This window comes from Anser cygnoides, chromosome 17, assembly GCF_040182565.1.
Source record: "Anser cygnoides isolate HZ-2024a breed goose chromosome 17, Taihu_goose_T2T_genome, whole genome shotgun sequence".
Classification (NCBI taxonomy): domain Eukaryota; kingdom Metazoa; phylum Chordata; class Aves; order Anseriformes; family Anatidae; genus Anser; species Anser cygnoides.
The window spans coordinates 13486495-13757500 of record NC_089889.1 but is presented as its reverse complement, the minus strand read 5'-3'; the positions used below and the strand labels follow the sequence as shown (position 1 = coordinate 13757500).

Genomic DNA, 271006 nt, shown 5'->3' with positions numbered 1-271006 from the left:
GCTGAGCACCCCCAGCAAGCCCAGTCGCCCCCAGTAATCCCAGTCACCCCCAGTAAGACTGTTTGCCCCTAGTAAAGCCAGTTACCCCCAGTAAGCCCCAGCAAGCCCAGCGTGTCCAAGCACCTTTGCACCCTGGTGGCTCTGGTAACCCCAGCAGCAATGCCAGCCCTGGTAAGCCCCAGTACCCCCCAGCACTCCCAGTAAGCCCCACCAGCTCCAGTACCCCCCAGCATTCCCAGCACTCCCCAGCATTCCCAGTAAGCCCTACCAGCCCCAGTACCCCCCAGCACCCCCAGTAAGCCCTGCCAGCCCCAGTATGCCCCAGCACCACTCCAGGATTCCCAGTAAGCCCTAGCAGCCCCGTTAACCCCCAGTACCCCCCAGCATTCCCAGTAAGCCCTACCAGCCTCAGGACCCCCCAGTAAGCCCTGGAAGCCCCAGTACCCCCCAGCACCCCCCGGTCTGCAGCACCCCAGCCCGAAGCAGCCCCTGCCCCCTCTGGACCCCCCCCCCCGGTGCCAACACCCCCGTGCCCGGCCCCCCCCCCCCGGCGCTTCTCTGCCCGGTCCCCGGTGCCCCCCCCCCGGTGCCCCCCCCCCGGTGCCCCCCTCCCGGTGCCCCCCTCCCGGTGCCCGGTACCTGCGGGGCTGGGGGCTCCAGGAGGCGGCGGCGGGGGGCAGCAGCAGGCAGCAGAGCCCCAGCGCCAGGGGCAGGGGCGGGCAGCGGTGCCCGAGCCCCCCGGCGAGCCCCCCCATGCCGCTCCGCTCCGGCCCGCTCCGGCCCGCTCCGAGGGGGCGGCGCTGCCCGGGCACCGGGGGCGCGGGGAGGAGCGAGAGGAGGAGGAGGAGGAGGAGGAGGAGGAAGGGGGAGGAAGGGGGAGGAAGGGACCCCCCCCACAGCCGCTGCCTTCCGCCCCGCCGGACATGGGGGGCGCGATGTGGGGGGGCGCGATGCGGGGGGTCGGGGGGGGGGGAGAGGCGGGGAGGGGGTCGTGGATGGGGGGTCGTGGGTATGGGGGTGTTCATGGATATGGGGTCATGGATGGGGGGGGTCATGGACAGGGGGTCGTGGATGGGGAGTCATGGGTATGGGGGGGTTCATGGATGGGGGGTCATGGATGTGGGGTCACGGGTGGGGGCTTCATGGACGTGGGGGGCTCATGGATGAGGGTTTATGGACGGGGGGGTTCATGGATATGGGGGTTCGTGGGTGGGGGGGTCGTGGGGGGGGGGTTGTGGATGGGGGGGTCAGAGCAGAGGGGGAAGGTGTGGGGCAGGAGACCCCCGGCCCCGTGCAGTGTGAGCGGGGCTGTCTGTGGGTGGGAGCAGCCTCGTGGTGCTTGGCGTGGGGTGTGCACGCGTGTGTGAGTGTGTGCACACGTGTGTGTGAATGTGTGTGCACATTTGTGTGCGTGTGTGTGCCTGTGTGTGCATGTATATATGCATGTGTGCACATGTATGTGAACGTGTGAGCATGTGTGTACACGTGTACATGTGCATGTGTGTGTATATGTGTGCACATGTGCATGTGCATGCACATCCATGCACTTTTTGTGCACGCAGACATGCGTGTATGCATGTGTGCACGTGTGTGCCTGCGTGCACGTGTGTGCCTGGGTGCTTGCCTGCATTTGCACGTCTCCGTGTCCCCGTGCGCACATCCCAGTGTCCCTGCGTGCCCGTGCCGTCGGTCCCCGTGTGTGCGCACACACGTGCAGGTGTGTTTGTGCGTCCGGCGGGTGTTTGTATACAGGTAGCAGTGTGTGTATGTTGGCCTGGGGCTGCGTACGTCGCAGCGCCTGGGTCGCCCCAGCTGCGCTTCCGCTGCCGTGTGTGTGTGCACGTGTGTGGTCCGTGTGCCGGGGGTGTGCAAGGAGCAGGCGTGCGCGGATGGGGCCACGCATGGGTGGTCCCTGCCAGGGGCGTTGGTGTGCGTGTGTGGGGGGGGGTGGGGTGTGGGGCATGGGCAGCGTGTGTGTGGGTGTGCACATGCGTGTGCATGCGTGTGGGTGTGCATGCGTATGTGTGTGCATGCATGTGTGTGCATATGTGTTGATGCAAATGTGTGCAAACGTGCATGCAACTGTGAGTGCCTGCATGTATGTGCACGTGTGTGTGCAATTGTGTGCGTGCACGTGTGTGTGTGCACATGAGTGTGCATGTATGTGCATTCATGGGTGTGTGTGCATGGATGTGCACATCCGTGTGTGTGGATGCAAGTGTGTGTGTGTGCATGTGCATGGAAGTGTGCATGTATGTCTGTGCATGCATGCGTGTGTGCATGCATGTCTGTGCATGTGTGTGCATACGTGTCTGTGCATACATGCACATGTGTGTGCAAGGCCCCGAGGTTTGTTTGGGGTCCCCACATCCCCCCCGGCCACGTGGCGTGTCCCCATGTCCCCATGTCCCCGTGTCCCCGTGTCCCCGTGTCCCCGCTGTCAGGACGGGGCCGTGCTGTTTACCCCAGCGGTGTGCGGAGCAGATGAAGGTCACCCCCCTCCTCCTCAGACTAAACACGCTGGGGGTGGATGTCCTGCAGGTCCCCCGGGGTGGGGCAGGAGGTGACACACCGCACGGTGGCACGTGGCCCTGGGTCTGGGACGTCCCCGTCGTCCCCTGAAGGGATGGGGATGGGGTGCTGGGGGACTGCGGGCTCTGGGGACCCTCAGCTTGTCCCCCCTGCTCCCTGGCCCGGCTCCAGGTCCCCATGTTCCTGTCCCATTGCCACGTGCCACGTCCCAGCTCCAGGTCCCCATGTCCCCGTGCCGTGGCCCAGATCCACGTCCCTGTGCCATGCCCAGCTCTGTGTCCCCATGCCATGTCCCTGTCCCAGCTCTGTGTCCCCGTGCCGTATACCAGCTCCATGTCCCCATGTCCCCGTGTTCCCGTGCCCCCATGCCGTGGTCCAACTTCATGTCCCATTGTTCCTGTGCCAGCTCCGTGTCCCTGTGCCATGTCCCAGCTCCGTGTCCCCATGTCCCCATGCCATGTCCCACCTCCGTGTCCCCACGTCCCCATGCCACGGCCCAGGCAGGTACCCGGGCCCCGAGCCGAGCCAGCGGAGGTGCAGTGCCACCGTGCCCCGCGGCTGTCCCCGGCCTCCCGCGACCCCCCCCCCGGTCCCGCGTGGAGCCCCGGTGCCACCCCCCCACGCGAGGCCACCAGGTGGCACTGCGAGGCCACCGCGCCCAGCCCTGCCCAGCCCACGGCCGTGGGGCGACGGCACCGGGAGGGACACGGGGTGGGTGCGTGGGGGGGCACCCAACCGCGCCGTCCCCAACCTGTCCCCAACCCCCCCCGATCTCTACAGCCCCCCACCGTGCCTCAGTTTCCCCCCCCCTCCATCACCCCCTGCCCGGCACGGGGCCCCCGGGTGGGGACCCCCCGCACCCCACGCGTGCGCCACCGTCTCGGGTGGTGATGGTGTTGGGGGGGGGTCCCCGCCGAGAGCGCCCAGCCCCCGGTGCGGGTGCCCGCTTCCCCGGCGCGTGTCCCCGCCGCGGGTGCCCGCGCGGCCGTGCGCGCCGCCGGTGCCCGTGGCCGCCCGGCGCTGCCGGAGCGCTGCCGCCGCCCGGCCCCGCGCCCGCCGCCGCCGCCGCTCCCGGTGCGGTTTGCGGGTCCCGCTGCGGCTGCGGCTGCCGGAGGTAGCGGCGGGGGGGCGCGGGCGAGGCCGGGCGGCGGCGGCGGCGGCCATGGCGGGGCCGGGGGGGGCGGCTCCGGGGGGGGGGGAGCGGCGGCGGCGGCGGCCGGGGGGTTACCGGGGGGTACCGCGCACCGGGGGGTAGAGCGCACCGGGGGTGCCGTGCGCCGGGATTGTGGCGCACCGGGGGTGCTGTGCACCGGGGGTGCTGTGCGCGGGGGGGTGCCACGCACTGGGGGTAGCGTGCACCAGGATTGTCGTGCACCGGGGGGGGGTTCGGTGCGCCGGGGTTGTGGCGCACCGGGGGGTGCCGTGCAACCGGGGGTGCCGTGCGCTGGGGTTATTGTGTTCTGGGATTGTCGCGCACCGGGGCTGCCGGGCACCGTGGGCACCGTGGGGCCAGGCCTGGCCTCTCCCCCTTGCCCCGTGGCCCATGGACCCTGGGGGGGTCGCTCCCGTCGTTGGGCCCCTCCGGTTCTTGCGGTGCTTGGGGTGCCGGGGGGTGCCGGGCGAGAGCGCGGGTGCACACGCGTGTGTGTGTGTGTGTGCGTGCGTGTCCCCGTGGGTGTTTGTTGTCGTGCTGCCGTGGGCCCCGGCGTGCGTCTGCCTGTCTGCCTGCCTGCCTGTCTGTCTGTCTGTCTGCGCGGGTCCCCGCTGCCTGTTTGTGTCACCGGGAGCGGGTGCCAGCGCGCGGCTCTGTGTCGCTCTGTCTGTCCGTGGCTCGGCGTGTGTCCGTGCAACAGCCCCCCCCATCCCCTTCCGTCCCTTGCACGGGGGCTGTGGGGCTGTGGCAGTGGGCGAGGGGCTGGCCGGGGGGCCTGGGGAGGCCGGGGGGGCCGGGGCATGCGGCCCAGGCTAACCCCAGCCCAATGCCTGCAGTGCAGATCATAAATCAGCGCCGGCTGGAGCTGGAGGGCCGCGGGCTCCCCGGCACGCAGCCGCCTGTGTGGGGCCACAGAGCTCGCTGGCTTTTTGGTTGTCCCCCCCCCGAGCCCTGGGAACAATTGTCCTCGCACCGCCTGTCCCCCCTGTCCCCTGTCCCCCTGCTCTGCTGTCACGGCCGAGGGGCTGGCAGACAGCCCATGCCACCCGGCTGCGGGCACAGCCAGGGCCTCTGCGGGGCGATGGGGACTGTCCCCAAGCTGCCACCGGTGAGGGCGGGGGCACAGCTGACCGCTGCCACGGTCCTGTTTTGCAGGTGACACCCCCGTGGCGTCCTCGGAGCCGTGGAGAGACCGGTGACATTGTCTGTGCCCGGAGGAGGAAGAGAAAGAGGGGGTGCCCGGGGTCACTTGGTCCCCAGTGTCCCCGCCGAGCCTGGGGGACACTGCCGGAGCCGGAGCCGTGCCCACGGTGCCCGATGCCCGGTGCCGGGTGATGGATCGCCCTGGCGCGGCGCGGCGGCGGCCCCGGTGGAGCAGAACGGGGTGCCCCGGGGGTCTGGGTGTCACCTCCCACCCCTGCTGAGCCCCGGAGCGGGTGGGAGCAGCGAGCAGGGACAAGGACACCTCATCCCCCACCACCGAGACGCGTGTCCCTTCGCGGAGCATGGCGCGGTGCTGAGCTGCCGGCCCCGGCCATGGCGCGGCAGGGCACGGGGGCCCTGCTGGCCTCCGGCACTTTGGGGTTCCCCCCCCAAAACCTGGCCCGCGTGGTGGTCTGGGAGTGGCTGAACGAGCACGGGCGCTGGCGGCCCTACTCGGCCGCCGTCTGCCACCACATCGAGAACGTGCTGAAGGAGGACGCCCGCGGCAGCGTGGTGCTGGGCCAGGTCGACGTCCAGCTGGCGCCCTACGTCATCGACCTGCAGTCCATGCACCAGTTCCGGCAGGACACGGGTAAGGGGAGGTGCTGGGATGGGTGTGCGGGCGGCCAGGGGTCTGCCGGGGGCGGATGGCAGGGGATGGGTCCGTCTGTCCCAAGGCATGTCCGGCTGTCCGTGTCCTCGCTTTGCTGCTTCATTCGCTCCTCCCTTCCTTTGTTCCATGCATGCAGCCATCCGTCCCAGCGTAGCACAGCTTATTCGTCCAGCATTCCATCCGTGTGTCCGCCAAGCCAGCCATCCCGATGTGTGTTTGTCATTCCATGCGTCCACCTGACTGACCATCTGTCCGTCCATCCGTCCATCCATCCATCTATCCATCCGTCCGTCCGTCCGTCCATCTGCCCATCTGTCCATCCTTGCATCCATTTATCCATCCATCCATCCATCCATCCATCCATCCATCCATCCATCCATCCATCCATCCATTTATCCACCTGTTTATCCAGTTCTCCACCCATCCTTCCATCTGTCCGTCTGTCCATCCATTCATCCCCCCTTCTCTCCATCCATCCATCTGTCAATCCATCCGTCCATCATCCATCCATCCATCCGTCCATCCGCCCACCCACCCACCCACTCTTCATCTGTCCATCCCCTCCCCAGCCGTCTGTCCGTCCCATTCCTTCTGTCCTCCCCTGGCCCCCCTGGGCCCACTCCCCACCGCAGCCCCCCCAGGACTCCCCCTGCCCGTTCCCTTCCCTCCTGGAAAAGGGACAAGAGGAACCGGGCGGCCCCGCTTCGGCGGCTGTGGGGGCTGCGGCCACGTGCCGCCCCCTCGGCTGGGCCACACAACCAGGACGGGCGTCCTCGGGGAAATCAAGCCCCGTCCCGCGCCGCCTCCCGGCCCAAACCCCATTAACCGTGACCCACTAAACCGGCACGTGCCGGCTGCGCCCCGGGGGACTCGCTGGGGACAAGTGACAGGGTTTGGGGGTGGCGCGGGGCCCTTGTGTCCGTGCACCGTGCTGAGCGATGCTTGTCTGCAAGGTCCCCAGATGTCCCATTTCCTGGTGCCGGGTGCTCCTGGGGACACGTGCCTGTGCTGGGGTGGGTTTGGGGGGGTGGCGTGCCACCAGAGCGGGTGCTGCCGGCTGTCCCCTGCCGAGGTGACATGTCCGTGGTGCCCGGGGACATGCGGGGCCTGTTCTGAGGGTCCTGCCGGTGCCACTCCAGCGTGGGCTGGGGGGCTGGGGACAGGGGTGGCGCTCGGCATAGGGACAAAGCCACGGGTGTGAAACGAGGTGACCCTGTTCCGAGCAGCGGGGGCGTGCACCCGCGGGACGTCGGTGGGATGTGGGCACGAGCGGGCAGCAGGATGAGGGGCGTGGATGCAGGGAGGCCGTGGGATGTGGGGGGTGGAGGCAAACACAAGCGGGAGGCAGGACACGGATGTGAGCGGGACGTGGACGTGAGCCATCGGGGGGATCTGGATGTGAGCCAGCAGTGGGGTTTGGGAAACGGACATGAATGGGCAGTGGGATGTAGGGCACGGCTGTGAGCGGGGCGCACGGACCCACCCCACGGGGCCACGGGCAGCGCTGCCTCAGCACCAGGCGGCAGCTGGGGCCAGGCGCTGCTGCCTGCCTGGCCAGTGATTAATGGCCCTTATTAGAGTCGTTAATAGGGCTGGGCAAACGCTGCCGGCCGGGGATGGAGGCGCAGCGTGCTGTCTGAGCAGGGCACGGCGCGGCCAAGGTGCAGGGGCACGGGGCTGGGGGCTGAGACGTGTGCCCTGTAGGGCTGGGCGAGCTCCGAGGCTGCTGCCGAGACCATTTTGGCTGTAAATAAACAGGGAGGGAGCAGAACTTGGCTTTGCATGGGAGCCGAGCCGAGGACAACACCGTGACAGCAAGCCCTGGTTCACAGCTGTAAGGAAACCCCTCCTGACCGGGAAATGTGTCCCCAGCCAGGGACATGTTGGCTGAAGGGATGGAAAAAAGCGCTCGGGGTCGAGCAGCATCACCCTTCCCTCGGCCAGGACATGGTGTGGGAGCGCGAGCACCACCGTGACCGCTCCACGAGTCCCCGGGGAGGGATGTGCAGCCAGCACTGCGCTGCAGACACCGCTATCGATCGCGCCCGGTGGCTGCAGGTGTTTGTCCTGCACCCTGCGGGGCTTTGTGCCCAAAGTCCCTTTCCCCAGGGGGAGGTTGATGGGCTGGGAGCGGGGCCACGCGTGCGTGCGGCCACGGGTTCAGCCCAGGCGGGTGCTGAGCCCCGTGTCCCCGCAGGCACCATGCGCCCCGTGCGCAGGAACTTCTACGACCCGTCCTCGGCGCCGGGGAAGGGCATCGTGTGGGAGTGGGAGAACGACAACAGCTCGTGGACGCCCTACGACATGGACATCTGCATCACCATCCAGAACGCCTACGAGAAGCAGCACCCGTGGCTGGACCTCTCCTCCCTGGGCTTCTGCTACCTCATCTACTTCAGCAGCATGTCGCAGATGAACCGGCAGACGCAGCGCAAGCGCCGCCTGCGGCGCCGCATGGACCTGGCCTACCCGCTCACCATGGGCTCCATCCCCAAGTCCCAGTCGTGGCCGGTGGGCGCCAGCACGGGGCAGCCCTGCTCGTGCCAGCAGTGCCTGCTGGTCAACAGCACCCGCGCCGCCTCCAACGCCATCCTGGCCTCGCAGCGCCGCAAGCTCTACCCCGGCGGCGCAGGGACGCTGCCCGTGCGGCAGAGCAGCACCTTCGCCGGTGCCACGCTGTGGCCGGCGGGGACGGGGACGGTGGCGGGCGGCGTGGCCAAGGGGGAGACGCCGAGGGTGCCCGCCGGGGCTTTTGGGCGCAGCCAGAGCGCGCCCAGCGGTGCGCAGCTGCCCGGCCTCAACAACCTCAACCGGCCCGGCACGCAGCGGGGGGCCGGCGTCAGCGCCCGCGCCGCGGTGCCCCCGGGGTAAGCCGGGCATGGGGAGGGTGGCCTGGGGAAGGGGACGTGTGTGGTGTTGCTGTGGATGCTGGGCGAGGTGGCACGGGGTGGTGGCACACCAGAGGGGAGTGGAGGTGGCGTGGGTTGTGCTGTTGTCTCGTGGAACAGCGCCAGTTGTCACCGCTCCTGCCCCAGCACCGTGTCACCGCCAGGCGTGGGGACGTGGTGGCACATCCCCGTTCCACAGTGCTGGTGCCTGGAGCTGTGGTGGTTTGCGCTGTGCTGTGCCGTGCCATGCGTGCCATGCGTGCCATGCTGTGCCACTCTGTGCCGTGCCACACCGTGCCGTGCTGGCTGGGGATGGGGTGCCAGCTTCCAGGGAACTTGTGTCCCCACTGTCCAGTGTGGGGTCTGTCACCCCGGAGTGTCCCGATGCCACCAAGCAGGTCGCAGGGGAACACATGGTTGCGGGCACCACAGCCTGGTGTCCCCTGTGTGACTCACCAAGGGAATGTCACCAAGGCCAGCAGCGCGGTGGCCAAGTCCCCATGGCCATATCCCTCTGTGGGTTGGCCAGGGGTCCCTGTGGGGCTCTGGGCACGGGGCTGTCACCAGCCAAGGGACAGCAGGGGACAGTGGATGGACTCGCTGAGCTGGGAACCGGCCTGGATCCAGACCCTGGCTATTCGGTGGGAGCTGCCAGGAGGGGAGCGAGCACCCAGGGCTGGCACTGAGCCCTCGTGGGTGACGAGGGGAAGGAAATCCTGTCCCATCCCTCCCCGCCTCCCGCCACCACGGGCAGGATCCGGCCCCGGGCTGGGAGACGCAGCGGGGCACCTCTGTGCGGTGGCGGTGACAGCGCGCTGGGTGCCACCTCCGCCTTGGGGCGCGTGCCGTGGGAACACCTGCCGGGCCGAGCCCTGCGGATGTGCCTGTCCCCTGGGACCTGGGTACAGACCGAGCACTGTGGGGCTCCGTGGGGCAGCTGGGGAGCATTGCCCAGTGCGGGGACATCCCTCTGTGTGTCCCCTGCTGCCCATAACCGCAGCTTGCAGCCAGCTGGGGCTGGGGACAGGGGCGGTGGGGCTGGGGACAGGGGGGCACGCAGGGTCGCCGAGCCCCCGGCGTGTTTCCTTCCTCTGCTGACGCGCTGCTTTCGCTTCCGTGTGCTGGGCCAAGCCGTCCCCGTCCCCGTCCCCGTCCCCGTCCCCGTGCCAGCACGCCGCCCCTGTCCTGCGCGGCCCCATGGACAGGTAGGAGGGGACGAGGAGCGCCGAGGCCACCACTGTCCCCTGTAGCCTCGGTGTGGCTGAGGGTGGGTTTGGGGACCACGGGGAGGACACCGCAGGTGGGGGCAGGCAGGGTTACAGGACGGCCTGGGGTGTCGGGGGGGCAGAGGGGGGCCAGATCCTGCCCGGGGCTGGGGTCTTGTGCCTGCGTTGTGGCCACGGGGTTGTGCGTGGGGACGTGGGGGTCGGGGCGGGGATCGCACCTGGCTGGTCACGTTTGGGAGTGGGAGAGGTGGCAGGGAGGGCACGGGCAGTGCCGCTGCGGTGCGGGGGGCTCTCCCCACGTCCCCCCCCCCACCAGCAGCCGCCCTGGGGCAGGAGAGCGCCCACCCACCCGTGGGCACAGCCACCTCCACCTCCACCACGAGCCCCCAGGTCGCACCGAGTGCACGGGGATGTGCACAGGGGGATGCACGCATGGGCGCACGCGGGCACGGCGGCCCCCCCACGGCCACGTGTGCCACCCCCTTTCTCCCTTAGGTGTGTGCCAACGGTGCCACCGAGAGGACAGGGCCAGGGGACATCTCTCCACGGGGGATCACGGGTTCCTGTGGCTTCTCCAGCAGTCCCCGAGGCCACCACTGCCACTGTGGGAACTGTTGGTGACGAGGAGCACCCACCCGCAGCACCCGCTGGGTGCCAGCGGGGTGCCCAGAGTGGCGGCAGTGCCCGGTGTCCTCTCCTTGGGGGTGGCACCCTCTGGGGCAGCAGGAACATCCCCATGGCTGCAGGCAGGGACAGGGGAGGTGGCCGCTGTCCCCAGCAGCTGCCAGCACCCAAGGGTGACAACGGGACATGGAGGGACAGACCGTGATGGGGGCTTGGGGTGGGCTGGCGCTGCGGTGACCGCGATGGAGGACGCACGCTGTTGGGTCCCCAGAGAGGGTCACACCGCAGCAGGTCACATCCCCTTGTGTCCCCCTCCCCAGCAAGGCTGGCTAGGGGACACCCTGCCCCACACCCCACCCTGGGGACGTGCCACGCGCCAGGGGGACAGCGCCAGCCCCGCTGAGCCCCTTCCCTCCCGTCTCTGCGCAGGGTGCCAGCCCTCCCGGTCAAGAACCTGAACGGCACCGGCCCCGTCCATCCTGCCCTGGCAGGTAACGGGGGGGGAGAGGGGGGGGCCCCACGAGCACCCATGGGTGCTCCAGGGGGGTGGGCCAGGGATGGGGGGGGCCATGGCCGTGCAGACAGCGCTGCCTGTCCCCGCGCAGGGATGACGGGCATCCTGATGTGCGCCGCCGGGCTGCCCGTCTGCCTGACCCGCGCGCCCAAGCCCATCCTGCACCCGCCGCCCGTCAGCAAGAGCGACATCAAGCCCGTGCCCGGGGTCAGCGGCATCTGCAGGAAAACCAAGAAGAAGCACCTCAAAAAGAGTAAGGAGCCACTGGCGTCCCCGTAAACCTTCGGGGCGGCGGCCAGAGGGGAAACTGAGGCACGGGGCCGGGGGGCAAGGTGGGAAGCCTCTGACCAGCATCTCCCCACCCACGGCAGGCAAGAACCCGGAGGACGTGGTGCGGCGCTACATCCAGAAGGTGAAGACCCCCCCGGACGAGGTGAGCAGCCACAGGGTCAGGCTGGCACATCGGGAGGGCAGGGGGCGGGCAGGGAGGCTGGCGTGCTCCCCAGCCCCGGGGTGACAGCCGTGCCCCCTGTCCCAGGACTGCACCATCTGCATGGAGCGGCTCGTCACCTCCTCGGGCTACGAGGGCGTCCTGAGCCACCGCGGCATCAAGCCGGAGCTGGTGGGCAAGCTGGGCAAGTGCGGGCACATGTACCACCTGCTCTGCCTCGTGGCCATGTACAACAACGGCAACAAGGTGAGACCCGCCTGGGGACACCGTGGGGACCGTGTCACCTGCCATGGGTGGGTGGCGCAGGGCTGGGTGCGGGCCCCCATGCCCACCCTTTGTGCCCCCGCAGGACGGCAGCTTGCAGTGCCCCACCTGCAAGGCCATCTACGGGGAGAAGACGGGCACGCAGCCCCCCGGGAAGATGGAGTTTCACCTCATCCCCCATTCCCTCCCGGGTTACACCGACTCCAAAACCATCCGGATCGTCTACGACATCCCCACCGGCATCCAGGTGAGCTGCTCATGTCCCCCGGGACCCCCGTCCCGGTGTCCCCGTGCCGCCTGCTCACCCCTCTGCCGTCCCACCAGGGTCCTGAGCACCCCAACCCCGGCAAGAAGTTCACGGCGCGTGGCTTCCCGCGGCACTGCTACCTGCCCGACAACGAGAAGGGCAGGAAGGTGAGCGTCCCCAGCGTCCCCAGGGGTGGCGTGGGTGCCTGGGTGGGGATGCGCCCACGTAGGTATGGTCCCAGGGGTCGGCCCCGTGCGCCCTTGGGGTGCCCGTGCCGGAGGGGAGGGACGCAGCGGTGGCCGTGCCGCAGGTGCTGAAGCTGCTGATCGTGGCCTGGGACCGGCGGCTCATCTTCACCATCGGCACCTCCAACACCACGGGCGAGTCGGACACGGTGGTGTGGAACGAGATCCACCACAAGACCGAGTTCGGCTCCAACCTGACGGGTCACGGCTACCCCGACCCCAACTACCTGGACAACGTCCTGGCTGAGCTGCTGGCCCAGGGCGTCTCCGAGGCCACCCTGAAGGACTGAGGCCAGGGCGAGGGGCTCCCCGCCGCCCCCTCGGCCCCGCGCCGCCGTCCCCGCCGCCCGCGCCGCTTCGCCGCCGACGCCGCAGCCCTGCCGGGTGGGCTCGCCCCCCGGTGCCACCCGCCGCGCGTCCCCGTCCCCATCCCGGCTGGCCACCAGCGCGGCGGGCTGGTGCTTTGCGCCGCGTCCACCCGCGGCCCCTTCGCGTGAGCCGCCGCCGCGTGCCGCCTGTGCCACCTGCCGCCGCCCCACGGAGCCGCGTCCAAGCCGGTGCCATGTGTACGTCTCGGTGTTACTGAATACACGCCACGCCGCGTCCCGCTGCGTCCCCGCACCGCGCGCCCTCGCGCCCGTGCCGTGCCGGGGACGGGGTGCTGGGTGGCACCGCCGCGGGGGGTGTCCGTCCCCCGGGGGGTGTCGCGGAGGGTGAGGCTCGGTGATGTGCCAGGGGACGCTGCGCTGTGGTGGGCCTTCGGGGGTGGCTCTGTGCATGTGTGCACACTCGTGTGCATGCATGGTGCATCTGTGTGCACACTCGTGTTCGTGCATGCTGTGTGTGCACACTCGTGCACTCACAGCCACACAAACACTTGCACACACGCTCTTCCACGCGTGCCCACACCCCCCGTGGAGATCTCGCTCCCCCGTCCCCCGAGATCACAGCAGCACTGCCACTCACGCCCCCTCGTGTTCCGTGCTCCACAGCCCACGCGCGGCCCCTGCAGCCCTTGCACACCCAGCCGTGCACACGCGTGCACGGGTGCGTGCACCCCACGGGCTCCTCCTGCGTGTCCGTGGGACGCCCCCGCTGCGCTGTCCCCGCGTCCACGGGGGCAGCGGAACGGAGGAAGGCGGCGAGGACTACAGCTCCCAGTATGCCTTGCGGCGCGGGCAGGGCCGGCCGGGCCCCGGCGGCGCAGGGCATGCTGGGGGCTGTAGTCCCAGCCGGCGCCGCGGTGCCGCCACCCTTCAAGTGGCGGGCGGCGGGGCCGTGTCCGTGTCCGTGTCCGTGTCCGTGGGCGGCCTCGGGACGCCGTGGCGGCGGGCGAAGTCTTCGTGGGCGGTGTCCAGGTCCCGCAGCACCTCCTGCAGCCGCCCCCAGACGGCTCCACCTGCGGCACCGGCAGCGTCAGCGCCCACCCGCGACCCCCGGCCCCCACTCGCGACCCACGCGACCCCCACGGGCCGCCACGTCCCGTCCCGCTGCGCCCCACGCACCCCCTCCCGCCCTCCCCCCCCCCCCCCAGCATGGCCAAAAGCGCCGCGTGGGGTCCCATGTGCGTGGGGATGCGCTCAGGGCCGCGCGTGGGCACGCGTGTCTGCCCCACGCGCCCACCCGTGCGCGCGTCCGCGGGCTGCGAGCGTGTGCGCGCACCCAGCCGGGCGCGGCCCCGCGTGCGCGTGCCCGCGGGTGTTTGCTGTCCCCTGGCGGAGGAGGCACGCCGTGGAGGAGCACCCGCGGGTGTGCACACGCGTGGGCGTGCGCACGCGTGCACCCGTGCGTGTGCGCATTTGTGCACGCATCCTGCTGGGGTGGGGGTCCCCGCACCCCCCCTCCTCCGCGCCCCTACCTCCCTGCCCCGCCTGCGGGGGCTCCGCCGCCGCGCCGCCCGCGGGCCCCCCGTCTGCCGCCTCCCTGCAGGAGAAGGACCCTGAGCCCTGCTGGGGGGGCACCCATGGGTGCGGGGCACCCCGCAAGTCGCCCCCCCCCCGCCTCACCACAGCCGTGCCCCCGCTGCCCGGAGGTGCCCGTAGAGGCTCTGCGCCGCCGCCGCGGGGTCCAGGGGGTCGCTCCACTCGCCCAGGGCCACGGCGCCGTGGGTCCGGCTGCAGCCGGGTGCTGCCGAGGAGGGTCTGGGTGGGTGGGGGTCCTGCTGGGGACCCCCCCCCCCCCACCCCACCCATAGGTCCCCGGCCTTACCGGCGCGGGCAGGCTGCAGGCAGCAGGACCAGCGGGCGGCGCGGAAGGCGCCGGGGTGGCAGGTGGGCAGCATGGCCTGGTTGGCGCTGCTGGCCTGCCGCAGCGCCCACAGCCACTGCCACAGCTCCTGCGCGCCCTGCGGGGACACGGGGCGGGGGTGGCACCCGTTGGGTGTCCCCCCCCGTGGTGCCAGCGGCCACGGTTCCCCCCCCCCCCCCCCCCAGCATCCCCAAAGGGGTGGCACCGCGGTGACACCGAGTGATGGTGTGATGGCAGAGGGGTCCGGGTGGGTGTTGGTGGGGAGGTGGCACTGTGGGGGCGGGGATGGTTCCCCAGTGACCCCAGTATAGACAGGGCTGGTTCCCCAGTGATCCCAGTATAGACAGGGCTGGTATCCCCATGACCCCAACACAGTTAGAGGTGGTAGCCCAGTGACCCCAGTACGGGTATAGTTGGATACCCCAATGACCCCAGTACAACTGGAGTGATCCCAGTAGGGATATAGCTGGATACCCTAGTGACCCCAGTGCTGTCAGAGCTGATAGCCCAGTGACCCCAGTAGGGATATAGCTGGATACCCCAGTGACCCCAGTACAACCAGAGCTGATAGCCCAGTGACCCCAGTAGGGATATAGCTGGATACCCCAGTGACCCCAGTACAATCAGAGCTGATAGCCCAGTGACCCCAGTACAGATATAGCTGGATACCCCAGTGACCCCAGTACAACCAGAGCTGATAGCCCAGTGACCCCAGTAGGGATATAGCTGGATACCCCAGTGACCCCAGTACTATCAGAGCTGATAGCCCAGTGACCCCAGTACGACTGGAGCTGATAGCCCAGTGACCCCAGTACGGATATAGCTGTATACCCTACTGATCCCAGCACAGGTCAGGCAGGCACCCCAGTGACCCCAGTACAACCAGGGTAGGATACCCCCGTGTTCCCATACAGCCAGGGCTGGCACCCTGCTGTTCCCAGTACAACCAGTATAGCTGCATTAGGGACTGGGACTTTTCCCACCACCCCCAGGCACTGCTCGCTTCCCACAGGGCTGCTTGCTGGTGTCCTGGGTAGGGGCACTCTGGGGTGCTGGGCTAAGGGGGGGCGGGGTGTCCCCAGGGTCCCCAGGGTGCGGGGTGGGGGCCCGCACCTTGCACTGGATGTAGGTGGTGCGGAGCTGCCCGGCGCCATCCTGCGCCACGACCTGCATGACGTGGGGCTGCGGGAAGGTGCCCTCGTCCACGCGCTCCACCGCCCGCATCTGCGGCACGGGGATGCGGCAGCGCGCCCGGGGACCCTGAAACGGGACGTGTCACCGCGCCCACGGCCCCGCCGCCCGCCGGCGGGACTGTGGGGAGGGCGCGGGCAGCACCCACCTGCCACTCGGGGGACTTGGAGTAGGACAGAGCCTCGGTGCTGAGCCAGAAGTACCTCTTCTTGAAGGCGAAGCGGGGCAGCAGCGCGGGCTCCTCGGCCTCACGCACGTGCAGGTAGCCCTCCTTGATGGTGGCCGAGGGACCGAAAGGTGCCACCGGCACCGGCTCCTCGCCCGCTGCGGCCGTGGCACGGAGGTGGCAGCGTCACCTCGGGGTGCCACCGCCTCGCCCAGCCCGAGGACGCCCCAAAATCGGAGCCCATCCCCTGAACATGGAAGCACCCCCGGGTCCTGGGGGATTTTGCAGGGTTTGATGCCACCCTGAGCCCCGGTACCGTGCAGGGGGTGCCCGGCGTGCCCCGGGGGCTCACCCTGGGTGCTGTCCACCTCCACGAGGCCGTCCAGGAAGGCTTTGACGCGGGTGACGCTGGGCAGCAGCACGGCGTGCAGGGGGGCCATCCACGGCTCCTTGCCCAGCTGCAGCCCCAGGTTGCCGATGCTCTGCAGCGCCTGCCCCGCGCGGGAAGGGCTCACGCTGCCGGGTCCTGTCCCCGGCACCCGGCGCTTGTCCCCCCCCTCTGCCCTGTCCCCTGTGTCCCGTGGGAGTGGGAACTGGGGGAGGGAAATGGGAAAGCGGAGCGGCACGGGGTGGTGGGACCCAAGCAGGCAGTGCTGCCCCGTGCTCGGTGGATGGTGACATGGGTGGTGACAAGCAGGGTGGGTCATGGCATGTGGCATGGGGACAGGAATGGCTCTGCCCTCCCTGCCGTCCCTGTCCCTCCCTTGGGTCCCTGTTCCCCTCTGGGACCCCTCTCCCTCCACAGGGTCTCTTTTGGGCCCCCTTCCCTGCCTGGCATCCCCATCGCCTCTGCGGTCCCTGTCCCTTCTTGGGTCCCCATCCCTCCCTGTGGTCCCCATCCTTCCTGGCCATCCCCATCCCTCCCTGGTGGTCTTCATCCCTCCTGCGTGTCCCCATCCTTCCTGTGTGTCCCCATCTCTCCTGGGTGTCCCCATCCCTCCTGGGTGTCCCCATCCCTCCCCGAGGTCCCCGTCCCGGGGCTCCCCGCACCTTGGCGAGCAGCAGGAGCGTGCGGCCGGTGCGCGGGTCGGCGTGCTGCTCCCGCAGGCCGAAGAGCTTGGGGGTGAGGACGGCGGGGGCGAAGAAGCGGAGGAAGAGGAAGCCGCTGATGGAGAAGTAGCGCACCTCCTGCCGGGGCGGGGGGACGGAGCTCAGGGCTCGGCCACCTCCCGGCACTTTGTGGCCCCCCCCGGCCCCGCCGTGGCCCCCACCTCGTGCTGCGCCGAGGGGAACTGCTCCTCCACCCGCCTGCGGAGCTGCTTGAAGGCCGCCCTCATGAGCGGGGGACACTTCTCCACCGAGCCCACGATGGCATCGACCACGTCCCCCAGGTAGCCCTGCAGCAGCCCCAGGCTGCTCTCCCGCACCTGCGCCTCCGACAGGGACCCCTTGAAGGAAATCCTCCTGCAGGGACACCGCCGGCTCACCACCAGGGCGCCGCTGCAGCGGGTGGCCCCCCTCCCGCGGGGGGCGCCAGGACGGGGACGTGCCCCCGCACTCGCCTGCCGCGGCTCAGCTCCATCTTGCAGGGGTCCAGCTCCACGTACTTCTTCTCCTCGAAGATGCGGTTCACCACGGGCTTCAGGACCTCGTGCAGGTAGGGCAGCCCCACCACCTGCACGGGGCGGGAGCCACCCTCCTTGTCCCCAAGCTGTCCCCAGCACTGTGCCCGTGTCCTGATGCCGTCACGGGAGGGCGCAGGGGTGACCGGGCCGGTGCCGTCCCAATGTCCCCTCCCTTGCTCACCTTCATGAACATCTCCACGGACTTGGAGGCCAGCGAGTTGGAGCGGAACAGGGTGTTGGGGTCCTCTGGGAGAGAGCAGGACATTCCCGTGTCCTCCTTGGTGGCCCCACTCTGCCTTCCAAGGGGGCCTGGGGGGGCAGCCAGCCCCAGCACTTACTGGTCCTGGCCAGCTCGCGGGCGATGAGGTAGTCCAGGAAGGGCACGGCCAGCCCCTGCGCCAGGAAGATCTTCACCAGCTTGGTGGCCACGTCCTGCCGGCTCTCCCCCGAGGTCACCTCCTCCAGGACGGCCAGAGCCGTGCCGGCTGGGGGCTGCGGGGAGGGCAGGGTGGGCAGGGGGCCGCCACAAGGCTCGGGGGACGAGCGTGTCCCCGCCCCGCAGCACCCACCTGGCCCGGGCAGCGGATGGGCTCGGCGAGGAGCTGGATGAGGGGCTGGTAGCAGTGGGGGGGCAGCACCCGGTCCTCTACCAGCCGCACCGCCAGCCGCAGGGACCCCAGCCGCCCCCTGCAACGACAACCACGAAGGGAGAGGCTGGGACAAATCCTGACACCCCCACCCCCAGCCCTCGCCTCCCACCCTCGCCCCGCACTCACCCCGGCTCCTCGGCGCTGCTGGCAAAGGGCAGGAGCTGGAACCAGCCCTTGGTAGCACCCGGGGCGCCCAGGGGGAGCTCGACCTGGGTGTGTGGGGGGAAAACTGAGCCGGGGGGGGGGGCGCACACAGCGGCACCGGTGCCCCCCGCGCCCCCCGAGGCCCTCACCCGTCCCAGGAAGTCGTTTTTGCCCACGATGTCCCAGTCCCACACCTCCACGCTCAGCACGGCGTCCCCCAGCTCGCCCTCCGCCAGCTCGAACTCCAGCACCTCGTCCCAGCGCGGGAAACGGGTTTTCTTAATCACCTGCGGGGACGGGGCCGGTGGCGGCAGGGGACGAGGTCCCCGCGAGGCCCCCAGCCTCTGGGGTCCCCCCCCCCGGTGTCACCACGGGGAGCGGTGCCACCGGTGCCACCCGGACTCACGGCCGTCTCCTGCGTGTGCCCGCAGCACGACACCCGGGCGAAGGGGTCCGAGGTGCCCGAGGGGTCCCGGGGGGCCAGGTCCCTGTGGGAGGGTGGGGGTCAGGGGGGTGCAGCGTCCCCCCGCTGTGTGTGGGGGTGTGTGTCCCCTGGCACTGTCCCCTGTCCCCCTGGGTACAGCGAGGCGCCGGCACAGCGGGTGGCAGGATGGCACCGGGGGGGTGCTGGCACCCGGTCCCTGGGGTGGGGGGGGGGGGGGCAGGTGGCACAGCGGGGGACGCTGCTGTCCCTCCTGGCTGTCCCCGCGGCCATCCCGTTGCCTTGGTAGCCGCTTCGGTAGCCATGGCAGCGGGATGCTGCTCCTGCCTCTGCCAGCTGCTGCGGGTGCGCGGGCACGCACAGGCACACGTGTGCACACACACGAACACGTGTGCACACGCACACACGCACACACACACACACACGCACACACGCAGACTGCCAGCCCCGAAACCGGCAGCCCCGTCTCAGCCCACCCCAACGCCACCCACAGCCTTCGGGGCGTGCCTCAGTTTCCCCCAGTTTTACGACCAACGGGGAGAGACGCGGCGCGTCCCCTCGTCTGTCCCCTGGGAGTGTCCCCAGGGTCCCACGGCACTGTCCTTTGTCCCCTGGCCCCAAGCGGGGCTGGCAGTGTCCGAGCGTCGCGTGGCACAGGGGGGCATTGCGTGGCACAGGGGGGCATTCCCCGCTCCGGCGCTGAGACCCCACGGCATCGTGACACACGGCGTGGAAGCACCGATGTCCCCAAGCGGGACACAGCAGTGACACTTGCGGTGGCCCTGTGCCCTCTGCCCCCACTCATGGCTCCGCCAACCCCACCCGCCGAAAACGAGACCCCGGTGTGGGCACAGCCCCCCCGCGCCCCTGGGTGCCGCTACCTGGCCCCGATGAGGTGGCAGCGCAGCACCCGTGGGTGGCCCTGCTCGGGCACCTGCACCTCCAGGTGGATCTCGCCCTGCACCTCCTCGTCGGGGTCCACGGGCGCCAGGCTGAGCCAGCTGTCGATGCCTGCCGAGGGGGACGGGGTGGGCACCAGCGGCATGGGGACGGCCCCCCCGGGTCCCCCCGAACCCCTCCGAGCCCCCCGAGCCCCCAGCTCACCCCGCGGCTGAGCCGAGATCTGTTGGTGGCTGAGCGAGACCTTGCCGATCACATCGTCGTGCCTGCGAGGGGGACACCGATGGGGACGGCCACCCCCGGGTGGCACAGCCCCGCTGCCACCCCCTGTACCCCCCCTGCCCCCCCCCCGCCCCGCTGTCCCCCTACCCGATGGTGTCCTCGTCCAGCACGTAGATGGTGAGGCTGCGGAAGCCGCGGGGCAGGCGCAGGGTGTACTCCTCGCCCCAAAAAGGGTTCAGGCTCTTCCACACCGTGGCCGTCCTGCGGGCGCGGGAACCCCAGGGGCACATGGATGGGGGTGCGCCCACCCCCACAAAGTCCCCGTGTCCCCTCTCCGAGTGGGGCACGGTCCCCCACCTGGCCACCACCTCGTTGTCCACCTTGACCACGCAGTAGGGATCGCTGGAGCCGGAGCTGGGGGTGGGAAGGGGACAGGGGGGTGAGCACCCCGGGGTGCTGCTGGAGGGGGGGGGGGGCTCCTCAGCCAGACCCCACAGCTGGCACCCTGCCCCGCACCCGCACGGGGACGGCGCCTTTCCCCGGCTCTCTCTGAGCTTGGGGACCCCGGGGCCACCCCGAGCCACTTGTCCCCATGTCCCCAGGCGTCCGTGCCAGCGGCGGTGCCGAGCCCTGAGTTTCTGTAGCAACCTGCTCCCAGGTGTCAGGGCTCAGGGCTGGGGCGGTGTCAGGGTGACACGGTGACACGGTGACACCGGCTTTTACCTGGCCCAGGGCCCTCCCAGGCTTAACCCTTTCCAGCGGGGCGGAAAAGCTGCGCCCATGCCCCAGGACGAGGGGACGAGGGCCAAATCCTGCCTCTTCCTTCCCGGTGGGTGCCCCGCACCCTCCCGGCTGGGTGCTGGGGGCGCGGGGCGATGCCGGGCCCCCCCCACTCCTGAGCCCCCCACTCCTGAGCCCCCCACCCCGGGGCGACGCTCAGCCGGGAGCCGGACCCCAAGGGAGGTGCCCCCAGCCCCAGGGATGGGACGGTCCCAGCGGGGACCCCGCGCTGCGTGCCCTGGGATGGGGGCACCCCGCCGGGTACATGGGGGGGCTGCGCGCCCCCCAAGCACTGCCACAGCCCTGGGGGAACGCCCCGAGCCCACCCTGCTGGGGGGCAGCACGTGGGGTGGGGGGCTGAGGGGCACCCCCAGCCTTCAGCAGACCCCCCCTCGGGGAAACGGGTCCCTGGCAGCAAGGGGGTGCGAGGGGGGAGCCCCAAAACCGGGGGGAGAGCAGAGCCCACCCGACGCCACGTCCCCCCGGGGCGGGGGGGCAGAGACCCCCCCGGCGACACTCACACGTCCTTGGCGGGCAGATCCTTCCCCTCCAGCACCCGGCAGCGCAGCGAGGTGCTCTGGGCCATGCTGGCAAACTTGGGGGGGCCGGCACCTAGGGGTCCATGGGGGGCTGCCGGGGGGGGGGTGGTGGTGGCTGCGAGGCCCTGCTTCCTCCTCCTCCTCCTCCTTCTCCTCCTCCTCCTCCTCGCCGCGTCCTTCCTCAGCCGCTGCTCGCTTGTTTTCCTCCGTGCCGGAGCGAGCGGGAGGCAGCGAGCCGGAGCGCGCGGGCACGCGGCGGCGGGCAAGCTCGGGTGGGCTGGCCCCGTGCCCACGGACACGGCGGCACGGCCCGGGGGGCTCACCGGGGACCCCCCCCACCCCCCCGTGCTACCCGCGTGGCCAAAGCCATCCTAGGCCCCGTGCCCCCCGCTGCTAGCCGCGGGGAAACTGAGGCACGCGGCCCGAGCCTGGTGCCCCCCCGGACCCTCCGGGTGCCCCCCCAAGGGGGGTAATTTCTGTCCCGTCACAGCCGAGAGCCAGCAGGGGCTGTCCCCAGGCTTGGGGGGGTCTGTCCCCGTGCGTGGCAGGTGTCCCCCCCCTCGTGTCCCCAGGGACAGGCTCGCTCTGCCACCAGCTCGGCCACCTGGCTGGATGTGGGGGACTGATCCTGCCCTGCTGCGCGGGGGGGGTCACAGGAGGGGGGCTGCGTCCCATAGCCACGGGACTTTGTCCCACGATGACCCCCCGGGGGACCCCGATCATGGGGAGGATGGGGGCAGTGGGGTGGGGGGTCCGTCCCCTGTCCCCGCTGCTGTCTTGGTGTGCCATAACGGGGGGGGGGAGCGGTGGCTGACGCGGGGGCTCGCAGATGTCTCCTGCAGTGACTCACGGGAGGCACCGGCACGGTGGGTGGCACCACGCGGGCGCTGGGTCCCCAGGGTGCCACCGCCACAGGGAGCTGCCATATGGGTGCTGTGTCCCCGGGGTGGCACTGCCAGAGGGTGTCACTTTGTGGTTGGGCACCGTGCCCCTGGGGTGCCGCTACCAGGGGGTGTCATCTTGTCACTTCCTGGGTGCTGTGTCCCTGAGGTACCACTACCAAGGGGTGTCACCGTGTTGCTTTGTGGGCGCTGTGTCCCCGGGGTGGCACTGACAGAGGGTGTCACTTTCTGGGTGCTGTATACCTGGGGGGCCACTACCAGGGGGCGTCACCTTGTCATTTTGTGGACGCTGTGTCCCCGAGATGGCACCGCCGGGGGGTGTCACTTTGTGGGTGGGGGGCACTGCCAGGGGGTGTCACTCTGTGGGCGCTGTGCCCCCGGGGTGCCACCGCCAGGGCCCGTCCCCATGCAGCGCTGTGTCCCCGGGGTGCCACTACCCGCAGGTGCCCGGTTCCGGGCCAGGCACGGTGCCACCGGCCCTTGGCGCGGTCCCCGGGCCGTGTTTGCCGTCCGACCCGTTCCGGAGCGGCCTGGGGAGGGAAGGACGGAGGCAGGGCCGGCCCCCTCCCCGTCCCCGGCCCCGTCCCCGTCCCCGCCCGGTGAGCGCAGGCCGCGGGGCCCAGCCTCCAGCCGCGGCCGCCGGCCCTGCCCCGCAGCCCCCGCCCCGCACAGGGCGGTCCCGCCCCGCCTCCAGCGGCCCGGCTGAGGGAGGCGGAGGGCGGCCGGGGGCTCCCTGCGGCCCGGCTGCCTCCGAGCGCCGGGGAGGCCGCGCCCAGCCCGGCCGGGGCCTGCGGGGCCTCCCCGGGGCGGGCGGGCCCGGCCGCGCCGCCGCCATGAAGCCGAGCGCAGGTGAGGGCCGGGCCGGGCCCGGGGCTCCCGGAGGGGGCCGGGGGACGGAGGGGGGGGGGTCGCGGCGGGGCCGGGAGCCGGGAGCCGGGGCCGGGCCGGTGACGGCGCTGCCCCCGCTGCCCAGAGGAGCCCGTGCTGCTGGCGGAGCTGAAGCCCGGCCGGCCGCAGCAGTACGACTGGAAGTCGAGCTGCGAGACCTGGAGCGTGGCCTTCTCCCCCGACGGCGCCTGGTTCGCCTGGTCGCAGGGCCACTGCCTGGTCAAGCTGATCCCCTGGCCCCTGGAGGAGGCCGAGCTGTGAGTAGCGGGCACGGGGGAGACGCTTCCAGCCGAGGCGACGCCGCGGTGCCAGCCCCGCCGCCCTCCCTTCTTCGCCCCGCAGCTGCAAAGCCTCGGAGCGCAAGGGCCACGGCGGCAAGGCGGAGGCGCGGAGCCGAGGGGGAGCCAAGGAGAAGACGCTGGAGTGCGGCCAGATCGTCTGGGGCCTGGCCTTCAGCGCCTGGCCGGCGGCGGGGGACCCGGACGGTGCCGCGGGGCTGTCCTGCCTGGCGCTGGCCACGGGCCTCAACGACGGGCAGATCAAAGTCTGGGAGGTGCAGACAGGTGAGCGGCTCTCTGTGGCACCGGGTGGTGGGTTCAGGCTGCTCTCTCTGCCCTTGCTCCCCCTTGGAAGGAGGTCCTGGCTCCGTTCTTCCCCAAATGTTTCCCAAGGGCGAGCCGCTGCCTGCTCCTGCGCAGGACACGCTGGGCACAAGGGGCACTGATGGGGCTGACGCGGCCGCTCTCCGCAGGACACCTTCTCTTCAGCCTCCTGGGGCACCAGGACGTCGTCAGGGACCTGAGCTTCGCTCCCAATGGAAGCCTCATCCTGGTGTCGGCGTCGCGGGACAGGACCTTGCGTGTCTGGGACCTCAGCAAAGACGGTAGGAGCGAGTGGGGGTGTGCCCGGTGCTAGGTCAGCCCTTCCTGAAGCTGTGGGCAAGGAGAGGGCAGAAACGTACCTTGGAAGGGGAGATGGTGGGAGGGGGTCTCTGGGGACAGTGTTTGAGGCAGAAGGGGGGGTCCTGGGACACAGCAGAGCCATCCCCTCCCAGCTGGGACCTGGGGGCTGCAGGAAGGTGTCGCAGATAGAGAGCTCGGGGATGGGCACAGGGAAATTCCCCCACCCGACATGTGTTTTCCTCCTTAGGAGTGGGGCTGAGACAGCAGGCGGGGCAGGGCCTGTCCCTGGTGACTCAGCTCTGTCTCCGATGACTTGTGTGTCCGTTGTCCCCAGGGCGGCAGGTCCAGGTGCTGACGGGCCACATGCAGTGGGTCTATTGCTGCTCCATCTCCCCTGACTGCAGCATGCTCTGCTCGGCTGCCGGAGAGAAGGCGGTGAGTCCCACAGCGTGGCAGCCAGTCCCACTGAGTGCCACGTTCCCTGTGTTGCCCTTATGTGAGATGCCTCCATGTGGGAAGGAGCAGGTGAGAGCCAGCCTCGTTCCCTGGACTTGCCAGCACCCACATGCCCCCCCTGTCCCTCCGGGGTGGGCACGGGAATGCTGTTCACCGCTGAGGAGTTGGGATGTGGCGGGCGGAGATGGTTGGTGAGGTACTTGGGTCCTTTCTGTTATCACAGCTGTTTCAGACACCCTTGCTGCTTCGTCTCCTCTGTTGGGCTCTGCCCTGGTGGCTCCGTGCTGTCGTGGCTCTGTGTGACAGTGCGGGGAGCCTCAGCCTCAACCCCCCGTGCCCTGCAGGCGCTGCTGTGGAGCATGCGGTCCTACACGCTCATCCGGAGGCTGGAGGGGCACCAGAGCAGCGTGGTGTCCTGCGACTTCTCACCGGACTCGGCGCTCCTCGCCACTGCCTCCTACGACACCTGCGTCATCATGTGGGACCCCTACACGGGGGAGCAGCTGAGGACGCTGCGGTACGGAGCTGGGGGGCGATGGGGGCCACAGGAATGGGGTAGAGAGGTGTCGTGGGGGATTGGTGGGGCCAAGCGTGGCTTGGGGCTCAGGCTGAGCTTGTTCTCCCCCCGCAGCCACGTCCCCCTGCACTCGGCGCTGGAGTACAGCAGCGACGTCCACACCAGCTCCCTGCGGTCGGTCTGCTTCTCCCCAGAGGGCCTGTACCTGGCCACGGTGGCAGACGACAGGTGAGTTAATACCCCTCCTCCGGGTCTTTCCAGAGGGAAGAAGGGTCCTAAGAGGACACACCAGAAGTTCAGGGCGTCCCAGCAGGGAGCAGACTTTGCATGGCAAAGAGACCAACGCATTCAGAGCCCTGATTGTGTGAGGAGTTGCGAGGTCAGGGCCCTGTCACCTCCCTGAGCAATGAACCAGGGCCTGTGTCCCCTTACCGTGCTCCTTGGTACTGTCACCTGCTCTGTCCACATCTGGCTCAGCTCTGCAGGGGACAATGCTCCTGCCCAGCTGTAACACTTCTGGGAGGCTCTAAGTCCACGGGATAAAGCCCAGCTCCCAGCTTGTGTGCTTTCGGGTGGCCCCAGAGGCTTCGTTTTAGCTGCAGGCACCGCCTGACGTTGTGTCACCTCCCTTTCTCCTTAGGCTCCTGAGGATCTGGGCGCTGGAGCTGCGATCCCCGGTGGCGTTTGCCCCCATGACCAACGGCCTGTGCTGCATGTACTTTCCCCACGGTGGCTTCATTGCCACAGGGTGCGTATGTCTGCTGTGGGGAGCTCCAGGAGAAATCAGCCTGAGGGTGCAGGCTGGTTTCCCAGCTTGGGGAGCGAATGTGGTTGCTGCACGCTCAGGATGTTTTGGGGTAACTTTCTCACATCTCTCTGCGCCGTGCTGGGGCGGTGGATGCTCGCTCAGGGCCTCTTTGGGTCTCGTTGCAGGACCAGAGATGGCCACGTCCAGTTCTGGACTGCTCCAAGAGTCCTCTCGTCACTAAAGCACTTGTGCCGCAAAGCCCTGCGCACCTTCCTGACGACGTACCAGGTCCTTGCACTCCCCATTCCCAGGAAGCTGAAGGAGTTCCTCACCTACCGGACCTTCTGAGGGACCAGAGGCACGCAGGCGAGAGCCCCCTGCCTCGCGGCAGGGCCGGCCTGGCTCACAGAGCACCGCTGGTTTGTCGTGCTGGTTTGTGAGCCGTGGGGCAGAAGGATTGTTACTCCCCTTGTTTTGGGGCTGTCTGTGAACGTGGAGATATTTTTTTTTTTTGGTGTAATAATACTAGAACCCAGCAAAAGAAAAGTATGCAGAGGGCAAGGGGCACAGCACAACGTGGGGGACGGCTCTGGTGACCCCACAGGGGACGCGAGTCCCCCTGTCCCCCTGCTATCTGCAAGTTTTGGGTCAGGTGCTTTTGCTTCCAAGTGCAATGTTGTGGGTTGAGGATTAGCAGCTGCAGTCCGAGCAGAGCGTTTGTCGGTGCGAAGCGGGGGCCACAGCCAGCCCCCACACCAGCCCCAACGGGATCAGCCCGTGCTTAGCTGCCGGAGGGGTGCGGGCTCTGCCGTTCCCGTGGTCTGGGCACGAGCTGGACAAACCTGAGCCGGTCTCTGTGGGCTGGGGGACAGCGATGACAGAATAAAAGATGGTCGATTCCTCACTTCTTCCCTCGTTGCTCGTAGAGGTGAATTGGGGCTGCCAGGCGGGGGCCCGGGGACCAGACCCTCCTGCTGCTGCAGCTCTGGGTAAGTCAGAGCTGCTCGCTCGGCTCTGGAGAGGAGCAGATGGTCAGTGGTGGGCGCCGGGGAGGCTCAGTCCTCGTGGTTAGCTGTGAAAGCAGAATGTGGCTTCGCCTAGCCCCCTGCTTTCGCTCTTCGGTTGCTTTTTCCGCCCCCATGCCAGCCCCTAGGACTTGGCGCTCGAACAGCTCACCAGCAGCGTGCACCCGGCGTTCAGACTTGCTGTGCACGCAGCCGTCTCGTGGATGCGTCTCGCTCCAGCGGAGCTGGTGGCTGGAGGGACAGCACGTGCTTGGTGTCCCCCTGCGTGCAGGGGGACTGCGCAGGAGCCCTGGGCTGACCCCAGCTGATGCAGAAGATGGGGAACATCTCCTCCGAGCAGTTCCCTGCGATGTTTTCCTTTGCGAGCAGCTAAACCCCGAAAGCTGTCATCTCCCAAAGACTTCCAGGAAAAGAGGTGACCTGCAAACTGCCAGGGCTCTGTTTCTCAGCCCGCTAGCAGTTCGGGCAGCTCTTCCCTGCATGAAGGGCCCCAGGAGTGCTGCACGCAGGTGCCAGCAGCCCGTGTGCGTGTACCACGGCTGCTGCGTGGGCCGGCAGCAGCGCAGTTAAGCTCTGCTGAGCTCCCCAAGGTCGGCAGGGTTGTGCTTTGAGCTCTTCCCCTCGGCCAAAGAGCATCAGCGCTGCGCTGCTGAGGGCTATGTGCACCAAAGCCCCGGAGAAGCCGGAGCTGCCACCAGGGCCTTTGCAATGGGACGCAGGCAGTGGGTGAGGCTCGACCACCTCCCCTCAGCCGTGGCTGTAGGGGAGAAAAAAAACCACACAGCCCGCTTGGCGTTAGAGATGTTTGCATTTCCCGGTGAAGCGTATAAAAACAGGCTGCTCTGGCACGCCCCAGGTGGGGGCCCAGGGCGTGCAAAGAGGAACCACGAAGCTGCACGGGGCTGATGGCGGTCGCCTCGGGTTTCTGCTCAGGATGCCCTGCAGGCCAGGACGCTCGCAGCCACCCCGCCGGGCTCAGGCTTCGGCCACGATCAGGTCCCTGGTGACTTGGAAAGCCGCGACGAGGGAGCTCAGCTGAACCTTCTCGCTCGTGCCAGCAGCCAGCCGGTACCTGCGGCAGGAGGCAGGGGAAGTTTAACGGCTTGCACCAGCACCGGCGCCCCGACGGAGCAAGCCAAGAGCACGGATAGTGAGCAGGGATGGGGGCGTGGGGGCTGTGGGTGTCCCCAGCAGCCGTGGAGACCGGGCACGGCGCGTTAGGGGCCTGGCAGCCCCCCACGACCGGGCTGTGGGTGGGAGCGGGCACTCACTCGATGTCTGCCATTTTGATCAGCAGCTGGATGCGGACCGAGGGTGGGAAATCGACTGCGGGAGGAAGGAGGTGGCGTGAGTTAGGGCGGCTTTTTGGGGCGGCGAGCCAGGAGCTGGCCCCGCAGACCTCTACCTCTGTGCACAAACAGGTGGATCTCGGTCAGGATGTCCTGCAGGGCCAAGCCCTTCAGCGTCTTCAGCTCTGTGATTTCTGAGATGGCAGTGAGTGAAGGGGATCCTTACACATATTCCCTGCAGGATCCAACAACCCCAGCGAGCGGCGTGAAGCCAGCCCTACCCCAGCCGGACCAGGAGGATGGGAAGCCCCGGCAAAAAGGAAGGATTTATGGCGACGGGGATTAAACCCAAGGCAGAAGGAAAAGGATACTGCGATAGGCGGTGGAGAAGTCCTGGTTGAGCATCCAGTCGAGGATGTTGGCGATGTCGGACTTGAGGGGATGCCCCGTGCAGGTGTAGACGTTCTCCTCCGTCACCTTCCCGAAGGCCATGGCGGTGCTCTGAGGAAGAGGAGGTGGAGGAGGGACGAAGAGCTCCCTGCTCGCGGGGCCCACCGAGGTGCCAGCTTACACAAGGCGCCAGCGCCTGCAGCCACGGTCGGTACCTGCAGGATGTTCAGGGCTCGGCGCATGTCGCCGCTCGACAGGGTCACCAGCGCCTTCATCCCGTCCTCGCTCACATCCACCCTGGAAGGCGAGATGGGGGCTGCAGCGGGACCGGCTCAGCGCCTCCGTAGCCTCCAGCCCCTGGGGACGGGCAGGGGGAGAGGGGGTCGCGGCGGAGCCCCCCCGGCTCACCCCTCCTCCTGTACGACGTGCTGCAGCCGGGGCACCATCAGCTCTGGGGTGAGGGGCCCGAAGCGGAAGCGGGTGCAGCGGGACTGCAGCGCGGGGATGATCTTGGAGAGGTAGTTGCAGATGAGGCAGAAGCGGGTGTTTTCGGTGAACTTCTCGATCACTGCAAAGGAGGAGAGGAGCTGGATGGAGCCCCCGCGGCCTCTCGCAACGGGGAAGGCTCAAGGGGTGCCGCTGAGCCCCCCCCCCCGGGTGCCCCTCACCTCGCCTCAGGGCGTTCTGAGCGTCCTGGGTCATGGCGTCGGCTTCATCCAGGATGACGAGCTTGAAGCCTTTCCTGAGACAGGGCAGAAGGGGATGGATCTGGTCCCAACCCACCCCTCAGGAGCTGCCAGGCTGGGGCTGGAGAAGTGGTGCTGGAGGTGCCTCCTCCCAGCCCTGGCCCCAGGAATGCTCCCAGCTCCCAATTCCCCACCGCCCACCCCAAAACCGCCCCCCGAGGCACGGGGAAGCCTACTTGAAGATGGTCCTGGTGCTGGCGAAGCTCAGGATGGGCCCTCTGACGATGTCGATTCCCCGGTCGTCCGAGGCGTTCAGCTGCAGGGACAGAGACAGCAGCGGGGGTGCAGGGCTCTCCCTCTCACCCCAAAGCCGGGTGCCCCCCCCTTACCTCCAACACCATGGAGCTGAACTCCCGCTCCCGGTAGAGCTGTCGCGCGCAGGCCAGGATGGTGGAGGTCTTGCCGGTGCCGGGGGGGCCATAGAGGAGGAGGTGGGGCAGCCGGTCCTCGCTGATGAACCGCTGGACTGGGGAGGGGGCACAGGGGGCTGGGCGGGGGGGTGCTCTGGGGCAAGCCTGAGCGCGATGCGCGGCCACAGCATCCCTGGGGGGGTAACTGGGGGGGGGGTGTGGAGTTTGGGGGGGGTGGGGGTGGGAATGGGGGGGTGCTGGGGGGAATGACCGGGTGCTGGGGAGGGGTAGGGGGAATGGGGGGGTGCTGGGGGGGTAGGGGGAATGGGGGGGGTAGGGGGAATGGGGGGGTGCTGGGGGAAATGGGAGCGTGCTGGGGGGATTGGGGGGTGCTGGAGGAAATGGGAGGGTGCTGGAGGGAATGGGGGGTGCTGGGGGGGTGCTGGGAGGGGTATGGGGTGCTGGTGGGAGGGTGCTGATGGGGATTGGGGGGTGCTGGTGGGGATGGGGGGGTACTGGGGGTGCTGGTGGGGACGGGGGGGTACTAGGGGTGCGGGTAGGGGGGTGCTGCTGGGGATGTGGGTGCTGGTGCTGGGGGTCCCCCCGCTACTCACTGGTGCTGAGGATGTCCCGGTGCGACACCAGCTCGGAGAGCTCCCGCGGCCGGTACTTCTCCACCCTGCGGGGGACGGCGGGGATCAACCCGGGGCCCCGACCCCCCCGTATCCCCCCCCCCACACCCGCAGCCCCCCTAACCCCCCCCCCAAAACCTCCCCGAACCCCGTCCCCAGCCCCGCCGCCCGCCCGCACCAGGGCAGGTTCCTCCCGCCCGCCGCCGCCATCTTCCCCGCGGGGCCTCGCGAGAGCTGGGCCGGGGGGGGCCGGGGATGGGGCCGGGGGGGTCGGGAACAGCGATGGGGACGGGGCTGGGGACGGGGACGGGGCTGGGGGTGGCGGCTGTGGGGCTGCCCCCCGCTGGTGGGCATCCAGCGGGGATGGGGAAGGCCCCTCCTACCCCCCCCCCCCCCCGTCGGCAGCACCCATGGGTGCCAGGGGGCGGCTGTGGGGCGGTGCGGGGTGGGGGGCTACTGCGGGGGGGTTTGGGGTCCAGCGGCCTTAAATGCGGCTGGTTCGGCCATGGGGGGTGCCAGGATGGGCCCCCCCCAGCTCCTGGGGCTGCCCGGCTGAGGGTTTCCTTGCTGGCCCCCATGTTTGTGGGGTGGGGTGGGGTGGGGGGGAACAGCCTGAAGTGGCCGGCGGGGTGCTCAGGTGTTGCTTTGGGGTGGATGGAGGAGGAAAAGGAGATGCTCTGTCTTGGGGAGCCCAGGTTTCAAGAAGGTAATCCACCAGCAGAAGCGCTGGGATGTGGATTGGCGGGCAAAAACGTACCAGGGACATCCCCCCCAAGGAAGAGCTCCAGGTCTAACCCTATAGAAAACCCCAAACACGCATGGGGTGGCAGCCGGACACGGGGTGTGAGACGTGGAGCCGGAGCCGGTGTTCACCTGGGAGGCTTCTGGCCCTTCAAACCCCAATTTTCCAGGCATTCCCCCCCCAGGCTGAGCCTTGGAGGGGCCAGGTGCACTCTGCTGCTGGAGGCAAAGTTTGCAGCCCCCCGTGGTATTTCCCCACCGTATTTCTCGTGAGTGACCTCAGCTGCGGGCTGACCAGGTCGGTTCCACAATATATACCCTTATTTTTTAATGTGTAATTGATGGCTGGCCCCCCAAGGATGCTGCTTTGGGAAGGGGACCAGCGGGCAGGGGTCCCAGGGGGATTTCAGGGGGCAGCGGGGATGGAGCCGGTGCCGAGAGGGTCCGGGCTCGCAGGCGGGCAGGGGAGGGGGCCCAGGTGAGCCGAGGAACCACGAGGTGCGTCGGTAGGAGCGGGTCCTGCTGGGAACGGCTTCTGGTTAAGAAACGAAGCGGTTGACGTTGCCGAGTAACAACGCTCACATCTCGCCCGTTGTCAAAATCCAGACACCGATTGAGAAGGAAATGAATAATTCAGGCTGTCCGAGGCCGTGCCGTAGGAAAACACGCCTCGTCCCCCCGGTCCCAGGCCTGTTTTCACCTGGGGAAACGTGGTGTGGGGTGTGCCGGGGCGGCTCAGCAGCTGCTTACCTTTTTGCCTCCCTGCATTCTATTCTATTCTATTCTATTCTATTCTATTCTATTCTATTCTATTCTATTCTATTCTATTCTATTCTATTCTATTCTATTCTATTCTATTCTATTCTATTCTATTCTATTCTATTCTATTCTATTCTATTCTATTCTATTCTATTCTATTCTATTCTATTCTATTCTATTCTATTCTATTCTATTCTATTCTATTCTATTCTATTCTATTCTATTCTATTCTATTCTATTCTATTCTATTCTATTCTATTCTATTCTTTCTTTTATTCTTCATTTTATTGTTCTTTCTTTTATTCTTTATTTTCCTCTTCTTTATTTTATTACTTCTTTTATTCTTCCTTATTTTATTCCACTTTATTATTATTTTATTTTTTAAGGGGCAGCTACCAGGACCCTGGGTATTTTCCTGCTCTGGAAGCCACCAAACTGACGGAAGGGCAGCGTGTGGGCAGCGGGTGCAGGGGAGCGTTTTGAGCCGCATGGGACCCTCCTGTCCTCCCCTCCCTTGCGCTCGGCGCTGGGAGCACAGAAATGGCTGTGCTTCTAGCCGGGGTGTTTTAGGAAAAAACATCTGCTGCTGCAAACCGTTTTGGTTATCGAAAGGCGTGTCTAACCACAGAAGCCATCAGGAGAGAAAATTTCAGCGGGGTTTATTTTTTTGTAACCCATGCCCCGTAAATGCCAGGAATTGCGCTGTTTTGAGCTCGGGCGGTATTTACGTCTCTGGCTATCGCTGCCTTCAGAGGCTGCCCACAGCCGGGGGAATGCTCCCCTATTCCTGGAGGGAAAGCCCCCAGAGCGGGTGGAGGCTGCCCCCGGCTGGGGTTGGGGGGGTCCGGGGAAGCACATGGCTTTTCCTCCCAGCACGGGCTCTGGGGCGCTTTGCAGACCGCTCGCCTTCGCCCTGCTCCTTCCCAAACACTTGGGCAAGAAGGGAACGGCTCCGTCCCTTTTGGGTGAGATATCCCGGCACCTTGTCGTGCCAAATATGCAGAATACCCGCCCTGGGGTGGTGCAGCTCTGCCCGCGTTTCTGGCACGCTCGCCCGGCTTGTGAAAGAGCTGATCTATGGGATGGGCGCCCACCTGTAGGGTCTCCTGGACAGCCCCGTACGTCCGAGCTGCGGTGCTGGGGAGTTCTGTTTGCATCGCTCCCATCTTGAGGTTCCCATAAAATCCCTCCGACCCGTTCATTGCCACCGTTAAAGGCAGAATCGCTGCTTGCAAGGGACCAGCTCGCCCGTGAGGAGGAGGAAAGGGGACGTGTGTGCTCGTCCCAGCACGAGCTCCTCGGGTAAGCAGCTAAATTAAAGCTTCTCCTTGAACAAAGTGCCGACCAGCCAATTTCAGACCTCGTAACCTACATCCTAACTCGTGCTAGGAGTGGCAGCAGGTGTAATTGCTGCATAAAGCCCCTTGGGGTTAGCTTCGTGCTCTCCACAGAGTGGAGACGTCGGGCGCAGGTACCCCAGAAAGTGCAATACGTACCCAGAAAGTGAAAGCCCTGTGATGGTGAAATGGGGTGGCTGGGGCAGGCAGAGCTGCTCCCGAGCTCACTGGCCCATCTTGGCCACTTTTGGCCAGCACCGGGTATCACCTATAGGGGCTGAACCCCCCCCCCAAATGGCTTCTATAGGGAGGAATCGGCTCCGGATGCTGGGATATGGAGATCTGGGATGCGCGCAGGGCTGGGGGGATTGTTTGCTTTCTGCAGGTGTTGGGGACACCGCCGTGGCCTCAAAGCTTGGGGAAGAAGGGGGGCCTGCTTCCCCCCCCCAAAATAAAAAAAGTAACCTCAGTATTTAAAACCCTGCTGTGGCACCTGGTGTAGCATCACAATGCCAGGAGCTGGTGGGAAGGAGGGCGAGCGGCCACGCATGCAAAGAAGCCACTTGCCATTCTTATTTTGAGTTGGTTTTGCTCAGTTTCGGGCCAAATCCCCCCCCAGCCTCCCCACCTCCCCCCCCTAGGGGTGCCTCTCCCCCTGCCCCATCCTGCACTGCTCCTTCCGCAGTGGGGCTGCAGCACAGGTCCCCATAGCACCCATCTCCTTGGGCACTTGGGGGTGCGCATCCCCTGCACCCCCCTGCTGCTGCACCTGCTGCTCCTGCCCGCGGCGACGCACAGCGCTGCCAGCCTGGGGGCCTCTGCAGCAGGACCCCCCCGCTGTGCCAGGGCCCCCACTGCAGCAGTGCCCCCCCCTTGTTGCAGTAGGAACCCCCCCATTGCAGCAGGACCCCTCCATTGTATTAGGGCCCCCAGTGTGGGAGGATGTCCCGTTGCACCATGGCCCCCATTGCACCATGGCCTCCCCTTTGCACTATAGCCCCCAATTGCACCATGCCCCCCCTTTGCATTACAGCCCACCTTTAGACTATGGCCCCCCATTGCATCGTGCCCCCCCCCATTGCATCGTTATACCTTCCTTTGGAATATGGCCCCCCCCCTTTTGCAACACAGCCCCCTGCTTCACCATGCGCCCCCATGGCACTGCAGCCCCCTATTGCGCTGCATGCCCCCCCACATTGCACCATGCCCCCCCTTTCATGGATTCCTAGAAGCATTAAGGTTGGACAAGCCCTCCAAGATCACCTGCTCCAACCACCCCCCCCCACCACCAATGTCACCCCCTAGCGGTCCCCTCCTTGCACCGTGGCCCCCCCATTGTACCGTGCGCCCCCGTTGCACCGCGCTCCCCATTGCACCGTGCCCCCATTTGCACCGTAGACCCCCGTTGTCCCCCCCATTGCCCCATGCCCCCCATTGCTCCCCTGTTGCCCTGTGCCCCTATAGCACCATGCCCCCCCCTTGCACCAGAGCTCCCCATTGCCCCCCATTGCTCTGTGCCTCCCCATTGCACCAGCTCCCCCATTGCACCATGCTCCCCATTGCCCCCCATTGCCCCCCATTGCCCCCCATTGCCCCCCATTGCCACATGCTCCCAATGCACCATGCCCCCCCCTTTTCACCATAGCTCCCCTTGCCCCCCCCCATTGCACCGTGTCCCTCATTGCACCATGCCCCCCCTTTGCACCAGAGCCCCCCACGGCCCCCCATTTCCCTGCCTCCCACTGCCCCGTGCCCCCCATTTCCCCATGCCCCCCCTTTACACCGCAGCCCCCTATTGCCCCCCCATTGCCCCATTCCCCCATTGCCCCCCCTCTTGCACCATAGCTCCCCATTGCCTCTCACTGCATCACTGCCCCCCATTACCCCATGCCCCCATTGCCCCGTGCCCCCCCCTTGCACCATAGCTCCCCATTGCCCCCCACTGCCCCATATCCCCCCATTGGCCCCCCCACTGCCCCCCATTGCCCCATGGCCCCATTACCCCATGCCCCCCTTTGCACCATTACCCCCCATTGCCCCCCCATTTCCCCACTCCCCCCTTTACACCACAGCCCCCACAGCCCCCCCACTGCCCCCCATTGCCCCGCACCCCCCCCCAAGCCGCGACCCCCCCCCCCTTTCCCCGCAGCTCCGCGGTGCCGGTGCGGGTGCGCGCGGGTGCGCGCGGGTGCGGGTGTCCGTGCGCGGGCGCGCGCGCCTGCGGAGGGGTGCGGGGGGGTTGGGGGGGGGGGGGGTCGCGCGCGGAGAGGCGCGCAGCGAGCGCGGCCCCGCGGTGCCGGGAGCGCGCCGCCCCCGCCCCCGCCCCGCCGCGCCCGGGGGGAGGCGGCCGCGGCGGCGCGCTGAGGGCTCGGTGGGCGCCGCGGGGCCGCGCTCAGGGCTCGGGGGGGGGGGGGCGCCGCGGGGCCGCGATGCTGCGGGCGGCGGAGCGGGGCTGAGCTGTGGGGCGGGGGGGGGCGGGGGCCCGGGGGGGGGGGGGGGCCGAGCCGCGGCGGAGGGGTGGGGTGGGGTCGGGAGGGGGGGGGTGGGTGGGGGGCGCGGCGAGCGATGGATGAGGAAAACATGACGAGGAGCGAGGAGCAGCAGCAGCTGAGTTTGCAGAAGGCGCTGCAGCAGTGCGAGCTCGTCCAGAACATGATCGACATCAGCATCTCCAACCTGGAGGGGCTCCGCACCAAGTGCGCCGCCTCCAACGACCTCACGCAGAAGGAGATCCGCACCCTGGAGGTAGGGGCCCGGCGAGCATCCCCCCCCCCCCCCCCCACCCCCGTGCTCCCCCTCCTCCTGTTTTCCTCCCCGTTCTCCCCCCCCCCCACCCCTCCACGGGCATCGCACCGGGCTCCCCCGCGGCGCTGCGCTGCGGTGCGGTGCGGTGCGGAGCGGTGCTGAGCCTTGCGGTGCGGAGCGGGGTGCGGAGCGGTGCGGAGCGGTGCGGAGCGGCCGAGTGAGGCTGCGCGCTCTGCAGGTGGCCCGAGGTGGGACCGGTGGCAGCCGAGCGCTGCTCGCCGGGAGCGGCCCCCGGCCTTCGCATCCCCCCCCCCCGCATCCCCCCGGCACCCCCCGGCCGGCCGCAGCCTCCCCCAGCCCTCCCCGGGCCCCTTCCACCAGCCCCGGGCCTGGCCGCAGCGCCCCGCAGCCTCCCGGCCCGCAGCCCTGCCTCCCGCATCCCCCCCGGCCTGGCCTCGTCCCCCCCGGCTCCCCCCTTCCCCCCCCCAGCCGCCCCCATCCCGGCGAGCAGCAGCCCCCTGCCCACCCGCAGCCTGCCCCCGGCTCCCTGCCCGGCTGCGGGAGGTCAGCACCCTCACCAGCACCCTCACCAGCACCCTCACCAGCACCCTCACCAGCACCCTCACCAGCATCCTCGCCCCCAGCTCCTCCGCCGCAGTCTCCGGCCTCCCCCGGCGCACCGAGGGGGAAATCCTGCACGGCTCCGGTGGCCCCGCGGGGCAGAGGGGTCCCAGAATCTGCGGCAGGGGGCATGAGGGGGGACCCCATCCCTCGGCAGTGAGAGGGATTTGAAAGGGGTTTCTGAAGCCTGGAAGCATCCCGGCTCTCTGTACCTTATGTACAGGCCTCGGGGTCGGATCCTGCGCAGTCCCAAGGCCCCCCCTATGCAGGTGCAGCGCCTGGGAGCAGAGGAGAGGATTTATTTACTACAACTGCTGGTTTTCGTAGGTGGGGAAGCACGGAGGCTGCGGCCGGGGGGATTTCGGAGCCGTGCCCCGCTCGGGTTTTTTGGCTGTTGCTTTCCATCCTGGTGCAGAACCGAAATATCGCGGCCGCTGAGCAGCTCTGAGGGCGCGGGGCCAGGGACCGCGGTCGCCGGGGATGCGGTGCCACCTCCTCCCGTGGGATGCTGCAGCTTCCTGGGGTGCTCCAGGGCAGCAGCGGGGTCCCCCCGTGTGCGGCTCCCCGGTGGGCTCCGCGCCCCATGTGTGTGCCGCGGGGTGGGATGCGCTGCGCTCCCGGACCTCTCCGAGCCGGGCAGTGTCCCCAGCCACCTCCTGGGGCCGAGCAGCACTTCTGGGATGTGCAGGAGGATTCAGGTTCGCCGGACGATGCAGGACGGTGGGATTTCATCCTGCGTGGTCGCACCCACGTGGTCCTGGTCGGAGGCCCGGTGAGCGGCGCGGTGTCGGGGCACCACGGTGTTCCTCCCGCTCCAAATGAGGGTCGGCACCGCTCACGAGTTCCCACCTGCCTCTTGCGGACTGGACTGATGAAGATGATGGAGATGAAGAGCGTGGCGAAGCCATCCCCTGCAGGGACACCGTGTCCCTGCCTCCTGCGCGTGGGCAACGCAAGTTCGGAGGTGGCCGGGGGAAAACCCTGGGAGCTGCCCCATAAATTCTGGGCACTGGCAGGGAAGTGTCCGTCCAGCACCAGCACGCACTGAGGGACAGGAGCCCCAGGATCCCCAGCACCTTTTTCCCCAGGCTTGGCTCTTCTACCCCTTGCACAGAAAGCAGGCGATTTCCAGGAGGGCAGTGACAACGGATGGAGCTGGGACCGGGTTCCCAGTTTGGGCACGTTGGTGTGGGTCCGGCCCGGCTCCGGGGAGCCCAGGGACCCCGATGGCATTGTCCTGGGTTTCCACCAGTGTAAGCAGGAGCCCAGCGTGGCCCTGAGCCGCCGCCGCCACCGCCACGTCCCAAGGACGTGACGCAGGTGCGGAGGCACCGCTCGCGCTGCTTCCCTTCTCACCCAGCTGCAACAACGCAGGGGTGAAGCCATCATTGTATTTTATTTTTTTTTTTTGCCAAATCCTGGTTTTGCAGGATTCAGAGCGGTGCTTCTGCTCATTTATTTTAAATAATTTTGGGGTACACGCGAGTGCCCATCTTCCCTGTGCCGTGGTTGCACGGGGAGCCGGTAACTCCCCGGGATGCAGCATCCCTCCTGGATGGGTACCAGTGCCCGTGGCCTGGGCTCGGTGGCAGCGCTCGGTGCCAGGAGGTTTTGAGGTCCTGCCTGCACCTTGGGACTGGCTCTGGCCAAAACCAAGGCAGTGGCTGCAACCGAAACACTGCCCGACGCCGCACTGCGCAGACCTGGGTCCGAGCAGCATCGGAGCAGGGGGTGCTGGCCGGGAGCGAGCGGCTCCGTTCCCCTTCCCGAGCTTGGCACTCTGGCTTTGCACCCTTATATTTGGGTTTTGGGGTGCTGCAGGGCCACGGCGTGAGCTGGAGCTCGTGGGATCTGTCTGAAAGGGTCCGGCCCTGGTGCTGACCGATGCAAATCGTCGTGTTTGGTTTTAACGCCCCGCCGCGGCGTTTGAGTGAGGGAGAGCAGCATCCCCGTGGAGAGGGGATGCTGTGGGGTGGGCAATGCTTGGGTACTCAATGATTAGGGCCAAGAGCAAAGGAAAGAGGACAAAAATAAACCAGGGGAGCAGAAGAACGAGTGTTTGGCTTCACAGGGAAGTTTTGCTCAAGTGACCACAAAGTGGCTGGGTGCTGGGGGCAGAAATCCTGCCAGTGCTTGGAGCGGTCAAAGCCAGACGTGTCCCATCTCGGAGCAGATGCCGAGATCCCTTTTGCAATTAATCAAACCCCGGTGCATCGAGCTGGAGCAGGGCTCAGCTCCGTGCACCACTCGGGGGTTTGTTGGTGGGAACTCGGGGCAGCTCGGGTTTATTCGTGGGAGAGCCCCAGGGAGCATTTAGCAGTGCTTGAGATAAATGACGCGCAGAGCCCGAGGTGGCGTGCAAGCCTAGCAGGGCTCCAAAGAGCCTGGAGAGGGAAAGCTCTTGGCAAACACCCGGGTGGCGAGGTGTTCCCCCGTGCTGCCGGCATGTCTGCAGTAACAAGCCCTCAGGGGAATCGGGGAGGAGCCGCTCGGCTTGGGACAGCATCTGCTCCGTTGCTGCGGCACCAGGAGAGCGAGGGTCCCGGTTCCTATCCCATGGGAGCCTTCTCCCATTGGGCTGGGGCTGCCCCGTCCCAGGGCAGAGGCTGAGCCTCTGAATTTGGAGGCGTTTTCCCCCACCGAGACCTGCAGCATCCCTGTGTGTGTCCAAAACCTGTGCGCTCCACGGGCACGGTGATGTTTGGCCCGGCCAGACCCCACACAAAGGGGATCAGCGTTAACCTCATGCTCCTGCAGGTGGATTTTCTGCCACCTTTCCCAGCCTCCAGGCAGGGCGGGGGCCAGCTCTGTCCCCGATGCTGAGCCGCCTTCCCTCTGGGTGCTGGCACCTGCTGGGTGCCTTCGCTCATCATGTTTTGGGGTGATGCTGCGGGGGAAATCCTGATGGGGGTGACAAAAGGGCTGGAAGTCCCCGGTGCTGCTCGAGGAAGCTCTGCAGGTGGCAGAGGTGGCCACAGCATAGCTGCTGTCGCCCAGGGTCCCAAGGGAGTGACATTAGTGGGGACACCGCTGCTGCCCGCCCCAGCCCTGCTTTTGGGTCCTGCTGCAGCGGGAGAGGCGGCCAGTGGGCACGTATATCACCCGGGACAGCACCCACATAGGTATACACGTACATATAAAATGCACACATATAAAATGCACGTGGATAGGTACAGCTACATGCGCACACCGTATATACACCCATATTTTCCCAGCTACCAGGTGCTCACGGGGCACTGCAGGCTCTGGTGTCCCCCGACAGCAAACACCCCGCGGCTAGCGACACCCCAGTACCTGTCCCCGGGTGCCCTCCTCGCCCAGCTTCCCATTCTGCAGACGGGCAAACCGAGGCACAGGAGGGCTGGAGGGGGCCACACAGCATCAGGATTGCAAGGCAGGATCCGGCCTTTTCGGCAGAGGCGCGTTTAGCACCTCCCTGCCTGGCGGGGCGCGGGGACGGCCGAGCCACGGCTTGGTGGCACCAGGAGCAAGAGGCAAGCGTGGCGTGCCGTCCCTTCCAGCCACTTCCCTTCCCATCCCGGCTCGCCAACGTGAGAAGTGTTTCTGGACACCGGGGATGTGGCACAGAGGTGTGCTGAGCTTGTTTACCCATGGTTTGTGCAGCCCCATGGGATGCTGCCGGAGCATCTGCATGTGCTTGGTGTCCCACCTGCGCCCTCGTTTGTGCTAACGAAGGTGCCTCTGCCCTCTCGAGGGGCAAGTGGGGCTGATTTCCCCTACCTGGAGCTTGAAATAAAAGTGTGCCTGCAGGAGAGGCGTAGCTTTATGCTGCCTTCCGTGGGAGCCTCACCCCATCCTTTCCCCATCAGTTCTCAGCTCCCGGTACGTCTCTGCCACGGTGGCAGCGGCACCTCGGGGGGGCTCTGCCCCAGTTCCTGGCTCTGTCCCCGTTCCAGGAGCCTAATTTTAGCACCTCGGGCATCCCCTCTGCTTCCCGCTGGGCTCTGAGCCTGGCGGCTTCCCCAGCCTGCAGGAGCTGCTGATGAGCAGGGTACTGGGGTGGAGGGGATTTTTGGGAGGACTTTCCTGGTGTGTTCCTGCTGGTTTGGTGTAGATGTGTGCGGCTGTGGGGCAGGAGCTGCCGTGTGCCTTCGAGCCCTCCTGTCGGCTCAGGGCAGCTTTGGGTGTGCCTCTGTGCCCCCAAGCTGCTTGATCCCCACTGAGGAGGGAAAAAGGGCAGGGTGCTCCCCAAACCCCTCGTGCTCCGTGCTAGGAGGGCGGCTTTGTTAAAAAGCACCCCTGGGGGACCCAAAGGTGATGCCCCCAGCTGTGCAGCACCGTGCTGAGCCCCGGCAGGACTCTGTACAGCTTTCCCTGTGATTCCTGGTTAGCTCTCCGTGGCTTTGCTTCGGGCATTAATTTTTGGTGATGAAGCCCCATTTTTGGGGCTGTCAGACCCGTTGGGGCTTGGCACTCGCTGCGCCCGGGAGAGGAGCCCCTGGCACAAGGGGCTGGGGAAGGAGGGCAATGGCTGGGTCCCTGCAAGGTCCCTGCAAGGGGGCTGATTTTTGCTTTTTCCCCCTAGTTGTTGACACGCATCCCTCCCCAGGGCCGGGGCTCCCTCTATTCCAGGCCGTTGTGATGTTTTGCTCTCGGCTCATCTATTTTTGGGGTGGTGAGGCCGCGTTTGCGGGCGCTGGGCAGGGGCACAGCACCATCTAGCGCTGCCGGCGGCGGGGAATCTCCCAGCTGGAGAGCAGGAGTGGGAAATCCCAGCAGGTTTCCAGCGAGCAGGGCTCTGCTCCACATCTCCAAGAAACCAGGCCAGTCGCTCAGAGGCTTTATTTCGGGAGCTGTCAGCCTTTCCCTCGCACACACGTTGGTGGCTTTGTCCCCATCGTGGGAGGCTTGTGGGGATGCTCGGCCGGGCAAAGGGGTCCCGGAGGCTGTGGGGTCTGCAATGGGGTGGGAGGAAGGGGCTGATGGGGTTGGGTTTTCCATAGGAACAGGGAGCAAACGCTCGGACCCAGTGATGCTCCAAATGTGGGATGCTTTGGGTGGTCTCTGCACTGAGATTGGGTATGGCGGTGGGGAGCACATCTTTTGGGCGGTGGGTGAGCAGTGTGGGAGAAGGGGCGTCCTGTCCCTCCTGTCCCCTCACCCCCCTGCACTGGGGTCCCCGGGGGTGAGGGCTGTCAGCCCGCAGAGCGGAGACACGCAGGGTTGGGGATAAAGGAGCTGGGAAAGGTGGGAAACGGCCCCCTTGGAGACCCAGCGTGGGGACGGGGAGGAAAAAAAGCTTCCACGGGGCTTTCCCCTCCTCTTCCAGAGCAAGCTGGTCAAGTACTTCAGCCGGCAGCTCTCCTGCAAGAGGAAGGTGGCATTGCAGGAGCGCAATGCCAAGCTGGAAGGCTTCCCCCAGCTCCTGCACTGGTTCCGCATCGTCGACATCCGCAAGGAGGTGATGGAGGTGAGGCGGGGGCACCGAGCGCGCGCCCGGGAGGTTTGCTGTGGGATCCTCCAGCAAAGTTTGGCAAGAGGGCAGTGTTTCCCAGGATGGGAAGTGTCTTGGAGCAACATTTTTGGGCCACGGGACCCCTGTAGCAGGTTGGGGTTGGTGGTAGAGAACGGGGTGGGAAGGCAGGGGGACCAATTTTTTTCTCTGCATGGGAAGGTGCTGCGAGGGAGGTGCTGGCTGGGGCCACCCCGTGGCTGTCCCTTGAAGCTGGGGACATCTCACTGCTGTTTCTGGTGAAGGAGGCGTCCACAAGGTCCCCCCAAAACCTTTGGCCACGCCCTGGGTCCCTGTGAGTAATGGGTGCAGCTGGAGGCTGGCACCCCGGTGCGCTCAGGAAGAGGAAGCCTGCGAGGAAGCTGTGGGTGATGGGGCAGGATTTGGTGGCAAACCCCAGTGTCCCAGTGCTGAGCGGGGTCTGGATGTGCCTGAGACCATCCTGAGGCTCAGGCCGTAGCATCTCCCGTGCATATAGGACAGAGGGAATCTCCAAATCCCCAGGAGGAGGGTCTGGCTTTTTCCCTGTGCGCTCCAAGGCGCTGACTTATCAGCAGATGCCCCAGGACATTTTTTTTTCCCCCTTTTTCTCACTCCTGGCAGGAAATCGCCCCCGGGCAGCTGAGCCTGGAGGAGCTGCTGGAGATGACCGACGACCAGGTCTGCGAGACCGTGGAGAAGTTCGGGGCCAACAGCGAGGAGTGCGCTCGCCTCAACGCCTCCCTCTCCTGCCTGCGCAGCGTCCACAAGTCCGGTGAGTCAGGTCTGCACCCTGCGCTCGTGTCCTGGGGGCACCCAGGGGGCACCGCTCGGGTTTGTGATCCTAAATCGGGCCAGGAGCCCCCGTTTGTGCCCCCCAAATCTGGGTGCCAGCAGCGGACATCACCCGCCTCCTCGTGGGGGCTGCTGGAGAGGGAGGCTGAGACCCCCAAAGGCTCCCCGCAGTGCCCCTGCTCCAAGCAGGGTTATTTTTAATTTTTAATTTTTTATTTTTGGGGGGGTTTGGGGAGGGTTTGAGCTCTGCTCCCCCCGCAGGAGCCGGCCGGGGTGCGAGGCTGGCGGGTGCCCGGGCGGTGGCAGCAGAGCTCCGCGGGAGCCGCTGAGCATCCTCGGGGGCTGGCAGCGGGCTGCGGGCAGGGTGCAGGTGGGATGTGTCCGTCCGTCCGTCCGTCCGTCCCGGGGGGGTTTGGAGCCCCCCAGGCCCCCCTCCGCAGCTGCTCCCACGCCCCCCCAGTGCATCATTTCGTAAAGCATCCCGGGGGGGGGGGGGGGGGGGGGGGGGGGAGGATGAGTCTGGTCTGCAGGCTCCTGGGGACAGGACTGGTGGCGAGGGGGGGACCTGGTGGGGTTTTGTTGCAGGGCAGCCCCCCCCGTAGGGCACAGCAGCCCCTTCCCACAGCCTGACGTTCCCTGCACAGCCCCACCAATGCACTCCCCAAATCCGGCTCCCGCCTCTCCTCCTGCCCTCTTCCCTTTGGCATCTTCACCAAATCTCTCCGACATTCCGATAATATCTCCGATAATCCCTCTCCGCCGAGGGAATTCCCCCCTGGGAAATGCACGTGAGCCTTCGGAAATCCCTGCTGCACCGTCCAGTGGGTGGCACGAGGCAGGTCCGATGGCCTGAGCCAGGTCCAATGGCCCTGATTTTTGGCAGGTCCTGGGTTTTGTCCCTTGTAGAGGCTCGCGCCGTGGTCCAGGCAGAGCGTTTGTGTCCCCTGGCCCATCCGAGGGGCAGCAGGGATGGGGCTGCCACCAAAAAGCTGTGTGTTTTACCCCTGTCCGGGTGTAAAACCCAATGGGGAGGGAAACGGAGCGGCCAGCAGCATCAAGCCCCATGCTTTGGGGTTTTGGGACCGGGTCCCTTAGTAGCCAGGGGGCTGAGGATGCTCGCTGGGGGCCGGTGGGTGAGAGTGGTGCTGAGCCCTCGGCTCCCTTGTGTCTGTCTTAGCTCCGCGCAAAGCCAGGGACAAGCCTAGCCTGGAAATATAATTAGCAGGCAAGTCGCTGCCTCTTTAAAACATCATGTAATTTCTTTGCAAGTGCGCCGGTGGTCGATTTCTAGGAGCCGAGATTAGTATTAATAAAGCAGGAATAAGGCACGGTATTAACCTTTTCCATCAATCTCTATTTATTGAGTTGTTAATTAGAGACAGCTAATTTCCCAGGCCAATTCTCTGTGGGAATGGGGGCTGGGGAAGGAGGGAAGGAGGAAGCAGGTCGCTGGTTGAGTGCTGGAATCGCGATGGGGTTTGGTAACGGGGAACCCTTCCCAGCCTGAGCATCCTTGGCCCGAGCATCCTTGGGGCAGCTCCACCCGTGTCGGAAAAATCCCTGGAAAAGCTCACAGACCAGAGGAGTTACTGTATTGCATACAGCGAGCAGCAACCCTATATAAAAACCCGGCTTTATCGTGTTAACAAGCCCGTATTGGATTTTTCTCTGCTGCGAAGCCGCGCGCTGGCAGCAGGATTTTATTAGCAGCCGAGGCGTCGCGTTCGGGCTCGGAGCAGGATTAATTTAATATTAAGTAAGAGCCGAGCGGTGCTCCCGTGGCTCGAGGAGCTGGTGGCGTGTGACGGCGAGGTGATTAACGGTCCTATGGGGAAAAATGATCCCGTGCTGGGCATCCATGGGTCCTGATGGCCTCGGGAAGCGGGGTCAGGCAGGGACAGATCCGGATGGGGAAGGGGCTGTGGGCTCTGCCAGGCAGGGATCGGTCCAAAATTCTGCCTGAAACCTGCTGCTTGCGGGGGAAGCTTTGGCTTGGAGAGTGCGACTCTCTTAAAATAAATAAATCAGGTGCAGAGCGGAGAAGGGGGGGTGTGATATAAAGTGGTGAGCATCCTCGTTTTGGGGGAAAGCCGAGGGCTGCCCCCTTGGAAAGCTGCAGCACCCACGGTGTGTGGGTGTGCAGAGCTGGTCCCTGCGGTGGGACCACGGGGGTGGCACCGGGCTGCAGTTTTGTGGGTTTTGGCTTCCCATCTGGTCCCGGGACTGTTGATTTGGGGGAAGGAAAAGGGCAGGGTGAGGGCTTTGGGGACAGCGCTGTCCCTCTGATCCCCAGGGAGAATTATTCCCTGGGTCTTGCATTGCCATCTGAGGATCCCGCGAGGTTTGAGGGCAGAGCACGAGGCTGTGGGATGCAGTGAGGGCGCACGGGGCTGGCTGTGTCTGCCCCATATGAGCCTCTCTGCTCACCTGCAGCCTGTGCCCTCCTCGGGATGCCTGGCACTGTGTGACAGGGACAGAGGTGCGGACTGAAAACCCCTCGCTAGGTGGGCACCTACATCCAGAGCATCCCTACGGGGATGCTCAGCTGCTGGCCGGTGCTGCGCTCACGGGGTTTGGTGAACATCTTGGTGGTGTTTTCTGTGGGGCAAGGAGATTGTGGGGAGCATGTGGGGAGGAAAAATGTGATTTTTGTGCTCACTCCTCCCTGATTTCCCACGTGGAAACCCCCTCGGGCAGAGTGGCAATAACACCCGAGGGAGCCCTCGGAGGAAGTGGGGTTTCTTGGAGGAACCAGCGAGGGCTTCACGCGCTCTGCAGGAGTAAGAGCTCAGGGATTTTGTTATTTTTGCCTCTAAAGCACGCTCTCGGTTGAGCCGTATCCCATCGAGCAGCGTGCCCGGTACCTGCGGCGTGTGTGGAAGCCACTGTCGAAAATACCTTTCCCGAGCTGATCCGCGGTATTTTTAGCCCTGACGCACCCAAAAAGTGGCTATTTTTGCTCTCGGGCACATCAGCCGTGCTCCAACACGGGCAGCCAGCAAGCGAAAGGGCAACCCGAGCCGGGAGGGGGGATGTGGGAGCGGGACCCTGGGTCGGCTTCGTCTCTCCTTCCTTAATTACCGCTAATTGCTGCTGCGGTTCGGAGGTGGCAGTGCAGGGCTGCAGCATCCGGGCAGCTCTGAGTTATGTAAATCTATGCACGCAGAGCAGCCAATGGGGGGCTCCCTGATTTGCATACATGCATGCAGGCTTGCACATCGCTGTATTGTGGGCTGTTTTATGGGGCTGGGGGGTCAGGAGCTTGCAGGAGGATTAATTTCAAAGCGTTGCACCCCCAGGGCTCTTGCAATTCCTCCGGCTTTTGGTGCACGCCGTCCCGAGGGGCTGCAGGGTGAGCCTTTCCTATAGGATTGCCACTTTCGCTGGCTTTATTTTCTGCTTCAGGAGAACAATTCAAAAAAAAAAAAAAACCAAAAAAAAACTACCTCCTCAGCCCCTTTTCCCCTGGAGCTTTATCAATCTAATCCCAAAGCTTTCCATTCAAAAGCCTTCTCCTCTTTTATTTTTCACCCTCATGAGCTCGAAATAAAACATCCCCCCTTGAAAAGGCACGGGTAGATAACAGGACAGGCAATTAATAACTGAAAAAGGGATGGGGGAAGGAGCCTTTTTAAAATAAAGAGATTACATTTTTTATGCTGTTTTTCTTAGAGGTGGCGATCAAAAGAAGTCGGGGCGGGGAGCTTGCATCCGCTCCATCACGTTGGTGCTCTGAAGTCAGCGCCGACAGGTCTTTACTCATCTCTGCACTGGTGCAGACTAATAATTAGGAGCTGAGAGGAGCCACACTTAATATTTTTTTTGTATTTTTCCCCCCTTTCTGTAAATTGAGTGAATGGGAAGGGATGGTAGTGCTGCAATGGGTCCCCCATCCCCAGTGGTGCTTTGGGATGGTGGCGGCTCACGGTGGGGCTTGGTGCTTGGGTTGGCACCCAGATCCCCCCTTGTCCCCAAGGACTTGGGGTGTGTTGGGTCCCACCAGGACGGGGCAGGGGGTCTGGGTGCCACGGGGCATCCCCCACATGGCCGTGTGTGTGCTCTGTCGCAGGCGGCAGCCTCTCCAAGCAGGATTGGACCATCCAGTGGCCCACGGCGGAGCCGGGGAAGGAGAACCAGCCGGGCTGCCCGCCGGAGCCCGTCCAGTGGATCCGCACGCACCTCTCGCAGAGCCCCAAGCCCCCTCCCAAGTGCGCGCAGCACCACTGCCACGCCGGCTCGTCCCACGGCCCCCTCTACACCCACGTGGACCGCCTGACCGTGGAGGGCCACCCGGGGCTGTGCCCGCCCGTGGAATCCGGCCACCGCTCCCTGCCGCCCTCCCCGCGCCAGCGGCACGTGGCTCACACCCCGCCGCGCACCCCCAACATCGTGACCACCATGACGCCCCCCGGCACGCCGCCCCTGCGGCGCAGGAACAAGCTGAAGCCCCCCGGGACACCGCCACCGGCGTCGCGCAAGCTCATCCACCTCCTGCCCGGCTTCACCGCCCTGCACCGCAGCAAGTCTCACGAGTTCCAGCTGGGGCACCGCGTGGACGAGGCGCACACCCCCAAGTAAGCGGGTGTCCTGAGGGATCGGGGCTGGGGGGGGTGGCCTGATGCCATGCAAAAAGCATCCTGGGTCTTAAAATGTTGGGATTTGGGGTGCTCCTGTTTGGGCATTCCATCGAGGCAGGGTTTGGAGCTTGACGCTGGGGAACCCTTTGTGGACGCAGCACGTGGTGGGGACGGCTTTGCTGAGCGGGGTGCTGTGTGCCAGCTCTCGTGGGGCACGTGGGGAGCACCCAGGGGCTCCGGGGATGCAGCTCGGTGAAGCCCTCCCGTGCCACTTGATGGGTCTGGGTGCTGTGGGGTCCTGCTCTGCAGCGTGGGATCGCCGCCTGCAGCCTGTCTGTTGGAGCTGCTCCTGGCTGCGAGACAGAAATGGGAAAAATCCTCTTTTGGCCGAGATGTGCACGTTTTCTACACCCCTTTCTGTAACCCTCCCCAGGGCCTTTTCCATTTCTCCATCCCCAGTGCTGTTGCAGCGCCAGCTCCGGCTCCCTCCTGCTCTGCGGCTCGGTGCCGGCAGAGGCTGCTGCAGTGCAGGGAACGGGGCCGGCCTCGCGCTCCCTCCCTGGCCCTTTGGGTACTTCTGGTGGCCGTGCCCAGAACCCCACTGCTCCGTGCCATAAAGGGGGCCGTGGGCTGCTCGGTTTTGGGGGGCAGCCCTGCGGCCTTCTCCCCACGTGTATCGTGGTTCTGCCGCTTGCTGTGTCCCCGCAGCCGTGGCAGTGGCAACGGCAAGAAACGAGGGCAATCATCCTCCTCCCCGCTATGGACAGAGATGGATTTCTGTCTCTGGAAGTGATCTGATTCCTTCCTCTCTTGCGTGGGCACCTGAGGCCGTATTGACCCTGCTCCAGCCCCAGTTGGCACCGCCACGCTCACGGGAGCGAAGCCGTGGAGAGCAGCGTGCTGCCCGTGTTAGTTGTGGGGGGATTTCAGCCTCTGACCCAAGGTCTGCCCTCGGTTAATAGGGCCAGGACGTCACCCACGGCACCGGGGGGAGCAGTGGGGCTGCCTCCGTTCCCCCAAGGCACTTAATCTCCAGCCTGGTCATTGCACGCCCCGGGTTGCGGTGACACAGCTTTGGGGTGAGGTTGGACACGTGTACGGACCAAAACCCTTCCAGCTGCTGCTGCTTCCCCATCTCCCACAGGGAGCCTCGATTTCCTTGCGTGAGCCAAGAGGGAAGAGCAGGCAATGGGTGGAAGGAAATCAGAAATGGCTTTTGCATGGTCTTCGATGTCCCCATCCCCGTGATGTCCCTGTCCCTGCTGCCCTCATCGGTCCCTGCCTGGCCTCTCTGGTGTCCCCTGCCCGCTGCCACCCCGGTGATGTGACTTTAATTCCCAGTCCCTGACCACCAGCCACAGCCCAGGGGGATTATTAAACTCAATTAATAGAGGAAAGGGAGCAAGCGTTAATAGGGCTCTGTAGTGCTGGTGTCCAATAGGGGGGCTCATCGTGTCGGTGCGGAAGGACCCGGGCTCCCCAAAGCTGCTCGGAGAGCTGGGGAGGTTAATTTTCTCTAATGGCACTTAATGATTTTCAGGATGCAACCAGTAAATCCTGCTTTCTAATCCCATTAGCGTTTGAGGATAGCAATTAGCGCATTAAAGAGGCAGCTTCTTTCTTTTTCACCCTTTCGTCCAGCAGAGGAGTGCCGAAGTTGTAGCTGTTTTCCGCCCTGGGTGCAGTGGCTGATGTTTTACTGACCCAGGGCAAGAAGTGGCTTTTTGGGGAGCTTTTATCAGACAATTTTTATCTTATGGCAGCGTCCATGCAATGTACTCTTTGCAGACCACTGTCTGGTGGGACCCATCCAACACCCCAAGAGGGATGCTGGTGTCCCTTGGGGTTGTTATCTCCTCACCAAGGTGAGGTTCCAAGCAACCTCGCGAGGTTTCTTGCATTTTGTGTTTCAGAACCCATTTCTAGGGTTCAGTCCTTCTCTATGCTGAAGCCTCCTGAAGCAGGGGTTAAACTTCCTGAGCTTACAGCCTCAGATTTTCCTGCGCGGAGCCTCCAGCTGTTGACCGTAACGCTGGGGTACGGAACATTACTCCTAAAAAGATCCCCCGGCTTCCATAAATCCACAACCCATAAACATCTCATGAACGGGCTCGAAACGGAAACAAAACATTTAGAGTGGCTGATAATATAATGCCCATTTAATACCCCATGAATTCCACGGGCCATTTAAATCTTCCATGGATAGTTAATGATTATTCATCAGCCAGAAGTCAAGAAAAAAACACCCAACACCAAACAAACTCAGAGTGGAAGGTCTTAAAAACCCATTAGATGGGGAACATGAGGCAAGATGGTTAAAGGAGTGCACGAGAGACCCCACGTTAAGCCCTGAAGTTTTTTTTGGAGGTTTTTGGAGGCAGCCTCTGCCACGGGGTGTCCTGCCCGGGGTGTCCTGCCCCAAGGCTGCCTTCTCTGTCCCTAAGTCCATGTGAAGGAGAGGTGACCCCAAATCTGCCTCCGCTTCCCAGCCGCGGTGCCTTTGCCTTGCTGGAGGCTCGGGGTGCTCGGGTTTTTGGGGTGCATGTGAGGCCAGGCTTGGGCTGTCAGGAGGAGGCTGGTACAGCTCAGGGCAGCTTTATGCAGGGTAAGGAGTTGGTGTATTTATTCAGGGAGATCTCCTCGCCCCCTGTCTTTGTAATTGCATTCAGGGCATCGCTTCGGGTAGGGTTTGGTGTTCTGGTGGCTGAGTCTGACCGAAGCCATGGGTCCGGTAGCTTTGTGGATGCTGAGGTTGGTTTCAAGACCATTTTTCATAACCTGGATGGGTGAAGATATGCCTCATAGTTGGTGACAGAGCACACATCCATTTTCTCTCTCCCTTGTGTTATTTCCAGCTCTAAACCCATTTCCTTCTGTAGCATCTAGTGCCACCCAGCTCTCAAGCTCAGCACCTCCTCAGTTTTGGGTGGTCGTTTCTCCATTCCACATCACAGGAATCCCCCCGAACAGGACATCTCCCGTGTCGCTTGTCCCTGAGCAACTCCTCCAAGGGCTCTCCTGTGCTCAGCATCATTGCTACGAGGCCAGGGCTTTCACCTGCAAACTCTCCCAGGACCTGCACCAGCTTGGCTGTCCTCGCATTGGCCACATTTTGTTTGGAAGAAGGACCCCCTGCTCCCCTCCTGGCTGCACGCTGATCCAGCTGAGCCCCTTTGTGGGCACAGGGTGAAGCAGATCCCACCCCGGGCTCTCCGGGCACAGAGGAAGGACCCAACGCATCCCGGTCTTGCAGAAATTTAGGCCGAGGGTCTTCCCCACCACCCCCTCCGTGCGGAGCAGCCTGCTCTGCTCGCAGTGCTACCCAGTGATGGGGCACTCCTGCTGCTGCCCTGCAGCCCTTGCCATGAGGATGTTTTCCCCTCGTATCGATTCCAGTCAGCACCTCTACCGTGCAGATCACTTATTTCCCACCCTGCTGGGTCCCAAGGAGCGGCACCAAGACAGCGCCACGTGGCTGGTGCCTCTGATACCTCCAACTGGGGGGGTGCAGGTGGGCTCCTGGTGGTGGGGACGAGCAATGCTCTGATGTTTGCAGAGCAGGGACTCTGCCAAACCATGCAAATAATCCCCATGCGGTATTTTAGGTGTTTTCTCTCATCTGGTGTGCTGTCCCGAAACATAGAGACCCGCCTGGTGCTCCCGCAGCACGGAGAGCGTTGCGGTGTGGGAGCCTGGGGAGCAAAACGAGTAGCACCTCTCTGCTCCCAAATCATCTTTCTGATCAATCTCAGTGCCTTTGGTGGTGAGTCAGGGCTGTGGAGCCACGTACAGTTTCTGGATTGTCTCCAGCCTTCTCGAAGTATGGCTTGCACACCGCGTCTTGACAGTGACGGGTAGCCTCCGTAACAAACTGGCGCTCTGCTGCAATTATCCCCCTGCTCTGGGCTGTGGCGCTCCTCAGGTATGTCATTAATGTTAATTACTGCTGTGGTGCTCCATCAAAAGGGGCAGGAACGTTAACATGCTTGGGAGAGAAACTTCTCACCGTGTCCTTTAATGAGAAGTTGAGCCTCCTTTCGCCACTTCGGGAGCGAGGAGCGTGATGCTGAATTTAGATAAGAATTAACGCCTTGGGGGGGGGAGGCAGCAGAGCTCCTGCTGCAGGCACTGTGATGTGATACGCAGCCTCCTGGCCTCGTGGAGGACACAGGGAGGGCCGGAGGCTGTGGGTGGTGAACAGGAGATGGGCTGACCACCGTCAGCCGTGAGGCACCCGGGGGCCACGCTCGAGCTCCTCTGTGCTCTCCGTCTCCAAAATGTGGCTCCGTGGGGAAGGCATGAAGAGGTTCCCTGGCCTCTGCCGCGTGTAGCTCACACGTACCCGAGTGCTCTGGTGGCTTCCTTGGAAGTTAGGAGATGGGGACCGAGGTGGGAAGGAGAGCAGGCTTCCCAAAATGCCATCAACTCTGCTCCGACTCCTCCTTTTGGACCAGAGCTCCCCAAACACGCTGCGCCCCGAGCGCGCTCCGGCTCACCACACCCTGAGGCAGCCTGCGAGAGGCCCGCGGAGGAAAAGTGCCCCTAGCTTCATCTGAGATGAAAGGTTTGCAGCGCTGTAATTAGCGTAACGAGCGTCTACCTAGGGCTGCCCAGCTTTTTGCCCTTCCTCTGCTTCTTTTTTTGGGAATCGCCTCCCAAAATGGGTCCTGCTCGTCTGGTCGGGGTGAAGCCACCCAGTGCCGGCCGTGTGCCTGAGTCCATCGGCTGACGGACCGTGGTCCTCGTGTGCTCCTCTGAGAAACCTAAGGGTGGAAACGAAGGAACCAGAAGGGCTTAACGAGCAGCAGGAGCTCCTCGAGGAGCTCGGCAATTAGGTCCCCGTGCCGCTCCCGCAGCACCCGCTCTGCTGAGCGCCAGTCCCGGGGGGGGCGCGTTGGGCTCCAGCTCCCTTCAAAGAATTTCCCGGCTTTATGCTGTACGAAAAAGTTCTGCTTTGTGCTCCAAAAAGAGAATAATAGATCAGTAAGACTCGAACCTCAAAATCCAGCCGTCCTGGGGAAGCGGGGACGGGCACTCGGATAAATATTTAACTGGCAGGGCTTTGATATGAGGAACCGGCTTTTCCTCTGGCCGGAGGAGGAGATTTTTGTTGCCTCTTACAGTAATGAGGAGGATAAATGTAACATCTGATCGACAGTCATTTTTTTGGCGATATCAAGCTAGTATAGTGTAGTGCTAGCTCGGTTCTGTGTGTGTAACGAAGAAATGCTGCTCAGCCAGCCCAGGCAGGTCTGAATAACCCCACTGCCTGTCCCGCTGCAGTCGCTGGACCCTACTCCTCATCCCTGTGTTTTTCGGGGGCTTGCTTTTTGCCAGCAAGGCTCAGGGACAGAGCAGAAGGGGCACTTCTCACAATTTTTAATGCAGGAGCAAAGCTGGGGGCTATCCCCCCCGCCTTTTTTTTTTTTTTTGCTGTTGCCCATCCATGCTGCTGCCTGGGTTGGAGGCGGCCGCATGCCCAGGCAGTGCCCGCCGAGCTCCCCGCTCTGATTTAATACAGAATATCGTGCAATTAAGCCAGTCAAAAGGCCATAAATCTTCCAGGCTGAATCCTGACCGAGGCCGTGCGCTTCAGCCCAGACGGCAGCAAGCTTTAATCCTTTGCAGAGAGCTCACCGAAATGCCGATGATTTTCTTTTTTTCCCCCCTATTTCCCTTCCTTTAAAAGCACCGCTCCTGTTGAAATTGGAGTGTGCTGGAGAGGAGCAAAGTGGAGAATAAAACACAGCCTGGCGCAGCCAGCTGCAGGGGCAAATCACCTGTTTCTGCTAAATCGCCTCTTTTAATCTTTGTATTAAAATAATAACGGCGGCAAGCTGACAGAGCAGGTATTTATCCAGCCTATTTATCCAGCGTATTTACCCAGCTATTCTCTCCCTCTTTTATTTCGGAGGAGGGGCAGAGAGGAGCCGGGGGTGCTGCTCATGGGGATGGGGACCTGTCCTTGTCCCTGTCCCTTTTTGAGGTGCCCTGGGAAGCAGGAGCTTGCCCAGCACCTGCTGCTCCGTGCCGCCGTGCGCCCTCGCTCCGTGCATCCTCGCCCCATCCCTTTGTCGGGGCCCTATAGATCCCGTCCCCGAGCACCTGTCAAACCCTGCAGAAAGCCGTGATGGGCCTTTTGTCCCGCGTGTCTGCGCCCGTTTGTCACCGCCTGCCGAAACCCTATATTTTGTCCCCGCAGCCGGTGACGAGCAGTTGAGTGATGGCGCGCGGCGGGCGGGGACGCGCCATTCAGCGGGGACTGACACCTGGAGGGATCCGCACCAAGCGCCGCGCGCCGGCTGCGTCTTTTTTTTCCTTTTAGAAAACGAGCACGTGTTTAGCAAATTCTTGCCTGGAATGATGTCCCCAACAGTTGGCATTCACCTCCCTGCGAGGGTGAAACCGAGGGTTTGGGGACAAACTGGGGTGGTGGTGGGGAAGGGGACAGGTAATGGAGCTCCTGAATTGGCAGAAGAAATAGCTGGGGTGCTCAGATTTGGGGTTCTCCTCCCAGTTTTGGGGTGGCTTGGGGAGGAAACCCTTGTCCCCGTGGTGGTGTCTGTCCCTGGGTGATGCCATGGTGCCACCCCAGGGTTTCTCCCCAGATTTTGGGGACTTTGAGCCTAGAGGGGAGCACTTGGTGCTCCTGTTTGCTTCCCACAAAGCCTTTAAGCCACCTGACCAAAACCCAAAAGGGATACTGAAAGCTGCCTGAGCCCCCTCTCAGTGCCCTTCCAGCCTCCCCGAGCGCGGGTCGAGTCTCATTTCGGAGGCTGTCCAGCTGTGACCGGAGGACAAGCGTCCTCATGGTGTGACGGCCGCGGGCCGGGCGCTATCGCTGCTGTCTAAATAGCCTCCGCCGCGCTTCCCGTCACGCCGCGTTTGCTCCTCCAGCAGCACGGCCCTATAATCACCGGGCTCTTATCCCAGGAGCCGTACACCTCCTCCGTAGGGGCTGTCCCTAAAGGTGGCCGCATCCTGCACCCTGCTTTGCACCAGCATCGGGGTCCGAGCCCTGGCAGCAAGGGCGCTCCAGTTTGGCACGTGCAGCCCCAAAAGGGACCTGGGGGCCACGTCCCCAGGAGGGTGGAGGTGGCTTCAGGGGTCTCTTACCCCTCCTGTGGGGTCGGTTTGGGGTCAGCCACCCTCACCCCGTGCCTGGTATCAGGATGAGCGGGATCTCAGCATCTCCCCTGGCAGGGAAGGGTGTTTAGGGTAAACAAGTCACAGCCAGAAAGGAGCTGCTCCGTATCCTTGGCACGGCGTGGCTGACCCGCAAAGGTCGGTCTGTCTGTGTCGGTCTGTCTGCGGCTGTCAAGCTGTCACCTCCCCAGCTCGGCCAGCCCTGAGGGGCCAGGAGGAGGTGGTGGGGAAGCAGAGGAACCACGCTTCTTCTCGGGGTGCCAGGGGTTCGTGCCACCCCCCTCGCCGCCTTCCCCAGGAGGATGGGGTGGCCGTGCACTGTGCTGCCTCCTGCTCTGTCCTACAAACCTGTCCCCCAGCACCCAGGGGCGCTGTGGGGGTCCCTAATGGCCAGGACTGTGCTGTCCCCAGTGCTGGGGTGCTTGTGGGGGGGCACAGCAGCACCCACAGGGGAAACTTGTCCCTGTGAACATCCCTGTGAGGATGCTCCTGCTGCAGCACCCAGCTCCCACAGCACCTCATTCCTCTCCATGGTGGCAGCAAGCCTTTGCTCCCCAACCCCCTTTTTTGGGTTGGGGAAGAGGACCGAGGCTGTGGCCCATCCAGTGGGGCAGGACCCTCGTGGGTCTCCGTGCGGGGTCAAGGATTTTGCGTGTATTTATTATTCTTCCTTCTGAAGAAGCAGGGAGAGAGGAAAAATCTCTCTCTGTCCAAAATCACTCATCCTTCCTAATAATGAGAGCTGTCACCAGCCCTGCTTGGCGAGGAAATGATGCTCTCGGTAAATATTTGGTCTGGAACTGATTTATGGGTGGAAAAAAATGAGATTAGTGGCTAATCACCGTGCTGCAGGAAGCTCTTTGGGCCGAGCGCAGGGGGGCTCGGGGAGAGCCGCACCGGTGGTGCTTGGACCTCTGGGTCCGCATGGGAAGGTTGGGTGGGATCAGGTGCAGGGGTCAGACCGGCTCTGACATTGGTGCTTTGTGGATTTGCTTTAAGGGATGGGGTTTTAGGGTCAGGATCGGTGCAGGGCATGGCCAGCACTGACCGCTGGTGCATTGCATCACTGCAGCAGTCGTGCGCGCGGTGCGCCCAAAGAAGTCATTATAGAGACCCTAAAAGCAGCAGCAGCTTTTCCTGTGCAAGGAAACAATTAGCTTATTAGAGGGCGGGTTAATTTTCAGATGCTAACGCGGGCTGGCGAGCGCAGCGTGGTCATTTCCTACCAATTGGCAGGGCCAGATGCCCGGGTGCTGCGCAGGGGGATGCGCGGCCGGGGGGGCAGCTTCGGTCAGCGCTGCTGGAGCAGGGGCAGAGCGGGGCCTGGGGCGTGCAGGTGCTCGCAGGGCAGCAGCTGATGGGCACGAAGAGGAAAGTTTCTGGAGAGAGCAGTGCTGGGGTTTATGCTGTCCTGTCCTCTGCTGCAGCAGGGCTTGCAGCATAGCGCAGCGTGGCGTGGGATGGCATGGCACGGCACGGCATGGCACAGCATTTTAGTGATATAGCACGGCATGGCATGGCATGGAACAGCACTTCTTGGCATTGCACAGCAAAGCATGGCATGGCACAGCATTTCTTGGCATTGCACGGCGCTTGGTTTAGCTCTGGGGCCAGCTGCTGTGGGTTTCCCTCCTGGGCTGCGGCTGGATGCGCCCAGCTGTTGCTGTTGCAGAGGTGCCACGATTCGTTCTGCTCCCACATTGGTTTTAGTCTAATTAAAATGATAACGATGTGGCCAGGAATCAAAGGCAGCAGACTGAATAAGAGGATGAAATTCAGCTGCATGTCGATGCTAACTGTACCATCGGTACAGGCACTGTGATGCTGGGAGCGCAGGAGGTCCCTTGTCCACAGCTGGACCATGATCACCAAGGGCTGTTGCTCAAAAAGGGTCTTTCTGCCCCAAATCCTCCACAGGGGCTGAGCTGTCTTTCCCAGAAGCCGCTCTGGGCACAGCAGCCGGTGCTGCTCTCCACCTTTTGCTATTGCAATGTGATGGGGATGGGAGCTGCTGGGCCAACGAGGGCTTCAGGGACACTTTTGGGACCGAAGGCACTTTGGGACCAGCCGACCCTTCCCAGCCAGGCTTTGTGGGTGGCAGAGCTCTCCAGTGCAGCGTGTTCTTAACACTTCATGAAAATTCCCTTTATTTTTTGGATGTCCGGGAGGGATTGAGACTTCTCCCAGGGATGTGGGTCTAATTATCGCTAGATTTATGGGGCAGTGCAGCGTCTTGCTGGGTGAACATCACTCCCTGGGGAGCATCGTGCGAGCAAACCCCCCCAGGTCCCTTGCCCCTCACTCTCCTTTCTCTCCCAGGGTAAAGAAGAAGAACAAGCCCTTGAACCTCAAGATCCACAACAGCGTGGGCAGCTGTGAGAACATCCCCTCGCAGCGCTCCCCGCTGCTCTCCGAGCGCTCCCTGCGGTCCTTCTTCGTGGGGTACCCGCCGTTCCTCCCCTCCACGCCTCCCGTCCACACCGACGCCACCTTCTCAGCAAGTAAGTCCCGGCGCGGCACTGCCGGCAGGCACGCGGGTGTGCCGTGCAAAACCTGCAAACTGGAGGACGTAACTCTGGGTAGGTGCAAAAGCACCGGTAAGGGGTGGGGAGATGTGCAAATGGATTTATGGTATTGTAACGAGTGCAGGAGATTGGCTGCTTGGAGGTGGGAAATCCATGAGCTTTCCCCGTGCTGGATGGGTCGGTGGTGATGCCTTTTACTGCTGGTGGGTGTTTCTCAAGGGATCCTTTGTGATCGCAGCCGTGGTTTTGCCTTTGTGCGAGGTGCTGAGCCTGCTGCAAGCCCCATGGTGCTGGATCGTGGCAGCCGGCCCAGATCCTGCCTTGGGGGCTGCAGGGGGCTGCTCGCCCTCGTTCCTGGAGGTGCTTTTGGGGGGTTTGGTCTGAGGAGCTGAGCCAGCGTGTTGCTGGCCAGGAGGGGCAGCCTGATGCTCACATCCCGGTGCCTTCTGTAGGACCTGAAGCTTTTAGGATCCAGGTGTGATGCTCAGCCCCAAAGCTCCTGTGGGTTCGCTCCTTGCCCTGTGCCGCTATCGCAGGGCCCCTGCTTCACCCAGCACCCTGCCAGCAAAGACCTCGTCATTTCACGGAGTCACTGAACTATTTGGGTTGGAAAGAGGCTAAAAGATCATCTAGTTCCACTTCTTGCTTTCTTTTTTCGCCCCCATCAGCTGCTGTTTGGCAGCACAGAAGAGTCACCGAGCTGCGCCTGGCGTCCCGCCGCTCCCGCTTCTCGGGCTCTGGGGACAATGGGACCTGGCAGCAGCTCCGAGGGCAGGCGCTGCTATTTCCAGAGAGATGCCCGGCTACCTGACTCGGGCTGGCATGGCCAGCAGATTGGCCTGGGGCGAGGGTATTTTTGCATCGCTCTTCCCCCCGCAGCACCGGCTGAGCTCGACTTGCAGCCCGGACCGACGGGGAGTAGCGGACCAGAAACCAAGAAATAAAGCCCGTTCTCAGCAAACCGCTGATGTGTCTGGTTGCATTAGGCTCCCTCATGCATCAGCGTGGGATTACGTCCCGTGGCGTGATAACCTGAAGTAATGTGGCAGAGCAGGAGCGTGAGACAATGAAAAGTGATGGACTAGCAAACGACTAGCGCTGCCGGAGAGGTGTCCTCTCGCATTTCCCTCCCCTTGGCCCTCTGACTTCCTTGGCTGCCGTGAATGTTTGTTTCTGGAGCTAGAAGTGAGCCGTGGAGAGAGGATGATCCCTGTTGAGAGGTTTTAGCATCAGCTACAGAGCGAGATCCTTGCAGGAGCAGCGTCCGTGCATTCATCAGCCCTCGGTCCTGGGCGCCGAGCAGGCTGCGGGGAAACGCGATGAAAGGAAAAATAAGCAGGAGCATCCTGCACGGGCCAGCGGGTGCTGAGCATGGTGCTGGCTGCACTGAGGGGCGATGATTTGCTGGGGCTTAATGGAGCTTGAAGCCAAGGCTCGTTACGTCGCGGCAAGAAGATGAGTTACGGCGAGCGGCGCAGAAGCCCGTTTATTTCTGGGGAGGAGTAAATGTCCCTGCGGCTCGCCCCGTGCCGAGGTGCAGGAGCTTCCCCCTTGTGCTCGTGCACCTCGTGGTCCCCAAGGAGCACCCCGGCCCCATGCCTGCCCTTGAGCCAAGCTCATTTAGGAGCCACCACCCTGTGGCTTTGCTGGGAGCACCCACGGGTCAGGATGGATCTCCTATTTATCCTAAAGCCTGATGGCTGCAGACCCTCCTAACAGCACCTCTGTTAGCCGGGTGTCCTGACCTGGCAAGAGCCACTTGCAGGTGCATTTATTCTTAATATTTCCAGCATCTTCAGGACACCAACGCGGTGCTGAAGGCAGGGGAAGGGAGTGGCAGGGGACTGCTGGGAGCGCGGCCCCTCGCTGGAGATGCTGCGGGAGATAAAGCTGCTGGTGCCCGGGGACCAGGCGCCCTCCCACACCTGGGCTTGGTGGCCAGGGGGACACTGAGGACCTGGGGACGTGGCTCTTGGTGTGCAGGGACCATCCTCACTGCTGCCCTTCTCCAGCTGCTGTCTGACCCTGCAGAATGAAAGGAGCACCCGGTACAACCCAACGCGACCCAACACCCTGCACGTCCCAGGAGGGAAAACCCCATCGTCAGCCCCCAGCAAGCCCAGGCTGCCTGCGATGCCTCCACGTGCAGGCACCTTGCTGAATGTACGGCGCACAGCAGAGGCTCTTCCCTAGCCTGGGAGCACGGAGCATCCCTTGGTACGTGAAGCTTTGAGCAGCGGCCCCTCCAAGTCTTCCCCTCGTAGCATTTCCTACCCTCTGAACAGCCTCTGTAGGCTCTGAATGGGGAGAAAAATCCCAGCGGAGGCATTTGAGCCAGTGAAGTGACTGAAGGCGACGTTCCGGCTGTATAAATAGGATTGTCACGCCGCAAAGAGGAACTGCCGTTATGATGAAGTGACTTCTGTTTCCCTAGCAGAGACGCTCTGGAAATAGCTCTGCCTTGTTCTCCTCGGCTGCTTTTGATGAGCCGAGGTTTCGTCTTGGCCCGCGGGATCGTGGAGCCTCCTTCCAGCTGCAGCGGGGACGTCCCCGCGCCATGGCGCAGCGCAGCGTGATCCCGTAGGGACGCGGGTTGCTGCTGCCTGCTCCCAGGTGTGGCCACCCTGACACATTTCCACCCTGTGTGCTCTAGTGGAGAAGGGGGGCTGAACCCCTTTTTAGCCCAAATTCTGCAGAGTCCACGTTGCGTGGGGAAAGCTGCTAGGGATGCTGCTCTGAGCATCGCTGCACCTTCCTTTGCTCTTTGGGGAGATGTCGCATCCTCTTTTGGCCTCAAAACCAACCAGCACAAGGTGCGGAGGTGCCTTGCAGAGGGGATTTGCACCCTCGGGTGCCCCCAGACCCTTTGCCGTGGAGCAGTTTGCTGGTGAGCTTGGCTCGGCTCCGTGCGGGCAGTGACCTCTGCCAGCATCCCCCATCACTATGGGCAGAAATGTCCTGTTTTTGGCACATGGTTTCCTGGGGGAGAAGAAGGCCCCTTATCCCTCCCCCCGGTATCTCAGCCCTAGCAAAGCCACCTTCCTTGTCCCCTTCCATCCATCTTATCCCTCCCGCTCGTGTTGCGAAAACAGCCCCGTGCTGTTTGCAGTACCGGGAGGGAGGCTTTGCTTGTTGGGCTGCCACCATGATTGACAACAAATTCACCCAAATTCTCCAGGCATCCAGAGGGGTGCCAGGAGGGGGGTAAGGCAGACAGCGTGCCAAAACAGTCCCACCTGTGGCCGAGCTCAGCGCACCCCATCCCTGTGCGGTGCTCCCAGCACGTTTAGCAAGGGCGATGCTGAGCCCTGGGGCACCATCTGTCCCCGGGGAGGGGGGAAACCCCAAATAAAGGACACAGGGAAGCTCCATCTGCCCTTCTCCGTGCAAAGCATCGCTCAGGCATCCTCCTCCTGCAGCGGGTGGGGGCTGCCGGGGCCAGGGGGGCGTCACAGCCCCGTCACCCGCATCCCGGCCCCGTCACCTGCGCCGCGCACGGGTGCCACTCAGGGACCCGTCACCGCCGCCTGTCACCGCCGCGAGGTGACAGGGGCTCCTCGCTCCTGTCCCCGCTGTCATTGCTGCACCGGACGCGGCTGTCACCGTCCCCCCCCCCCCGACGTCTCTTGGCACATTTGATCCCCGTCAAGCGCAGGCTGTCGGTCGGGGATAAAGCGCGCCGTGCCGAGCGAGGAGCCGCTTGCGAGTACGATGCGGTGGCGGTGGTGAAAGCACAGAGGTTTTGGGGTGGTTTTGGGGTGGGACAGTGCTGGTACCCACCATCCGGGGGGGCGGTGATGCTCCACGAGGAGGGGTTTGCATCCCGGGGGCAGCGACTCCAGCAGGCGATGGGGGATGTGGGGACGGAGGGGTCCCCGCTCTGTCATCCTCTGAAATCAACCCCATGCACCTGGGAGGAGAGGGGGATAAAACGCCACCCTAAAACTGTCCTCGTGCACTGGTGCAAGGAGAATTATGGTTACAGAGCTCTGATTTTCAGGCCATGAGTGAGGCTGCAGGTGGTGTAGCAATGAATGATGGCGGGGCAGGGGAGGTGAGGAGATGCTAATGGTCACAGGGCAGCTTGGTTTTGGCGATGAGGCTCCATGCTGCCAAAATGCAGGGGCAGGGTGTCACGGCGAAGTCCCTGCTGGGCTCTTGGCATCCCTGCAGCCAGCTCTTCCCTGCCCTCTCCTCTCACCGGGCAAACAAAATCTCCCTGGTGCAGCTGGGGCGCAGCGCAGGTGCTTGGAGATGCCCACTGCGAAAGGGGCGCGAGCAGTGCCAAACCAGCAGGAATCTACCCCAAAAGCGGCTCATCCCCTTTGTGGCGGTGCGACATGCTGCTCCCATCCCGTGGCCACGAGGCTTTGTCTTGCAATTGCCCCTCATCCTGGTGATTTTGGGGTTTTGATGGGATTATTTGTGCCATGCTGGGAGGATGCCGCTGCCTGCATGGAAGCATCCCTGCCTTCCCTTTGGGCATAACCCTCGATTAATATCACCCATGGGAAAAAAGAAAAAGCTGTTCCCCTAGCTGCACAACTCAACTCACAAGTTAAAAGGGAGAATTGCCAATTAACTTGAAAAGCCCCCAAATCCTTGGGGCGGCAACGGGGTGCTCCCCCTGCCCTCCTGCGCGCTGCTCGGCGCGTCCCGACCCCGCAAACAGCAGCCCTATTGTTGGAGGCCTCTGCTTTGCGTGTGTCGTCCCCCGTAATGGAAATAATTAACTGTGAATCACGTCGGTCTCATTTTTGTTCGGAGGTTAAAATCCCCGATACACTTTAATAAATTTTGCAGCGAGCACATTTAGAAAGTAATTAAAAGCCTCGGCCAGCTTTCTGCCTCGCCCCTCTCCCCCTCCCCGGGATGGCAGGATTTAATTGAGGCCAGCTGAAAGTTAGTGGAAATAAATTGTGGATGCTGAAGCGGAGGTTGTAATTTAATTCGGGGAGAGGAGCTGTTCTTGCCTGTTTGGTTCATCAAGGACCGGTTGGGGGGGGGGTGGTGGATTTTATTTGTTTAATGTGATTTACAGATGAGAAAATGGCATTTAGGGGAGAATAGAGCTTGGTGCTGCAGGACTGGGTGCGGAGCGGTCTGACTGCTTCCCGCACCAGCCCTGGGCTTGGAGGGCGGTCCCCAAAATCTGTCCATTCCCTGTAGGTTGTGGGTGTAGGGGCAGCAGGAGGGATGGTGCTGGGGTTGGGGAGCGCTGATGCGGGAGAAGCACGAGTGCCACCGGTATAAAACACGGGCAGCAATTACCTTAATTGGCTTTGTAGTCCTCAAACATCTTAATTGCTGACCGTGCTTTAGGGTCTGTCGGGGCTGGAGAAGCTGTGCTGGGGATGCTGCCGGTGCTGGGCTGTTTTTGGGGATGCTCGGGCTCCAGCCGCAGCGGCGGTGGGCACAGGCATGGAAATGTAACCTTCAGCCAGAGCGCAATTATTAAAATGGGATATTAAAGCAAACAGCGGCTCTCCCCGCTCGTAGGGGGGATATTGGAAGTGTGTTTAGCCAGGGATTTGCTGGCACGCCAAGCAAACGGCCGGCGCTGCAGCTGGGGCTGGCTCGCTTCGTGCAGGCCCCTGGTGAACCCCTCGTTGAACACCCAGCCTCCGAATCCCCAAACCTCGTTTTCCTCACCCAGCCAAGGTCCCGTTGCCCTTTCTCCTTCCTTTTCCCCCAGAAGAAGCATACGGAGGCTGCTTTCTCTTTTTAATCATCAGCTTGAATAAGAGTTAAATTGGCTTGCAAGCGGCTGACGCTCGGCTTTTTGTTCAGCCAGAAATGCAACCCCAAGACGTGATGTCTTATTAATAAACGGCGCCGCTGCCATTTATGCTTCGTTTTCCCTTTTCTTGTTTGGAAACTGCTAAGTGGCTCCGGCAGCTTTCGCACACCCACGTGTGCACAGGGGGGTGCAGGGGCTCCCACCCCCCTCCTGCCCCAAACCAGGTGGTGGGGGCAGCCGGAGGGGCAGCGCACCCCGATCCCCCCCAGACCCAAATCTCGATGTGTCTTCCTTTGGAAAAATGGGGACTACCGGGGTGTCTCCAAGCGAAAAGTTTGGCAAAACCTCGTTTTTGGGTGCGTCCTCTGCTCCCCCCATGAAAATGTCACCTCTGGCTTTCTCCTCTGTTAACCCCGGTGGTTTCCTTGTCTCGTCCCCTGCAGACACGCTGTCAGTGCCTCGCTGGTCCCCACAGATCCCCCGACGAGACCTGGGAAACTCCATAAAGCACAGGTACGCTGGCCCTGGTGTGGGATGGGAGCAAGCGCTGGGGATGCCGGAGCCATCCTTGGCCTCTCCTTGTGCCCCGTGGGGACACGCAGCAGCCTCAGCAAAGCGCATGGGATGCGATGAGCCTCCCCTTTTCCTCCTCTTGTCCGGGACGGGGGCTCTGTGTTGGATTCCCAGTTTCCCATGCTTGGCTGTGCTGTCCTAGCAGCCCATTTAAATTCCATTTCAGCTCTGATTTGCGTTAGATAAGGCTCCAGCCGCTATCAATAAAAGCCATGTATTACCCGCGACCCTGCCAACCTTCGGCAAATTTCCTATCTCTGGTTTATTGCCCTTCTGTACCTGCGGCAGGAAGGTGAAACACGGGAAATTGCCTCGGGGCTGCTGTTCAGTGCGGGCTGGGAAGCCGAGCCCTGGGGCAAGGGGGAATTTTTGGAGCCCTGGATTCAACATTGGGTGGGCAAAGCTGGGGAGCTGCAAGGAGTCCTTCTCGGTGGCTTGCTCGGACCTCCTTTGGAGCAGCCTGCATGAACCAGAGGGAGACTTAGAGAGGTGTTTTGGCATCCTTAGAGTGATGCCTCTCATCTGTAGCAGCACTGAGTGCAGCACAGGAGGGATAAATCACGGCTTGGCAGACTCCTGGAGGTGCTGGTGCTGGAGGAGGGTGCTTGGACAGGGCAGTGCCACTGTGCCCGGCCCCAGCCACCCTCTGCCTTTCTCCCTGCAGGTTTTCCACCAAGTACTGGATGTCTCAGACCTGCACCGTCTGCGGGAAAGGAATGTTGTTTGGCTTGAAGTGCAAAAACTGCAAGTACGGAGCTCCGCGTGCAGCTCCTGGGGCATCACGAGGGCTTTGGTGGTGGAGCCGGGCAGGGGCTCGGGCACGGGGAGAGCAGCCAGCACCCCGCCACCTTGTAGGAAGCCTTGACGAGACATGGGATTGGGTGAAAAAAGCCCCAAAACAGGGCTGAGGCCAGGTCAGGTCTGCATGAAGGGAGGGGAGCAGGTCCTTGGGGAGGCTGCTGCCCACCGGGGCTGCTCGCCTGGCAGGGCGCCGTGCGGAGCTGTGCACCTGCAGGCAGCACGGGGGCTTCGCGCCCAGCTTTGGCCCAAATCCTTCCTTTTATTCCCCAGCGAAAGTCGCAGGGCCTTCTAGTTCCTGGCAGGCACGTGGTGGCAAGCAGCCAGCCCACCCACGAGCCCAATTAAGATGCTTTGCAAAGGAGAGGGACGGCGGCGGAGGGTCCATTTCCATTTTTTGGGCAAGGCTGGGAAAAGACAGCGAGGAGGATGGTAATGCCACTTAAAATCCAGGGTCGCCCGTCTCCTGCTCGGTATTGTGCAGGCATCAGCACTTAGTGAAACTGCTTCTGGAGGCGCAATTGCCTCTGCTAGGGATCAGTGCTGGGAATTTGCTGATTGTCTGCTGGTAACTGAGTTAGCTGGGGCTATCAAGCGATAACGATCGCTGGGGCCGTTGATTAAATGCTGATGAGTTAGCAAAGTGGGATTTAAACCCGGGCAAGGAATGCGGAGCTATTGTGCAGTTCTGGGTGGTGGTGGAGGTTTTCTGGAAGTGATAACATTAAAAAACACTTTTTTTTTTCTTTTTTTTTTAAGTGGTGATTCTTCAGCTTATTTTTCACTTGAGCCACCTCCTGCACGCATCACCCTGTTCCCTTGGGAGCTCTTCCCCTTTCCCCCTGTGTGTACAAGGGCTGAAAAACGGCCAGGATCTGTCCTGCTCCTGCTTCCTGTGTTTGCTCAGAAAAGAGCAAATGAATCCCAAGTATTTTAAAAACTTGGGATGGACACAAAATATTTGTGTTTGCTGACTTTGCCGTAGCTGCTTGGCCCCGTGCTATGTTCCCCTACCCAAACGAGGGGGAGGGGAAATGCAGGTAAACCAAACAAACAGAGCAAAAAAACCCCCAAGCCTCAACTACTGAATTAATCTCTACCTTTCCCTCTAGGAATGGCTTTGTAATAAAAGCCAACATGCAAGACTCCTGAATTTTCATTACCCAGCTCATTGACTTGTAGCTGCCGCCGTTTTTTCCTCCTTTGCCCTTGGTTTTTGAATTCTTTCCTGTGTTTTATTTTTTTTTTCCCTTTTCCCCTGGCTCTCCCCATCCACAGGCTCCGGACTCTTTCCCATCCCTAATTGGGAACAAACAGGAACATTTTGGGGTGGGAGCCTGCTGATGCCTATGTGCCTGCCCGCGGGGTGCAGCCCTCCGTGGGCTCCATGCCCCAGAATATTGCAGAATATTCACCAAAAGTCCCACAAACGCTCCTGTTACTTTGGTTAAAAGTCAGAAATTACAATTTGGGGTTGCAGGAGCAGGGAGGGAGGCTTTTCCCAGAGGACCGTTGCGTGGCCCCGGGCACACGGCGATGCGCCGGGGCCGCGTCCGTCCCCGTTCCTTACGGTTTTCTCCGTGTCCCCCCCCTTTAGGCTCAAGTGCCACAACAAATGCACCAAAGAGGCCCCTCCGTGCCACCTGCTGATCATCCACCGCGGAGGTAAGGGCCTTTCTTCCGCTTCTGCCTCCCGGGATGCTGCCTCCAGGTAAAACTTTCAGAAGCCCCCGGGCGACTTTCGGGAGCCCGAGCCCTCGACCCGAGGCTCCCGAAACCGCTTTGGGCGCTCTGTGAAAATTTTACCGACCGTCTTTTCCGCTTGTAGGGAGACGAGCCGTGCGGGGCGAGGCAGATTTGCATTGCAAACCGCTTCCACCCACCCTCCCCCTGCCACCTTTTCTTTTCAGATTCCCCACCGCACGGGGTAAGTGCCAACAGGTTTTAGCCTTTCGCTAACTCAGGGCGCACGCGTGGCACCCGGACCCACCGCGGCTCTCGGTGCATGGGGGTCCCGGCCGTGCCCCTCCGGATGCTCTCCTGGTGTTTCCGGAGCTGCCTGCCCTGAGAATCCATTGGAAATACAGAGAAATTTGGAAATTTGGGCACTTTTGCAAGCCTGGAAAGGGAGATCTCGCAGCTGGAAGATGGGCGCCGCTTCCCACCTCTTTTCTTCCAGTTTTTGGCCGAGTGCTCCGACGGCGGAGGACGAAGGGCTGAGATCACTTAGGGGAAATGCTTTCAAAGCCAATTCCAGCTCTGAGTTTAATTTTGAGCTAATAAGGCTGCTCGTGTGCGCTAAACACCACCCGATCACCAAAAGCCTGCTCAGCAGTTCCATACCAGGGAAACGCATTGCGCTGGTGGCACCAGGGCTCGGCGGTGGGCGACTCCCAGAAATTGGGGTCACGGCTGCGGGCCGAGAAATTGCCGGCACTGCCTGCTGCACGTTTTAGGGCAGGAGCAAGGAGTGATGTGGCTTGGGGGCAGCCCCTGCAGCCGGTGTTCAGCATTAATGAATTAACCCCCCCCCAAATGTTCCTAAAACGTCCCTGCTGCGTGTGGGAGGCTCTGAGCCGGCTCCTCGGCCTGCTGCGAGGAAGAGGATGGTGGCACTGGGTGGGAAAACGCTCGTGCTGGCCGAAGCCCCGGGCTCCTGGCGGCTGCTGATGCTCTCCGACGTGCGCCTTTACAGCCTCCCTCTTTCTCTCTTTCCCCCCCTCCACCCCTGTCCCCCCTGTCCCCTCTCCCCGCAGCGAGGTTAGTCCGGACAGAGTCGGTGCCCTGCGATATCAACAACCCCCTGCGGAAGCCCCCCAGGTATTCGGACCTGCACGTCAGCCAGACGCTCCCCAAAACCAACAAGCTCAACAAGGTGAGCAGCGTGGCGTGGTCCCCGACCCCTGCCCAGACCCCTGCCCGGCAGCCACCGAGGTTCTGCTCCTACCTCAATGCCCCAGACCCCTCCTGTGCTCCCAAGAGGGGAATCATCAAAATTTCGGTGGCTTTTGCTGGGTCTTTGGCCGCCCCTTGCCTGGGTCCGTCCATCACCCAGGGTCCATCCATCACCCCTGAAGCCCCATCCCCAACTTGCCCAGGGCCGTGTCCTCCCCTGGAGCATCAAACCCCTCTGCTATGCAGGAGCTTTGAAAGTCATTCTTAAAGGAAAGAATTAATTAAATTCCCGTGCTCACGTGCCCTGTGCTTAGGGCAGGAGGAGACCGGTGGAGTTTCCCCTGGGTGGAGCATCTCCTTCTCCTGCGGCTCCTTGGGTTTTTAGGCACATCTACCTTTCCCCCTGCATTCTGCACCCTCCAAGCTTATTTCTTTCAAATGGCTCAAAAACCATGTGCTGCTGCCTGAAACTTCAGGAAAACTGCTCCAAGTCAGACAAGCCCAGAGTCTGCTCGTGTCCCTGGCCTCGCCGGTCGAGGCAGAGCGGGCAGTGCACCTGGCTGCTTTCTCTGCGCTACATTAATCGCAATAAACCAGCATGGGTTTATTTTGAAGGAAATTTAGAGTTTTTACGCCCCAGGCTCTTAGGAGATCCTCAGAGTAATTATCTGCCTTGTTGTTGTTGTGGTTATGGCGTGGTGCAAATGGCTTCGGTGGCACCTGGGGAGGCTGCAGAGCTGCCGCGGGAAGCTAAAAGAAACCCAGATGCATTTTTCTTTCTATCGCAGATCCTTCCAGTGATTTTTTTCATGTAGCTGCCACGCTCTTTTATTTTATTAGAGGGCACTGGGGAACTGATTCAGCCCGCTGGTACGGGCTGGGACAGGAAGGGCAGCAGCACCAGTCTCCTTCTGCCACCGCGCTCCTGTCGTAGCTTTCCCCTAAGCAGGGCATAATGATGCACGCTGTATATTTGTAGACCTATCTCATGCTTTGAAAGCAACAAATGAAACTCATGCCCGTGCTGATACATATATCTGTATGTCCTAATATGTGCATGTGCAGATTGCCGAGCTGTACTCGGCTCTGAGGATGCAATGGGGCTTTTCTAAGGAGGACCGATAGCGACTGCTGGATCAGCAGCCACTAGGAAATTGTCCTCGTGCTTCTCCCAGGCTGTGACCTGAGTGCTCCCGTTCCCATTAAAGTGTCCTCTATAAACGTGCTTTATCCATCAGGGCCCCTTCTTTTGTTGGTGTTTCTAAAAGCTTTTCTTTAGAGATATCCTGTTCTCTGTGCACAGCATTAAAATCTCATTGTTCCTGGCGCTCGGTGTTGGTTTAAAAAATATTTTGCCAAGCCAAGGCTGCCGTGTGTGTCAGGGTGGACTGTACAAAATGCACGTGGGTTTCCTGGAAAGCCCAGCTCGTTTAAAACCTCATTAAATGGGACAAAATTGGGAGGCTGGTGCAGATTTCTGGGGGGTTTGCCAAGGGGGAGCTCCCATCTCCAGTGGGGAAATCAGACCCTGCAACGTGTCTCCAAGCTGGACAGCATGGGTGTGGGCAACGTGGGGAACTCTGTCCCCAGTTTTCCTCTCTAGACACTCAAATCCTTCAGGTCCTCAGCCCTGTTTTGTCCCAGGTGGCCCTGAATAACCCATCCCAGTGTGTCCCATCGCGTTTGTCCTTGCCTTGATTAGGAACAATTATTGGAGGGCAAGGTCAGCTGGCACGGGGAGATGTCTTGGGATGTTCGGGTGCTGCCTGGACCGCAGGAGCCTTGGCTGGTCCTTCCAATCCTGCCTGAAATCACCCCCCTGGCCATGCTGGGGCTCTGGTTGTTCCCCAGGACTCCTGAAAATATGGGAATAGGGAGACTTGAGTCACTGCCACTTGTCACCTGGCGTCCTCTGCGCTGCAGCACTGTGCAGCGGCACCGCCCAGCACCGCTCTCACCATCTCCCCTCTCCTTCTCCCCCCTCCGTGTCGTGCAGGACCACATCCCGGTGCCCTACCAGCCGGACTCCAGCAGCAACCCGTCCTCCACCACCTCCTCCACGCCGTCCTCGCCGGCCCCGCCGCTGCCGCCCAGTGCCACGCCGCCGTCCCCGCTGCACCCATCGCCGCAGTGCCCGCGCCAGCAGAAGCAGTTCAACCTGCCAGGTATGTGCCGTGCTCCCCACCTCCACATCTGCCCCCCCAGCACATGTGTGGGGGTCTGCTGCGGGTGTCCTCAGGGTAAGGGTCTGCTCCAGGCTGGGAAAGGGGAAGAAGCAGCAGAAATGAGTTTTGGATAATTCGGGAGGGACCTCGGGGGTCTCTTGTCCAAGCTGCTGCTCAAAGCAGGGTCAGAGCACAGGGCTTTATCCAGGCTGGTCCTGAGCAGCTCTGAAGCAGGACCTCTGTGAGCAACCTCCGAGGCTCGAGGCTCCAAAACCTTTCCAGGCACCCCTTAACATGTGCCCAGTGTGTGGCCTCAGTGGGAAACAAGGTCTTGTCCCTCTGCTGGGGTGCCTGGGGGTGACGTCCCCGTGCTTTGGGGCGATGCACCTCCTGTTTGCAGGGCCAGGTCGGGGTGCACGTGGGGAGTTGTTGGTGCTGGGGGGATCTGACATGGCTCGTCCCACCGAGAGGGAAGGTGGAAAAGGACACATGGTCACAGGGTGCTGGTCCCTGGTGGCTGCAGGATGCAGGAGGTGCATTAAATGCCCCAAAATGCAGGGGCTCAGCTGTCCATGGCCACCACTTTCCCCTCCCACCCACTCCAGCAGTCCCAAAAAGGGGTGACAAGGGGGACTCCCGGCTGTGACCCAGCTCCAAGACTCTGAGACACTTGTGGCCAGCCTGGTGCTGGTGACCCCATTTGGTCCATGACCCCTTTTGGGTGGGCAGCCAGGAGGTTGGGTCCCTCCGGATGGAGCACGCCAGGGGCTGGGCAGGGTGCTGGGGGGGACGAGGAAGACAGCGGAGGAAGATGGGGGGGATGTGTGCCACCTGCAGAGCCTCTTCTGCTCCCACCCTCTAGGGCTGAAGCGTCCCGATGTCCAAGGAGTGTGGCCCCAAACATCCCCAAACCACTCCCTGAGTGAGCCCTGGTCCTCGCGGGGGTCTTGGGGTCCCCCAGAATATTTGGTGCCCCCATCACACTTTATTTCTGGAGAAGAAACCTCCCCCAAGGACATTATTTCATGTCCTTTGAAGTGCAGACTGCAGAAGGAAGCCTGCAGCTGGCAGCAGCACCTCCTGACCCGGGGGCTGGGGCTTGCATCGAGCCAGCGGGGATGAAGCGGGGCAGGATCAGCCCCACAGAGCTCAGAGGGGCTCACCCCCTGCCCTGTGCCCTGCAGTGAAGAGGATCTGGTCGGACACAAAGCGGGGCTCACCGCGCTTTCATCTTCCCACGCGGGAAGTTCAGAGCGGCCTCACCAAGATGGACATCTCGGGGATTAGGATTTGAGCTTGGGGGTTGCAGCACGGTGACCTTTTTTTGCCCAGAATTATCTCCGGGTCTCCTTTGATCTTGGCTCAGGTGTGCTTGGGTCCTGCTGCAGAGCTGATGGGCGGGAGCAGGCAAAAACGGGTGCAAGCAGCTGGAAATTCATCGCTTGGTGTCTGCCGGGCCGATCGCACCGCTCAAACCCGCGGGCTTTTACTTGCAAACTGGGCATCCGAATCCCACAGGCAGCATCAGCACTCCCCAGATGTTAATTACGGGTGTGAAGGGGTTGCTGATGCCAGCAAAAGGAGGAGTGAAGTTTTAAGAGCTGACACACAGCAAACCCGACCGTGGTGGCTCTCGTCCCTCGAGCACTGTGGAGCTTACAGTAAAAGTGTGTACGGAGGGTACGCTGGAAGCACAGGAGGAAAAATACCTCTGCACACATCAGATGGGCTTAGGGAGCCAACAAGGGAGCGTGTGTGCGATGGATTGGGTCCTCCCTGGGATGTGGGGCAGGGACCAGGCTCGGGGCTGGCGTTTCGTGGTGGGGGACTGGGCGCAGCCCTGCCTGGCTGGCGTTTATCCCCCTCTCTCTTTTGCAGCCTCCCATTACTACAAGTACAAGCAGCAGTTCATTTTCCCAGGTAAGGCTCTCCTATGAGGCAGGGTGCAGAGCTGCACCTCTCGGAGAGGGGAGGGTCCCCATGGGGGTGGGTGCATGGCTGGGCTCGTGCAGGGAGGTTGAGCTGGGTCCCCCAAACCCAAATATGCTCCCCCAAACCCATACATTGCTGCAGGACCGCAAGCGCTATGAAGATACTACAGGGCTGGACGGCCCCAGATTATCCCCAGAATTGCACCCGGGTCTGATCCAAGGTTTTTGGGGGCTGGAGGGAGGGCTGGCCTCCCCAGGGGCACCCCACCGGCTCTCACTGCGCTCTCTCCTCCCCAGACGTGGTACCTGAGACGCCGACCCGAGCCCCGCAGGTGGTCCTGCACCCCGTGACCTCCAACCCCATGTGAGTGCCGGGCCCTATAGAAGAGCCCTTTTGGGAGGATGGTGTCAGTGAGGGGTTTATGTGCTAGGAGCATGTGGGAACGAAAAGTGGTTGCAAGGAGGCAGAGACGGGGAGTTTTTTTACATCGCTTTCTTCCTGCTGATGCAGCCCTGCCTCTGGGATGGGGTTGGCCTTCACCCCCCAGGTCCTGATGTCAGAAACAAGTCAAATCTGAGAAACCACCTCAATGTGCCACAAATACCTGCCCCAGCCCTGCTTCAACACGGTCAAAGCTGCAAGGTCCTGGGGGGGCTTCTTGTCACCAACCCCCCCCGGGACTTCAGCAATGGATCCCATCCATCGCCCTCCTGTGCTCCGTCAGCCCCTCGGATGGCTGCGACTTGTGGGGAAGGGCCGCCTCTCCCCAATTAGCAGCAAAGCTAATTAGCCAGCACTTATCCTCACTGATCCCTTGGGTGAGAGTGACGTACCTAGCGTTGTTTTCACACCGCGGTTGTTTTTTTTTTTTTTTTTTTTAACAGCCTGGAAGGAAATCCATTACTTCAAATTGAAGTGGAGCCCACGTCAGAGGTGAGCTGCTTGGGTTTTGTTTGTGGGGTGAAAGGGAAAGTCCCAAAACTGAAGTTGGTTAAGCCAGAGTTTGGGGATTTGGGCTTTTGATGCCTTTATTGTCTGTGCATCTCCAGAAATGATTGCACAGAACTGTCTGGGTCAGTCTGGGGCTCTGTGGGCACCCATGTTACAGACATTTCAAGGCATGTTTCAAGGCACCCGGTGAGATTAGCATCTCTGCAGCAAAGCTGCAGATAAACGAGTTAACAGCCAGACCTAATCCTGCTCAGGCACCGAGGGACGTGGTTTGGTGATGGGGCTGGGCAGGCTGATGGCTGGACTCGGTGATTTTGAAGTACCTGGCTCTGTGTGGGTCCCTCATGGGCTTCGTGTCTGCCCTCATCTTTATATACAGTGAAATTTGATGAGACGCACTGAAAATTTGGCACAGGGCGAGGATCCCCTTGGCAGCAGTTCCCCAATTTGCGTTGTGTTGTGTGGTGCAGCCTCGTTGAGCACCCAAGGGTGGCAGGCGGATACCGGTCCCCGCTCACGGTCCCCTCCCTGTCCCCTCCTGCAGAACGAGGAAGGCGCCGAGGAGGCGCAGGAGTCGGAGGATGACTTCGAGGAGATGAACCTCTCGCTCCTCTCCGCCCGCAACTTCCCCCGCAAGGCCAGCCAGACCAGCATCTTCCTCCAGGAGTGGGACATCCCCTTCGAGCAGCTGGAGATCGGCGAGCTCATCGGCAAGGGCCGCTTCGGGCAGGTCTTCCATGGCCGCTGGCACGGGGAGGTGGCCATCCGCCTCATCGACATCGAGCGGGACAACGAGGACCAGCTGAAGGCCTTCAAGCGGGAGGTGATGGCCTACCGACAGACGCGGCACGAGAACGTGGTGCTCTTCATGGGGGCCTGCATGAGCCCCCCGCACCTCGCCATCATCACCAGGTAGGGCCCAGCATCTCATGCGTGTTGTTTTCTTTCCAAAAAGCCCTCCTGAAGGCCAACAATACCTCTTGATAAGGTGCCAGGAGGCTAGTCCTCCTTGTCCTAGTGGAGGGATGTCCTCCATCTCCTGTGACGCGTGCTGTGGGACAGCAAATCCCTCCTGCGTGGGGCCAGGCAGTTTCATCTCCTGGAAACACGGAGCTGGGAGGTTTGTTTTAACCAGCAGCATGGTGCTGTCTTGGCAGCTTCTGTCCCGGAGGGGTTTTTGTGTGGTCCCCTGGCTGGTGCCTGGGTGAGTGGTGGGGTCTGGAGGGTGTGAAGCAGTGGGGCAGCAGGCCCCATGAGTGGCCTGGTGGTGTGGAAATGGCTCAGAAATCTATCTGCAGGCATAGCAGGGCGCAACTGCTGCGCCACATTGTCCTCGGTACAGCCAGAAGGGCAGCGGAGGTGTGGGAATCTGGGCGCGCTCAAGGAGGGCTGGTGCTCCAAGGGCTTGTCCATGGGGACTCCTTGCTCCCGAGCCCCTGCAAGATGAGTCATGGTCTCCTGGAGCGTTTCCTTCCTTTCCTGATGTATTTGTCCCTGTGGTACCCCCAGAACTGTGCATGGGACAGGGCCAGGGGAGGGAGACGTGGCCTTCGGGCACAGAAGCGGAGGCACCTTGCTGCAGAGACGCGTTGAATCCCCCCGTGTCTCTCCTGATCACCGAGCCTTGACCTGCCATCATGTAAAATCCATCTATCCCTGAATATTCAGCTGCTCCCCCACCTCCAGATGATGAGTGCAGCCAAGTTTCCTCGAGGTGAAGCTGAATTTCCATCCCTCTCCCGGCAGCGTTTTGGGACGCAGAGCCACGAGCCCTTTGCGGCGCGGGTCTGCTCGCCTCTCCAGTTCTATTCAACACCAGGAGCGGAGCAATTTATTTTATTTTATTTTATTTAGCTCTGAAGTATTTCCTATTCTAACGCCTCTTTATATAAAACCGCTCAGGTGCTGCTTTTGACAGCTTTGACAAAATAAATACGTGCGCCGCAGCCGCTTGATGCATTAATGGGGCTGCCAAGCACGCCGCTCCGCTTTCTTTTCCTCCCCAGCTGCACTCAGTCCTTTTTAAGGTCAAAATACGGCGTTACGGGATTGCTGGAAAAACAACCCGCGCTCACAGCATCGCTGAGCATTGCGTGCTCTTCGCCTACAGCCATGAACCCACTTTTATCCCTGTTCTTCGAAGGCTGGAGCAGCATTGCTGTAGTTTTTCGGTTTCAGCCGGGAGCTGTTCAGCTTTCTCCTGCCTCCTGCACGATCTGCTCGTGGCCGGTGCTGGTGCTGGGCTGGCTATGAGGGTGCTGGAGAGCTGAGGAGGAGGAGGGTGGTGGATGGAAGCGCAGAGAGCAGTCTCTGGATTTTTGGGAAAATGCATGACTGCAAGGCCCTTAGCCCTGAGGTCATTCCCAGGCACATTTTATTCCCTTTGGGGCTCCCCGTGGGGCTTTATTCTGCTGCCACATCCTCAGCAGCACCGCTGGGGTTCTCGTGGTGCTGCCCCGGGCAGGGTGCAGGGATGTTCCCCGGTGCCTGGGGTCCCTGCCACATCTTGGAGCCCCTTCTGCCATGGTACAGGCAGGAGCTGGTGTCTGGGGATGCTCCAAGGCGCTGGGATGCTGAGGATGCACAGACGGGAGCTGCTGGCTCTCCCAGGAGGGGCCCTGCTCCTTGGGGGTGCCCAGAGGTGCCTGCGCAAGGACACGGAGAATTTTCCCCACCGAGGGAAGCGAAACCCCTGGCAGCTATTACAGCCCCCCCAGCTTCCTGCAGCACGCTCCAAGCAGCTGCCTCTGCCTGCAAGGGGCTTCACCGCGCCGTGCAGCCCGGAGGGGTTATTTATAGGAGGGTTTATTTTTGCTTTTTCACATCCCTACGTCTTCCTTCCTGCTCAATCGTGTTATTCCAGGCCGCTCATCAGCAGGCAGCGATCTCCCCCTCCAAACCCCGCAGCCCGCGTGCAGCTTCCCGATGTGGAAACATCATCACAGCCGAGGGGAAACTGAGGCAGGGCTGCCTTCTTGTGCAATAACCATTGCTCCAGCCCGAGCATCCTGAGGTGTCTCCGCCCGGCATGAGCCCACAAGTCGGGAAAAGGGGGAGAAATTCAGCTGCTCGTAGGAATGCAGCGGTGGTTTGCACGGTGGCGGCTCCGCCGGAGTCGCTAATGGATTTTCTCTTGGGTAATGAGCGGTGGGGACAGTTAGCATTCATCTTAATTAGTCTCGAGCGAGAGCGGGTGGGAGCCGTGGTGCCGCGAGTAGTGCTTAATGGACAGCGTGGGGAGCGGCTCCCAAGTCCTCGGCCGGGCTGAGAGGAGAGAGTGAGAAACTGCAGTTTGTGCGGCACGCAGGGGAGCCAGAAGTGGCTTTTGCTGGCGATGAATGAGATGAAACCGGGTCCGGGTGAGCTCAGACTGCTGCTGTCCCCATCCGCAGCCACCGGGAGGGAGGTGACACCTTGGCCACCTAGGAGGACCCCGCCAGGACAGAGTATCACAGTTTTACAGTGCTGTCAAAAAGGCTCGAGCCGCCCCCAGGGTGCAGAAACTGCAGGTTTCTGGGAGTCTGCGTGCGCCTTCTTGGGGAAAAAAAAAAAAAAGACCCAAATTTTGGTGCTTATTGATCCTTTCTGGCACTCCACGGTCTGGGAGAGGGGCTCAGCAGCTTGGGGCTTTTTGTGGAGGTCTCTTGTGGGATGGGAAAGTTGCTTGCAAGCAGGAAAAAAGGATGGGAAAGCTTAGCAGGGGCTGTGCACCCAGCAGCCGGGGATGCTCCTGGCCGAGTTTTGGGCTCTTGCTCCTCGTGGTGCAATGCTGGAGGGACCCCAAGTTTACCGGGGTGCAACCAGGAGCCAGGTCCGTCGCTGTGAGCCCCCTGCCTGGGCAGAGGAGCTGCCGGGAGCGCTCTGATTGATGTCCCCGGTGTAACCCGCCGGGAAGACCAAGGAGAACGCTGAAGAACATAAAGAATTAAGCTTGACAAGGCCAGGTCTACGTAAGGAGGATTAATTTGCCGAAGGTGCCTTTCAGCAGGGGAACATTGGGTTCTTATGGTGGGGAGGGAGCTGCTCCCAGCGGGTCCCCATTGCCGGCCCATGGAGGGGGGAGCTGAGTGCTGGGGAAGAGCATAAAACAAGGGAAAGCATTCCCACCTCTGCTCTGGGCAATAAGGCATTTGAGACGTGAGATTTGAAGGCATCTCTGTGCAAAGCAGCTGCTCAGCGGAGGGCTGGCAGCCGGCTTGGCATAGCAAGACATCTGCACCGCCCAGCGAGGCTGCTCGTGAGCCAGACATCGAGGATGAAAAGTGCCCTTTTGGTGATATCTAACTCAAGGGTCCCATTTTTAGCTGTTTTATCATGGTGTTTTTAAATGCGGGGCGGGTGCTATTGGTCCTCCCTGCATTCCCTGCATCACCTCCCGTCCCAGAGAGCACCTGGGTTTGGGGAAGCTACAGGGACGCGCGCCTCTTGCTCCATCCACGATCAAATTGGAAAACGTCTGAAAGGAGGAGAACACCCAGGGCTTTGAGGTTTACATGACCCGAACAGCAGGCCGCTGGGGTAAAGGGATGGCACGGCAGCGCCTGGGAGCTCTGGCCCCCTGTTTCTGCAGTTAGGGGAGCTTCTCTCCTCCTGACATTTACAGCGTCCCAGCTCAGCTGCGCAGGATTTGGGGCTTGTAGACCTTAATGCTTAGGGAGCTGGGGGATGAACAGTTATGGGATTCAAAGGATGGGGGGTTCTCTCCCTTGGATGCTTTGTCGGGGAGCAGAATCAGCGGGGTTTTGCCTCCCATGAACCTCGTCATGCACTGGAGTCCTCCAGCACCTGCTTTAGGGCCGAAGGAGCAGCCTCCTTTCCTACCTTTTCGTTTGTTTTTCTCCTCCAGCTTCTGCTGCGCTTCTCCTTCCATAGCATTTAAAGTAATGAAGCCCATAGATCACATAATAAATAGGTATTGACTTCTTGCCACAGGCTGGATCAGAATTGATTGACCCGTGGGAATACACTTCTTTTCAATCAATAGGAGGCCATCAGGCTGGATAAATCTTGATAACGACTGACAACAGGAAAGTCAATACGTGTATTAATATATACATTAAGCGGGCATATATCTTCCACCTGGAGACAGCGGTGCTCGTGGCGGCAGGAGGAGCGGGACGGGAGGAGAGGAGACCGAAATATTTGGGGTGAGGAGGGTTAGGGGATTGGGAAAGGCACCGGCACGGTCCTTTGGGGCGTGCTTTGTGCCCGAGCGAGAGCTTTAGGCTGAGTCTCGAGTCCATGTCCCGGCTGGCAGCCTCTGATCCATCCCCGTGGCCAGTTCCTTGTCGGCAGCACATTAAGGGAGGGAGCACAAGTTTTTTTGTTTTTGTTTTTTTTTGTTAACAATTATTACAATGGCTATTCCAAAGCAGAGTCGGGTTCGAGGGAAGCTGCCGTCTCGATCACAAGGCTTGCTGCTTCTTCAAAAGCAGGGGTTTCTCTATTTCTTTGGCGTCCTGAAGTTCAGAGTAGCAGGGGGGTCAGGGAGCAGGGAATACATTAGGCTACAAGGAGGGGTGAAAGCATCCTTGCATGTCCCCGTGCACCCAGCCAGCCCTTCCCGAGCCGATTACGAGCGCACCCTTTCCAAAGGCACCACGTATCAAGTATTCTGGGGTGACTTGTTTGCCACTGGGGCTTTAGAAAAGCCTCTCGGGAGCGTGGCTGCTTTGCATTCACCTGTCTCGTGGCTGTTTTCAAAGCAGCTGTAGAAGAGCTCGCCTCCTCCGGCACTATCTCCTTGAAATAAATACGCATAGAGTTAGCTTTTTCCAAATAACTACTCTCTTCCAAAGCCGTGCTGGGGCTGTAGCCTCTGTTTGCGGGGGCTGATTGCCCTCCTCCTCCTCCTTCCCCAGCCCTGCTGGCTCTGTGCCATCAGGGAGGAAAATCCAGCTGCCTGCCTTGTGCCTGTCCGAGGATGTTTCCGTGGGGCAGCAAGCGAGGGCTGGGCACAGCAACATGTCTTTGGGCCTCCTTTGCCCCGAGCTGGGTGCTGGGGCTGAACAGCTCGCTCCTGGAGGGTGCTGAGCGCCCTCCCTCGCTGCTGGAGCTTTGGGAGCTGGGAGATTTTTGTATGGAAACAAGTGTTTCCTGCTTGATAAGGTCAGGGAGAGCCTGGCATCGGGTGGGAGGTGGAGTTTGTCCTGGGAAGTGTTTTACCCCCCCCCAGGGAAGCTCCAGGAAGGTCCGGGCTCGATGCTGCTGCTGCTCGGCGGTGCCTTAGGCTGATGCACTCGTTGTTTTTGTATTTGTGGCCCAGCAAGGAAGGATGGTGTTCTCCCAGTGCCCGGGAGGAAGGAAACCCCATGTGGCGCTTGTCACAAGTGCTGGGAGTGAGGAGGGAAGGCGGCTCCCTGCCTACCAGGGGGTGTAGCGATGAGGTGGAAAATGAAGTTAAAGCTAAAGTCCCGGGGCTGGGAGGATGTTCCCCCACGGGAACGTCTCGGGGCGTTAGGTGGCTAAGGGAAGAGCTGCTTGGCTTCATGCGGAGATTCCAGCAGCGGAGCGTCCCGCTGAAACCAGCCCTGGCAGGGCTGGGATTTCTCAGTCCCCGCTCACACCGGGTGCTGCTGGCATCCCAGCTGCGGAGCACGCAACTCTGGGTTCCTGCACGGCACCCGCCACGTGCCAGCTGTCCCTGTGCTGGTCCTGCTTGCCAAGTAGCGAGTCCCAGCAATGTGGCTCTGCTTGCTGTGACGGCGTCTTTCTTAATATTGCCCCCAAATCGCTCCTTTTTGGCAAAATGCTAATAAGCAGTAAACTGATGGTGGATCTGGAAGCATCCAAGCAGCCTCTGCAGAGCCCTTCCTTTGCTCTGGCTTTGCCCGAGCTCAGATGTGACCTGCTGGCAGGGGTAGCTTTATATTAAAGCCCTTATTAGTAATTCCCACTCTCTCCTCCTGTCTCTCCCCTGGGCGGATGATGCCGGCTATCACCATGGCATCTGAGCCGGTTCCCCATACATCAATTCAGCAGCAAGCAATGAGCTGCCCGAAGTCTGGCATTTATCACTTTGGGGTGTTCAGAACGATCCTATTTAGATCCTATTTAATGGCCCACCGTCACATTTGTATGGATGGTTGGGCAGGGCGAAGAAAAGCGCAAAAAACCTGCTGAAGTGACAGCGTCATGAGCTGAGCATGGCCGCGGAGGTGCCATCGGGCGCGGAATTTGTTCCAGCACGAGTGAGCAGGAGCCAGGCTGAGGTCTTAAACCCTATCGAGGTGATGGCCATCAGTACTGCAATGAGGATGAGGCTGCTTCCCCCATCAAATGGCAGAAATATCAAGAGGCAGTGCTCCTGCTCTTCCTAACTCATCCCTCCCGAATTGTTCCTCTGCAAGTCACTTTGGCTTTGCTCCCGTTGCTGATGTCTCCAGCCCACGCTGGTGAAATGCAGAGTGTTTATAAAGCAATTTGGGATTTGGCTTGCTTGGCTGAACACTTCAAAAACTCATCTTGAATAGCAAGCATCTGCAGTGGGATGGGGCTGGGGCTGTCCTGGGGACGGGGAGGCTGCGAGGGAACATATGGGGTCGATGTGAGGACCAGGGGACCCCGGCTTTGGAGGGATTTGAGCATCTCCCTGCTGGCCTTGGTTGGGTTTGGTCTTGTGTCACCACCTCGCCTGGGTGCAGAGAGGTTTATTTCACCTTCATTTCAGGTGTCACGCCGCGTGATCCGAAGTGGGGTGGGTGCCACCTCCCAGCACCGACCGCTCGAGGCAGGGATGCGTGCGTGCGTGCGCCCCCGGCACCTCGCTTTGTGCGCTTTGTGCGCTCCGTGCCCGCTCCTCCCGCCCGGATGGGGACTATTCACAGCGGGCAAGGAAAGAGAGGGACCCAAATTGCCGGGGGCTGCCATGAAAAGGTTCCGCAGGTGCTTGCTAAATAGACTCAGGTGCTGCATAATAGGTGCAAACACGGTTTTGTGGCTGCGTTGGCAGCTCCTTATCCAGCAAGAAATCGCTAGCAAACACCCGGTGCGGTGTCGGCTGGGTGAATTCACTCCGAGGAGCTATTCATCACCGGGGAGCGAGTCACGGGGCTGCGTCCCTGGGGACGGAGCAGCAGTGGCCGCGTGTCCCCAAGAACTGGGGCTCCTGCGGCCACTGCCTCCCTTCGTGGAGCCCCCCCTGGCTGGGAAGGCAGCAGAGATGGGAATCTCATCGGAAAGGGTTTATCGCTGCACTTTGGAGAGGCAGCAATCGGTGTTTTTTTTTTTTTTTTTTTTTTTCCTCTCCTCCTAACCAGCCCTTTTTATTCCAGGAAAACAGCTGATGTTAACTCACTTAGGGGCTGAAATCAAAGCTAAGCTCTTAAGTTGAATTTGTAGTGTTGATTCATAACTAATCCAGCCCATAAGCAACTTTTGCTAACAGTTTGCTCCGGAGGGAAATCAGCGTTTGCTGGGGGTTGGAAAGAGTTGTGATAACATGTGCATGTGTGTGTGTGTGCAGCCGGGGACTGCGAGCTGGGGCTGAAGCTGTTAACCTGTTGCCTCGTGGGGCTTAAGCTCTACAAGTCTATTTAGCAAATCAATGCAGAAAACTTCATGGTGGAGACAGAATTCGTGTCCCTTATTATTCTGCCCCCTTTAATTCCAGCTGCAGAAAGCCAAGGGCATGGATTGCCTTTATCACTCATTCCCCAGCAATATTGAGAGCACCGGCATCCTAATCTTCAGAAAAACTCATATTTGTCCCTGACTGCAGTCAAACTATTCCGGCAGATAAAGCAGCTGGTTTAGTTAGAGAAAGCTGACGTTCATGACTGCGGATGCTGCAGCTCGTGCGGTCACAAGCGTGGCTCCTGCAGGTGCTGGCGGCTGGGCAGGGGCGAGCAGGCAGCTGCAGGGGTGGGTGTGAGGATGCCCCGAGCCCTGCGGTGTCTGCCCGGCTCATGTGCACGTGGCAAGGCTATTTCCAACGTGATCTGCAGGAACGTGCTTTGTAGGGTGCTGTTGTCTTCCCAAAAGATGTGAAATTTTGGGTTGCTCCTGTTCCTGCTTCGCTGCCCAACCTGAGAATGGTGCTTGTTAGTACAGTTTGGGAGTGGTGCTCGTTAGCCATGTGGAGATTTGGGCGTTGGGGCAGGAGGGGCTGTGAGCCTGTCTGAGAGGAGCAAGCAAGGATTTATCCCAACCCAACCAATTTAATCCCCAAAAGTGCTGCCGGGAGCTCAGCGTTCCCCCACTTTCTGGAGGCGAGCCCCTGCAGTTGGGTGGAAATTTGGGGACATCCACACCTGCCTTTGCTTTGCATCACGGGGGATGGTAGCGGGCAGGAGGAGGGGAGAGCGGACAGGAGTTAAATCCTGCAACTTCTTGTTCGTTAACGAGAACAAGATCAATTAACGTCTGCGCTTCCTGAAGCCTCTTTAACGAGACGCGCGCCTGCCTGGCGCTTTGTTTCTCAGGCACAGGTATCCAGTCCCATCCTTCCAAAGTTGCCTGTAATGAGCGTGGGTGGATGTAGAAAAGCAAAAAAAAGCCCCTTTTTTGTGGGCGGGAGTCGAGGCAGCATCCACCCACGTACTCCATTATGATATTCAAATGTCAATATATTTTTAATTGGTTTATATGCCCCCCCTCCCCCTACAGCTGCCTTTGGTAATTAAGGCTCTGTAAATAGATTTTACTGTAATTGGTACGAGAAGGAAAATTGGAGGACATTGTACAGTGCATTGGGGTTTTTTTTTGTGTGTTTTTTATTTTTTTTCTCCCTGTCTTTCCTCTTTTGACTCATGTTACATCTGTGAGCATTGTATCCCACAGGGGAAGAGGCGGGGAGGAGACGCGGACAGTTTTGCACCAAAAATAAATAAATAAATAAAAAAGATGCTTGCAGCGAGAGGGCCAGCTGGGTTGCCGCCGGCTGGGACATGGGGACAAGATGGGGACAAGCCCCAGGGATGGCACTGGGGGTGGCAGAGGTGGCTCCCTCCCTCCCAGTGCCCCCAGTATCGCTGCTGAGCCCCCAGTGCATCCTGAGGTGTGCCACCTCCGGTGGCTGTCTGCCACCCATGCCTTTGTCACTGGGGGGGATGTTCCTGGGCAGGGGATTTATCAGCGGTGCTGTTATCTTCTCCCTTCTCCTGTCCTTCCAGCCTGTGTAAAGGACGGACTCTCTACTCGGTGGTGAGAGACGCCAAAATCGTCCTGGACGTCAACAAGACGAGGCAGATAGCGCAAGAGATTGTGAAGGTACGGCGTGCTGGGGGGAGATGGTGGCACCACAGGGCTGGGGCAGGACCCCCCTGTTTGCCTGTCAGCACCCAGCCGAGCTGGCCCAGCACCCACAGCACCTTCTGGGTCCAAAACACAGGGCTGGCAGAGATCCCTACAGCTCCCAGGGGATCCGTGGGCACTGCTGGAAGGGCTCCCTACAGCTCCCGGGGGATCCAAGGGCACTGCGGCTGGCCCAGCCTGGTGCCAACTACTCTTCCCCCTTGGAGGTGAAGGAGTTTTAGGTCCAGCTCTTCCGCAGATGGACATTCCTCTCCTCCTGACACAAAGGAAAAGATAGTTGGGGTAAAGTTGCCGTGGGTTCATGGGGCTGGGAGGGACGGGGAGCAGAGGCCAGGGAGGTGCAAGGGGCTCTGGGCAGACATGGCTGAGCCCCGCGTCGTGGTGATGGAGAGAAGCAACAAGAGGTGAACCCTGTGTCTTTGCTGTGCTGTGCTGGGGCACCCAGCTGGTCATGAGTGCTCCTGGCCCACCCCATGGGGCTCTGTGCCCGTCCCATGGGTGCTCCCAGCCCCTTGGGTTACACCATCCACCCCACACGTGCCCCAGCCTTGGTGGTGGCAACTTCTTGCAAAGCTCTGGCCTGAACTTGGGGTGTCCGCTTTCCATTTTTTTCTATTCCTGATCTGTATTTTCTATTTTTAAAAAAAGGATTTTTCCTGCTGAGCAAACATCTCAGGCATCAAATATGTTCTTGCCTCCCAAATGCTCACAGCGGGAGCTGATGGCTCGGGTCGGCCCCTCTCTCTGTACCAGATGTTTCCTCCCACTGGTTGGGGTTTCAAGGAGCGGGCTGGGAGGCTGCTGTCTCCTGCGGCTGCCCGTGTGTTCGGCGTGGGTTGGGGACCCGAAGCCCTTCGTGACATTGCAAGGAAACACCAGCACAGGAGATCTCAGCAGGGCTGGACCCATGAGAAGGAAGCATCACTGTGAAAAATTCACCCGTGAGATCAGCCGAAGCAAATCAGCAAAAGTGCTGTAGACCCAGCTTCATCCCCACCAGCAAACCTGCTCTCCTGCACCCTCTCCTCTCTCGCAGGGCTCGGTTGGGTGCCCCCTGCAACCTGCACCGGTCAGGGGATGCTGGCTCTGCCCTGAGGAGGTGGTGGAGCTGCAATTAGCAGAGGTCTAATTGCGTGGGGTGGGCTTTGGCAGGGCTGGGGAGCAGCGCCCCAAGGAGGTGCAGGTTGGGCGACGTGGGGAGCTTCGGCTCCACTGCCTAGCCCAGCGCTGGAGTGACTTTATCCTTCGATTCTCCGCATGAGACAAGAGATCCTTTAAGCTTATTGGATTACTGGGTGCAAGGGCTCTTGTTCTGCTGCGATCCTCCAGAGCCGAAAGTTAATTTGTTTAAGGAGCGAAGCCGGCAGAGGGAGCTGGCTTTTCGCTCACGCGGGGCATCGGAGCAAATGACGGCGCTGCCGTGCCGTGCCTTATCTCGGATGGAATTTGCTGTGGGATCTGTGGTATCCCCTGCGGAGTCACTGGCTTCATCGGAGGGGCTGATTGCTCCTCCAGGAACGCCTACAGCAAAGTTTTGCCCGTGCTCTCTGGTCTCTGAATGTGTCGTGGAGCAGAGCCATTGCGGTGGGTTACCGCACACAGCTTGCCGGAGGCTCGGTGGCGCGGCTGGAGGGTGGCCCAGCCTGGACCTTGGCACCCACAGCCCCTTCAGGAAGCATCCTTTCCCATTCTAACCACTGCAGCCCAGCTCTGAAACTCAGCCCCCAAACCCAGCCTCTTCCCAAGACCCTCAGCAGGAGGTCACGGAGGCTGCACCCTCCTCCCAGGGCGCAGGCTCTGGGTGCGCACCCGGATTTCGGCATGGTGCTTGGCCTCAGGATGGGCAGCATTCATGAGGTGATTGCAGGGTGATTGACAGCCCCAAAATGCCAGGAAATAATTGCACGGTAGATGCAGCCCAGTATAGCTACCGCATGAAGAACGTGAGGCACGAAGGCACTGGCGGTGTCTTACAGCAGATTTTTGAACCTTATCATTGCTCCATGTGCTGGGACTTGTAGACCCCTAACAAATCCAGCTCTGGCTGTGGCACCTCGGGCATCTGCAGTCCCCCTGGTTATCCAGGGCAGGTTCCCACGTGGTCCATGGTCATACATGAAAAGATCAGAGCTCGGATGGTGCCTCAGAAACCCACTTCAACCCTCCCGTGTCACTGGTGGAGGACTGATAATTGCTCTCAAGCAACAGTTCAGTGGCCCCTTCAGCATTTATCCTTGGGTCCTTCCATCTGGAACAAGTTTCCCCAGTCTGCTTAGGAGGATGAAAAGTGGGACAGCACCACGAGCCTTGCAGCCAGGATAAATGTCCCCAGCGCCGTCCCGTTGAGCTACGTGTCCGCCCGCAGGCTGCTCCATCAGATGACGCGCAACAAGCCCGGTGCAGCCGAGTTTGGATTTCCCACCCGCGGCCTTTTTTTTGCCTCATTAGCAATAATTTTAATTAACCGCCAAGTAGTTTTTCCTAGGGGAAGGGAATTAAGGCAGGACTCCTGCGAGGCTCTTGTTCCAAGTCTAACCGTGCCGGTGCGCACGTGGGAAGCCCTAATGGCTCCGGCAGGGGATGCGATAGTGGGATGGAGAGTGCTGCCTTGTTCCCCCTCTGCTCCCAACCCCAAAAGAAAAGGAAGGCAAAAACATCACCATCAATTTCCCAGTGGAGGATTTCAGGGACGCTGGTTTGCTTTGCTGTTTCTTTCTCTGTGTAATCAATTAATCAGGGAGCAGTCTTGGGGTTGCCCCTTTTCTGGCGTTATCCTCTTTGTTTGTGCTTCTTGTTCAGCTCTTTTTTTTCTCTCCCTTCTGCCCTAGGGGATGGGGTACCTGCATGCCAAGGGGATCCTTCACAAGGACCTCAAGTCCAAAAACGTTTTCTACGACAATGGGAAGGTGGTGATCACGGACTTCGGCCTCTTCAGCATCTCGGGCGTTCTCCAAGCAGGCAGGTAGGACACGGCGCGATGGCAATCCTGGGTTTGTCCCCAGTCCTGGAGCTCCCCTTTGAGCTGGGGATATGGGGAGGGACCCCAAAAGCTCCTTTGCACATGGCTGCCTGGGTCTGCAGCCTTGGTGGGCACCAGGACAAGGGGGCCTTTGGGTGTCCTCGGGCTCTACTTCACCAGGGCCAGGAAAGCTGCCTCATTCCTTGTCCTTTCCCCAATTATATTGCTATAATCCACCGGCATCTGCTCCATCCCGTGCTCCTTGGCTGCTGAATGATGCTGTGCCAGTGACCTTTTGGATGCTGTGGACATCTGGCCGTGGTGTCTGCACCGAGCCAGGGCATGGAGCAGAGCACAGCAAGCAGAGAGCCAAGCTTGGGACATTTACAGCGTTGCAATGTTTCGTTATCTCTTTAGGTTTGAAGTCAAGCACGTTTGGTAAATGTTCCCTATTAAATGATTTTTTTATTTTTTTTTGGGGGGGGGAGGTTTGCAAGCTGTATGCATGGCAGCACAGAGAGTTTCAGCAGTCGTTCAAAGGAAGAAAAGCAAAGCTGGGTGGGGGAAAGGAAACGAGGGGAAAAAGAATAGAGGTTTTATTTTCTGGTTTGGGTAATGCTGAACAAAAACCTTTGCTGGTTGTGCGGTGCCCAGCTGGCCCTCTGGGGCTACTTTTGGCCTCACCCACTGCACATGGTGCTGCTGGAGAGGTTGTGGCTGGGGGGACTTTACTCCTGCCTGTATGAGGCTGCAGTTCACTGCAGCAGCAGCAAAAGGCTTTGGGTAAAAATGGGCAGATTTTGCCAGGGGGCAAAGATTTTTTGGAAATGAATGTGTTGCCAGACATGGATGTCCCACGGTTGGTCAGAGCCTACGATATTTCCACGATGTTATCGTCAGCGATGCTCTGGAGACAAAAAGCGTGGTGAGGCACCAGGGAAATGGGGACCCGGTGCTGTGGGCGATGCACGGCCATCTCTGCCCAAGGTGACATTGGGGGATGAAGCCATGAAGACTGTTCAGGAGAGGACGGATGGCACACGGGGCAGGGCAGAAATGCAGGGTCTAACAGAAACGAGCGGTGTTTTGCTAGGAAAATGGAAACCACGGGGAAATTTCTGCCGAAGGAGCTTTGGGGGTGGCTGCCCTGGACTGTTGGCCCCACACGCATCTTCTGCTGGTGGAGAGCTGGGGGAAGGCTGGGATCTGCACTCATCATTCACCACAGGTTCTGAAGCAGAAAGTGCTGGCAGGTCTGGTTTCCCTGTTCAGGGTGGCTCCTTACGGCTGGCTACGCTCTCTCACAGATGAGGAACAGCGATCGAGCCCAACCTGGGTTCCCTGGAGGCTCCCCACATGCGTGTGAGCAAATGCTTGCAGGTCAGGTGAAGGACGGGGATGTTACTTTATGTGACTGAGGACTACAGCCTGGCCTGTTTTCCCAAGGGCTAAAAAATGCTGGGGTTTCCAAATCCTCCTCATCCACCCAGCACAAGGCTGCCTCGAGTTCATGCAAGCACCCAGCACAGCGATGCGCTCGCCCTGCTAGATGTGAGAAGGCTATTGAAACTATCTTATCCTGGTGATCTTGTCTTTATTTTTTCCTGTATTTAAACATCACAGGGCTCAGTAGGGCTGCTCTGCAATTAGGAGAGGCACGGGGTGGCTTGGAGTAGTCTGAAGAGCTCTTCTGCTCTCGCTCTCGCTCTCTCGTTCAGCGGTGGTGCTTGGCACTCAGCTGGTGGTGCTCCTCTGGTAGTCAAAGTGGCCAGGTCAGATATGAAGGCAGGCAAGCTTTTGTTACAAAACCTCAAATTGTCATAATTTAACCAAATTTGGGATTGCACTGCCCACGTGGTGGGGCACCAAGGAGAGGAGCCATCGAGTCCCAGGGCTCCATCAGCGGTCGTGCGCTCTGTGTGCGTCCTCAGGAAGGTGTCAAGGCACAAACTGGGAAAACTTCCTCCATGGGAGACAGCAAGCTCTTCCTTCTTGTGGGGCACTTCTGTTACCTCCTGAAGAATGATGCTGCCAAATTCTTCATCGACACGCAATGAAGCTGCTTAACATCTTACCACCCACTGGCTGCTCTGTGCTCCCTGCCTGCTGTAGCGCCAAGGCGACACCGTCTCCTTTCCAGACCTCCTGTGTCCCTCCACCGAGGTCAGGAACATGTCCCCACCGTGGCCACCTCCTTGCTGCTGTCAGGGGAGAAGCACTGATTTGGTGAAGCAGCTCCAGAAGGAGCAGGAGCGAGCAGAGAGAGGCGCGAGTTGTGCCACCGGTGCATCCTAGGTGCTGTGGGAGGATGAAGGGAGGAAGCCACCAGCATCATCCTCAGCTGTTGGCCAAACGTATTTGTACCCAAGGTATTTGTACCGGCTGGGGGGATCTTGAGGAGGTAGGGAAATGATGGCCTGGAGGGGCTCTTTGGGGTCAAACACCTGAAAACACTAATTTCTGGACCGTTATAGGGTGATTTGGCTTGGAAGAGACCCTCGGAGGACCCTAGCCCCTGCTCGGATCAAAGCAGGACCAGCATAGGTGTTCATGCTGATGGGATTTACCCAAGATAATGCTTTACCCTGCTCTTCCGAGGCATTTTGGCACAATGGTCACAGTGAGGGCCATGAAAGAGCAAGGTGCCAGCCCAAGTTGTGCCCTGCCACCTGGCAGGGACAGGCACGAAGCCACCATGCCTGCTGGCGTTTATCCCAGTGGGGTTAAAACCCGGCCTTGCGAGGATGCCTTGGGGAAAACCAGGTGTAAACAGGGATAAAGAGCAGAGGCTGGGGGCTGCTGGTGGTGATGCCTGCCCCGCGGTACCCACAGTCTTGTCTCCGTGTTTTGGCAGGAGGGGGAACAAGCTGCGGATCCAGAACGGCTGGTTGTGCCACCTCGCCCCCGAGATCATCCGCCAGCTCTCACCCGACACCGAGGAAGACAAGCTGCCCTTCTCCAAGCACTCGGACGTTTTTGCGCTGGGGTGAGTCCCTGCGGCATGGCCTGAGACCATCGCTGGGCTCGGGGCATCATCCTGCTTCCAGAGAGCTTGGGTTCAACCCCCTAGATCACCAAGTCCTCCTGTTTTACGTGTAGACAAGGGTGACTTGGGGAAATCGCCTCTTCCCAGTATGGGTACTGACAAGGAAGCTCCTGGAATGGGGTGGGATGGGGACGAAGTGGGATGAGGAAGCCATGGTAAGGGGATGTGATGGGATGAGGATGCCATGGGAAGGGGGTGTGATGGGATGAGGATGCCATGGGAAGGGGGTGTGATGGGATGGGGTTGCAGTGGGATGGGGACACAGTGGGATGGGGTTGTGGTGGGATGATGCAGCGGGATGGGGACGCAGTGGGGATGATGCAGTGGGATGGGGATGCCGTAGGAAGGGACCACAGGTCCCAAAGCCACCAAACCCCCCCGATCCTCCCGGCTGGATGCCTGCCGATGTTGGTCTGAGCGGCGGTGGCTGCCGCGGGGGCTGAACGCGCAGGGGGAGGAGATGCCAAGAGGCTGAGCAGAGGAGAATTGATGAGTCTCCTTCAGTGGGAGCGTTCAGCCGACCGGCTCATCGCTCCGGCTATTTATCTAGAAGAAAGCATCCTTTATGGCAGGAGCCCCATCACGCCCCAATAAAACCTTTCCCGAGGTAGGCGTAGGGCTGAAGGTTTTATCCGGAGGTTTAATTTTCTCGTGCACACCTTAAAGACTGTGGGCCACAGCGGTTACTTTACGTGAAGCTCTTATCTGAGGCAATATTTCCATCAAAACCGCCGTAATTAAAGCTGAAAGGGTTTGGAGCTCTCCTCCCCCCAAGGTAGAACTTGAGCACAAAGAAAAGAAAAAAAAAAGAGAAAAAAGAAGTAATTAAGGGATCTGGTCAGGCTAAGTGAATGCTGGTTACTTTGACTTTCTTTTTTATTTGAGAATGAGCAATTCAGTAAAGGAGCCAGCAGTTTCCTTTAAAGATTGTCTCATAATTTCACTCTTTCTGTGCCCTCCTGCGAGCTGGGCAGGATGCCGGACGGTCCCCGTGGGCTGTCACTGTCACAGCTCCCCTTGGAGATAATTTCCCTCCCGTGATTTGGGGACAGTAACAGGGAAAGAGCTTTTAGAGACTCTGGGGAAGGCGAAAAGTCAGCCCTCAAGCTCCCAGATAGAAACTTGAATTTTGCAGCATTTAATGCACCCAGGCACCGCCAAAATCCCGCGGTGGGTTCTCCCTGTGCCCACCGAGCATCTTATCCCTGCTGCCTGCCTTGTGCGGCAATCACTGCTGTCGAGCACAGCACACGCAGATATTTTATCCCCCTCGAGTCCCTTCGCAGCGAATTTTATAAATGTGGAGCAAAACAATAGCCACGGACAGGGCTGCCTGCCTGCAGCATCGCCGCATGAGATTGATGCTGCCTCGAAGGGAGGGGGAAGCAGCTCAGGAATCCCGTGTGGTGAAGCTGTTTCGGGTCTGGGGACGATTCCCCTGGGTCGGGACATTCGCCTTTCCCCTGCTCGTGCTCCTGCGTGCAGGGATGGAGGGGAGCAGTGATGTCTTTGTAACGAGCACTGAGCATCTCTGGCCATAAGGATGGACAGGGAGCGCGCTCTGCGCTGGCTGTGGATGGGTTTGGGGCAGGGAGAGGTGGCTGCGGGTGTGTGACATTGAGCCGTGCCCCCTCGGGGTGGCTCCCAGCCCCTGGCAGCCCCTAAGCCCCCTGTCTCCCACCAGCACCATCTGGTACGAGCTGCACGCGCGGGAGTGGCCCTTCAAGACGCAGCCGGCGGAGGCAATCATATGGCAGGTGGGGCGGGGGATGAAGCCCAACCTCAGCCAGATCGGGATGGGCAAGGAGATCTCGGTACGTGCTGTGGGGCAAGCAGATCCCTGCATGTGTGCATGGAGGGGGGACGTGCCTTGGGAAATGCTCTGTGCCACCTGGGATTCGCAAGCAAAAAACATCAAGGGGTTCCTCTGGCGAGGCTTGGTCCCGCTGCCACTGCGCCCGCTTGCATGTCAGCCCTTCACAAGGGCATGGGGATGGGGCTCCTTGCATGGGGTGTGGGGTGGATATGGGGTGCACGGGTGGTGGTGGGCGAGGAGCGGCTCCGGGTGCTCACGCGCTCGCCCTGTGTGGCTGCAGGACATCCTGCTCTTCTGCTGGGCCTACGAGCAGGAGGAGCGACCCACCTTCACCAAGCTCATGGACATGCTGGAGAAACTGCCAAAGCGCAACCGCCGCCTTTCCCACCCGGGGCACTTCTGGAAGTCGGCGGAGTAAGTCCCTGCCCGCACCCCCCGGGGACCTAGGGGACAGGGGGGGGTCCCCTAGGGCGAGCTAAGGGAGAGCAGCGAGGGCAATTCTGGCTGCTGCAGGTCCTGCTTGTGCCCCACCGAGGGCTCTGAGGCACAGATTTTTCCTCCTGCCCCTGAAAACCAAACCTCCCTTCCTTACCTGTGCCCCAAAGCTGGGGGCTTGAGTGTCCCCTGTGCCACCTGCGTGTTCCCATGTACTCGGTGCTCCTGGGAGCAGCACGAAGCCAGCAGTCAGACGGCCCCTACATCACCCGGACTTTAAGCCATTAATCAGGATGGAAGTTAATTGCCAGCCCATGCTCCGAGCAGGCACCAGGACGGCTCCGGCGGCCGGGCAAGGAAAGCTGAAGGTTGATGAACCCCAAAGCAGCAGGCTGTGAAGTTGCTCTGTTGGCTCTGAGCAGGTTTTGCAACCACCGAGCCACGCTCTGGCTGCCCGGCAGCTTCCCCTTCGTTACCGGCCCCATGAGCTGCTGGCAGCTCGCTCTGAGCTGGCTCCCACCTTAGTGCCTGGTGCTGGGGACCGCAGCCGGGTCCTGGGACCTCTCCGGTGCAGGAGCATCTCTGCACAAAGGTCGTGGGGACAAGGGACAGAAAGCCCCTAGGGGGTCCTGCAGCTGCTGCAAGCCCTTTCCCACCTCGGGAACCTAACCGGTAACGTATCGGCAGGACGGGTGCAGAGGGTGTTTGGGGAGGTTTCTGGAAAACCACACTGACTCTGCCATTTTGCCTCCTTCCCAGGCTGTGACCGAAGGAGCTGAGGGACGGTGCCTTCCTCCCCCTGCGCTTCTCCTCGTCCTCACCACTTATCCTCCAGGCGCCGTGGCAGAAAGAGCAGTGGGCGCTGCGGGACGGGAGCGCTGCCTGCTCCGTGCAGCCTTCCTCCCCGATGGAGAGGGGCCAGTGGCCTGGGACCTGTGGGGACACCGCCACGGCAGGGGGGTGACAGTGGCCGCATGCACAGAGGCTGCGGGGCCAGCACCCCGCCGAGCAGGGCTGGGCAGCTTCAATTTAACACCAGGGCTTCTCTGATCCCAATCAGCATGGTCAGTGCTCATGTCGCTCCTTTGGGGATGGCTTGCTTTTTGGTTCTTAGGGATTTTATTTAATTTTCTTTTTCATGAAAAAAAAAATATCTGGGGGGGGGGGGATACGGGGGGAAACGCTGCTGATTCACAAGTTCCGTGCCGCTGCTATTAGCTGCCCCCCGCCGGGAAATGCATCTGCAGCATCCCGCTCCTCGGCACCCCGTGGCGGGCAGCGGTGACCTTTCACAAGTGGCTTCTCCGCTCCCGGCCGTGCCCACTTAGGCTCCCCCCGGCTCTCCCTCTCAGCAGGGCACAGCTCCACGGCCCCGCTAAATTAGCCCTTGGCCCCAGCGCGGAGCTAATCAGCCGACCTCTCTGCCTCGCCTCTCCCCTTTGCTTCGGGCTCTCTCCAGAAATAGCTGTGCCGTGCCAAGGGCTGTTATTCGGATGCTCGAGGGCTGGACAAGCTTGTGGGTTATTTTTTTGGGCTTGTCTATAGAGCAGAGGGAGCAGGCTCTGGTTGTACAGAGCCGGCACCCCCTTCATGGCCCCATAGCTGTCCCAGCATCCCGGACATCCACCATCCATCAGCCAAAGCCCTGAGCTCGCTGCTCTTGGGGCAGCATCTCGGGGCCGGTGCCCCGTCTCGTGCCGGTGTTTCCCTCTCCCTGCCAGCTCGGCTGGGTCCCCGAGCCCATTAGATGAGCTGTCAAGTGACAGCGGAGAGCAAATTGCATTCTCGGGCTCTAACCGAGCGTAATTGCTTGACAGGAGCTGCCCTGAATAATTCAGTCGTGGTGTGAGTTGGTTTTAATTCGGAGCTGTTACACAGCTCTGCAAACTAACCGGCCCTGTGGTGTTTGCAGCTCCTCCGACCGGCTCTTGCTGGTGTTTTCTGCTGCTTTGGCTGAAATCGATGAGGATCAGAAGCCTCTGCTAAGCACTGGAGGTGGGAAGAGCCGTGGGAACAGGGAGGTCCCAGAGGCTCCTTCCTTAAGAAGGTCCTGGGAAAAGGTTGTTCTGGGCGGGGCTCAGGCTGGTGCTTTTGGGGCACGTCCTGTGCCGTGCTGTCACGTCCCTGCTGCTTTGCACAAAGCGAGGAGGAGGCTAAGGGACCAAGTCTGTGTTTGGCCATGAGGGGGTGAGCCTAGGTGAGCGTAGGGTGCACGCCAGGCTGTGCCAATTCCCCCTGCGCTGGGCAGCACTGTCCTTTTGTGGACCCTCTGCACGATGCGGCAGAGCTTGGCGCAGGTGGTGAGCATCTCCCCGTCCTGGTGATGGAGGATGCTCCACATCTGCTCGCCCTCTGCCTCCTCCATGTCCCTCCTCTTCCCTCACTCACACAAACCAGCTTCATCTCACCTGGGCCACCACGACGGTGTCCTCCGCTGCCTGTCCTCCCCTCCCAAAGCCTCCTCTTGCACTCCCCATCCTCTGTGCGTGTGCCATAAGTGTTGCACTAAAGCTCAGAGCCTCTCTGAGTTCTCACCAATGCCTTTGCTCGCGGCAGCCCCGGGGGCTGTGGGTCGCTGGGGATGGGGACTGGTCCCCACGTCCTGTCCCCACCGATCCTGTCCCCGTTGCTCGTGCCAGCAGGCTGAGCACCCACAGCTCTGTGCGCCCCGGGATGGGCACGAGGGGGAATCCACAGCACGGGCACTTTGTCTCCGTGTTGGAAAGCTCAAGGAGGTGATGCCGTGGCTGATGCTCAGCATCAGGGGTGGCAAAGTCCTCTGGCCTGGTAGGCACTGTGCAGATTTGTGGTGGAGGTACTTGAAAGACTTTCTGAAGACCTGCTGTGCTTCGGGCGTCTGAAGGGAGCTGAGGGATGCTACAGCCAACAGGTCTCACCCAACCCAGCTCTGCTCTTTCTGCTGTGTTTTTCTTCCTGGGAGCATCTCCCCCAGGCCATGAGCAGAGGGAGCCGTTGCACAGTGGCACCAACAGAAAAATAGCTGCCCTCTATTTACCATAAGCGAGCCCAGAAGAGCAGCTCCCTCCCTTCCATTCAGCGCAGCAGCGGCTGTTTGTGCAGCCGTGTTATTTGCATCATGCCTTCTTATTTCTGAAAGTCTTAATTATTTAAAAAAAAAAAAAAACGCAAATCTTATTTGTTTATTTTTCATTGTTTTTTTATTTTTTGACTCCAGCTTTGTGCGTGGGTTTTTTTTTTTTTTTCCCCTAGTTTAAAAATATCCAGCCCTTCAGCACGGAGGGGATGTGGGAGCCGCTCTCCACAATGCTCCCTAATAGGACATCCGACGGCGCGAGGAGCTTCCTCCACCCGCTCCATCGAGCGGCGCGAGCCAGAGGGGAGGCAGGGATTTATTTGGGGATGCTCCGGGTGGGAGCCAAGATGGTTTCAGTAGTGTTTTAAGCAACAGCTTGATGCATAGGGAACCGTCCCCAAACCCAGGGGACCTCCACAGCGCCCTTCTTGGGTGGCTGAATTAGAGCTGGGCTGGGTGCCTGTGCTTGGAGCTGCTCAGCCTTCGGGTTTGGCAGATGCTGCTGCAGGCTCGGTGCAAACGGCTCGGTCTCGACATCTGGGGACAGTGGGACACACGTGTCCCCCCCCCACCTGGCACCTCCTGTCCCCCGGGGACCACCAGCCACCCAAGCCGTGCCTGGCTGCGGGGCGGCGCAGGGTGGGAGCCGGCGGGGCGGTGGGCACGCTTTGCCCTTTATTTTATTTTATGCCCTTTAATTTATTTTAATTTAATTTAACTTCTCTTGTTTTGCAGATAAGTGATTTCTTGGGAAGCTTTGTCAGCCTTCTTGCTTTCCGTTCCCTGTAAAGTACGCTGTTACATTTCCTTGTACATAAGGTATATATAAATATATATACATATCTCTATATGTATGTATATAGATATATACATATATAACAAGCTCTGAATCCTGTACAGTTTCAAACCGAACTCGATGGCTGCTTTGTTTTCTCCGTGTTAGTTCTGACCGTTGCAGAATGAGCTGGTTTTAATTTCCCGTTTTTCCTCTTTCTGTTTTCTTTTTATAAATATATACATAAATATATATATATATATTTTGTTGTTGTCGTTGCAAGACTCTTGTCACTGGAAAAGAACAATTGTTTCTGGTGAAAAAAAAAAGAAAAAAAACACACACAAAAAAAAAAGCTGAGAAAGGCACGATGGATCTCCCTGATGTAAATTTGTACAGTAACATTTATAACGTTTTCTACACTTTAAGAAAGTATTTATAATTTCCGCTGTCTGACTGAGTGCGAATCTCCGTGACCTGCAGAACTGGTTAGCCCTTCGTTCCCGTGGTTTGTCGTGCAGTGTTTGGTGAGGTGACAGTGTATGAATTATTTATGCCAATAAAAAAAACACTTGGAAAATGAGCGCGCCCCGTGTGCCCACCTTTGGTGCTCGGTACGGGGGGACACACATCGCATCTAACCCCCCCCCCCCCCCCAGACCCTCCTCATCCTCACCAACATCCCGCTGACCTGGGACTTATAATTAGGGACGATCATTCACGGTGAATACCTGGGAGGGGAGCACAGGGAGACGGGTAAAGGGTAGAGCAAGCGGGAGAATAAATCTCAGCCGGGCTGTGCCGGGTGCTGCCGGGGGTGCTCATCCCCAGCCGGGCCCCCCCCGGGACGGCTGAGCCCAGTGATGGAGCGCCGGGGGCGCCGCGCATCTGCTGCTCTGTTTGCTCGCTTCTCCCACGCTGTTTTACCGGGGGGCCACCATCCATCTGCCAAAACGCCCGTCGGAAAGCAGCGGCGGGGGCCTTATGGTAGGTGACGGGGAAGAAAATCGCGGCGGGTTCGCGACGCTTCCCCCTCCCCTTCCCTCCCCGGCCCCTTCCCGCATCGCCCGGGTGCTTGAAAGGTAAAATAATGATGGCTCGCCATTAATAAACCATGAACCCGCAACATGTTACCCTGTCGAGGGCTTTTCATCTTTCAAAGCCTGCAGGAGGCGGTAAGCAATTAGGGCAGGCACATCCCGGGGGGCAGCGGGGCCGGCCGGGGGGGATTTTTGTAGGATGGATGGGGAAAGTGAGACTGGGAGGGATGGGAGAGATGTTGGGACAAAGAGCCACCACTTGATGCCCCGTGTGATTGAGACTTTGTTCCCCCCAAGGCTGTTGGTGACGCTGGTTTCACCACAGCATCACCGTACGTATGCAATAGCCCTGAGGGTTCCCCAGTTTAAATCCGGGGGGGGTCCCACTGGCCTGGATTGTAACTGGTTGGCAGTGGTGGGGGACTGGGCACCACCACGGGGGCAGAGACACTGATCGATCCCCCTGCCAAGCCCATGGCAGGGGGTGCTGAGCTCTCATGCCTAACGAGGTGCCAGCACCAGTATCGGGATAAATCTGCTCTGCGTCCCCCGGAGCAGCCCCAGTGATGGAGTCTGGGGATTTGAGGCTCCCCTGGACCCGGATCTGCGTGTGGATGTGTTGCAGAGCCACACGAACGCACGCACGTGTCCGTCATCTCCGTCTCCCTGCCGATGAATCATGAGCCATTAATATTTCACAGCGGAGGACAGGCGCGCGGCGTCAAAGAGGAGCTGAAACGCGCCTGCTGCCAGCTGGGGACAGGGCTGGGGACGTGGCGGTGGCACGGTGTCCCCGTGTCCCCGTGGCTGCTCGGGTGCCCCCCCTTCCTCCGGATGTAGGGGGTTTATACATGCACACCATCCTCCAAATTTAAATGTATGCTGAAGCCATTTATTGGCATGAACTTAAAAAAAAAAATCTATACAAGTGCCAAACCCATGCAGCTGCTAGACCAGGATGCCACCACAGAGGGGACCGTGCTGTCACCGGAGGGGTGGCTCCGGGCACCGCTTCTCCCCATCTCAGCACGGCAGAATGGGCTCGTTTTCCCCCCTTTCTGCTCTGGATCAGCAGAAAAAGGAGAAAAAAGCCTGGCTGGGATCCAGATCGTGAGCCCGGAGGGTGAGAAGCGGTGGGTGGCCCCCGGGCAGCGCCTTCACCCACCCCAGCACCAGTATGCGGCCGCGGGGAGCCGGGGCTGGGGGTGCCCGGATCGGATCGGTGCCCATGGCCGTGCTGGATCCTGCCCGGCACAATGGGGCATTGTTCGCCCGCCCTGATTTATGTTTCCTCCCTGTGCTTTCTCAGGAGCCCGCAACGAGCTCTCGCTGCTGGGGTGCCCTGGGCCGGTCCCTGCTGGGCACCAAGGGACCTGGGGGGGTCCTGGCACGGGCTGGGGATCCGTGAGCCCTTCGTTAGGGTCAGCTATCTTGTCAGGGGCCATCCTGCCCAGGGGCTGGGACAACCCAAACCCTTTCCATCACCAATTCTCTGGAGAGCAACGTGGGGAGCCCCAGGCAGGCGGCTGACGATGCTCCGACTAATTGGCTGCTTGCGCCACGGCCGCCCACCCTCTAACAGGATTGCTGCTCCCAGCTGGGGCAGGGCTGCTCCTGCTTTGCTGCTTGCAGAGATTAACGCCAGCCAGGGCACACAAGGGAGCTGCCCTTGGGTTTCCATCCTCCCCTGCCCACCTGGAGGGGAAGGGGGTGCCTCGGTCCCCCCCCCGTGGTGGCTGCCCGCCCTCCCCACACGGCTCGCTGCTCCCATTGCTCAGCAGATTCCCTTTCCTCACCTCTATTTTTACCCTGCCCTTGGGTGCTCGACTCCCGAAATCTGAGCCCCGCTGCCTTGCCCCGTGCCCAGGGACCCTGCAAGGCTCTGCCTGACTCCGGCACCCTGGGGACCCCTCCTGCCCCGGGAAGGAGCAGCGATTTGCAGTTCCCAGCTTTGTGCACTAACCATCGCAGCTGCAGCTCCCTTTGAGGGGTGAAGTGCCACACCATGCCCTGGGCAGCACAGGTAGAAAAACCAGCTAAAGGCTTTCCCGTGCCTAGCAGCTGTTTATTCCTTGTTTTTTTTTTTTTTTTGGGCGGGGGGACAGGGTGGCTTTCTGTGTTTGTATGGCAAACTGTGAGCCTGGGGATGTTGGGCAGGGATGCTCTGCGGTACCTGCTGGCTCCATGTCCCCATCCCTGTGGTGCTGCAGGGGGGACACCAGAAACCATTTTCTCCATGGGTCCGGCAGAAGCAGAGCATCCTGAAGCCGGGAGGGGGCACAGGTTTCCCCCCGGGGGGCAGCAATGGGAACAAGGCAGATCCCACTGGGCTTTTCCCCCCCACTTGCAGGGGAAGCATCCTGCAGGGGTGAACCCAGCCCCTCTGTGGCCAAAGCGATTTATTTCCCAGAACGGGGTGGCTGTAGGACCTGGGCACTGCCTAGGGGCTAGGAGAGAGAAAGCTCAAACTCCCTTTGTGAGTGGGGTTGGGAAAGGCCTGCCCCAAGCTGTCCCCAAACATCCCAAGCAGAGTCCAGGCACTGCTGTGCCAAGTGCTGCGTCTGCTTGCTGCCTCTGCTCCCTGCACTCTCATTTCCTCTCTCATTTTCTCTTATTTTTGGCTGCAAACTTTTTTCCAGCACCCTTGTGGGCATGTTTCCATGTGTCCATGCTCATCCCTTCCTCGCACGGTGGGGCTGCTGCTGCTTGGATTCAGCCACTGAATCCTCTGCGGTGCCCAAACCTTGCTCCCAGCCCAGACCCACAAAACCAAACCCCACAGGGGGCTGTTCGAGTTTTGCATTTCCAGCAGCGCGGTTTCTCTTGGGCGCCGTACCCAATACTCTGCCTTGGCTTCGCGTCTGGTTTTGCAGCCCACGTGCAGCGAGCCCTGCCCAGCCCCTGCATCTGCACCAGGCCAGGAGCAATGGGGGGGAAGGTGCCAGGATCAGGCCCACCTGCAGCCCATCCAGCTCCCTGCTCGGGGCTACGTGCTGGGCAGGGTGCAGGATCAGGCCCCCTGATGCTGTCCGGGAGGTTTGCTGGGGCTGTGGAGGGTAGGGTTCGGTCACGGGGAAACCTTTGCTTTTTGGCTGGGTGATTTCCACCTGCTCCTTCCTCTGGGCTTGCCCCGGAGCGATCTTGCCTCCAGTGCCTGGAGGAAAACGGATTGCTCCATTACGGGTGCTTTTTGGGACACCTTAAATACAATGCAGCAGCTGTGGCCTCCTGGGGAGCACCCACCCCGTCACCCGTGGGGCTGTGCTCCCTCTGGGCATTGCTGCTGCAGCACCCAGGGGACACCGGTGAGCAGGGCTGGGGGCTCGGGAAGGGCTTTGGTGGTGCAGGAGGAGGGAGACCTGGGGCTGTGCGTGCCTCATGGGGCTTGGCTCCCGGCCTCAGGATCGTGCTCAGGCTCCTAAAGGTGCAGGTGGGAAGTTTTTGCGTGGGGAAAGCGGGTGCATGCCTCGATGGGAGGTGACAGGAGACAGCAGGGATCCTGGTGATGATCTGATCTCGAAGCCCCACTGTAATTAATGTGGAGCCCTGGGCCACATTCTAACTCTGAGGCTTTGCGGGGGCTGAAGCCACGGCAAGGAGAAAAATCAGTGCAAAGCCCTCTGAGGTGCCTGCAAAGGGCCGTTATCTCCTCATGAAGCTGGGGGTGGCCTTCAGATGAAACCCCACCACCGAGGACAAGAGGGCTCCTTGCTTGCTCTTCAGGGAAGGATTAAAACCAAAAGCTGCTTCCTTGTAGGTAAAATTCCTTGGGCAAAACGAGAGCCTTGCTCACTGTGGCGTGGAAACAGGCTTTTTGCTGGGAGTGGGGCTTGTTTGGCTTTGGGGAAAGGGTTTTGCAGTGGGGAAGGTCCCAGTGCCCCACACAGCACCCAGCTGGTGCCATGGGCCCGGCACCGCCTGCTGGGCTTCGTCCTCTTTTTCCTCTTTAGTCGGGTGTTTTGAACCCAAACCCAACATTCTCTCACCTTCACCCTTCCTCCTCTGAAACGCACCTGGGCGAGACCTGAAGCCGCCTAATGCCTTGGAAATGAGCTGGAAAAATGCAGCTTGTGGGATTTGGGAAGGAGCGGAGCAGCCTGCACCTGCGGAGGTTAAAGTTACTGAATAACCAGCGCCTCCACCACTGGGACCCCTCAGGGCTGTGACACCCCGCGGGTGCTTGCTTTACCCAAAACCAGGGGTGATGCCCCCTGCTCCCACCCCCGGGGACCCCGAGGGGCTGTCGGGCAGATCGGGGTCCCTGGGAGGGCTGCGTGGAGCCGGGCACGGGGAGGGGACGTGGCCGGGCCCCGGCGAGGGTGAATGCCACCGTGGGAAAGCTGGCTGTGGCTGCGCAGCCGGCTCGGCACGGCTCAGCCAGCCCTCCCGCGGCTCTCCTGCAAGCAAGCGCGGTTCGCGGAGCCGCCGGGAGCTTTCTGTCCCCATCCGGACGGCCCCAGGATGCAGCCGGAGCCGTGGAGCCAGTGCGTGGCTTTTGTTCGCTCGTCCTCCCCGCGATGGAGCCCCGCGTGCGGGGGCGCGATGCCGGCACACAAGTAAGGGTGGGGTGGCTGTGTCGGTGTCGCGAGCCCATCCGTGGGGTGTCCCCGTTGTCCCTGCGTGGCTGGGAAGGGGGGGACGGGGACAGATATCCGAGCTGTGACTGAGCTGGGAGGTTTCCAGGGGACACGCAGAGGTGGCGATGCCAGGGCTATGGGGTGGCTGCGGTTGGATATCCCAAGCCCCCTGTCCCCTGTGATCCCTTAGCCCAGGAATCGTGCTGTGGTTGCTTCTCATCTCCGACCCTCTGGGTGCGTGGCTTTTTCCACACTTGCATGAAAGCTTGCTGTTGGCACAGGGGGCTGCCATCAGCATCACTTTGGCCGGCGCAGGACATCGCAGCACACCCCGCTCGCTGGGCTGTGGGTCCCTCTGCTCCCTCCGGGGTGGCTGCTGCTCTTTTTTTTGGACCTTCAGCTTTCAGTACCCATCCCAAGCTGGCTCTGTGCTGACTCGTGAGCACGAGCTGGGGTTGGAGAAGCCGAGCAGCACAAAGGCACGGCGGCGGGGGCCTCGTGCAGAGAGCGAAGCTCGGCAGGAGGCATTTCCAGCCCGTGGGGAGGCGGCTGCTCCTTCCCCGAGCTCATCCTGCAACTGCGCCTGCACGCAGCTGCGCCGGCTTCCTGGGAAGTCCTATTGATGGCGAAGCAATTCTTGGGGGGGGGGGACAGCTGAAGTTATCTGGGGCCGTGTGCGGCTGCAGATGCAGGGCTCTTACCCCTCCCCTCCATTTTATTTGGGGGTGGTGTTGGATAACGTGATGAAAAGCTGGAGCCGAAGTCCATCTGTTTCTGACAACCTGAGCGCTCTTTGGCAGCTTCTGAATTCAGAGTTCTTGAATTCCTCAATAATTAGACTTTTTGGGGAAAAAAAAAAAAAAGGAAAAAAAGAAACACAAACCCATCTGGGCTTTTTCATCATGGGAATGAAAAGCCAAGGTGGGTGTGGGAGGGGGAAGGTGGATTTTCATCCTTAGCAACCCAAATCTTGAAATATTACATCAGCACCGAAGAGGTGTAATTAAGTAGGAAACAAATGAGACCAGCTAATCTGTTTTGCTTGTTTGAGCTTAGCGGAGCGCAGAAAACAAACAGAGGCTGAATGATGAATGAGACTTTTTTTTTTTTTTCTGCAGGGTTTTGCCTCCCTGAGCCCCGGGGGGGGGGGGGTCAGGCCGTGGGGCAGGGAATTTGGCCGCTCTCCCCTGGCGCTCGCTGGCCGGTGGCTCGGAGGGCACCCGGCAGGCACCCGCCGGCGCTTGCTTTTTTCCCGTTTCTTGCTTTAATTGGCTGCCTCTTGGAGCCGGCTCCCTTGGACGCCTTCCCGGAGCAGGCGAGGAATGGGGATGGATCCGTGCATTGCTGAGGCAACAAAGCTGCAGCTCCCCGGGGCCGGTGCCCGTTAGCACGGCAGCCCCGCGAGCTTCCGTGCATCCCCGGGGAGATCCCTCGGGATCGGTGTTTCTGCCACCGTGGTGCAGAGAAACGATGCCACCAGGGCAGCTTTGAGCACAGAAGCAAGGGGGGACCCCCACCAGCCCTGGGTGGGGGACGATGGGGACCGATGTAGGTGGCATTTCACAGCCCTTTAAATACCCCAAAGGGCTTTTTGCTGGCTTGGCTGGAGCAGACCTCGTCCCGCCCCGAGCCTGCCGGCTGGGGTTTTGTTTTTTGCCATGCTTCTGGGCTTCGGCGGTGGCCCGAGGTGCCAGGAGCAGATGGCAGCCATCGGCCGGGCTGGCTCTCAAGCCCCCGCTGCTCCCAGCACGGCGCTGGGCAGCAGCCGCCCGTAACCCCCTCGCTGCCGAGCCGGGAACGGAGCTGGGGGGGAGTTTTCTGCCTGGGGTTTTCCGGGGCAGGTTTCTTTGCACAGTCAGGTCCCCTCTCTGACCCACTGCAGGGCAGCTTGCTGCAGATTTTGGTGTGATGCTGTTCGCCAGGTGCATACTGCAGGCAAATAGGGCTTGGTCGGGTGGCAGCAGGGTGAGTAGGACCATCCCCAGTGGCACGGCCAAGCCTGGCTACCACCAAGGTGCCAGGCACGAGCTTTCATGGTCTGCACCATCAGCACAGGCACACCATGGAGTATTGCAGTGCCCAATGATCCTGGAGGTGTCTGCCCAGGTTAGCATCGCCCCACAACCCCAGGACTCCCTCTGCACCCATGCCCGTGGATCTTTGCCCCTTTGGGTTAACTTTAGGGCTGCTTCAAGCCTCCGGGCTGGGTGCGTTGGGTCTGCCCTGGTGCCCCCCCTGCCCGCAGCAGGAGAAGGCTGGGCCCTCGGCTTTGCTGCTTTCCCTCCCCTCCCTTCCTTGGCCTCCCCTGTGATCGACATTGCACCTCCTGCCCCCGGAGGGGCTGGGAAATTGGGAAGCAGCCAAAATGAAACAAGTTTTCCCCTCCCCTCCTGGGTGACAATTTCAGCCCCGCGGGAGCTCTGCGGCCGCCAACTCCCGTGGCCCCGGCCAGGAGCACCCGCGAAGGTCGAGCTCCTGCTGCCACAAGCACGAGCGCTCACCCTATTATCATTATTACATTTCTCTTTATTTTTTTCTTCTCTGGTGCTGCTCGTTCACAGGCGCTGCAGCCGGCTGAGTTGTTTCAGCCGTGTTGTGGCCCTCTTGGAGCAATAAGAGTGTCTCTGGAAGAGAAAATTGAGCAGCTCGGTAGCAGGCGGTGTCCTCCTTGCCGAGCGAGAGTGTTTATCCTTCTCGTCTTGTTTCAGATGAATAAATTTGCCAGACAGCAATGATATTAGCCCGGTCTCAAAGACTTTATCAATTTGCAGTTGTCTCTCCGATGATAGTTTTTTTTTTTATTGAACTGTCTGAGATGATTTCCAAAGAGAGGGCTGCAATTTAAACTATTAAGTAATTTGGGAGAGCAATTAGTGTTAATCTGGAAACTCCCTGTGTTGCTCCCGAATAAATCAACCTCTCAGTGAGAGCCGTGCTGAAAGAGCCCGTGCTGATTTATGTGAAGGGCAGGGGGGAAGGCTTTCAGTTTGGAAAACAACAAGGAGCAAGTTTGTTTTCTGGAAAACTTTAACAGGGTGGTGCTGGGTTTCAGAGCCCAGACCGGGGACATGTGGGAACGGAGCTTTGCTGCTCACACGTCGGGTCCCAGAGATGCTGTGTGGTCTGGTCAGCTGGAGGTGATGCCTCTCCTCCCCTTCTGCCCAAAACCAGCCAGCAAAGCCGAGTGTGAGGTCTCCGAAAATGAAACTAAGCTGTGCAAGCAGACTCTTTTTGCCGACAGCGAGCCCAAATTTCCCATGTTCCAGCTCGTCCTCGCATCCCCGTGGGGGCTCCTCTTTCCCTGCTTGTCTTTGGGCAGGAGGACCCCAGCTCCACAGCTTGGGAGCTCGGTGGTCTCTCTGGATGAGCTCCTGTGTGGCCGTGTCTGGACACTATTTGCTCTTGCAAGCGTTAAATAGAGGGGAATTGTCCCTTTTGCCTTTGCTTTTGCTCGTACAGCCCAGGAAGCCGTAGACTTTGGCCAAGCTAAACCATGGTTCATCCTCTGGTCCACCAGGGCCTCCAGGTTCTTTTCTCCAACGCTGCTCTCCAGCCTTTTGGGCCGAGCCTGCCCAGTTACCGGGGTCTCCTCTCCCAGCGGCCAGACAGGGGCTTTGCCTTTTGGCTCCCTGAGCTCCGTGGGGATTTCTCCAGCCCTGCCTTCTGATGTCAGCTGAAAACGTGCTGAGACTGCACTCTGTCCTCCGTCAATTTACTTATCCAATCTTTATTTCACCAGTTTGACCACAAGAATATTACGGGAGACAATCAAAAGCCTTGCCCAAGGGAAGTTATGCAACTGGCACAGCTCTTCCCCTGTCCATGGAGCCAGTTCTCTTACCCTGAAGGCGATCAGGTCTGCTGGCCGTGAGTTACACCTGATAAATCCCTGCTGGCAGTTCCCAGCCGCTCTTGTCCATCGTGGGTGGAAACAGCTGCCAGGAGGATTTGCTCCATCACCTTCGCAGGCAAGGCAAGCAGCTTGTGCTTCTGTAGATCCTCCTTGCTCTGGATGTCACCCATCATCATCTGCATTTATCCTGTCCTCTGGAAACTGCCCTCATCCCCCAGATCAGACAGAAGCAGCACTGGGGGCTAAGGCAGCCCAGCAGAGAAGGGCAAACATCACAGCCCCCACCTCTCCTGGCTCCCACGGGTCACTCCGGGGCAGGTATTTCTGTCTGCATGACGCCAGCTGGAGAGCCCCCACCTCTCCTGGAGCTGCTTCTGGTTGGAGCTATTGCTGTTTGCTGGTGGCTGCTGCTTCCCCACTCAAATACCTCAATAATCCGCCAAGGGACCTCACATCTCCCTTTCTTTCTTCTTTTTTTCTTTTTCTAAAACAATTAGCTTGGCTCATGCCCTCTGCAATACATCAATTAATACAAGCTGAGGCAGTAAATTAAAGGGAAACAGGAACAACTATGCTGGGATTAGGTCACTGAAACTATAAACTTTGGAACAAATCAGATTTCCTTGGGAAGGGAAATGGACAGCGGTGATATGTCAAAAGTGAGATGAGACAGGCTCAGAGCAACTTTCCACTTGGATGCTGGATGCCAGAACTTCTTCCCCAGGGAAGTTCGGGCTGCCAGACCCTGCTGCTCCTGGTGAACGCTTGGATGGCAAAACAAACAAACAAACAGGAGGCGAGAGAGGAGGGGAAGGAGGGTGGGGGGCAGCTGTGTGTCTGCTTCGGGTGGTGGGAGATGTATGGGCTGGACCTAAGGGGTAGGGGAAAGCAGGGATGCTTTGGAGCTCCTTCTTGTCCTGGTCTCAGGCATCACGTGGACCCGCTGGCTTCTCTAAAACACAAGAACGTGCACGAGAGGACATGGGAAAAGCAGTCTCCGCCTTGTGCCCATGAAGCAGGTCCAGGACTGAAGGCTTGTCCCTTCTCCGTGGCTGTTCTGCAAATGGGACTTGTGAGGAGCCAGCGCTGCCTTCAGCTCAGGGAAAAGGAACCCAAACTGTCGAGGTGTGAAAGGAGAAGGGGCCACTGGTGGCTCCCGTCTTGGGTAGTGCCTTGGTCAACCCATTGTGGACCACTACACCTAAAAGACACAGAAACCGAGGCACTCGGCAGCGATATGTGTTGCCCGTAGTCACAGACCAAGGCTGGCAATAGCTTCCTAAAATGGTGGCTGATGGATCTAGTGGCCAAGAAGGCTTGTTCCAGGTAGCTGGTCCCTCTTTGATAAAAACCAAACCCTAGGGCTTCCTCAGAAACATGGTACAGGCAGAAGGCACACGAGGGCATGTCGTTCCTCTGCCTCCTGCAGGCAAACAAAGCCCTGGTGGTTCGTAGCACTTCCCTTATGGATGGTTTCTTGGCCTTTAACCCATCTCCAAATTGTATTGTGAAAAAAAAAATAAAGCTGGAAAGGTCACTTCTGTGGCAGAAGCAGCTGTTATGGCATAGGGATAAATGCAAAGGAATATTTATTCCTTCCTGCTGGATTCCTCTAATTGCATCTCCAGGACTCGCTGCCAGCCAGATGTCCTGGGACAAGCTCTGTGTCGCCTCCTCTGCCATGGCTGATGCTCTTGGATGCTGTACATGGTTGTGCTAGAAGGTCAGATTTGTGCATTCCCAGCTTGCCAAGCAGCGTTTCCGTCCCATACGGCGCTAATGGGAGCAATGCTGGGAAGGGTGACGGTGCTCAGGGGTCCCTGCAGAAGACCCAGAGGAGAGCAAAGCACTGCTCCGGCTCCGTCTGCAGCCCCATGGGGGGAAAAAAACCTCCCAAAGCATGAAGTGATGGGGAACGGCAACTTCTGCACTGGGCAAGCGAGAGCATCCTTGCCATGGCACGATGGCACAGCATAGGCAGTTGCTGCCCATCCTCTGTGGGACAGACAGACAGACAGATGGCCAGGCTGGGGGCACCGAGAGGAGGGAGATCAGCTCTCATCCCCCCGCGAGCATCCTCCTGCTCCCAGTGACTTGAGGTTGGTGGGAGGCCAACACCGGTCTTCGCAACCCCCCTCCGGTACTCTCGCCAGCAGTGATGCTCACAGCCTATGCATGCTCATTAGCCACACTAGCACTTCTGCCCTTTCGGCCTCTTGCTCGATTTTTGGCTTGGCTGAGACCCTGCAGACTGAATTACACCCTGTGTGCGTGAGCAAAGCTCCCTGCTCTGGGCCCCGCACCATCCCTCCCTCTTCGTCACCCTTCGCCTTGTCCTCGGAGTTAATGCAAAGCCCCCGAGTTCCCCAAGCCTTCCCTGGAGCATCCTTTGCTGGGCTCCTGGCTCCGACCCCTGGCAATTAACCCTGCCCACGCAGCTTCGTTAGCAGCCCTGCGAAGGTCCCTCCACCTGCAGACAAAAGTCTTGCTAATGATGGAAGCATCTCGTGGAGGAGCTGGAACAGCATGGGAGCTACGGGGACAGCGATTCGGTGCTCTGTTAAAATAAGAACAGCCCAGCCTGGCCTTTTTATCTGCAGCAGTAATGAGGTTTCTCAGCCACCCCAGCTCCCTTGGAGCACCCAAGTGGGGAGATAATGCTCTGGGCTCCTTGTGGTGGGGCTGGGGGGGCTCCAACACCTCCCAGCCTCCCACCCCTGGCTGGGGAGGGACCACGGCGGGACCAAGCTGGGGTCCTGGGGTCCTGGATACCCGTGGGTAGCTGCGTGTGGTGCTCAGCAGGAGCTCTGCGATGCCACAAGCTGCACATAGTGTGATGGAGTAAGGAACTGGTGAGAGCACGGTCTCAGTGAGTTGCTTTGGCTGAAGCAAAGCAAGATGCTGGTGGAAGGCAAGGCTTTGTTGCATCCCCAAAAGCTCTTCCGAGCAAATCCTTCCCAGACTTTGCACCCTTCCTTGCGAGGTGCAGCAGGACGTGGTGGAGCCCCGTGGAGGGATGCCACTGGGATGATTTGTGGTGTCTTTGCCAGTTGCTGTGGGCTGCATTTCGCAGTGCTCCTGCCGTGTTTTGTGCCCTGAGCTGCTGGGACTGCGCTCGCTTTTCTCCCGTATGCCAGCCGGCGCGGTGACGAAGCGCTGGGAGCTGCTTTGCGGCGACAGGCAGATGTTCAGCCCCCGTGAAATCACAGAGGTGTGCTTTCATACATGGTGCTGTGCCTGATTTATTGCCCTTTCACTGCCTCTTCCTCGTACTGAGTGGGGAAGGGATGGGAGAAGCGATGGAGTTTCAGCACCACCGAAGGCAAAACCTGATCTTGGCTGTTCTGGTGGCACCTTGTAATTTGGCTTTTTTCTTGATCTTCTCCTCTGAATCATTTTTTCCTAACCCTCCTACCCTCTTAAAGACAGAGACCCGATCCCAGTAAACATGCTAAGTGTGATGCCAACCCAAAACCTGTGTTCCTGTAGCCTCCAAGACTGATGCCAGGGGACCCTCAACCACCGTACGTGAACGTCTCAGGTGGTAACCTTCATGCGTCAGAAACTGCTGCTGGTGTGAAGTGAAATGTTTGGGTCCAGCCCAATAATACTTAAGACCGTAGCAGAATGTGCCCTGATGTGTTTCTGAGGCTGATACCCCTGGATCCTCCACGGGATCCGACTCACACCGCTAAGTGTAGAGCGCTAAGGCTGGGAGAGGCCAAGTCATCGAGGCAAAGTGGGGTCTGTGGCTGCAGGCAGGCAGGACTCGGCCCCCTCCATCCTCTCTTCCCTCTTTCCTTCTTCAGGTCCACCTCTGTTTGGGGTTTCTGCGGTCGCTTGGTGTTTTCTGGGGTCCTCGAGATGCTGGGAGTGGAGACGACTGCAGCGCGATCGGGAGGTTCAGACGCTGGCTAATCCTGTTAGGAAGGCAGTGGTTATTGCAGGGCTTCCAGTGGGACCTGCTAAATGAGCCGTAATTCTCTAATGTGATTTCCTTTTCCCGGCCAGACTAAATGTTCTTGGCCACTGGGAATAAAAGGCTGAAAAAAAAAATAAAAAAAAAAAAAGAGAGAGAGAAAAAAAAACATGGGGAGGGGGAAGCCTGTCCAAAGCCCTGTCAATCTCGATCGTATCAAGGAAGCGAAGAGCTCTCAGATGTGGCTGTTTATTGCAGCTCACTTCTGCGCCCTGTGAGTGCAGCAGCAAGGGCCATAGGTTGCCCCGTGCTCCTCCGCAGGGGGTTGATAGGACCCCAGGAGCAAGAAAAACACATTCAAGGTTGTGATATCTCTCCAAAATTCAGAAATGGCGAGAGAGGCTGCTTTATGAGCCGGCAGAAAGCTGGAGAGGGAAGGGGAAGCAGGCTGCGGAGCTAGCGAGGAGAAAACATTCCCCAGGAAAAAACAGTGATTTCTTTGTGAGAAAGCTGAATTGCGCAAAAAAGCATCCAAAGTGGGTTTTGTTCTGCCTTACAGCTACAAGGGGGGAAGCAAGTGGGCTCCTGCTCTTCCCTGTGGGGTCTCTGGGGGATGTTTGCAGTGCCCAGGTCTGGGGAGGGATGCGCCGGGGCCACCTGCCCCGTGCCGCTTCTGGACACCCCGCCTGGGAAGCTGCCAAATTGGAGGTGTCCCCAAACTTCCCAAATTGCCCTCATTTTCCCCGCTGGGAGAGGACCCTGCATGGGGCAGGGATGGCTTGTTGCTTCAGTGCCCGGGGTGGGCTCTGTTGGGGAGCGTTTTGGGGCTGGCAGCTGCCCGTGCAGAGCAGGCAGCGATCCCCCTGCTGCCACGGGGCGTTTTACAACACTTCTTTCTCTATCGTGACCTTACTTTGGGTTTTTTTCCCCTTCTTTCTGGTCTTTCTTTTGGAGTGTCTGATGCTGATTTATTGCTAAATGGCAAACAGAAGCTTTTGCTCTGCCAAGTGCTGGGCTGGGCTGCTCTGGCTGCGGCCGGTGTCTCGGGGCGAGAGCTTTCCAGCCGCCCCCTGCTTGGGAGGCATGGTGTTCCTCCAGCCTCGTGGGGAAAGCCCCGAGCCCTGTCCCACACCCAGCAGGCAGGTGAGGGAAAAGAAAGGACCTTTGATGCTTTTTCTCCACTTTTTAAATCGGGAGTGATACAGGTTTTTCAGCTGACCCCTGTCTCTTCGCGTGCCTCAGTTTCCCCGTCTGTAAAAGAGGGGCTGGGGAGATGGGGGCCAGTCTTCTGGCTTTCCATAGGGTAGTGCTTCTTGGACCAAGGTGGCCTCTCTGGTCCTTAGGCTGTTTTTCCTGTTTGCAGTGGTTTTGGCCTCAAAGCTCCCCCTCAGGCTGTGTGGGTGGGAGCCTCTGGCTCCGAACCCAGAGCCCGTTCCCAGCCCATCGGCTGTGCTCTTGCTGCAAAAAAACTCACACGAGGAGGGGAAGGTGATGCTGATAAAAATAAAACAAACATCTGAATGTTTGTAGGATGCCTGCTCTCCTGGTGTCTTCTGAGCACCTCTGGGCCCCCCGTTATCCCATAGTGGTCTCTGCAGGGCAGAAAATGTGGGTTGGGCTGGGGAGGGTGCAGCAGGTTGAGCTGCCCTGGTGCAAAGCTGAGGTGGGACATGTGGCAGGGGACATATATCCAAAGGAGTCACAGCCACAACCCAATTTCTGCTGCCAAAGGGCTTCTGCTGGCAGCATGACCACGATGGGACCATGACCTTATCCCTGCTGCACAGCCCCAGAGAGGGGGGCACGGCAGGGGCTGACATTTGGGCTGAAATCCATGGGCAGAGGGAAAATCAGGGAACATCTTAGCCCCAGGGAGGGTCCCGCACCTCGTTGGAGCTGGTGACACCTGGGCTAACGAAGCAGGTGACACCACAGAGCTGCTTCCCTCTAATTAGTGGGGTTGGCCTGGGGAGCCTGCAAGCAGAGGTGCTGAGCTGAGCCAGGATCCGGCCTCAGGGAGCCTTCTGCAGCAGGACCTGGATGGCTTGCAGGTAGGTGAATCACTAGGCTGGGTTAGCCAAAAAGCTGTAAATTGCTTTAAAAACTCCCAAAAGCCATGAGCTAGGGGCCCGGCACGCTAAATCCTGCATTGGGCTCGCTGGCTCGAAGTGACGCGGGGCGTGGGAGGGCTGGCAGGATCTGGCCTCGGTAGGGTTCAGGAGGCTCTGTTTCCTCCTTTTCTTGCTCTTGAGGAGTGATTTGGTGGCAAGGGGAACAAATTGTCTACAGTGGAGGTGAAGTGTTGCAATCGTGCTGTTTTTTACTGCTGCCAGCTCCTCTCCAGCAAGCAGTGTTTAACTTTGTCTTGGTTTAACTGGGAGAAGCTACTTAATACCTCTAAATTACAGCAGCCTTTCAATATCCCATTAAAGTCATTCCAGAAATAAATCTGAATTCCTGGCATTGCCTCTGCAAACTTCTCACCAGTTGGTGGGAAGGCTGAGCGCCGTCTTTCTTTTGTTTGTGGGGAGAAAGGAAAAAAAAAAAAGGAAAAAGGCCCAGCTCTGTGTCCCCAGTTGTTGTTTTTCTCCCTTTTTGGGGAGCTTCTGACTCATGCGTTTGGGCTGGGGCAGATCCTTGGGCGCTGCTTGGCTGGGGCTGGAGGACGCTGATTCAGAGGTGCGTGACCGACGTGCATGTCCAGGTGTACGCCCTGACATGCATTTGCTGGAGCTGTATTTTGAGGGCTGGGACTGACCTTCCACATTGCCACCTTTCCCTTGGTCTTTGCAGTGGGGCCGCCCTGCTTTTAGGGGTGAGTGGGATGGAGGGGCCGCATCCTTCCTTGTGGGAGGCCCGAAATTCTCTGCTTTATTCCGGTGGAGCCGTGGGGGAGCAGGGATGCTGCAGGCTCCCTCTCCACCCATCTCCACATCCCACCAGGGGCTTTGCTGGTGGGTAGCAGAATATTTCTGCCATTTTTCCTTGCTGCTCTTTTTCTGCTAGCGGGGTCTTTTTTGGAAATTAAGGACTCAACAGCAGCTGTTTCTCCACTTTTGGGTTTCGCTTTGTGTTCTTTCTGCTGTGAATGCTTTGCAGATTTGGCTTATCAGGCTTGTCAGCCTGCTTCAGCCCCTCCGCTCCCCGCCCCTCGCCTATTTACCCAGGGCGCTGGCTGACGCAGGGCCCTTTCCTGTGTTTGTCACTACCCACCCCGAGGTCCCCGGTGATAACTTTTAGCTTGAGATTAGGGATTTGGGGCTTTTAGAAAGAGCCTTTAACCTACAGCCCTCTGCCACGTGTGGCTTAATAGAAATAACACTCTAAATATACTGTTAAGGGTTGACACAAAGTGATTTTCCAGTTTGGGGTCACCCCGATAGCTGATCCGAAGGGGAAAAGGCAGCGTCTGGGGGCTGATCCTCCTAGAAGGGAAGGGGCTTGAGACAGGGACTCGGGGGGGTATAAAACACTGAGGGCTGGCTGCTTTTCTCTAGCTTTAATGATCTCAATTCTGCTGATTTCGGTGGAGTCGTGTAGCTCTGCCGCTGCTGAGCATCTGCCCCCAAACTTCCAGCTGCTCGCGGATGCCTCAGACACTTGTGTTTAAAAACAGTGTTTGCATCTGAATAACCCAGAAGTAACTCGAGCCGGTTCCAGCATGCGAAGCGAGGGCTCAAAGCAGGTTTTTCATCTGTTCAAATTAGACCCTGGATTTACAAGGCGTCCTTGAGCTTTGGTGCGTTTGTCAGACCTCCAGCGCGTCCTTAAAGCGACGACGAAAACAATCCCGGTTTTGATGGGAAGGTGGGGAGGTGGGGATGGTGCTGTGGGAGACGTGATGCTGTGGCTCTGAAAGGCAGGAGCCTCACATTTTGAAGTACAAGAGAAAGAAACGCAAGGGAAGACAGACAGGTACTTCTGTGCCCTGTAATAGTGATGAAACATTAATTCATCCCCCTGGAATTTCTTGTTTGTGAGCTCCCATAATTTCATTTCTTTGGTGTCTGTATGAAGCTTGAGTTTAATGCCAGAAGCCAAATACTCTTCGACTAATATCTTTTTATTAGATTTTGTGTGTGTGTGCGTGCCCACGCGTACGTGTGAGAGAGAGATCACCCTTTATAACCCACTTTATACCGTCGGAGGCGGCGAGATGCGCTCGGGAAGACTTTCCAGCAGCACGTTTAATGACACAGCCCACGGTGCAGGGAGGCTGAAGGCGTGTGTTTGGCTCTCGGGTGGGTTTCCCCAGCTTTTTCCCCAAAACGTGTCCTGCAGCTTGCCCAGCTGGGGGACTCCCCAGGCCCTCCGGAGCCGCTCTGCTCGGGGAGGGCAGCAACCGTGAAGGCTCACTGCCACCCATAGGCAAGCGCCAGCATCCGCACTCGCTCTAAACTGGAGCACACACAGACAGACAATCCTGGGATTTGTCCCAAATCGCTGCAGCCTCGGTGCCAGACCCCCCTCTCAGCTGGTGTGTGTGTGTGTGTGTGTGTGTGCGTGCCGTTACATCGGCTCCTTAAGCTTCGGTATAAATATGTTTAGCCCGTTCTTTATTCCCGCCGCCGTAATCCCTCGAACGCGTTTCGGGTGGCATAGAAATAGCAGCCGAATAACTCCAGCGCGGCGGCTGCCGGGGCTGCTGCGTGTGTGTGCGTGATCCCTGCCGGCTCCCCAGCACCTCCGAGCACCAGGAGCAGGATTTTTGGCAGCCCCCCAAGCCCACGGCTCCCGGTAGAGGTGGGTGAGGGCGAGCGGAGGGGAGGCGAGCCCAGAGCAGGGGGGGGAAAGGAAACTTGGGGAAGCACGAGCTGCTTGGTTTATATTTGGCTTCTGTAAGCACCGGGAGCATATGGCTGGAGGCAAATGGCACTGAGCTGATTTCAGACAGAGGGGGAGCTGGGCAAGGGGCAGGGCAGGGGCTGCGCCCCCCTCCTGAGCTGCTTCTGGGGGTAACTCACTCGGTGGCACCGCCAGTGTTTGGTCCTGGCTGTAAAAAGAGATGCGACTTCCACGGACGAGGTGTGGGGGCACTTCTCCCGAGCATGGATGTCTTCTCCGTGACTCTGGGCTCCACAGGCAGGATGAGGCAGAATTACAGGAACATGCTCCCTAAGGAGAAATCCTGTGTACGAGTGCTCTTTGCTGGAGGAAGGGAGGTGCAAATATTTGTTGGCAAGCCAGGAGCCAGGAACAGGCTCCCTCGGTGGAGAGGGGATGGAGAAGGTGGCGAGAAACCTTCTACACCGCCAGGTCAAGCCCTGGGTCGTGGGCTGCTTGTGAACCTCCTAATTAGAAGAAAAGGCTGCCTGGGGCTCCTCTTGGTCTCAGGGGGATGGTGGGACACGCACAGGCCAGCAGCTTCTGACACTGTGCCGTGCCCCTGGCTTCACGGGCTCCTGCAAAGCCCCAGCTGATACAGAAGTGAGCATTGTTCCGTTAAGTTTTACGTAGGAGAAGCACGTGCCGCCATGCCCTGGCGAGGCGGTGGCCCATGGATGAGCACAGCTCCTCAGCTCCTTCCTCCAGCCCTAAAAGCAGCCGTGAGCCTCAGGGTTTGGGGCTGGTGGAGAGGTTCTGGGGTCCTGCCACGGAGCAGCTCCAGAGTGTGTCCGCGGGCAGCTGCGCGGCACGGCCCCGTCCAGTTTCCCTGAGCATCTCTAGCACCAGGCTCAATAATATGAGCCTGAAAAGGAGAATCCCTTGGGCTTCTCTCAGCCTGGGCTGAAGGTGACAATTTTCAGCCTGGGACCAGGTCGTGAAGCCTTTCTTCATCTGTGTGCACCCTACCCATGCCGCTCATCCCTCCGCGGGGCAGGCTTCCCTGCCCGATGGAGCAGAGCAGGCATGGTTTGGTAGCTTGCTATTAAATTAGTCCTCCTGCATCTAAACAGGCATAATTATGTTTTCATTAGCCCCAGACAGTGCGTTACAGCTTGATAGATGTGTAGCGCGAGGAGCAGGGGGCACAGCCCCCATCCTGCTGCCCTCTCCACTTCTCCACCTCCGCAAGGAGTCCCCCGGGGGAGGAAAGGGGCTGCTGCTCCCTTCTCCCCTGGGGGAATTTTTACAATCGGGCTGCCCCCTGCGATGTGCTGCGGTTCACCTGGGAGCCCCCCGAGAGGCGGCGGGGCTGGTGGCTGGCTCCTGGGGCAGCCGTGGCAGCGAGCTGGGGCCAGGCTGGAGCTGCGCAGCCGTGCTCCCGGGGGAGCAGCCTCTGGGGTCTGGGGGGGGGGAGGCTGCGAGCAGGTGAGCCTCCTGCTCCTGCCCGCGAGCCCGGTGGGGTTTATATAATATTATATATCTATAATTCGGAGTTTGTTGTTGCCATGGGAATGAGCACAATTGCAAAGCCTGAAGACTGATGTCAAGCCTGGGTCTGCACTGGGCCTTAGCAGGGGCAGGTACAGAGTCAGGAGGGGAGCCGGGGCGAGGGGGAGCCCCCCCCGTGCTCCCCCACGACAGCAGAGGCTCAGGGGCTGCCCCAGCCCTCAGCTGCAGTGTGCCCAGGCTCCAGGCTGGGGACCAAGGCGGGGACCCCAGTGGGGCTGGTGCCACCTGCCCTGGGCGCAGAGGTGCAGGGACAAGCTGGCGTGGGGGGGGGGACACTTGCTTTCAGGGAAAGAGGGGGCTTTTCTGCAGCTCCTTTGATCAGTAGGGTGCAGGATCGGGGTGGGGGGGGAGGGGGGAGGCTGTGGCTCTCCAGAGGCACGGAGGGGACTGCTGGGGGCTCGGGGCTGGGTGGGGGGCCGGGGAGGGCTGAGCCCCCACTGCCCCGGGCAGGCTGCGGAGGGCCCGCGGGATGCGAGCGCAGCTTTCTGGCAACAAGTGGGGGCCGGGGGGGGGTCTCTCGGCTTTTTAATTAGCGGGGGAGGCAAGAAGGGGGGGGGCTAAGAGGGGGGGGCTCTTCGCCGAGGGGAGGGAGCGGGGGGAGACAAGCCAGGCTGGAAATGAGGTTATATAAAAGATGTATGATTTGGAGAGCAGAGTGTCTCCTAATGAGGGCTGCACCGGCTCGCTCCACACCCATAAAAACCCTGGTTGGACGTCAAAGCGGATTCGTTTCGGTGCTGCCGGGATAAAGGGGCGCAGCGAGGGCTGGCTCCCCCCCCCACCCCCCCCGCAGCCCAGCCGAGCCCAGCGCCGCTCCGGGATGCTCCGGGCAGGGCCGGGGCCGGGGCCGGCTCCTCTCCGCCGCCAGGTAGGTGCGGGGGGGGGACGGCCGGGCAGCCCCCAGCCCCGCTCCGCTTCTCCGGGAAACTTTCCGGCGGGGCACCGGGGCCGCTCCGCTGTGCCTTTTTTTTTTTTTGAGGGGGGGGGGAGGCAGGGGGTGCCCCCCCCAAACCCCCCTGGGGCTATCAGCCACCGCGGGGGGGGGGGACACGCGTGGGATGTGCCCGGCCAAAGCCGCTTTTTTCTCCCCAGGGGGGCAGAGCGATGTGTGCCCCCCCTCCCCCCCCCCCCGGGGGCTCCCTTCCGTGTGCCCCCCCCCCCCCCGGGGCTGTGGGGGGGCGCTGAGCCAGCTCCCTCCCCCGCGACTCTGTGCAGCAAGTTTGTATGGGGCCGGGGGGGCCGCTGGCACGGGCTGGCGGTTTGCTGGGGAGGGGGGGGGCTGTTTGTAGGGGGGGTTCCCTTCCCCGGGGGAGGGAAGGCGGGGTGGTGGGTAGGGCGGGGGGGGAGGGGGCAATTTGGCTGCGGACAATTTTGGGGGGCGGGGGGGGCGAGAAGGGAGATAAGGGCGGGCATGGGACGGGCGCGATTTGTCCGGTATCCTGAGATGAAGGGGGAGCAGTTGGGGGGCAGGTTCCCGGGGGGTGTTGGTGTTGCGGGGGGGATGCGGGTCCCGGGGGGGCCAGGCAGGGGCTGCGTCTTGTCCCCCCCCCCCCAGCCGCGAGCGGTACCGGAGCTGTCCCGGGTGCTGAACGAGCACTCGCTGGGCCCCCCAGGTACTGAGTGGGGGGGGACACTGCAGGAGAACCCCCCCCAAAAAACCCGACACCAACCTGAGCAGTGCTGTTCCCACCGCCCCACTGTGTCCCCTTGGTCCCCAGGGCACTGGGGTGGGCAGGGGGCCAGATCCTGGTCGGTCCCGGTGGGGAAGGGGCACCCAAATGGGCCCCAGCACCCAGTGAAGCCCCGGGACACTGTGTTCAAGGCTGGCTCCCGTCCTTGAGGGGGGGGGGTCAGCCTGCACCTTGCCCCCTGGCTCTGCCCACCAAGGACTCGAGGGTCCCCTGGGACATGAGTCCCTGGCGCAGGGAGCGACAGAGACGAGCCCTGCTTGGGGTCTGGCTCTTGGCACAGGTTGCACGTAACGGTTGGGGTGGTGGGAAGATTTTGTCGAGGGGAAAAAGAGGGCAAGAGACCCCCGTGCATGCACATCTGGACCCCCTGGTGCTGGGGTGGGTGCAAACGGGCATCGCTTCCTCTGCCTCTGCTCCGCACCCCCCCCCCAGGCGCGCTGACTCTGCAGCCCAGGTGCAGACATTTTCTTCCAACGCTTTCAAGTTCTGGCTGTCAGGAGGAAATTCTGGCAGGCAACTTGACAATTATCTGCCGAGTCCCCGAGGAGCCGCTCCGCCTCTCACCGAGCTGGAGGGGAAGCGTCTCCTTCCTTCTGGTGGGCGCAGGGGCTGTCTGCCGCGGGGGACGGGGGGGAGATCGCGGGGGGTGTTTGCGGGGGCCGGGGTCTTGGCTGCTGCAAATGCTCGTGTGCTTCCCTTTGCTGCGTCTTTTTCTGCAGCCCCAAAGGCTGGCGGCTCAGGAAGGTGGTAGAATGGGACCTATGCAGATGGAGAGCAACGGGGAGGCTTTGGGGGGGGGTGGGGGGCAACAAGACAGCACCCTGCCAGATTTCTGCCTGCACCTCTTGTTGGCTGTGCCTTTTTGGTTAAAGGTCTCAGATGGGGAAATCTTACCTTAAAGAGTTTTTTTTTTTTTTCCCATCAGCAATTTCTTCCCCTATTTCCTTCTAGCTCGTATCACCCAGAATCTTTTCCTAAAGACGCCCCAAACTCAGTCGTGTACTCTGGCTCTGAAACGTGCCTGTGTTTGCAAACAAACTCCCGGCACAGAGCCTCTTCGTGCGCAGGCAAGGTGTGGGGAGGACGTTTCTCCAACGAGGCGTCTGCACCGGGGGAAGCGCTACACTTCCCCGCGAGCGGAGGAGAGCGACGAGTCCCCGCGCCCCTTGAGCTGTGTGCATTTCCTCTGCCAGCCAGGACTGGAGAGGCCATCTTATGCACGGGGTCGGGGCTCAATCCTCACCACCCTGCCTGCTGCCGGGGCGGGGACCTCGAAAACGGCCCCTCAGGGACCATTTGGCCCCTGCCAGGGGGTTTTCCCCCCACCGCTTTGCTCGTGTGTTTTGTGTTTCCGTAGTGGATCTGTACAAAGGCTTAGGAAATCTGCCAGATTGCCGAAATCGGCGCCTGAAAACAACTATATTTAGTAACCGATAAGTCACATGAGCTCAGCTCGCATAGATTAGCATTTACCTTTCCCGAGTAACGAGAATATTGTCTGATACTTGTTGATACCATCAGTTTTTACTAAAGAAATAACCCCGACAGCAAGGGACCGGTTTGGAAAGACTACAAATGAAACTGAAAAGCCTGCGCTCTACTCCCGCTGCTCCGATTGTATCTGTGTATTACATGAAACCTATAGACGTGATCCGATCTCTTGTGGGCATCCAAAAATAAACGCATTGTGTCCTGAGGAGCCAAGGCTCTGTAAGCCACAGTCTGGCTGCAGCTGGATGGAAGCAGGTTTGCATCCCTCCGTTTGCTCCAAACGAGCTCGGCGTTAGGCTGCGGGCACCCAGCGCCCAGCACAGCTGCAGTAGGGCGAGTGGCGATAAGTCCCGATCCCACGGCACCCAAGTGCTCAGGATCTGGCCGTGGGAAGCAAGAGCATGCCATGTAGATATGGGTCTGTGAAGCCCATATGTTATCCGTGTGTCAGTTCAATATGCAGAGCGTGGAAGCCTGCAAGCGCTGCATGCGTGTAGATAAAACTGGAGGTATTTATGCTAATGCAACTCCTTCTATAGCTCCTCTTTTACATGACAATTCAGAAATGCCTTACGAGATCCTGCGGTACCCTTTCAGGGCAGGCTTGTCTTAATCCCATTTTGCAGGCTCTCGGGCTTATGATTTCAGACCTGCTGGAAGCACGCAGCTCGTTCTTGCCGTGAGAGTCATGTTTGCAGAGCAGGACTCGCCAAAACCATCAAAGCAGCAGTGGCAGGTCTCAGCCGGGGGCTCTGGTCCTGCTGGGGTGCTTCAACCAAAAGCAGCATCGCCAGCACAGGGCTGCCCCATGAGAGAAGCATCAGGAACTGAGGAGCATTGGGGCCATTTCCACCCTCTCCTCGTGCACTCGTGACCTGCCCCAAGCGGGGCTCTATCCAGGAGCCCCGGCAGAGCAAGCAGCGTGGGGCTGTTGCTGCCTCTATCAAACAGCCTCGCTCCCGCCGGCAGCACCTGCAGCAAAAATCAGGAAGCCAAAAACTCTACATCCCCCCACCCTGTTCCTGCCTGAATTAGAGCCAGAGCCCTCCATGGGACAAGGAACGGGTCCCAGGAGAACTTTGTCACTGCTGGTGGTGCTATGGCAACAAGTGCGAAGGCAAAACCCGCAGGAAAGCGGCCGGGAATGCAGGAACGCACTGCCTTGGTGCGGGCACGGGGGATGCTGGCACAGAGCAGGAGCAAGGGATCGGCCTTGGCTCCTCGAAGGGGCCAAAAGGCATCGGGGGGATGCACCCCGGGTTCTCCTGTGCCTCTGGCTGCTGGGAAGAGCCGGCAGGACCGAGGAGCCTAATATTTTCTGAGAGTCTTAAATAGTGACATGAGTCACTGGTGGTGGAAGTCGGCGGTGATAAGGCTTATTGCCATTTATCGCCCTGATCGGGCTGCTTCCCTCGGTACAGCAGGGAAACGTAACGTGGTGCTGGAGGGATTTGGGGGAGCAGTGAAGGAGGGGACAGGAGCAGAGCTGCACCGAGCCTGGAGCTGAACTCCTGCAATGCCTCGGAGGCGCGCGCTCTGCCGCGGGCGTTATTGATGCCGGCTGGCGGCTCCGGAGCTATTACAGCTCGAGCCAACCTGCTGCGATCTTAAATTCCCTTTTTTCTTTTTTTTCTAAATGGAGCCGCGACTCCTCTCTCGTGCTGGGATTGGGTTTCAAGGCCATCCATCACATGGTGTTTTCTCATTTATTTCCCATCTACCTATTTTGTCATTTAGGGCGAAGCATCGTTGTGTTAACGCGGCTCTCATTTGTCAAAGCGGAATCGCTGGTGTAACTCCAGTCCTCTCAGCAAATTGATTGCAGTGAAATTTATGTTTTACAGATGGGCCGAGCCCTAATAGGAACATCAGTTTGAGACGGGGTTAGTGGCAGGACTGACGGTTTTATCTAAACTCTTGTTTCAGCGCACACCGCAGGCGCCAAGAAAATATTGCACAAAACAGTAAAATAGAAGCGGCAGTCGTGTTACTGAAATATGCTCAGCCTTGAACTCTAAATTAAAACAAAACCCTGTTTCCGTCATCTAAAAAAAGGGAATTTTGTCAACACAGTTGTCTTGGCAACATTAAAACCGCTTGCCTTGCAGGCTGTGGTCGGCTCCAGGTGGGGCAGGGGTGCGGGGGCAGTGTTGAATCCCAGCGAAGTTTTGGCACCGAGGTGACCACGATGAGGATGATGTGCCGGCAGGACCGGGCTTTGCTCAGATGCTGAATTCCCCCATCGAGGGATGGTTGGGATAAGCACAGAAATTCCTATGGGCACAAAACCTTGTGCCAGCTGCCACATAAATGGGTAGGTCAGGAGGATTTCGGACTGCGCCGCCTGAAGGCTGTGAGCTTCAGCCTGGCTAAATGGTGATGAGCAAACGTAACATTTTGCTTTCCCTATAACAAAGCCCCGCAGCATCACCTGGAGCTGCGCACTACCACGAGGTTGTCGTGCAGGTGTTAAAAGTTCTCTTTTATTCAGTTCATGCCTGGGTGTAAATCGACTTTGTCAGGGAGGTGAAGGAAACATGGTGGCCCAGGCGAAACGGCCACTTCCCAGCCTCATGCATGGGGACGGGAAGGATAAGTGGAGCTGGGCAGGAGGAAGGGCTCGCTCCTTCCCAGGAGGATGTCGGTGAGGCTGGTAGGAGGTGGATAAATGGAGATAGCTGGGGGAAACTGTCTGTGTGCTGGGGATGGAGAGGCCGCGCACACAGATACATTGCGGCGCTGGTCTCAGCCGAACGGGAGTCGAGCGCAGAAGTGCTGGCATGAGCGAGCTGCCTGCCAGTGAATCACTTTAATGCTCCATTTTCAGATGCACAAACATGCCGGTTTACAGTAACTGTGCATATGTTGCGTCCCATTGCTCCTCATCAGAGTCACTGACGCTCCACGGGTTGTAAAAATTAAATGGGCATAAATCCATCAGCCCTGGGGTTCTTCGTGGAGCGGCATAAATCCCACGAAAACTAATTAAATAAGACAATGGTGTCCATTTAAAGCTGGCACGTAGAAATGTAAGCCATTACCGCGGCGAAGATCTACGAGAGACAAGGCTCAGAATCGAATTGTGAGGGCAGGGGCACGCCGGTGCCCGCACCTTGGGGCTCCCTCCGCCTGCGATGGGGGAGAGATCGTGCTAAGGGCAGAGGATGGATTTCTCCTCTGCCCGTCTTTTGAAATCGAATCACCCAATTAACGTACGTGTAATGTGGTTTCTTGCTTGGAACCTTGTCTGGTGGCTCAGAACATTTTTCTCTATTTGCATGAGGATTGTTGGTCCTTAAGTGAATGCCCTTGAAGCTGCCAAGCCCCATCAGTGCCACCGTGGGGGCACACATGCTGTGCCGTGTCCTGCGCTGGGTAACACTTGTGAAACAGGTCTCATCAGCATGGGTGCATGTTGAAATAGGAGAGAGTGCTTTGGTGATGCTGGTCGGAGGTGCTGGAAGCTTGCAGCTCTGGAGGGTTTACTGCTCTTTGGTAATTTGGGTTGGTTTCCTTCTGTTTTACGCTTTGGAAGGGGAGGGAAACTGAGGCAGAAAGCTAGACTGCACCAGCCATGGGTGCTTAATACATGGGACTGGCTTGGCAGGGAGCGAGCCTGGCTTTTACCATGGCATCGTCCCCTTCTCGGTTCCCTTTCCAGGCTGAAATAAGCATTTCCATGCAAGTGGTGCTCACCAGCAGTGACACACTGCTTGCTGCACCAGTTCTAAGGAGTAGGACGTGACACCGCTGGTAGCTTTAAATCTACGACCTGGCAAACGTGCTGCTGCCCTTGGGTTCATAAATCAGACTGCTAATGATGCTTGTACAGAGAACTGCGCCCAGGCACCCGCACCGCCAGCAGACAGCGTCTCCCCGCAGCTTTGATGGTGCAAGGTGTTGTAGCTGGGAAATGCGTAAAGACAGGTTGTCCTGACCCTCCTCGCCTGCCCTCCTGCCTCTCCGCCCTCTCACCTTCCTTACTCCAGGTAAAAGCAACAGGAGAAAGAAGGAGTGAGTTTAAAGGGGAATAAAAACCCTGAGCAGGCAAGTGATGCCCTTCCCTGGCTTTCTGGGGACTTGCTGATGCAGAGCCCATAGCTGGTGGGAGATGTCAGCCTCTGATCACACGTGGGTGGGAGCGTGCAAGGCCGGGGAGCGAGGCACCCTCTTGTCTGTATGGGGCACGCTGGTGCTCACCCCGAGCTTGGTGAGAGGTCTCTCCTTTCATCTCCTTTTTTCCTTCTCTTCCTACCATCAAGGAATGCTGTCGATGGGTTTCTCGGTGTGCAGAGGTGTGCACCCAGCAGTGCCATCGCTCCCTGGGGTTTTGCAGGCTGGAGACAGCTGTTGCTGGCTGGGATCGCTGGTGATGCTGGTTTGCAGCTGGCAGCAAAAACACTCAGATGAGACACAGCCTCTAATGGGTGTCCAGGAAAACACTGTCACCACATGTGTGCTGACAAGCTGACTTGCAGCACGGTGACTTTTCCCCTTACTCTGGCTCCCAGGAGTGCTGGGGACACCGAGGGCAGGTCCTCGGGGCTGCTGGATGCCCTGGGGACTGTCCACAGCGCGTGCTGGGGCCGGGGGGCTCAGCTGCAACGGGTCTGCTTGCAGAGGGTTTGGCACCATGGGTCTGGTGCCGGGCTCGTTGCAAACACGGATGCAGCCGGCTGCATTGGGTTCATGAGCATCGTGGAGCCGGTGACTAATGCAGAGCAAATAACAGGGTTTTCCACTGACAGGGAACCTGGTGGTCCCACATCGCATGGTACTCACGCGGTTCCCAAAGCCTTGTTTATTCTTGCATCACATAGAGAACGAGTCCTGCGTGGTGGTGGGGTCGTGGTGACCTCCTCTGCACAGGGGATGTGGGACTGGGGGGTGCAGGGATGGGGCTGGAGGATGCAGGGACCCTGCTGCGTGCTGGTGGCAGTGGGAGGATGGAGAACAAGAGCCTGCGTGGGGAGAAGCAGCCCCTTGAGAGCCACTCGACTGGTTCATTGGGCACCCCCGGTGGTGCTGATGGAAATGGGATGGAGGGGCTGGGCAATATCAGAAGGGCAATAGGGGTTAAATCCTTCACATGGGGTTATGGGTCTCTGCTTTGTTCTCTACTCGCCTATAAAGAGCCACTCTGGGGTCAGCAGCCTTCGTCACACGCGGATTAAAATGCCCGAGTGAGTTAGTGCCGGGGCTGGTGGCACTGCCCTGCCGCTCAGATCCCTGTTTTTTCCCAGCCGGGTGCTGGAGCTCAGCCCATGGCTTTGTGGAGCTCAGCCCTGCCGAGTCTGCAGCTGCGTCCTGGGGTCCCACGGGGCAGGGGGTGCTTGGTGTGGGGTGCTCGAAGGTGCAAACCCCCTGAATGTGATACTCTGGGGGCAGCAGACTGATTTGACATGCCTAGCGTCCTCCATTTTCTCCCCAAAATTCAGATTTAAAAAGAAAAAAGAAGACATCTGCATTTCTGCTTGCTGCTAAATGCATAGCCCCACAGCAAAACATTCTCCAGGGCACCTCAGAAGTGTGCAGGGAATGCAGAGAGGGTTTGGGAGCTGACGTTACCCGGCGCAAGCACACAGCCTCATCAGGAGGCAACGACCCGCGGCTCCCCAAGCCGCCCGAGTGCCGTAGAAAGTCATGCCCAGATGCTTGGGGTCCCCCGAGGGCTGGCTGAACTCCCTGCTTCGCCTCCGGATGACTTTCCACTGGTTGGTTTGGGAGCTGTGCGGAACTGGCAGGGCTGGGCACAGGGGGAGCCCAGCTGAGCCTCTGCACCCCCGTGCTGCGGCTGGGACACGGGAGAGGAGGAGCCGAGGCTGTGAGCCCTTCAGCCAGGCTTAAAAGCACTGTCAGTGTAAATAACTCGGAGCAACGCCGGTAAGAGGAGCTGACCGTCCTCTCCTACTGCCGTGTCTGCTCCCGGCTGCTGCTCCTCCTCCCGATACAGTGAATGGGGCTCAGTGGGAAGGTGCCTGTGGAATAGGGCTCGTCCTAGGCAGGGAGCATCCAGCTCACCCTCATCCATCTCGAGCATCAGGTTGGGGACTGTGCAAAGCACAGGCAGACGAGCAGCAGGATGCCCTGCTGAGCACCACGCTGAGCACCATGTTGCTCTGGCTCGTGCAACTCGCTCGGGCGTTTGTGCTCAAACCGAAGCAGGGAGAGGTCGGAGCAGGGCTGTCCCGCGGCCCCTTCCCAGCACTCCCCTGCTCTGTGCCTTTTGCATCCCCTGCTGAACAGATGGTGTGGATTTTTTTTATTTTCGCAGGGGGAGCGGAGGAAAGGGAGCCCGGAGCCACGCGAGGCTGCAGCCTGGCTCCGAAGGCATCTGGGGGGTGACATCTGCGGGGACGGGCTGATGCACGTGGGCGCCCGTGGCACTTTGCGCCCACCCCATGTCACTTCTTTCTCTCTCCTTTGTTGTCTTTTCCTCCTCTAGATAAAGCAGCTCGTGGCCCGCTTGCAGCCTGAATAACCCGTGGGGATGCTCATGTGGCAAGCTGGCTGCCTCCAAGCCTCCGGGACCAGAGGGTGACTTGAAGCCAGCATGTCGTCCCCCGTGGCCCCCGCTCGGTGAGCGATGCCCGGAGCTGCCCACCCTGCCCCTCGCCTTGCTTCTTTCTCCTGGTGAGGCCAGGACAAGGATGCTGCAGAAAGCCAGCCTGGAGCTGAAGCCCAGAGGCGTTTTGCAGTGAAACGAGGCACGGAAGAGCCTGATAAGCATCCCCCAGCTCCCCAAATCTCAGCACTCAGCGAGTGTCGAGGTCCTGGCCTGCAGGCTGGTGACGTGGGCTGCCATGGAAGAGAGCGCGTTCAGCGTGCAGCAGATACAGCCCAACGTCATCTCGGTGAGGCTCTTCAAGCGCAAGGTGGGGGGCCTGGGCTTCCTGGTGAAGGAGCGCGTCAGCAAGCCGCCCGTCATCGTCTCCGACCTGATCCGGGGAGGGGCCGCCGAGCAGAGCGGCCTCATCCAGGCTGGGGACATCATTTTAGCCGTCAATGGCAGGCCCCTGGTGGACATGAGCTATGAGGCCGCGCTGGAGATACTGAGAAGCATCGCCTCCGAGACCTACGTGGTCCTCATCTTGCGGGGCCCCGAGGGCTTCACCACTCACCTGGAGACCACTTTTGCCGGCGACGGGACTCCGAAAACCATCCGTGTCACCAGACCCCTGTGCCCGGCGCCGAAGGGAGTTGACCCGTCCAACCCAAACCTCCAGGGCAAGGAGCAGCCGCTGCCAGCAGCCGCCCGCGCCATGGGCTCCCTGTGGGCCCGGGAGACGGGGCGAGAGGAGCCGATGGTCCACGTTAACGGCGTCGTTCCCGGCCCCAAGGGGCAGGACGGTGGCAAGGGGAAGGACAGTGCCTGCAGCCACCTGTGCCTCAACGGCGGCGTGGAAGACAACGAGCTGCTCAAAGAGATCGAGCCCGTCCTGGATCTCCTGAAGAGCAGCAGTAAGGACGGCGATGGAGATGCACCCTGCAAGGTAGAGACAAGAGATATAGAAGTCCAGGTTGACTGGTAGGTCCCTACATATATATATATATATATAATTTTATTTTATTTTTTTAACTTTTGTTGAAATGTGCCAGTTTTTGTCACTCACTGTGGCATGTTGCGGGGCCAGGGAGCACCTTTCCAGAAATTGCCGTGTAACATGGCAGGATGGAGGCGGGAGAGGAAGGGGTATGAGAAGAGTAGGGTGAGGTTGATGAGGGGAAGAAAAGAGGAATGAAAAATTGGGAGCAGGTGGTGGAGAGAGGTGTACGCATGGGGAATCGGGGAGACATCAGGAATGGAAAAGCTGATCCGATGTGCGATGTGGGGACCGTGGGCTGGGGATTTTTTCTATTCGGTTTTCTTGATTTCAGAGGTTGCAGGTGTTAAACAAGACCCTGTGCCTCGGTTTCCCCTTGGCAAATAAAACTCGTGGTACAGGCTGTCCTGGCTGCTCTGCTCCGGAGCCCTCCGGTTGAAATCTGCTATTGATTAACGGCAGGGAGAGGGAAGGTCAGAGCGGCAGGAGGAGAGAAATGGCTCTCAGGACCTTCTGTGTCGTTTGTTAACGGGGCTCTGGCTTCGGGAGGGATAAGGAGAGCTCCATCCCGGTTCCTGCTGAAGCCAGGGGCAGCCCCATGCAGGCAGCAGGACCAGCCCTGGGTGCTGCCGTGCTCGGGGCAGAGGGAAGGGGAACAGGTTTCCCTCTAAGCGCTCAGAAACCACCACCACTTGCCGAAACACAGCAGAAGAGTTGCATGTTCTCCCCCTGCTTCTCGATCGAGTTAATAATTTCAGTATGCATATGTGCATGACAAGGGTGGGGACGTAAGGGCGCTCACCCCGTGGCTTCTTGAGGATGGAGAAGTCAGGGGGATGGAGCTGGGGGCTGCATCTTTGCCGCCTGCCCTGCACAGGGCCGTGCACGCAGTGACATCCTTCCCCTCTTCCTCGGCATTTCCCCAGGGGTGTTTACAGGGGGACGCGGCGCTTCTCCCTGTGGTGCTTCGTGCTTCGGGTTTTTGGTAGTGATTTTTCCATAACAGCTCTCTTGCCTCCTGGCCACGTATTAGCAATGATACTTTGCTTTTTCCTGTCGCTTTCCCCGAGTCCCCGCACACGTTAGGGCCGTGCCAAGTGCCGCAGCAGGCTGTGCCTGCACTCGTTTATTGACGGGATGGAACTGCCAGGAGGCTTGGGCAGGAGGGTTTGCTGGAGCTGGCGACCTACGTTTGGTGGCAGTAGGATTTCTAGCTTCAAGTTTCCTTGCTTCCTTAGGGAGGGGAAAAAAGCTGTTTACAAAACAGATTTTGAAAAGGGATTCTTTTTTTTTTTTTTTTTTTTTAATCAGAAGAAGGAGGTTGCTCCCACCACAACCCAATGTAGGCTTTTCATCTCCTTCTTTATTTGTGGTTGTTTTCTTCCTGTCGCTTCTGCTCACCCACATCGTGCGTTTTCAATGCGGGGGACTCAGCTGCTCAAAGCGTGTTGGGGCTGCCACAATGCGGCAGGACACATCTGATCTGCCCCACACTAGCGGAGGTTTGGGATGGGCAGTGGGACAGGGCAGCATCCCCCCGCCACGCACATTTCGGGGCCCCGCACGCTGCATCCAGCACCAGAGACCTGCAGTCTCTGCTATGTAAAAAGTGGGAAGAAATATTCTCGGTGAGCATTTCTGGCCGGTGCTTTCCCTCTCACCCCATAAATACACTCACTGGAGTGCTTGTTGTGCATTGCAAGAAGCTCGGAAGCCCCGGGGGGCACGGTCCCAAGCACTGCTACAGGGCTCAGCCTCACCCTCCTGTCCCTCGTCCCAGCCCAGCAGCTGCAGGCTCGCCAAGGAAATTATGTTCCAGCTTGGGGAGAGATGGAAAAGGCTTTGTTCCTTGGAGGGATCTCTTCTGCTTCTTCAAGAGATTACACAGAAACAGTTTAAATTCACTTAAACTGAAGGATCTCAAACCAACAACAAAAAAAATCGGCAAAGTGGGTACTTCACCAAAGCTCAACTCACTTTATTTTTCAATATCTTAGATACGTATTTATAAAAGTGGCTTGGAATTGAAAATCTACTTTTCGAGCAAAATTAGCCTTCAATCTTCTCTCTGATGAAAAGCTGCAGCTCAGCTCTTGGGGTAGAGCTCTGTGAGGGAGAGGACCGGGGTGCTCGGGGGGAGCGGGGAAGGGGATGCGCTGCAGGAGGATGTGTCGGAGACTGCTCTGCAGGGGAAAGGGCGCTGCTCGGCCGCCTCTCCCCCGATCCTGCGACGTGCTGCAGATGATTCATTTCCTCCATTCGGTCTCAGGCAGAGCTGGGGCATGGTGAAGGTCTTCTAGAGTGAGAGTTTTCTTGGTCTGGAGAAGTGCAGAAAGGTCAGGGAGCGACGGGGAGCGGATCACTGCAGAGACTGCGGTGCTCGATGCCAAAGAAATGCCCAAAAAAATAAGCAAGCCTTGACGGATTGATGCAGCTCTGGTGCCCTAGGCTGGGTCTTCTCCAGGCTGGAGGGACCAAGCAGAGCTGAGGTCAATCAAAACAGGAACAGAGCTCTACCTAAATATCAGGAGGGTGCAAATCCTCGCTCAGGGCTGAGCCTTACACCTCCAGCCTGGATCACTTGACCATGATCCAGTGGAAGGTGCTGGTCTCGGGTCCAACCCCGCTCTGTCTTCATCTTTGCCTGGTGCTGACCTTCACTGCCAGCAGCATTTGTCAAAGCCAGTCGGGCTCGCAGAGCTTTGACAGCTTTCCCAGGGCACGGAAGGATGGCGCAAGGCTGAGGTTATTCGCAAGCAGCCAAACACTTCTCGGTCAAGGTGGGCTTTGCTGAAAGGGATTCAGATTGCACCTGGTGCCCGCGTTGCTTCCTGCAAGAAAAACTGGAAACTGTGAAGTTTGCATTGGGGGGAAAAAATCATTTCATCCCCATCCCCTGCACCCGGGGGCTGTGCTCCCTGGGGAGGTTGCCCCTGCATGGCCTGGCTTTTGCTCCCTGCTGACTTCTGGCTGCGAGGTGCCCCGTAGACACGGTGCATGCCTGTGGGACGGGCCATGACCACAGCTGAATGTCTGCTCCATGGCTCAAACCATCTGCCAAGAGGTTGATCATAAAACAGAGCATGGAAGTGGGGAGCAAGGTATTATGAGAACTGGCATTTCTGCCATGAGGCTCACCGTGGGCAAGAAAATAAAAATAGAGTTTGATTCACTCCCTGCCAGCTAACCTAGGCCTGTTTTTCCCTCTGAGCTCTAGGGAGATTGTCGTGTCCCATCTTTCTCTCCCTCTCCCCCCACCAAGTTGCCAGTATTTGTTTTTCTTCCCAGGTCTGTTCCGTAACATGAACGGCATGATGGAAGCATGGCACTTCGGGGGCCAAAAAGCAGCATCAGCAGCCCTGAGAGGGAGAAGTGTGCTGAGAGCAGGAATTCTGTTTATGAAGGGTTTCAGGGTTTCAGGCTCCATCCTGCATTGGAACAAACCCCATAATTTTGCAGTTCTCGAAGAGAAAATTCTCTTCCTCCCACCTCCCTCGCCGCCGCCAAAATCTCTTTGTGTTGCTCAAAACATTTCATTTGCATTTCTGATGTCTTCATTATTCTGTACTTGGACACAAAACTTTAAAACCTCTGAAATGAAAAGGTTCCCTGGATCTATCGTGTTATTTTTCAAAACGTCGAGGCAGGAAGCTTTGGCAGTGAGTAACCCTCTTCTTCCTCCCCTTCTCCCTCCACGGATTCTTCCTCCTCACCACCCTGACTTCATCAGGCTCAGCCAGATTGGTGTTTAGTGCCTGAAAACAGCGAATTCCACCCCAAAATACCCTGTTGGAGACCCTTCTGAGAAGTCTTCTAAGAGAGGGTGCTCAACATCCTTCTTGCAGGATGTCACGTTTCTGTCCTTGTCCTTCTGAGACCCAGCACTGCTTCGGGGACTTAGCTCCGAGGTGTAATGGTGGAGACAGCACCCGGATGTGTGGGTGGCAACAAGAGGGTGGCAACTTGTGCTTTGGGGGATTAGAGAGCTACACCCCAATGCTGTGGGAGCACTGGGAACACCCCGTCCCTGAGCCTGGTCTCTGCTGGCGAGTCCAGCTGAGCGACCCTGGCAGACCTGGGCTGGGCCCAGGCTGAAGCCCTTTGGGTGCTGAAATCATTTTGGTGCCCTTTGGGCATGGCTGGGAAGGGGCAAGGACAGCAGCTGCGGGTCGGATCTGACACTGGCAGCATCTCGAATGATGCTAGGATCAGCCGGGGCACTGGGATCTGTTCCCAGGTCTTTATCTGCCAGCGCCCCTTCCACCACGTTTAGCAACCTCCTGTTTCATAGCACGGCCTCGCTCCGGGGCTGCTTGTCTCGTCCATCCCCGGTTCCTGCAGAGGGCACAGCGCAGCGATGCCCCTGGCCTCATGAGGGTGAGCCCCATGCTCCTGCCACGCCACATCCTCATCAGTTTGGCTTTGTCCCTTCTCTTTGATGCAGTCAGAAGTCATCTTTCTCATTTAGGAAGGGACTTCTTGCCTTGCTGCTCCTGCGGTCACTGGCTGTGGGGGGCACAAACCACCTTTCGAAGTGATTCCTTCTGGTTTTGGCTCATCCTTGCAATCCCCAAGGACAACACAGGAGGAAGGAAACAAAGAAAGCAAGGTATTTCCCTCCCGCAGCTGATGGGTGAGCTTCCCACGAGGGTCCCAAGCACAGCCTAGGGTTTTCAGGAGCTGGGATGAGGGCTTGGAGGAGCCGTCTGCCCCCGGCAGCAGTGGACATCCGCTTCTTCCTTGCTCCATCCAAACTGCCCCCTGGGGACAGCAGCAGCCACTTGTGCCTCTCGTCTCTGCCTGGGAAATCAGAGAGATCCTTCTGCCAAGCAAATTCAAAGGAGTGGAGTGACAAATTTCTTTTTGCTCATATATTTATTTATTATTTTTTTTCCCCCCTTCCTTTTCGGAAAAGCTTTTGGAGACGTTTCTCAAAGGGCTGTTCTCAGCAACTTCCTTTCTGCTTCATCACTGTGAGCACTGCAACATCATCAAATTAGTCAAAAGAAAACAGTGGTGCCTCTCATTTTCCCAAACAGCCAGATGCTCTTTCCGAGGTGAGACAGCAAGCTGCACGGGTGGGGGAGGACAGGATTCCTCTGCCTTTTTTTTTTTTTTTTTTTTTAAGCAGCAAATCTTGCTTTCAGAACAAACAGGCGGGGTCCCTTCCGAAAAACCTGCTCTGGGTCCATGCGTGCAGGTTAGGTTTGAGGGCGAGTTGGGAGGGTTTCTCCGAAGGAAGCAGCAGGAGGGGCAGCCCCTTTTGGCTCACCCATTGCTAAGTGCTTTTGGGCGTGTTTTCTGGAGGCTGTAGGATTTTGGCTGCCCCGCCAGGACCATCCTGTGTGTGCGTGGGCGGCTCGCCCCACGGCTCTGCTGCCGGCCGTGAAGCCGGGCCAAGAGAGGAAAACAACGGGCCCAAAAGACCCCGTTCCTGCCTGAGCTCTCACACAAGGCAATTGCAAGAAACGGGCAGGAAATATTTGTATAATGAAGCGATTGATTTTATTTTTATTTTATTTTTTCTCCCCCCTCATCTGGGCTAGGATGGGGCGAGGCTGTGGCAGCTCTGAATGGGCTTTTCTCTCCTCTGTCTCTGAAAGGGCCGGATACTTGTGTGCATCCGAAGGAGGTCTGCTCTAGCTCAGCCGGGGCACACAGCAGCCGTGTTGCGAGGGACAGAGCCTTCCTTGCATGGGGCAGAGGCAGGCAATGCACCTCCAGCTTCAGCCGGTGGCTTTGCTGCAGCTGCGCTTTTGCATTTTTTTTATCCAGGGGCAGCACCTCACTGCCTTGTGCACAATATTGCTGTTGAGCCTAAATAGCACCGTGCAACCTGGTGTTGTCCCACTTGCAAACATGCCAGGTCCTGGGCATTCACCCCTGGTGCCCTCCTGGACCTCACCGTGCCCGGGGATGGTGCCTCTTGCTTTTGGGGCCAGCTCCAGCAAACCTGTCCTACTTCCAATGCAAGAAGCTGCCGACGACGGCGATGACTTAATTCGAGCATCTGGTCTTTTTCCGTGCCGTTGGCACAGGTACCAGCATTCACGGCTTCGCCGGTGTGCAGACAATGAGATTACGCCTGCAGCCTCCCAGCCGCGTCCTCCGGCGGCCGCTGCCGATTGATGGATTCCTCCCTGAGGTTCCCTCGTGCCGGCAGGCACCCACTGAGACGGCCTTGCAGACACCTTTCTGCAAGCAGCAGGTCGTGCCAGGCGCCTGCAGGCGTGTGCTCGGTGTCATTTTGGAGGTGCCTGCTGGATATCTGGCACGCTGGGGTCTGCCTGCCCAAGCCTCTTTGCACAGAAGCAAAGTGTGTGCTGCTGGAGGGGCACTGTGGCCCCTCGTGGGGCTGGTTTCCTCTGCTCAGCACCAGGCTCCGAGGGATTCCTTCCATCACCGTACAGATGTAGGGCTTGTGTCTCGGGTTTTGGGCCAGTTGTGGAGCAGGACGTTGAGGCTCATCAGCTGCAAGATGGGTTGTGCATGCCCATCATTTCTTGTGCGTGGAGGCTCCGTGTTGGCCAGCTCCATGCTCCTTGGTATGATGGGGCTTAAGGCAAGAGGGCAGGAATGTGCAGCTGTGGAAATGAGTATTCTCCAGGAGGTTCAGTAGCTGGGCTTGTCTTGGAGGGATGAGCCAGATTTGTCTTGGGATTGCCTTGGGGGGCAGAGCTGCATTTTCATGTTGCTGCCTTGCTGCTGGGATGGAGGTAGGCTGGATGTGTCCGGAGCCCCTGGTGGGCTGACAGAGGGCAGGGTGTGTGGTTCGTGGGGGTCCCCAGCAACACCAAGAGCAGCCAAGGCAAAGCTGGTGCCAAGGCTGTGTGGAGCAAAGCAGGGCTGTATCTTCTGGGGCTGCTGTGGCTCTCCGGGGCAAAGACTGGCAGGGCAGGGACATGAGCTGGGGTCTCAGAAGCTTTGTCTCCTGAGGACCTGGTTTCAGTTGGCAGCCAGCAGGGGAAAGCAGTGACACAAGGTCCTGATGCAATGCCCAAATCCGTGGTGCGCACACACCCCATGGATGGCATCAAAGCACAGCAGCTAGAGCATCCTACAGGTGGGTTGGAGGACAGCTAGCAAAGCTCTTCATCTTCTCCCTCAGCAAGCAAGCATGGGGCTGATGCGCTGTACATCCCCACACCTCGCACCCCGGTGTGGCCGCCGGGTGCTCTGCCGTGCAGTAAGGACCCGGCACCTGCTGTGGCTGTGTGGTGCAGTGGTTCCTCATGCCTTATCTGATGGGCAGCCTTTCACATACCAGCCACGGGGCAGAAGAACTGCTTTCTTCTCCAAGCAGCAGGGGGTACAACTCCGGGTACAAGCTGCCCTGTGGCACTTGTACCCCTTATCTTGCACCACGTTGGCCACCCTAAGGCAGCGAATGTTGGGAAGATGTCCAGGACCTGGGTGTAATACTGTGGCAGCTGAGCATTGCTCTGTGAATGCAGAAAAAAAATGCTGGAAAGTTAGAGCACAGAGAGAGAGCCCTTAAATGAAGTATTTTGCTTAAGCTTTACCTAAAGATATAAGCTGAGGGTGAGGGAGGTCATGAAGCTGAATTTCTTTGTACGTATGTGTCTCCTCGAGATGGTGTCAGGAACACCGTGCTGGCGTGAATTATGTCCCGAGCATGAGCGTCCTGCTTTGGTCAGTGCCCAGAGCCTGCCGTTGTTAATGAGAAGGCTCGTTAGTAACTCTATTGGGCATCTGGAAGAGTTTTAAGAACTGACAGCCGGAGCAACGCCATTGCCAGAGCACATTAGCTTGATGACGGGCTGTTGAGCAAGGGCAAAGCAGCGGTGCTGCCGTGCCGGACCGGGTCCGGAGCCTCATCAGGGTTTTCGGTGCCTTCACTTCAGCCTGGATGCTGCAGCCTGAGTGCACTGGGTGTCAAGTCTCTAAACCCCATTTGTTTTTCTCCTTCGTGCGGGTTTTTATGGCAGTGGTTTTCCATCACCTGTTTGGATGGCATTTAGCAGCCTCGCTAACATCCTGCGGACGTTCCCCAGACACAACGTGCGCGGCAGACGCGGTGCACCGTGTGTTTCATCCGTCTTGTTGTGCAGGCAGGGGCAGCCAGCACCAGGGACACCCTCGTCCCCCAGCCTTACAGATGTACTCCGTGTAGGCGAGCCGTCTGTTTGCTTGAACAGATTCGCCCGGGTAAAACCGCTTGCACACAGCGGCATTTGCAGCATCTGTAAAGGTCAGGAAGAGGAGAGAGCATTGCCTCTGCCTCCTGGGAGCGCCTACTTTTCCTTGTTTGTTTTTTTTTTTTTTTCCCTCTCCTTCCACTCATCAGCACCAACCTGCTCTCTGCAAACCCAGCCGGTTTTGCCGTGAGGCTTTGCAGCTAGAAATGTGCACGGCTCTCCTTCACCCCCCTCTCTGCTTGCTTTCACAGGGCTCTGGATGGAGCCGGCTTGATTTTGGGGGACAGGGTGCCTGGCACATCACCCCCCTAGAGCAAGCACCAGGGCTGGCGTGGTCTCACCTTGGGGTGCCAGGCTGGGAGCCGGGCACACCAATGTCCCCTGGCCGAACGCAGGGCACGGGGCCCCTGTTGCTGTGCCAGCACCACGCTCACCCGCGCGACAAAACACCCGTCGTGCTTGGGTTGCCCTCGCAGGAGTGATTCATCGCCTTGGCCAAGGCAGAGTGTTCCCTCCCCTCCCCTGGTGGGACGCCTGAGTTTTCGCTCCTGCGGGAAGCGGCTCCAGCAGAACACGGAGCGACTGGAGCGACGGCGGCGGGCACCACTGCCCGTCCCCAGCCCGCTCACCCCAGTGCTTCTTAACCCTTCAGTTTCAGGGAAGGGGAAAACAAGCTGCAGAAAGCCTTGCCGGCTCAGATGGAGAACGACCGTGTCTTGGGAGACCTGTGGGGGAAGAGCAACGTGCCCGTGGTCCTCAACAACCCCTACTCCGAAGCAGAGCAGGTAAGCGCCCGTCGCTTGTGCTGCGTTGGGTGGGGATGGGTTGCAGGGTGCGGACCTCTCCTGGGGGGCTCTCACACTGCAGAGAGGCTGCAAGGACTGCTGGGTTGTCCTGGGGACCCACGGTCCCAAGACCTGGAGTCAATGGTGCACAGAGCACATGTGGTCCAGAAGCTGAATTCCCCAGGGCTCAGGCAGGGCACGTATTACTGGAGAAGGATGCTCCTCATCCAAGGAGCCAAGGTGGAATGGGAGCATAGCCAGGGACCACATCTCCAAAACCTCCCTTGGGACCATCGGCCCTTTTGGTGGCAAAAAGCTGAGCCGTCTCGTTAAGGTCGTTTTGATTTATGCAATGGTAATTCAACATAGCACTTCAGATAACATGCTGTACTGCGCCTTTTCATCTCCTCACGCTCCACAGACATAAATTCTCAGGCTTCCTTGCCAAAAATGGATTAACTCCCTGTTTGCAGCCAAGCCAGAGACACAAGGCAGGATCCCCCTGGAGAAAACACGATACCCGTGACCACGGCCCAGCCTGGGCAGCCAAGTGCGTCGCCCCGATGGGATTAACCAGCAGTGGGTCAGGACACGGGGGACCGATCCAGGGACCGTGTGTTCTCCTTGCCTGTCCTCTCCCCACCTGACTTGTCAGGATCGCATTGTACTCTTCAGGGGAGGGGAGAAAAGTGATTTCATGGTCACATGAAGATTTCCGAGAAAATCAATATTTCCTCGGCTCGGGAGCATCCTCAGCAGCTCCCTCTGGCTGACGCCTCTTCCCAGCCCCAACGAGCTGCCACCCCACACAGTGCTCCTCGCTGCCTGCCACGTGCTGACCACTGCAGCGGCAGGTTCATCGGGCACATGGGTGCTGAGCTTGGCCTCGATCCCCAGCAGCACCTCCAGGGCTGTGGCTCTTCCACTTTTCCCATCGCAGAGGCACTGGAAAGATGCAAAGCCAGGAGCAGGGCGCGAGGTCACATAAGGTGACACAGCCGAGGTGATCCTGACTGTGCCAGGCTTGCTGCACGGCTGTTACCCACCCAGCTGGGTGCTCAGATGTGGCCAGGGACAATCTCCAACCTCCCTGCACAGTCAGCCCTGCCAGCAGCACAGAGAGCCTTACCTGTCACCAACCCACGTCTGCACATGTAAATGGGTGCAGCCAGCAGCGAGCCATCGCAGGCAGCCCCACGTCCTGCTCCGTGGTTAGAGCTCTGCAGCAGCTCTCAGGATCCCACCCCAGCAGGGACAGGTTGCTGCTCTTGTCCCTTCCTGGATAGATGTAGACTGTCTGCCTCCTCTCTAAGCTCCGTGCATGTACGTGTCTGTTACTATAAGCACTTTATAACCTTCTGTGTTCAGAGCTTAATTTCTCTCCATGCTAGGGCTGCCAAAATCCCCAGTCTTAAGCTGTTATTAAACTCTTTAATTTTTTTCCCCCCCTGCTAGATGTGCAGGCTTTCTTTTGATCCCTCTTATCCCCACACCAGCCCTGGAGGCAGGGCTGGTTCCCTGGCTCCCCACAGCCGTTCCCCGGGGATGCCTGCGGCCGGGAGGAAAGAAAGGGCAGCGGGCATTTCGCTGAACTCCTCAGAAGCCGCAATAAATACTGTTAGCACGGCGGCGAGCCAAGCCAAACACCAGCTCTTTATACACGTTGTTCTCTAAAGCAGGATTTGGTGGAGTCGCTTGTCCAGGTGGGGAGTGCTCACCGAGGCTTGTAATAAGGTGCTGAAAGACTGGTTGGGCATCGATCGCTCCTCTGGGTTTGGTTTTGTTTTTTTTTTTAATATTTTTTTTCAAAATCACACAGTGTGCTCTGCTGGTTTCCCAGGAGCCCTAGGCCTGGCTGATGGGGAGATGCTGTGACTTCACCAGCCCGCATCCTGCGGCCGTATTTCAGTCCGCACGGATTGATTTGTTGGCGATGCGGGCGGGCGCGTACATGTGCGGCAGGGCAAGGGACTTGCAGCAGATCCGTGCCTGTAAGGATAATTTACGGCCTTATAAAAACAAAAAAATGTACAGTTTGGAGTTAATGCAGTCTGCAAGGAAATGTCAGCACGCTAATAGACCCACGACCCAGCAAAGTGGTCCAAAGCGGGTCCCCCACGGCCGATGCATGTCGGCAGGACGGTGTTTGCCACCCAGGGATGCAGGAGGAGGGCTGAGGACCTGCAGCCCAGGCACCTTGCCCCCAGGCAGGGCTGGGTGCCTTTCTTCCCTCCCTCTGTAGGAGCTGCAGACATCTCTCAAGCTGCACACCACCGATAAGTGCCTTGTAGATGCCTGCATCTTACGCGCACGCCCCGACTGCTCCGTTAGTCTCTCCTCCATTTGTCCCACTCTTGAGTCACTAATATCACAGCTGCCTAATTAAAACATGAAAGCAGCTCTCACTGCCTCCCTGAGAGAAGCGGGGGTAATATTTGGTTCCAGCAATGCTGTGCGAGGAAGGCTTACATACGCACATGCAGCTCCTTCCCAGTTTTTTCTGGGTGTTGCTCTCTGTGCAGCTGTGGTGGGGTTTTGGTGCTTCTGCTTCTCGTAGGTGGTGTCACCTCGGCTGCCCCTGGCACCTGGGGCTTCATCCTGCCCCAGCACCGTGGCCTTGTTGCAGCAAGGATGCAAACTCCATCAGTGCCTGCAGGGAAAAGCCAAAGAGGAAAGGGAGCAGCTTTCAGGGATCTTGAAGGTAGCCCATCTGCTAAGTATCCATCCTCCACCAGCTTGCACCGTGTGCTTGCTTCACCACAGATGGGGTCGTTCCTACCTCTGGGTCCATAACACGCTCTTTCTGGATGCAACCAGCACTTGCTGCCTTAGTTGGTACTTCTGGTTTCTGTCTGGTGGAGGCAAGGTGAGGAGGTAAGCTTTTGGAAACTGTGAGGACTAAAGAAGGTCCTACAGAGGAGTCGGTGTCAGCCCAGGCATCACGCTGGCAAGGGATTTGGGTGCATCCATCCCCTGGGGAGGGAGGATGGAAATCTTTTGCCCTGGTGGTTCAGGATCGGCTTGTTGTTGAGGAAGATCAGTTTGGTGGTAGTGCTTCGTCTTGTATTTCGTCTCTTTTTGTCATCCTTCTGGCCCCTGTGGCTTTCCCTCCTGGGTTTCCCATCAGCAAAGCAGCTTTTTCTGAAACAAGAGGCTCTTCCACCCTGTGCTGCCTGTTCTCCACCTGGTCCTTCAGAGAGGAAGGCTGTAATGCCGGATTTACACTGGTGTGCTGCTGCTCTGCGAGCTGCGACTGTGACAAGGACCCAAAGCAGGACCACCACAAAGGAGTGTGAAACTCTGCAGGCAGTGCCATTTTTACAGTTTTTTAGAGGAAAAAAAAAAAAAAACTTACAAAAGGACACAAACTACAAGGTTCCCATAGGCAGGCTACACCAAAACTCCATCCAAGTCCAGATCTACGCTGCAGAGATGCAAACCTTTAAGCAGCGTCAAATCCAAGTGGATTCTGACAAGATGCTCTGGTGTGGGATGAGGATTCCCCCGAGACCTCCAGCAGCACCTCTGCCGTGGCAGCAGATGAAGCACACCCTAACACGAGGTGTAATTCCAGAAGTGTCTCTGTTTTCTAGCGCCAACGTGGATCTCATGCCCTGTGGCACGCCATCAGATACCGACTCCTTGTGAAGCTTTCCAGTGCGTGGAGGAACGAGGGTTGCAGCACACATATTGGATATGATGATATCTGAAAACATTTCTGAAAACATGTGCAAATAGAAGAGCTTGCAGACAGAAGGTGCAGCCAGCTCTGCTCAGCACAAGCTGGCCGAGACTCTTCCGTATGCTGGCTTATAATTCAAGACGTGCTGGATGAGCCCAGCCTGACGCAAGATATTGGGGTGGGCTGGAGACTCAGAGCTGAGCCCAAAGTGATCTGAGTATGCATAATTCAGCAGATCTCCCACTTGTGTAATGTATCCGTCCTTATTCTGACGTTCTTCCAGCATAGATAGCAAAGGAGACATGCCTTTGGCTTGCTCAGAGGAACGCTCAGCTCTTAGCCCTTTCTCAGAGGGCTAATATTGGTGAGGCTGAGCTTGGCATGTGTAAAACCTGAGCAGGTGATGCTCCTGAAAAAGATACATCTAATACATTTTGGAGAGATAAGTCTTCCACTGGGAAACTTGAACATGGCATTCTCCTAAGTCACTGCTGTCTGTTTTTTAACTCCTCTCCTACACGTTTGGCTGTCTGGTAAACAGAGATGACTTCTCAACTACACTGAGAGTCGGTTGCACCATTGCTGGATCCTAAATGCTCTCAAATATTTGGATCATGCGCCTTCTTTCACTGTGTTTTCATTAAGATTTAAGCACTGGGACTCACTAATGGAAGATGCTGCTGCTTGTTGTGACCCTTTTCCTGTATTTTGTTGACAAATATTAACCTTGTGTGTATTTCATTGACAAATACTAACCTTCTCTGTTGTCCAGCCACCACCGTCGGGGCGGCAGTCCCCGACCAAGAGCACAGTGAACGGGAGCCCTTCCAAGTGCCCACGGTTCGTCAAAATCAAGAACTGGGAGACGGGCGCCGTGCTTCACGACACTCTGCATCTCAAGACAGCAATGGTGAGTGGGGTTGGTAGGACTGCCTGAAAGCTGTCTGAGTGTAACTGAGCCGATCACGGTGTTTCCAAGATGTTTTTGGCTAGAAATGCATCTGGATGAGTTCAGACCAGCCTTCTTGTCTCCTGCGGTGTCTGAATTTCAAACCTCTGGTGCAATAAGCTGGGTGAGAGGGGAGTCCCCCTGGGAGGAGCAAGGAAAGGCATAGGGCTTTATGTCGAGCTGGGATGAGAATTTAATGAGTCTCAATCATCTGCATCAGGTGGGCCAGGAGGTGACTGCACACACTCGAGCTGTCTTGCACGACAGTACTGAGAGGTGTGAAAATGAACAGGGCTGGAAATATCCCTGTTTGTCAAAGATGTCACCAACTCCTGGGCAGCTAATCGCTGACTTTCCCCAGCCCTGCTCACACAGCCAAGCCATGCTTGTCTCCTTCTGTCCCACCAGGCCACCGCGTGCACCGAGCAGATCTGCATGGGCTCAGTAATGACCCCTAGCCAGCATGTCCGCAAGTCAGAAGATACCAGGACGAAAGAGGAGGTGCTCCTCTTGGCTAAGGACTTCATTGACCAGTACTACTCCTCCATAAAGAGGTAAGAACAGCCAGAGAAGGTTACAGAAAGTCAGGCTGCTTCTTCAGGGTTTCCTGCCCTCCACCCGGGTTGGTGAATGCCATCTACCCCGCTCCCCACCCACACAGGTCCGGCTCCAAGGCCCATATGGAAAGGCTGGAGGAAGTGACCAAGGAGATTGAAGCCACCGACACCTACCAGCTGCGGGACACGGAGTTGATCTACGGAGCAAAGCACGCCTGGCGAAACGCAGCCCGCTGCGTGGGCAGGATTCAGTGGTCCAAGCTGCAGGTGAGCAGCAGAGCTGCCAAAGGATGCGCTGGGGTTTTGGAAAGGCAAGCCTTGCTTTTCAAACACCCGAGGGAGCATGGCATAGGGGTGCACACAGCACACGGCAGCCACGCTCGCCTAAACAGCTTTGGGAAGGCAGCAGGGGACGGAAAAACATCCGTAGGGGAAGGTGTACAGAGGTGTCTGTGTCTGAAATGGGGCCAGCTGAAAGCTGCTGCCCTAGGGAACATCTTCCCAAACCAGACGCTGCTCCACTATCTCACATACTGCTTCCAAAGCTGCAGTTCTGCCTGGAGAACAGCAGCAGTACACGCTCAGCTTTGGTACGGAGATGCTATGGCAGGAGATAATTTGATCTGGTGCACTTTTGACTAGCTGGAAGCCTGTGGATAGGATCTGAATTAGGCATCTGTAGTGGAATCCCATGGTATGGGGATGATGTGTCCCTTTGTAACCCAGAACACGACTCAGGTGCTGCTGAGCAGTTCTTTGGGATGCTTCACACTGGGCATGGGCACCATGCAGGGCCAGGAGGCTGGGCCTCCTTCACTCCCAGCTCAGCCTTCAGCTCTTCTTTTGGCACATCTGAGCCTTGGGGGAGCCATTTCTGCAAGAAGCTGGCTTCAAGCCTCCCGCTGAGCCTCTTTCCTGGTTTCCACACCCTCTCAGTGTCCCTCAGACCTGGCTCACACCTCTCCCATTTCAGCCTTGAGTCTGCAAGAAAGAACAGGAACCAAAACTGCTGGTGGAGGAGCCAGAAACAGCATCCAGTTGTTAGCACTTGGCTGGGGAAGTTTTTGCCTGGGCAGGAGACCAATCCCCTCTCCAAAGCAGTAGGAGCAGCTGGATTAGATGTCCAAATGTTGTAAAGGCAGGGAACACATAATTATGGAGCTCTAGGTCCCCAACAGATCAAGGTGACCTCGAGGGCTTTCCCTGTGCTGTGTTCCTGCTGCCAGGCTCTGCCCTAGGAGCTGGAGCACAAATCCTGTAGTATCACAACCATCCCTTCCACTGTTCCAGGTGTTTGATGCCCGAGACTGCACCACAGCCCACGGGATGTTCAATTACATCTGCAACCACATCAAATACGCCACCAACAAAGGGAACCTCAGGTGAGCCACCGGGGAGTCCCCAGGGTTTCTGCCCGAAGCGCCATGGATGTGTTAGCCCAACTCTGGGTCCTGCTGGCGTTGTCTCCTCCGGCAGGGTCACTGTAGCCAGCCCCTGTCCTGGGGAGAACGAGAGGGATCTGATGTCAGGGGAAGGTGTCCTGCTGGTCCAAGTATATCTGTTCTTGCTCTCTGTGGGACCCCAAAGAGCAGATATTCCAATTATTTCACCCTTCCTGCATCCTACTTAAAAAACAGAGCACAGGCAGCTCCCTTTCTCTCTCTGAAACCCTACGTTGCCAGCTTCTGCCTGGAGATGAACTGCTGCAAACTCCCCAGCTCTTTCCAAAAAAGAGCCGGCGTGCACCTGGCCAAGACTTCTCCCAGTGAAGAAAAGACAATAAATATCATGGGCTTGTCCAGGCCACAAGCAGACGGTCAGGGGCTCAGGGTGGCAGCAGGCAGGGGCTGCACATTTCCCCCGCAACACTTCCTTGTCCCTCCCCGTGCTGTCACAGCCCCGGTGCTCACAGTGCTGCCCCGTCCTTGCAGATCTGCCATCACCATCTTCCCGCAGCGGACGGACAGCAAGCACGACTTCCGTATCTGGAACGCTCAGCTCATCCGCTACGCCGGCTACAAGCAGCCCGATGGCTCCGTCCTTGGAGACCCCGCCAACGTGGAGCTGACAGAGGTACCGGCCGTGGGTCTGGGTGGCTCTGAGCACCCCGGGGTGCTGGCTCAGGGGGGGTGCATCCTGCCCACTGGATTTGTCCCACTCCTAGGTGTTTTCCTGGGAATAAAACTTCCCATGCATGGGTTGGCCATGACAGGCAAGCCCACGTCCATAGCTCGTTTGGACAGAGATGAGCTCCTGGACCAAAGAGCTGAGCAGGGATGCTGTTAGGAGACACTGCTCAGCACCACAAGTCCCGTCTCAGCACCCAAAGGGCAGGTGGCCCTCAGGGACCTCTAACGCCGCTGTTGTTTTGGCTGTAGATCTGCATCCAGCAAGGGTGGAAGGCACCGCACGGGCGCTTTGACATCCTGCCCCTGCTCCTCCAAGCCAACGGCAACGATCCCGAGCTCTTTGAAATCCCCCCTGAGCTCGTGCTGGAAGTGCCCATCCGGCATCCCAAGTAAGTCAGAGGGGATCGGTGGGGCTCAGCTCCTCTGGGTTCACCTTAAACCATCTCTGCCTAGACTTCCCTATCATGGCTTGGGTGCTTTACCCTCCCACTTCCAGATCTTCCTTCCCCTGGGATGGAAATCAACTTGTGTTCTTGTCCCTGTGCTGGTTTCCCTTTGCTTGAAATCTCCCAGGACTTTTCTCTGTAACATTCCTATGCAGCACCCTCTCCCCATAAGCAGGTCCCAAATGAGATAATGTCTTCAGGAAATTTTCTTCTTGCATGTCCTTTGTCCTGGTGGCCAGCAGCAAAGTTACCTGCCCTGTAGGTGGTCTGGGGGGGGCTGGCAGATTGGCTGACCCAGTTGTATCCTGGCAGGTTCGAATGGTTTAAGGAGCTGGGCCTGAAGTGGTACGGTTTGCCAGCTGTGTCCAACATGCTCCTCGAGATCGGTGGCTTGGAGTTCTCTGCCTGCCCCTTCAGCGGCTGGTACATGGGCACAGAGATCGGGGTCCGGGACTACTGCGACAACTCTCGCTACAACATTCTGGAGGTAAATCCCCCTCCTCGAGGCGGGCAGTGAGTGAAGGTGCTGGGGAGCAGGGCAGGACTTGAGGACAGCGATGGGGGGAGTGTGGGACGCCCAGGTCTCCCTTACAGATAGCAGCTACGTTGTCCTGGAGCCACACAGCCAAGGGTGTGGTGGGCTGGCAAGGGTTTTTTGGGTGCTAAGGGGCCAGCAGGTAGCTAACAAGCCAGCATGGTGCCTATTTAGCACCCCTGAGACTTCTCAAAGCATTGGGAAAGCAGCACTACGAGGGGAGCTGCGGGTGCAGGAGGTCGAGGGCTCACATCCATTGGGGTGGTTCCTTCACCCTCCCAAGGAGCACGCTGCATTCTGGAGGGGCTTCATCCTGCCCCAGATGTTTGAGAGCTCGCCTGCAAACCAGAGGGGTGAGAGCGTGTGTCTTTGTGTTGCTATTAAGTCTGTAATAGTGAGGGGGGAAGGACTCCAGGTAGAAAAAACAGGCTGAGAAAGAACAGTGTGGGAGCAGCAGGGGTCTGGCATGGGCTCCGTTCCTGCCGGGATCACCACCATCTCCTGCCATCCCAGGGACCCACCAGTCTCCTTTCAGTGGCCCTTTTCAGCAGCCCTGAGTCACCTTCCTGTGCCCTGGGGAGGAGGCGCAGGGAGGAGGCCAGACTGGCTGTCCTCCCACCATGGAGAGGAAAAGGCAGGGCCCCATATTTGCAGAGGAAGGCAAAATGTCAGCTGCCCTGCCCTACATGTGCCTTGTGCCAGCCTGGGTCCCTCCTTTGGGTCCCTCTCCCCAAGCAGAGATCTTCAATTCTTGGTTCTTGGCCAACAAAAGTCTTTACCTGCCACCTCGTTTTGTTGCAGCAAGTGGCCAAGAAAATGAATCTGGATATGAGGAAAACCTCCTCGCTGTGGAAGGACCAAGCCCTGGTGGAGATCAACATCGCCGTGCTGTACAGCTTCCAGGTAGGTGAGCTGCAGGGTCTGGGTCACAGGGACCGGGTGGGACAGTGGCGGAGACTTCTGCACAAGGACGACGGCAGCTGCTGCTGCACTCAGCTGAAATTGTGCTGTGCCTTCCTCCTTCTGAGCTGTTCCAGGAGCCTGCAGGGAGATTTAATGATGTCTCTGCCCTGGATGTTGGAAAGACGGCACTACCAGTGTCTGAGCTCTGCTGGGCCAGCAGGAGTGCCTGGGGGGCAGGATCCAGCCCTTCTGTCCCACCTGTGAGGCACAAATCAGCCCAGGTTCTCCCCACACTTGCACTTAAAGGCTGAGTAGCAAAAGGAGTCCTTGGAAATCCAGCTTCGGGGAGTGGGAGTCCTTCCCGGAATGGGATCAACACTAATACCTCAGTCCTACGAGCGCTGAAATAGCTCCCCAGGGGACTGACCAGGGGAATGATCCATCTCATCCGTGCCCTCTTGGCCCTTGCTCAGCCCGTGCCAAATAACAGGAGGAACACCCATCCCCTTGCATGCCCCCCCCCCCAGGAAGGACAAGGGCAGCCTATCAGCCCTGCAGTCACTGCTTGATGACTGTGCTACTTGGGAAGGCCAGGGTTAGAGACACCCTGTGTCACCTCCAAAGGGACCGTCCTGTAGGGCCGTGGGAGGGAGCCCTTGGAAGGAGGTGATCATTGGGAAGCAAAACCGGGCATCCTTCAGCCCTGGACTTGTGGCCAGTGGTCACTGGTAACATTTATGTCCATTGCGTGGAGCACTTGATGAGCATTTTCATCTCAAGCTCTGCTCCCTGGCCCGAGTCCTCCCCGCCAGTTTGGCTTTCACCTCCTGGAGAGTGTTAACCTGCAGCTGTTGGCTTGCTTCTCCCTCCGACAGAGCGACAAGGTGACCATCGTGGATCACCACTCGGCCACCGAGTCCTTCATCAAGCACATGGAGAACGAGTACCGGTGCCGCGGGGGCTGCCCTGCCGACTGGGTGTGGATCGTCCCACCAATGTCGGGCAGCATCACCCCAGTTTTCCATCAGGAGATGCTCAACTACCGCCTCACCCCCTCCTTCGAGTACCAGGTACCGTCTGCGCCCATCCCTCCACCCAACGCCTTCAACAAGCTGCCCCTCGAGGCAGTTAAGTCTGTGAATGAGTCTGATTGATGGGTCTCCTCTAGCACGGCATAAGGACCCCCTCGATATTCCACTTTTTTCCCAGGGCAAAGCCTTTTTGCCCCTGCTTGGAAATATGGGCCCCAACCCTTGGGTCAAACAGGACTAAGCAAAGCTCATCCCTCAGGAAGGGCCTAATTCTGCTCTTTGCTTTGTAGATGGGGAAATGCCCTGCTAGCCACCACGTCCCTCCTCTCCCCAGCTTACAGATTTGCCTGGCTGGCTCTTGCCAGCCCTGGGGATCCAACGATTTGATGGGGAGTTCCTGCCCAGCAGGCTGAGATGCTGGTGCTGGAGTATTTAACACTTCAGACCACGGGGAAAAGGGCCCTGAGCAAACACACCCTCATTAGCCAACCGCCCCTGCTCCGGTGGTTTTCACACAATGTGACCTTTAGTCAAGAGCCCTTAAGGAACAATCACAAAACGGGAGCAGTCTGTTCATTTCTATAACCAATCCAGCAGGAACCCCGATGATTCCTGGCCCTGATTACAGCCAGCCGCCTGCGAGGGCACTGAATTAGCTTCTGTGCTCTTGTTTCTTGCTTCAGCTGCCTCCCCTTCCCAGAGGGCCTCTTAGAAAGAGAAACCTGTGGGCTGGGAGGGAAGGATGTGCTCGCATCGCCTCTCCCCTTCTTTTTCCTCGTGGCCTGTTAATGCTCGTCTCAGAGGTGAGAGGGCGTTCGACCAGATGCTGTTGGAAGCCACAAAGGTTTTATTATATACCACAAATTTCTGCCCAAGTGCCCTGAGAAACCCATGGGTCCCCAGGGACCTGTACAAGAGACCAAGGGCTGGGAAGACGCCAGCCATTCCTCCCATTCACAACCGGAGGGATTCAGCTGGGGTTACAGCATTTCTCCAAACCCTGAGCGCTGCCCATCAGCTGCTGCTGCTCTTCTCCCTCCTAGCCGGACCCCTGGAACACCCACGTCTGGAAAGGGGTCAACGGGACGCCCACCAAGAAGAGGGCCATTGGCTTTAAGAAGTTAGCAAAGTAAGTACTGGTGGGCTCCGAAAAGCCCTACAATGCGTTGGGCTGCTCCTGGGTTTGGGTGTGTGCAAACCGATGGGTCGTGAGCCTGGGTTCCGGGCTGCTGAAGGCTTTAGCTGCCAAGAGGGATGTCTGGAGAAACCAGCAGCCCTTGGAACATCCCGTTAGACCTTCAGGTTTGTGTGGCCATGGGAATACCGGGTGTTGCATGTCGTCTCCCCTCCCAGGCTGGTTCACTCACTCACATACTTAAGTGCTCAGGAATGGCTTTCTCTTGTCTTGGGGCTTTATTACCTGTCTCTGCTTTCACAGCCTCCTGGGGCAGAGATCGCTCCTCCTGGTTCAGGGCCAGGCAGGCAGGAGTGGGATGGAACTCGTGTCCCCGTTTCTCCCACTGACTCTTTAGCTACTTGTCTCCAGTGCACATCTAAGCCTCTGGATGTCTCACTGCAAGGAGGGGGTGGTAGGACTGAGGAATCTTCCTGCAGGTAGCAGAGGGACCGGGGCCAAGCTGAGATTTGCTCTTCACAGCCGGTTGACCCCTGGCAACGGGCCACACGAGTCCCCCTGCCCTGCCCTGCCAAAGCAGTGAGTCAGCAGGGATGCAGAAATGAAGGGTTGTTTGGATGCTTTGGCTGATCCTGGCCCAAATGCCACCCCCAGGGGTCATCAGCAGGGGGTCTGAGTTGGAGTAGGGGTTTTGGGTTGTAGCAGTGGGCTCCGAGGAAGCAGAGCCTGGACCAAGGCTGGAGAGGGCTGGGTCTGCCCCGGTATCTGTGGCCAGGCTGCCAGGTGGCCTTGTGCTGCTCACAGCATCTCCCCACGCTTCAGTTTCCCGTGTCTCTACTATCAGCTTGTTCCCACTCTGCAGCTGTCACCTTCTGTAAGTTGTTTTTTTTTCCATGGCACATCCATAACCATGATCAGCAGCTGATGAATATACTCCTGAGGCTGACACCGGTGCCTGGGTCTGCGCTGCAGCCCGGGGCTGGAGGAGAGCGCAGGAAGATTAATTGAGCCATTGAGTTAGAAGCAAAGCTTTATTTGTGTGTGTGCAGCTGATAAATGATTTTATAAAAATGTGAGCATGGCAGGTAATTTAAAAAAAAATCTCTATTGTTCCTGATGTGGGGGGAAAGAAATATTTTTGCAATTCACCACCAGTCCTGGATCTGAGCTAATCAGCTGAACAAGTGGCGGCCCGAGCCCAGCAGCCCTGAGCATGGCACTTGGCACCGGCTGCAGTGAGATGTTGATGCCTGTTCAGACAGGGCAGGCTGGCCACATTGCAGCACTCAAATCTGCAGTCCCTCCCCACCATGCCCCGGCGGCCGGGGTAAGCCCTGGGGACACTGCTGTGGTGGGAAAGCAAAGTGGCTTTAATGTGCAGAACTACACCGAGGAGTGAGGGAATAGCAGCGTGGAGGGGGGAGCAGCCCCCCCAAAACAGCCCCTTCCCTGTTACAGCGCACCCAGCCAAATCCAAACCTGCCTTTTCGGTGGCCCCACAGACCAATTTGATGGTCTGTTTAGAAAAAAACTAAGATATTCTGCAAGATATTGGGAAAACTATCCCTGCCATCCAAACTCTGCGATGACGAGTGGCCCTACAACAACCCATTTGCCACGCTGGCCTTGGTGCCCCGCCACGCACCCCAAAACTGGCCCATGACACCCTCCTTTGCCCACCATCACTCTGCTGCCGACCCAGCCAGCAGTGCCAGTGTAGCGAGGAGGCAATATTTCAGGTGCTGCATCTCCTCGGGCAGGATCAGCGGTGCCGGTGGCCTCTCAAAGCCCCTCTGCCCTGCTGTTGGAGTGGTGCCGGTGGGGAAATGCGGAGCAGTCACGACTCCAGCCACAGACGCAGCCCTACAAAGGCTCAGATAGATGTACGGCCTCCCAGCCTCAGGAGGGCTGCTCCTCTGGGTGAAGTTCATAGCATTGGCAGGGTGCAAATCAAAGGGACTGCAGACAGCCTCGCCTGACCTTCTCAGCCTCTCGGGGCTTTGTGTGTGATGTGCAGGGTCTGGGGGCTCCTGCTCGGCTGGACACCTCCTGCAGAAAGGCAGTTTAAAGCCACGAAGAGACGGAGAAGCCACTGCTCCTCCCCTAGCTTGGGCACTGGCTGCTCTCCAGCTTTTCCTTTCGAGGTTATCTGCTCGCTGCTTCATTCACTGCTGCCCCTGATTCTTCTGCTGCTGCCCTGTCCCTGCAGAACAAACCCCCCCAGCTCATTTTGCATCCCCCTCCTGACACTCCAAATCTGCTCAAGCCCCCCGTCCAGCCTTCAAGGCCCTCCCGTAGCCTCTGTTTGGCACCTAATAGCAACAAACGTGTTGCTGCAGTTTTTAGGGCAGGCTGTTCACTTAATACTAAATAAAATGGTGTGAATAGCCTGGGCTAGAGGTGCCAACAAGGAAGCAGGCTCTCTTACCAGGATTTATTCTTGCTCCGTAGAGCTGTGAAGTTCTCAGCCAAGCTGATGGGACAGGCCATGGCCAAGAGGGTCAAAGCCACCATCCTGTACGCCACAGAAACAGGGAAGTCACAGGTCTACGCAAAAACCCTGTGTGAAATCTTCAAGCACGCTTTCGATGCCAAGGTATCTGCTAGCCCCTGGCCCCTGAAAGATGATGTGTGTGTCCAGGTGGCCTGAGGAAGTCCCTGGTGGGGGATCTCCCCGCCCAGGGCCTCTTGTTAACACCTCTGTTGCTCCCAGGTGATGTCCATGGATGAGTATGACATTGTGCACCTGGAGCATGAAACCATGGTCCTGGTGGTCACCAGCACCTTTGGCAACGGAGACCCACCTGAGAACGGGGAGGTAGGACAGAGCACGGGGGCTGGGGGCTGCAGCAGGGGCATGGCAGAGGAGATGGGGCTGGGGCTGGGTGGAGAAGCATCGTCCTGACTTCAGATGGCCCCAAAAAGGTCTGGGTGCTGCGTGATAGCTGGTGTTCCACCTGTCTCTGCCTCCAGACTGATCTGGAGTGGGGATATCTATGCAATCCCTGGGGAGACACGCAACTAATGCCGTGCTAAAGCCTCCCCGTGCAGCAGCACTGCAGGCAGACCATGGACAGAGCCCCAGCCCGGGTCGCTGCTTCACCTCCTGCAGGGGGACTAGCAAAGCTGACGGCCTTTTTTTGTTTGTTTCTTCATCTCTTCTGTAGAAATTTGGCTGTGCGCTTATGGAGATGAAGAACCCCAACTCCAACCTGGAGGAGAGGAAGTAAGAGCACCCCAAAACCCCTCCCTTCCCACTCCCAACCCCTGCCAGCTGGCAGCCCCGCAGCCAGGACAGCCTGCTTCTCTGTCTGCCTCCTCTTGGAAGGGGGTGAGAAATCCCAGCTGCAAGTTTGCAAAGGTCCAAGGGATGGGACCTGCCTGGAGAACAGGGGACGGAGCAGGTGAAGGTCCCAGGGAGGACAAGAGCACCGAGTCAGGCATACCTGTGGACTCAGGCTTGTAATTGGGGTTTTAGGAAATCCTTCGCTGGTGGAAGATGAGCCTCTAGCATCTCAGTGCCTGTCCCAGAGGCTGGGAAGTGAGGGCGGCTGGCAAGGTGTCAGTCTCCTGCAGCCTCCCCTTACTTCAGCCACTAAGCCACAATATATTTTGCTTAACCGGGACACTGCTCTGCGGTGGAGCCTCTCCTGAGTTATCACAGCGACGTTCACGACTGGCAGAACGTTGCTTCTTAATTAAGGTAGAATTAGCCCCAGTTGGTGATAAAGTGGGATTTAAATGGGCACCAAAGCCCTGGCTTTCTGCTTGAGCACCGCAGAGCAGTGCTGGTGGGGCTGGAGAGCAGCGCTGAGCACCGTAGGGCACAGTGATGCTTCCACCCCTGCCCACCAACTTGTGCCACCCCTCCACTAGCAACGCTGCAGCCCTGGAGTGACATCCTCACTGAGTGACCCCACAGGGCTCGGGAGCCAAAACCCCACTATTTTTCTAATAGCCTCACCCCTTAGTGGGGGCGGCTGACAAAACGGGACGCCCTGGAGGTGTCCGGATGGAGAAGATGCATTTTGTCTGCGGTTCTTCACCCTTTGGGGCTGGGTTGGTGCAACGCCGGGTTGGGTGTGGAGGTGCCACCCGCAGCAAGCCAGGCGGATCTGGGGAGGACAAAAGCTCCTGAGCTTGGTCTCAGCCGTCCCAGTCACCTCTAAATGTAATTTAAGGGACTGGCAGGAGTTTCTGAGAGACAGAGCAGCCCGTGGCTTGGTTACCTGACAGCAGAAGTGGTGGGAGCACTGCAAACGGTGACCTATGAGGACAGATTAAAGGGTGAGAGCTATTTTCTCTGGAGAAGAGAGAAATGCAGCGCGGTAGCAGATTTCACATACGGAAGAAGGTGACTGCAGAGGAGGAGGGAATAAATTACTCCCAATGGCCCCCCCGGGACAGGCCAAGAGGTCGTGGCTCTGGATGGCAGCAAGAGATGCTGACATTAAGCACGAAAAAAAAAAAAAAGAAAAAAAAAAAAACGTTTGCAATGAGAAAAGGCAGCCTGGAGGAGACTGTCTGGGGACAAGAGGCAGCGGCAGCCTGGTGTCTGTAGGAAGGGGCTGGAAGGAGCAGCTCAGTCCCAGCACCCAAGTGGGGAATTTGGGCTTCATGCCCGTCTGACCACGCAGGCCGTGCCGTCCTGCCTTCCCCACGCAACCCCGGGGGAGGGCACGGCTCAGGGGAGAAAGAAGTGGCTCCATCCAGCTGCAGAGAGGCAGGGGAGCAGAGAGGAGACCCAGGGAGCAGGGCAGAAGAGGTCTGGGCAGGCAGGAGGAGGCTGTGGGGCAGGGCTGGAGCGCTGGGCTCTACGACCCCGGCGTTGTTTCCTTCAGGGGCTGTCTCCTCCGTGTGGTGTCGGGTGCCGGAGGGCTGCTGTGACTCATCCACACACTACTGCTTCGCTGCTCGGGCAGTATATTTAGAAACCCTTGTGTAGAGCAATTTCTGAAGATGGTTCAATTCAGAAATACTTCTGCTGTTGTCAGATTTTTTTTTTCTCCGCTCCCCTCCCCCCTCCTCGTCCCCTCTTCTCTCACTCCCTTTTTTCACTTCCTACAAATTGAAAAAAAAGAAACTTCACAATATCTGTTCAGACGCGTGCCCGACCTTGTGCACAGCCAGGGAAGGACAGGTAAAGCCCAAGCCCCTGTCGGCTCCGCGCAGCTGGTGACAACGTGGGGACCAACAGTTGGGTCAACCCGCCGGGAGGTGACCACAGGACCACACGCACCAGGCCAGGTCCAGCTGGGGGGATGCAGCATTTCTCTGCTCCAGCTCCTGGTCATGCTATCTGCCCATTTATTGAGCCCTGAGCTTGAGCCTGCTCTGGTTTGGTCTCCTCTGACCTCTGGTCCCCTCTGAGCACTCAGCCTGATGGGTCCCCATTGTAATACCTGATGCTGTGTTTGCAGGAGCTACAAGGTCCGTTTCAACAGCGTCTCCTCCTACTCGGACGCACGGAAATCCTCGAGCGACGGCCCTGACTCCAGGGACAACTTCGAAAGCACGGGGCCCCTGGCTAATGTCAGGTAAACGGGACGGGGAGGGAGGCAACCCAGGGAGACCCTGATGGCCCTTCCGGCCCTGCAGCCGCAGCCGTATCGCCTCTCCCTCCGCAGGTTCTCCGTCTTTGGGCTGGGCTCGCGCGCTTACCCCCACTTCTGCGCCTTTGCCCGGGCGGTGGACACCCTCCTGGAGGAGCTGGGCGGGGAGCGCATCCTCCGCATGGGAGAAGGGGATGAGCTCTGCGGCCAGGAGGAGTCCTTCAGGACCTGGGCCAAGAAGGTCTTCAAGGTGATGATCCGCACCCCTCGGGCTCCAGGGGGACGAGGGCGCGGGGCCAGAGCCCGCAAAGCCAGCGGTCACAGCTTGGCTTTCAATAAGGAGGTTCCCCAAACCTAGATGGGGAGGGCACCCCAAGATATGTCCCTGGGACAGTCCAGGGCCACTGGGGCTTTCTAGGGGACAAGGGGGGCTTTGGGGCTGGGTGGGACATGGCAGAAGCCGGGGAGCTGCCTGAGAGCCCCGTGCGTGCTGCAGGCAGCGTGCGATGTCTTCTGCGTGGGGGACGACGTGAACATCGAGAAGGCCAACAACTCCCTCATCAGCAACGACCGGAGCTGGAAGAGGAGCAAATTTCGGCTGACCTACGTGGCCGAGGCGCCGGAGCTCACACAAGGTGCAGAGACGGGGCCGCCCCGGAGGGCTCAGGGGCAGGTGGAGGAGAAGAAGACACAGTGGGGGGAAAGGGGCCAGACCTCTGTGCTTATTCCCCATCCTTCTGTATCAAATCCCCAGCATTTCAATCTTGCCTTTGCCCCCCACCACATGCCCGAGGGGGAATTTGTGTGGGTCTCAGGCCCTTCTGTCAGGTCCCTGCCTGTATCTGCAGCAGAGATATTGGGATCCGAGCTGCTCTCCCTTCCTCCTGACCCCCTTTTTTTTTTTTTTTTGAAGCGGAGAGCTGGAAACCTGGGAGCTTTCCAAGCTCGCCCTGTCCAAATGCCGCTCCGCTGAGCGTTGCGGTGCAACAGCAGGTCCAGCCCCCCGACACCTGGCCCCTCGGCACCGCTCCCGCAGCGGACGGTCTGCCGCACCGCCTTGGCCCCGCGGCACAAGGGCACGTCCCCGCACCTCCTGCGGGTGGTTTCTGAGCCCTCCTCGGTCCTTAGAGGAAGGGTCCTGTGCTTGGTTCCCCCCCCTGGGGCTCCCGATCCAACAGGCTTGCCTTGGCCACGCTCTGCTGCATTGCTTCACGGGCGCTTCTCCTCTGCAGGACTGTACAGCATCCACAAAAAACGTGTCTACGCAGCCCGGCTGATCACACGCCAGAACCTGCAGAGCCCCAAGTCCAGGTAGGAGACGTGGACATCCTGGGGCATGCAGAGCCAAGCACGCACACGGGGCACCCAAGCACCTGTACACGTGGTGCTGCATGTGTCTGTGACCCCGAATGTCCCATGCATACCACGTTTGTGCAAACCATGGCCGATGTCAAGTGTCTTGTGAGCCTGGCGAAGGGTTTTCCTGCCTTCCTGTCCCATGAGACCTCGGCCGTGGTGTAGCCTCCAGAAGGGTGGGAGGAAGGTTTGCTGTACTTACTGGGCTAATTCCCAGGAAGGATGAAGTTGTGGAAGCAAGAAGCTAAATTGTTTCTCCCTTTTAGAAAGCCCCTGAGGGTGAGTCAGTGGCAGGGGGAGGTGGGCGCTGCCATGTCCTTTCCAGCTCCCTGCTGTGACTTTGGGGACAAGCTCAGCGGGACACCAGGGTTTGGATTTGCCACCAGCATCTCTCGAGAGCAGAGCTCCGCAGCTCCCTGAAGGATGTCCCCAAAACACGTCCTGCTTTGTCTCCCTGCAGTCGCTCGACCATTTTCCTGCGCCTGCACACCAACGGGCACCAGGAGCTGCAGTACCTGCCCGGGGACCACCTGGGCGTCTTTCCAGGGAACCACGAAGGCTTGGTCAATGCCCTGATCGACAGGCTTGAAGATGCTCCCCCGGCCAACCAGCTGGTGAAGGTGGAGATCCTGGAGGAGAGGAACACAGCTCTGGGTAAGCAGGGCCACCCTACAAGTGGTCCTCGTAGCTCCCGAGGGGGTCGGTGGCCTCCAGGAGAAATTGTTCCCCATCCCACTGGTGCAGTTGTCTGGATTGGGAGCACCTCCTTTCACCTCCTGCTGCCCAGAGCCGTGGCTCACCTGCACTGGGAGGCTGAGCTCTTCCTTGCTCTTCAGACAAACTAAAGGTGTTTATGTTCTCATGGAGTGAGCAATGTCTGGGATTGGAGAGGAGTTAAGGGATCTTGATGGTCCATTCCAGCGTTATATTTTGGGGATGAGTCCAATGCCCTAATGCATGGTTTGAGAGGAGGTAGAAAACCACCTAAACTCAGTGACCGAAGCTGAGGGTGGTGGAGTATCAGTCTCCATATATGTGCTCATCGCACAACGTCTCACTTGTAGCATAAAGATCTCTTATTTAGATCTCCTTCTGGCTCTTCATCGCTGTCTCAGAGCTCAGCGGGGGGGTGGAAGCAAGGATGTGTCCCCTTTGGCACTTACACTCAGCTGATCCCCTGGCTGTGCTGGATTCCCTCCCGGCAGGTGTCATCAGTAACTGGACGGATGAGAGCCGTGTCCCACCGTGCACCATCTTCCAGGCCTTTAAGTACTATCTGGACATCACCACACCTCCCACCCCCCTGCTGCTGCAGCAGTTTGCTTTGTTGGCCACCAGTGACAAGGAGAAGAAACGTCTGCAGGTCCTCAGCAAGGTAAAGCCTTAAATGCCATTAGCAGGGACTTGTAGGGGCGTTTTTTTTCCTCCTCCTTTACACGTGGCAGACCAGAAAGGCCATTGCCATCGATTCTCCTTCCAGAGGTGAGAACAGGATTCCCTCCAGTGGCTCCTTGTGAGCCCAGAAATAATTCGTGGCATGCCCCCGGGTGCAGACCCTCCCCTTCAGCATCGCTTCCACGTGGCTCCTTCTCCCAAGACCATTAACTCTGTTTAGTAGCCCAGTCCTTTGGCTCCAGATAAAATAACTTTCTGGGTATAACCTTAACTCCCCAGCACAAGTGAAGGGTTTGAAACCAAGTGGCCTGAAGCCAGATAGGGAATTGTAGCAGAAACAGGTGCTGAAGCCAGACGTTTTATCACTGAACGCTGTGATTGAGCCCCAAGTTCCTCAGGACCCTGGGGACAAACAGGACATTTTCATCCTGTGCTGCACATGCTGTGGTTTGGCTGGGTCTGTACTGGTTACAGCAGGGCTCCTCCTGCCTTCCTCCGCTGCCAGCCACCCTAGCTTTGCCACAAACTCCGTGGGATATTGGTAGAGGCACCCGGCTCGGAAGAGGCTGATGCTGCATCTCTCTCCCCCCTTTTTCCCCCCCCTGCAGGGCTTGCAGGAGTACGAGGAGTGGAAGTGGTCCAAGAACCCCACCATCGTGGAGGTGCTGGAGGAGTTCCCCTCGGTGCAGATGCCCTCCACGCTGCTGCTCACACAGCTCCCCCTGCTCCAGCCCCGCTACTACTCCATCAGCTCCTCCCCGGAGATGTACCCAGGCGAGGTGCACCTCACCGTGGCGGTGGTCTCGTACAGAACGAGAGGTACCGTGCTGATGCAGGGGGCTTTGGAGACCGGCTTGGGTTGGGGAGCAGGGGAAGAGCACTTGGGCTTCCCAAGTATCACAGAGACCCAGCACCCCCAGGGCTGGTGCTGTGGGCGGTTGGGTAGCCCCACGGAGGGACCCAAGTGCCAAACTCCTGCCAGGATCACAGGGATGGAGGCAGAGATGCTGGCAGACTGCGGGTCTCGGTGAGGGGTGCGGGTGGGGATATAGCAGGCAGGGTTTCAGGAAGGAGAGCAACTGGAGGAGCTGGCTGGCACGGCAAGCACACACCTTCATCTTCCCTCCTAGATGGAGAAGGCCCGATCCACCACGGAGTCTGCTCCTCTTGGCTCAACCGCATACAGACCGACGAAGTAGTGCCCTGCTTCGTGAGGGGGTGAGTGGCCCATGAGGGGTGAGCCGTGAGGATGGGGAGAGCCCCTTGCAGGATGAGCCCTTTCCCCTCGGTCCTTCTTTGCACAGCACCAAGGGTGCAGAGAAAACAAGGCTGGCTTTGTGAACACACGAATCCCTCTCGGGTCCTCTCTTCTGTGCTAAAATGTTGTTTTGGGGGGATTTCACCTCTTTTTCTACCCTGCTTCCCTGGGCGGTGTCTCAGCTTGCCGTGGGCAGAGGTGAGGGAGGGAGCATCGTGCCTGGCTTTAACTGGTGTGTTCCCCACCTGCAGCGCGCCCGGCTTCCACCTGCCCCAGGACCCCCAGGTGCCCTGCATCCTCATCGGCCCCGGCACCGGCATCGCCCCGTTCCGGAGCTTCTGGCAGCAGCGGCTTTTTGAAATCCAGCACAAAGGTGGGTCCGGGCTGCTCCTCCTGGGTCTCAGCTCCAGCAGCACCCGGGGGCCCTGGGATGGATCCAGAGAGGGGGGGGCTCAGCCTCCTTCTTGGCTGCCCCAGCGGGAGCAAAGACCTCCTCGAAGGGGCTGATCTTCAGCCCAAACTCCATGAAAATCTCCCTGTAAAATTATAAGTTTTTGTGGTATAACTATAGTGCTGGGGTTGCTTTTTTTTTTTTTTTTAAAGGATATTTTATGTAAAATTGTAACTTATGTAAATTTATGTAAAATATTTTTTCCCTACATGAGCAGTGAAAAATGTAAATTTATTTATTTTTTTCTCCAAAATCTCATGCCCCTCCCAGGTGACCCCAGACCCAAATGCTGGCTCAGCACCTCCTCCTTGCTGGTGTTCCCCCTGCCCGTTTGGCCAGGATAGGCTCCTGGCACAGGCTGCCAGCAGGGACGGGAGGGGGGCACGGTGGGTCCTGGGCTGACAGCTCCCCCCATCTCTCCCCCAGGCCTGAAGCCTTGTCCTATGGTCCTGGTGTTTGGGTGCCGACAGTCCAGGATCGACCACATTTACAAAGAGGAGACGCTTTTTGCCAAAACCCAAGGTGTCTTCAGAGAGCTGTACACAGCCTACTCCCGGGAGCCGGACAAACCAAAGGTGGGCGCTGCTCCGAGCCCGGCTGGGGATGCTGGGGGGGATCCTGGGGGGATTCAGCCCCGTGCCGAGGGCAGCAGGTGGGCTGGGAGGATGTCACCAGGCAGGGTGGTCCAGAAGCAGCACAAACAGGAGCCAAATGAAGCTTTGCTGCTGGCCCCAAGTCTTTCCCATCACTGTGGGTGGTGCAGCAATGTGTTTCCCCCCCCAGGAGGTGGTGGTGTCGCTGGAGGCAGCTGGTGCCCCCAGAGCTGTCCACAGCATGCAGGTGGATGGGGCTGCGAAGCTGTAATTAACCTCACCTCCCTCCTCCTCCTCCTCCTCCTCCTCCCCCCAGAAATACGTGCAGGACGTGTTGCAGGAGCAGCTGGCCCAAACCGTGTACAAAGCACTGAAGGAGCAGGGAGGCCACATCTACGTCTGCGGGGACGTCACCATGGCCGGGGACGTCCTCAAGACCGTTCAGCGCATCGTGAGGCAGCAGGGCCAGCTGTCGGTGGAGGAGGCGGGCGCCTTCATCAGCAAGCTGCGGGTGAGTGGCGGCCGTGCCCGCTCCTGCTGCGGGCGCTGCACCTGGTGCCTCCTCCTGCACGAGGGGCAGCACCGAGGAGACGGGTGCCTGGGGGGGCTGCGGCTCCCACCCACGCTGATCGCACCCGGGTGAGGGCTGCCCAAGCTTTGGGGACGTGGTGGAAGTCGTCCTGCATTGCAGAAGCTCTGGGGTTGTGCGAAGACCTGGGGTGAGGACTTCTGGGGGCACCCTTGGTAGCCCAGGCAGGGCTCGTTCGCCTCGCCAAGTCCCCACTGCCATTCTGTCACTGCAGTGAGACAGCGGGGGGGGGGTTGTGGGTCCCCCTCCCAAAATCTCTGTTGCCTGTCTGGGTGCTGCCCCAGGCAGCTGAAGCAGAAGTGAGATCAGCTCGGGATCTTCTGCCCAGGAGGACACCTCAGCCCAGTTCCTATGGGACTACCCCTTCTGAACCACGCGCCCAGGGAGCCCACGACTACTTTTCTAGCTCCTTTGCAAGCCAAAGCCCTCACACATGGGCTGGCCTCGAGCTATTTGTCCCTGAAGGCCACGTGGCCCAAGAGTTACCCAGCCGAGGAGGTCCAACGCCCCGAGCAGCCCCACCACTGCCCCAGCGTGACCTTGGGAAGGTTGTTTCACCTCCCAGCTTGTCTCTGCCCCCCTGTCCCATCAGCTCATCTCTCAGTGTGTGTTTGGTACCTGCCCACGGCACTGCAGGTGCCACAGGAGCACCACAGTCTGCAAACCCTCCGCTTTTCCCCCCATCCTTCTCCCATCCTCGCTTCCAGGATGACAGCCGGTACCACGAGGATATTTTTGGAGTCACCCTGCGCACGTACGAAGTGACTAACCGCCTTAGATCCGAGTCTATTGCATTCATTGAGGAGAGCAAAAAAGATACAGATGAGTGAGTTGACATGTTTATTTTAACCCCTGCTCATGTCCCCCCAGTGTGTGGGCTGCGGGATGGGGAAGGGAGCTTTAACTTCTGCACATCTTGGCCCTTCTTATAGCAGCGGCTGGAAAAGGCATTTAATTTTTGCACGGGGAGCGGAGGCTGCTGCACGGCAGGCTCACTGAAATAGCTGTCACCTCACCAGGACAAGTCCCCCCGGCCTTCCCGGGCTATTGCACCCGTCACAGCGATGCGCTCAGACCTGACAAGCCCATCCAAATGCAGATGCAAACCCAAACCCTTCGCCGCCCTGCCCACAAGTGACAGGCTGGAGGGTTTTGGGGACCCAGGGTGAGAGGTGGCTGCCCCCAGCTCCTTCTGGCTGCCGGGCTCCTAGTTGGCTTGGGGGATGCAGGCAGCAGGGAACCACAGCAGGAGGGTCTCTGGGCTACTGTCCATCCAGGGGAGAATGATCTGAAGGCTCTTCTGTCTGTCCACTGCTGTGAAAACAAGCAAAAGAAGTAAAAATATTGAATGGGGTTTTTCTGCTCCGTCATGTCCTGCCATGTACTCTGTTCTGTCCTGGGGGGACTTTTCCCTAGGTTATTTAGGATGAGGGATGGGCATGGATCTCTCTTTGTCCTGGCCCTTGGTGGCACACGGTACAATCCTGTCCCCACGCTCCTGGCTGTGTCCCGTGGTGCTGGCTGACCCACAGCCGATTTCCCAACCTCTGTGGGGTTTAGTAGGAATTTTTCTCCAACACAGCACACGCTCAGGGGGTTGCACTGTGGAGGAAGAGCCTCATTTTCCCATTTCCAGGTCGGGATAATGGGCACCCACCTGCCAGCTCACCGCAGCCCTGTGTGTTCCTATTAACAGTAGCCTGTCCGGGGGTCACCCCTGCCTTTCCCCTGCTGTATTGCCTGGTGCTCTGCAGGGGGTACACGGGAGAGCACAAGTCTGCTTCCCAAAAACACACCCGAAGATCCCACCCTGCCCTCCTCGCGGCAGAGGACAAAGCTCCGGCCTGGCTTTGCTCTGCATCAGCTCCCCCCATCCTCCACCCCCCTCGTTAGAGCCGTGTTAATTAGCAGGGGTGCTGGACGCTGCTCACCGCTCCCTCTGAGGCCGGCCTTTCTGCCCTTTCCCTTGCAGGGTTTTCTGCTCCTAACCGGACCCTTCGCCCCAAGGGATACCCAAGCAGTCCCAGCACCTGCTGCCCCCTCCCGCCGGAGGGCTCTGGGTTTTGTATTTCATGGACACGGTGGCTCCTTTTCCGCGGGGAACTGCCCATGGAAAGCGCTCTGTCTCTCGTCCTGTTGTTGTGTCCTGATGATGATGATGATGATGATGATTTTTATTGCCTTTTCTTCCTCTTTCTCTTGCTCTCTCTCTTGTCCTGTGGCGGTTTCTTTTCACCCCCTTCCCTGGATTCTCCCACTGAAGTATGATGGCTTTATAATCCGCAGTGGCTCTTAACAGAACTTCCCCTTTCCCCATCCTCTCCTGAGGGCATTTTGCAGCTGCATGAAACCACCACCTTTGTGACCATCTGCGTTTTGTGTTTTGGGGGCAAGCAGAGGTGGCTGGGGATGGGCGATGGCTGGGCCTTGTTGCTTGACCGGAGCTGGGGTCATTCCCTCAGCCCCACTTTCCCCAGCTTGGGCCTTGGCTGAATCCTTGCACTTTCTTTGCCTTTTTTTTTTTTTTTGACTTGTCCATGCCTGGGCACACGCCCAAGGCTGGGGGCAGTCAATGTGCCATGTCCTTGTGCCTGTGGACTTCGTTCATCCCCGAGCAGCCTGGGTGCAAACGTGTCTGTGTTGATCCAAAGGGTGGGACGTCTCCGATTCATGTGTCATGGTCCCTCCTAAATGCACCCTGTGCTATGTTTGCCTCCTCCTCTGCTCCCAATCAGTCTCTCCTTTTGCTCAATCCCCACTTCTGCTGGCATGAAAGCCCTCCCGCAGAGGAGCAAGCACCGAACACACAGGCTGTGATGTCTGTGCTGGGGAGAGACTCACGGCAATGACTGCTGCTTGGCCAGGCTGTCCTCTGAGAGGCTTTGCAGGAGATGCGTGACCTGCTGCCGTGACGCTGGGGGGAGAGGTTCAGGGACCGGCTGCATCCTAGAGCTTTGCACGCTGTGAACGCTTGAACCCTCTCCCAGGTGAGACTGGAAAGCCACCAGGCTGGGAGAGAAGCAGCTCCAACCCCGGGTGCAGGAGGCACCTCCCGGTGATGAAACCTCTCGGGAAGGCAGCGCTCGGAGGGCTACAGAGGCTCCCATCGCCCGACTGAGGGGTCTTGAAAGCCTGGAGAGCATCGGTTCCACCTTAGTGCAGTCTCACGAGCAGTTCTGGGACAGCAGACCCCAACCCCATCCGTGGCTTCGGGACCAGAAAGTGCCAGCTGGGAGCAACCTGCCTTCCAAAAGAAACACGTGGCACCTCGGTGGCAAAGCCGGTCCCCTCTCGCAGGCTCTGTCCCAGCAGCACGAGCTGTTTCTGCCGGGATGTCTCGTGTGAGAAGGGAGGTGAGAGCAGCTGCAAAGCTGCTGCGTGACTCTGGGTCCTGCCACGCTCACACCTCAGCCTGGCTGCAAAAGCCTGGCCCCATGAGCAATCTGTTAACACCGTCGCGGGGAGGTATCAGTCCCCTTAGCAGAGGAAAGCTGTCTGCAAGGTAAAGCGCACGCGACCTTGTGCGTCCTTCCTCCCTCTCCTCCCTTCCTCCCCCTCAGGAAGGTCTGGCCTCCTTCACTGCAGGGCGAGGGCAGTCCTGGTGGCAGGGCGCAGCTGCAGCCCCTGTTGGAAGCAGGGACACGGGGCTGGAGCTTGGAGCTGATGTCCCCCTGCCGTCCCCCCTCTGCTGCACTGTGCGCTGGCATGCAGCAAAGCACCTGCACCGGCGACAGCAGAGGGTTTGTTCGGGAGCTGTAGCGGTGAGCTTTGCAGTCAGAGGGCTAGGATTAGCTGCCCCGATACGAATCCGGAACAAAAAGCAGCTGCAGGAGGTTTGCTGCTCCCCCAGCCTGAGGTGCAAGGTGTGCTGGCTCCCCTGGCAGCGCAGACGTCACACGCTCAGCCCTTTCTCCTCGTGCTGTCACCATCTTCATCAGGCTCAACTCCCTGGGTGCTCAACTCCCTGCAGCCCAAGATCCCAGAGGTAAAGGCCACCAAGCGCTGGAGAATTCAAGATCTCGGTTTTGCTGCTCCCAGCAGAGCACTTAGCAGGGCACGAAACGCGAATGAATGCTGCCACGGTGTGGCCAGAGCCGAGCTCGTAGAGCTGGCAGGGCTGGGTCTGTAGCAAGGTGCAAGGCTGGGTCTGTGTCACCCCCTGGGGACTCTTCCTGATGGGGACACGAAAGCTGGACAGGATGGGACAAAGGGCACCCCCCAGACCTCCTCTGGGGGTTGTGCCTCAGCCCCAGGGCAGGCAGTGGGGCAGAGCTGGGTCCCTTTGGTGCTGGGGTGTGTGAATTCGGGCAGAGGTCCTGCTGTTGGGAACTAAATTCCTGGCCCTGGACCTGTGTACGTACAGCAAGCCTGGCCCTAACCCCCAGCCCTGTAGCTGCAAAAACAGAACTGAAGACCAAATTCATGTCTCATCCCCGCCTTTTGGGAAAAATGATTCTGGCTCTAGACGTCGTGCTCTGCTCCTCCTGTTAGTAGAAGTAGCAACGCAGCCTGAAAAAGAGTGAGTGCCCAAAGAAACATCCTTGTCTTCGTCCTCTTTCTAGCTCATCCTGCGTTGCTGGCAATTAGGTTTTTCCTGTCCTGCCTTCTGCCTGTATTGCTGTAACATCTCACGTCGAAGTCCTTTTGCTGCTGCAGTCTGTGCCTGAGATGAATTGGCATGCTCTTCCCGCGCCCCAAAGCCTGCCGTCTCCACCTCCCCGCTTCCACCCGAGATGCCTGTGGAAACCCAGGGCAGCACACAGCTGTGCGCCTTGCCTTCGGTGGGACGTCCGACAGGGCAGACGGCCACAGCTGGCTGGAGCTCAGCCGGCGTGGGGTAGGTGAGTCCCTTAGAGCCCTTTGGGAGGGAAATGCCCTGCAGAAGGACCACCGTCACTGCCACGAAGGGCCGTGAGGTTGTACGTCCCCAGGGCTCCGAGCTGCCGCCCTGCTCCCTCTGTCTCAGTAGGACCATTCGCTCCTCGCAAGCCACGCTACTGGGAGTTTTGATTGTTTTTTGTTGAGTCAGTCTCAGACGTCTTAACTCCCCCTTCCTCCCCCTAACCCGCAGGGGCTTCGCACTCCCCTCGAGCTTAATTTTCTCCCATGGCGAAGGGGGAAATAAACTTGCGGATCTGCTTTATCATTCCGCAAATGCGGCTTGTCCACCGGTTGTCTAGACTCTGCTCGTCTCGGTGTGACATGTCTGACGCGCGGCTGCAGCCACAATATCTCGGGCATGCTTAAACGGCAGAGAGCGGGGTGGGCTCTGCCGTGGACTGGTGCCCAGAGCTGCCTGGGGGCGTCACGCCTGGAGGGATTGAGCCCCTTGCACACTCGGCTTGTGAATCCATCACCCATGGGTGCTTGCTGCCTGCCCAGGCTCCTGCATGGCCCCATGCGGCTTCTGCAGCAAGGGAATCCAGGACCTGAAGGACACCAGTCCTGCCCCAGTGCCCCAGTCCCTCTCCTGGAGGACATCCACCACCACTGCCCCTCCTGCAGCAGCTCAGCTCCTTTTCACTCCCCAAGGATTAAACACAAAGAGGCTCTTGTCCAAACAGGAGATTGGATTTTCAAGATGCTACAAAGTGAGGTTTTTTTTTCTCTCAAAGATTTTAATTTGTAAGTTTTTCCAATGTCCACAGAAAGCTGTGTACGAACTTGAAAACTCGTGGGAAACTGTTCTTTGTTTTCCCAACCTGCTGTGTCCACTAGCAGGGGAAAATAAGTTGTTCATTCAGTGCAAGGGTACCTGCTGCCTGTGTTGTTGATGACTTCAAAGGTTTCATCTCCCCAGAAGGACTGCTTGGGAGTTTGCTGTTCTTCTTTCTATTGCTATCTATGAGAGACAGCGGGAAAATAATGAGACTTCTCCCACCAGGAACAGACTTGCAAAGACAACACCTCCACGATCATTGCTGGGTAGACCTGAGCTCATTGCGCTGGAGGAACCGAGCCAGCTGCAGCCACGCTGGCCAGAGAAACGGGGTTTGAGTTTGGGCAGCCACGCTCCCTGCCCCGTCCTGTGCCTGCAAGTCCCCAGTGGTGGGCACGGGACATGGCCCATGCTCCGAGCAGCCTGAGCCAATGTGTCCGTGCAGGACTGGGAAATTCACAGCTGTGTCCTGAGCAAACATGACTGCACCTATGCAGAAGAGATGAGATGAGGCAGGAGCCGCATGAACCTGTGTCCAGTCCAGCTGTGAGCGCTCTGCTGGTTCCTTTGTTGGCATGCGATGCCTCTCGCCTGCCCCGGGCTCCCTCCACCACATCCCTCTGGAGATGTCTCCTCCGTCTCAGCCCTGCCTTTGTGCCCGAGAGGTGCAGGGAGCTGCTGGGCCAGGGCAGGACCCGGGGGTGGCGATGGACTTGCAGTGCCTTGTGCTGGGAAGAGACCCTGGGGGTGCCCTCTGGTTCCTGCTCTCTCCAGATCTGCTCTGAGCACACAGAGACTGGTCGCTGAGAGGAACAGATGAATTCATTTCACAAGTGATGTTCTCAGCATGCAAATTTCCCCTGGGATAACTGAGAGCAAGCTTACAGCCCTGCTCAGCTGTGCTCTGCAATTAACCTGCTGCTGCTGAGGCTTTGCAGAGGTTCGGAGGCGTTGCGGGGTTAGGTGTGGGTGCAGACTGGACACCACCTTCTGCAGACACGCCGCTCTGCGAACCTGCCACGGGCTGGAGGCCGCCTTTTTATTAAGCTGTTTGGGGGGCTGTGTTTGTGCTGCAGCCGTGGGGACCTGCACCAAGCCCAAGCCAAAGCTGCTGCCTCCCAGCACGCTATCACTGAAGCCATTACAGTCCTCTGATTTATACCTACCGGGAAGCTGCAGAGAGTTCCTAGCATTTTTGGAAGGAAAATTTTATGCTCAAAACTAAATTTTGTTCCTGCCTTCACCGGGGACCAGTTCTTGGCTTCAGAATTGCTCTGATAACTTTGCAATTGCTTTGATAGTTCCAGAGGGGAGCGCAGTCCCTTTACAGAACAGATGGAGACACACTTTCAGGACCATTCAACTTTGCTGTTGCTCTGTCTTTTGTTAGAACAATTTCCCCTGCTATAATGGGAGGAGCAGAATTTGGCCAGAGCTGAATGCTCTTGAAAACTGTATTCCCAAACTTGGACAAAGTTAGCCCAGCGTCTGAGTCCTCCCAGGTACAAAATGCCCTCCGCAACCACCGGCTTTCTGTGGCGCTGGGGATGTCCAGCAGCTTGCAGGATAAGGCTTTCACAGCAGCAGCAGCAGCAATTTCATGACGGCAGTATTTTCGCGTGTGTTGATCTGCACTTGCACTTGCCTGCAATGCATGACTCTAGTACTCCATTTGAAATCTACCCTTGACGGGGAGATCTGAGCTCTAGCTTCTTCCATATGGCCATGTGTATTTAATAGGAATTCAGGGGAGCTGGAGAAAGCTAATGAGATTGCTGCTTTAAAGCACTTGGTTCCAGAAGTAAAATAGATCTTACCAGAGGTTGAAATTGGCTTGATTTTGGCATGGCTACAAGGGCAACTCATGAAATATTTAAGCACTGTAATGCAGTCTTACCTTTTTCCTGCTGTGTCAGGAATAAAGCAGACTGGAAAGTCTTGGCTTCCACCCCTACAGATGTTGCCAGTGAAGGCTGTGATGGAAGTTTGAGCCATCGGAACGATAGGGGGAAAAACCACCACCAACAAAACCAGACTGAGAGTTCATAGCTGAGCAGCCGCGGCTTGTTTACCAGTGAGAGCACCTCACTGCGAGGGCTGCTATTTTCCTGCCTACTCATTCATGTACCTACCTGGCCAGATTTCAGGATGGAAGGAGGGAGGAAACACTTCAAAAGCAAGAAAATTGGATGTGTGAGCCTTTCCCTCAGCATCTCTCATTTAACAGGAGCTGGCAGGCCAAGGCTTTGCAGCCACTCTTCATTACCAGGGCAGGGAAGTGGGAAAGGTGCCGGGGGTTTCTCTGGGACCTGCAGGAGCCAAGGCTTGCAGAAGTATTTCTGAGGCTGAGGAGTGTAGCACGGAGCTGAGCCGCAGGTATTCTTCTGCATGGCCTGACTGCAGTATTTGGACACGGCTCTCCGTAGGGCTGGTTCAGAAATCTGCTAGTGCATAATGCTGGACAAAGTATTTTTCTTCTGGGGGCATTCTTAGTACGCCAAAAATAAAAAGATGAGATACTTAAAAAGTCAACCTAAAAGACCAGCTGATTTTGGGGCTTCTTTTTGTTGCTTTGTTTTTGCACGTTGGCTTTGAGTGGGGAAAGCAGAAGAATGTAAATCAATTTTTTTTGGACGAAATTGAGTATTTTGTCCCCACAATAATTGCTAATGGAGATTTTGTAATTTTCCACAGGCAACAAAACTGCCTTAATACATATTCAGCTCCAACAAGTGGCATTAGTGCTACTTGCTGACAACCCTGTTTTTTATTTTTCTCTTCTGTGATCATGGTATGGAATCATGTCTTATGAAGATATACTTTACAGTACTCAACACGATGTCCGGAAATAGAAGATGTTTCAGAATCTCCCCATGCCCAGCATTGAAGTGATGGCTTTGAAGCCAATGAAATTCAATGCAAGATGTCTGCTTTGCTAGAATTCTACAAAACAGGTGTATGTCCAGAATTCCCAAGGTTAAATGTGCTCTGCTGCCTTGAGATGCCTTCAGAAACCCTGGGATCTATACACTAAAAAGAGCTTGAGAATAGGTTCCTTAGTCTGTAGCAACATCCCAAGTTCTTCTAGATTGTACACAATTCCCCAGGCGGTAGATGAACAGAGTGAGACGACTTTCAGCCAGGACTCATTGCTTTTTAGATTGCATGTAGTTAGAAACATGAGTTCTGCCAGCCACCCGGGGAATTTGATATTCAGTGCCAATTAATTTTTGTAATAGGAACAGGGATTTATTTCCTTGATTTCCTTAGGCACCTTTGAAAAGCCTAAGCATCAAAGGTTGGTTTGTAGTTCGTTTGTTTGTTTTGTTTTGTCTGTTTGTTTTTAGTGGTTTTTTGTTTTGTTTTGTTTTTGTTTTTGTTTTCTGGTGGCCTTTTTCATGAAGAGCAGTGGTTCCAAGCTGAGAAAGGAGACCACTCTGTGAAGGTAGGAGCTTTGGGACAGGCAACTCCCAAGATTTCCATTGCAGAGGTTTTCTAAACTTTTCAGATGTGGGTAAATTCTGCTCTGTTAGATGGGACTCCAATTTCTCTTTACTCTCTGGTACTCCTGCTCCTTCTTCCCTCCCCTGAGCACCTCCTCATGTCACCGTGCCTTCATTTGGTTTGTAAAATGATGCCATGATTTAAGACTGGCACACTGACTTTACTCTCACTTCGCATCCCATAAGACAGGTATTTGTGGAGGGGGGTGTTTATTTTGTAAATGTGCTTCTCATGTGATTCTAAGGTAGGTTTCTTCTGAGGAGTGAAGGGGTGGGGACAGTGGGAGCAGGGATGAGCCGGTGTTGTGTTTGATCATACCAGTGCTTTAAGCGGTCAGAAACATGGTTTTCCCCTACCTCTGAGCTCTCAATGCTGCTAAAATCTCTGCCATTCATACAATGTACTCCAGCCCCCTCTCTCGGACTGACTCTGGCTCTGTTTGCAAGATATCCACATTGTTCTAAAGCATGCACCTCTTTCTGTATAGTTCCGATCTTCTGATTTTATGGAATACTTATGCCTGTTTGCATTACAGTCAAAATAAAAAAGTGAACTAAAATACAGCAGACCTCGTTCTTCTCTTATCTGTGGGTTTTTAATGCTCAAAGGCCTCTTCTGATAACTTGGCCTTGCTCCTTTCCGCCACCTGCATAATGTCAGAGCACTATAAATAGGACGGTAGCGTCAATCGGCGATATCTACTTATCTGCAAGACACAAACACTTTCTTGTAAGGTTGTTCGACTTCACAGCATTACATGTTTCACATCACTTATACCATGTCCTCTTGGGAAACAGCATAGCCGAGCAAGGAGGGCTGTTTGCATGCTGTCTGCAGGGCAGATAGGAGTGTTCAGCAGTTTTACCCCAGGCAGTGCTGCAGCAACACCTCAGGTGCAGCAGCAGCGTTACCTTGGACATCACCAGTTACTTCAGAGACCGCCGCGGTGCTGCCTCAGACGTGGCAGTGGTGTTACCTCAGATGTGATGGCAGATACGATGTGTTAGACATCGCCAGGTCGTTATACCAGCCACAGCAGCAGACGCTGTGGTGTCACCTCAGTCCGTCCCTGTGGCGGTGTTACCACAACCACGGCAGCAGCAGTTACCTCGGACATGGCAGTGGCAGTGTCACCTCAGGTATTACCGCAGCCATGGGAGGCGGCTCTACCTCAGGTATTACCTCATACCTGGTGGCAGCATTCCCTCAGTATTTTAGGGACATGGTTTAGTGGGTGATATTGGTGGTAGGGGGATGGTTGGACCAGATGATCTTGGGGGTCTTTTCCAACCTTAATGATTCTATGATTACAACAGCCATGGTGGTGGCATTCCCTCAGGTATTACCAGAGCCATGGAGGTGGTGTTAGCTCAGGTATTACCAAAGCCATGGCAGTGGCATTCCCTCAGACATTACCAGAGCCATGGAGGTGGTGTTAGCTCAGGTATTACCAAAGCCATGGCAGTGGCATTCCCTCAGGCGTTACTGCAGCCACCGAGACGGGGTTACCTCGAGTACCACGATGTATGTGCCGGCAGCATTCCCTCGGGTATTATCAGAGCCATGCTGGTAGCAGTGTTTTACCAGAGACATGGTGGTGGCATTCCCTCAGGCATTACCAGAGCCATGGAGGTGGTGTTACCTCAGGCATTACCAGAGCCACGGCAGCGGCATTCCCTCAAGTATTACCGCAGCCATGGCGGCGTTCCCTCAGATATTACCACAGCCACAGCAGCGGCATTCCCACGGCCGTTCCCACAGCCATGGCGGCGGCAGCGCCACCCCCAGCAATCCTCCCCCCTGCCCGGCCGGCCCCGTTAGTACGATGCAGACAGCCCAAAGCACTCCTGCGAGCCCCGGACCCCCGCTGAGCCCCGGGTAGGGACGGGCGGCCCCCACGGCGCACCGCCCGGAGGGCTGCCAGCCAGCGCGGACTTTGCAGACGCTCCCTAGCGCCCGCCTCGCCGGCCGGGGAAGGAAGCGACGCTCCCTAAGCCCTGCCCGCGGGGGGCGGGGGGGGGCCCGCTCAGGTAAACACCCAAGATGGCGGCGGCGGCGGCGGGAGGCGGCGGCGGCGGGCGGCCGGGCCTGGCGGAGCTGCCCGGGGAGCTGCTGGAGCTGATCCTGTGCTGCGGGGTGCTGGGCGCCGCCGACATCGGGCGGGTGGCCTGCACCTGCCGCCGCCTGCGGGACGCCTGCCAGCCCCGCGGCAAGGTGTGGCGGGAGTGCTTCCGCCTCAGGTGGGCAGCGCCGGGGGGCGGGGGGGGGCAGGAGGAAGAGGAGGAGGAAGAGGAAGAAGAGGAGGAGGAAGAGGAGGGGAAGGGGGAGGAGGAAGGAGAGGAGGAGGAATGGGAGGAAGTAGAACAGGAGGAATGGGAGGAAGTAGAACAGGAGGAATGGGAGGAAGTAGAACAGGAGGAATGGGAGGAAGTAGAACAGGAGGAGGAGGAGGAAGAGTAGGAGGTAGAAGAGGAGGAGGAGGAGGAAGAAGAGGAGCAGGCAGAAGAAGAGGAAAAAGAGGAGAAAGGGGAGGAGGAATAACAGGAGAAGGAGGTAGAGGAATGGGAATAGGTGGAAGAGGAATAGGAGGAAGAGATGGAAGAGGACGAAGAGGAAAAAGAGGAAGAGGAGGAGAAGAGGAGGAGGAATACGACAAGAGGAGGATGAGGAGGGATAGGAAGAAGTAGAAGAGGAGGAAGAAGAGGAGAAAGGAGGAATAGGAGGAAGAAGAAAAAGGAGGAGGGATAGGAGGAGGAGGAGGAAGAAGAAGAAGAGAAGATAAAAGAGGTGGAGGAGGAGGAGGAAGAAGTGGAGGTGGAAGAGGAGGAAGAAGAGGAGAAAGGAGGAATAGGAGGAAAAAGAAAAAGGAGGAGGGATAGGAGGAATAGGAGGAGGAAGAAGAAGAGAAGATAAAAGAGGTGGAGGAGGAGGAAGAAGGGAGGGGGACGGGGTACATGCACTGTGGATGTCTGCTGGCCTCCCGGTCCCACTGAGGTGTGCTCTCCTTGCTTGCAGCCACCCCAGCAGCTGCGGAGGCTTGTCCTGTCCCAGGACGAGGCTTTGGGTTGACGTTTGCTGCTTGGGGTTTCATTGAGCCCTGCGGTGGTCACAGTGTGCCTTGCAGGGGCACAGCCCTGCCGAAACCCCTGGAGCTGTTGAATTGGCCGCATTGCATACTTCCGTGGCTGTAGGAACACCACACGTTCACTGGGGCCACCAGCCTGTCTAGAGCAGGGCATGCTCGTCTGCTGCCTGGTTTTGTCTGTGTTTTGGCACGGGAAGAGCAGCAGTATGCCTTTCTGTAGTAGCCACTTGGCTTCGAGAATTCAGCAGAGTTAAACGAGGGGGTTATTCCCTCTCCTCCCTTGAAAAAAGGCTGCCTGACAATTACAGCCTCCCCTGTTCAGCAAGCTAGAGCTTGGGATGGCTGGCCAAGTATTTTCACCAGTTCAGCGGTTCTAATTTCTGAAGCGAACCTGAACTTTTACAAATGCCTCAGATCCGACAGCTGAAATTGAGTGTGGTGGGTGATTAGCACACGCTGCAGTCCTCCTCTGTCTTTGATAATAGAGCTTTTGGCAGGAGCGTGCATGTTGACCTCGTCGTCCTGGCGGGATTCCATCTTGCGTAATTACGTTTTATTTTCTGAAAATCATCAGTGTAATTTCAACCCAAGAAATTATTGTTTCTCCTACTGAAATAAATGATTGTAACTGTTATTACGACGTGGCTGCATTTCAGCGATAGATGAACGGCCGGGGATCCATCAGGAGAAAGGTTACTGTGTGATGTGAAGCTATTTGGTTAGTCTTTGACTTTATTGTGTAACTGCAATGGCAGTGTAGTTTTATTTTTAACAGGTAGTAAAATATCTTCAGGGCATGGATGGACAGAACAGTGCCTTTTGGTCTGATGCTAAAAATTATTATACGGAAGTAGTGATGTAAATATTTGGAGGTAAATATGCAGCTAGGGATATAAGAATTATTATGTGTATATATATATTATTTTCTCTATAAATATATATATATATACACACATAAATTACTATTTGTATATATTTATATAAATAACCTGAAAAGAACCTAAGGCAATTCATGTAGTTGAAGAAAGATAATACTGTGAAAAACGATGCTAACCAGTAGAATTTCAAAATGTGGAAAAAAAAAAAAAAGCCCCCCTGCAAATTACAAGAGGCCTTTCTCTTATCTTTCTGTCCCATGCTGTCCAAAATATTTCCACCTGTACTCGTTCTGCGTCACATTCATACCCAAGTGGTCTTTCTGCCTTCAGAAGAGTCATGGGTATAGCTGCACTGGCATGTATTTTATTGCGTAGGGCTGTGTTAGAGCAGCACGTGCCCACTTCATTAGAAAAGGTGCTGTCGGGGGTAATAGTCCCCAAAACATTGCCTTTAAGTTAGGCTTTCTGTTCACATACCTTGAAATGCTTCTTATTAAACTATAAATTGTATGTTAGCTTTTAGACTTGGTAAAGCAGATCCATCTTTCTTTTACAATAAAGGGGTTTGGTTTGGGGTTTGTTTTTTAATATTTCTTATATTAAAAATGAACTGCAAAGTCATCTAGCTGTCACGATTTGACTTCAGAACTCTGTTTCCCTCCAGCAGATGCTGCCACCAGCAAGGGTAGTAGAGGAAGCTCCGGTTTGTGCGTCCTTTTAATTAGACCCACAAGGGTAGGAGGAAGAACAAAAGACAATGAATTATGATTGTTAGTTGACAAGTTAGCTTGAACATGGTACATCTTCAGAATGGCAAACTTTTTTATTATAAAACTCTGTTTTACTGATGTGATACCTGTGTTTATCTTGGAAAGCTCTAGAGGAAATCTCAGAAGTGTTCAGCACGTATAGATATTGAAATACCTGGAGTATGAACCTTTTGAAGGTTTCCTGTTAACATTTGCTGTTGACAGGCCACAGGAGAGCTTAATTTTAAAATAACCAGTCATACTGAGTTGAAATCAGTTGGATTTATGCTTTGATGCCCGAGTCAATCACTGGGTTAATTTGTACGATTACATCTGAGGTTGTATTGTCTCTTGTCAGTGGCTAGGCTCCTCAAGCCATGTGGTTACAAGTTTTTACAGTTCTGGAGATCCTCAGTGATGTTGAAATACTGATGAACCTGTTCGCTTCTGTCTTGTTGTGTAGGTGGCCATCGCTGCTGAAATACTACAGCCACACAGACGGTGTTAGCTGGCTTGAAGAATACAAAGCACGGCACAATGCTGGACTAGAAGCCCAGAGAATTGTAGCTTCGTTCTCCAAAAGGTTCTTTTCAGAACACGTAAGTCATCCCTGTATATGTTCAATAGCCTAGTTATTTCGTTAGTACTTTCTAGTAGTTTCCTGTCTCTCCCTACCTATTTTTCAGCTGTGCAGTCAGAAAATTCCTATTGCCTCACTTTATGTGAGAATGCTAGACTGCCAGCCAAAATGAGAGAGATGGTCCAAAATCCAAAGGTACAAACTGCACAGAGTCCAGGGCACATTCTGCAGACCACATATGGCTGTTGCTGAGAGTCTCATTGCGTCTTTATGAGCTCTTTGCTCATCGCTGCATGTTCAGACCTGGCTCTGGGAGCTCAGCAACTTCTGAAGGACCGGTAGTTTCTCTGCACATACCGCAGCCTATCAATTTATCTCCCTGCAGGCCTTGTGCAAGGATATGCTCCTCTGAGAGTTGTCAGGAGTAATTTGAAAGCAGGACTGAGGTGCAATAGGTTCACTGAATTGGAAAGTATATTATTCAAACTCTAACCATGACACCACACTTATGTGTCTTGTGTAAAAAGTGAAAATTTAGTCTCTTTGAAAAACTTACTTGAGCAGGGAACATCGGTTTCATTGTCTGTTTGCTCAGTTGGTGGCTGTGGGTTTTGGCTACCTGTAAGGTTTGGGTCAACCTGAAATTTTGTGAAATAGACTTAAAAGCTGCCCGTAACTAAAGCTGAATTAGAAAGTTCATGCTAGAGCCAGTAAATGGCCGCTCCTCTCTAGCTCCTTTGCAAATACATTGTGGTTCAGTGTAGAAATCCCCTAAGGCATGGGAGACGCATGTTGAAGTCTTCTGTCTGATTTTATGCAAATGTTGGCAACCAGGTTTTTATCCCCAGAGAGAAAGGCCATGAGACCAGTAGAGTATTAGGAGATGCATATGTCTTAGCTCTTCTTTTTGACCTGTTCCACTGTAGTTGCAGCAGCTAGACATTTTACTGTGGAGGAATGTGTGTCAAGGCATTAAACGAGTGCAGAGGCTCCTGGCTTTGTACCATTTCAATCATGTATGCAAGGACTATTGAGAGGCCATTACTCAGCAATACCCAAATTCCTAAAAATTAGGACTGCCTCCTGTGGGGCTAGAAACTGCAGCTTGATTCCCTGCTTAGAATTGCAGGGAGGAGACTTTCAACCCAATTCTGCTAGATCCAGTGGAGTGCCGACTAAGATACAGTATAATAGGAATCACATTTTTTTTCCTTACTGTTTGTTCATCTCCTATAGTGAAAAGCTTGAAAGCAAAGAGATTTTTTTACAGTTCAACCAGAGTTTAAAAAGAATTCCAAACTTTGCAAGAAAATGACTGTTCTGAATATAGACACACAAGTGATTGTTTCAAATAATTTTTAGATCAACAACCTGATAGCTCCAGGTTAGCCCTTGTCAATATTGCTTAAACAGATGAGGATTGAGGCTGAGATGAAAGGTCCTGCTCCTTCGTTCCTTCCTCCAGGAGCAATCTGCTACACTAGGGAGGGTATGAAGAGGTTTAGTCAGCCACAGGCAAAAGCTAAATCCACCTTAAAGCTGCTTTCAGCTTGGGCCCAGCCTGCATATGATCCGATATGCTTGGGCTGGTCCGTACACCTCTGCAGGGAGCCCCAAATGCTGTAGTAGTTATCTCAGATTACTGTAGGGTTTTGAGACTTTCTATGAAATCACATTCTTTAGGAAAGAATCTCTTGTGCTGTGCCTAATTCAGTGTCTGATTTGATAGGTCCCCTGTGATGGATTCAGTGACATTGAGACTCTTGGATGCCCAAGTCACTTTTTTGAGGATGAGCTGATGTGTATCCTTAACATGGAAGGAAGGTAAGAAAGAGTGAGAGGGATCAGAAGTGGAAGAGATTTTCTCCTTTCACTGGCTAGAGGCAGGTGGTACTGTGGTGGGTGCCTGATGTCAGCTTCTGTCCTTTTGTCATCCCAAAAACCAACATCCCCAGCCTTACTGAGGCTGGAAGTATTGCTGTGTGTGGAATTGCAGAACACGTTTAATACTCCCAGAAGAACCTGTGTAAACCGTTCCACAAGAAGGAGGTCCTCTGGCTTTGTGTTGCTGTTTGTTGCTTGCTTGTTTCCTTTCAAGTTCACGACAGTTCTCTCAGTTTGCGTACTTTCCTCTCTGCAGTAGTTTTGACTTAAGGATTTCTCATGTTCTTTTTATTTGTTTCTATTTGAACCTGGATCAGTTTGCTGAACTGATTTGCAGGATGGGCCTACAACACAGGAGGGAACAGCAGTGCTTGAGTGTGGATTGCCACCATAAAACCCTCCCCACACCATGAAACCACAAAACCACAGCCTTTTTTTTTTTAATCTCTTCTGTTGCCTTTCTTAGCTGTAGTAGATAGGTACGTTTTTTGTCCCCAAGTAAACAACTGAGTTTAATTGAACCACTGCAAAATTTGCAGGTGAAATGCTAAGTGGGTTAATAAAACTTTTGGTTCACGTCTGCCTGGGTGTTCTCATTACCATGGTTAACACTGAGCAAGATGAATAGTTCACTGGCTTGCGTGAACGTTTTTCTGTTGGTACGATATAAACAATGCTGTTTTTGCTGTGATACAAAGCAGCAATACATTTGTCTTAATGGGGTCTAATAGCCTTGATTAAAGGGACTGTTAGTAGAGCTTGGAAAAACATAACTGGAATGACAATCATCTCATTTTTGCTTTTTCACATCCATTTTATTACCTTTTCTATTTGAACCGGGACTAAACATCTCTCATTTGACAACTGGTTAAAAAGCTTTTGAGCCTTCCCACTGGCCAAATGCCTCCCAATAAAGCAGAATTGATGCTAATTACACCCTGATTAAGCTGTAGTCTTAGCTATTCAGGAGCATTAGGCTAAATCATTTCCCTGGAAGATATCCCAATAAAGCAGTTGTCCCTATTGAGCATCCCAATTTATTGGAAGAGGATGAAGTGTTATGAGGTTTGATTGTTCTCCTGTTCGGTAGGATGGAGAAGACTGATTTGACCTGCAATCTGGAGGGAGAGAAAAGGCAAGCGGGAAAAAGGTTGTTTTTTTTTTTATGAAGAAAGGAGCTGGACTTGTTTTAAAAATGTGGAAAGGACAGAGCCAGGATATCAGCAGAATCCTCTCTTGCGTTTGCGTGTGTTTGTTTTTATTTTTTGGTTTTTGTTTTTGGGGGGTGCCATTCCTAACTATTTGGTGTAGAAGTGTGTGCTGAAGCAATGGGTAACCCGTTGCTGAAGGCCAGGGCTTGCTCAGATGCTTGTGATTTGAATGCCTCTACATTGGGCTGTCATATTTCCAGTGACCTCTTCAAGCCAGCTCTCTGCTTCTCTTTGGGCACTCTGCCTTCACTTCTTAATATAGAAAGTGAAGGGATTTTACTACGAAAACTGTAAGGTTTTGGATTGCGTGATCTATAGGCCAACTGTTGGTCCCTTCCAGCCTTTTTTGAGTAAAAAAGACATTTTTCTCTGGCAGGTTTTTTTTTTTTCTGAATATTATTGGACATACGTTCACATCTCTCATCATTATTTTTTTCTATTGGTGAGAGGATGTTTTAATATTCTGGAGGGACACAGAGTCAGAGGATGTTTTATGAATAAAATATAGTATTTCATTCAGATATTCCCGAGCTACTTTAAGCAGGATCTGTGTTGTTTCCTGTGATACAGTATTTTCACAAAATGCTATCTTAGTGACAGGATAAAAACTGGAGATGATAGGACCAATATTTTGTAAGCGTCGCAAGTTGTGTTTCTTTTGATAATGAATTTGCTCTTAATATTTACCTCTTTGGTGACTGTGGTGTCATCGGCCTCGTTCAGAAAAGCAACGTCTAAAATGTAGATGGCTTCACTGGAAAAGTTAAATGCAATGTTCACCCCTGAAGTGCTTGTTTAGGGCAATACAATTTTTTGTATTTAATTGTGCAGGAAAGGCCTCACCTGGAAGTACTATGCAAAGAAAATTCTCTACTTCCTACGGCAACAGAATATATTAAAAAATTTGAAGGAGTATCTTCAACGCCCCACTGATCAGCAGTCATTTTTAGAGGGTAAGTCCTTGGCAGAAGTCTGATGCAGAGCACTTAATGACAGCTTTCAATCATTGTTGCTTTACTTGGAGAGAAGCTTCCTTGCTTACATATCAACTAGCCCTTGGACAGCGACTCAGAATTAAATTTGGATTTTTGTTGTACCCGCAATCCTTAAAAAATTACGGTAATTGCATAGCATTACATCAAAAAATCAGCATTCCACTGGCTTCCTTCTGTGCTGTATGCTCAGATAGTTCTGCATGGACAGGTAAACAGAGAAGCAATGGAAAAAAGTTAAAATACTTGGATTTGAACAGTGCAGTGAAGAGATCAGCAGTAGCTCAGCATCCTAACCAGCTGACATAGCAGAAGCATTTTAACTGTGGCCTAGGGGCTGAACAGGGCTTATCAGACCAAGTGATCTGATTTCAAGTCAGCTCCCTGCCATCTCCTTTCCCCAGAAAGGGGAAAAACCTGTCTCCTTTCTCCTTGGACAAGAGCAAGGAGCATGCTGCAGGCAGGGTGAATCAGTGCAGGTGAATTGATTGCAGGTGAATGTAGTTGATTCCAAAGGATGGGCAATATGGAGGCTTTGGAAAGAGCACAGTTGACAGGATGACAAGGAGGATGTTCTGAGAAAGGGCTATTTTTTTTCCTGCGAAAGTTTGACAGGAGAGGATTGGGCGGAAGAAAAATGAAAATCTGTTATAGTGTGTTTCTGACAGGAAGATGGAGAGCAGGCATGGAAGGATGAATGTAGCAGAAGAGGGAGCGTTGAGCAAGAATGATGGCGATTGAGGATGTGGCAGGAAGAAATCAGAACTGACGCAGAAGTGAAGTTGAGGTTGTTTGAGGCTCTGAACAAGAAACATGAGCTGGGAGGATGCCAGGAGATGCAGTGCGACAGGAGTTGGCTGGTTAAGTAAGACTTGTCCAGCAGCATACTTGCTCAATGTACAAATCTATTGCTTTCCCTTTCAGGAAGGTGGGATGGGGAATACAGAGTCTAAGTGGCATTTATCATTGTCAGCTTATTCTCTGCATTTTGTGGTAAATCCAATATACAAATGAGAATTTTGAGAAGAAAGCTATTGTGTTTTGCTGCAATTGCTTGCTCTATGCCATAGATTTAGAATTTAGAGTAGACAAAAATAAGCAAAAAAAAAAAAAAAAGAAAACAAAAAAACAACTGAAGTCCTGTTTCTTATGTAGCTTGTTTTTTCCAGGTGCTGTTTTAATTGACCAATATTGTAACCCACTCTCAGACATCTGTTTAAAAGGTGTCCAGGCACAGGTGGATGATATCACAGATAAAGTGCGCAAAGTCCTTCGGACAAAAAATCCAAGGCACCCCAGCTTGGCTTCCAAGGCAGGTACTGTATAGAAGCATACACTTTACTGCACACCATTTCTGCTGGTCTCAATAGAGGCAGATAAGGTGAAACAGCTGTTGAATTATTGCAGCTTAAAGCATTATTGTCCTTCATCCCATTGAAGCATGTTCTGACATTTGCTTAAACCATCATTCAGGCAGCAGCAGCTGTTTGTTCAGCCGCAGAAGCTCAATAGCCCAAGGTTGTCCATCTGATGCTGTCTAGGCAAAAAGGATTGGTTTGTGGTGGTGGTTTTGTTTTTTTTCATTTGTCCCTGAAGTCTTAAGCAGTCCTGATACGTATAGCAGAGCCGTGGGACAGCTCCTTTCCTCAGCAAGTCTTGGGAAGTCAGCAGCAATAGAAAAGGTATATGCTTTAACATCTCCAAAGGTCAGGCAGCATCTTGCTTCTTGTGTTTTATAAGCATTAGTCTCATCTTTGCTGCTTTTCAAAGAGGGAATGACTGGTCTGTCTGTGTCTGTATATCTGGAGTGGTCAAACTGGGACTCGAGCAGTGAAAACACACTTCCCATGCCTGGCCAGTGAGACTGTCCAGCCACAGCGCTGTGCTGGCACAGGGTGGTCAGGGTCAGCTCCTGCAGCTGCAGGAGGAAGCAAGGCAGCACTGATGCACAGCTGAGGTGCGTGGCAATCCGCTGAGCCAGGCCACACTGTGAGCGGAGTGCTAGGGCTGTGTGCTCCAGCCAATCTCTTGACTATTTGAATCTAGATGTCTTTTATGTTCTTTGTACATAAAGGAATTTTGCTATGAGGTTCAGTGCACGAAGGTTAAGTATGTTTGTCTTCTCTGTCTTTATTGCTCTTTGTGTGTTTTCAGGAGAGGTCCTGATTCCAGAAGTGGAACTTCAGCGGCAGGTACTTGATGCTATGAACTGTGTCCTGTATGAGCAGTTAAAATACAAAGGAAATGAGCTGGATTACTATAATTCCCTGAATTCATACATTCACCAGGTACGTGCGCGTTAGGCAAAACCTCAGAGGCTGCAAGGCTTGAAACGCTATTTGTGGTGTTTCTTATGACAAAATGTAGTCAAAAAAAAATCTGTCTCTGAAGAGTAATTTCCTGTAAATTTCCTGTCATCTTTTAGTGCATATTCGGTTAAGTTGGTGTGTTTTCATCTGTGAATTAAAACCTTGGAGTTTTTCTGTTGTTTTTTTCTTAATATCCCTCACTTTTTTATCCCTCAGGTTTTGATCCGCAGGACGGGAATTCCCATCAGTTTGTCTGTGCTTTATTTAACAATTGCCAGGCAGCTGGGAGTCAAACTTGAGCCAGTCAACTTCCCTAGTCATTTTCTGCTGCGATGGTGTCAAGGAAAAGAAGGGTAAGTGATCTGCTGCATTTTGAAATTTTATCTTTTTTTTTTTTTATAAAAGCCACAAAGAATTTACAGCTCCAGACCTACACCAGAATGTTCAATTATTTTCCATCCATAATTATAAGGAGAAGATCGGCCCTCTAAAGAAATTTTCCCAGGACTCAGTTCTTCTGTTAGTGAAAGGTAACAGATTTCCTGAGTGTGAAATAATAGTAAGTATGAGGTGATTGTTCTCCTGTTTAATAAGATTAGGAAAAAAAAAAAAAGGAAAAAAGGTGCTGATTTCACTTAACCTTTCACACAGAACAGCTTCTAGAGGCCATTGCGGTTGTACTGTGCACTCATTCAATTCTCTGAGTCAGTGCAGGACACATCTTTGACCAGATCGTGATCAATTTACAGAAATGTATATTTTGTGAATGACATCAGCAGTCCAATTCAGAGCCATGTTTTTGTCTATATATACCCCTTCTGGCAGTAGGCTTCAGATGCCATATGTGTGGGCTCTGTTACACTTCACAGTGCAGCATCATCATGTAATCTAGCAATAAATACAGCAAACCTGAAAATATGTGAAGGAAAGAACTGGCACGATGGAGTGAAAATGAGAGAGAAGGTAGCAGGTGATCTCTTTATACGAGGGAGGGAGCTGAGGTATGAATGACACGTTTTTAGAAACAAGCTTGAAAGTGCTAGGAGAACAGAAAAAGGTAATCCTGCTTCACCACAAGGCCCATCATCACAGCTTAGTTTCCTTGATGTCTTATTAGAAGCACAGATATTTTTGACTACACTTACATTGACGCCTTTGGGAAGGGGAAGCAGCTGACCGTGAAGGAGTGCGAGTACCTTATAGGCCACCATGTGACGGAGGAGTTCTATGGGGTGGTGACTTTGAAGGAGGTCTTGCAGCGCATGGTGGGAAACCTCTTAAACCTGGGCAAGCGGTGAGTTGTAACTGAAGTTATATGGCCTGTAAGGGCTGTGGGGGAAAAAAAGGGCCCACGGTGTGCTGTCTGCCTGTCCAATACTGCCTCTTCGCAGTACTTGAGCGAGTGCTTTAGAGGTGTCACACCAGGCAGTCTTGAAAACTCTATATGTCACATTGCAGTGTCTAGTTTTTTGATCACATGCAGCAGTATTGCATGGAAGCAAGAATAGATCATTTTCACTTGAGAGCTGTTTTGTTTTGTTTTTTTTACTATGCGAAAAGCAGATAGGAACTGTTCCCTTGAGAGGAGAGACCTTTGTTATTACCAGGTAGGCGTAAGCCATAGGCTTAAATGGGTAAACGGTGCTGTTGGATTGTTGACAATCTGCTTTTGTTTTCAAATGCCCTGCTAATCACTTTCCCAAGTAGCAACAGACAGAAATCAGAGAGTAAAAGGATCGCTTTAGGTTTAATTAAGCAAGGGGAACAAAAGTAAATTTCAAAAGGAAGTGACTCTGAGAGTGAATTCTCTGAGTACGGTCGTTTGACCAAGTAGAATACCGGTGAAGTGGGAGGGTAGAGGCCGGTTTTCAATTGTGTAGCGTTTTTCCTTTCCAGCAGGCTGTTGGATGCGATGAGTGACTCCAGGGCTGACTGCCACTTACATTGAGTGAGCGTGCCTGTACCTGTAGCATCGCTTTTGGTGGCTATCCCTGTACACCGGAGTATTAGGGATAGGAATTGAAGAGCTAGCCTTACAATTGAGTTTCTTTTTTGCTGGCAGAGAAAGCACTGATCAGTCTTACCAACTCTTGAGAGACTCCTTGGATCTGTACCTGGCCATGTATCCGGACAATGTGCAGCATCTAATGCTCCAGGCTAGGTTATACTTCCACCTGGGAATCTGGCCAGAAAAGGTACCTCGCCACTCGGTCATATGTTTTCTGATAGGCTAAGCATTATTAACACTAGTCTATTGATTTTTGGACTACATCAACTTGCATTACAGTCTGCCACAAGTTGTTTCTGTAATAAACACAATTGAACGAGTTATCACATTTCGGAGAATCAATTTCTACTACGTGCAGCAAGGAAAGAGGATGACTCTTGCTTGCTCTAGGGGAAACTCGTGAGCAGCCTCAAGTCTGAGTCATAATTTATGATTTACAGCCCCAGTCTGACAATTTGTCTTAAAACCAATACGGTGGACTTGTAGCTAGCTGTAAGGTGTAAGAGGTAAGGACTTGGTATGCCTAGATTGTGGTGGTGGTGATAGAAGTCTTGCTGGAGTCACAGGAAAGGAGCGATTACCTTATCAGGAAACTTGTAGGAAATTATCTTTTGCAAACAACAAAGCTGTTCTCTGAAACTTTAGGTACACAATCAGTGGCTCTTGTGAAAAAGAACTTAAAAAAGAATCCCAAGGACAGGGCTGTGAACATCACCTTCAGCCTTGAAGAATCCTGTGAGCGTGGGAAGGACAGTACAGAGACCTGCAAGTTGTCCAAGTCATCTGTGTCCTTTACCGAAACTGGGGAAGGCACAGGGAGAAAGCATGTAACTCAATAAACAAACGAAGTATTTCTTTAGCACGTCACTACAGCACAGAGAGGTTCCTTTGTCAAAACTGCCTGTGCTTTAGTGGAATTCACTCCCTTGGGCACTGCCTGTGCCATACCCAAACGTTAGGTTTGGGTGAGGAGGCAGAAGGATTGGCTGGACAGCTGAGCAGAAGGCAAAGTTCTTCCCACTAAATTAACTGGAACATGTGACTGCTGGAGAAGGTGCCTTCCTTTTGAAGAACAAATGGTGCTAAGTTCCCTGTTCCTTTCTTAGGGCAGCAAGTTTTAGGGTTGTCACGGACAAAGCAGCCCAAAGTAAGAAATTCGTGAGGGGGGACCCACTGAGTTGAAATGATGAGTGTACATAAATAGAGGAGAGCTAAATGAAATACTGAAAGATTTCCCCTTTCTGGCACGCAGCTTTGTGTTCACGAAGCATGTGGGCTTTACGTACTTGCATTTTGCTGCCCCTCGGGACAGATAATGCCCCCTGTGGCTGACTCTTGCATGTAGTTCTCTGCGCCGCTTTGTCAGACACAATGAAAATGCACAGCTCCAGACTTCTCCTTTGGCATCCTCACATGCATCCAGTCCTTCCAGGCTATTGTACAGGATTATAGTTAGCCAGGGAATCCTGTATGCCTGACAGAACAGAACATACCAGATTTCATAGAGGTCTGCCAAACTTACGGAAAGTGGCACAAAATCTTAAAACTCAAGCAAAGCTGTCCAGAATGTTGTCCTAAATGTTTGCAAATAACAGTAAATGAAGTTGCCAAGAATCTCTGGCAGCTATGGTCACTGTGCTAGGCCTTCCCCTTTCTGTAGGATTTTTCAGTTTTCACACCCTTCTTAAGGCAGTAAGATGCCTGCCAGAAATTTAAAGTGCTGAGAAGCCTGAGCTGTATTTCTTCTGGTTTTTTTTTTTGAGTTTATTTTTTTCAGTGCTTGACTGATGTTCATCCTGAGTAGCCTGAGGTCTCCTCTTCTGCCCCGCCCTAAATTCAGGTTCACCAAAACTTCCAGCATGTGATCAAGGAGACAATCCTTGATCTCTTGCCAGCTGCTGAGCAGTGTCAGATTTTGGAAGTGCGGCAGCACTTGAGGTGTTTGATGTTGGGATGGTTGTGTCTGCCTTTTCCAAATCTGGTTAGACAACATTTTTTGTTAAGAACAAGGTGCAAGAAGGTAAAAACTTGCATTGCCTGCCTGTAACAAAGCTAGTGGCAGCTGTTCTGTCCTGATGCTCCGATGGCGTGCCAGAGGGTGTTGGTAGGCTGGTACTTTGGATCTACAGAGTCTGCTACTTTGGGAACACTTTTGAAGTCAGTGCCCTTTAGTTATACTGAGTCAAGCAGGTTCTCTGTCTCCTGTTCACTGTTTCATGGTACAGCATCGTACAGGTTATTTGCATTTCCGTCTGTGCTGAGGAACTTTTTAAAGCTAAAATGTTTGTTCTTGAGTACAGCAGAAGTCATCTGAAATCACTTCACAGCAGGGGTTCAGCAGACTTGCTTCGGAATTCTTCTAACATCTCAGAAACCTTGAAGCAGCATCTTTGATGCCCTGTAGCTGAAACATGTGATGCCGTTAGCTGGTATGACTTAGTTTTAGGGAGTTACTTTGTTCAGCAGTGCCCTTCCTTGGAAGTAGGGAGCTTTACAAATAGAGGAGAGCAATGTTTGCAATTTCTACACGATAAGCAAGTGTCAACTCCTTGAAACTGTGTAGTTAGAGCAAAGGTTCTCAGTTCTGTGCGGAAACTTTGTGTGGCAGACCTTTAGGCCTGGGCACTTAGACCCAGCTAATATGGCAAGTCTATCTGTTTGTGTTTGACTGCTGCAGAGGCTTGTTCTGAATCTGTCATCTTGTTTTGCTTGCTGAAGGTTCTGGACATCTTGCAGCATATTCAGGCCTTGGATCCATCCCAGCACGGGGCTGTCGGGTACTTAGTTCAGCATACCCTAGAGCATATTGAGCGCCGGAAGGAGGAGGTGGGACCCGAGGTGAAGCACCGCTCGGACGAGAAACACAAAGAGGTCTGCTTTTCCATTGGGCTGATTATGAAACACAAGAGGTGAGCTCTTCAAAACCTTCCCTGCGCTAGCAGGAGGCTGTGCTGTAATGACGAGTGCAGAAGTGTTTGTTCTGGCAGTAATGAGACGGGGTTTTATCTGCCAAGGAGGTACCTGGAACAGAAAATGTCAGGCACATGCATCTATGCTGCATACCTCTTAAAAAAATGGGAGCAGCTCTGTCTCTCCTTTGAGAGAGCAAGCGTTTTGCTGCTGTTTGTTTGCAGAGAGGTTTGTGAGGTGCCTCCTGTGAGTCATCATGTATCACAGATAAAATTTCCACAGTCCAGAGCTCTCGAAGAAACATTTGTAATCGGTTAATGAGGGACTGTGGAACAGAACTGGTTTCAGAAGAGATGAGATTCCAAAGACAGCTTATGAATCTTACCCTGCACTGCTATTACTGCCTCTTCCTGCATTGCGCAGAGGCTTTGTGTGCCTGTCTGTACAGCCCTGCCAGAACGACGTGCTGGCACCGTGTGGCTTCGGCCATTCCTCCAAACAACTCAACGAGACATCTGAAGCATATTTTAAAAGAGTGTCAGCAGTGTCAGTTATGATACCTCACAATTAATCTCATAAATACTCTGAAAATAATGCTGGCTTTGTTTCTGAGAGTTAGCATTGGGATTACAGTGTCTGTGTGATGGGAACAGAAGTAATTGCACAGCACGGTAGAGTGGTTGATTCCCCTCCCTGTTTCTTGTTTCCTGTTCTCCCAGTTTCTGACGTCCCAGTCTCTTCCCCGCTCTCATTTCTTGTTCAAATTTGGCTTTCCTTTGTCCTCAGCTGCTTGTTCCTGTCTGTTTACCCATTCACTCCTAGTCATTTCCCACCCACCTCAGAACACAAACGCGTACGCTCACAAGTTTTTTGTAATGATGTTCTTCTCTTCTCCTCTCCTCCTTGTGCCTTCTCACAGGAGGCTTCTGTTCTGTTTGTGCTATATTAGCTTTGACGAAAAGAGCTGGCTCTGGAGTTTTCATAGTCTATTCTTTTTAATTAGATATGGCTACAACTGCGTCATTTATGGCTGGGATCCCGCCTGCATGATGGGGCATGAATGGATCCGAAATATGAACGTCCACAGCCTTCCGCATGGCCCCCACCAGCCTTTCTACAACGTGCTAGTGGAAGATGGCTCTTGCAGATACGCTGCTCAAGGTGAGCAGGAGTCTCCTCTCTTTGCTCTCTGTTTAAAAGTGCAGTAGGAGAAGGCGATGCTTAAGTGATCAGCTCTTAAGTATGAGGCATAAAGTGTAAGTTAAAGTTGGGGTAGGAAGGAGAATTATCTTGAATTCGGGGACATACTTTGTTTGCTCTCTGTGAAATCAGTCCTGCTAGGAATGAACATTAAGGACCCCTTTGTTACAATCTCCTCTTGCCCTAGAAACAAGTGTGTGTTGGACGTGATTGGTTTTATGGCATAAACCGTGATTACTGCTTTTGAAAGAGCTAATTCAACTTTTTCTGAAGTTTAAAGTTCTGTCAGAAACTCTTGCTTTGTGAAATCATGGTCATGCTTCGGGCAGAACCTCAAAGTAGGGTCTAGTGAGAGAACGCACAAACTTTGTTAGTTAGGGCATGGTTCTGAACACCTTTCACTGAGAGACTTTGTGTGCTAAGAGCCCAGAGAACACGGATAGCGTGGCTTTTGGTGCCATCTCTGGTAAGAATGGGACTAAAACAAACGCCTCTTCGCAAACGCCAAGAGGTGCAGAAATCCGTGTGTTCTTTATACACCGTGCCATGAGCAAAATTCTTATCTCATGGTCAGAATATGACGTTAGGATACAGGTAGAAGTATTGAACTCGGGTTAGAAAAGAAAAAGTTTGTAACTCTGTACATTGTAAGCTGGGTGTTTCTTTGCCTCGTGTTCTTCTCCCTGTGACACAGAGACATCCCATCCAGCTGGCAGGGCAGCTGCACAGCCCCATCATATTTTGTTAAGAGAAGATGCAGAAGCTGCTGAGCAGGAAACTATGGGCAAAATGCGGTTCAGCTCTTGCTAGGGTGTGCTCCCGAGCGTGTTCTGATCCCATACCTATGAGCAAGAGGTGGTTTTACAGGACGGGACACTCCTACCTCTGTAGGCTGAAACACCTTGAGTGCAGGTGTTTCTCACCTTCCTGACAGTCACATTATATTCAGTAGAACAGAAAAAAAGGATGGAGTAGGGACACAGGACATTGCAGCACTACTTTGTGGTTCATATTAGACAGTACTTCACCTCTTAAATAGCTCTAAAAAACAAAAATTATTTTGTGCCATGGATTGATTTTAAAATATGCACCTCAGTGAAAACTAACTTGGTAATTTTCCACAGTGCTTCTGGGGTTGAGTCATCTCATTTCTTTTTCTCTAATTGTTTATAAACAAGTATAATCAGCTCTGATTACAGCTGATTCCTGAGCACTTTGTGTTTTAGCCAGGCTGTAGTTTGAAACTGTCGTCAGTGGTATCCAAGAGTTTTGATACTGCTTGAGAAAACTGGGGGGTTGTCTTTGCTTGCTGAAGTCTTGCTGCCTGTCTGTTGAGTATCCCCTCTAAAATACAACCGAGATCGCTTGGGAAGGGAGTATTTCATAACCTATCAACCTGACATTAAGAAGGGAATGATAATATTTTTTTAACTGAGTCTTAGATAAATCTCTGCTTGTAGATTTAACCAGAAATAACACCAAGCTTATTATAGGTGTGCTCAGTTTGAGTCCTTCCTGTAAATCTGCAGGTTGAGCTCTCGCTAATTCCAAAACACCTGCCTCGTACAGCAGGCTTGGTGTCTACCTGTCTGCGCTTGTCCTCCCTTTGTTTGCTTGCTGGCAGCACGGGCCAGGTACCTGCTGTTCCAAAACTGCTCGTCAGCACGTTTCTCAGGCTCCCCACCTCGGGCCGAATCCGCTTCTCCCGTTCTCCTCCCCCCTGCCAGCTTCTGTTCCGTCACCGTGTTTGTCCGTTTGTACGCAGCTCGCTGCTCGGCCGCGTTTCTGCAGGGCGTATCGCAGTGCAAATCGTTCTCCCTGGCTGTACGGGACGAGAAGGGGCCTCGCAGCCCACGGGACCGCACCAGCCCGCTGAGGTGCAGTAAGCTCTCGTGCTCTTGGCTGCACGCAGGGACATATGGTAGCTCTTACCAAAGTCCAGCTTGCTTCGCAGAGCCTGCATGGATGAATACGGCTCGTATGTGCTCTCTGAAGTGAACTGAATGTGTTTCAGAGGCAGATGGATTATTCCTGAACAATGTTCTCAGCACCCTGATGTGTTGCCCCCCTTGCCTTGCAGATAAGGTACTTTGGGACATAGGCAGTTGTTTGTTTGTTTTGTTTTGTTTTGTTTTTTCCCCTACCTGTGTATCTGGCACTGTGCTGGAAAAAATGACATCATCTGGGGACTGCTGCAGGGCACCTGCACAGGTGATTTATTGCTGGGCTGCCTCCCCGTCACCCTGATTTAAGCAAATAATCAGCGAGCAAACAGGCCCTCAGCTTGGGTCACCGTTGCATTTTAACGCTAGTGCTTTGTTTACCTGTTGTGCTTCATCAGGTTAGCGTTTTTAGTACAAAGGAGGAAATGCGGTGCTCTGGGAAAAAATTAACGTGCTCTTTCTGGGGACTTCTAAATTCGGGAGCCTGGGATTTAGAAAAATGAATTTTGCTGCGTGAGACATGCTTGGAAAGCAGGCTGGTGACTTAACGTGTTGAAACACAGGCGGGTGCCTTAGAGCTGCAAGGCACTCGAGGCTTTTTGATAGGAGAAACTGGTGCCATACATGTTTTTTAGGGTCCTAGTCAGGGTTAGGCTTAGTGTTCCAGTTAGGGTTACGTTTAGGGTAGTTTGGAAAGAGAGAAGACGCAGAGTCCCATTGTGTGTGGGGTTGCGTAAAGGCTCCCCAAGGGAGTTGAGGTGTACCCAAAGGCTTCTGTTGGGAGCACTTTTCGATGGGAGAAACTGGCGCTGTACGTGTTTTTTAGGGTCCTAATTAGGGTTAGGTATATTATTCCGTTCAGGGTTTTTGCCCTGTGAGGCCTCTAGGGCATCCTACAGGAAACTGGGGGTCACCGGGAGGCTTTCCAGGGGAGCTAGAGGGCACTGGGTGGCTCTGGTAGACCTGCAGAGGGCATCCTTGTGCAGTCACCCTCACCTTGGAGCGTTGGGATCTCTCCTGGAAACTGATCTCCCGCGGGACTTGAGGGAGCAGGGCTCAGTGCTGCAGCTTCCCCTTGCGTTTACAAACAAGACCTGCGATCCGCAGCGTCAGAGCAGGTCGGCATCCTGCTGCTCCAGCCTAGCGTCAGACCAGGGGGTCTCAGGCCGAAAATGTTTTTGATGGCACTGGTAAATGGGGTCAGCATCAGCTAGGAGAATAGGTTCTGTAAGTGATCGTACTGGGATATTCTCTGCTTTTTTACCTGGGTTAGGGTTTTTTTTGTTGTTGAAAGCATCAGGAGGTGGCGTTTGCAGAGCTCAGAGACATCAACAGGACTTGAGAGAGGCGCAGGATTTATGGCCCTCTCACAGGCCATTTCGTGGGGGAATAACTGATTGTTTCCTCTCCTAACAGAGAACCTGGAATACAACTCTGAGCCTCGGGAGATTCCTCACCCTGACATCGGCCGCTATTTTTCAGAGTTTACCGGCGTTCACTACCTAGCAAATACCGAGCTAGAAATTCGCTACCCAGAGGATTTGGAGCTGACGCGCGCCACAGCTCGGAAGATCTACAGTTCAGGCAAGGAGTGAGTGCGAAAGGCGTTGTGAGGACAGAAGCAGCCGGAGTGTAGCTTTGCCCTCTTTTGCAAAACTTGCCTGGAAGGCAAGTTTGGTGACAATCCTTTGGCTTCAATGCATTGAAAACTGCATTAAACTTCATAACCGGTGCTATAGCATCTTTCCGTTGCCTGCCTGCCCATTCTGGCCCACAGGGACACGTCAGTAGCTGAGGCCAGGCGTAAGGATCTTGCAGGGACAGTCGTGCTAGGAAGCGCGTTGTCCTACGGAAAGATTTGCCCCTACTGCTCGTTCTGTGATCGTCTTGCCTAGGAGGTTGACGCAGTGAGACCCCTGGTGTGGAATATCGGAAGAAACTCCAACTTGCAGAGAAGTTGCTTGTCCTTGCGATGTTGTGGGGTTTTTGTTTGGTCGGTTTTGTTGTTGGGTTTTTATGTATATCTCATGCAGGTGATAGTTTTTAAAGCCTCTTACGTTTGACTGTGTCTCCTCCGGTCTGAATCTTTGGTCAGATTGTGCTTCACCTCTGTAGTCTGATTGTTCACAGAGCTCCCGTTCCGATTCTGAGCATCCTTACTGACCGGGAAAGAGCCCCTGCAGCGAAAACAGAAGCAGCAGGGCTTCCAGGGTGGCAAGCACCATGGTAACACAGAGGTCCAGCCGGCCACCTCGCAGCTGACACAGACTCTCCTAATGCAGAAGAAGAGCTGCTAGCCCTTCCCTGCGCCTGCCAAGCCCACCCAGCCCATGTTCTCACCTTGTTCTTTGCTCTGTTCACTGTGTGTGTTCTTGTGACCCACGGCACAGCCCTGAGTGCTCCCAGGACGACCCTGAGCCGCTCGGCACTGCTTCGGGGGAGCTCGGAGGTCGCTGCCGAAACGACTGCACGACCCGTGGGGAGCTGCTGGCCACCGCTGCCTCCGGGCTGTAGGTATTTATGCAATACAGTGGGATCGTGACTGGAAACGGGCCAGCCCTGGAGACAGCCCAGCGGTGTGTGGAAGAGAGATGTTAATTCCTGCAGCTCGAGGCCTTTTTCCTTTTTGCCAAAGGAGACCGGATTTTGGCGGGGGGTGGAGCGGGGACACGCACTGCAGTGCCCAGAAGGGAAGAGGCTTAGCAGCTCAGCGCACGTGGATTTCCACACGGCTTAAAGGCCCAAACAGAGTCACTGCAGAGAAGGTTTTCCTCTGCATTCAGGTATTACGGGGTGCGGAATGACCAAGTGTGTGTGCGTATACAGAGCCCGCAGAGCCCTGGTTCCTGAAGCAAAGCCTGCGGGCTGGCTGCAGCAGCGTGCCCTGTCACTGAGCAGTTACAACACCGTCGTTCTGTCAGAGAGTTAGGTGCTGTGCCCTGTTAGGCGGAGGCTCTTAGTCTATTATCGCACTTCAAGTATCACCACATGCAATCCCACACCCCTCCTCCTGAGAGGATGCTTGACCTGCATGCCATCCTACTGAGGTACAGAGCACCGGTTAAAGACGAGAAATAAATACTGACAGCCCAGCACTTTTCCCAGCGGAGCAGCGGTGGTGGTGGTCTGCAGGAATCTCGGTGCTTTAAGAAAAGCATGGCTAGTGCTGAGGAGCGGTGAGGGTGCTGCGCTCCAGGTACCACTGCATCTTTCAGTAAGTGTGTACTGAAATGAATTTGGAGTTGGGGGGAGGAATTTCCTCCGAAGCCGAATGGATCCAAGTGAAAGCAGGGCAGGAAGTCGTCAGGCAATATCTTAAAATCCATCCCTCTTGGTTTTGAGAGTTGGAGTAGATAGACTTTGACCCTCCAACCCTTTCTGAGGGTTGAAAACAGATCCCAAAGCATCCTGACAGGGATGCAAGGTAAGGAATTGGGACTCTTGGGTCATGAGGTCGATGCTGGTGGCTGAGAACAGGAGCAGGGCTGGGGATTCCCTGTTCCCAGCCTCGGCTCTGAGGATGCCCTGGGACAGCGTCCATGTCGGTGCATTTCCTGGGGCTCTGCGCGTCCCTCTGCCAGTCCGGGGGCACCTTGCTCCTCGCAGGCACACCCAGTTACCACGCACCGGGCTCCTAGGACTCTCGGTGTGAATTCTGTCTGAATGCCAAGTAGAACCGTGCCATAAAAAAGCGGCGGTCACCAACACGGAGCTGCCCAAAGCTTCTCTGAAAACTGGTGCTGGTCGTGCTTGTAATCCACATGAAAATGTGCTGTGTGCTTTTAGGCGGGGGTCCCAGAGCGGCCGGCAGAGCCCATTTTACTCAGCCCTCTGGGGCCAGTCTCTGTTTGTACTCCAGAGTGAGCCTGGATGTGCACTGGGAAGCGCTCCTGGCTGCAGCTCCTGCACACATTCCCCAGCCAGAGGCTTCCAGCGGGTTGTTTCTGCGCGGGGTGTGACAGGGGGGCATTCCTGTGCGGCTGGGCACGGACGTGCTGCAAGTGACCGGTGTGTGCCACAGCTGGCGGAGACCTGGGGGCCTGCACCGCACGGGGTCAGGTTTGGGAGCTGGAACAAAACCAAAGGCAGGAGCACGGGAAGGCCCCCCTTTTGCTCCCGGGGGCTGTGGCGTGCCACCCCCTCCTTGTGTTCCTCCTGCAGCCTGGGGGATGGCGGTGTTGCGTGCTGTGGGTTCAGTCCGTAACTGGTCTTAGGGAGGGGGAATTGCCCCGTGAGTATTTGCAGCTTTGGGAGGCATCCGCAGCGGCCGGGATCCCACCATGTGTGTTTGCCTGTGCAGCCGGTGGCTCCCCTGTCCCCCCTCTCCCCTCCTGGCCTTGCAGCAGCCGTTTCCCCAGGAAGACGGGAGAGGATCCCAAAAGTTCCTCCTGTCTGTGAGTAGGGTCTGGGTCCCCACGAGCGATGTACGTGTGCTAGAGATGTGTGTCATGCCTCGCCACCTGGCCTCTGTTGTGTCTGTGCAGAGCTCACTTGGAAAAAGGGATGTTTTGCTTCCAGGAGGAGGTGGAATTACTGCCTGAGCTCGCAGAAAGCCCGGCCTGGTGGGTGTGGGGTGGCACCAGCATCCCCTGGCTCCCCGGGGGCAGGGGCTGCAGCTGATGCCCCTCTTCTCCCTCGCCTTTCTGTGCCACAAGCTGGGGCAGGGCAGGTGCTGTCACCTGAAAACGGCTTTCTGGAGGGTGAAGGAAAAAATAATAGAGGGTGGAGGGGGAAGAGGAGGCAGCAGGGGGGAGGCAGGCAGTGGCAGGAGCTGCCTCATGTGGGAAAAGGAAAAATAACTGCATGGAGAGAGGGGCAGTGGCCGTGGGCTGGGTTAGAGCAGGGCAGGGGTCTTGTGGCTCCCCTGTGTCATGGGGCAGAGCCCCTTGGGCAGGGAGCATGGGCTGGGGGCTGCAGCCTCCTAGAGAGGTCCCTCCTTGTGCTGCTGCCCCGGAGGGAGGCCGGAGAGCTGCATGTCCCTCTGGCAGCGTGGGGCAGGAGAGGGACAGCCAGAGCCTGGAAGCGATGCGGTTCCTTTCCTCTTTGTGCGTGGCTTGAGATAAAATAAAATGAACCATCCCCACTTGGTACCTGCTGCTGGAGTGTGCTGCTTTGCTGCGCCACCCCCTCCTAACCACCCTGCCTCGCTTCTCCGGAGTTTTTCTCTCCCCCTGCACCCATGGGAGGCTGTCGGGGTGCAGCCGTGGGGCCTGGCAGAGGCTGAGGGTGCCAGAAGCACCCCCCCCTGCTCCCTGCTGCCACCCCCTGGCTGGGCTCATGGCCTCCGCCTTCAGCTCTGGGGGAGGATTTCAGCCCTTTATTTTGGGGCGGGGGCCCCATACCACCCTTACCTCCCCCTCCCACCTTTTTCTCCCCCCAGCTGCACCGCCCCGACTGGGCACGGCCGGGGGGGACCCCCTTTTACCCCCCTTCCTTCGGCCACCCCCTGCAGGGGCCCGTTAACTCTGAAACCTAACGATGGCGAGGCGGCGGGGAGCTCAGGGACCCGGGGGAGCCCCGCCGCCGCCGCCGCCGCCGCCTCCCTCCCCGTGCGCCCGCCCTTAGCGGCGGCGGAGCCCCGGTGCTGCGGCCCCCGGCGCGCCGCCTCCCGGCCCGGCTCGGCCCGGCACGGCCCGGGATGGGCTCCGCGCACTCGGTGCCCGCCGAGATGCGGGCGCTGGCCGACAGGACCGGCTGTGAGTGCCGCCCGCTGCTGGAGCGGGGCACCGGGGGGGGGGACAAGGGAGATGGGGGGGGCATGGAGGGGGTATGGGACACGGGGGGTGGCATGGCACCGGGGGGGGGGGCGTGGGGCATGGGATACGGCACCTGGGGGGGCATAGGGGGGACGTGGGACATGGGGGGGGGACGTGTCGCATGGGGGGGGGACATGGGGCATGGAGGGGGATACAGCACCTGGGGGGGACATGGCACCTGGGGGGGGAGGTAAGGGACATGGGGGGGTTCATGGCACGGGGGGGGCATGGCACCTGCGGGGGGGAGGTATGGGACGGGGGGGGGGATATGGCACCTGGGGAGGGCATGGCACCGGAGGGGGTATGTAACATGGGGGGGGCTGAATGGCACCTCTGGGGACGGGGACATGGCACCTGGAAGGGGGGGGGAATGAACTTGGTGGGGGGAGCATGGCACATGGGAGGGGGGGCATGGCACCTGGGGGGGCTGTGTGGCACCTCGGGGGATGGGGACGTGTCACCTGGAGGGGGGACATCGTGGCACTGGGGGAGGACATGGCACACGGGGGGGGGGGGGTGGGGGGAGACGGACCATGGCACCCAGGAGGGGGAGGCATGCCACCTGGGGGGGGGACTGTATGGCACCCAGGGGTGCAGGCATGTCGCTGGGGGTGACACAGGTGTGTCCCCTGGGGGTGCACCTGCACAGCCCCCCCATCCCATGCTGCCCCCAGCCCGGGCACTGAGCCCCCCCCCCCGCCCCGTGCCACCACTACGAGGATTTGTCCCCACGCCACCGTTTGGCCCCGTCGCTGCCGGCTCCGTCCCGATGCTCTCGGGGCTGGTGCGGGGCGAGAAGGCCGGGGGGGGGAGAAGGACCCACGGGGGGGACACCTGGGGGTGCAGAGGGCCCCGAGCAGGGTGGGTGCACAGGGTGGGAGGGTTGTGTGCCCCCCCCGGGAATGTCATCGCCCCAGGATGCTGAGAGCGGGCTGGGACGGGGGCAAGGGGGCTCTGCTGTGCTGGGGTGCGGGGGTCCGGCGCATCGCCCTTCCTGCTCCTTCCTCCCCTCTCCTCCTCTTCCTCCTCCATCAGCAAGGGCTGGGCACCACAGCACCCACCAGGGACCCCGGGGGGAGCCCAGCCCTGCCTGCAGGCAGAGGGTTGGTGTCTGTGGGGTGGGTTTTTGGGGAACGCCCCGGCCTGGGGGTGCTGCCAGGCTGCCCGAGGGCGGCACCTGCATCACGGGTCAGTCCTAGAGCGGGGCTTAGAGAAGGCAGCACCCAAAGAAGTCCCGTTCAAACAAGAGGGCAGGGGATGGGGGGCTTGCACCCACTGGTCCGGCTGCCGGGGGGACTCAGAGACGGGGTTGTGCCCCCCGTGCCTCGAGGCCCAGAGGCCGGAGGTGCCCCCGTGGCGCTGGGAGCCCCTTCCAGGACCGTGCCCGCTCCCGACCGTGGCGAGAGGCGGCAGGGGCAGGGCAGAGCCTCCCCGGAGCGTCCCCTTTAGCTTGAGCAACACAAACAACCGCAGGCTGGGAAGCAGCAAACCTTCCTTTTAATACTAATATATATATTTCCCCCCTGGCTTGGACACAGGCCCGCTGTGTCAGAGCACGGAGGATGCTTCGCAGCGATGCCAGCAGCCGCTGCTGCCCTTGAGGCCGTCCTCCCGCAGGACAGGCTCTGCCCTTTGGGCAGGTGCAGCGCTTTCGCCCTTCGCAGGAGCCTGTGTTGGGGGAAAAAAGGGAGGAAAATCCCTCCCTTTGCCTTGGGGCAGGGGGAGACAGAGGGATGGACCCACGAACATCCACCCAGCGGTCCCAGTTTTTGTCCCGGTGACGTTTTCTGGGACATGAAAGCTTTGGGGTTGCACCCACGGCCCCGACGCTGGCGGCTCCGTGGCCCGGCTGCTCCCACGGCGCCGGCGGTGCTGGCACGGGGCGGTGGGAAAGGTCGCGGCGCCGCGGCCAAAATTGGAAAGTGGAATCCAGAGAAAGTTTCCATGTGCGTGGACAGCAGCAAGGCACGAGAGGGATTTAGGGAAAAAAAAACAAAAATAACCTCATATGGGTGAATGGGGCTGCCCGTGTGTCACCGCGGAGCCAGGGTTGGGGTTGGGGACTGGAGGAGGGGAGAGGGATTTAGGGGAAAAAAAAAATAACCTCATATGGGTGAATGGGGCTGCCCACGCATCAACGTGGAGCTGGGATTGGGGTGGGGGCTCAGGGCCCCCGGCCACATCCCATGGAGGGGGAAGGCAGAGCTGCCAGCGCGGGCAGGCAGGGAGCCGCCGCGAGGCGCAGGTGGGTTTCCGGAGCATTAATAGGGCTCTGTAAACGCTCAGCAGGATCAATACGGCTTCTATTTCAAAGCTGCGAAACAACGGCAAAAAAAAAAAAACAGGAGCGAGGGACGGTATTTAAACAAAATAAAAGAGAGAGAGGGAGAGAGAGAGCCAGCGAGCGTGGGCTTGGTATTGACCTGTTGTCTTTCAGCTGCCGGAGTTAACCGCTCGCAGCCCCCCAGCTGTATTTCAGGATGCTTTCCTCTGTGTTTCAGGATGCTTTTTTCTCTTTCTCCACGCAGCCAGGGGAGGCTGACGGCGGTGCCGGCTCCGCAAACAGCCCCGAGCTCCGCGTCCCTGGCTCCTGGGCTCCTGGGAATTGTCACTGTCAATATTTGCAGCCGAGTGCCAGCCTGGTGCCGCCTCGGGGGGTTGCGGGGCTTGGTTCCAGCCCGTAGGGAGCAGCTGGGAGAACAAAATAAAATAACCCCGCGGCGGAGCGAGGCGGGCGGCTGCAGGACAGCCCTGGGGGATGCGGTGGTTTGATGCTTGCCTTTGCTTTTCGGGTGCCAGCACAGCTCCCCCCGTCCAGCCTTTCCTCCTCCCCAGTGATACACAGGTGGCTGCTCTTGGTTTGGGGGTTTTCTTCTTTTTGTGTTGTTTTCTGTGTCCCATCAGCCTCCCAGCATGCGGCAAAGAAACAGCACCGGCCCCAGGCTGCACGTACTCGGGGACGGTTTGCTGGGACAGGAGCAGGAGGAGGAGCAGGGGCAGGAGCAGGAACAGGAGCAGGAACAGGAGCAGGAACAGGAGCAGGAGCAGGAGCAGGAGCAGGAGGCTCTTTGGCTTTTGCTGGGGCTGGGGGGGGCTTTGGTGTCGTCCCCAGGCTTTGCAGCAGGTTTTGGTGCTCAGTGGTCTCCTGGTGGCAGTGGGGCCGTGCCCCCTGGCAGGACACAAGCTGGGTGTCCCCAGGTGTCCTCCGGGGAGCTCAGCCCCGTTCACCTCTGTTTTCTCCATCGGCAGTCACCTCGGAGCAGATCGAGCACCTGCACCGGCGATTCAGGCAGCTGAGCCGGGACCAGCTGACAATCCGGTACGGCATCCCCCCTCCCCGCCGTGGGGCCAGCCCCGCTTTTTGGCTGCCGTGGGGGTATGCCCGGCCATGCCATCCTTCCCAGCCGTCCCAGGAAGGCTGCAGCATTGCAAACAAGAAGAAAAAAGACGTGGTGAAGCAGTGCTCTGGGAGCAATATTGCCCCTGCCAACCATCCTGTTTACCCTAGCCCTAAAATCAGTTTGGGGAGGGAAGGGTGAGGTTGCTCAGTAGCAGCCGCAGTGGATTTGGCAATTGCATTCCCCCCAGTTTCAAATTGCTTTCATTCTGAACTAGGGCAAATTCATGCAAAATCCTTTTCTTTGTGATTGCTTTGGAAGGATGGGGCTGGGACTTCTGCCCCAGCCCGTCAGGGGCTGCTGCAGCGCTCCCCCCTCCTCTGCTGTCTCTGCCTTGTTCTTTGCAGCAAGGAGAACTTCGACAGCATCCCCGACCTGGAGTTCAACCCCATCAGGGCCAAAATCGTCCATGCCTTTTTTGACAAGCGGTAAGAGCATCCCCAGCCCCGCGGGAAGGGCTGGGGCCAGCTACTGCATGAGGGACGCTGAGGGCAGGCTGCAAAGCCCCTGTCCCTGAGGGCTGAGATGGAGCCAGACTGGAAATTATGGAAACTGAAGCTGAGTCTTGGGGAGAAGCTGGTGCCAGCTCTGAGCAACACGATATGGTGGCTGAGCAGCACCAGGGCCTCCGGGACCCGAAAGATTTGGGGAGGGATGGGGCAAGGGGCTCGCGGCTTTGCCTGTCCCCAGTGGCTCCGCTCTCGGCAGGAACCTGCGGCAGGAGTCGTCGGGGCTGGCGGATGAGATAAACTTCGAGGACTTCCTGACCATCATGTCCTACTTCAGACCCATCGAGATGAACATGGACGAGGAGCAGCTGGATCGCTTCCGGAAGGAGAAACTCAAATGTGAGGCTCGGCCGCGAGCGCGGGGCGGCAGCGGGGCGGTGGGACGGCGGGGGCCTGACCCTGCCGCCCCCGTCCTGTCCCTGCCAGTCCTCTTCCACATGTACGACTCGGACCACGACGGGAAGATCACGCTGCAGGAGTACCGAAATGTAACGTGGAGGGTGGGGGGGACACACGGCCGGGACCCCACTGGTGGCGGCACCCTCCTCACCCGCTGCCCCGCAGGTGGTGGAGGAGCTGCTGTCCGGGAACCCCCACCTGGAGAAGGAGTCGGCGCGCTCCATCGCCGACGGGGCCATGATGGAGGCAGCCAGCATCTGCGTGGGACAAATGGTGGGAGAAGGCTCCTTGCTCTACCGCGAGGGTGTCAAAAAAAAAACGGGGCTGGAAGGGGCCGTCCTGCCCCGAGCATCGCCCTCTCTCTCCAAAGGGCTTTGGCTTGAGGAGGTTTTATTGCAGCCAGCAGCTTTTGGGGGGTTTTGTTTGTTTTGTGTTTTTTCCCCATGTGAGAGCACCTCGGGGTGAGGCACCCCAAAGAGCACCATGCTCACTGCTTCGGTGCTTACAAAAGCGGCAGCTCCCTGCAGCCCCAGGGATGCTCTGCTGGCTGGGAGCTGCTTTGGGGCTGGTCATGGGGCTGTGCACCCATGGGGATATGTCCCATGGCCCCCAGGGACCAACCCACAGGGGATCTGGTGCCATGGGCACATCCATAACGCGTTCTCTCTCGCTGCACACAGGGCCCGGACCAGGTGTACGAGGGCATCACCTTCGAAGACTTCCTGAAGGTTGGTGGCCTCGCTCAGCTCCCCGCCAGGAGCCCGAGCTCGGCCCCGCTCACCCCCGGCCCCTTGCAGATGTGGCAGGGGATCGACATCGAGACCAAGATGCACGTCCGCTTCCTCAACATGGAGACCATCGCGCACTGCTACTGACCCCTGAGGGGCAGGAGGAGGAGGAGAAGGAGGAAGAGGAGGACGAGGAAGAGGAGAACAAGGAAGAGGAGGAGGAGGACGAAGCCTCCACAGCAGCACCGAGCACGGTGCAGCCGCCTGCGTGCCTGTCCCGAGCGGGGCCGCGTTCTGCTCTCTAGAAACATAAGAGGCTTTTATCTGTAATAAAAGATATTTCTCTTTTTACCCTTTGCTGAGAAATACGCAGCCAGCGCCCGGTGCCTGACGGACTTCTCCCTGCGCAGGAAGCCTCCAAAAATCCTGCTCTCCCCTTAAACCTGCGTGACTTTTTCCACCAGGAATACCCCAGCTCCGACCCTGATCTGCCACCGCGGCTGCACCCGGTCCCTGCCGGTGGGGCAGGGACGCGGGGACACGGGTACACGAGGATGCAGGATGAGGGTTCCCAGCAGCCTGGTGCTGCCGCCCCCACATGTTCCCGCTCCTACAAGCCACCGGAGATAACGGGTTGTTTACTGGTATTAATAACCGGGTGGCTCGAGGCGGATTGCTGTCTCTAAGGCAGCCCGAGCTGGGAAGGCGGTGGGGGGGGGGGGAAAGGGCAGTGGTTATTTTTAGAAAAGCTGGAAAGATTTGGTTTTGTTTTTGGTTGTTTTTTTTATTATTATTTTTTTTTTTTTCAAAAATAGCTTCCCCCAGTGACATGGAAATAGCCCCTGCCCCGGCAAGCAGCCAGCAGCCCAGGAGCAAACGCTGCTGGCTCGGCCACGCACCCGGAGCCAGCACCAGCCCCGGCCGGCATCCGTCTGTCCAGCTGGGAGGTCTGTCCCCACTGGAGGCTGTTTTTGCAGCTTTGCCCCTCTGGAAGGAAACCACGTTGGAGCACGGGCAGCCCCTGGAGCTGGGGGACACCCCCCTTGCAGCGAGGGGAGGCAGCAGCGGGAGCAGGCGCAGCCTCCCCCTGCAATGTAGCCCTGGCCCGGGGAGCCCTGCGCTGCTCCAGGGGGAGCAGGGGACGGATCTGGCCCCTTGGTGTAGTCCCACTGAGGCTGGTGCCATGGGGGTACCATAGCAGCACGTGGGGCTCGCCCCGGGTGCAAGAGCTGGGGAGCATTGGGCTGGCAGTCACGGAGCTCCCAGTGACGCTGCGCTGCGTTTCGGGTCTCCCAGTGCTCCTGGGGGGCAGCCACAGCCTTGGCTGCGTTTGTGGGGCTGCAGGACTCCAACCCTGCCATCCTCCAGACCCCTCCTGGGCTCGCCCCCGGCTGCATCTGCATCAGCACCAACCCATGCAGAGCCTCAGTGCTCGACCTCCCGGCTGCAGGAGCTGGGACTGAACCCCTCCTCCTCCTCCTCCTCTTCCTCCTCACTGCACCAGACCCTCAGTGCTCCCTTCCCTCCCCAGGGACCCAAGAACCCAACGTCCAGTCCCCATCCCCAGGTCTCAGCAGACATGGGCTCCTTTCCCCCTCCTCTAATAGGAATTCCCACAGAAATGCTGCGAACGGCCCTGCTGCCCCCAGGCAGCCGCAGCTCCGCGCCCCGTCCTTTTCCTCGGGGACCCGCGCAGGGGGTGCAGCACCACTGCAAGGTGCGACAAAAAAAAAAACCTGCAGCCCCAGGAGAAAACTCCCTAGCAGTCTTCTTGGAGCATCAGCATTTCTTGCGGCCAGCAAAGGCTGCAAGCAGCATGCAAAAAGAAGGGGGCAGGACCGAAGGGTTATTTATAGCCCTTGCGCTAATTATCTGCACCCAGCTGGTTCGTTAGGGCACAAAAGGGCAGCGTGGGGCAGCCCAGGGCACCTCGACCGCAGCTTTGCTTCTCTCGTGTTTGTCTCCTCTCTGGGAAACGGGATGAGGAGCATGCAGGAGGTAGGTTACAGGGAGCAGATGAAAGGGGCAGCAGCACTCCAGACAAGCCAGAGCCTCGCTGCTAGCAGGGGACGAGGATAAAGGGCCAGGGAGCGCGCAGAGCACTGCCCGCAGCAGCATCTCCTTGGGGCAGGTGGGCGCTGTCCTGCCATGGGGGTGGGAGCAGTGGTCAGCCGAGGTGCTGGGTGAACGTGGCAGCGTGTTGGAAAATTCAACAAAATTCTCCAGCAGTGAGTCAGGGCGTATTCCTACACCAAATTTCAAGGAGCTTCCCCTTCCTTCGAGTGGCACCGCGCGACGCAGAGGTGACGCAGAACCTGTCTGCACCAAGGGAACCAGCAGCTGATGTGCATGGAGATGCATTTTGTGGAAAGGCGGGAGAGCCACATTTCTGGCCAGAACCTTGCAGACGTCACCATTCCTGCTCCAGGAGAGGCACTTTCCCAGTTAGTTTCTACCACTTGAGCCACCAGCACTTCAGGTGCCGTGGGGGTGTCCGACCACCGCTGCCTCATCTCCCCTTCGGCAGCAGGGAGGGCTCCGAGGTACCAGGGGCTGGGAGGACGCCAGCACTGGCTCATATGCACTGAGCCATTAGAAATATGTAATGAAAAGTCAGCAGCTGAAGGTTTTAGGGGACACTGAAGAGGGAAATCAGCAGCCAAATGTCATTGACAGGAAACAGGGCTGCAGAGAGGGGAAAAAAAGTGGTTTGGTTTTTTTTTTTTTTGTACCATCACAGTGCATCGATACCATGTGCTTCCCCATCAGGATGGGGAAGGACAGCGTGCCACAGCCCAGCCAAGGACACAAAACACTCCCATGGCGTCTTTGGTGGTGCCCTAGGCCCGTAGTATGTGGAGAGCAGTTTTGTCAGGACAGCAATAGAGCTGTGGGTGTCCTACCTCTGTCCTTTGCTGCAAGGCTGCTCTGCTCCGCACCACCCATCTCCTTTTTTCTCGAAGCAGATCTCTGGCGCCTGGAAGCAGCTGGCGGCTGCGATACAGCACAGCCACCCGCTTTGATCATGTATTCCCTTTGGATAAAAGAGGGAAGAAGCTCGTGCTCCAACACTTCTCATGTCCAGGGAAGAAGGACCACACGTTCTCCTTGAATGCCTCCTTCAGCTGTCCCCAGCTGCCCAGGCCACCAGCCTGGTGCCTCGCTCCATCCCCTGGTGCACCAACAGCACTGGTCCAAGTGCCCCGACTGCAGCTCCTGAACCTGAACCTTGCCTCAGCCTAGGTTCGCATTCACCCACCTGAGATGTTCCCTCGTTGAGTGAGAACCTGTGCCTAGGGGACACAGCAGGGCTCTGCCTACCACATACCAGTAGCACCAAGTCCCAGGGAGGCCCTGGCTGGGAAAGCCAAAGGCAGCAGCTCTCTCTGCTAAAGACTGGATGGCGACGCCGTTCTCAAAGTTATTAAGGAACAGACTTCATTTGCATCTTCTCCAGGGTTAGCTGACATTTAAACAGTCACAACGGCATTTGCTGCACTCCAGCACCCACTTCAGCACAGTATTAATGACTACCCACTGAAGTAGGACATCATCCCTTTTCAGAATCAAAAATTAAACTCCCATCACAGATACTCTCCAACAGCCTAAGTGCCCTCATTTGCATTACGAATGCCAGTTAAATATATACACAATCTTCTGCTGTGGTACAACTTTCCTAAACAAATTCCAGTGACATGAAAAACAGACCACCCTCTGACCCACGCGGAGGGACTGCATCCAGAGCGGGCAGGAGAGGGACTCTCTTTCTCCCCTGGTCTTCCAGTACCCCAGCGGGTTGGCATTTGGTCTCAAATTGATGACTAGGAGGTCTTCTCTGTGTAAGCCAGCAGACACCTCCACCAATCCAGGTGCATCCATTTTCTAGCAGCTCAGCAGCTGCCAGGGAGCAGCACAGCGAGACGGACACATCCTCACCCCAGGCAGTGCAGAAGGAGAGGGAAGTGGGGAGGTGGATGGCCGGAAAAGGTCTCAACCCGCGCTGGCCCAAGGCAAAGTTATCTGCTGTGTGCAGCAGAGAGATGAAGAAAGAACAAAGTTGCCCCGAGATAACGAGGCCAGATAAGACGAGTCAGCGGCTTAACTAGCCGAGGATGTATTAAAGTGAGACGGGGCACGGGGTCACAGCACTGTGGCAAGGAGAACAATAAAGGCGGAAGCTTTCTGTGTTCAGCCACATCAAAAGACACAAGGCTTGAGCAACCCCAGAACTTACTTGTGCTACAGGAACTGTTATTTATTTGACAGGTTTCAACTACGCTCTTGCCCCAGCTACGCATTCGTGACACTTCTGGCTGTTCCAGGAATGAAGGGGGGGAGCTGGCTTCCCAGAACGGCAGAGGAAAGAAAAAAAAAGAGACCAAAGGCTTCTTGAAAAGATAAAAATTTATTTGTCAGACAGAGTGACCGGAACGACTCCCCCCCTTGCACTTCTTACATCAGTCCATCACCACGAACAAACTAACTGTTAAAGCACAAACACACATGTGAAGGTCGGCCTAGGAGTCACGGAGAACCACCCCAAGCCAAACCCAATAAAGAGCTGCGAAATACTTCTTCCAGGCAGGAGGAGGGCAGAACAAAGCTCTCCAGGGGCTGCCTCAGTGACCAGAGGAAGCACTGAAGCAACTTCTGCTTGACAGTGCAGCCAGCCCCTCTCTCGCGAGCTCAGGCACCGATTTCCTCGCGCTGATTTAACAGACTGTACTTACAAACTGATTCCATTAAGCCAGCAAAAAGTTGTTGAAACTTAACTCAATTTAAACTTGGTTTACTTTGCCTTGGCTTGCACCAGGACATTCACAATGGCAGAGGACAAACAAAAAATAATTTTACAACAGTAAAACGTATCCATACAGGACTTGAGCTCTCGGTCAGCCTAACTGGCTCTACCTATTTCTGTGCAGCCTGTGATTAAGGTAAATCCTTACTCCTCGTTTCACCTGAGGTATCGCATCTTAGCCCTCAGCCTTGGTGTTTCTCTGTAACATTAGTGCAAATTAACAATGCAGGGGGACTCTGGGCAGTTCATCCCCTCTGCTTATTAAACTGACATGATCAATTGCCAGCTCAGCAGTGAGGATGGTCACCAGGCCAAGCCAAAGCCTTCAGGTGCCACGAAAGGCATAAGCCAACATATAAAGTACCTTAGGACTAACCTGAGACGCGATGGCCTTGTGTTTCAGTACACAGGGGGTTATTCCACCCTAACAGACCTAAGAACAAAAATTCAAACACACATGTACATATATACAATCAGAAAACATTTGATCTAGGATTTTAGAGACTTTAAGAAAAATTACGTATTTTAAAATAATTTTGATACGTGTGGCCTGCTGAGTTTCCAGGCACCCAGTCTGGACGAGGCCAACCTTCATGTCCCTCTCTCCATCAGCCTCTGCTCACCCAAACACCGCAACCCTCTGGGCATGTTCCTGTTTCTAGACACATTCTGATTCATTCCAAGGAAAAGAAGAACGAGCAGCTCATTATAAGGAAAGAAACTTCAATCACGTAGGGCTCAGCAAGATGCCGGTCCTTTCCCCTCAGGACGGGCAGGCATCTGCAGGCTATGAATTCCTCGATGCGCTCCCAGCCTCCCACCATCTCAGCAGTTTGCCACTCCAGGTTCGCGCTTCCTGACCAGCCCGCGTCCCCTGCCAAGCTGGGATCAGCGGCATTTTTCCCACAAGCAGTGGGAACGAACGTCTGTTTGCACTGAAGCGTGCTGCTCCCCTCCTTCCTTCGTCGGTCTCTGTTCCACCAAGCAGAGCTTTGAACAGCACAGCAACGTGTTTTAGTGATATGCTCGAGGGCAGTCATACTCCGCTCTGGTTCACAACCCCAGGTTTTTGGGTAAAACTCAGCCCTTTCGATGCGCCTGCAGCCCGTGAAATCTTTTTGGCACTTGTCCCTCGTGAACCTTTTTGCCTACAGCCACGGACTTGGCAGAGGGCTGGACCACTGAAGCCAGGTGAAGAGTTACCTAAATGTTATCGTAGGGAACTGCGAGGCCGATGTTGTAGTTGTAGCCAGTCACGTCATCGTAGGAGGAGCGGCAAATAGGAAGGACGCTTTCTGCAGCCAGCTGGTCCACTGAGAACTCGTAGGCATAGATGATTCCTCGATGCCTGTGCAAAACACAACCAGGACACCACAGCGTGCTAGCTTAATCATATATTTTAGCAGGGCAAATTAGATTAGAGTTGGAAATTGCCAGAAAAGACCAAAATTCAGCGCTCTGGAAGATGAATATAAAAACCCATCCCTTCTGCACTGGGGCTATCTGTGCAGATTCGACATGAGAAAACTCCCTCCTGCCCTTTCCAGGGACCCCACCAAGCCCTGGCAACAAACACTGAACGCTGAATTTAGCGACGCAGAGACATAACTGTCATCTGCTGACACATTTCTCATCTATTCAGGAAGGGGGAAGGAAGTACATTGTAGTTTGATAGTTCAATTAGACGTGCTAACATCCATCTGAGATGCAAATATCAAAACCTGGAGTTTAAATACCAGCAGCTTTCCTTCAGGAGGAGACATCATTGCTAATATTGGTCAAGCAAGGGAAGGGCTGTATTCCCTGTCTGGCTTCAGTGGCCTTTATATTCACCTGCTGAAATATGAAATGTATTTTTTTGTGTGCGTTCAGAAGTAAACAACCAATTCATCAGCTGTTTTGAAAGTCTTCTCTCTCTCTCTCTTTCTCTCTTTTTTTTTTTTAACATGCCATGCCTCTCTGTTACTGCTCTGGATGATGAGTCAGGTGCTTATTGTGCCATTTTTAAACATCTAATAAAGCTGATCTTTTCGCAGTGCCAAAACTCCTACCCTTCAGAGCTGCCTTACTCACTTGCGGTGTGCAGTAAGGTCATCATCCGTGATGCTGGCGCCTCGGGGAGTCTTCTCATCAGGGATGTTTGCAGTGATGAGGCTATGGGAATTAAACCATATATAGCGGACTGGATGTCTGAAAAATAAACCACAGCACTGAGCGAGATGCCACTTGCATTAGACTCTTAAAATCCAAGCGCAGTAAAGGATTTGCTCTGCATTAAACAAGAATTCATCTCAGTCAGTGCCCCCTCTATGGCCAGAAGCTGGGAAGCTGCACCTTTGGCTCCTCTCCTGTCTGAAGCAGATAAACACAGCTTTTATCACCATCTAGTGGACTATTACCAGAATACAGGCCAGAAAATATTTCAAATGCTTGGCAGCACGCAGGCCGTGCCGGATCTGGGCTGCCTGCTTGCCTCGCTGCTTCAAGGACCCCAGAGATGAGCAGGATGCTTCCCAAAGCGAGCTGCTCAGCCAGGACCTCGCAGCCCCCTCCCAAGCACTCAGCAAGGGCTGAGTGCTACGAGAGCTGGTCTTGCCTTTCCCCCTCACTGGTGAATAAACCAACCCTGAACCAGCGTTTGCTGTTCAAGGAGGGGTAACTCATCAGGTTAAGAGGGCTCATCTCCACGGCCCTTTCTCCTGTCCTCTCCCCTGCTTCTGCCCTCGCTTTCCATTCACGACACTGGCTCTTGGCAGGGATAACAACTCGCACACCTCTTTGGTCTGTGAAGGCCTTTTTGACTGAAGTGCTCCTTTCCGAGTCCTATATAGATTAAACAGTATTTTAAACGTTTAACCTAATGGTTTCACTTTGAGTACATTTTCCCCTCCACACCAAAGCTCAGCAGATCTGCCCTGCTTGCCCTCCTTCTTGGCATGCTCATTAGTGCTGCTCCAGGAGATAATCAATGCAATATCGTCCTTAATGCATCGGCTGCATCACATCGGGCTTTGTAATTCACGGGGTCAGAAGAGAAGGAGATACCTGCTATTAATCAATGACAACTCCAACTTGAACTTCTCTGACTGTAAATACCTCATCTACCTCCTCTGTGGGGAAGAGGCATTAAAAGAAAAAAAAATCAGGATGTATCTGTTCATTTTATTAAGAACAGGGTATCACTCAGTGGCTAAATCCTTGAGGTCTTCATTCAGACAAAGCAAACTCGCTGGGAATTTTACCGTGATCAGAAAATTGTGATTTGCAGCAACTAACAGTCTTCTGTCAATTCCAGGGTACTGATCTCAGCTTGTACTTTCAGCACTGAACATTTTGTGCTTTCAGTACAAACTGTTACACTCTTATCAGCGTCCCCGAGTTTAAATCCCAATCTGGCTTCGCTCGTTACTGCTAAGGGAATGCATGAAGGAGGTGAACAGAAGCTCAGGTACTGTACCAGGGTGCAGAGAACAGAGACAGCCAGAACCACTTACAACAGCCAGAAGTCCAGCATTTTAAATCCAAGTATAAAGTAAATACTGGTTGACACCGATAAAGTAAAATACTTGTTGAAGATGGGGCAGATAGAAGAAGCTGAGGTCTAAAGGTTCTCGGGGGGGGGGGGGGCGGGGGGGGGGGAGGGCTGTCAGAGAAGGAGCAGAGGAAAAGCAGCAGCATAAAGTCCTTGGAAATAACACAGAAAAGGCAGGGGAGAATTTGGGGGGGAAATCAGTCCTCCATGGAACTTTTTTTTTGGGGGGCTGGAATTAGATGATCTTTCAGGTCCCTTCCAGCCCAAGCCATTCTACAGTTCTATGAAGATGCCAAGTGAGCTCTATGGAAAATCCAGGGGAGAAAGAATTTTCATTCTTCCTTCCTTGGCTGAAGCACTCTTTTTAACTAAGAAGTAAAAAGCCTCTGAAAGCTCATGGTGCACAGAAACACGCACATGAATCCAAGCAGGGAGGCAACTGGTTCCCAATTCACATGAAAACAAACAGAACTCTCAGAAGCTTTACACATGGGCATGTTGTTATTTTGGTCCTGGATCATCTCATTCCCGCATTCCTCCTGTCTGCCAGATCTGACAAAAGCCCTTGCATAAGACCCCATGTAGACAAAGTTACCTGGCATGCGTTTCCCAAAGCTTGGTGCCCATCCGCTGATCCCACACACAGACCATGCCCTCTTCTCCTCCGCTGACAATCTTCCAGTCATCCATCTGTACCGCAGACACCCCTAACCGGTGGGCATAGAAGGAGCACAACGATTCGCTTTTGCGGAGGTCGTACACCCTGACCCTAAATGAAAGCAGATTAAGGACAGAAATTAATCCACAGTGGCTGTGGATCTGCAGCCTGCAGGTTCTGAGACGATACACGTTTTAGGTTGTGAAAGTAAGACCAGGACAGCCACCCTGCTTTCACAGCAGTGCAGTCCCACCTTCACTGCAGGGCCAGAATCCCAACAGTCAGCTGCTGCTTAATCCAACGGCTTTACCTGCCAAATGCAGCTTTTACTGCATCTCTGTTCCAAGTGGACTTGAGATATTAAGTGTATTTTCAACCAAACTGAACGACCAGCAATTCACCCAGTCTTTTGCAGAGAAAAGGAATACTATTACAGGAATCACTTGAAATATTGTGTAGGAGATGAGGTCCTGGCTGAGGTCCTCCCAGTGCACCAGCTCACTCAGTAGTGGCTTGACACTTTTCCATGCCACTGCATTTTCACTCGGACAGCTATTATCAAAAATGTTTTTAAATGCAGACTTCTCCCAACGTTCAGGCTCTTGTTGTCTCTTTGCAAGTCATAAGCGATAGAAACTGGAAGTGAAATTTGGAGAAAGCTCCCCTAAACCTGTTCCCCCTCAAACCATTAGCAATGCTGTGAGGCATAAAGGATCATGTGTTTGGCATAGCGCTAACATACCCGACCCCTCAGTACCCAACCCACGTCCACTAAGGCCTATTACAAATACCAAGGAAAGGACAAACTGTTATTATGAAGATTGAGGAAGTGATTAAGTGTGCAGCAAACCAAGAGACAAATCAAGGTTTCTACAGGTTTCTACATTTGAGTTAATCACCAATACTGAAACAGAGCTATCCACAAGTACCCAGCAGCCAGTATCTCTTTTGGAAAAGGTTTCAAAAACACTCCTAGTGACTTTGGGCACCTTTTACATACATCTGAGTTTCAAAAATTATTGAATGAAGAGTTTGAAGAGAGACTTATTGAACATAGTCTTATGTTTAATGAAGCAAAACTTTAGAAAAAGAGCTTAAGATTTCAACGAGTGCAACAAGTTGACGAGAATAAAGCTAATGGTGTTAAGTTTTAAATCCAGTACATATCACAAAGAGTATGTTTTCTGATCCTTATGTATCAAGACTAAGAGATAAAGCAAAGTGCATGAGAGAATAAAAAAATGCAGCGAGTGAAAACAGAAGTAAAGGGGAAAGGGGAAATACTGATCTCAGCTGAAAAGAAGCCAAAGAAAGTTCCTCCCATCTGAGGGCTATCAAGAATGAAACCATCAGGTACACATTAATTTAAAAAAAGGCCAAAACACACTTGTTCCAATACATTAACTATATTTTCTTCAATACCCCCGCTATGATCCTAATGGTGTTGCAAGTCTTTCCTTTTCCTTTCTCAAACGGAGATTGCATCATATGATTTTACAAATAACACATTTCGGCAACTGAAATAAAAGGCCGCGGAACAGTCCAAAACTCCAACAGAGCAACATCCATCTGACACGCAGAAAAACATGCTGGAACAGAGCGAGGAGCACGCTTTGTGTGGCTCTGCGCTCACCCTTAGGAAAACCCCCTCACAACAGTTGCTGATGGCGAAAAGGACTTCTTGCTTTCTCCAAATCCAGCAGAGAAAGGCTTTGGCTACACATTAGAGCTGTGCTTTGGGTAAGGACAGAGCGTTTTGGAAGCGTTCACACTCAGCGCTCTCCCTGTCTTGCTGCATGTGTTCTCTGTGACAATCAAAGCTTCTTCTGTTTGGTAAGCACAGTTGGAAACAAAGATCTGATTGCGTCCTGGTTATTTCATTAGCAAGGACCCAGGTTTCAGGCAGGTGTCCATTCTGGCACACCCCTGGAAGAATTACAGGCACACTTGAGTTGCTCAGATTTTTTTTTGTTTTGTTTAAAAAAAAAAAAAAGGGAAAGCATTTTGCAAATCTAATGTGATGCTCTGATGCAGACCTGGCATGGCCCTCCATCTCCTGCCTCAGCAGCTGGGCTCAGTGGGAGCACATCAGATGCATCCTAGTTCAAGGGAGCTGTAAGGAAAGCCTTCTTGTGCCCAGGCTTTGACTCTCCTGTTTGAGTACTTGTGCAGTAAGCTCACTTGCCTTTAGGAGATGTTTTGATCCACGCTTTTCAGCAATGGTGTAACACCGGGTCTGCCATGCTTGCTCTCCCAATGCTACTACTTACTGTCTTGGGTCCCACCAAGAAAAAGGCTGCTGTCGTGCAGTGCATCAGCACACACTCCTTATTATCAGATCTTGTACCAGCGTGAAGCACAGCTAAGTAATCAAATAAATCGCCAATGCTTCAGGAGTATTTTTTGAGTGTCATAGGCCCTACCAAAAACATGTTACTTCAGTGGGATCATCCATCATACTTTTCAAAATCATAGCTTTGACTAACAGAACAGCATATGCCAGCAACATTTTGGAAGTGCTATGTTTATTTCCAGCAAGACATCTTCCCAGTGGCCACGTGGCAAGGTCCCTATTTAGTAGACTTGCTACATAACAGGGCTATGGAGGTTCCAGTCACATCCCACCTGTAGGTAGATTATCCCACATATTAATACCTTTCATGCAACACCGCACGAGAAACTGACCTTTGACATACACATGGTCCTGTCTCCTGGATGCCAAACTTATTTGCTGAACTATTGATTCCTAACCTCTTGTTATTTTAGTGATGGCCAGCCCCTGAACTCAGTCAATGCTCGAGATGAACAACAGAAAAGCTTTCTGGAGGGGAAAGGGCAAGACGTTTACTCTGAAATAAAGAGAGTAAATTTTAAGTCTCTCTTAAAGGATATTAACTTTATCTACTCTCTCATCATTGTGGGAAAGATTAAAATTGCAGGTAGTTTTACAGGGGTGCTTTGAAAAATCAATTATCTGCTTTCAGAGGGGGGGAAAAAAACTCTCAAGCATTCAATTACACCCATCAAACTTCAGATATTTCCTTTATCCTCTTTGCTGGGAAGTGTGAGGTTTGATTCCACTGCCTATTCACCGAGAAGGAAAAAAGCTGTTTGACAAAATAATCATTTTTGCAAGCTGCTGCACTGGCGGGACAGAGGTCTGGGATTTGGCAAAGGGAAGTATCCGCCTTACAATCTGATACCCACCGCCACACCAGACCACCACCTGCAGCCTGATGCCCAGTGCAGAAAGGAGGAGGGAAGGAACAGGGAGCCATTAGAGACTGGCTCCTCGCCATCCCACATCTCCTTTGGTGCACTGGATCAGACCCCACAAATAACTAGCCAAAAAAGAAAACCTAAAAATTGGACTCAAAGGGTCTTTTTAAGCACTTTAATCCTTTCGCACTGACTGTTCCCAGCGCGTCCATTCCTGGCACCAGATATTGTGCAGGGAAAATCCTACTCCCCAAGCCAAGGAGTTAAAGAGAAAGCTGCTAATCAGCTAAATAGAAGCTGGAATCTGTTCATATGAAAGTCTCTTTTTTTTTTTGTCACCTGAGGGACATGTTCCGAAATACACTCTTGACATCATTTGGCAGACGGACCCATCTCATCCTACATGATTCATCCCTTAGGTTATTTTTTTAATATCAGAAAGTGAGCTTTTAAATGCCAAACTAATTTTGCGGGTGGTGGTGGGGAAGTGGAAGATATTCCAAGTGGTCTCGCTGGGCTGTACACCAACTGCGTCCACCAAATGGCTTAAAAAGAAAAGTCTTCCCATGGAGCTTTCTGAAACAAAGCAAACTGGCAGCCACATCCAACTATTACCTAATATTTTGTTCCTGAAGTTCACGCAGGCTGCATTTGAAACATTAGAGGAGAAACAAATTCTAGCAGGTCCAGATGTAGGACAGCAGGACAGGAAGTAAGCTAATTTGAGAAGGGTTACAGCTCTTGGTAGTACCTACCTTCTGTCTTTATTGCCTGTAACGAGCATGTTTGGAGGACTGTCCTGGAGGTTGACGCACGTGAAGTTACCCATCGAGTTGCCTAGCTTCTTTAGACACTGACTTGTTTCCAGGTTGTACAGAAGAACCTGGCAGAAAGAGAACAAACACCGGCTAAATGTAGCATGAGCCCAACCACATATTGCTGCAGTGGGAAGGAGAGCGGAGTTAGCACTGTCTCAATGCTCTAACAAGTAGCCAACACACACATCTATCCCTATCGAGATAGGCAACAACATACGTTAAAAAAAAAGGAAAGTTTCACAGTGGAAACCACTGCAAAGCAGGGATTCAGGGCTCGTGGCAACCAGCATCAGATAGGTTTAGGTCTCAGGCAGAGAAAGCCATACAGATTTTCTCCATTTTTTTTTTTTTTAAGGTTTACATGGAAAAGCAAATCATTTCTTTACCAACTTGAATATTGGAAAGAATAGCAAAAGTAAACAGCATCAACATTTGGTAAGTTTAGACAGATGGACTGTTCAAGAAAGACTCAATCAACTAGAGCGAAAATTACAGAGCAGAACCGAGCACTGACTCAGCGCTGACAGGCCCTGCGATAGGCTTTCTGCAGAGCACTCAACAAGCAGATTCAGAGACATATAACATCTGAAATGGCAGATCAGATGGGAAAGGAATAAAAACATCTCGGATTTTAAGCAATATCCAAGATGATGCCGCCAAAGACTGGAAGAGAGGTACGCGTTGTTTCCCTTCTGTTCACCCTCCTGTCCGTCGGTTTAATCGCATTCGCTGTCTTTCCTGAGGGGCCAGATGAGATTTATCTATTTGGGCCTTTCAGCGAGAGGGAAGAAGTATTTTTAGAAACAGAAAAACATACTGGGCAAATCCCAGTGAAGCTCAGCACAGTTCCTGGTTTTACATGAACTTGGAAAAATTATTAGATTTCATGGTGATGCTCCTTTAATTAAAAACCAAAGGAATAAAAAAAAAAACCCAAACCCTATGACCATGAGAAGAGTAACAGTATTTAAAACAACAGAAAAAATCCCTGTGGTTTCCATGGCAATATCAGCATGGCTATGTCAATGTCACTTGAATATTCTTAACTTCTACTTTTCCGTAGAAAAAGCACGCAGCTTAATAAATATTACACTGTCTGTGCACATTATTTCAACATTTGCCAGAACAGCGATTGTGATGCTGTCTGGCCTTTTACTTCCTAGCTGTGCAATTTTAACATGCATCTGAAAGGTTGAATTAAGAGAGCAGGAGATCATTTTGTGATGGATGCCTCCAGGCTACAAAAACAAACCTTTATAAATCTCTAGGAATAACGCAAAGATGGGCAGAGACTTTGCAGGTTTTCTCCTCCTGCCCCCACTTCTCCAAGCTAAAAGGAAGGCTTAGTTTTATACATATATATTATCAGCTTCCTACTAGAATCAGCACATTCATATCCCATTTGCTCAGTTGCTTACATTTATTATCTCCTAACCAGTTCCAATTCCCAGCCTTGTCTTCATTAAGCTATCTGCTGTTATACTGCTGTTCAAATTACTTGCCTTGAATACGGGTTTTCAGTATGTTTTTTCATCCCTAAGACCCCCCCCCCAAAAAGCAACTGTAGCCAAGCTCTGTAAAGCAAGAGACACTCTACTTTTGCACGGAGACTTGGGACGTAAAAGTTGCTAAAAGTTAATTTGAACTTCCATACCTATGAAGAAGGTGGCTACAAATTGATTGAAAATGTTAGTCATTAAGGTGCAGAGCAACACGCAGCCTTTTCTCACCTGCAGAGCAGTTTCCAACAGCTCACTAACCAAAACCAGGGAGAATGACATTCTGGCAAAGACGCTTTGCAGAGTTTCCAGTGCAAAGGAAATTAATATCTCTGCCTGGCAACCAAATTTCTCCTTGGAAAGTTTTGAACAAAAGACAAAGTCAATAAACTGCTGAATTCAACTTACAAACAATAAAGGATGGGGTCAACAGCAGTATATTCCAGCTCCCAATTTGTGACTCTGAACCAGCCCTTCCCAGCTGCATACTACAACTCTGGAGAAGAGAGGGCCAACTGCTTCTTTCTCCAAAGTCCCCTGGGGCTAATACTTAAAGTGAGCATCCATAAACTATTAATTTCTCTGAATGACCAGAGCTCCCATCTACCCCATAAACATACTATACATACTTGAACATGCAGTTATGACCATGAAAGACTATAATGAAAAATTGCTTCCACACAGCATTTAAAGTTTCCACTGTTTTCAGTCTGAGCAGATGTCCCATACTCTCCTGTTGCAGTCTCAATTTTAGACAATTTTACCCTTACATGTAGGCAGCAGCAGCTGAAAAATGATTTCTGTTCACCTCACTCGCAGATGCACATCACTTTAAAAATGTTTGCATCTGTAAGAAAGAGAATCTATAAAAGTAACGGTTCAGACCCACGAAATGGGGAGAAAAGCTTTTGTCTTCATCACCTTCTTCTACCCCTTCCAATCCCTTCTCTTCTCGTGTCAGCCTTCATTCTTTGGAAGATTGCTTTTAAAAAAATTTTATAACGCACCTGTGTATTTCTAGCCAATTAGCCCTATCACTTGGAAAGAAGGTGCTCTTTGTGGTTTTCAGCATTCAAGCTTCACCCGTCTTTAAATTGAACTTCTGTCTTGAACAATTTTATGGTCTGTAAATGAATTTCAAAACCTTATGCTGACAACCTGATAGGTAAAGAAACAAAAGGAACTCAGAATGCATTTTAAGGTCTGAATAACAATTTCTTGAAGACAGGGGTTTTAAAAGCATACTGATGACAATTTTGAAGTTGCTAGAATACTTCTGATGAGCTCTTCTCTAATATCCCAAGGCAACAAGGATTTTCTTTACAAAGGCCAAGGAAAAAGAATGAAAATACCTGGTCAATAGGGACTTGAAATAAGGGCCTGTATGTTAAAGGGCAGATAAAGCATAAGATCTTTAGGAGGTTTATAATCCTATAATGCACACTGCAAGGGGATTACCCTTTTAAAGACATTTATAATCCTATAATGGACACCCAAGACCAGTGACCTAATAGGTACAGAACCGAAGGTAAGCGAACCAAGAGCACTTGGGTGTGAAATGAAGTACCCTGGGATAACACACTAACGAGCATCCCTGCCCCCCCCGGGACTTCTGGGACACAGGGGATGAAAAGCATTAAATACTCCGTGCAGATGTATCAGGATCTAACACACAAAATAAAAAGCGTTACCTATTAACATTGCTCAAATGAAAAAGTCTAAGTTATTGGATGAGAGCCAGGCAATCTCCCAGAATGCTTAATAATTCAACAAGCCAGAAATAGCTAGAGTACCTTTACCATTATGTTTAGTTAAAGACCACAGAGATTAGAAAACACATTATCCATCTCAGAGGCGATTCTTTCCATGTTACAAGTCCCTTAACGACCTTTACCATCTCTCCCCCTCTCTCTCTCTCTTTTAATAAGGCTGAGCAAATGGGACTTCATTTTATCCGATTGCCACAGACTGGTGGTATTAATTATTCATGCTCATACTCTCTTTTGTTAAGGCAGTGCATTAGACTAATTTCCCTCTTTACTGCCTGCGTTGGGCAAGTCTCAACCCGTGGTCACCGTTCTGATAGACACGCTGAGAAACTGGCAAGTTCCTTAGAAGAGGCAGAGGAAGAAAGGAAAACTCACTGTACTCCAGGAAACTGCAGATCGATGGGTACGGGGAACTCTCTTTAAATGCCGTCCAAGAACTCGAGAAAGAAGACTAAATTAATTCACAAAGAATTAAATCTCCGTAGCCAGAAGAGCTAAGCTGTGAGCTTTGTTACATCTCGCAGCTAAGTGAGGTCAAGCATGGTCTATGTACTCTGGTTGAGATACTTCCAAGAAAAACCAAGGAACTGAAGGAAATGCTGTTGATGGAACTCTTCCATGCATGTCCAATACCCCAGCAGGTGTTTCGGGATCCTGCGTCGTTGGAGATGTCTTTTTTGGACGGAACATTAAAACAACAAATCCCCAAGCACTTGTTATCAAAGAGCCTGTGGTACTTTCAACAAGAGCAGGGGTGTTCAACCCACCGTCCTGGCTGACAGCCAGCAGACAACTGCTTTGTGAAATCACTAGCTTCCCTCGCAATCACGCTTCTGCTTCTTGTCCTGACTTACCGCATCTCAGGGCTAGTAAAACGCTGTCTCACAACTGGGTGAAGCACTTTTTATATATATATACATATATATATCATATACATAATTCTTCTTCAGATGAGGTATTAAACAGAATATCATACACATTCGCAAACTATATGCCAGAAAACCATGCTCACAAAGCCTACGTCCCTTTCTTTATTGAATAACCCACGATACCTTCGAGAACTACTTTCTCAGAAAGAGCTGTCTAGGACAGAGGTTTCTAACTGTGACTACAGAGAGCAGTAAGCAGCGGATCAAAACAACATCAAAATCTTCAAAATCTAAGATCCCCAAAGATGCAGAGGAACAAGCAGCAAGACTGGGAACAAAATCTGCATTTATTTTCAGATTATCTTTCTCCTCCTTTCCTTCTGTCCATCCCTCTGCCAACCAGAGAAAACACTGCCTGAGTACACACTAATACTGCCAACAAAAGAAGGGGGTCATGAAATTTCAAGTCCACTGTCAATAAAAAGGGAACTGGTTTTTGCTCAGGTTAATACCATTCAATCCAGAGAATATCTACAAAAGTGATAAGGCTACTTCATATGCATTTGCAGGAGAAGTCATCAAATTAAGTACAACATATGGCACACACCACTGCAAGTATGAATTTTATTTCTAAAGGGATGGGGAAAAAAATGTTTTCAAAGTTTACAAGCCTCGGGGGCACAGTTTCCCACTGCAACTGTATTGAATTGCCTACTGTAAATAAGGCACATAACACTGCAACAACAACAAAAAAATTTGACTATTAACAAATGCAAGGTCAGCATATTGATACTTGTATACAGAGATAAGTGTTCTGGCTCCATAAATTTAAAGATGAGCTAAGATTTAAAAGGAGCAGATGAGGGAGACAGACAGACAATCAGAGAGAAAGAAAAAGAGTAAATCATACACAAAACAGCCACTAAAAAAAAATAAAAAAAACAGTTAATATACATGAATAATGGATGTTTGATTTAAAAGCAGTTTACTCCAATATGATGTAATTTTTGACAATCAGCCAGAGAGACTATTTTGCAAGTTCTTGCCAGATATAAGTCATTGTGTAAAGCTGGTAACACAACCATTTCTCCGAGCATGTGGAAAATTGACTTTCATGCCATCCTAAAGGTGACTTTATGCTGGCAAACAAGCACTCTTATTTCACGTGAGCTTAGCTGCAGCAAGCAGCCTTAAGCAATACTTAAAAACCCGCACAGAGAATTGCAAAAATAACAGTCTGAGCAGTTTGCAGCAAATCCAGCAGCTCAGATGCCAGCTACCTGTTCCTCCAAATGCCCACACCTGCCAGAAAGTCACGTATAAAGCTAAAAACAAGCAGAACACAGTTTTTCCTTTTAAGTCTTCCTTTGACTGGAGCCGAAAGTAAGACTCCACGCTGGTGGCAAGCAGCAGAGCCAAGCACCGTGCAGGCAAGCACTGCACAAGCTTCGGCAGTGCAATTCTGCCAACGCACCTGCAACCCCTGCTGTTCCAGCACTGGACACTTCGTGGGCACGGGCTGCCAGCCCCCAGCACTGTGCCAAACCTGATGGGTTTGTGATGTGGACAGATGTCTGCTAGGACCTGGAATGAGGGCACCAGACTCATTTAACTTGTGGCTGAAGACTGATGTAAGAGTCAGGTACCCTGAGATGAATGGGTATTATGTTTACACACCAAACCACCCACCCACAAAGATGCAAGCCTTAGCCCAGAAACGCTCTTTCCCTAACCTAAGAATAGGGTAGGTGAAAGGAAGGCAAAGTAGTCCTTAAAAACTAATGAATCCTCTTGGTTTCATAGATTAGTACCCTGAATATACACAGCACATCCTAGCAGCTACGTTTTCAAAACCTGAGATACTTGCCACCTAGGAAGCTGTGCCAATTTTGAGGTATTCACATTAATGTACAAATAATGAAAAAGAAAGCAGAATGTCATTAATAGTAGTCAGTAGAAAAGGGCTTTTTTTTATTTTTTTTAAACTTGCAAAATTATTTTTGGTCATTTACAAGCATAGAAAAATCAAAATGGATTATTGATACTTTTCAGCCAGGCAGAGGTTAATCAATGCATCCTGTAAAAGTTATGCAAGGAAAACTTCTGGTCTCTCTGCTGGACTGTATTCCTTGCAGTGACTTCCAGGCAAATCCCACATGTTCAAATTGAGTCACCAGCAAGACCTGCCCTGCTATGGGTATGAAAGCAAGAGTTCATAGAGATCAATTTAGTGAAAAAGAGACTATTTACAAGGTTCACAGTGGTTAAGAAAACTGAAAAGCACTTACAGAAAATTGAAATCTTTGGAACATGAGACATGACACCAAAAGAGACCATGCAAGCTTACCAGTACACAAAGAAGAGGAATTCAGTTAAAATTAGGTACAAGACGTAATGGTTTATGTAAAACAGCTGTGACCTAAAAATATCATCTAGGAGAAACTGTAAAGAATGAGATTCAATTTAAAGGATTATTTTAAAATTGTGATTTCATTTTTTTCAGTTAATATCAGTTAACATATCCAACATGAGATAACTGATGTTAGCAGGCAACTGAAGAACTCTGGAAACGTTAAATAGAGGTACAGAGAAGCAGTATTTCCAACACTGATGAGAAGAGACAGGTGATATTGAACGGTATTCATCAAGTAGAAGCTAATCATGAGCTCAAAAAACAAAAAGTGACAGCATAACAAACAAACAATTCCCTGAGATCAGGCATCTGATCTCAACATATCTTGTCTTTTGTTTTTAAGATGGAAGATCTAAACTAATTACTGTCCTCCCTTCACCCCCATCTACCTGTTCTGAAATATTGGTTACGTCTGTGCAAAAAAAACAAAAACAAAATATTGACACACTCTGAACTGCCTTATGCATGCAACACAAGAAGTTCAAAGTTATGAGTTTAAAATAAAATTCCCTTGCGTATCATTTCTTTGCTGCAAAAAGAAAACAAAACCCACCACCTCCCATGACAATAGGAGGTAATCACCAGTAACTGTTGAAAACATTAGATGGTTTCAGCTAAATTTTAAATAAAGTATTTTTGCCCCCTCAAGAGAATGAATCACCTATAAGTTTCACAGAAATAACCCACATCAGGAGAGAGCTCACAGGAGGTTACAGTAGGAGCCCAGACTTACTTGACAGCAGAAGGTCCGTTCAGGGATGCTTATAAACGTACCAACTAGGAGGAAAGCTTCAGTCCGATCCCCCCATCAGTGAGACAAATGCATCAGCAATCAGAGGATATTAATCCTGACAGCCACAGCACTACCTTCTTCGGAGATTTATATCCTGACATGAAGGGGACCAAAGCCAGCTCTAGTTTAAAACCGCGGATGCCTGTGGAGTTTGAAACTGGTTTTGCATACAATATTCGAAAACCAGAATTGAAACACGTGAACACCACTCTTGGTTATGCTGCTGCAGCATCGGGATCACGGGTCTCCCAGCTGCATGACTCAGGGGAACGTGCAACTTCTGGACACCATCCCTCAAGGCACGTCTGTTGGATGTCATGAGCACCGCTCAAGGTCGAAAGGGAAAGGTTAGGATTTAGTACCTTACCTTATCTTGTGGTATCTTACCTGCTCTATATTGTTACCCATTTATGAGCCAGGATGGGAACAGAGATCTCAGTATTTGAATTTGGTATTTAAGGAAAATAATACGTTGTATGTTCAGTTAATACAGCTGAAACAACCCTTACTAAAGAATTATTTATTTATTTTTATGTTAAGCTAACAGAAAAGAGTTGGAGGAGCACTCAGCAGACTAACTTTCAAGACACTGCAGCATCCTTGGGTTTTCAGATGCTTACCAATGTGGAAATTGAACTTTTCCTCATAGATGAAGCATTTATATTCTCCCTCTCTCCTGCATGGATGCCTGTCATCTAGTAAGAGGCAAGTCTATGTCACAGATTTGATGTTTTTCTCTTCTCCAACATAAAAGTGCCTACAAAATTTATGCCTCAGATCTCTACTCTGCTGTCAAATTTGGTTAAAATTAGACAAAGATTAAAAAAAGGCGGACAAAGACGGCTTTCCTAACTATCTTCAGAAAGCAGGTTACCAGTCAGTAACTGTACAATTGCGTGCCTACACTCAAAAAGAAAAATAAAATCCCTTGGGGAAAATAAAGAAAACCCCAAACAGAAGAACCCCGGCTTTTCCATCACAGCAACATCGGCAGAACCAAACGGGGTTGGAATTCTTCATGAATAGGTTTCTGAGATCAACTGCTCTCCCAAAGACAGATTGTCAACCTGTGACCAGCGTAATCAACCAAGGTGAAGTCCCTTCACGTCCGTGCGAGGTAAGTAATTATCATAATAGACATTAGTAATTAATTTCCGACGTGATGTCAGCTGGTGCAGCAATGCCAAGCAAGCGTCCTTGTCCAACACAGCCCAGCCGTCTGCACGGCTTCAGCACCATCTCCCTGATTAGGATGCGTGCTGATGTGCTGCTTAATGCAACCTGCCATCAAACGGCAAATACTTCCGAACTAAATGAGGAAATATGTCCGGCTTTACAGAGCGGCGCTCCGGGGCCTAAGTAGGTTTCTCTCTTCCTTTACGAGGCACAAAAGCGATCACCGATGTAATGCTCCTGAATGAGGCAATTTTACCTCCTAACCTTCCACCTCTGGGGGGAAAAGAATTGGATTAGGACAGCAAAGGAATTAATAAAGACAGCGTGGCCTCGCAGCATCTCTCAACCCTAGAGGTATTTATGGTGGCCTCTGCATTTCCCTGGTGAACATGAATTTCGAGGGTAAATTAGATGCAGCTGGACAGATTTATTCATAACACAGAGGTAGTCCTAAATAAAGCATTCCTGGTCTAGTTGCTTGCCAGAGAAAACACTGCATTTTTACACCACAGACCACAGCTCCTTTCATCTGGTTGCTCACCTCCTGCTTCCTACTCCAGTGGCCTGAAGCACTCTCCTTCCCAATTAGTTATTAGCTTATCACATGCCTGAAGTATAACCACAAACAGAGGGAAATTAGGGAACGGCAAATTAGGAAAGATGCAGAAAAGGGATAGATACTTTTCTCGAGGTGCCTAGAAACAGGTCTGTCTGCAGCCTGGTCCCTGCCCCGGAGTAGGGCACCATGGTGGGGTTGCTGCATCCAGGAGGAGGCTGCTGCCAACTGTGATCTCCGGTGGGATTCCCCACATAAACAGTTATTTCTGTTACCTGTTTGAGTCTGAAACACCCCCCCCAGAAAGCCCTTACTGCAAGCAAATAAGTTTGAGACCAGCTGCATTAGAAGCCATGAGTTTTCAGCAGGGTTACCAGAACGGTGTGGTTTTGACCTTCCTTGCCACTGCTACGATGTGCTGATGAAAGAAGCCACCTGTGTCACAGCAGTTTCAAACCTATGATTATTATTTAGCTTCCTCTAATACAAGAGTCACACCACTCTCACCAGTAAGTAGCTTAGTTCAAACACCCAAGAGCACACAGTGAAAAAGCATCCTCCTAGGACTGCACACGGACATGTGCAAGGCTCGACACGCTGCTCAGGATGTCCTCATCAGAGAGGTTCAGGGGTGTATTGTTCTGTTGGGTTTTGTTGTTTTGGTTGTTGTTTGCTTGGTTTTTTTTTTGGGGGGTGATTGGTTTGTTTTTGGTTGTTTGGTGGTTTTTTTTTTGAGACTAGTTCCCCCTAGAGGATCACTGGTGCAGCACAGAGCTGAGACTCTGCAGCGAACGCAAAATATTTACAGTGAAAAAAGCTGAAGAGCATGAAAGAAACGGTCATTAGCATGAAAGGTTCTTTTGTTAATTATGAAGGTGTAACATTCCTATAAAAAATAAATACCTGATTGGGTTCATTCAATAACCAGCCAAAGCCTTTGACCCCAAAGGCTGCTTCATGAGCAGACACGTCGAGACACGTGACAGGCTGACCATAGACAGAATGGAGAATTTTGCCAGGATCTTCTCCTTTCAGGACATAGACGATGTCTTCTGCAGCTGCCACTGCCACCGGACTCCCCAGAACATCTGGAACCAGATTAAGGAAGTTGACCTAAAAAGAGCAGACTTTTTATTCTTATTTCAGGCTAAAATTCTTTTACATCTCTACTGCCATACGCGGAACTAACAAAGCTATTGATAACTATTGGTCATCAGCAACCCTGAGTCATCCCGAATTCATTTCAGATCAAGTCTGAGTATTGATTTTGTTTCAGAATATGTGCAAGATTAGCTCCCATGAAATCATGTATTTATGTCCTAAACCAAGAGAGAAGTCGGGACTTGACTACAAGACAACCCAAATTTCAAACCCCCTATCTTCTCTTAGACCTCCAGTGTGACATTGGCCAGATTTATGTGGCCCTTCTCGTTTCAGTAAATGGTTAAGACACTGCAGAGAACTCTTACCATGGGAAGGGCTGAAACTCCATTAGAGCACAGCTGATTTCTAATCCAGCCTTAGAGGAGTGGTATCTTGAGTGTTTCTTTTGTGTGTTGCAAACTGACATCTCACAGTCAGCAAGATGCAGGCATACAATGGATCCAACTATGATGGAGCATGGTGTTGTTTTAACATTTTTATTGGGATACTTCTTAAAACGTTTGGGGATTTTGTTTAAGTACCATAAGACTGACTTAGCTTTGAAAGAGGGGATAAAATCAGAAATGGCTTAGATCCCAACTTCATATCCATTAGCTATGCAGTCTTTTTTTTTTTTTTGCAATAGGAGAGAAGTTGCAAGACTCAATTTATTCTTACCACACTTCCTTCCCCTTTCCAAAAAATGTTGATACTCTGAGCCACAGTAAAACTTCAGAGAATGGGATAGCTTTTGATTTTTAATTAAAATAGTCTCAAAACTTCAGTGACAGAAGGTGCAACCTAAAGAAGCTGCACAACTAGTTACAGCTTCACAAGTGATACTATTAGCTCATCTGCAGTATCCTGCCTCAGAATTAATCAGATAGCGTTGATCTGGAATGAGACCTTGAGTTTTAGCTCCAATTCTATGCGAGAAAACTGATTTACAAGATGAGCCAACTTAGTTTAATGTTGACAAAAAAAATAATTAAAAACAGCCAACCTCCTGCACCATATGGACTTCTATTCATTTTCACTTGTAGCTTAAGCCAGCATTTCACCCTTGCTCTTCAGTAATGAAAGGTTCATCCATTAACCTGCTACAAAATCGTAGCTTCTAACTGATAATGCTGTTATCTATTTCATGCAACACCCTTATAAGATTTTTATAAGATCCCCCTTAACTGTATCAAAAATAATTAGCAGATCAGGAGCTCCTGGAACGAAGCTGAGTGGCCTGGAGACTCACCAATTTCTGGATTTCAAACGTTCCTGTCGTTTGCCAGAATCCCTTGTCATCAGGGCTTTCCACTTTGACCTCGAAGCCAGATGCTGTTGCTACCGTTGCACCCTCTGAACCAAGAGCTAAGGCTTGTATCCTCTGATTGTGCTGGTAACGGTGGATTGGCTCTCGCCCTATCATCAGGCTCCAAACACTAACAGTTCCTGTAGAAAAAAAAAAGTAAACACCTATAAGTTATCTTAGAATTTAAGAAAACCTTGAAAGATCATTTGATGATGTAAGCTTATAAACATTTTAATTAAAAAGTATATATACAGAAAAGAGACTCCAGAGCAGGAAAACAGAATTTTAGGACGCTGCATAACAGCACGTAACAGGTTCAGAGAAAACTTTCCAAAATTAGGGGTGCAGGCATTATGGGTTGTGCTGCTCTCCTACAACACTGACTTTCAGATAACATTGGTACCTACCTTGAGGAAATCTGCTCGACTTCTCTCCCTTTTCCACATTTGGAGAAGATCAGACTTAAAAGAGGGACCTAAATTCTTATTCTACTACATACATACTTGATTTCGAGTACCACAGAAATAGCGAGGAAGAACCCACATCCAAATTTAAGTCCTTCTGCTGCATACATAAAAAGTTTTAGAGTGAAAGACCTGAAGCTCTACACACACAGCAGTCAGACCAGCAATGTCAATACCATTCTTTACAGTTAGTTTGCAACCAGCAGCAAAGCTCCCAATCCTGATGCTCTGGAAAATTGAAAATGCAAAAGAGTTCAATGCTCTCAGAAAGCTAAAAAGCACAAACCTCGAGGAATACAGAAATGCAAGTCGAGAGACAATGCGTTTGCGGTTGCACATTTTCCCTGCATAGATCACCGATACTCTATTTAAAAGCATGCTACATTAAAGCAATAACTTGAATAAGAGCAACCTGAAGCAATTAGGAGCGTATTACAGAACAGAAGGGCCAGACAGAATTGGAGACTCCTGGGCCACCTTTGCACTGAATTAACTGAGAAGCAATCTTCAGACATGATAGACAGGACTGGAGCTGGAGGAGCCTTCCTTCTACTCAAGTACGGCCATTAATGATGAAATGATTAATGATAGCCATTCCTTCAAAAGGAGACATAAAAGCTCTGACAGGCAGCTGTGGACGGGCACCAATGCCAGTTTGCAAACACTCCTCCCGCGTCCCAAAGGAGGTGAAGCAAGAGTGTGGTAATGAAACTGCACATAGTGAAATGGTATCTAAATGAGTTTAAATTGATTTATGTTTGCTTTTGTAAAGATTATTTGGTATCTGGAAAGTGCTACCAATGTGAAATAATGCAGATAATCCTTAAGATCCCTGTCTAATGGCACTCCCACTGAATATTTATATTCCTCGCCATGGGAATGAGTACCATAATGGGGACCATTTTTGTTTTATTAGGGATGCATATTTAAATTAATCTGCTATTTGCCTAAACAATTAGCTGCCTCTGTTTGTTTACACAAAGCCAAAACTGCAATTAGGCTTCCATCAAAAAGATAAGTCCCGACTAAAACTGTCCCAATGGAGTCATAAGGGCTCGGAGCAGAACTTCCCAAAATTACTTCTTAGCATAATGGTAATTATGTTAATTGCTTGAAAGGTAAATAACTGCTGAACTGGTTTTGAAAAACAGAACGCTAGCCTGCATCACGCAGACTTACACTTAAAACAAGTTAACAAACACAAACGGATGGCACGGGCTGCGGTCTCCTCTGCCCGACGCGCAGGCTTCGCAGCGCACCTCGGTCCCTACGCTGCCAGTCCTCAGCTCCTCGCCACGGCAGAGGGAACGGGTCAAGCCTGAGCTCAGAACAGCCGTTTTAAACAAGCAAACAAAGGATGATCCAAAATTTTGGTGCTGTCGTGTCACGGATGCTAGACACGGACCTTTTCCTCGGACAGGGAATGTCACTGCTAAGCTCCTCCAGGCAGGGTACCTTCAACTTTGTTTGGGATAAACCTTCTGCAAAAACAAAGATCACTTTTGTGGAGGGAAAGAGGAAGCTGCTTTGCTTTCAGGGTGGTCTTTTGTTTACACACCTCTGTGATGAGTATTTTAATGGTTTGCTTTCTTGCTTGTTTGTTTTTTACATACAAAGTTCTGCAAAATACCAAGAAATGTTCAAGTTACACAACCCTCTTCTGACCACATAAGCAAACTGGGAAACCTGGAATTTAGAGTTCTTCTTCCAGAACCAGGCAACAAAGCCATTGTTATTGCATCTCAAACATCACAAAGAGAAGACAGTGAAAATGGAGCATGCAATAATACAATCTGTTCAAGACAGGTACGTGGCTTCCTACCAAATGTTCAATAGCAAAATCTGTCCAGGACACCTAAACATTTTATCAGGCAAATACAGCGTGTGCAACACCTGATGCACAATATGGTGTGAAAATATCCCTAGTACGACCAACAAAACTAATTACTTGTAAGGTCACAAGTTAACATCTGTTTAATGAGGCAGCACAACATAAGGAGTAAAAGGAAGAACTCCGAAGTGTTATTTCTCTTTGCGTTCCTTTTATTAGGATGAACAACTATTTTCTCACAAAAGGATTACTTCTCCCCCTTTCTTCTCCCCTCCTCCAAAATAGTGTTCTGTTCTGTATGTACTTCCTCCATCCTCACTTCCAGTCAAAACAAGTTTATTCATTTGCATAAGACAACAGGAAAAATTTATTTATGTATATTTTTACGCAGAAAAAGCAAACACTCCACTGTATTTATCAATAGGTAAAGCTATTACTAGTTCTAAAAGTGCTACCTCCAATATTCTTTCTTCTCTATTTCATTGCAGAAACAGCAAAATATATTTATTGGTGTGTGAGCCTTTTTAACAGTTAATCTTGTTTGTGTAATAGCACTAAAATGTCACCATTATAGTTAAAGATATTGGTGTGGCAAGATAAAAAAAAATTAGGCATAAGATTTACCAGTGCAGATGAGATCACTGCTTTACATAGTCTATCTTCCTGCCTCCAGCAGCGACCAGTTCATTTCCAAAGCAAAAATCTTTGCTAAGGTGAAGTTAAGGTTGCAAGCATACCGTGTCTTTTTCCGTGTGAATGCCGTAATCTTAAACATGTTAGAAAGTAATTCAATCAAAGTTACAGGTAACGCTTTCACAGCATGCTAAAATCTGCGCCGCAATTGTGATTATTCGGATTGAACTCTAACAGTAACTCCTGAAATTGGTTTGGAAATTACAGCTTAAAGGTTGCCGGTTCAAGGAAACAAGTTAAGGGCAAGAGGCTGATGAAGGTGGTGTAACTGCCGATGCCTGGCATTACAATTGCTGTACCGGCCTCCTGGACTGTCACTTCAGCGCAGGTTGCACAAAGAATCGAGGCCTTTAACTTCTAACCCAATACGTTGATGAAATGTGGTCTGATGAAAGGTCCAGTTATTGCAATTCACTCTAGATAACAGGATATTTGGATACAATGTTTAACTATGAGTCCGTTGTGCCTTACGCAGCGTGCTGCTGTGTGGTCCAATTTTCGCAAGCCTCAGCGAGCATTACGCACGCTCCTGCTTTATCAAAGGTGAACGGCTGGAAGCTGCTCTCCATCAGCATTAACAGCGCCGGGCTCCAGTGCGGTCCCCTCCTTACAGCTGGAAGCACAAAGCCATCCTGCAAAAGCAGCTGGTTTTTACACCTGTCCTCACCTAGGTTTCTCACCGGTGTAATAACCCAACACCTCTGCCACAAAACAAAGCCTCTCTTCTCCTATAAACTAGCCTAATCCCCTAACAGGAAAAGGCTGCGTGAACACAGAGGCAAAAAAAAGTTAAATCAGGTTTGCAACCATCATGACAGGGTGGCCCGGCACATCCCTGCTCCTAAAAGCTACCTGCAGCTACCTGCTGCCCCTGGCTGAGCCGAGGGAGGGCCACGTCCTGGCGCACAGCATCCTGCGCTCAGCTCCCAGCCACACATTACATCAGCTCTCCCACGTTACGATGCTGCTGCTAGCGGTGCTGACAGCCCTAGAAAATACACAGAACAATTTACACGTCTGTTACCTAAAAACAAAACAAAACAAACCACAGCAAATACAGAGGGATACGTATGCGAGAGCAGGGGCTCTGGACATGCTCCTGGTTTTCACGCTCACTCACTCCAGCTCCTGCACAGCCCAGCTGCACGGAAAGGCCAGGAGCTGCTTAATTCCCATCATCTACGTGACGTTTTTCCTCTTTGTAGGTCACAGTCCTGCCACTTCCTATTTTGACAGAAGCTCATCAAAAAATAAACAAAACAAATCTGTTCTCCACCTCTGAAAACAGTTCCTATTTGTATTTTTTTCCTCCAAGCTGGGAGCATAAATTTATTTCCTTATGATATGGGGGTACAGATGACCAAGCCTGCGCTTCATTCCCAACTCGGTGACTCGAGAGGCAGAATTCCCTGACCTGGGTATAAAATCACACACCATTTAGCCAAGCCAAGGGTTTTGCATTGAGAGCCACCTGCACACCTGTGTACATCTCTCGTGAATAAGTATACTGCTGCGTGCTACATGCAGTTTTCTTCAAAGAAACCCAAAACACTCACTTTCTCTAATTTGAGGCAGCCTGTTTCCTGCTCTAGCTATTTCACAGCAGGTCCTGGCACTTGGGGGAAGACTCCAAACATATTACTTCATTTCTGTCTCTGCAAACAGGGTACAGAAGGGACAACACCCGCAAGCAGCTCGAAGGGCATCGGAATGGACAAGGCAGCAGATTTCCAGTCCCAGAAAGCGGCACTGCCAAAATTCCCTTCCTGGAGCCTGCCAACAAGCAAGCACCGCTTCTGATCCCTGCAGAAACCACGTTCCCCTGCTCCAAGGTGCTTTGTGTCTTGTGAAGGGTCCCCAAGTCCTCCCCGCAGGTCTCAGGGCGCTCCCGTAAGCAGGACCATCACCCCGTCTTGCCTACATGAGTATGAAGCGCTGCATTTAAAAACCCCAAAAAGACCAAAACCCAAAACCCAACACCCACGGACGTTCTCTTGTCACACCACATTGTTTTCAAGTCAAACTATGAGACTCCGGAGGGCGGGGGGAGGGTGATGGCTAAAGTAGACTGCTGTTTCCCAAAAGCTGTGGCTCGCAGCCAAAGGCAGGCAAGCATGGAGCAGATGGAGTCCTGGCAAGGCCCCTACTGTCCCTGCATTAGCAGCATCTGCTCATTACCCAGAACCCTCGCCTGCTTTATCTAATGCTCCAGGAAAAGCATTTTGATTTGATTCATTTCAGTTCGGTAACGTGCAACACAATTAGTGGTAAAATCAAACTGGAGGGCTGCCAGTGCTGACAATAGGAAACAAGGCAGAAGAAATATGAGGCCAGTGGGTTGGAATTCAAAAATCACAACTGTGGATCAAGTTGCCAAGTCCCGTTGCCCCAGGTGTACATGCAGTGCCCCCACTGAGCATTGGCATGGGCAGAGGAAACTTCATTTTCTCCCCATACACTTCTCTCTCATTTACCTCTCCTTGCTGCTTGTTCCTCAGAGGATGACACCGTCGGAAACGTTCACCAAAAGTCACAATTCAATTTTTCTTTAGTGCCATCGCGGAGTTACAATTCACTTTGGATGCAGGCATCCCAGTAAGACCACCCTTTTTCCTTGCTGTATTTCCTATGCCTTGGGAAGCGTTTGCTACTACCGAACCAGAAAGCAGGGCTGCAAGGCAGGCACGGCACGAGCAGAATCTGCCTGTTAGCTCTTCCCTGTGATCAGATGCCAAGGACATCACTGCGTGAGCTCTGTTGAACTGGGAGAAACTGATGTTATCTGAACGAGTCTGCTAGCCAGGGATTCGACAGAGAAGTCTAGACTCTTTGCCTGACAGCACCACCTCCAACACTAGCAGATGGTTTCTCTGTGTTAGTCAAACTTACAAACAAAGAGAAAAGGGAGCTGGAAAAGTACAACAAAGAACAATCAAACACATTATCTTCAAAGCCGCCCTCCCCCCCCCAAGTTGAAAATAATTCTCTCCACCAAACTGTAAATATGTGCTCTCAGATTCCCGTTAGTAAACATTTCTAAAAACAGTTTTTACAATCCCCTGTTCACATAGAAACTAATCTATTCTGACCAGGGTTCTCAAATCAGAGTAACTGCCATATCACAGAGCCCATTAACATTTCTACCCAAAAGAATAAAAGATGCAGAGCTTTATGCAAACTAGCATAGTCACAGCACACACAGGACTGACGACAAGGAGTGTGACAGAAAAAAAACCCTAGACAGATTATTAGATTAGTCAGTGGGAGACTAGAAAACAAACAAAAGAACCTCTGCTATATTCATTGTTTGGCACATTGGACAAAAAGCCAACACTTAAAACCCTCACTGTTATAATTTCCTATGACTCAAGTAAATAATATTAATGAGTGTTTTGTAATACCAGACTCGCTGTTGTCAGAAAATGTTTCCTATCAACAATTCTTAGCCCCAGAAAACAATAATATCACAACCCTGCCTAGAAACAACACTAAGAAAGCTGAGCATCTGAAACACTTATTTTCAGATATATAATTTACTTATAAAATAAAACATAAGGATTAGAGATTTTGTTTGGATTGCCCATTTTCGTTTTTGCTTCCACATGCAAAAACGCCAAGATCGTAGTATGTGTGCAATGCCCTCTAACTAAAAAAAAAAAAAAAAACAAACGAAAAAACGCACACAAAAAAAAAAGAAGAAAACAACAAAAACCCCACTGTCATCATTCACACTTAAGAAAAGGTTTAGGTGTCAAATCACACAACCCAAAGAAAGATGCTAAGAGCTGAGCTCTGCCTGGGCAACTCAGCCTGGGATTCCAGTTGTCAAGCACTGTTCAACCCTGACTTTTTTATTTGCTGTCTCCCAGTCCAGTAGACGTGTAGTTGGCTTATGGCTCTTGTTACCCTTTATATGAACATCTAAGGATATTTAAAACAATGCATATAACCAGAATTTTATTAGTTTCATTAAATATTAGGTCACAGTTTTTATTTCTCTATATCAAAGTACATAATAATCCAACAATGCAAACCAGTATTTTAGTTAAGAAAATGTGCATCCGTAAACTGCACAGGGAACGTAAGAGGACACAGACTAATCAGACATGCAAGTTTACCACTATTCCCATAACAAAGCCCCACACTACCCTGAGGGAGTTTTGGACAGAGGAGAATGCTGGTGGAAGAATATTTAATATTTTTATAGCCAAACAAGTTATTTGCTTAAGATACTTTGGCTGGACTACAGCCTGGCACTCAAGCTTTGTGTAGCAGTTCCAGTAGGAATTAAACATCAGTTTTAATGGGTGCTATGTTCCAATGCCTCCTAATGCATTTAGGGTTATTGGCCAACTTTCTCACATAAAAGCAAGTGTGTGCGTGTGTGTGTATATACAGGATTACAGACACACAAAAAGCTGAGCACAGCTGCTTCATTTTTGTAAAGCTTTTTTTTTTTTCCTCCCCTAAATAGGGAGGAGAGTTGTGGTTACTTACCGTCCTCGTAAGCTGCTACAGCCAGAGAGCTGTTTATCCTCACAAAGGAGACATGTGGCTGAGGTCCAGCATCACCAGGACCGTGCATTGGTTCCAGGATGGGGGCTGTGTAGTCCCAGGTGCGCGTGTCCCACAACCTCACTTCCCCCGATGTGTATCTGGAAAGGAAAGCTATTATTCATTCCAAAAACATCTGAAAAGAGGTAGCCACAAGAGAAGAGAGGAAGGAACAAGAAGTGTCTGGAAACCCAACGCCATTTACAGCTCTTAGACTGATTCTCCTCATGTTTACAACCCTACCAACTTTGTTCATTTTATTCCCATTTACTGCATGCAGCATTGGGTCTACTAAGACAGGTAAATTGGAGCTACAAGAATGAAACCACTGAGCTACCACAGTTTACCAACTATCAATGTTAGCTTTACGGGTAAAATGCAACGAGAGCAGGGCTTCAGGAAAAAAAAGTTCATCACTAATGAGTCTAAATTACATCATGGCAAAACTTCAATCTGTTTCCTTTTAGTCTTTAAAAATGTATGATTGTGGTTGTGCCAAAGAAAGGCTGTTTAATCAGAGTATTTATGTACATACATACAAGCATTCACATGCATACACCCATCCAACCTACTGCTCTTTATAGAACTAAGCTCCTCAGTGCCTCATCAACAGATCACTTGCCTACATCTCTGAAGACTAATTAATTTATTCCTAGCATCAAGTGTTGTCTTCAGAATTAAAGCAACACTTCTTTCTTCACAGAAGACTCCCCTACCAAAATATCAGAAAAAAAAAGTTTAACATCAGACAAACTACACTTTGCTAATGAGAAAATCAAAAAACAGAAATAAGCTCAGATAATACTGAATATATTTAATGGAGTGAAGGCTGTAACACAGCAACACAAAAACTGTTCTGTGCCACACAACGTACTATTAATGGAAAAAAATCATTCCTGGGTCCTGCAGGCAAAGTAGAGAAGCTCCCTCTATGAATGGTCAAAAAACATGGTCAATTTGGAACAGTTCAGTAGTTATTAAAAGGCAAGATATGACACTACTGTAACAATTAACAGTCGAACAGTCTCAGATGTCTTTTTCTGCCATACGTGAGACATGGATTCTGTTGGAAATGAAGGGTGTTTCCTGCTGTCAGCTTTGTTGCTGTATCTTGCCTTTTGGGAAAAGAACATTTCAAGAGTGTTTCTTCTTAACCTCAAAGGTCTACAGGGCAGAAATGTGCCTGTCCCATATTTATGATGAAAATAAGAAAGGAGTTGTTTACAAAGGTAGCAAAGGAAGGTGCTTAATAAAGGTTCAGAAGATGCTGGACTTCAGGACAGGTTACCCAGCTCTTTGGGGAGCATCATACGCCTGGGCTGCAGGCACTCTGAAGCAGATTATTTCCAGCATCTCTGGGTGGAAATGCGCCACCTCATGCACCTGATTAAAGTGCCAAAGGAGGTGGTAGAAACTGTTAAGCAAAAAGCGATGCACGTTAATTCACTGCACTGAACTGGGAAGAGAAGAGACCCCTGTCCTTGTGACCTGCCTTCCTTTTCAGTGCTTTACACCACAAAATAGAAAAAAATGAGAGAATTAGGAGGGATGGCACTTCTCCATCCTCCTCCTTTTGCAGATAAGGCCCAAGTCTCCCTATAAATCTTGCTTTTGTTTCCAATTTACAGCTGCACTATTTGGAAAGAATAGCACGGGAAAGAAGCTTCCCCAAAGCAAAGAAAGATGTTTCACTCTGGACTGGACAAGCTGTCTAGCCCAGTCCACAGGAAATATCACCGATTTGCAATACTGAAAAGCTCTCATTTCAGATAGCTTTTAAACTTTGGAGATGAAGCACAATAGAAATTGCATCTGGAACAGGTAATCGCACATATCTGTTGTGGTTGCACTCCTGTCCTCACTCCCTCACCGATGACTGGCACATGCTGGAGAGCTTTCGCTTCCATACCATGAAGCCGTGCTGCTCTCCCACTCTCGGCAAGGATCTGCTGAATACGAGAACTTCTTAGGGGTACCTCAGGTATGCCCTGGTGGGTTTGGGGCAGATACTACAGAATACCACAAAAGACGACCTCAGCCGTAATGCTCATTCCCGTTCTGTCAGGAGAGAGAACCACGGAATCCCCTAGGTTAGAAAAGACTTTCAAGATCACCAGGTTTAACCATCAACCTGACCTAACGAGTACCACAGAATGGAGTGTTTTATGTGCCAGGAGAACCACACGGCGCCTACCAAACTCTCACTTCATGCGTTTTGGTCCAGACATCCCACCAGTGCACCACAAGCCAAGACAAATGCCTTACATTCGTCAGGAAGAGAAGGGAGGAGGGCAGTAAGGCATCTCTCTGCCCCCATCCCTCCAGCATCCCTCCTGCCCCGTTTCGCTCAGCACCACCACTCACCTCCTTCCCAGTGTAGCATGGCACCACCTCGGTCCCGTGCGGCAAACCTCACCGACAGAGAGGTGTTCCAAGACCACACTGGAAACCTAAATGGAGGTTTGGGTTTGGGCATTGAATCGGAATGGGGAAATGGGAGACATAAAGCACCTCCTCAGCTGACAGCACACCCCGCTGGCCATCGCTGCCGGTTCCCAGTGCACGGTGGGTCCGTACCAGAACTGAACTGGAAGAGTTTCAAACGCAAATGAGTCCAATTCCAACCTAAAAAATTTAATGGTTCAACTCCCTGCTTTTAATGCTGTTGTAAAGAGCAACACACTTTCAATTTGTAACCACAACAAAAGGCTTTTAAACTATTAAAGCAATGCCTTGCTGTAAAAAAATAAAAAGGCTGCTTTATTGCAGATAATTGACAAATCTGCCATATCAATATAGATGGCTGAAGAACACGCTGCACTGCACAGAACCTCGTCCTAGATAATTTTAGTATTTCTATTTATTTCCTACCACAACAATTTTTTCCTTTACATTTCCCCCTGAAAATTTTGCTTGGGCTACCAGCTACTGAATGAAAGAACCCCAGATGGAAGTCTGCTGCCACAGAACAGGCGGAACGCTCCAAACTCATTCAGTTACTGATTTTTCTACCACAATGGATATGAAAAACCCACAGAGCTTTCTGCTGGAGACAGAATATACTATTTTTAATACAACAGCAAATACAGTCTATTGTTTGAAATAACCAACAGCATTCAGCTGCTGCTTTCCCCCATAGCCTACCACGCTGGGTATATTGAAATGATTATTCCAGTGGCACATACATACTCTGATATCTAATACAAGCCAGCTGCAAAAACAAAACAAACAAACAAAGCCACAAACAAACAAAAAAACAAACCCAAACCTAAAACCCCAGGTTCTCAAGTTGAAACAAAAATAAAACTGTTACAGACCATACCTGATCTACTTCATTGAGAAAGGCTGTTCCAAGTCTTGCTTTCCTGAACCCAACAGGGAGCAACACAAGACTATTGCTTACAGTCCCAAGTTTTTCCCTCTCCAGATACCCTCTGCCCTGATGCCTTCCGACTTTCTCCAGTGCCTGGCTTTCAGCTCTGGGGCTGCATGCTTCTCTCCCTCTTCACCAGATGCAGCCACCCTTCTCTTAGTGTTCGACAGACACTGCCCACCCAAGTAACTCAGCTTCTTTGATGGACCTACATTTCACTTTGCTCTTGTTCTTTTAAACATCTCAGTGTATCCACGTGAGTAGCAGCAGCTGGAGAAAGACAAGCTATATATTTTTTTTTAACTGTACTTCTCTTCCTCACCCTGACAAGTCAGTTCTGTAACTCTAGACAGATATGTATACACATCTGTAAGAGAGCCTGCAAATTCAACTTAAGCTTTACAGAGGAGTAAAACAAACTTGCTGAAACAGAACAAGAGGTGGAATGCATACGGTATAGAGAAATTGATAAAAATTAAGTTCATACGTTATCTACAAACATACTACAATAAAAATACCTGCTCACTAATCAAAAGCATTTCAGCATCTTTTTACTGACAGTAACGTCATAATGAGATGAACAATTTCCTCGTGTCCTCTCGCATGAGTAAAAGCAGAAGACTGAAGGAGAAGGAGACGGGTTAAAAGCTGCTGCTGCCCCACGATGGCTGGGAAGCAGGTGGTGAAGTGCAGAGCACATGTGGGAGGAAGCAGAGATGGAGGCTGGGCACTGCTCTAATGAAGTGGTGCTGAAGAGGCAGGCGATTTGATAAGGAGAAAAACATCAGGAAACTGGTCAAAACACAGGATCTCATCTGAAAAAGCTCAACTGTGTTGGATAGCAATAGCCAGAACAAATTTGGGGAAGAGGAGGAGGGGGAGGCTGATCTCTCTCCAGAGCCCCAGATGTCTTTATCGTTGCCTAATGACAATTACACTCAACCAATTAAGACACTGCTATCACAGTTGCATTGTTAGTAAGCCTTTGGCCCTGAGTGTTGATGGCTGTCTAATTAGTGTTTGTGCAAAGTACAACTGCAACTAATATATAAACTGACAAATACACAAAAGAAAAACTGTTAACAGGAACATTTTCAAAACAGTAGAGACTCTACTCATTCAGTCCATGGCAGCAGCAAAGACAAACCGCTTTCCTTCATGGCCCACTTACTGCTGGCACTGCAGAATTTCACTTCAAACAAGCAGGTCAACCAGACCATCGCTGGCTTTCTGTTGAAAATGGATGTTGGTGTAAGTCCGTTTTGGAGGCTGCATCAAGCACACCACTCCAGGGCAAGTCTCACTGCACTAGGTCTTAGGTCTAGGCACTAGTCTTAGGTCTGAACACCTAAGACTTCTGGTAAGACACTTCACAAATTGGTTTATATTTTTCATATTTTTTCTCTGAAGAAATCATAGCAAGAAAATAAAAAAGAAGGAGAAAGAAAAGCCTTTGTTTCACAGTCAGGTTTGATTTCCAGAAGGCAAAGTCTGTTCAGTTTCCAGATACCTGCGGTGATCAACAAAACAAAACAAAAAAATCCAACAACTTTGTTTCAGGCAGTCAGTGACCATCTGTTAATACTCAAAAGATCTTATTATGAAGTCCTTACAATGTCAATGCATTTTATTGAAGTCAGTAGGAATTTTGCTCAAGTAACAATCTCCAGCTATAGCTCTGTTTAAACGGATGCCTGTTGATAAGCAAGTAAAATAATGAGTATTTTGCACTGTCTTGCTGCAACAAGGATCTCAGACCTTTCATCCTTATTCCACCAAAAGCACCTAACCAGTCCTTCATGTCGTTAATTAAGGTACCTAATCAATGACCCCCCTCAGTAGACTTAAGAATAGAGTTCAATTAGCTATGCAAATCCAAGTCCAAACACCTTTGTTAGTTGGTTCAATCTGCTCCTAAAGCTTCATTTTTCTATAAGGCTCAAGTGAGAAAGTGATAATTCATAACGTTCAGTTTCAAACACCTCTTCATCAAACACGTTGCAAGTTGGAAGATATCTCCATTGCAACACACAGTGCTGAAATTATTAAAGAGATTCTGCCACCTTCATTACACTCAACATTAAGACCCACAGCTTTTCCCTGAAGCGAGGGAGAACGATACACAGCTTGCTTACACGAGTCGGAGACACCTCACAAATAAGGCTGGATGAAAGATGTAGCAGCTCCCCAGCCTTCCTGTGCTCTCATTTACAGTTAGAGATATTGATTTTGCCACTACGTATAAAACCAGCAGATAGCTTGGCTAAGGGATTTCTTAAGAGAGATTCAGGAAAAAAGTCTAGTAGCAGTTACAGAATGCAATGATGGAGTAAAGAGAGCTACTTTGTATGGCAGAAAGGAATATAAATGTAACACGATGACAAAAAATGAAATACAAGTGGAATAGAAAAGAGAAAGTTTTCTGCTATTTCACAGAGAAGTGGAAAGCTATAACAAAAAATACAAGAAAAAACAGATGGAAGTAAACAAAACCAGCACTTGAAACCATTTTAACACTGGTAGATCAACTTTATGTCCACGATTCCATTCAAACGTTACTTTGGGTTGCTAGCTACACGAGAGCGACTATGAAAAAAGTGACTGAACTTGTACCAAAACTGATTTGGAAACAGTCTGAGTCTTAACATGTAGGAAGTACATTCTGAGCATCCCTGTGACCAGTTCCTGAACACTTACAGAAACTAAGCTGGAAAAGAGCTTATACCTTCTTTCTCATGGCCTTATTTAGGAAACCATAGCTCTAAAAAGTGGGTTAAGCTGCTTGAGATAGCACGCAGTTCTTCTGTTATCTGTAACGAAATTAACATTTCACCAAGTTCTTCTGTGTGTCTTACTTTCTTATTAATTTTAAGCACATGCAAATGCCATACCAAGGGAACAGAAACAAGCCAAAGGGTTATATGGCAGGCAAAACATTTTAACGAACACTTTAAAAAGAATTTAGAGAAAGCCAAACTGTCCCTAGCCATTTCTTTATTAAGGCCAAGAATCTCCCATCATTAAGAACAAAGTTCCATTAATGAAACCAGCTGCTCTGACCAAGGAAACATAGCACAGTGTGTACTGCCTATGGCTGCTGACATAGGAGTGGAAACGTACATTTTTTTCAAGAGAAGTCAGGAGGAATTACGATGTAATTTGGGAAGGATCTGGTACATCAGCCATATTATTTGATAAAAGGACAACCGTGTAATGGAACAAATAACACAGTGGCTCCGGTTTCAGACACGGGACTGAAAAGACCATTTGAGGATGATGTAAATTGATCTGTTTGTGTGTCAGAAGGGATGCAAACTGCAACATACTGCAAGAGCAGAAAGGAAAAGCATCACCTGAACTTTAAGGCACTGATAGCAACAGAGGCCGGTAGGTCATGAAAACTGTAAAAATGAACTGTCCAAGAAATTCACAAAAGAAAAAGGATGGGCTGGTCCAGCCTCAGCAGAAAGCTGGGTTTTACAATAAAAATAACTGCTGTGACTTCAGAACAGCAGGCATCACTTCACATACAGCAAATCCCGCTGCGGCAACGCATCCTTCCGCATCCAGTCAAACCTGTAAGTAAACCAATAGCTTAATGGTGGGCCAGGCTGGAAAGGGAGCTGTCACAAAGAGTCAGTATCAAGCTCCTACTATTGGTTTCACCTGAAAGGCTCTTTTTTCACCAGATGACAGAGAAGCCGATGTGCTTGTCACTTAACACAACCTTACCTAACTCCCAGAGTTTGTCATCTGACCCCTCTGAACTCGTGATGTCATCCCATTTTCAACCTCCTAAAGGTGACTCGCATGAAAAAACAGGTCTGACACTTATTACTTCTTAACAATGACAAGAATGAGTGAAGAGAGCACAAAGGGTTTGGGGGGAGGTTGAAGGAAGAAGGCAAGTGGCTTTGCATCCTCCCTTCCTGCTTTGTTTTATATCCAGGCTCTCAGCCACCGGGAGGCGAGGGAAAAACCTCTCCAAGTTGCGACATTATGCAAGTGAAACTGAAGCAATTCAATAAGGAAGGGGTTTGTTCAGGCTGTTTAAGACTTTGGTTTGTTAACTTTTATTCATTTTCATTACTAATTAATATTTTGGTTTCCTCAGGTCTGCATATTGAATTAAGATGCAAGAGCTAATAATAAATACCTAGAGAATAGCCCACAAGCCCTATAGCAAAAAAACAAATTAGATGAGAGTTGACATGAAGTTTTTAAAAGTGCAGAGAAGTATTTTCAAGCCTTTCGGGCTAGTTTCACACATCATTATGAAGCTAAAAAGGGTGGCAAGCCCATTTGTTAAAAAGTCATTTGCAGGTCACCTTTGAGCAAGAGGAAAGCAGTGCGGAAGGTGATCCTAGAGAACAAAGAAATCCACCATATACTAGCAACTGCTTTAATGTTGCTTATAGTGACTTAATGTTGCTTATAGTGACTTAAACTGCAAGGCCCAAACTGTTCAAAGACACTGCAGTGTTTAAACTCTAACTCCCATAAGACTCCAGAACGAAGACAACTTTTAATAAAGTTATCTCGGTGCATTCAGCTTCTCAGTACGGCAGAGTCAAAATGTATCATTACCTCTAGAACAGACGATTCCCCTAACCACACAGGGTATTTAGAGAGTTCCTCTTTTGCTTCTCATTGCCTTTATTAAGCAACACTGCCCAAATAAAGGAGAAACACCATCTGTGCCAGGTAGCTCCACCCTGAAAGGAGAAGCGTTAACCTGCAGATTTATGGAGGGCACTCAGAGCAGATGGATCTCACTGGCCCTTACCTCAAAAAAAAAAAAAAAGTATCTGGGAAAGGAGAAGGAGGAAAACCTCTGAGGTTAAAATGTAGAGAGAAGAACCCAGGGCTGACTCCCAGCCTATCTGTAAGTGGTGCTGAGGCTCCATGCATCTGCTAATATGTCTCTGTGGCACAGCGCAGGCATGTGCCACTTAAATCTCCATTTATGCAAGCTCTTATCTATCATCCTTTCTTCAAAGAAAACTGAAGAAAGAAAAAGTGTCAGACACCTTTATATTTTCAGGCCTTTGGAACAGTGATCTAACTATGGATCTCTTCTGTTGCTTTCACTTGGAAAGCTTTCAGAGCTACAGGCAGCACCAGCAAAGCCGAAGTGCCCTCTCTGCAAGCACAAAAACAGCCAACGCAATGCTCAACAAAACATCAGTCTTGGGACTGACGCAGACACGGTGTGGTTGTACGCAGCGCAATGCGAGGTGAGGTGACAGCCACCAACACAGGGCAAGTTTACCACGCAGTGCAAGGACACCCACAGGTGAGCATTTCGCAGAGCCAGAGCGCCTCACATCACACTACTGACCTGTTACACCACGAGATCCACTGCACAGTGACACCACCAGCAAGCCCCAGGTTCACACTCTGAGATCTGTATCTCACGGAGGACCTGACCTCTGACTACATACGCCTGTCGGCGTGTCTGTCAACACCATCAAGGAAAAAAAAAAAGGACTGATTTTACCATCCAAATATGCTCCTGCTTGAAGAACCCAGATTTGTTTAAGGTTTTATTAACAGAAAGTGAGCGAATCCAGGCATCCTGTATTGAAACCAAACGCACAACGGTATCAGGTAAAGCGAACATAAGCATCAGCAGTAATTTATAAGAGCCAAGCAAGCAGACATAATTGCTTTAAGTAAACTCTGACTTAAAGAAGAAACTACATTTGAATTGAATAAGGAGAGGGGGGAGGACAACATCTCTCTAAAGAAAATCCTTCGAGACATGTAACTGTAGAAAGGCTGGCAAATACAACATTGATTGGGAGTGAGGTAACCACAAACACCGCTGTCTCAAATGAAAAGGGATTCAAGGTCTGACCCAGAAAACAAGCATCGTAACCGCTGGGATAAAATTTTAATGATAAACACAAGATGCTCTGCATGCAGGCCAGATTGAATTATCTGATGTCAGCCAGTAAATGTGAGGCGCTCTGAGAAAGAAGAGCTGCTAGCAGCCACCTTCGACTCACAGCTCAGGTTGCACTTAATCAATCCTTGATATTCTGCCATCTTCTGGCTTGAGCTTTGGCAGCAGCACGGGGAAAGTACAGGAGAGTGCAAGAAAACAGGGACGTTTCTCTAAGGAAGAGCCAACCCTGTATAGCTCATCTTTGCCTCTTTAAAAGAAATTAATAAAGAGATCCACTCCTGGACCAGTTCAGGCAAGCTATGCCTCTGTGGATTACACTCACAGCCACTGTTATAAATCACCCTGTCTACAACCTGTACAAATTCATTTTCGGAAAGATTAAAACAAAAACAAAACCTCTACAGCAACTAAAATAAAGCTGCATCATTCCACTTTCCAGCAGAGTCTGAAGCAGTGTAACGAAGCATGCGAGATGAGGTCTATCAGAGCACATTTTTCCCAGGCTTGCTCCAAGATCCAAAATACACAACATTTCTGCTGGAGAACCTTATTCTCCCCTCCTTTTTATTTATTTTAATTTTTATAACCACTCTCTGATCTCCCAAGATCCTGAGCTGAACCTCCTGAAACCAGGGAGCAGCTGCGACGCACTGCCACAGTTTCCAGCCATAAAGGCAGAACGTAATGCCTGGCTGGCCTGACCGAGCTGAGCCAGAGCGCTGCAGCTGCTCCCCGAAGTCAGGCATCAAAAACCTGCTCAAAACTGAGTGGCCCTATTTGTCTCCAGTGCAGCAACCTGAATATAGAAGGAAAAAAAGGTAAATGATGCCACAAGCCACCGCTTACAAAAAAAAAAACAGAAATGCACAAAATTAGCTCTAAGATCATCACCAATTTGTCCAACCTTCCAAAGTCACAGGCTGTTGTTTAGCTGTATGCACATGGCAAGCCTCGCTGTAACCTATGATTATTCACATGTAAAGCTAAGCACGTAAGTGTTTGTGAAACTAGAGATATAATCATTAAATGTAACAGATAATTGATATTTATACTGAGAAGAAAATTGACTTCTGTTAACCTCAGCTATTAAATTACTTCTTCAGTACTGAAAGAATGCAACGGCTAACTATTGATCACTAGATTCATTACACTTTTATGACAAATTTGAAAGCACAATGCCATTAAGTACAATACTATAAGCTGGGAGAGAAGGGGGTGGGTTATGTTTGGATTTAAACAAAAAAACCCTTCAATCTACCTAAATAGTTACCAAATGTACATAATGGAGAAAGTAATTCCCTGCACAATCAACTAATGTCCTTGTAAGTTTTAACTCTAAGTCTGTCTTTTTTGATCTGCACTACTACAAATGGAATAAAAACATTTATACAAAAATAATGCAACAAACAACAAATTTGAAAAGATCTGTATGCTCTGCCAGAGATCTGCCAAAAAAAAAGTTTTTATTTTTTATGGGGGATGAACTAGAAATTTTATTCTTGAAGACTGCATTCTCTCAGGTAGTGAAAATCAAAAGATGAGAAAAGAGAAAACAGTCAGGAAACAATGATCTGTGTATGATGCTGAAGACACCTGAGGCAGCAGACACATCCAGCTTTTGTAAAAGCACCAGTAGTCATATTTTCTTATTGTTGCATCTTCCTCAATTAGTTGAATAGTTTTTGAGATATTACCAGGAGGAGAGCAGTGGGCTATTGTCTTGTAGACTTTGATCATCATTGGCAAAACAACAAATTCACCTTTGGAGCAAGTTACAGAACTGCTTTTGGCTCACAGCAATTTGCGAGATGCCTGCAGAGATCTCAAGCTATCAGAGCAGAGGGAGTGGCAAGAGGTAAACAGCAAAGGAAGTAACACAATTTTTGTGTTCCAATATCCTAAACGTTTAATTTACTGAACAGGTTAAGTCAAACAGCTGAATTTGATTTCCTCATGTTGTTTTATCAAATGTACGCTCAGCGCTCCATAAAAGGACACTTCATTCTCAAAATTCATTTTCTCACGGAAGGGAAATTATTGAAAAGTAATTTAAGTGAAAACCCCAACATCACTTTTCCCAATGGAGGTGCACGTGCAGCTTTTCCCTCAGTTGTCTCTCACCTGCTCACTTATTTTTGTGAACGTCAGTTCCTCGAGAGCACATCTCCTTTCCCTGTGCCAACGCAGGTGAACTCACCACAAGAATCAAGAGCACTGAAAGAACTAGGAATCAATATGAAAAGATCATCCGAAACCATGCATAAGCCTGGCTTCTGTGATACACCAAGCCAAAATACAGACTAGTGAGTTTAACATACAGGACAAACCTCCTTTGTTTATTAATCCTTTAGAAATTATTCTGCCTACCTTCTACGTACCGCATGTTTGGATATAAACACAATGGAGAAAATGAAGAAAAAGAAGAGCTGGAGATTTTGGCAGCAACGTGGAGACAACTGGGGTTTCTGGCTCCCAAAAAAGTACAGGAGGTTTCATTAGAGACAGCGGAACAGACACAGTAGTGCGGACCCCTAGCCAAGGCCAGGAAACGCAGTGCCCAGGCTGAAGGGCACAAAAGAAAGGCAGGCTGCAATCTGCAGAGCTGGATCCCAGCTGCAGCCAACAGCAGCCTGGGCCCCGTCGTGTCCTACAGGAGCCTCCACGGCCCAAGGAAACCTCGGCGTCAGGCAGGAGCAATGCGAGTCCTGCCGTACTCCAGCTGCACGAGTTTTTCAAGCCTCTTCCCACGGCCACTGTTTAGGTTAACCACTGTGTGGCACTGCCCCTCCAGAGGTCACACGCTACACGAGTCTTCGGCAGAAGCGTTTTTACCATTTTAACGCAACCGACTCCAGTAGCAAAAAACATTGCATGGAAAGCTGAGAAAGAGCAGCAATAGTCAACGAGATGACGGGACAGCAAAAATCAGAAAGTGAGACCTCCAAAAGGAGAAGTGAAACAAGGGGGAGAGCACCTAGTAAACAGTAAACACAGTAAAAGCTTGAAATTCCCCTTTCACTCCTGCTGTCTCCTAGTTCACATTTCAGCTTTCACTTGCCCAACAGCATTCAAAAGCATTTCAGTGTATAGGGGAGTTACCTACACACAATATATTTCAAGGCACCTTTCCTTTAACTGACGAGTCAATTTTACAGTATTTTATAGGCAGTTTTCTCTCATACCACAATGTGTAAGCAAACCATTAACTTGGAGTGCTATAAAATACGGGACTCTGGTATGTTAGAGGACAATGTCCTCTGCCCCAAGATGATATCACTTCTATTTACTAGCGTGACTTCTTCTGGAAGGCTAACTATTAATGAACCTGTAAAATCCGAGCACAATGCAGTAAAACCTTACCTCTACTCAGGCAAGTCATGACAACCTCTGCCAAGAGTTTGGGAGGTTCTTAAGATAGCATTTTAAAAGTGTAAGACAAGTGAATAACTAATACTAAATCACAGTCCTGACAAAGTCTGATATTACAAGAAGAGGAGATTGAGTTTCTCCATGTTTTTCTTCCTAATTGTCTTTTAAAAATAGGGTAGAACAGTGATAGGCCTAAATTTATCTTGCCACAGGACACACTTATCTTTCAGATGAGAAGATTTTCATGGAAAAAAAAGTAATAAACTATTTTTCAATATGTATCTATTTCATTCTGTGTGTTTCTGCAGCAAAGCAGTAGATATAGTTCATTGGAAATTGGAAAATTAATTGGAAAGTACTACAGTCTTTACAGGGACTATACTGAAGTTACAATAAAAACTTGTACTACTGAAGCGATTTGTAGATACCTATAATTATCACTTACCTTAGGATCAAAGTTTTTCACCCACAAGGGAACTGCAGCCAAAAAAAATTCACCCTTGTTGCTTCAAACTGATGCTTTATTTGAATTTGTTAAAAAGCAGCATGAGACTTCAGTGAAGGACAAATGAGCATTACACAACATACTCACCCAGCAATAACGACTCCATCAGAAGAATGTACATCACAGAGAACTTTCCCCAGCTCATACTGCAGCTGACTCACAGCACCGATGCGGTTCTGCGCAGAAAGATGAGACACGGTGTTGGTATTGCAATGTGTTCATCTACCAAGTTCATTCGCTTCCTCACAGCGAACTCCGAGCTTTTCTATTGCTCCTGACAAGCTGCAGTGCAGCTGAGACAGGACTGATCTATTTTATGCTTGCCTCCTGGATTTTTTTTACAGACAGAAAACGAAGGAGAAAGCAGCTATCATTCTCCATTATCATTCACAATCGTTAAGCAGAGAAATGTAACTATCACAACAAAGACATGGGAGCTTGCTTTCTGCTAAGATACGTAAGGAACTGAGAAGGAGCCTTCGTCTTAAGGGCTGATTGTCATCACCAAAGGATGGCTGAAGTAAAACCACCGCTCTTTGACCAAAGTCACAGGAGTAGCACGGCAAACAGAAAGACTCATTCCCCAGAAGTAATCAGTCACTGAGGAGGAAAAAAAAAATTACAGCTGGAGCAAAGTCTCATAAATCCCCCAGCAGCTTTTCCCTTTTAACTAGCAAAAAGAAGCTGCAATACAAAAGACCAGCTTTTCACTGTCACTTGTTTGAATGAGGTTCCCACTTTTCTACAGCACCTGGATCCCATTAAACCAATCTTCCCCTTTTTACCTTCCAGTTGGTTCTCAAAGTGCGCTCTTTGGCACGACAGTCCTTAAGGGCGAGCTTCCAGCAGGAACGATCAGAGATGCTTGTATCTAATAGGTATCCTTCCTGTTGGCACAACCGGTACCACAACACCTCATCTTCTGCAAGTACTTTCCATGTTCTGCTGACCTAGAAATCAAATACACGTATTTTATATATATGTATATAGAATTATGATGTTAAATTATTAGCAGAAGTTCAATTTTACATAAAACAATATAACATTTCTGTTCATTCTCTTGAGAATAACTGAGTCAAAACGCTTTGTTTCTGATCCATTAAAACTCCACACCAGTGTTCAGCGGCCACAATCCTAACCTGAAATATGAGTGTCACACAAAATCTGGAAAGGAAAAGCAGCAAAAAAAAAATGGTTAAGACAGTACTGTAAGCTTCAAGCAAAAATATGAATTTATTTTCATATTTATAGCTAAGAAAAACCCTGCAGATCACACCACTATCCTACTGACAATGCCTGATTAGGTGGTGACAGTGATTTCACAGCATGGTTGAGGTTGGAAGGGACCTCTGGAGATTACCTGGTCCAAGCTCCCTGCCCAGCAGATTGGTTAAGAAGGGTCAGGGTTAGGATTTGGAGAGAGAGAACGTGCAGACTCCTTTGTGAGTGGGGTTGCGAAAGGGCTGCCAAAGGATGAGGGCTACCCAAAGTTCTCCATCGTGAGCACTATTTCGTGGGTGCCCTAGGTGGGCTGCTGTTGGACCTGGGTGCTGGCAGGGGTTAGGAGAGAGAGAAAGCACCTTTTTGTAAGGTGTGCACCTCTTGTATTACAGCTTGCATAAACAGGAATGAATTATTCAGGTTTTCAAGTAGCCTCAAGTTGCTGTTCATTTCAGAGGGTGCAGCTTCATAATTAATTGCAGGCTTAGATTTAAAGATTCAAGAGGTAATAGGCAATTTAGGTAGCATTTGTAATTCTTAATCTAAAAAAAACAACAGGTTTAGCCAATGAAAGCTGCTGCCAGTGAAAGCAGCAACCAATCACACACTGTTTCCGGAAGACTAAAAAAACCTTCTCTCAGTCTGACATCACTTTTTGGATGCTTAATTGTAAGCTGCTGTGTCTCACTCCCAGGATTGCACCTAAAAATCTAGGTCTCCTGTTCACAGGAAACTCACAGGACCACCTCCTCACGTTTACTTGCCATTCATTCCACGTTTACACACAAGTAAAACACGGCACAGTGCAGTGAAAAATAAACCATCACTTGTTCTGTATTTTTTGAGATTAATTCCTTTTATATTTTGTTATCAGCATGCGTGCATTGCATCAGACTTCTTAAAAACACAGCTCTGAACTATGAAGCACAGCTTCACAAGATTATCTATACTATGAGGACCGCCGAAGGTGTAAGATCCTTTTAGGTGGTACAGATGTGCAGTAAGGCCACAGAGCACAAGCCACTGGAGTACCCAAGCGGGCAGTGCGGCTTGCAGAGAGGTTGAGGTCCAGAAATCTCTCGGTCACATAAATGTGACCCTGCCTTACAGGTCTCCTCGGGTCACAGGAGTGCAAAAACGCTGTATGTGCCCAGATCTCTCCTTGGAAACTTTATGAAGCTTCTAGCTGTTTTATTTACGTTGTGCTGTCTGGGTTGGTCTTCTTGTAAGGAGGCATGCGTAACATTTCTGCTGTCGAAAAACAACGTCCATTAAGAATCAAGAACTGCATCACACCTCGTGACCCATTTCTTCCAGGATAAAAGGAAAGGGTTTGATACCTGAGAAGACTCGGGGGAAGACTGAGCATCATACAGATGTTTCTAGCACAGCTTGATGCTGCCACAGGGGCTGTTCAGGCTGGGTATCAGGAGAAGGTTCTCCACCAAGAGGGTGGTCGGGCACTGGGACAGGCTCCCCGAGGATGTGACACGGTCATGGCACCAAGCCTGCTGGATTTCAAGGAGCGTTTGGACAACGCTCTCAGACACATGGTCTGAGTTTTGGGTGGTCTGTGCGGAGCCAGGAGTTGGACTCAGTGATCCTGTGGGTCCCTTCCAACTCGGATATTTCGTTATTTTCTATCCACGCAGGAGAGAGTTCTCGAAGAGGAACGTCCAACTCCAGCAGAGCTGACGTTCTAGTTAGTCACCAGAAGAGACACAACCCTTTCCCATCATCAAAGAAAACAACCTGGATAGGGCAATAACAACTGCCTTACAGATTACCCAAACCAAGCACCAAGTACCCTCTAGCATGATTTGGCATTCTGTAGTAAAAAAGCAGGGACTTCAGTGCTTAATGTTCCTGCCACTCTAGGGACATTCTCCCGAAGTTCAGAAGAAAAAAAAAAAAACTGCTACACTTTAATGGAGAATTTGCTCTTGAATTGATTGTAAAGCAATATAAACCCACACAGTATTGCTCAAAGGAAAAAAAAAAAAAGAGCTTTTTGCTGACACACAAAAAAGCAGCTGTTCCGCAGTAGTTGAGCACCCTGGCCAAGCTTGGTGAACAGTGAAGGCACCTCTCTCTGCCCCCAAAACAGGGGCACATTTCTGCTGACACGGTGGAGGCTAATGCACAAACAGAAGCGAACAAAGCCCAACTATGCCCACTTGCTTTAAAGGAAAGAAAAAAAAAAACAAAGCAAAAAAAAACATAGACCTTTGCAGTTTGCCAAAACAGACGGTGTTTGTACAAACCTTTCTGGTTTCAAGGTCTTAAAAGCATTTTATAAAGACATTAAAAAAAAAAGAAGAGGGGAGGAGGACTACATAAAATTTAGACTGCCTATTCAACTTTCAGGAATAAACATTTAAGGGGAATAGAGATCCTATCCTATTATGATTTTTTTTAAATCAAATTACATCGAATCCTGCTGCTTTACAAGCATGAATTTCCAAAGGGTCCCTAACACAGCCTTTTCTTAATGCACCAAAACTGGCATGACAATCCTTTGTAAAAGCTCCACTGAGCGAGCCTCAGCTGCAAGAAATCTCTAATAAAAGTGTCTCAAGCATTTCACTTTACAGCACCACTGTGAGCTGCTGCATTAAAACCAGCCATTGGCTTGAAGTCAGCTTTATTATATCTGCTTGACTTCGAGTTTCAGGTGAGGCACTGAAAGCCAGAGTATTACAGCTTTATTTATATGCACCCATACGTCCTGCTTGTTGGAGAGGAGCTGAGGCACGCAAAGCTCTTATTAAACTATGAGCATAATTATTTCCAAACCTACACTACGTACAAACTCCGACAACGATCAATGACAACATCTTACAGCGTTGTTTATAGATTTAGAGTCTCCAATTAAATTTTGTCGTTAGCTTTCCTATTATCCTTTTACTACGGTTCTCAACTGTTCTCAGTAAAGAAACTTCGTTTTTCCCTGGGCTCTACATGGGAACAATTTTATATCTCTAGTTCAGCAAGCAATAATGCTCAGAAGGTCTTCAAAGGCTTTTGCTGACATAGGTTTTGCTATGTTGTTTTGTGTTCAGGGGATTCTTTTTTTTTCTGTGCAAAAACAAGCAAAACAAAGAAACTAAAACGAACCCACCTCTTCCATCAAATCCTAAATTCTTCTAATCCTGTCTTAATCAACTGGCTGAAATCCTAATGAAGGTTTATTCATCCCTCCCCATCTGATAACAGCCTTTGTTTCGTTAGGTTTGTTTTCTTCCCTGGTCACACAAAGATAGATTCAAGGTTCATTTGCTGAATCCAGGGGCCTCAATTAGAAATATTTGGACCTTCAATTCAGTACAACACTTGGCGCCAAATAGTATTTAAGCCAAAGCCATTCAGATGCACATTTACCAGGTGGAAGCTGCTCATCTTTTCAATTCACAGCCATAATGTTATTTTAAGTCTCATTCTGAGCCCCTGAATCAGGAAATCCTTATCCACCTGTTTCTCTGCTCTCCCTCTCCTAACCAGGAGGATGGGTGATTATTTTTACCCATAAACAACCATGATAAAAAAGCATGTTCATAAAATAACTGAGATTTTATTTTTCAAATGTCTAAACGCTACCAGTTTAACAATTCCAGAAGCTTTAACAGCAAGCATCTGCAATTCTTGATTTATGCAATTCATTCTTAAATTCCTAGAATGAGTCTCCCTGGGCCTAGATACACATACAGTTGTCGTGCTGGGAAACGTTTCTAAATCATCTCAAGATGGAAATGCTCACACCTCTGCCCTAGCACTGCTATAATTCCATACATGCTCTCCAGAAGTATTTCACACCACAACATGTCATTTACGTAGCTTTTGGTATTTACTAGAAAGCAGTAGCACAGCTGTAAGAACACACAGAACTTCCCAGATGGAACATGTCACCTTACCACAAAGCTGGCAGTTTGAAGGTCACATCCTAAGGCCATGAGTGAATTCAATCCCAGATGCCTGCAGCATCAGCCCCAAATACCACAAGGGGTTCTGGTGCGTTTCAGTGTGTCATGCTCGTAGTGACCCCAGTGATTGTTTTCCTTTTTCCTCTGCATCACGACCACGAGGAAGGAGAGGCTGTTCTCAAATCCTCGTTGCAGAAGTCACAGAACAGCAGCTCACAGCATGGATCCTTCCTCCAGTGGTCAGAAGAGAAATCAAAAGGTGCTCTTACTAGTCTGTAGGGGCAGCACAAAGCTGGGGAAAAGAAGTGGTGCTGCTCTGCTGAGACATTAAGTCCCAGACACCTTTTTCCTCCAACTGTATATAGGGGATACCTGCTGGGACTGGCCTGCTGGATACTACCGAATATCACACAGCTACTGCGAACCCAGCAGAGCTCAGGAACCGGTGACACCACTAATTTACGGGCTGCACATGGCTTTAGTATTTCAAGTGCCATACTGATAGCTTGTCTTTTATGGCACTAATTCCAAAAATCAAAGAAAAGCTGCGGGGAAGAGGAGGAGAGGGAAATATCAGCGTGAAATTAAAGTTGTCCAGAGCAGTCTGTGGTGTGGTTAAATCTCAAAGACACTCCGCAGTCGGGCTACTTCACTGTTAGTTGGTTACCAATTTGGCATAAAGAACTAAGCAAACAGGTTTTCTCCGAAGGCACTCACATAGTTCATGATGCCAATTCCACTAACTGGCCCAATTTCACTAAAATCCCAGGGCGCTTTAATAAAAAAACCCTTTCTACGACAACACCGTAAAGCAGCAGGGCTTTCCATTTAACAGAAGAGGACTTCACCCCCCCCCCCCTTCAAAAACAAAATCACCAAGAGAAAAATGAAAATGGTATTTATTTTTATTGCTTTGCTTTTTATTTAAACACATAAAAAGAAGCCAGCTCCGCACTAAAAGCATTGGATATTCATCTCATTCGGAAAACCTTGTAAAACACCAGGCATTTGCTCAGCTACCTGTCAGCTGCCACTTAGGTCCAACTGACAGCCTTAGAAGGCAAATGAGAAACGTGGAAAATTTCCTAAGTATTAAACACATCTTATGAGAGCAGGTTCAAGTTAAAAACAAACGTGAGAGAGAGAAATCAAACGCAGCTCAAGTGCAGAAAAAAGGAGCAGCCCCTCAGCAGCCAATCTTTTACTATGCCATGAGGTAACCTGATCATGCCTGAGAGAAAGAAAAAGAGAGAATAACCTTAAAGTAATCCACTCCAAAATGCAATCCTGCCCCTTTTTGCGGAATGTGGCCTTTACAGGTTGTACCTCTCTATGTCAAACAGCACAAACTCAAGCCTATCTGAAAGCTTTTTCTTCTTCTAGACAGCACCAAAAATAATTCTAGAGATTTTTTTTCACCTCTGCAACAGAAGCCTGGCAAGAGTATTTCTCTTCTGCCAGTCTGCAATCCTAAAAGGCACTAGCAAGTCGAAGACTAAAGGAATAAAGACCTGTAACTATTTAAAACCATGACTTACTCATACTGAAGGGTAAAATCCCATTTTAATTTCAAAGCGTGTGCAATTTGGTTAATATTTGTGTCTAGTTTACCATCCACTACAGATGTCCCCTGTCGCTTCTCAGTTTTTACACAGTAACATTTCTGTATCTTACAAACAGTCCTGGGAATACCTCGAGTATAACACAAAGAACCATTCTGATTGGATTTTGCGATGTTGCAAGATGTGCTTTGCACATCACAGTTCAATAAACACCAGCCGGAAACACTAAACAGCGATCATGGGAGAAGCTGGCAACGCATATCCACAACATTCTACTCTATTTCACAGGGTAATCAGCCCGTGCTGATTAAGTTTGCTTTGGAGACTCGTTCAGAGAGGAGGTTCATCATTCAGTGTGTGGAGAAAGGAGGCAGAGACTCAGTAACATGGGCTGAGCAGTCCTAAGTATAAACACGTGCATGTTGTGTGTATGGCAGTAAGGCCACGTGAAGAGAGAAGCAGTTTACAACAATGCAAGAACTGCATCTGAGAACAGACTTCTAAAAGCATTATCTTAAAGCATTGCCAGAGAATAACATAGACTAGGGGAGGATCAGGAATTAGCCTTACATGAAGTTATCTAAAGACAAAAAGTTGCTACTCCACTTTTCTCTACAATACTAGTCAGCTTTCCATGGCTCAAGCCTCACACTAAAACGTGGGGGAAGCAGCTTTGTTGCCATTCCCTTCTCACTGTAAAGTGCTAAGCTCTAAATATTACAGCAAGACAGTCATTTGCTTCTGGCTACATTGGCTTGAATCAAAAGATCTTTGGAAGCATTTCTTTTAAATGTTAAGGTTTCACTTATGTGCAAGTCACAAATGTTTTGGCTAACTATACTCTACTGGAGGCCATAAATCTAGCTCGGTTATGACTGCTTTTCAGTAAGCAGTTTTGGAAGCATTTCCAAAAGTGCAATCAGCTGAGCCACTAGGGCTAACCCACACCTTCCTTGCATCAAAGTGCCTGACTGTTGCTTGAACGTCTGCCCATTCTGTGCGGAATAAGGGAAGCAAACGGCCAGCGGTGCTTACCTGAGCACACCTTCCCAATTCAGCCTTGCCCAGGTACTGAAAGATCTTCAATGCCAGTTCATAAGGCAGCTGGACGTCAAAGAAAGGAACCTCATTTATTTCATTCTGAAAAGAAAAAAAAAAATCTGCTAAGATTCTTTATTGCACAACTAGATACCACTAAAAGTTACCATGGTATTAAGAAAGGAGATTGTCTACTCGTACTCGGAGCCATCAGTTCCATAATAAAGGCAGAATTAATTCTCCCTCTCCATCCCATAACGGCGCAACATCAGACAGATCATGCTGGCATGAAGATATTCGAGCTACTCCCTCTTCTCCCTGAATTGTATTAGGTAAATGGGAGTCATATTGCTAACTGGAGCTAAAAAGCAAATCAAAGAGGACTGCAAGGCTTGTCTGTTGTCAGATGGCACAGAACTTGTCTTGACTTTCTAATAATACTATTTCTCTGAGGTTTCAGAGTCAAAAAGACCAGAAACAGATGATGGAAAACGAACTACCGTTTTGATTTTAAAACTGAATGGAGATGACATTACTGTCTGTTTCTGTCCTTCATCAGGAACATCAATTTCATTTTTAATAGGAAATGTGTTGAGAGAGCTGCTGCTTTAACTAATTATCACAAAAACACTTCTACACCAAAGAATCCATCACTTACCTAAATAACTAAATACAACACACATGCCCTAGAGGGGCTTTTTTCCTTAACTACCTCATTATTAAATCTTGCGATTGCTGCATCAAGATTTGTCCTGTCCTGCATTTCTGTCTGGAGACTCCAATTTTTCTATACTATCTAACACAGAGAGAGCAAAATCAGCCCATTGTAAGCACTTCCATAAGTCACTCTGAAGTTGTATGCTCCGGTGGTTTTTTTCCTGGTGTCCATGTCCTGCCTCTCAGGTGTGCCAGAACTCCCAATTGTTCTCATCACCCTCCGCTGTCTGCTACCAGAAAGTCAGGCAGACTCCAAATCAGGACCATGTTCTGCTTCTTAGTGCTTCTCTAGCCCTGATACCTTTGTTACTTTTTTAAAGTAGTTATCTTCTATAACAGCTCCTCGCTCGTTTAAACCTAGATTCTTTGCAGTGCCAATAAACTGGCAATAATAGGTTTATTTACAGTACAATTACACAAGGAAACTATTGTAAAATAAAGTGAAAGATGCTAATGTAAAGCTTTTTCCACACTAGAGACAGGTGTGTGGACAGCACAAAGACGGGCAAAGTTCCCATTAGGCCTTTCTAGCAAGACACCCGCTGTCTATAATAAACACTGGAACCTTGCACTTGTTCTGTAGTTACTTGAAGTCAGACCTGCAGCCAACCCTCCTGCTCCCATCCCTTCTCACACAACAGCCTCCTGCACAAACGGCCCCTTCTCCTCTCCCTTCCTTCTCGATGCCCTCCAAACGAGGACCGCTGGCTCCACTCCCCGCTGTGGATTTCCACAAACACTCTTTTCACGTGGTTTAAACTGGACCTATTTCCAAATGGGACACAAAGCAGTATTAAATAAATAAAGGGGCTCTACGAGCGCATTTCCACGGCCACACGCAGGCAGACCCTGAGCTGGCCAGATGCGAACCAGCCCGGGTCCAGGAGCCACACAACCGTTTTGGAGCAACGCGCTGCCCAAACAAATAAGATGAGCCATTCGGCAAGGCTTATTAGCTCTAGGCGTATGAGCCCGGGCACAGCACCACTACGAACGTACTGCTTCCAAATTGGAGTTGACTCGCTTCCAACCAGCAGAACCTGCTCTGGCTGCACGTACCAAAAGATATCATTGGATCCAGGCTGCCTACAGACAGGCCGGTGTAGGCACAGCACTCAAGGCTGACAGCTCCTTCATGGAAAAGTAAAAAAAAAAAAAAAAAGAAAGAAAAAAGCAGCTATACAGATTTTTAATCTGACTTGTAGGAGTGCTTATAGTCAAACTGTAAGCACAGTGCTTGTGACAAAGCACAAGCTCACACCAACTCCATCCTAAAGCAATCTCAATGCTAGGGAGAGATCCAGGTCGTCCCTTCCTACACCCCAAAAACCCCCGCAGCCCGTTACTAGCGCGGCGCTCGCCGAGCGGTAACGTTAAGGCAGCATCAGCCCGACTCCAAGTCTACTGGAATGAATCCAAAACTCAAATACTGCCATCCCCTCTGAGACAGATTTGGGCTCCTGTGTACTAATGGAGCGCTAATTCTTTAAATGGATTAATTTGTGCCTTGCAGACAGAAATTTAATCTGTTCCTTTTAATTTTTTTTTAAGCAAAGAGTAATTAGTCACAGTTAGGTTAGCGAGCAGCAAGAAAATGGGTTTCCCCCCTAGTTTTTCTACTCTGTAAATAAAATCTCCATTGCATTTAGAGGATTTACCAAAATAACTTTTAACTGGTTCAAAACTGTATTTAAAACTATTTCCCAATTAACTCCTCGACGTAAAGCACCCATACTTGTTTTCCTACTACACTGCAGCGTCACAGGGCAGGACAGCCTTCATTACAGCTCCCGCGTCAGACAGCTTGAATAAGCAAAAAAAAAAGCACAACACAACCTTATTTTAATCGAAGAAAACGCCCCGATACCGCCTCAAAGGCTGCAAGGCAAACTCGGGAGAGCTGAGAGCGAGCCCCCGACCCTTCAGGGGCCGACCCCACAGCCGGCGGACCCGCGGGGGTCCCTCCTGGAGCTCTCCCCCCGCCGCCTCCCCTCAGCCCCGGCCGGGCCGCGGCTCTCCCCGTCCTACCAGGTCGCGGATGAGCTGCCCCAGCAGGTCGTCGCCATCCCCGCCTCCGTCCCCCGCGGCCTCCTCGGCGGGGCGGGCGGGCGGAGGGCTGCGGCGGGCCGGGGCTTCGCCGCCATCCAGCAGGCCGCGGGCCAGCACCAGGTAGCCCGGTTCCCTCGGCTCCCCGGCTTCCCTCGGCTCCCCCCCGCCGGGCTCGGCCGCCTCCCTGCGCCGCCGCTTGCCGCCCCCCGCCAGCTCCTCCCGCCAGCGGCGGCGGAACAGCTCCAGCTCCGCCGAGCCCCCGGCCATGGCGGCGGGGCCGGCCCGGCCCGGCCCAGCCTCCCGCCGGCCCGGCGCGGAAACCGCCCCCCGCGCCCGCCCGTTCCGCAGCGCCATGGTTCCTACCGCCGCCGCCGCCGTTTTGGGGCGGCCGGGGTCGTTCCCGCAGAGCCGGGGGGACGCGGCCGGGGGCGGCGGGAGCGGGGCTCCGGGGGGCGGCCGCCGCCGGGCTGAGCCGCCGGGGCCGGGGCTGGGAGCGGGCTGAGGGGCGCCGCCATTTTGTGGGCGTGAGGGAGGGTGCGAGGCCGAGGGGCAAGGCGTGAGGGGGCTCACGGGGGGCTCAAGGGGTCGCTCAGGGGGTTCAAGGAGTCTCACGGGGGCTCAAGGGGGTCTCAGGGGGCTCATAGGGGTCTCGCAGAGGGCTCGCGGGGGTCTCACAGGGTCTCACGGGGCTTGCAGGGGTCTGAGAGGGTCTTACGGGGGTCTCACAGGGTCTTACTGGGGCTCGCTGGGGTCTCACAGGAGCTCGCAGGGGTCTCTGTGGGTCTCACGGGGGCTCCCAGGGCTCTCTCAGGGTCTCACAGGGGCTGAAAGGAGTCTCACAGGGGACTCACGGGTTCTCACAGGGGTCTCACAGGGAGCTTTGTGCTGCCTCCACGCCACCCGCTTCTCCCACCCGTGCCGCTGGCCAAGGTTTCACCAGACGCCCCGTGCCCCTTAGATTCCCTTCGGTGTCTGAGGTTGTGCTCGCTCCTGTGGGGTGGTGAATTCAGCACTCCACGCTGCGGTCCGACACATCAGTCAGCACAGACCTGCAGCTGGGAGGCTTCGGCCGCCTTCACACCCCACCAGCATGAGACTTTTGTGACAGTTTGTGGAGGAAAGGGTGTTCAGGGAGGAGACAACGTCCACCCAAGTCTCCCTGATATCAGCCTGCTTTGCTTGAAGACAATTCAGGTGACGGCTAAAACCAGCTGGTGAAACATCGGCCAAGGCGCTGCTGTTGCTTCAGCAAGTCCAGAGGAGCAGCTTAAAGGTAATCAACACAAGCAGAGGGGCATTTTAGTTCCGTTTTTTTTTTTTTTTTTTTTCCTGTGGATTACCTCATCCTGGAAATGCTGTATTTAGACACCCACCCTTCACCGAAAAAAAAGAAGATTTTTGCCTATAAAACTCCCAGTTGGACTTGGAGGAGGATCTCTGTGGGGTGCATATTCTGACCTGGGGAGCCCCACGACAGAGGGACGGCAGAGCAAGAGGTGCCCCTGCAGCAGGGCACGGGGCAGCTCCAGGGAGGACAGGCTGGGAAGAAAACCCCCGGGAGGGTCTCCACAGACCCCTGGTCTTCTGGTGCTCTGCCGGGGGGGTGGCAGCAGCCTCCCTGCCGAGCAGCAGGGAAATGGGCCCCTATAGGGAAACTGCTGCCCCATGGGGAGCTGCAGGGAGCCCCCGCTGCTGTCCCCACAGCTGATGTGATATGGGGTGTCCTGCCGGGGGCCCCGAGCCCAGCTCCTGTGCGCTGACGGCTGGGGGGCTCCGCATCCCCCTGGTAAGTCCCTGGGGGCGGGTGGGGACGCCGTGCATGCTCCTCCTCAGCCACACAAACTGTGGTCAGAATCAGTAATGCTCCGGGTGATGAAATCCCCTCCAGCCCTGTGTAATCCCCCCCTGCTGTCCTTGCCATTGCCGCACTGTCTCAGGAAACTCCTGCACTGTCCCCAGGTCCCCGAATGTCCCACTACACAAACACTGCCCCTGAACCCCTACAGTGTCCAACCCATCCCCGTGCTGTCCCTCTGTCCTCACGCTGCCCCCCCATCCCGCAATGACCCCGCCGTCCTTCAGCTCCCCTCCATCCCTCCCTTCCTGCCTGCTCCCCCCACAGCCGTTGTCCCTCCCAGTGTCCTCATCCCACTCTGTCCCCCCCCACCCCTCAATTCCCTCTCTGCCCTCCCCATCCCACTGTTTCCGCTGTTCCCCAATTACCACTCTACCCCCTATCCCATTCTGCCCGCCCCATCCCTCAATTCCCTCTCTGCCCCATCCTTCTCTGCCCTCCCCATCCCATTCTGCCCCCTTCGTGCAATTCCTCTGCCCCCTGCCCCTCTCTGCCCCATGTCCCCTTCTGCCACCCTGTCCCTCAGTTCTCTCTGCCCCATCCCTCTCTGCCACCCCCCCACACACTCTGCTTTTCCCGTCCCTCAATTACCACTCTACTCCTCATCCCACTCTGTCCCCCTTGTCCTTCAATTCCCTCTCTGCCCCCCACCCCTCTTTTTGCCCCCAGTCCCACTCTGCTGCCCCGTCCCTCAACTCTCGCTGGCCCCCCGTCCCTCTCTGCTCCCTGTCCCTTTCAGCCCTCCCCATCCCATTCTGTCTCCTCCATCCCTCAGCTACCACTCTGAGCCCCATCCCATTCGGTCCCCTCTGCCCCTCGATTCCCTCTCTGCACCTCCAGTCTCCTCTGCCCCCTCATCCCACTCTGCCCCCCATCCCTCTTTTCTCCCATCCCACTCTGCACCCACGTCCCTCAATTCCCTCTCTGCCTTCCCCATCCCATTCTGTCTCCTTCATCCCTCAATTCTCTTTGTGCCCCCGTCCCTCAATTCCCGATGCTCCCCCATCTCTTCCCCCCCCGCCCCATCCTTCAATTTCCTCTGCCCCCTCATCCCTCTCTGCCCCCCGTCCCACTCTGGCCCCCCATCCCTCAGTTCTCTCTGCCCCCTCTGTCCTTCTCTGCCCCCCATACCTCTCTGCCCCCTGTCCCTCTCTGCTCTCCCCATCCCATTTTGTCTCCTCTGTCCCCCTGTCCCTCTCTGTCCCCCACCCCACTCTGGTCTCCCCATCCCTTGATTCTCTCTGTCCCCCTGTCCCTCACTGTCCCCCCATCCCATTCTGCCCCCCCCATCCCTCAATTCCCTCTCTGCCCCCATCCCTCTCTCCCCTCCCCATCCCATTCTGGCTCTGCCCCCCATCGCACTCTGCCCCCCTGTCCCTCAATTCCCACTGCCCTCCCTCTCCCTCCCGGCCCTCCCATCCCATTCTGCCCCCCCATCCCTCAATTCCCCCTGTCCCCCCGTCCCTGTCTGTCCCCCCATCCCTCCCTGCCCCCTGTCCCTTGCTGTCCCCACACCCCACTCTGTCCCCCCATCCCTCAATTCCCTCTGACCCCCCCCATCCCTGTCTGACCTCCCCATCCTCCTCTGCCCCCCTCTCCCTCACTGTCCCCACATCCCACTCTGGTCCCCTAATCCCTTAATTCCCTCTGACCCCCCCCCCATCGTCCTCTGCCCCCCTGTCCCTCACTGTCCCCCCATCCCATTCTGCCCCCCCATCCCTCAATTCCCTCTCTGCCCCCCATCCCTCTCTCCCTTCCCCATCCCATTCTGCCCCCCCATCCCACTGTGGTCCCCCCATCCCTCAATTCCCCCTGCCCCCCTGTCCCTGTCTGTCCCCCCATCCCTCTCTGCCCCCTGTCCCTCTCTGCCCTCCCCATCCCATTCTGTCTCCTCTGTCCCCCCCATCCCTCTCTGCCCCCTGCCCCTCGCTGTCCCCACACCCCACTCTGTCCCCCCATCCCTCAATTCCCTCTGACCCCCCCATCCTCCTCTGCCCCCCATCCCTCCCTGTCCCCCCATACCCCCCCCCGCTACCCCCTCGCGCCCCCCCCCCCCTCCCCCCCTCTCCCCCCATCCGAGCGCCGCCCCGCGGGGGATGATGTAACCCCCCCCGGCCCTCCCCCCCCTCCCCCTCCCCCCTGCCTTCCCCCTTCCCCTCCCCTCCCTCTCCCTTCCCCTCCCTCCGCACACTCCCGCGGCACTCGGCGCCGAGCGGCGGCCCCGCCATGTGCCCGTGCGCGCTGCACGGCGGCCCCCCCGCGCCCTGCCCCTGCGGCCCCGGCCGCGCCGAGCGGCCCTCGGCCGCCGCCCGCCTGGTGGCCGCCCGCCTGCGCCGCCTGGCCGATGGGCTGCAGCAGCGGGCCGAGCGCCGCAAGGCGCGGGGAGGGGGCCCCTCGGCCGCCCGCCGCCGCCGCAGCCTGGCCGCCGTCGTGTGGCTGCTGTGCGCCCTGCCGCCCGCCGCCGCGCTGGCCTGGCTGATCCGCGGGAGGAGCCCCTGAGAGAGGGCAGCCGGGGCCCCGCCGGACGGAGCGGGGGGAGCAGGCGGGAGGCGCAAGCAGGTGGGGGGACGCGGTGGGGGTGGGGGGGTTGGGGGGGGGGACGGGGACGGGATGGGGACGGGGCTGGGATGGGATAGGGATGGGGATGGAGACGGGGTTGGGATGATGATGGGGATGGGGACGGGATGGGGACGGGGCTGGGATGGGATAGGGATGGGGATGGAGACGGGGTTGGGATAGGATGGGGATGGGGATAGGGTGATGATGGGGATGGCAAGGGGATGGGGACGGGGCTGGGATGGGTATAGGCATGGGATGATGATGGGGATGGGATGGACACGGGGGTGGGATGGGGATGGGGTTGGGGGTGGGATGGAGACGGGGTTGGGATGATGATGGGAACGGGGACGGGGCTGGGATGGGATAGGGATGGGGATGGAGACGGTGTTGGGATGGAGACGGGGTTGGGATGGGATAGGGATGGGGATGGGGGTGGGATGGAGACAGTTTTGGGATGGGTATAGGGATGGGATGATGATGGGGATGGGATGGGGATGGGGATGGAGACGGGCTCGGGATGGGGATGGGATGATGATGATGATGGGGATGGGATGGAGACGGGGCCGGGATGGGATGATGATGGGGATGGGATGGGGACGGCACTGTTTGGCACGGGAGGTCCGGCCCCGCACGGCACGGCACGGCACGGCGCGCTGTCCGCGGTACCGGCTGCGGCGGCTGAGCGCGGCCCCGGCAGCGCACGGAGCCCCGGGCTGCGGGGACTGGCGGTGGTAGTAGCGATCTCCTCCGCTCCCTTCTCCCCTCGTCCCTCTCTCCCCGTCCCTCTCACCCCTCTCTGTCCTCACTCCTCTCTCGCCTCTTTCCTCCCTCCCCGTCCCTCTCTTTCCTTTCTCACCTCTCCCCTTTCTCCCCTCATCCCTCTTTCCCCTCTCTCCTCTCCCCCCCCGTTCCCCTGTCCCAGCAGTCCCCAAACGACCCCTTTCCCCTTCCCCAAACTTTCACAGCTTCCAGCCCCGTGCCTCCCCCCCCAGCCCCCCCGTGCTCTCGCTGGCCGGTTTTGTCCCTGCGCCCGCACTGAGATCCCGGCGGGGATCGGAGCAGGTCCTACACCACCCCGACTGCTGGCCCAGGGGCACGGAGGATGCTTGCAGCCTCCTGCCCCGTACCTGGGAGCCCCCAGCCCACTTGTGAGTGGGTGAACTTCCCCGTGTCCTGCCACCCCCTCTGGGCTATAGAGCCACAGGTGCTGCAGGACACCCACCACTGAGGTCCCTGGGTGCTGGGGTTTCCTTGCAGGACCACCCAGAGGGGCAGCCCGGGGCTCTGCCCGGCTCCCCCTGGCTCTGTGTTTTGGTTAACGCCTTGCCCGGTGCTGGAGGCTTTCCCCAAGGGGAGTCCCAAGCCACAAGCCAGGGAAAAAAGCGTTTGAGTGCAGTTCCTGCTGGTTCCCAGAGCCCCCTCTGTGCCCTGGAGCCACCGAGCAAACCAGCAGGGAGACAGGAGGTGCCTGGTCCCGTAACCCTCGTCACCTCCCTGGGCTGGTGGGGACAGCTCTGCACCCTCAGCCCTGGGAGCCCCGGGGATCCCACAGGGATGCGGGGAGCTGGTCCCAGGTACCATAAACTGTCAGGTGCAGCCCCAGGGCAACTGGGGGGCTCTGGAGTGCCCCCGCAGACATGAGGAGCAGGGGCTCATTTCGGGTGCTTTACAGCTCCGAATGCCCCCTGGTGTCGTATTCCACCAGCTCAGGTAGGACTTAGACAAGACCCTAAAATAAAGCGGCCAAATAATGCCACCAGTGCTGTGGCCAACCGCCTACAGTTAGTCTTAGCTGGGCTGTTTGTGCTCGTGGGCCAGACCTCGTCTGGCAGGAGTCAGGGCTTTACTTACACTGCAAAATGTCTTGTGTGCTTTTTAGGTGCATGAAATGTAGTCGGAAATGTCTATAATGTGGGGAAAAGTGTGGTTATCCGGAGAGTTTAAAAGTAAGGATTTCCAGCAGGCGTGCGTGTGTGCACTGCGTGCGTGTGCACGGGGCTGGTTGTTGTCTGTCGGGCTGAGCCACAGCTCCTCTGGCTGTCAGCGGCTTCAGCTGCTTGCAAAGATTTCTTTGAAAACAAACTCAGTCTTTATGTATTTTCGGTAATCAAAGTAGTGCCAGCGGTGTGGGGCAGCGGTTGGGAGTGGGGCCGTGGGCTCTGCCTTCCCTTCCCATCACTTTGTGGCAAGCATGGTTGTAGTGTTTGGAGTCAAACCCACCCGTCTCGCTTGTTTGTGCTCAAAAAAAGTTGAAATCCGAGGGGAACTGCAGCGATCTCCCTTATCTAGCGTCTCGATCTCCCTTACCTAATGTCTCAAGTGGCCTTTTCTTTCTTACCAGCCTGGGGAATTCCCTGCCCAGGCTGGGAATTGATCCCACGCAGAGAGGTGCCAGGTGAGAAGGGCTGGCAGAGCGGCCTGCGCCTGGCCCCTTGGATCTGCGCACACGCAGCCGGGACTTCCCGGCAAGCCCACGGGGCCGAGGCTGTTTGGATTTTAAGTTTCTGTGAAGGTTTGCGTAGCTGTGGTTAGGCAGATGATTTTTTTCCCCTGATTTCGTGCTGTGGAGCCCTCACCTCTGTCTGGCTTTCTGCACTTTGGGCCCAGCGCTAACCAGTTGCTGGTAGGGCGCTTTGGTGAAGACGTTGTGGAGGAGCAAAGCGTTACCCTCAGCGCAGCCGAGGCTCCTTCGGCATGCACAGCCCTTCCTCGCAGCTTCAAAGGCTGCCGCAGACAGGACGTGCTGAGCCGCCTCCAAGTGCTCTGGGGCTTCATGGACGCAAATACAAATGTCAGTCTCTGCAGAGGTCCTTGTGTGTGACGTGAAGCAGTCTCGGGGATACAGCAGGCAGGGGTGGGAGGGTAAGAATAAGTCTCGTGGCTGCCCCGTGCACAGCGGGCAGACCTGTCCGACTCCCGGCAAGCTTCTAGGCACAAGTGACCAAGCTGCAGATGGAAACACAGTGCAACCCCAGAGTAATAAATATATCCTCTGCAGCTCAGTTTCTGTGTTATTTTTGCCTTTTTATTTTCATTAGTAGTCTTCCTGGATAGCGCTTTGCTCGCTCCGGTGGAGACAGCTGATCATCTGCAGCGTCGCAGCGCCCAAGTGAGGATGGGTTAGATTTAGAAGAGATGTGATGAGACAGCAGCGTGTTATTAACTCAGCAGAGTGTTTCTGAACAAAACAGGCATTTTTAGGGCATCCTCAGAGACACCGTGTGGTGATAATAACTTTGTTCTGCAACAGGATGGAAAGTCCAGGCTCGGAGCACTTGTGGTCCTGGGATTTTAGAATGGCTCACACAAGGAGAGTAACTTGTGCACCTAATAAGTGCACTGCCGAGTCAGCATTTGGCTTGCAATCTAGTGGCCACAGAAGGAATAGAGAAGTTAGTTAGGGGAAAGGGCCACTTTCGGCTTGGCTAATGACTTGAGCTCCCCTCCTGCTTTTTCAAGCAGTAACAGTGTTTGTGCCGACTGCTGGGAGCGCGCAGACTGTTTCGGAGGGAGAGGGTTGGTGGTTGTTCCCGCAGCTCCTTGTGGCTTTACGCAGCTGTGCGCTCAGGAAATAATCCTGTGTGCTGGGGAACCTCTGCTCGCACAGCCCCCAGGTGATGGTGCCACTGGCAGCGGGATTAGGCTGCTGCATGTCACCGACTTGTGTATCTGTGGACCATGCCTGGGATTTGGGGATGAATGCTTTGCAAATGGCAGTTTTATAATATATAATCTGACATCACCTTCAAACATCCAGCCAGGGCATGAAGTATAGTTGTCATGTGCCAGTTTGGCATGGGATGTCACTTGTATTTTGCTCTATTAGTTCAGAAGTGGCAGTGTATTAAAATCAAACCCTACATGTCCCTGCCAGCCTCGCCAGCCTGGTTCTGCGCCCACTGCGTTGCCAGTAATTCCCCCCGCTGTTTGCTGCTAGGTTCACGCAGAGCCGCTCTGTCCAAAGTCTCAGTGCAGTTAATTATCTGTATTAAAATTGGGTTGATAAGATTTCTGGAGATGTCACACTGAGCTGTGCAGGAGTGCAGAGAAAATTAAGGACCAGAGGCAGTGCTGCTAATACAGGGGGAAGCCGGCTGGCTCAGCAGCGAGCCGCGGCTTTGCACGAGGACAAACATCCAGCGTGTCGCACCCTGTCTGCCTCCCTGACACAAAGAGCCGAGCGCTGCCGTTTGCTCTTCTGCAAAGCGAGGAGGGTGAGGGAGCCTGCTCGTCCTACTGGCAAGCGTCCTGCTCACAAATCCCACAGGGCCCCCTCACCCCTTGCCCCAGTTAAATTGTGCAAGGCAAACCTTACGCGTGAACTTTCACGCTGAACAAGCAGCGAGAGTTTTCAAAAATAAGCGGCTGTCCAGAAATGCCTCTCCCCGGGCAGGCTGTGGCCAGGCAGCCCACTCCTCCGTGGGAAGAGGTGAGCCCCCACGTATTTCTTTACCCTCTCTGGCTTCCCTAGATCTTCCCGTACTAAGACCTCCCAGTCGCACCGTTCTTCGAGTTCTTCTCTAGTAGATCTGCTCTTCTTTCCTCTTACCTCCGGAGCCCCCTCCTGATTGTTTTTTTTTTTCTTTTTTTTTGTTGTCTTCCAAGTTACCCTTCTGTCTCCCACAGAGATGCTAATGAAGTGTGAGTGTACATGGATGCAGGCTGCTGGGGAATTTGACAGGGCTCTTGCCCAGCCCTTGTTTCTTCATTAACCTTCTGCTGCACGAGGAAGCAAGAGCTTTGTCTCTACCTCCAGCTTTCCCAAGCCCTTGGATATTTTTTTTTCTTTAAATATACTCATAACTGTTATTTTGTTTATTAGGAGTGGAACAGGTGCCAGCTGAATTGCCTGTGTAAGCCGTTTAGATCAAGAAGTGACATGCTGGCACGTTAGCAGTGAGCAGAACTCCTTTCGCCAACTGCTTTAGGGGACACGAGCTCAGGTTTTCCTATGGCTTTGTGCAGGTGGTACCCAACCGCGGCGCTGCGTCGTGCCTCTGAATGAAGATTAGTTAAAGAAGTGCTGAGATCAGACCAGGGACCCTCTGCCTGGGTTGTTTCATGCCCAACCTATGCAGCGTCCCAGAGAAGAGCACCTTTTGAGCTTTCTTTTTCCATAAACACCACCTTAGCGGGCTGTGTGATAAAATTGTGGAATTTCAGGCTGGAGAGTTCAAAATAATTGAGAAGCCTAGATGTCCAAATTATTAAAAGCAGTGGGGTGTATCAAGGCTGGCTGAGATGGTTTTACAAATATCGGCCAACATGATTTGTCATCTCACAACTTATTGTTTAAGAGATGAAACGAGTAAGAGCAACTTTCTGAGCAGAGGCTGCATCTCCTCCAGTGACCAGGAAGAGCGGGATGCATCACCAAAGGGAACGTTAGCTACCATGAAAAATTTCAAAGCAGATGATTTTTATTTTCTTTATCATGTTTTCAATCCTTGTTCTCAATAGACAATCCTTGTTCTCAATAATTTTTCTTATAGGAAGTCAGCTGTAATTCCTTTTCTTTCAGGAATAAATGAAATTTGTCTGTAATAGTGGACAATCCCCCAAGAAAGTTTCAACGCTGTACGAATGACACCTAACATAAACAAATTTTCAGCAGCTCTACAGAGTGAATACGCTGGCACTCTTCTCAACTTACTATCCATCCCAGTATTACAAGTAGGATGTAGTTTGGCTTTCCTGAGCCTTTTTCAGACCCAAAGTACCAAATTTTGATCTATCTTCTGAGTGCCTATTGTGGGAAATTTGGAGTAACTCCACTGAAGTCAATTGGGTTGCCCTGGATTTACAGTGCCGTAAATGAGATCAGAATTTGGCTCAAAGTATATTCCATTAATGAGTCAGATACTGGCAATGCAGCCAATATGCACCCAGAAATGGCTTTAACACAGCCTAGGATATTCAAAATTGCTTTATTGAAAGGCGGGCTGAAGGCCAGGATTCTGGGGTTCTCTTTTATTCTTTCCATGAAATTCACCTTTATGCAGAAGGCCAGCACGAGGCCGATGCAGAACTTAAGAGCCATTTAAGCTCTCAGAAAGAGGGCTTGTGAGATGCATAAACATTGCGCTGAGCTCTCTGCCTGCCCCAGAGCAGATTTATCACTCGGAGTTCAAGATGTTCTAGGATTTATCAACTTTTACGGGTTTTTAAAGATTTTCTGTATGTTAAGTGACAGAGCGAGACCGTTTGTAAAACCTTCTGACACCGTGGATGATCTGTTGCAGGCCAGGGCAGGGGTTCATAGCTGGCATTTGGAAGTGCTACCACAGGAGAAACTATAAATAAGGATTAAGAGCTTTGCTTTGGAAGAAATCATTGAGTCAAATCCTAAAGCCTTTACACAGAGGTAACCTGAGTAAATATTTCACCTCTTTAAGCAATGACATCACGGGCTCTTCCTCAGCATCGCCAGCCCTTCTCAGCACCCTACAGTCAGCTCAGGTTGTGCCTGCCCTTCCCACCCCAGCCCATGTGCTTAATTTTGGAGACCTCTCTATAAAGACACCCGGCGAGAAACGTAGGTGCCGAGAATCTCCTCCTTGTGAAACGTCAGGAGGCTAGAGAGAGCCGTGGCTCTGTCTGTCTGTCTGTCTGTCTGTGCTCAGCGTCGGCTGCGACCTGGCTGTGCGGTGTGGGAGGCCAGGCTGAGATGCCAGCGGGATGTGTGTGGGAGCCTGGGCAGCAGGAAGGTGCGTGACTTCAGGCAGCCAGGCCAAGGGGCCAGACGGGGACACGAGTCAACTTTTGGGCTATTTATTGGCGGCTGTTTATTGACAGACTGTGCTCCGTGGGCTGTTTCTGTGTAGCCAGTATTATCATGTTCACACTTCCTCACGTAGTAAACACCTTTCCCATTTACCTACTGCCAAAAAAAAAATAAGTAGCTTTGCAAAGAATAAAAAAAAACAAAAAGAAAAACTGTCTCCAGTACTTCCAGAGTGGGTGTGTGTGTGAAGTCTGTGCACATGCAGATACAGAAGCCGTAAAAACCGTGTGGCTAGCTGGTAGCCTTGATCACAGCAAGACAAGTGAAAATGTGCTTCGAGTCTAGATGATTCATTCTGGCTTTTGTCCTTCACGCTATTTTCACTGTTGCTTTAGCTGCCTCAAAACTAGAAAGCAAAAGCCATAAACAGAGCGGGAGAGGTTGTACTTGCTACATCCTGTGCACAGCAGCAGCCTGGGCAGCTGGCAGTACCTGGGATAAAGCAGATAGGGATAAATCTTAGGAGGCTGATCCAGGGACGTTCTAGGTTACTCGGAGCCTGTTGCAGTAACGGGTTTTGCCCACTTCCTTCACTGAAGAGGTTTCAGTTTATCTCAGGGGCAGTGCTGCTGTATCGTGATAACCTCTGCAGCGGCATAAGCGGAGCAGTACTACAGAAGGAAGGGAAGTGACTCTGGGTTTACATCTGGGTTTACGTTAACGCTGATCCGAATCTGCCCCCAAGCTGTTTGCCAGCCCTAATTACGCTCTGACTTCATGGCTGATGCAGTCGCAGAGTCAGCTGCTCCCCCCTCCCTCCTCCCGCCCGGCTGAAATCACCTCATCCCGAAGGCCAGCGGAGATTTCTCCGCTGAGGTTTCTGTAAGATCGCTCCTTGCCACAGTCTCTGCAAGCTAGACGACACGGCCTGAAAGTTGGGATCTGCCCCAGCAAATGCTGGTATCAACTAACCTAGGTATAAATGCGGGAAATGGGAATTTCACAGTAGATGCCCCTTGGGCACCTCTCCTGCTAATTTGCACTTAGATGGGTGCCTTTCTCTGAGCACTTTATTAATTAAGGCTTGCAGCCCACCTATGAGGCAAATAAGTTATTACTGCCCTCATTTTACAGCAGCAACTGCAAGAAGTGGTTTGCCCAAGGCCACAAATCTAATCAGTGGCAGAACCGGGAGCGAGCGAGTTCTTCCAGTCTCTTGTGATACTCAGTGCACCCCATTGCCTACCTGGAACGAAATTAATGGCTTCCCTAAAAGTTAACATTTTTGTTAACGTGATGTAAATGAAGATGGATTGCCCAAAAGAATGAGCCTCACAAAGTGAGAGCTCACCAGAACTCCTGCAGCAGCGCAGATGAAGGCATCATCTCTTGTGTTGAACCACAAAACCATCTTCCCCATAAATTATATACCTCTTCTAGTCAGTAAATTTAGCAGGAGGGTTCAAGCATAAATTTAAAAGAAGCTTTTATTGTAACCAATGCATCAATATAATTAAAACCAAACACAATTCTTTTGCTTTCTTAGGCTGGAGGAAACCCTGTGCCCTTGGAGAAATTGTTTCCCCTTTTCCTACAGGGAATCCAGAGCCTGAGCAGCAGCTGTGAAGAGTGGAGATAAAGAAAGAAGTGGAAGATGTTGGAAGTGCTTTGGGCAACGTGAAGAAGGATTTGCACTGAAGGAGCTGTTCAAGGGCCCAGCAGCAAAACAGAGACACATACATGCTTATATATAGAAGAATGTAAACCCTCCTGTATGCATACGTTAAAACGTGCATGCCTTGTCGAGAACGTAAGCAACATTCCTTGTAGATGATGGTGGTCTGAGCATTCGTGCTCCTGCAGTCTGAGTCAAAAGATTAGTGATGTCCTTGCTGTAATGCTAGCATTTTCTCCACTGCACCTTGTTTGTGGTGACATAAATGTCCCTTTCAATGCAGCAGGATGAAAAATTATCTGTACATCCAGAGTTAAATAATACCTTGACCAAACTCGCTGCAAAGTGGGCACGTTCTAGCCTTGGTGGCGGAGGAAGAGGTGCTTAGCAGCTTGGACAACAGACAGTTTGTGTGTGTATATATTAAGCGCTATAGCACCAGGTGAGATAAGCTTTTCTTAAGACTTTTGTTTCTCTGGTGCTACATGTACTATTTGTCTGGGGCTAAACTGCCTCTTTGTGGTGCTACAGTTTCCCCAAGAAGATGTTCTGAAACATGGGACAAGGAGAAATCTATTTTGGTTATTGATATTTATACACAAAATAGCAAAAAATAATACTTGTTCAAGAAGGTGCTATTTTTTTTTTCTTTCTTTCAACCTCTGCATAAATTAAGACAAAAAAGTAATCTAGCCCAGAACTTCACAAAACTAATTTTCTTTCGGGCAGTTCTTTTTCTTTTGTCAGTTCTGAGCTTGGGAAGCAGCATTCACTGAGGTGGCAAAGAGACACCAGCTCCTGTCACTGCAGTGTACATGTCAGATCTGCTAATGCAGAATCTTACACGGCTCTGGAGCTGAGTGTTCTCCTGGGTGGTGACTCAAGTGGTCTCAAATCCTGTTAACCAGGATTTGAAGAAAAGACCTGTAGAAAAGAACTATATCTAGACTAATCAAGAGGCTAGAGGATAATAGGAGAACTTGTCCTTAGAAGTCAAGAGGCTTTTCCCAGCCTAGTACTGAGCACTTTTGTTCTTGCAGCCAAAACTACCTGTCAGATTCAGGATACCTTCCAGAAGCTATTTACGGTAATTCTTAGGCGCATTTTTTAGAAACATTCTTCCTGGCTTCAGATATTTGCAGCACAAAATTAACCTTCACATGGCAGGGGTGAATTTTCAAAGGCATAAAGGGATGTCAAGATTCTAGTTTCCAAAGCTTGGCTCCTTGTCTTTTAAAAATACTTTCTAACTCCTGCCCAATCAAGGAACAAACCGAGCAGTTGCTATGACCCAGTCAAACTTTGCGTTTTTCACTACCGCAGGAGAAATGTTTCTAAGCAATCTAAAAGCTAAATTCTCTCTTTATCAAATATTCACCAATGTGTTTTGGGCACCTGCACACATATTCATGGGAATTATTGATCCAAGTCAATTCACAAACAGCAGAAAGGGCTACGCTGAAAGAGCAAATTGTTGCTAATGAATAACCTTGCCCTACTTTATTTTATGTGCAGTGGTGGGAGGGATCATGTAGCTAAGTGTATTTTGTCTATTGATAGAGTTTGGATGGCCTCAGAACCACAGGGACTACATCCACTGATAAAACGTTTTTCTACCATTTTTGGCCTGATGCTCACTAATACTAGGCATCCTGTATGCCTTCCTGGCTCAGTCTCTGATCAAAACAAGAATTCTTCTGGCAAATGGAGGAGCCTCAGCTGATTTCAGCAGGGTTGCAAGTGCTGGATTAGTGACTGCTGGATCAGGCATAGTCTTAAAAATACAATCTTCTGCAAATCACTAAAACAAGGAAGTGAACTCGTGTGTTCCTGTATTGCACAATAGTCAAATTTGAACAGAAAATAATTGATTGGGAAGACTGGATGCACAACTTTGCTATAGAGGACACATAACCTGCAGGGGGCCTTCCCTTTACCCCTTCTCTCACCCTGTGTGTGTACCCCACATACACAGAGGCAGCCTTTTGACAACGCAGCCAACAGAGGAGCTAGCTTACATTTCTCAGTGCAAGTGTGAGGGCTCTCCCACATTCCCTCGCCCTTAACAATTACTATTAGCTCCTGAGATCTGAATGTTTAATAAACTACTCACCTGGAATGTGCATTACTTTTCCCTTGCATCTTCTGTGCATACGGTTTGCACTGCCACTGGTTTTTCCTGCCATGCTGGCTCTTTGGGCTTGTAGCCTTGAGACTTCTTGCAGCATTTTTTCCCAAAGAGGCAGTTCCCCTGAAACACTACAGCACACAGCAAAGGAAAGAAAAAGAAAGTTCTGTTCTTACCCCTTTGGGAAAGCCCCTTAAATCAGTGACCAACCTCAGTACAAAGTGATTGGCTAATCTTCCTGAGTCCTAACTCACCATGGACAAGCTTTTCTGAAAAACAAGCAACAGAACCAAACCAAAACCAAACAAAACGGAACAGAACTCCCAGGGAATCAGTCTCTTCCTTGGTTGTTCCCAGCATTCCGCCCAAATGGCAGGAGGCATGCTGCCTGTTGTTACTCTCATGAAACAAGAACCAAATCTATGGTGCTTCCCAAGTATAAACAAGAGCAGGACCAGACCCCAGATCCTGCTTTAATCCTGATTTGCTTCACTTCTATAGTTCTAAATGGGATGTTTGATGTGAACCAAGGGTTAACTTTTGGAGACTTTCATCTATTAGTTGCTGGGTCAAGCAAGCTTTGCTAGAGAAACAGCTTACCAGCACTTTATAGCTAGCATTCACTGTATATAAATGGAATTACTTTACATAAATGGAATTACTTAATAGAGGGTATGTATTTGTCAAAGCCTTACATTTTCTGGTATAATTGCTATTCTTGAATGCCTCCATTTTTTGAAAAGGGGTGTTTTTATCCTTTTTAAAATACCTGATTTAACCCTGGTTGATGTTTGTACTAGAAAAGAAAGCATGCTGTATACTCCCCTAGTGCTGTTCATGCTGCATCGCAACAGCTGTGTGAGGTGGTGGGGGGTTTCTGTACCTTCCTAATGGGTAGGAAACCAGCACAGTTCCTCTCTTTCTCTCTCCTCTTTTTTTTTTTTTTTTACAGCAGCCAAGAAGTCATTGATTTTGATTAGCTTCGCAGTTGTGCCTCGGTGAAGACTGGGGAGTGCTCTCTAAATGAAAAAAAAGACCTCATCTTAGGTTTCAGCAGACGGTGCGTGTGCAAGCCAGAGGAGGAGGTTATGAGATCATAGTCTATATAGAACACCGCATAATGTGGCTGTGAGGAAAGTCTTTATTAATTTTTAAAGCAGCACTCCACCAAGATAGCTCCTATCACATATTGGAATTTCATATTTCAAGTTAAAAAAGCAGTACAGCGTGGACTACTAATCAGTTCCTCTCCCCTGACTGTTAAAAGAAGCCACTTGGCCACATTAATTCTAGGATATCACCACTGTCTGATTACAGACAGCTGCGTTACACCCAGGACAGAATTTAGCCTATTGATTCCAGATTCCTTCTTAGAATTATTTTAAGTAGGTAAGAAAATATGGAATGGGACCAGTTCTACCTCTTATGTTGTACAGGAACAGCAGTGCCTCCCGTGGCACACTTTCACGTGCCTAGGACAAGCATCACCCAATAAAAACATAGAGCAAATCACCCAAATCAATGAGTTGCCAGTGATGAGGAATGAGAAACCCATCGTGCTTCTGTTTTAGAGCATGTAGGCATGCAGAAATTATCCTAATTTAGCTAAGCCCATTACTAAAGCAATTCACTTAAATCAGAAACACTTGTTAAATCAGTTTAATCTGATTTGAGAATTTGTTTTGTTTCTATACCATGCTAAAATTATAACTTCACTGCAAAAGCAGAAGCCGTATCTTCTACTGGAAATGATTAGAAGCAGATTTAGTTAAACTGGTGCAGATTCTATGTCCACAAACACCTTGGCACCAGGCACTTCCCCTGCTGCCTCGTAAGATGAAACAATTTGTTCAATACTGCTATTGCCAAAGCCCTCAGAGGTTGAACAGGCAGAGGAGAATCTCCCTCTGGGAGGCAGTGGAGAAAGGGGAAGCAAAACCAAAGGAGATCCTTCCTTTCTGAAATTCTGCCGGACCACGTACAAAATGGCTAATGGTGAGGACAGGATAACACATCTACCTTAATACATATTTTTAATTTTTCTACAAATGGTTTTGAGAAAACAGCTGTCCATGATCGTAACAGAAGCCTGGATGTATGTAACAAACTACCCGTGGCTCCCACTGAAACCCACATTTTTTGTAGGCATGTCAAAACTTCTGGGCTATATTCTACCTCCACAACAGGTTGAACAATATCTTAGCAACTGTTCTTAGAGCAAATTATTTTGAATCCAAACTTCAAAAATTCAGCCTCATTCTCTGCCTCAGTGTAACACTGTGAAAGTTCACTGCTTTCTGTATGCTGAGTTAAACTTGTTCGTCTCTCTCAGTACAACAGGTTAGGAGACACTGGCCACATGAACTCAAAATCCAAAAGCCTAGGAAAGTATACATAATGTAGGACTTGATCTTAGGAAAGTAATGGTCTGAATGGAGGAGAGGAATCCTCGCAAGTCACTTCTACCTTGCTCTTCTAATTCCGTGCTGGTCTGAATGTGCAAGGCCTTTTAATTCAGAGGGCTATCTATCTTTGCTCATGGTACAGGTTTATTCCTGTCCCTGGCATAAGACGCTTCTGTGCTTCTTCCCTCTGCCTATCCTACTGGCTTGAACCACGTTCCACCTGCATAAAAAGAATCTCCATCAGTATGTACTCCAAATGCACTCCCAAATTCGGGTCTTCCAAACAACAGCTCTGCCCTTAGCAGTTGTGGGAAAAAGCTGACATTTCCAAAGGTACAGAATTTGCATTCCCCATCTGCAAGATAAATTGAAAACTACAAAATAAAAAAAAAAGGTGAATATTTTTTCTGACAATATTTATTTGAAAACAAGAGTGAATTTTCACTTAACTCCAATCACGCTTCTTCAGTGTTCACTCTGCATAAATACTTGAGTACTTGAATTTCACAAGTTTTTAAATATTTACAGAAAGTGACTTTGGAGCTTGACAAATATTCACTGAAAGCTTCTGGGTATTGAACTGTCAATCTCCATGCATTATTCGTTACAGATGCCACCTAACTACAATGGGATTCAGTTTTCATGGATATTCACAGCATAAACTTTCCAAACAATTTGAAGACTGCAGTTTTATTGCAAGAAGAAATCTCCCCATCATCTTAAATCCTTAGGACATCTGAAAAATTTCCAGTCTGCTCCCAGACGCATTTCTGTTAGATGCATTTCTAACAGAACAAAATTGATGAAATGCAGTGAATACACAATTCCTTGCACATTACTAATTTAGTACTATTTGGATGTAAACTCTTGCAGAGTCACTGTGCAAGTTTCCACCCTCATAAAAGCAAGAGCAAAGCCTATGCTTACTGTTGACACAAATTCAAAGTCTCCTGTTTATAGTTGGATGTGGCTTCTCTCTTTTGTAAAAGGAATTTCATATGTTGAGACTCTTTGTACATATTTATAATGACTTTATTAAAAAAAAGAAAAACTACTGTTAAATGGCAAAAAAGGCTCCGGCTTTTATTTTTCACTCTAAAATTTGAGAGAATAATTTCCTTTCACAACCCTGTCCTCCCATGGAAATCAACAGAAGTTTCTCATCAGTTGTCACCCCTGTACATCTTAAAGTCATGTGTCATGTTTTAGGCGAGGGTAGAATTATCCTGCCCAACAAAACCGTCACCGTAACTTAGCTGAGGAGGGAGCTGACCCCACAGAGCTGTCATTTCCACAGTGTCCAGGCCCCAAAACAGGGACAGAAGGATGTTGTTTTAATTTAACTGCTACATAATAGTGGCTTATAGTGAATTCTTCAATCTTGCGGGACTTAGATTTGATCTTTGTTGTGCTTCCACCAGAAGAAATATCCACAGCATAAAGTTTCACCTTATATTTAACACTAATTAATCTTAACAGAGAGGTGGAGTGCTGGATGGTCCACAGAGTCTCAGGCACCCATGCCCTCTCAGATACAGGCTCTTCCCATACCGAAGGCCTCACATACAGAATGCAGTGCTCCATTTTGTCACTGATATAACTGTTTGAATAGCAACAGAAGCCTTCTGTCTCAAAGGTTAGCCAAATAGCAGCTTTCCTGAGTTTCTGTTGTATTGAGAAAATGGAGCACTGCAGTGAGTTACGTGCACACAGGTGTCAGATACCACTGAAACAAAATCACCAGAGGAGCCAGACGTCTGTATGGGAACCAGAATGCTGCTTTAGAATAGAGGGGGAAAGCAAAAAGCAAGAGAGAATCGCTGAGATGAAGAAAATGAAAAATTAAGCAGTAGAAGTTCTTCAAAAAATTGTGGTGCCAGTGCAGGGATTCTTACATGGGTACCACAGGCATGCAAGGTACAGGGCAATTCTTCCACTGTGTGCTAGTATCAAGTCTTACCACATGATCTTTTCTGAGTCCTTGGACTGTAGCAAAGGGTTTGAAGTATGTGACAGTGACAGTCCTCTCTTTCTTACCCAGATTGCTGACTGGGAGAGAACAGCCAATAAAACAAAAATGTAAAGAAAGAGAAGGGCTATAAGAACGGCAAAATATATTCCCCATACATTCTTGTTGATCACCTTCCTTCCTTATCACTAAACTAAAACGAATAAATAAATAATTCTGAACCAGTGCTACAAATGCTATTTGTAGTTTTAGGCTCATACTGACCTTTTCATACTCTCTCCAAATACATGTTCCAGGAGCATTTAGAAAAACATCAGAATTAGAGGTAGCTTTTCAAACATTTCAAAAGCAGACACTACCAACCTTTTAATTAATTGGCATAGCACTGAGAACTGAAGCCGAAGACTTTCATATTAAATTAAAGTCTGCCGGCAGACACAGGAATCTTTCCTTCTCCTGGTGAATATACCA

At 54.7% G+C, this 271006-nt stretch overlaps 10 protein-coding genes and 1 long non-coding RNA gene across 29 annotated transcripts in view; 7 read left to right on the top strand and 4 right to left on the bottom strand.

Moving 5' to 3' along the window:
* The window catches only part of EMID1 (EMI domain containing 1), an 11669-nt gene extending 10832 nt beyond the window's left edge, over positions 1-837 (bottom strand). For 4 of the 7 annotated variants that reach the window (XR_010825500.1, XM_066978817.1, XM_066978816.1 and 1 more), the window contains exon 1: positions 641-836. Coding sequence is in view for 6 of the 7 variants with exons in the window: in XM_066978817.1 (XP_066834918.1) it covers positions 641-755 (115 nt within the window). In the remaining variant the exon portion in view is untranslated. Of the gene's footprint in view, positions 1-639 lie in introns of all 7 variants that reach the window. The other 3 variants (XM_066978820.1, XM_066978821.1, XM_066978818.1) reach the window with 3 other exon arrangements.
* A 2657-nt stretch (positions 838-3494) lies between these two features.
* On the top strand, positions 3495-12566 carry DTX1 (deltex E3 ubiquitin ligase 1). Its single transcript, XM_066978815.1, has 10 exons — positions 3495-3646; positions 4841-5480; positions 7699-8368; positions 10669-10730; positions 10845-11006; positions 11125-11186; positions 11292-11450; positions 11554-11715; positions 11793-11882; positions 12026-12566. Exons 2-10 carry the CDS (start codon positions 5222-5224, stop codon positions 12248-12250), a joined length of 1851 nt encoding a protein of 616 aa, XP_066834916.1. The 5' UTR covers positions 3495-3646; positions 4841-5221; the 3' UTR covers positions 12251-12566.
* Positions 12567-12685: 119 nt separating this feature from the next.
* On the bottom strand, positions 12686-22331 carry RASAL1 (RAS protein activator like 1). Of its 3 annotated transcripts, XM_066978814.1 has the most exons (21): positions 20849-22331; positions 19905-19961; positions 19695-19808; positions 19530-19591; positions 19307-19436; positions 18390-18471; positions 18133-18270; positions 17966-18048; positions 17759-17876; positions 17528-17681; positions 17371-17435; positions 17127-17239; positions 16836-17028; positions 16615-16752; positions 15917-16055; positions 15547-15722; positions 15321-15467; positions 14169-14304; positions 13967-14087; positions 13819-13883; positions 13077-13359 (listed from the first exon to the last, which is right to left on the bottom strand). In XM_066978814.1, the coding sequence occupies exons 1-21, from the start codon at positions 20911-20913 to the stop codon at positions 13217-13219; spliced, it is 2439 nt and encodes an 812-aa protein (XP_066834915.1). In that variant the 5' UTR covers positions 20914-22331; the 3' UTR covers positions 13077-13216. The 3 variants fall into 3 exon arrangements, with proteins under 3 accessions (XP_066834913.1, XP_066834915.1, XP_066834914.1); XM_066978812.1 differs by having other exon boundaries at positions 12686-13359; positions 15602-15722; positions 17966-18270; XM_066978813.1 differs by having other exon boundaries at positions 17966-18270.
* Positions 22332-22456: 125 nt separating this feature from the next.
* WSB2 (WD repeat and SOCS box containing 2) lies at positions 22457-25825 on the top strand. Its single transcript, XM_066978822.1, has 9 exons — positions 22457-22617; positions 22742-22913; positions 22999-23219; positions 23408-23539; positions 23893-23993; positions 24359-24531; positions 24646-24759; positions 25172-25279; positions 25465-25825. Exons 1-9 carry the CDS (start codon positions 22602-22604, stop codon positions 25625-25627), a joined length of 1200 nt encoding a protein of 399 aa, XP_066834923.1. The 5' UTR covers positions 22457-22601; the 3' UTR covers positions 25628-25825.
* A 1268-nt stretch (positions 25826-27093) lies between these two features.
* RFC5 (replication factor C subunit 5) lies at positions 27094-30003 on the bottom strand. The gene is made up of 11 exons (XM_066978823.1): positions 29890-30003; positions 29694-29758; positions 29059-29195; positions 28906-28985; positions 28652-28725; positions 28392-28551; positions 28199-28280; positions 27965-28094; positions 27710-27787; positions 27576-27630; positions 27094-27376 (listed from the first exon to the last, which is right to left on the bottom strand). The coding sequence occupies exons 1-11, from the start codon at positions 29919-29921 to the stop codon at positions 27280-27282; spliced, it is 990 nt and encodes a 329-aa protein (XP_066834924.1). The 5' UTR covers positions 29922-30003; the 3' UTR covers positions 27094-27279.
* A 5095-nt stretch (positions 30004-35098) lies between these two features.
* Positions 35099-94403, top strand: KSR2 (kinase suppressor of ras 2). 3 transcript variants are annotated; one of them, XM_066978965.1, is made up of 21 exons: positions 35099-35293; positions 41205-41345; positions 41991-42141; positions 46231-46735; positions 56204-56385; positions 62593-62662; positions 63387-63470; positions 65118-65185; positions 65349-65447; positions 66277-66395; positions 68412-68580; positions 70459-70500; positions 70809-70875; positions 71397-71445; positions 72008-72375; positions 81576-81672; positions 84546-84679; positions 87531-87662; positions 89407-89536; positions 89819-89952; positions 90733-94403. In XM_066978965.1, exons 1-21 carry the CDS (start codon positions 35114-35116, stop codon positions 90737-90739), a joined length of 2928 nt encoding a protein of 975 aa, XP_066835066.1. In that variant the 5' UTR covers positions 35099-35113; the 3' UTR covers positions 90740-94403. The 3 variants fall into 3 exon arrangements, with proteins under 3 accessions (XP_066835066.1, XP_066835068.1, XP_066835067.1); XM_066978967.1 differs by lacking the exon at positions 65349-65447 and having other exon boundaries at positions 90733-94402; XM_066978966.1 differs by lacking the exon at positions 90733-94403 and having other exon boundaries at positions 89819-89956.
* A 4765-nt stretch (positions 94404-99168) lies between these two features.
* Positions 99169-165490, top strand: NOS1 (nitric oxide synthase 1). Of its 7 annotated transcripts, none has more exons than XM_066978746.1 (29): positions 99169-99399; positions 123156-124238; positions 133066-133198; positions 137653-137790; positions 138238-138383; positions 138491-138653; positions 139677-139768; positions 140318-140459; positions 140765-140904; positions 141274-141448; positions 142298-142399; positions 143275-143469; positions 144474-144559; positions 147017-147161; positions 147279-147383; positions 147733-147791; positions 149986-150102; positions 150193-150367; positions 150614-150752; positions 151350-151428; positions 151934-152127; positions 152679-152848; positions 153477-153687; positions 153999-154086; positions 154378-154499; positions 155004-155152; positions 155487-155681; positions 156467-156585; positions 156692-156925. In XM_066978746.1, exons 2-29 carry the CDS (start codon positions 123514-123516, stop codon positions 156756-156758), a joined length of 4371 nt encoding a protein of 1456 aa, XP_066834847.1. In that variant the 5' UTR covers positions 99169-99399; positions 123156-123513; the 3' UTR covers positions 156759-156925. The 7 variants fall into 7 exon arrangements, with proteins under 7 accessions (XP_066834847.1, XP_066834850.1, XP_047919679.2 ...); XM_066978749.1 differs by lacking the exons at positions 99169-99399; positions 156692-156925 and adding exons at positions 109182-109243; positions 158023-165490; XM_048063722.2 differs by lacking the exons at positions 99169-99399; positions 156692-156925 and adding exons at positions 109182-109243; positions 157732-165490.
* Positions 165491-166934: 1444 nt separating this feature from the next.
* FBXO21 (F-box protein 21) lies at positions 166935-189759 on the top strand. The gene is made up of 12 exons (XM_048063725.2): positions 166935-167162; positions 170098-170233; positions 171944-172038; positions 174141-174262; positions 175471-175617; positions 176456-176589; positions 176827-176963; positions 177728-177904; positions 178673-178805; positions 181337-181527; positions 182532-182689; positions 186088-189759. Exons 1-12 carry the CDS (start codon positions 166966-166968, stop codon positions 186264-186266), a joined length of 1806 nt encoding a protein of 601 aa, XP_047919682.2. The 5' UTR covers positions 166935-166965; the 3' UTR covers positions 186267-189759.
* A 448-nt stretch (positions 189760-190207) lies between these two features.
* On the top strand, positions 190208-195812 carry TESC (tescalcin). Of its 2 annotated transcripts, none has more exons than XM_066978774.1 (8): positions 190208-190367; positions 193677-193746; positions 194173-194253; positions 194612-194673; positions 194761-194822; positions 194899-195006; positions 195414-195461; positions 195531-195812. In XM_066978774.1, the coding sequence occupies exons 1-8, from the start codon at positions 190310-190312 to the stop codon at positions 195606-195608; spliced, it is 567 nt and encodes a 188-aa protein (XP_066834875.1). In that variant the 5' UTR covers positions 190208-190309; the 3' UTR covers positions 195609-195812. The 2 variants fall into 2 exon arrangements, with proteins under 2 accessions (XP_066834875.1, XP_066834874.1); XM_066978773.1 differs by having other exon boundaries at positions 190209-190367; positions 194534-194673.
* Positions 195813-199847: 4035 nt separating this feature from the next.
* Positions 199848-251520, bottom strand: FBXW8 (F-box and WD repeat domain containing 8). The gene is made up of 12 exons (XM_048063766.2): positions 251200-251520; positions 248452-248556; positions 241499-241663; positions 240801-240889; positions 227499-227656; positions 219957-220153; positions 218468-218677; positions 208427-208554; positions 204390-204563; positions 202336-202452; positions 201466-201610; positions 199848-201252 (listed from the first exon to the last, which is right to left on the bottom strand). Exons 1-11 carry the CDS (start codon positions 251485-251487, stop codon positions 201466-201468), a joined length of 1776 nt encoding a protein of 591 aa, XP_047919723.2. The 5' UTR covers positions 251488-251520; the 3' UTR covers positions 199848-201252.
* A 380-nt stretch (positions 251521-251900) lies between these two features.
* LOC136786539 (uncharacterized) lies at positions 251901-264236 on the top strand. 2 transcript variants are annotated; one of them, XR_010825459.1, is made up of 2 exons: positions 251901-252493; positions 263956-264236. It is a non-coding gene; the product is annotated as an uncharacterized lncRNA (long non-coding RNA). The 2 variants fall into 2 exon arrangements; XR_010825458.1 differs by having other exon boundaries at positions 263905-264236.
* The last annotated feature ends 6770 nt before the right edge of the window (positions 264237-271006 follow it).

Bases quoted from the DNA above. Each gene is read 5' to 3' on its own strand.
- DTX1 (XM_066978815.1), top strand. From the start codon at position 5,222: ATGGCGCGGCAGGGCACGGGGGCCCTGCTGGCCTCCGGCACTTTGGGG. The intron at 5,481-7,698 runs GTAAGGGGAGGT...GTGTCCCCGCAG, and splicing joins CCAGTTCCGGCAGGACACGG to GCACCATGCGCCCCGTGCGC. The intron at 11,451-11,553 runs GTGAGACCCGCC...GTGCCCCCGCAG, and splicing joins TGTACAACAACGGCAACAAG to GACGGCAGCTTGCAGTGCCC.
- RASAL1 (XM_066978812.1), bottom strand. From the start codon at position 20,913: ATGGCCCAGAGCACCTCGCTGCGCTGCCGGGTGCTGGAGGGGAAGGAT. The intron at 19,809-19,904 runs GTGGGGGACCGT...CCGCGCCCGCAG, and splicing joins GACAACGAGGTGGTGGCCAG to GACGGCCACGGTGTGGAAGA. The intron at 17,877-17,965 runs GTGAGTGCGGGG...TTGTCGTTGCAG, and splicing joins AGCAGCGCCGAGGAGCCGGG to GGGGCGGCTGGGGTCCCTGC.
- WSB2 (XM_066978822.1), top strand. The intron at 23,220-23,407 runs GTGAGCGGCTCT...CGCTCTCCGCAG, and splicing joins AGTCTGGGAGGTGCAGACAG to GACACCTTCTCTTCAGCCTC. The intron at 23,994-24,358 runs GTGAGTCCCACA...CGTGCCCTGCAG, and splicing joins CGGCTGCCGGAGAGAAGGCG to GCGCTGCTGTGGAGCATGCG.
- RFC5 (XM_066978823.1), bottom strand. From the start codon at position 29,921: ATGGCGGCGGCGGGCGGGAGGAACCTGCCCTG. The intron at 29,759-29,889 runs GTGCGGGCGGGC...CGTCCCCCGCAG, and splicing joins GGCGGGAGGAACCTGCCCTG to GGTGGAGAAGTACCGGCCGC. The intron at 27,377-27,575 runs GTGAGTGCCCGC...CTCCTGCCGCAG, and splicing joins ATCAAAATGGCAGACATCGA to GTACCGGCTGGCTGCTGGCA.
- KSR2 (XM_066978965.1), top strand. From the start codon at position 35,114: ATGGATGAGGAAAACATGACGAGGAGCGAGGAGCAGCAGCAGCTGAGT. The intron at 65,448-66,276 runs GTAAGTGCCAAC...CTCTCCCCGCAG, and splicing joins CAGATTCCCCACCGCACGGG to CGAGGTTAGTCCGGACAGAG. The intron at 70,876-71,396 runs GTGAGTGCCGGG...TTTTTTTAACAG, and splicing joins CCCGTGACCTCCAACCCCAT to CCTGGAAGGAAATCCATTAC.
- NOS1 (XM_066978746.1), top strand. From the start codon at position 123,514: ATGGAAGAGAGCGCGTTCAGCGTGCAGCAGATACAGCCCAACGTCATC. The intron at 147,162-147,278 runs GTATCTGCTAGC...TGTTGCTCCCAG, and splicing joins AGCACGCTTTCGATGCCAAG to GTGATGTCCATGGATGAGTA. The intron at 152,849-153,476 runs GTAAAGCCTTAA...CCCCCCCTGCAG, and splicing joins GTCTGCAGGTCCTCAGCAAG to GGCTTGCAGGAGTACGAGGA.
- FBXO21 (XM_048063725.2), top strand. From the start codon at position 166,966: ATGGCGGCGGCGGCGGCGGGAGGCGGCGGCGGCGGGCGGCCGGGCCTG. The intron at 176,964-177,727 runs GTAAGTGATCTG...ATGTCTTATTAG, and splicing joins TGGTGTCAAGGAAAAGAAGG to AAGCACAGATATTTTTGACT. The intron at 178,806-181,336 runs GTACCTCGCCAC...TGCTTGCTGAAG, and splicing joins TGGGAATCTGGCCAGAAAAG to GTTCTGGACATCTTGCAGCA.
- TESC (XM_066978773.1), top strand. From the start codon at position 190,310: ATGGGCTCCGCGCACTCGGTGCCCGCCGAGATGCGGGCGCTGGCCGAC. The intron at 194,254-194,533 runs GTAAGAGCATCC...CGCTCTCGGCAG, and splicing joins CATGCCTTTTTTGACAAGCG to GAACCTGCGGCAGGAGTCGT. The intron at 195,462-195,530 runs GTTGGTGGCCTC...GGCCCCTTGCAG, and splicing joins CCTTCGAAGACTTCCTGAAG to ATGTGGCAGGGGATCGACAT.
- FBXW8 (XM_048063766.2), bottom strand. From the start codon at position 251,487: ATGGCCGGGGGCTCGGCGGAGCTGGAGCTGTTCCGCCGCCGCTGGCGG. The intron at 248,557-251,199 runs GTAGGACGGGGA...TTTTCTTTTCAG, and splicing joins GGCAGCTCATCCGCGACCTG to AATGAAATAAATGAGGTTCC. The intron at 201,611-202,335 runs GTGAGTAAGGCA...TGTTTTGCACAG, and splicing joins GACCTTACTGCACACCGCAA to GCATCGAGGAATCATCTATG.